This window comes from Pseudophryne corroboree, chromosome 10, assembly GCF_028390025.1.
Source record: "Pseudophryne corroboree isolate aPseCor3 chromosome 10, aPseCor3.hap2, whole genome shotgun sequence".
Taxonomy (NCBI): Eukaryota; Metazoa; Chordata; class Amphibia; order Anura; family Myobatrachidae; genus Pseudophryne; species Pseudophryne corroboree.
This window is the reverse complement of record NC_086453.1, coordinates 73,648,118-73,936,475: the sequence shown is the minus strand read 5'-3', so window position 1 is coordinate 73,936,475 and position 288,358 is coordinate 73,648,118. Positions and strand designations below refer to the sequence as shown.

General features: G+C 47.3%; 4 protein-coding genes, 1 long non-coding RNA gene and 1 pseudogene across 10 annotated transcripts; 1 reads left to right on the top strand and 5 right to left on the bottom strand.

Moving 5' to 3' along the window:
• Positions 1–28,805: 28,805 nt before the first annotated feature.
• On the bottom strand, positions 28,806–75,811 carry LOC134966046 (zinc finger protein 16-like). 3 transcript variants are annotated; one of them, XM_063942509.1, is made up of 3 exons: positions 75,704–75,811; positions 59,204–59,323; positions 28,806–31,694 (listed from the first exon to the last, which is right to left on the bottom strand). In XM_063942509.1, exons 2-3 carry the CDS (start codon positions 59,291–59,293, stop codon positions 29,052–29,054), a joined length of 2,733 nt encoding a protein of 910 aa, XP_063798579.1. In that variant the 5' UTR covers positions 59,294–59,323; positions 75,704–75,811; the 3' UTR covers positions 28,806–29,051. The 3 variants fall into 3 exon arrangements, with proteins under 3 accessions (XP_063798579.1, XP_063798580.1, XP_063798581.1); XM_063942510.1 differs by lacking the exon at positions 75,704–75,811 and adding an exon at positions 71,892–71,986; XM_063942511.1 differs by lacking the exon at positions 75,704–75,811 and adding an exon at positions 50,010–50,178 and having other exon boundaries at positions 59,204–59,281.
• Positions 75,812–75,883: 72 nt separating this feature from the next.
• Positions 75,884–128,740, top strand: SMG9 (SMG9 nonsense mediated mRNA decay factor). 4 transcript variants are annotated; one of them, XM_063942512.1, is made up of 15 exons: positions 75,886–76,054; positions 80,795–80,850; positions 86,057–86,216; positions 88,396–88,470; positions 89,627–89,852; positions 90,477–90,574; positions 91,591–91,703; positions 93,819–93,930; positions 106,642–106,737; positions 107,185–107,270; positions 110,281–110,387; positions 110,981–111,088; positions 111,485–111,610; positions 114,787–114,931; positions 128,050–128,740. In XM_063942512.1, exons 3-15 carry the CDS (start codon positions 86,061–86,063, stop codon positions 128,126–128,128), a joined length of 1,527 nt encoding a protein of 508 aa, XP_063798582.1. In that variant the 5' UTR covers positions 75,886–76,054; positions 80,795–80,850; positions 86,057–86,060; the 3' UTR covers positions 128,129–128,740. The 4 variants fall into 4 exon arrangements, with proteins under 4 accessions (XP_063798585.1, XP_063798584.1, XP_063798582.1 ...); XM_063942513.1 differs by having other exon boundaries at positions 75,886–76,076; XM_063942515.1 differs by lacking the exon at positions 88,396–88,470 and having other exon boundaries at positions 75,884–76,054.
• Positions 78,434–79,408, bottom strand: LOC134965201 (uncharacterized). Its single transcript, XM_063941712.1, has one exon. It carries the CDS (start codon positions 79,406–79,408, stop codon positions 78,434–78,436), a length of 975 nt encoding a protein of 324 aa, XP_063797782.1.
• Positions 128,741–146,717: 17,977 nt separating the features above from the next.
• LOC134966050 (interferon-gamma-inducible GTPase 10-like) lies at positions 146,718–268,655 on the bottom strand. The gene is given in 9 exon segments (XM_063942516.1): positions 146,718–147,749; positions 147,752–147,899; positions 147,901–148,447; positions 175,509–175,652; positions 183,069–183,106; positions 223,472–223,501; positions 224,053–224,345; positions 230,462–230,526; positions 268,583–268,655. Coding segments are annotated over 7 exon segments (1,467 nt in total). The 5' UTR covers positions 224,080–224,345; positions 230,462–230,526; positions 268,583–268,655; the 3' UTR covers positions 146,718–147,216.
• Positions 183,126–188,381, bottom strand: LOC134966053 (uncharacterized). The gene is made up of 3 exons (XR_010188572.1): positions 187,928–188,381; positions 186,691–186,728; positions 183,126–183,587 (listed from the first exon to the last, which is right to left on the bottom strand). It is a non-coding gene; the product is annotated as an uncharacterized LOC134966053 (long non-coding RNA).
• LOC134966052 (interferon-inducible GTPase 5-like) lies at positions 231,110–268,657 on the bottom strand (annotated as a pseudogene).
• Positions 268,658–288,358: the final 19,701 nt, after the last annotated feature.

Genomic DNA, 288,358 nt, shown 5'->3' with positions numbered 1-288,358 from the left:
TGAATGGCTCGATCTCGCAGAAGATGAGCCGCTTTGAGAAGACCGTTGTAGACGGCTCTTAGTTCCAGAATGTTTATCGGAAGACTGGATTCCAGGTTTGACCATCTTCCTTGGAAGGCTTCTCCCTGAGTGACTGCGCCCCAGCCCCGGAGGCTTGCATCCATGGTTAGAAGGATCCAGTCCTGAATCATGAACCTACGGCCATCCAGAAGGTGAGATATTTGCAGCCACCAGAGGAGTGAAATTCTGGCTTTCGGCGATAGATGTATCCTCAGGTGCATGTGTAGGTGAGACCCCGACCACTTGTCCAGGAGATCTAGCTGGAAGGGCCGAGCATGAAACCTTCCATACTGTAGAGCCTCGTAGGAGGCAACCATCTTCCCCAGAAGACAAATGCACTGATGAACTGATACCCGGGCTGGCTTCAGGACATCCCGGACCATTACTTGAATCACCAACACTTTCTCCTCCGGCAGAAACACCCTCTGTACTTCCGTAGCGAGGATCATCCCCAGAAAAGGCAATCTCCTTGTCGGTTCCAAGTGTGACTTTGGAAGGTTCAGGATCCAACCGTGTTTCCTGAGCAGATGAGTCGTGAGAGCAATGGACTGCAACAACGTCTCCCTGGACGACGCCTTTATCAGTAGATCGTCCAGATTCGGGATTATGTTCACCCCATCTGTGGAGGAGAACCATCATCTCTGCCATCACCTTGGTGAACACCCTTGGTGCTGTGGAGAGGCCGAACGGCAGTGCCTGAAACTGATACCCCTTTTCCATTAGCTGTTTTTACCCGTGTTTTTGCACGGGTGCGCGCATCGACACAGGTTTTTAGTAGGTGGAAATGGGTCAACACGGGTTGAGTGACCCGGGAATCCTACCCGGCTATTTACCTGGGTAGAACACGGTAATGACACGGATATCGGTGCAGTGAAAACGGTCATTACACGTGTTTTCAGACCCGAGTAACGCTCTGAGACGCTGATTGGTGCTTCTGGGGCACTGGAAGATGTAATCCCTGGGAGACACGCTGGGCACATGCAGGCACCACAGCAGCAAACAAACGCGGATGCACATCTATTGCAGCAGCTACAACACTACGCTGGGCACATGCAGGCATTGAGGCAGCTTGCAAACAAAACACTCTGAAGTCACGCTGGGTACATACAGATATTTTTATTGCAGCAGCTTCCAAACAAACAGACACTATACAGCAGCAGAAGCTCCAGCACAGCTACATGGCTAGCCATACCTGGCCAGACACAGAGATCAAAGAGCTGCTTAATATTTGGGGAGAGGAAGAAATTAGAAGGCAGGTGACTGGAACAGTTAAGGATGCTATCGTCTACAAGAACATATCCCTTATGCTGGCAGAAAGGGGCATCCAAAAAACCCAGCAACAAGTCGTTAACAAATTGAAGGCACTACGCAGACAATTCACCAAAGTACACGACCATAACCGCAAGAAAAGTGGTGCTGGGCGTATGGAATGGGCATATTATGACCTATGCTATAGTGTCTTCGGCAAAACTGCGATAACAAATCCCATAACACTATCGTCATCCAGCTCTGCCAGTCGCCAGATGTCAGTCGACGAGGACTGTGACGAAACACAGCACAGCCTTCCCAGCTCACAATGCAGCCCATCATCCCCGCTGCTTATATCGGACAGCAGTTTCGAAGACTCGACCGTCAATGATGATTCCATCAGTGCCACTATTGAGGACGTACCACAGTCTCAGGCGGAGACGTTGCAACCCCCCAAGACCACGACTTTGCGCTCAAATAGTAAGTATTACCATTACAAATACAGTTGCAGCAGTCCCTATACAAAATCTATGTAAAGGCATGGTAATGTTGCAGAGTATAGCTAGTGTGCAGGTGGGAGAAGGCCACAAACACGTATATGCTACCACTGCTATTTGTTAATAGAATCATGGTAATGTTGCAGAGTATAGCTAGTGTGCAGGTGGGTGAAGGCCACAAACACGTATATGCTACCACTGCTATTTTTATATTGTTGCTTACATTCTGTTTCATCCCCTTCACAGTCTACAACGTTCCACAGCGGAAAAAGAAACTTAACAAAACAGAACAAACGGTCAGAGCAATGAAGTCCATTATCGTGGATCACCTGCGTGAGGCGGATACTGGATAGTGAGCTCAATGCCCAGGAAGATGCACGGCTTGAGAGATTTCTTGCGTCAGAAAAAGAAATGCATCAAACTTTTATGAGGCAGTTAATGACCATGCATGATAGGCAGATGACATTTTTTGAACGCACGTTTGCACGTACCATAGGGAATACCACACAAGCACAACAGCAAGACACAGCCTACCCACAGCACCCATATGGTCCATACAACTATGAGCCTCCCTCAAATCCCCCAACACAAATCCCGCAATCCTCAGAATATCGGGTATATAGACAACTGCCTTAGAGCAGTGGGTGATAAAACAATGTTTGTGTTTTAAGGTTCTGTTTGCACTGTATCCTCAACCCTGATACCTACAAATCCAAACATTATTTTGATTTTAGAGTGCCCTGTTGGCACTTTAAACTTTTATATTGTTACCTCAGAAAATGGGCAGTGGGATCCAGATATTGGGGCTACCTTTTATATTGTTACCTCAGAAAATGTGCGGCAGTGTGATCCAAATATTGGGGGTACCCCGATACCTGCCAAACCAAACATTAGGGTTTTTTTTTTACAGAGTGCCCTGTTTGCACTTTACTCTTTTATACTCTTACCTCAGGGCAGGTGTCTTCACCATGTGGCCCTCTAGCTGTTGTGGAAACACATAGCAACACATGCTGGTACATGTTGTTCCACAACAGCTGGAGGGACACATGTTGAAGACCCCTTGCGTTATGTGGAATTTTACAGTGTCACGTTTGCACTTAAATATTTTATATTGTTACCTCAGAAAATGTGTGCCAACTGTTTAAAAGAAAACATATAATAACAACTTTTGAACCAAATTTTTATAACTGAAAAACAAAATAAACAAAAATTGTTTGCACACAAAAACTTGTCTGTCTTCTCTACTGCAACATTGTTTGAAGATTAGCTGCAATGGTGGCCCTTATGCACTCGCTGGCAGCGTCATGCCCCCCCACCAAGCCTGGTGCATCATGTACAGTGACCCCCGCCCCATGATCATGTACATTCCACTCGGGGAGAAAGTTTTCCTTTTGAATCTCACATATGTTATGGAGAATGCAGCAGGCTGCTACTATATATGGCATTATTTTCAAGTCCACATCATTCCTCTTCATGAGGCAGCGCCAGCGTCCTTTTAAACGCCCAAATGCATTCTCCACTGCCATACGGGCCGAACTTAGGGCATGGGTATATGATGTCTGTTCGGGGGATAAGTGAACATGCTGGGTGTAGCCCTTCATTAGCCAGCGCTGTAATGGGTATGCTGCATCACCAATGAGGTGAACCGGGATGTCCACACCATGGGGGTCATTCCGAGTTGTTCGCTCATTATTTTTTTCTCGCAACGGAGCGATTAGTCGCTAATGTGCATGCGCAATGTCCGCAGTGCGACTGCGCCAAGTAAATTTGCTATGCAGTTAGGTATTTTACTCACGGCATTACGAGATTTTTTCTTCGTTCTGGTGATCGTAATGTGATTGACAGGAAGTGGGTGTTTCTGGGCGGAAACTGGACGTTTTATGGGAGTGTGTGAAAAAACGCTACCGTTTCTGGGAAAAACGCGGGAGTGGCTGGAGAAACAGAGGAGTGTCTGGGCGAACGCTGGGTGTGTTTGTGACGTCAAACCAGGAACGACAAGCACTGAACTGATCGCACTGGCAGAGTAAGTCTCGAGCTACTCAGAAACTGCACAGAGAAGTCTTTTCGCAATATTGCGAATCTTTCGTTCGCAATTTTGATAAGCTAAGATTCACTCCCAGTAGGCGGCGGCTTAGCGTGTGCAAAGCTGCTAAAAGCAGCTTGCGAGCGAACAACTCGGAAATGAGGGCCCATGTACGATCACCGATTTCTGTTAATAAAACATTAATATTATTACAGGGGTTAAACTTGACTATTGGTTTATGGGCGAACATTATTTTAAGTAGTAAATAATCTTACCTCTCGAGGGAAAAGCCATCCACCAAGCTTGTCCTCAGCAATACTGTAAAGATCGGAGTTGGCGAGAACCCTTGCATCATGTGACCGTCCGGGCCATCCTATGAAGACATCTGTGAAACTAAAAATAAAGGTTTATGCATTATCATAAAACAGGCCAAGCCTATTTCAAACACATTAGTGAAACAGTGCTTCGTTGCTTACCAGTATTTGTGGTCCACTACAGCTTGCAGAACAATGGAATGCCAACCCTTACGATTGTAATAGTCTGCTGGGTTGTCACGGGGGGCGATGATGGGGATGTGGGTCCCATCTATGGCACCAGCACACTGTGGGTAGCCACGCTTCTTAAACCCTTTTATAGTCGCATCTAGCCGCTGTTCTTGTGGCAAGGAAATAAAGCGATGGTACATGGTATCCAGCAATGCCCACGTGACCTGGTAGACAATCTTGCAGACCGTGCCAATCCCTACTCCAAATAAACTGGAGACTGTGCGATACTCTCCAGGGGTAGCATACCACCAGAGAGCAATCGCTAATCTCCTGGCTGGCTCAATGGGCTTCCGGAACCTGGTGGTCTGCATGGTTATTGCGGGGGACAGTAGTTCCAAAACATACTCGAATGTAGCGCGAGACATCCTGAAGTTTTCCATCCACTGCTCCTCCTGATATGCTAGAATGGTCTGCATGAATGCTTCTCCATGTCTGCGATCTCTCACCCACATTCTTCGGCTTGGTGTAGAGTTCATTGTTATGAGAGAAATAACAACAGTGGATGATATACGCGCTCTCCTCCTTTTCAAATATTTGCGTCGAGAACTAGCCCTCTCTGCAAAGAATTGAGCTCTCCTTCTCCAGCTCTGCAGTAGGTAGCACAAGGTGAAAAGCTGCATCAAGCTGTCTGTAGCAGAAATAAGCAGCAGTAAACTACAAACAGTCTGCGACTCCATGCTAGACACAGCTACTGCACCGGCGTCCATTGCTGCAATGCTGTGAGCAGGCCCCACCCCTCCCTTTTGATGACATCATCTTAATGAGACAGTAAAAAGTCCATTTGTAATGACAGCAATAGGCTTTTACAGAGCTTACCCGGGTTACGTGGAAACAGATCAGACACGGGAATAACCCGTGTCGAAGTGTAGTGGAAACGGGGTGGCCGACACGGGTTGTAGCCGTGTTAAACATCCCGGATCGGACACGGTACTTAGGTGGAAAAGGGGTATGATAGTGACTGTCTAATAGTGCAAATCTGAGATAAGCCTGGTGCGGCGGCCAAATCAGAATGTGGAGGTATGCATCCTTGATATCCAGGGATACCAGAAACTCTCCCTCCTCCAGACCTGAGATCACCGCTCTCAGAGACTCCATTTTGAATTTGAATTCCCTCAGGTAAGGGTTTAGCGACTTCAAGTTCAAAATAGATCTGACCGAGCAATCCGGTTTTTGAATAGTTACCCTTGCGTTGCAAATGCGGTGGAACTGGGACAATGACATGTGACATTTCCAATTTTCGGATGGCATCCTGTAGGATCGCCCTGTCTGTCAGCAATGCTGGCAAGCCTGATTTGAAGAATCGGTGAGGCGGGAGTTCTTGAAAGTCCAGTCTGTACCCCTGGGATACAATATCCTGTACCCAGGGATCCAGGCCGAACGACACCCAGACGTTGCTGAAACGTCTGAGTCTCGCACCCACCAGCCCGTCCTCCTGGCTGTGTGGTCCACTGTCATGCTGAGGATTTTGAGGAACCAGAAGCAGGTTTCTGGTTCTGGGAGCCTGCGGGTGCAGGCTTTTTAGATTTTGCACGGCCACCCCTAAAAAAGGTGGTATGAGGTTTGGACCTTTTTGTTCTAGCGGTCCAAAAGGACTGCGATGTAGTTGGGGGGAAAGGTTTCCTCGTAGAAGGTGTAGCAGAGGGAAGGAAAGGTGACTTACCCGCGGTTGCCGTGGAAATCCACGCATCCAATGCTTCCCCAAATAGAGCCTGACCTGTGTAGGGTAGGTTCTCCACACCCAGGTCCTTCATGGATTCCACCGAGAACCCCGCAGAATCCTGTATGATACATAAAAACAATTCAATGTCACTTCTATCCATTGTATCTAAATCCTCTAGTAATGTGCCTAACCACTTTAATATGGCTTTAGAAATCCATGCACAGGCAATGGTGGGCCTTAACGCCACTCCTGAAGCAGTCTATATGGATTTGAGTGTAGTGTCAATCTTATGATCAGCCGGTTCTTTTTAAGCGGTAGATCCAGGGACAGGAAAAACCACCATTTTAGACAGTTCGGAGACAGATGCGTCAACTATGGGTGGGTTTTCCCATTTTTTCCGATACTCCTCAGGGAAGGGAAAGGCAACCAGAACCCTTTTGGGGATCTGGAATTTTTTCTCCGGGTCTTCCCAGGATTTTTCAAATATAGCATTTAATTCTTTAGACGCAGGGAAGGTTAGCGAGGCTGTCTTATTGTCAGTAAAGTAAGCCTCCTCAACCTGCTCAGGTGACGTGTCAGTAATGTTTAATACATCTCTAATGGCCTCAGTCATGAGCTGCACCCCCTTTGCAAGGGATGCCGCCCCCCTCAGCACATCTCCATCTCTGCTGTATAAGAGTCGGTATCCGTGTCATCTTGCATAATCTGGAAAACGCACAGCACCGATCAAGTTTGAATTAGGCCCATAGTACAGAGCTAACTTATAACACGGCTGAGATCATGGACTGCGGCTTTCCAACTGCTAGGACATGTTCCGAAGCTGGGCAGCTACAATCTGTACATATGTCAAATGAGAATGGAGTGGTAAGATGGATGGCATCCAGTCCGTGACCGAATGCCATACATGTAACAGTGGTCTATGCACTGGTGGTCATAAGTGTAAGTCCAGGCTGAATGTTTGCCCCAAGTACAGATGTGTCGACACTCACCTTTGCTCTTGGTGTGCCAAATAGCCCTGCCTCTTGGTGCACCAGGGTCCTTGCGTCTTAGCAGCGTCAAGCATACTTTTTCCAAAAGTTGTGTCTTATTCACACCGCTAAAGCCTGCTAGAAGCAGCTGAAAACTACATTACAGTACTAGCGTACACTGACCACTGGGGCTTGGTGCATTTGTATATCTGTTTGCGACTAAGTTTCAAATCTGTAAAATAAAGGTTCCGATACGAGCAGTCACAGCAGTTTCTCCTACCATGATCCGTTATGCTGAATCTGTGACTTTGGGCCTAATTCAGACCTGATAGCTCGCTAGCGGTTTTTGTACTGCTGTGATCAGGTCAGAACTTCGCATGCGTATGCACTGCAATGCGCAGGCGCGTCACACGGGTACAAAGCGGTTTGTTGCTCTGCGATTGGTTTGTGCAAAGAATCCATTCGCACGGGCGATCGCAAGGAGAATGACAGGAAGAGGGCGTTTGTGGGTGGCAAGTGAACATTTTCAGGGAGTGGTTGGAAAAACAAAGGCATGTCTAAGCGTTTGCAGGGAGGTTCCTGACGTCAATTCTGGTCCCGGACAGTCTGAAGTGTTTGCAGTGGCTGAGTAAGTCCTGGGCTACTCAGAGACTGCACAAGATCTGTTTGCACAGCTCTGCTACATATGTGTTCGCACACTTGCAAAGCTAAAATTACACTCCCCTATGGGAGACGACTATGCGAACGCAGGACTGCAAAAAACCCTTAGCGAACGATCAGGTCTGAATTAGGCCCTTTGTACGTAGGTTGTAGCAATTCCTTTGCAACAACAGTAGCAACTTAGCATCTCTGGTGCACTGTGAGCGGCTTTGTATACGTCTATGATCACAATATTTAGTAAAAGAGTACGCTATGCTAGCCATGTTAGAGAGTCTTAGTCGGGCAAGCATCTCACCCCGTATGGCATGAAGGTGTGGATTTATAGAAGTGGATATATTGGGGGGACATTCTGACCCGATCGCACGCTGCAGTATATCGCAGCGATCGGATCAGAACTGTGCATGCGCCACAGTGTGCCGGCGCATGCCAGATGGCCGAAGGCCGTTGCTGAGCTACGATCGCCTCTGCCTGATTGACAGGTAGAGGCGGTCGCTGTGCTGGGGGCGAAACGGCGGTTTTTGGCCGCCGTTTCGTGGGTGTGGTCTGGCCAACGGAGGCGTGGCCGGACCGTGCTGTGGGCCGGGGAGTGACGAGTAGCTCCTGGCCAGAATGCTAAAGCTGCGCTGCTCGGGAGCTACTTCTAAAGTGCAAAAGCACTGCTGCTGTGCGATGCTTTTGCACTTCTGTGGGGGGGCGGCACTGACATGCGGGGCGGGATAGACCTGTGCTGGGCTTCCCCCAACATGTCTATTGTCATGATCGTAGCCCTGCAAACTTTTGCAGGGCTACGATCAACTCGGAATGACCCCCATTGCCCATAGCAACCAATCAGATTTTACATATTATTTCTCTAACGTCCTAGTGGATGCTGGGAACTCCGTAAGGACCATGGGGAATAGCGGGCTCCGAAGGAGGCTGGGCACTCTAGAAAGATTTATGACTACCTGGTGTGCACTGGCTCCTCCCACTATGACCCTCCTCCAAGCCTCAGTTAGATCTTGTGCCCGGCCGAGGTTGGATGCACACTAGGGGCTCTCCTGAGCCCTTAGAAAGAAAGTATAGATTTAGGTTTTTTATTTTCAGTGAGACCTGCTGGCAACAGGCTCACTGCAGCGAGGGACTAAGGGGAGAAGAAGCGAACTCGCCTGCTTGCAGCCAGATTGGGCTTCTTAGGCTACTGGACACCATTAGCTCCAGAGGGATCGACCGCAGGCCCAGTCCTTGGTGTTCGGTCCCGGAGCCGCGCCGCCGTCCCCCTTACAGAGCCAGAAGCAAGAAGAGGTCCGGAAAAACGTCGGCAGAAGACATCAGTCTTCACCAAGGTAGCGCACAGCACTGCAGCTGTGCGCCATTGCTCCTCATGCACACCACACACTCCGGTCACTGAGGGTGCAGGGTGCTGGGGGGGGCGCCCTGAGCAGCAATATAAACACCTTGGCTGGCAAAAATACATCACATATAACCCCCAGGGCTATATGGATGTATATTAACCCCTGCCAGATTCCATAAAAATGCGGGAGAAAAGTCAGCGGAAAAGGGGCGGAGCCTATCTCCTCAGCACACTGGCGCCATTTTTCCCTCACAGCTCCGTTGGAGGGAAGCTCCCTGGCTCTCCCCTGCAGTCTACACCACAGAACAGGGTTAAAACAGAGAGGGGGGGCACTAAATTTAGGCGCAGTATAAATTATATAAAAGCAGCTATAGGGGACATAACTCAGTTAGTCCCTGCATTATATAGCGCTCTGGTGTGTGCTAGCATACTCTCACTCTGTCCCCCCAAAGGGCTTTTGTGGGTCCTGTCCTCATTGGAGCATTCCTTGTGTGTGTGCGGTGTGTCGGTACGGCTGTGTCGACATGTTTGATAAGGAGACTTATGTGGAGGCGGAGCAGATGCCGATAAATGAGATGTCGCCCCTGGGGGCCGACACCAGAGTGGATGGATAGGTGGAAGGTATTAACCAACAGTGTCAACTCCTTACATAAAAGGCTGGATGACGTAACAGCTATGGGACAGCCGGCTTCTCAGCCCGCGCCTGCCCAGGCGTCTCAAAGGCCATCAGGGGCTCAAAAACGCCCGCTCCCTCAGATGGCAGACACAGATGTCGACACGGAGTCTGACTCCAGTGTCGACGAGGTTGAGACATATACACAATCCACTAGGAACATCCGTTACATGATCCCGGCAATATAAAATGTGTTACACATTTCTGACATTAACCCAAGTACCACTAAAAACAAAGGGTTTTATGTGTGGGGAGAAAAAGCAGGCAGTGTTTTGTTCCCCCATCAAATGAGTGAATGAAGTGTGAAAAAGCATGGGTTTCCCCGATAAGAAACTGGTAATTTCTAACAAGTTACTGATGGCGTACCCTTTCCCGCCAGAGGATAAGTTACGCTGGGAGATATCCCCTAGGGTGGATAAGGCGCTCACACGTTTGTCAAGGTGGCACTGCCGTCTTAGGATACGGCCACTTTGAAGGTACCTGCTGATAAATAGCAGGAGGCTATCCTGAAGTCTGTAATTACACACTCAGGTACTAGACTGAGACCTGCAGACTGCTGCAGCGTGGTCTGTACCCCTTTCAAACAGGGATACTATTTTGCGAACATAAGACGTCGTCTTATATATGAGGGATGCACAGAGGAATATTTTGCCGGCTGGCATCCTAAATTATTGCAATGTCCATTCTGTCAGGAGGGTATTGGAGACCCGACACTGGACAGGTGATGCTGACTTTAAAAGGCACATAGAGCCTTATAAGGGTGAGGAATTGGTTGGGGATGGTCTCTGGGACCTCGTATCCACAGCAACAGCTGGGATGAAAATATTTTACCTCAGGTTTCCTCACAGCCTAAGAAACGCACTGTATTATCAGGTACAGTCCTTTCGGCTTCAAAAAAAGCAGGCGGGTCAAACGAGGGAAGAGGGAAAAAGCTGCACCAGCAGCCAGTTCCCAGAATCAAAATTCTTCCCCTGCTTCCTCTGAGTCCACCGCATGACGCGGGGGCTCCACAGGCGTAGCCAGGTACGGTGGGGGGCCGCCTCAAAAATTTCAGCGATCAGTGGGCTCGCTCACAGGTGGATCCCTGGATCCTTCAAGTAGTATCTCAGGGGTACAAGCTGGAAGTCGAGGCGTCTCCCCCCCGCCGTTTACTCAAATCTGCCTTGCCGACAACTCCCTCAGGCAGGGAGGCTGTGCTAGAGGCAATTCACAAGCTGTATTCCCAGCAGGTGATAGTCAAGGTGCCCCTACTTCAACAAGGACGGGGTTACTATTCCACACTGTTTGTGGTACCGAAACCAGCCGGTTCGGTGAGACCCATTTTAAAATGGAAATCCTTGAACACTTACATAACAAAGTTCAAGATGAAATCGCTCAGGGCGGTTATTGCAAGCCTGGACGAGGGGGATTACATGGTATCCCTGGACATCAAGGATGCTTACCTGCATGTCCCTATTTACCTTCCTCACCAGGAGTACCTCAGATGGTGGTACAGGATTGCCATTACCAATTCCAGACACTACCGTTTGGACTGTCCACGGCACCGAGGGTGTTTACCAAGGTAATGGCAGAAATGATGATACCCCTTCAAAAAAAAAGGGAGTTTTTATTTATCCCATACTTGGACGATCTCCTTATAAAGGCAAGGTCCAGGGAGCAGTTACTGGTCGGAGTAGCACTATCTCAGGCGGTGCTACAACAGCATGGCTGGATTCTGAACATTCCAAAGTCACAGCTGGTTCCTTCCACTCGCTTACTGTTCCTGGGGATGATTTTGGACACAGAACAGAAAAAAGTGTTTCTCCCGCAGGAGAAAGCCAAGGAGCTGTCATCTCTAGTCAGAGACCTCCTAAAACCAAAAAGGGTATCGGTGCATCGTTGCACACGAGTCCTGGGAAAAATGGTGGCTTCATACGAAGCAATTCCATTCGGCAGGTTCCATGCGAGGACCTTCCAGTGAGACCTCTTAGATAAGTGGTCGGGATCGCATCTTCAAATGCATCAAATGATAACCCTGTCTCCAAGGACCAGGGTGTCTCTACTGTGGTGGATGCAGGGTGCTCATCTTCTAGTGGGCCGCAGTTTCGGCATACAGGACTGGGTCCTGGTGACCACGGATGCCAGCCTTCAAGGCTGGGGAGCAGTCACACAGGGAAGAAACTTCCAGGGCCTATGGTCAAGTCAGGAGACTTCCCTACATATAAATTCTGGAACTGAGGGCCATTTACAATGCCCTAAGTCAGGCAGACCCCTGCTTCAAAACCAGCCGGTACTGATACAGTCAGACAACATCACGGCAGTCGCCCATGTGACCCGACAGGGCGGCACAAGAAGCAGGATGGCAATGGCAGAAGCCACAAGGATTCTCCGATGGGCGGAAAATCACGTACTAGCACTGTCAGCAGTGTTCATTCCGGGAGTGGACAACTGGGAAGCAGACTTCCTCAGCAGACACGACCTACACCCGGGAGAGTGGGGACTTCATCCAGAAGTCTTCCTGCTGTTGGTAAACCATTGGGAAAGGCCACAGGTGGACATGATGGCGTCCCGCCTCAACAAAAAGCTAAAGAGATATTGCGCCAGGTCAAGGGACCCTCAGGCGATAGCTGTGGACGCTCTAGTGACACCGTGGGTGTACCAGTCGGTTTATGTGTTCCCTACTCTGCCTCTCATACCAAAGGTACTGAAAATAATAAGATGGCGAGGAGTAAGAACGATACTCGTGGTTCCGGATTGGCCAAGAAGGGCTTGGTACCCGGAACTTCAGGAAATGATATCAGAGGACCCATGGCCTCTGCCGCTCAGACAGGACCTGCTTCAGCAGGGGCCCTGTCTGTTCCAAGACTTACCGCGGCTGCGTTTGACGGCATGGCGATTGAGCGCCGGATCCTGAAGGAAAAGGGTATTCCGGAAGAAGTCATTCTTGCGCTTATTAAAGCCAGGAAAGATGTTACGGCAAAGCATTATCACCGCATGTGGCGGAAATATGTTGCATGGTGCGAGGCCAAAAAGGCCCCAACAGAGGAATTTCCACTAGGTCGATTTCTACATTTCCTGCAAGCAGGAGTGAATATGGGCCTGAGTCTAGGCTCCATTAAAGTACAGATCTCGGCTCTGCCGATTTTCTTTCAAAAAGAATTAGCTTCAGTACCTGAAGTTCAGACATTGTGAAAGGAGTGCTGCATATTCAGCCCCCGTTTGTGCCCCCTGTGGCACCTGGGGATCTCAACGTGGTGTTGAGTTTTTCTTAAAATCACATTGGTTTGAGCCACTAAAAATCGTGGATCTAAAATATCTCACGTGGAAAGTGGTCATGTTATTGGCCTTGGCTTCAGCCAAGCGAGTGTCAGAATTGGCGGCTTTATCATGTAAAAGCCCTTATCTGATTTTCCATATGGATAGCGCAGAATTGAGGACTCGTCCCCAATTTCTTCCTAAGGTGGTGTCAGCGTTTCTCCTGAACCAGCCTATTGTGGTGCCGGCGGCTACTAGTGAATTGGAGGACTCCAAGTTGCTAGACGTTGTCAGGGCCCTGAAAATATATGTTTCCAGGACGGCTGGAGTCAGAAACTCTGACTTGCTGTTTATCCTGTATGTACCCAACAAGCTGGGTGCTCCTGCTTCTAAGCAGTCTATTGCTCGCTGGATTTGTAGTACAATTCAGCTTGCACATTCTGTGGCAGGCATACCACAGCCAAAATCTGTAAATGCCCATTCCACAAGGAAGGTGGGCTCATCTTGGGCGGCTGCCCGAGGGGTCTCGGCTTTACAACTTTGCCGAGCAGCCACTTGGTCAGGGACAAACACGTTTGCAAAATTCTACAAATTTGATACCATGGCTGAGGAGGACCTGGAGTTCTCTCATTCGGTGCTACAGAGTCATCCGCACTCTCCCGCCCGTTTGGGAGCTTTGGTATAATCCCCATGGTCCTTACGGAGTTCCCAGCATCCACTAGGACGTTAGAGAAAATAAGAATTTACTCACCGGTAATTCTATTTCTCGTAGTCCGTAGTGGATGCTGGGCGCCCATCCCAAGTGCGGATTGTCTGCAATACTTGTAAATAGTTATTGTTAACTAAAGGGTTATTGTTGAGCCATCTGTTGAGAGGCTCAGTTGTTTTCATACTGTCAAACTGGATATAGTATCACGAGTTGTACGGTGTGATTGGTGTGGCTGGTAAGAGTCTTACCCGGGATTCTAAATCCTTCCTTATTATGTCTGCTCGTCCGGGCGCACAGTGTCCTAACTGAGGCTTGGAGGAGGGTCATAGTGGGAGGAGCCAGTGCACACCAGGTAGTCATAAATCTTTCTAGAGTGCCCAGCCTCCTTCGGAGCCCGCTATTCCCCATGGTCCTTACGGAGTTCCCAGCATCCACTACGGACTACGAGAAATAGAATTACCGGTGAGTAAATTCTTATTTTATCTAGCACCTTCTAGAAGATAATAGTTAGAAATGAATCTGATTAGTTGCTATCGGCAACATCTCAACTTATATAAACTTGCATCTTAGTAAATACAAAAATATAAGTTTCACTATTATCAATGTCATGCTTTCATGTGTTTTTAGCACCAAATACAAAGAATTATATGAGTGCTTTATGTTATATCTTTAGAAAGGTGGTTGGTGTTTGTTATAAATATAATATGGTGTTTTTAATAGGACAAGAAGGGGGAAAACAGGATTTTGGTTACCTACCGGTAAATCCTTTTCTCGCAGTCCATAGAGGATGTTGGGGTCCACATTATACCTTGGGGCATAGACGGGTCCTCCAGGAGCCATTGTCACTTTAAGAGTTTGAGAGTGTGGGCTGGCTCCTCCCTCTATGCCCCTCCTACCAGACTCAGTCTAGAAACTGTGCCCGAGATGACGGACATCTTTGAGAGAAGGATTTAACACAGATAGTGGCGAGATTCATACCAGCTCACACATACAAGGCACATCAAGCTAACCAGCTTGAAAAACTCAGCAACTGCTGAAACATTACTTACCAAGTAACAATGCAGTACATAACTAAACAAAGTTGTACTGAACCAGATAACGGTTGCAGGAAAACGAAGCGCTGGGCGGACGCCCAGCATCCTCTACGGACTACGAGAAAAGGATTTGCCGGTAGGTAACCAAAATCCTAGTTTCTCTTACGTCCTAGAGGATGCTGGGGTCCACATCAGTAACATGGGGATGTACCAAAGCTCCCAGAACGGGAGGGAAGGCGCGGAGGCTCCTGCAGAACTGATTGACTGAACTTCAGATCATCAGAGGCCAAAGTATCGAACTTGTAGAACTTTGCAAACGTGTTCGACCCAGACCAAGTTGCAGTTCAGCAAGGTTGCAATGCCGAGACACCCCGGGCAGCCGCCCAGGAAGACCCCACCTTACGAGTAGAGTGGGCCTTAACAGATTTTGGACACGGCAATTCTGCCGTAGAATAAGCGTGCTGGATAGTGAACCTAATCCAGCGAGAGATTGTCTGCTTAGAAGCAGGACACCCAATTTTCTTGGGATCATACAGGACAAACAGAGAGTCCAACTTTCTGTGACGAGAAGTTCTCTTCACATATATCTTCAGAACCATTACAACATCCAAGGACTTTGATGTTATTGAGGAGTCAGTAGCCACTGGCACCACAATAAGTTGGTTGATATGAAATGCCGACACAACCTTCGGAAGAAACTGCTGACGTGTCCGGAGCTCAGCTCTATCTTCGTGGAAGATCAAGTAAGGGCTTTTACAGGATAAAGCCCCCAATTCGGACATGCATCTAGCAGAAGCTAAGGCCAACAACGTGACCACCTTCCATGTAAGAAATTTGACCTCAACCTCCTGTAGAGGTTCAAACCAATCCGGCTTGAGGAACTGCAACACCACGTTAAGGTCCCAAGGCGCCGTAGGCGGTACAAAGGGAGGTTGAATGTGCAGAACTCCCTTCAAAAAAGTCTGAACCTCAGGGAGGGAAGCCAATTGTTTCTGGAAGAAAATGGATAGGGCCGAAATCTGGACCTTCACAGATCCCAACCTCAGGCCCATATCCACACATGCTTGCAGGAAGAGGAGAAAACGTCCGAGTTGAAACTCCACCGTAGGAAACTCCATCGTAGGAAACTTCTTGGATTCACACCAAGAGACATATTTCTGCCAAATACGATGGTAATGTTTAGACGTTACCCCTTTCCTAGCCTGTATCAGGGTAGGAATGACCTTCTTCGAAATGCCCTTCTGAGCAAGTATCAGGCGCTCAACTTCCATGCCGTCAAACGTAGCTGCGGTAAGTCTTGATAGGCGAACGGCCCCTGCTGCAGCAGGTCCTTCCGAAGAGGAAGAGGCCTCGGTACTTCTTGCAGTAGATCCAGAAGGTCCGCGTACCAAGCCCTTCTCGGCCAGTCTGGAGCAATGAGGATAGCTTGAACCCTTGTTCTTATGAGCTTCAGGATTCTTGGGATGAGTGGGAGTGGTGGAAACACGTACACTGACTGGAACACCCACGGAGACACCAGGGCGTCCACTGCCACTGCTTGTGGGTCCCTCGACCTGGAACAATAACGCCAAAGCTTCTTGTTGAGATGAGAGGCCATCATGTCTATTTGGGGTAATCACCAAATGTCTGTTATTTCCTTGAACACCTCTGGATGGAGACCCCACTCCCCTGGATGGAGATCGTGTCTGCTGAGGAAGTCTGCTTCCCAGTTGTCTACTCCCAGAATGAAGATGGCTGACAGCGCCAATGCGTGTTTTTCTGTCAAGAGAAGTATTCTTGTCACCTCTGACATTGCCGCTCTGCTTTTTGTTCCGCCCTGTTGGTTTATGTAAGCCACTGTTGTTACGTTGTCCGACTGCACTTGAATGGCCCGATTTATAAGAAGAGGGGCCGCCTGAAGAAGACCGTTGTAGACAGCTCTTAGTTCCAGGATGTTGATGGGCAGGCCGGCTTCCAGGCTTGACCACCATCCTTGGAAAGTTACTCCATGAGTGACTGCTCCCCAGCCCCGAAGGCTCGCATTCATGGTTAGAAGGACCCATTCCTGAATCCCGAACCTGCGGCCTTCCAGAAGGTGAGGTAATTGTAACCACTAATGGAGTGAGATCCTTGCCTTCGACGACAGACGAATTCTCTGGTGCATGTGGAGATGAGATCCCAACCACTTGTCCAGAAGATCCTCGTAAGAGGCCACCATTTTTCCCAACAGGCAAATGCATTGATGAACCGACACCTGGGCTGGCTTCAGGACATCCCAGACCCTAGCTTGTATCACCAACGCCTTTTCCTGCGGAAGAAACACCTTCTGCACTTCTGTGTCCACGATCATTCTCAGAAAGAACAACCTCTGGGTTGGTTCCAAATGTGACTTTGGAAGGATAAGAATCCAACCATGACTCTTGAGGAGGCATGTTTTGAGAACAATGGACTGCAGCAGCTTCTCCTTGGACGATGCCTTTATCAGCAGATCGTCCAGATATGGAATGATGTTCACCCCTTGTTTGCGGAGAAGAACCATCATCTCTGCCATGACCTTGGTAAACACCCTTGGTGCTGTGGAGAGGCCGAATGGCAGGGCCTGGAACTGGAAATGACAGTCCAGCAACACGAAACGGAGATAAGCCTGATGCAGCAGCCATATCGGAATGGTACGCATCCTTGATATCCAGGGATACCAGGAAATCCCCCTCTTCCAGACCTGATATCACCGCCCTGAGAGACTCCATCTTGAACTTGAACTCCTTTAGAAAGGGTTTCAATGATTTTAGGTTCAGAATGGGCCTGACCGAACCATCCGGTTTCGGTACCACGAAAAGGTTCGAATAGTAACCTGTGGCCTGCGCAGGAGGAGGAACTGGCACAATGACCTATGCCTCCACCAGCTTTTGGACAGCTTCTTGTAGTACAGTGCTGTCTGCCAACAGAGCTGGTAAGCCTGATTTGAAAAAACGATGAGGGAGACTTTGAAATTCCAGCCTGTATCCCTGGGATACAATATCTATCACCCAGGGATCCAGGCCAGACGATACCCAGACGTGACTGAAGTGTCTGAATCTCACTCCCACCGGCCCCACCTCCAGGCCGCGCGGTCCACCGTCATGCGGAGGACTTTGGCGTACCTGAAGCAGGCTTTTGTTCCTGGGAGCCTGCAGCGGCAGGTTTCTTGGACTTAACTCGACCTCCCCTAAAGAAGGTATTGGACGGTCTGGCCTTTCTAGGCTTGTTAGGCCGAAAGCACTGTGTTGCAGATGAAGAGAAGGATTTCTTCGAAGCAGGTGCTGCTGAGGGAAGAAACGGAGACTTACCCGCTGTAGCCGTGGATATCCATGCGTCTAGAGCTTCCCCAAAGAGAGCCTGACCTGTATAGGGTAGGGACTCCACATTTTTTCTGGATTCTGCGTTGGCCGACCTCTGGCGCAGCCACAGTCCCCGATGAGCTGAAACAGACATGGAAGATATTCCCGCAGCCATGGAACACAGGTCTTTCATGGATTCTACCATAAAACCTGCTGAATCATGTATGTTGCATAAAAATAATGAAACATCATCCTTATCCATCGTATCAAAATCCTCAAGTAAGGTAGCCGACCACTTTACTATAGCCTTTGCAATACATGCACTAGCAATAGTGGGACGTAATATAGCCCCTGAAGCAGTGTACATTGATTTAAGTGTGTTATCAATTTTTCGATCAGCCGGATCCTTTAAGGCGGTAGATCCTGGAACAGGCAAAACCACATTCTTTGAGAGTCTGGACATAGATGCGTCAACAATTGGCGGGTTTTCCCATTTGTTTCTATCCTCCTCAGGGAAAGGAAACGCCACCTGTACCCGTTTAGGGAGCTGGAATTTTTTCTCAGGGTTTTCCCATGCTTTCTCATATACAGCATTCAATTCCTTTGACACAGGGAAGGTTAGCGAGGCCTTTTTATTTTCAGTGAAAAAGGCCTCCTCAACCTTGTCAGGTGTGGTATCATTAATATTCAACACATCCCTGATAGCCTCTATCATCAATTGCACCCCTTTTGCAAGAGATGTTGACCCCCGCGACACATCCCCATCACCGTCTGTGGTGTCAGAATCGGTATCTGTGTCGTCTTGTGTGACATGCACAAGCGCACCCTTATGGGGGTATATAGCGGAGTGTCCCGAGGTACCAGAAACCGGCCATACTGCCATAGAGTTCTGTAATACCTGGGTTGCAGATTCATTACTAGCAACCTTGTCAGAAATCTGAGAAATCCAAGATTTGATAGAGGAAAACCACTCAAGTTCCCTTGCTGGTATCTGTGCTAAACCAGTGCTATCCTGATTACATAGAATGGGATCATCCTGGGAGGACAAATCCTCTGCAGCATATGACACAGTGTCCCTGGACATAGCTAAAGGAGACCACCAAACACTCCACGCACACACAGGGGAGGGCAGACAGAGTTTCACCCCCAAGAATGGCAAGAGAGATTGGAGCCAACCAACACACAGCGCTTTTACCAAAGGGAGACCCCTTTTCAGCACTGACTGTGCACCTTAATAGGACACACAGTCGTATTACAGCCTCCCCCCTTCTACAACCTCCTGGTACCGTTTACAGATAGCTGGAGTTGCTGTGGAGGAACCTGATTCTCCTTCTCAGTGCTGTGCAGGCAGGAAAACGGTGCTGAAACGCTGCTGGGTCCGCTCTGAGAAGCTCCACCCCCTTAATGGCGCTGTCTTCCCGCTCTTCATGGATTATACTGGCCTGAGGAATTAGTGCTGGCTGAGATCCGAGGACCCCGACAGGCTTCTGGACCAGTGTAGGGGGTAAGCGCTGGCCCAGGGCGCCCCTCACAGCACCACACCATGTACCGCTGAGACTTACCAGGAGCGCAGTTAATACTGCGCTCCCTCCCCGCCATCTTCACACCGGCCCCCTGCTTGCTAGGGGGGTCGGTGTCTCACTCGCCACTTCTTCAGCTCTGTAAGGGGGTGGCGGCATGCTGCTGGGGCGAGCGATCCGACCCCTCTGGTGCTCAGTGTCCAGTCTGCGGAGACAGTGGCTCAGACCCCGCAGGGTGGATACTGCTCCCCCCCTTAGTCCCTCGCTGCAGGGAGGCTGTTGCCAGCAGCCTCCCTGTAAAATAAAAAAAACTCTAATGAAACTTTTTACTAGGAAAACTCTGTAGAGCTCCCCTAGCTGTGACCGGCTCCTCCAGGCACATTTTCTAAACTGAGTCTGGTAGGAGGGGCATAGAGGAAGGAGCCAGCCCACACTCTCAAACTCTTAAAGTGCCAATGGCTCCTGGTGGACCAGTCTATACCCCATGGTACTAATGTGGACCCCAGTATCCTCTAGGACGTAAGAGAAATATATACACTGCTCAAAAAAATAAAGGGAACACTAAAATAACACATCCTAGATCTGAATGAATGAAATATTCTTATTAAATACTTTGTTCTTTACATAGTTGAATGTGCTGACAACATAATCACACAAAAATTATCAATGGAAATCAAATTTATTAACCCATGGAGGTCTGGATTTGGAGTCACCCTCAAAATTAAAGTGGAAAAACACACTACAGGCTGATCCAACGTTGATGTAATGTCCTGCCAAAGAAGTTTATTGATTCAGACACCAGGAGTTCCGCGTTTACAGTATGTATATATATATATATATATATATATATTACAAACTGATGTGTTCTGTGTGTGTCAGTATTCCTCCTGACACAGGTATATTTTACAAGCAAGGGCAATGTCCATTGTCTGGTTATACGAGACTGACAAAAACAAGACAAGTGTTTGGAGTTGGACATGTGTCAACATTGGAATGTTTGCGTCTTCATATTGAGACAATGGTGTTTCACTGTGTCTGTTAATCTATATCACAGGTTCTCAAACTCGGTCCTCAGGACCCCACACGGTGCATGTTTTGCAGGTCTCCTCACAGAATCACAAGTGAAATAATAAGAATTTACCGGTAATTCTATTTCTCGTAGTCCGTAGTGGATGCTGGGAACTCCGTAAGGACCATGGGGAATAGACGGGCTCCGCAGGAGACTGGGCACTCTAAAGAAAAGATTAGGTACTACCTGGTGTGCACTGGCTCCTCCCTCTATGCCCCTCCTCCAGACCTCAGTTAGGAAAACTGTGCCCGGACGAGCTGACATTACAAGGAAAGGAAATTTGAATCCAGGGTTAGACTCGTACCAGCCACACCAATCACACCGTACAACTTGTGATAACCTTACCCAGTTAACAGTATGAACACAACTGAGCCTCACTCAACGGATGGCTCATAACAATAACCCTTATTTAAGCAATAACTATATACACGTATTGCAGAAAGGCCGCACTTGGGACGGGCGCCCAGCATCCACTACGGACTACGAGTAATAGAATTACCGGTGAGTAAATTTTTATTTTCTCTGACGTCCTAGTGGATGCTGGGAACTCCGTAAGGACCATGAGGATTATACCAAAGCTCCCAAACGGGCGGGAGAGTGCGGATGACTCTGCAGCACCGAATGAGCAAACACAAGGTCCTCCTCAGCCAGGGTATCAAACTTGTAGAATTTTGCAAATGTGTTTGAACCCGACCAAGTAGCTGCTCGGCAAAGCTGTAAAGCCGAGACCCCTCGGGCAGCCGCCCAAGAAGAGCCCACCTTCCTTGTGGAATGGGCTTTTACCGATTTTGGATGCGGCAATCCAGCCGCAGAATGAGCTAGCTGAATCGTGCTACAGATCCAGCGCGCAATAGTTTGCTTTGAAGCAGGAGCACCGAGCTTGTTGGGTGCATGCAGGATAAACAGCGAGTCAGTCTTCCTGACTCCAGCCGTTCTGGAAACATATATTTTCAAAGCCCAGACTACGTCCAGTAACTTGGAGTCCTCCAAGTCCTGAGTAGCCGCAGGCACCACAATAGGTTGGTTCAAATGAAACGATGATACCACCTTTGGGAGAAATTGGGGACGAGTCCTCAATTCTGCCCTGTCCATATGGAAGATCAGATATGGGCTTTTACATGACAAAGCCGCCAATTCCGACACACGCCTAGCCGAAGCTAAGGCCAACAGCATGACCACTTTCCACGTGCGATACTTTAGTTCCACGGTCCTAAGTGGCTCAAACCAGTGGGATTTCAGGAAATCCAACACAACGTTAAGATCCCAGGGTGCCACTGGTGGCACAAAAGGGGGCTGAATATGCAGCACTCCCTCAACAAACGTCCGAACCTCAGGCAGTGAAGCCAGTTCTTTTTGAAAGAAAATGGAGAGGGACGAAACCTGGACCTTTATGGACCCCAATTTTAGGCCCATAATCACCCCTGACTGTAGGAAGTGCAGGAAACGACCCAGCTGGAATTCCTCTGTAGGGGCCTTCCTGGCCTCACACCAAGCAACATATTTTCGCCATATACGGTGATAATGCTTTGCTGTCACGTCTTTCCTAGCCTTTATCAGCGTAGGAATAACTTCATCCGGAATGCCTTTTTCCGCTAGGATCTGGCGTTCAACCGCCATGCAGTCAAACGCAGCCGCGGTAAGTCTTGGAACAGACAGGGCCCTTGTTGCAGCAGGTCCTGTCTGAGAGGCAGAGGCCATGGGTCCTCTGTGCGCATTTCTTGCAGTTCCGGGGACCAAGTCCTTCTTGGCCAATCCGGAACAATTGTTCTTATTCCTCTCTTTCTTACTATTCTCAGTACCTTGGGTATGAGAGGAAGAGGAGGAAACACATATACCGACTGGTACACCCACGGTGTCACTAGGGCGTCCACAGCTATCGCCTGAGGGTCCCTTGACCTGGCGCAATCTTTTTAGCTTTTTGTTGAGGCGGGACGCCATCATGTCCATCTGTGGCAGTTCCCATCGGTTTGCAATCAGTTGGAAGACTTCTTGATGAAGTCCTCACTCTCCCGTGTGGAGGTCGTGTCTGCTGAGGAAGTCTGCTTCCCAGTTGTCCACTCCTGGAATGAACACTGCTGACAGTGCTTGCACGTGATTCTCCGCCCATCGAAGAATCTTTGTGGCTTCCGCCATTGCCATCCTGCTTCTTGTGCCGCCCTGGCGGTTTACATGGGCGACCGCCGTGATGTTGTCTGACTGAATCAGCACTGGCCGGTTTCGAAGCAGGGGCTCTGCTTGACTCAGGGCGTTGTAAATGGCCCTTAGTTCCAGTATATTTATGTGTAGAGAAGTCTCCAGACTGGACCACAGCCCTTGGAAGTTTCTTCCCTGAGTGACTGCCCCCCATCCTCGGAGGCTTGCATCCGTGGTCACCAGGACCCAGTCCTGAATGCCGAACCTGCGGCCCTCGAGAAGGTGAGCACTCTGCAGCCACCACAGAAGAGACACCCTGGCCCTTGGGGACAGGGTGATCAGCCGATGCATCTGAAGATGCGATCCGGACCACTTGTCCAACAGATCCCACTGAAAGATCCTCGCATGGAACCTGCCGAAGGGAATGGCTTCGCATGAAGCCACCATCTTTCCCAGGACTCGCGTGCAGTGATGCACCGATACCTGTTTTGGTTTCAGGAGGTCCCTGACCAGAGATGCTAATTCCTGGGCCTTCTCCACCGGGAGAAACACCTTCTTCTGTTCTGTGTCCAGAATCATGCCCAGGAAAAGCAGACGCGTCGTAGGAATCAGCTGCGACTTTGGAACATTCAGAATCCAGCCGTGCTGTTGCAACACTTCCTGAGAGAGTGCTACGCTGATCAACAACTGCTCCCTGGACCTCGCCTTTATGAGGAGATCGTCCAAGTACGGGATAATTATAACTCCCTTCTGCCGAAGGAGTATCATCATTTCGGCCACTACCTTGGTAAATATTCTCGGTGCCGTGGACAGGCCAAACGGCAACGTCTGGAACTGGTAATGACAGTCCTGTACCACAAACCTGAGGTACTCCTGGTGAGGTGGGTAAATGGGGACATGCAAGTAAGCATCTTTGATGTCCAGCGACACCATAAAATCCCCCTCTTCCAGGCTTGCAATAACCGCTCTGAGCGATTCCATTTTGAACTTGAATTTCTTTATATAAGTGTTCAAGGATTTTAAATTCAGAATGGGTCTCACCGAACCGTCCGGTTTCGGTACCACAAACATTGTGGAATAGTAACCCCTTCCCTGTTGAAGGAGGGGGACCCTGATAATCACTTGCTGGAAGTACAGCTTGTGAATTGCCGCCAGTACTACCTCCCTTTCCATGGGGGAAGCTGGCAAGGCTGATTTGAGGTAACGGCGGGGGGGAGTCGCTTCGAATTCTAGCTTGTATCCCTGAGATACAATTTGTATAGCCCAGAGATCCACCTGTGAGCGAACCCACTGGTTGCTGAAGTTTCGGCGACGCGCCCCCACCGCACCTGGCTCCGCCTGTGGAGCCCCAACGTCATGCGGTGGACTTAGTGGAAGCAGGGGAGGACTTTTGTTCCTGGGAACTGGCTGCATGGTGCAGCTTCTTACCTCTACCCCTGCCTCTGGCAAGAAAGGATGCGCCCCTGACCCTCTTGCCTTTTTGGGAACGAAAGGACTGCATTTGATAATACGGTGCTTTCTTAGGCTGTGAGAAAACCTGAGGCAAGAAAGTCGACTTTCCAGCTGTCGCTGTAGACACGAGGTCCGACAGACCGTCCCCAAACAATTCCTCACCCTTATAAGGCAAAACCTCCATGTGTTTTTTAGAATCAGCATCTCCTGTCCATTGCCGAGTCCACAAGACCCTCCTGGCAGAAATGGACATAGCATTAATTCTAGAGCCCAGCAGGCAAATGTCCCTCTGAGCATCCCGCATATATAAGACGACGTCTTTGATATGGCCCAGGGTTAGCAAAACAGTATCTCTGTCGAGGGAATCTATGTCGTCTAACAGAGTATCTGCCCATGCTGCTACAGCACTACACATCCAGGCTGAAGCAATAGCAGGTCTCAGTAGAGTACCAGAGTGTATATACACTGACTTCAGGATAGCTTCCTGCTTTCTATCCGCAGGCTCCTTTAGGGCGGCCGTATCCTGAGACGGCAGGGCCACCTTTTTAGATAAGCGTGTCAGCGCCTTGTCCACCCTAGGGGATGTTTCCCAACGTAACCTGTCCGTTGGCGGGAAAGGGTACGCCATCAGTAACCTCTTAGAAATCACTAATTTCTTATCAGGGGAACTCCACGCTTCTTCACACAATTCATCAGATGGGGGAAAAGTCACTGGCTGCTTTTCCCCCCCAAACATATAAACCCTCTTGGTATTAACAGGGTTAATCTCAGAAATGTGTAATACATCTTTCATTACAATAATCATGTATCGGATGGCCTTGGTCATTTTAGACTGTAAATGTGCCTCATCATCGTCGACACTGGAGTCGGACTCTGTGTCGACATCTGTGTCAACCATCTGAGATAGAGGGCGTTTATGAGCCCCTGACGGTTTCTGAGTCGCCTGGGCAGGCGCGGGCTGAGAGCCCGGCTGTCCCAAGGCTGCAGCGTCATCAAACCTTTTATCATTTAAGACCTTCCACATATCCATCCAATCAGGTGTCGGCCCCGACGGGGGCGACACCACACTTATCTGCCCTTGCTCCGCCTCCACGTAACCTTCCTCATCAAACATGTCGACACAGCCGTACCGACACACCGCACACACAGGGAATGCTCAGACTGAGGACAGGACCCCACAAAGTCCTTTGGGGAGACAGAGAGAGAGTATGCCAGCACACAACACAGCGCTATATAACACAGGGATTCTCACTGATAATAAGTGATATACCCAAGAGCTGCTTTTTATGTCTTATTTGCGCCTAAATTTATGTGCCCCCCCTCTCTTATTAACCGGTCTTGTACCTGGATACTGCAGGGGAGAGCCTGGGGAGCTGCTTCCAGCGGAGCTGTGAAGGGAAAATGGCGCTGGTGTGCTGAGGAAGAAGGCCCCGCCCCCTCAGCGGCGGGCTTCTGTCCCGCTTTCTGTGTTAAAAAATGGCGGGGTTTTTTACATATATACAGTGCCAGACTGTATATATGTATTTTTATGCCAAAGGTACTTCAATTGCAGCCCAGGGCGCCCCCCCCCAGCGCCCTGCACCCTACAGTGACCGGAGTGTGTAAGTGTGCTGGGAGCAATGGCGCACAGCTGTGGTGCTGTGCGCTACCTTAATGAAGACAGGAGTCTTCAGCCGACGATTTCGTCGTCTTCAAGCTTCAGTTCTTCTGGCTCTGCGAGGGGGACGGCGGCGCGGCTCCGGGAACGGACGATCGAGGACAGGTGCCTGTGTTCGAACCCTCTGGAGCTAATGGTGTCCAGTAGCCTAAGAAGCACAAGCTAGCTGCAAGCAGGTAGGTTAGCTTCTCTCCCCTTAGTCACACGTAGCAGTGAGTCTGTTGCCAGCAGAAGCTCACTGAAAATAAAAAAACCTAATAAATATTTTCTTTAGTAGTAAGCTCAGGAGAGCCCACTAGGAGCACCCAGCTCTGGCCGGGCACAGATTCTAACTGAGGTCTGGAGGAGGGGCATAGAGGGAGGAGCCAGTGCACACCAGGTAGTACCTAATCTTTTCTTTAGAGTGCCCAGTCTCCTGCGGAGCCCGTCTATTCCCCATGGTCCTTACGGAGTTCCCAGCATTTACTAGGACGTCAGAGAAAAATAGCTCCACCTGTGGACCTTTTAAAATGTGTCAGTGAGTAATTAATACACCTGTGCAACTGCTGGGTTACCTGCAAAACATGCACTGTGTGGGGTCCTGAGGACCGAGTTTGAGAACCACTGATCTATATAATCCATGTTATATATTGGTATTTTTATGTTATTTCTAACACTCAAAATTGAGGCAACAGTGCCCCCTACTGTTTCTTAGCATTTATGTATATTTCGTAATATGAACTTTGTACATATGAAATAAGCTTACTCAAGAGTTCTGCAGCCTATATAAGATAGACATTTTCAATGTTAAAGCAGCCTAGACAATTTGGATGAAACATGGACTGCAGAAGTGCCAGGATGATCTTAATATAACTCAGCCTCTAGACACAGTGGGGAAGATGCATTAAGCCTGGAGAAGTGATAAAGCAGTGATAAGTGCAAGGTGATAATGCACCAGCCAATCAGCTCCGATATGTAAATTTACATATTGGAGCTGATTGGCTATTACGTTATCACCTTGTACTTATCACTGCTTTATCACTTTTCCAGGCTTCATACATCTGCCCCAGAGGGTGAGGCTCCTGAGTATGCTGAATTGATCAATAACCTTAGCTAAGTATACAATAGATATATATATATATATATATATATATACACACATATATACACAGAGAGAAAACCACAGCACTCGCCACCCCAGAAGCGGGGTACAGCTATGCACTTACCACTCACAGGGTGGGGTGCATGTAACACAGCACTCTCCACCACAAAAGCAGGGTACACAGCTGTACTTACCACTCATGATGTTACGGTCATCATGAAATACTGTCAGATGTGGAAATAGCTTGTAACATCGATTCCTGATCCCTTCATGTGTTCTGTAGATGTTTCTATGGTGATAGTGTACACAGAAACCGGGAAGCGTCATCGGCTGGGCAGGCTCGTCAGTGTGAGATGACGTGACCGGATGTCCGTCCCCTGGGCACCGGGGAGCTTGCACGAGTGGTGATATATTTGTGTATAAAGGTATGTTCTCTTGTAAGATGTTTATTGCTTCTGATGACGGTTGAAATAAACCGTAACGTTAAGCGCTAGAAGACTCGTGTGGTCCTTTAGCTTTTGAAAAGCCAGTGAGTGCCGCCAATCTGTGTTGGTGTATATATATATATATATATATATATATACTCACATACACCACTTCCACATACATGGTTACTGCTAGAATCCTACACGATATACTTTGTGAGGTCTATTGAGGAAGTGTCAGTATTTACATCCTTGTGATTGTCAAACCAGCTATATATACTTTTTTACTTCATATTTCATATGTGCCAACACCTGAATCTGAACAGTCTTGGTTACAAGATTTAAATATCACATTCAGGCAATTTGTCAAAACATCAACATATGATTGTCAGCATTCCTAAGAGGAATTACAACCAATAGCTCCTATAAGGAGGTCTTCAAATGATGAAATCTTAAACTATCTTCAAGGTAATCTGTTAAAATACTGACATATGATTGCCAGCATTCCTAAGAGGAACTACCACCAAAGCTCATATCAGGAGCCCTATAAAAGACTAATTATTATTTCTATATTTAAGGTTGTGACTTTCTATGCATAAACCTACCAATGGCAAATAAGCCTGTTTTTTTTTTTAATAATCGTTACCCCTGACGAAGTCGATAAGATGAAACGCGTTGGCCTGTCAGTCAAAAGCCATCAACCTAGTCTGTGAAGATCCTCACCTTTTGCAAGGTACGAGCTCAAGAGGGAGTGAGTATCTAGAGTTATCATTGTATAGCAAACACACTGGTTGTATCTTATTGGTATTATTTTAAACACATATTTTGTAAACACTACATGATGAACTGTGTGTGAAATCCATTTGTTCAAATGTATGCTATTAAAATAATTTTTTACTAATTGGTCTTGGGCCTCTTGTTTGGCTGACTACTTGGTGGGGGGTGTCTGTTACAGGTCCCCAGATATAAACATTCTCCAGTATACAATCCAGACCTACGAAAAAAACACTGGAAGAACTTTCGTAAATACGCCTTTATCTAGTGCACTTGGGAATTTGTTTTATCATATATATATATATATATATATATATATATATATATACATATATATACACACACACACACACACACACGTTATTTGTTGAAGTACTTTTCTGGGAATCCACCCATCTGGGTTTCCTCGAACGTAACCCACCTGTAACACGATGAAGACAATTAGCAATCCAAACGGACACATGGGGGGCGGGTGCACAGCAAGATGTGTACAACTCAATGCATGAAATGCGGGAGCAACATATGGACTATTTCCTTTGAACTCTGAACCAGGCGCATCATTTCCGTCAGTTTCACGCAGATCAGTTTATACACAAACATCTCATACAGCGTCATTCAAGGAAGAGTATGGAACAGGAAAAACAGTAAAGGTTAGACCCCACCACGTGAAAGTCTGAAACATCTCAAAGTGTTTATTAAGCATGGCCATAGTTTTTCATATATTCAGAGTATGAATTAAGGAAGAAACAAACAAAAACAAAAATAATAAATTTATTGCATTCGACACACATTGAGTGCCAAAATCAACAAAATCTTGCTTTTGCTAATTTCATAACTTTAGACTTCATTTTATTTCATTATCATTTTATTAAGAAAATGAAAGCAATAACTTCTTGTTGTGCAAATCATATGTAAAACGCGTCGGGCATCAGTAAATCTGCAGCATGAAGCAGTAGTGGTCTGAAATGTTTAACTACTGTGAAGTTTTCTGCTTTCTCACTCATCATACAGATACCAACCGCTTTCCTTGTGTGGGATGCTTTCTGTCTTTAGTCTTATTCAATAAGGAGTGCCAGAGGTATTTGGGAAGCTGAGTAAACCGTGCTCCACATGTGCACTGGAACTGAGATACTAGCGGGTGCAGCCAACTGTGGGCTTGGAGCTGCCGGTAACCTCGCAAGACCTTTCCGCACACGGCGCAGATAAAGGCAGTGCTGCTCAAATGTTCCAACTGGTGTCGGAGAAAATGTAAGGACCCGACAGGGGTTCGTCCACAATCACATTGGTGTTTATTCAGCGTCTTTCTATTTGTGTGTTTGTGCTGGTGCAATTGTAGCCGCCAGGCTTGGTAAAAGCGCGTGCCACAGTCTCGACATCTGCGTGGGGGCTTGGGCCGTTTTAGAAGTCTTGCCACCAATGCATATGGCAATATCAGTGGAAAGTAAATTGGTGGCTCCTTTGGTTCCGTGGTAATGAAAGAACCAACTTGAGGCCTGGGTGTGATCTCTTCATCATCTCCGGTAGTCCTTAAATCCTCTACATTTTGGATTAAATGGCGACCTTCAGCTAACAAGACCTCACACACATCTTCTGTCCCGACCACAAGCTCAAAGATGTATTCTGGAACCAGAGTAGAAGGCCTTTGTTGGTTGGAGTCTACCTGATTAGAGTTTGGATTATCTCCAGAATCTTCACTGCTATTTGGCTTTTCCCCGTTTGTATGAAGGTCGCCCAAATTTAAATGCTTGACTTGGCCACTGAAGCCTTGAAAATTACTATTATCATCATGGACATCGGAGAAGGTGATACCGTCATCATGGTCTCTATCAGTTGGCCTATTTTGTTGATCCTCTACATCTGTGATGTCACCTACCTCCACGTATTCCTCTCCTTCCATAAGGACCATTTGGGCCTCAGCTTTAACGCTTTTCAGAAATTCTCTCTCTTTCGTATGCCAACGAGTGTGGTTGGAAAAGGAACAGCTCTTATTAAACACTCTCCCACAAAGCTGGCAGCTGAAAAGAATAATGGTACTAGTGTTCTTCTCACTACTCTTCAGATGTTTTACCGACATGGAAGGAACTTGTTTTGCCAGTCTACTACTTTCCTGGTCTCCCCGTGCTGGCTTTGGAGTCGGACTAGTCACAGTAGATACAGTTTCACTTTCTTTCAAATGCCAGCGAGTGTGAGTGGCATATGAACAATGCTTATTGAATACTGCACAGCAATACTCGCATGTAAAAGTTTGAGATGATTTGTGGGAGTTGACTGGGTTCGAAGCAGCATCATGTAGAGCGGTCCAACCAGGTTCCTGGTCCTCTGTTACTTTAGCCCTTTCCACTGTGCTAGTCACAGAAGATGCAAAATCTCGCTCTTTCATATGCCAGCGCATGTGGGTGGCATATGAACATCGCTTATTGTAAACTCTCTTACACTGCTGGCATTTGAAAATTTCAACCGTTTTACCAGGGAGGGTAGCTGAACTGACAATATTCTCTCTGCTGTTCCCAAGAGACCTCATAGAATCAGAGTTATTACAGAAACTCTTCAGTTTCTCTGAAGGGGAAGGGATGTGCTCAGAGTGACTGTCCGAGTCTTGTTCCACTTTTACTAATGATGGTACTGGAATGGTATTTTGAGAAGCATTCAAGTTTGGTGAAACAAACATCCTAGTCTCCTCATTGCGGCAAACGTGAAACTCTAGATTGCATATACTCCTAAACTTGCGTCCGCAGCGGTGACAAGTAACAGTACCTTTAGAAGATATTTTGTTGGCAGATACTAACGTGCCATCTCCAGGGAGACCCTCCTGATTCCATGTCTGCATGTCCGACAGGTCTACTTCCATTGCAGTACTGGACAGATCTGCATACTCCTCTTCATTCTTGTAATGTCCCTTTAGACTTTGAAGCTGCTTTTGAGCTTCAACACACATGCTCTCTAACCTATTCATAGACTCCTGGTTTTGTTCACTCTTCTTTGCTGAAACATTATTTTTCTTGCCGCTATTGGAAAAATTATAACCTACATTGCAGACTGGCTGCTGAGGAATGCCTAAGGCCGTCTTTATGCATATATGTTTCTCCAGGTTGTACAAACGTCCAAACTGACGTCCACACCTGGAGCATTTGTGGCTTTTCACCCAAGGCTTTACGGTACCGGCAAACTGGGTGTTTGCATTAAAGTAACTATATTTTCCTAATCCCTCTCTACCATCTTCTTCATGGGGCAGAGTGGCAGCAGAATACAGCTCATTGGAGTTAGAGGGAGGGCGACCATACGCTGAGGCCGAGACGATCTCTGCGTGAGAAATTTCCTCTTCTTCAAAACCAGATGCCAACTCAGAAGACTGGTCATGAAGATCGTCATCGTACATGTTTCTCCAAACAGAGTCACCATCAACCTGTACTTCATTCATGTGGAGTTCTCCGTGTAGGCCTTCAGAGGATGACAACAGAGACGTCTTACTTTCCAAGTGTTCTTTCTCCTCAATTAACCTCTTGATGTCAGAACCATAATTTAGTATATCCAGGTTCTTAACCTTGGGAGGTGCGGATAGCACTTGCTGGGAATCCAGACTGTCGTCACTGCTCGATTCTTCAGCGTAATGGAGATGGTGCCATACAGGCAGGTCCATCTTATTCTCCTGGTGGAACACAGAAGAGGAGTAAGATCTAAGCAAGTTCTAAGTTTAACATAAGCAAGTCTGGAAGTTCTAATATGGATGTCTTCTCTTACTTGAGAAATGCTACTTTTGCTAGCACCAACAGCTCACTAAATACTACACTGCGTAACCTGCCGCTACTCTACAGAGTGGAACACAGCTATTTGAAACACATTGATCACAAGGCCCAAAATTAGCACAGGAGGGGTTTCCTTATAACACTTAGGTCTCAGGGCATCACCATTTAAAAACACAGTCACTTTTTAGATCATGTTTGTCTATTTATGTATGCACATTTTTTTCACATACTCTCTACCTTTAAACTCATAGTAGGGACCTTCACATACCTACACTTTATATCACTTTACTATCACTATATTTTAGTGTGATGCCCTGTCTGGATCATGTTTGGGGGTTCCCTGCGTTCCGGATGTTGGCCCCATAGTGTTAGGAACCTGCTCGACAAGAGGTGACCTGGACGATTGGTGGCAGGCCGATATCATTGGCCAACGATATACTAACAACCTCTTATGACATATTATATTTTATTATACTGTAATGATCGTTTAGTGCATCTGCACCCCCTTTGTCTGTGTATACTACTTTATACTCAGCAGCATAGCACCTTTCATTACTGGAGGGTGTGCAATTTAGAACCATTTCCCCTAACACTTAGGTCTGCAGGGTCATTTCAATTAGATGTCACATGCAGATGATGCTCAGGATGTGCTGTTGGAAAGCCGGTAACGGCACCCTCCTCCACCACAAAACTGAGCATTTAGATTTACAACCCTGCAGTGGCGTTTATTAAAATACTCAATTTAGGGACTAGCGAAAGGTCAGATGTGTATACTGCACCATCGGCATCGCTCCTAACTGAATCCTCCCCTACAGGATCAGTAAGGTATGACCAAACAGATGATTTCCATTGAAACATCCCTAAGAAGTCACTTGCAGACGTGATCGTTTGATAACCAGGCACAAAATTATGAACATTGCAAAAAAAAACCACACACACATAATAGGATTTTAATACCTACCGGTAAATCCTTTTCTCTTAGTCCGTAGAGGATGCTGGGAACTCCAAAAGGACCATGGGGTATAGACGGGATCCGCAGGAGACATGGGCACACTATAAGACTTTGAAAGGGTGTGAACTGGCTCCTCCCTCTATGCCCCTCCTCCAGACTCCAGTTAGAGAACTGTGGCCAGGGAGACGGACATTTCGAGGAAAGAATTTATTGTTTAAACACGGTGAGTGTCATACCAGCTCACACCTTGAACATGCCGCAGAACGTGGCATTCAATAGAACACCAGCTGACGGCATGAAAAATATACAGCAATATGCTGACCGAAAATGTAACACAACCAGTGTGTAAACACGACCAATAATAGCATACCGCAGGCCATGGCATGAATAACGTCAGCAACAGACCTGACTGAAAAGAAACACCACATGAGTGTAACCACAACCAATAGCTGCAGATACAGTACGCACTGGGACGGGCGCCCAGCATCCTCTACGGATTAAGAGAAAAGGATTTACCGGTAGGTATTAAAATCCTATTTTCTCCTACGTCCTAGAGGATGCTGGGAACTCCAAAAGGACCATGGGGTTTATATCAAAGCTCCAGACCGGGTGGGAGAGTGCGGACGACTCTGCAGCACCGATTGAGCAAACCTAAGGTCCTCATCAGCCAGGGTATCAAACTTGTAGAACATAGCAAAAGTGTTTGAACCCGACCAAGTAGCTGCACGGCAATTGAACCGCCGAGACTCCTCGGGCATCCGCCCAAGAAGAGCCCACCTTCCTGGTAGAATGGGCCTTCACTGACTTCGGTAACGGCAATCCAGCCGTAGAATGAGCATGCCGAATCGTATCACAGATCCAGCGTGCAACAGTTTGCTTAGAAGCAGGAACCCCAATTTTGTTGGGAGCATACAGGATAAACAGAGCCTCTGTTTCCCCAATCTGAGCCGTTCTGGCGACATAAATATTCAAAACTCTGACTACATCGAGAGACTTCGAATCAGCCAAAGCTTCAGTAGCCACAGGCACCACAATAGGTTGGTTCATGTGAAAAGCAGAAACCACTTTTGGCAGAAATTGTTGCCGAGGTTCTCAATTCCGCTCTATCTACATGGAAGATCAAATAGGGGCTCTTGCGAGACAAAGCCGCTAATTTCCGACACCCGCCCTGCAGACGTCAAGGCAAATAGCATGACCAGTTTCCAAGTAACAAAATTTAACTCAACCTTTCATAAAGGTTCCAAGCAGTGTGACATAAGAAACTGCAACACCACGTTAAAGTCCCATGGTGCCACTGGGGGCACAAATGGAGGTTGGATATGCAGCACTCCTTTCATGAAAGTCTGAACTTCTGGAAGGGTGGCCAATTCCTTTTGAAAGAAAATTGTTAAGGCCGAAATCCGCATTTCAATGGAGCCTAACTTTAGGCCCGCATCCACACCTGCTTGCAAAAAATGGAGAAACGACTCAGCTGAAATTCTTCCGTAGGAGCCTTCTTGGATTCACACCAAGACACACACTTCCTCCAAATACGGTGGTAAAGCTTCGCCGTTACTCCTTTCCTAGCCTGAAGCAATGTGGGAATGACTTCACTGGAAATACCCTTTCGGGCTAGTATATGGCGTTCAACCGCCATGCCGTCAAACGCAGCCACGGTAAGTCTTGATACACACCCGGTCCTTGCTGTAACAGGTCCTCTCGTCAAGGAAGAGGCCAAGGATCTTCTATGAGTAAGTCTTGTAGATCTGGATAACAAGCCCTCCTTGGCCAGACCGGAACCATGAGGATCGCCTGAACCTTTGTTTATCACCTTCGGAAAGAGTGAAAGTGGAGGGAACACATAGACCGACTGAAACACCCACGGTGTCACAAGGGTGTCCACTGCTATTGCTTGAGTGTCCCTTGACCTGGAACAATATCCCTGAAGTTTCTTGTTGGGGCGAGACACCATCATGTCTAATTGTCTAGTTTCTTGTTGGGGCGAGACGCCATCATGTCTAATTGTCTAGTTTCTTGTTGGGGCGAGACGACATCATGTCTAATTGTCTAGTTTCTTGTTGGGGCGAGACGCCATCATGTCTAATTGTGGAATTCCCCAAAGACTTGTCACTTCTGTGAAAACTTCTTGATGAAGACCCCACTCTCCTGGATGGAGATCGTGCCTGCTGAGGAAGTCTATTTCTCCGTTGTCTACACCCGAAACGAAGACCGCTAGTAGAGCGTTTACATGCCTTTCTGCCAAGCGAAATTTTTTTGCGTCTTCTGCCATTGCCGCCTTGCTCTTTGTTCCGCCCTAGCGGCTTACTTACGCCACTGATGTTAAGTCGTCCGACAGAATTAAGACGGGCAGATCGCGAAGAAGACTTTCCGTTGTAAAAAGCTCTTAATTCAAGAATGCTTATTGCAGACAAACTTTCCGGCTTGACCTTTTTCCCCTGGAAATTCTTCCCCTGGAAAGGCTGCTCCCCAGCCTCGGGGACTTGTACCCATGGAGACCATGGACACCAGGATCTAATCCTGGATCCCGAACCTTTGTCCCTCTAGGAGGTGAGAACTGTGAAGCCACCGCAGGAGAGATATCCTGGTCCTGGAAAACATTATTTTCCGGTGCATGTGCAAGAGAGATCCGAACGACATGTCCAACTGGTCCCGCAAAAACCACTCTGGCATTTGACCTGCCCACCAAATGGCCTCGAAGGCCGCAACCATCTTCCGCATCAACGGAACGTATTGATGGGTTTACACTGTTGCAAATCTGATCCGACTCTGGATCCTCATATCTCTTACCACAGGAAAAAAACAAACTCTCAACAGTTCAGTATCTAAACTTATTCCCAACTCCGACATCTGCGTCATTGGGATCAACAGCGATTCTCTGTGTTGAAGAACTGTCAGAGAGAAACAACGATTCGTACCACTTGTTTCTTGACCTCGCCTTAGTCAGGAGAGCGTCCCAGTACAGAATAATAAAGGCTCTTACTATTGAAGGAAAACCATCATAATGCCATCACTCCGGTGCAATGGCAATGACAATCCTGAATAGAAAACCCAGGTAAGGTTAATGCGGATGAAATCGTATTTAAACCCTCTTTCTTCTTTTACAGGTTGGAGATCTCTGCCCTGAGAGAGTCCATCTTGTAGTTCAACTTCTTAAGTAGAAATATTTTTGGGATTGTTCTGACCGAGCTGTCCGGGCTCAGAAGCACGAAAAAGCTTGAATGACAGCTTTTTTTTTTGTGACAGGGACAGCAGGACAATGTCCTGATCCAGACCTAATCCAGAGGAGAATCGTCTATTTGAAAATCAGTGAGGGGAATCATCTGGAAACTCCAGTATGTCCCCCTTTGGACTCTATTCTTAACTCACTGGTCCAAGTCCATTCCAGGACTGACTGAAGAGTATTAGACGAGTTCCCACCGGTGTGGGCTCCAGCAAGACAGACCCCGCGACATGCGGTGGATGTGGTAGAAACAGAGGACGATATCTGCTTCTGTGAACTTGAAAAGGCTGCAGACCTCTTGCCTTTTCACCTTCCAGTACCTGCAAAGAAGGGGGAAAAAACGGTATCCAACCGGTCAAAATGACTGCATCCTACAAAAAATGCGTCACCAACCGTTGTGAGGGAACATAGCTCAAGAAGGTATACTTACCAGTGGTATCTGCCGAGATTAACTTAACAAAGCCATCCCCAAACCAGGTTTCACCTTCATAGGGAAGATACTCCAGTATTTCTCTGAGTCAGCCTCAGCATTCCCTTGGTGAATCCACAACGCCCTCCTAGTCGAGACCGCCATGGAATTGGCCTGCGAACCCAAGAGTCCCATACCTCTTGTAGTCGCACGGCAGCATGCTGCAATGTTCTAGATAAGACCCAAATTAAGGAGTATCCCATCTCTCCCCAGGGTAATTATATCGGATGACAAGGTAACCGACCATTTCTGAATACAAGCACTCCCCCATGCGTATGTAATGCAAATAGCCTAAAAGCATATCATTAAAATATCACTTAGCTTCCTGTATACGATCCATTGTGACAGGGCCCCATGCAGACCAGGGGTTCACTTTCACTTTATTCTATCCACGGCAGGAAAAGAATAAACACTCAGACTCCTCGTGAGGATTCGAGACCATCTCGTCACGGCTGACCTAGAGCTTCATCAACAGAGCAACCAGCACATGAGAAGGAATAACTTTACTTCAGCATTCATAATAAATTGTAATATGAATATACACATTTAAGTACACATATACACACATATATCTATATATACACATCTCATAATAAGAATTTACTTACCGATAATTCTATTTCTCGGAGTCCGTAGTGGATGCTGGGGTTCCTGAAAGGACCATGGGGAATAGCGGCTCCGCAGGAGACAGGGCACAAAAAAGTAAAGCTTTTACCAGATCAGGTGGTGTGCACTGGCTCCTCCCCCTATGACCCTCCTCCAGACTCCAGTTAGGTACTGTGCCCGGACGAGCGTACACAATAAGGGAGGCAATTTGAATCCCGGGTAAGACTCATACCAGCCACACCAATCACACCGTACAACTTGTGATCTAAACCCAGTTAACAGTATGATAACAGAAAGAGCCTCTTAAAGATGGCTCCTTAACAATATAACCCGAATTTGTTAACAATAACTATGTACAGTATTGCAGATAATCCGCACTTGGGATGGGCGCCCAGCATCCACTACGGACTCCGAGAAATAGAATTATCGGTAAATAAATTCTTATTTTCTCTATCGTCCTAAGTGGATGCTGGGGTTCCTGAAAGGACCATGGGGATTATACCAAAGCTCCCAAACGGGCGGGAGAGTGCGGATGACTCTGCAGCACCGAATGAGAGAATTCCAAGTCCTCTTTTGCCAGGGTATCAAATTTGTAGAATTTTACAAACGTGTTTTCCCCCGACCACGTAGCTGCTCGGCAGAATTGTAATGCCGAGACCCCTCGGGCAGCCGCCCAAGATGAGCCCACCTTCCTTGTGGAATGGGCCTTAACAGATTTAGGCTGTGGCAGGCCTGCCACAGAATGAGCAAGTTGAATTGTGTTACAAATCCAACGAGCAATCGTCTGCTTAGAAGCAGGGGCACCCAACTTGTTGGGTGCATATAGTATCAACAGCGAGTCAGATTTTCTGACTTCAGCCGTCCTTGAAATGTATATTTTTAAGGCTCTGACAACGTCCAACAACTTGGAGTCCTCCAAGTCGCCAGTGGCCGCAGGCACCACAATAGGTTGGTTCAGGTGAAACGCTGATACCACCTTAGGGAGAAAATGCGGACGAGTCCTCAGTTCTGCCCTATCCGAATGGAAGATTAGATAAGGGCTTTTATAAGATAAAGCCGCCAATTTAGATACTCTCCTGGCGGAAGCCAGGGCCAGTAACATAGTCACTTTCCATGTGAGATATTTAAAATCCACCTTTTTCAATGGTTCAAACCAATGGGATTTGAGGAAATCTAAAACTACATTTAGATCCCACGGTGCCACCGGAGGCACCACAGGAGGCTGTATATGCAGTACTCCTTTAACAAAAGTCTGTACCTCAGGAACTGAGGCCAATTCTTTTTGGAAGAATATTGACAGGGCCGAAATTTGAACCTTAATAGATCTCAATTTGAGACCCATAGACAATCCTGATTGTAGGAAATGTAGGAAACGACCCAGTTGAAATTCCTCCGTCGGAACACTCCGATCCTCGCACCACGCGACATATTTTCGCCAAATGCGGTGATAATGTTTCGCGGTGACTTCCTTCCTTGCCTTAATCAAGGTAGGAATGACTTCTTCTGGAATGCCTTTCCCTTTTAGGATCTGGCGTTCAACCGCCATGCCGTCAAACGCAGCCGCGGTAAGTCTTGAAAGAGACAGGGACCCTGTTGTAGCAGGTCCCTTCTCAGAAGTAGAGGGCACGGGTCGTCCGTGACCAACTCTTGAAGTTCCGGGTACCAAGTCCTTCTTGGCCAATCCGGAGCCACTAGTATTGTTCTTACTCCTCCTCACCGTATAATCTTCAATACCTTTGGTATGAGAGGCAGAGGAGGAAACACATATACTGATTTGTACACCCAAGGTGTTACCAGTGCGTCCACAGCTATTGCCTGTGGATCTCTTGACCTGGCGCAATACTTGTCCAGTTTCTTGTTGAGGCGAGACGCCATCATGTCTACCATTGGTCTTTCCCAACAGTTTATTAGCATGTGGAAGACTTCTGGATGAAGACCCCCCTCTCCCGGGTGAATATCGTGTCTGCTGAGGAAGTCTGCTTCCCAGTTGTCCACGCCCGGGAAGAACACTGCTGACAGTGCTATTACGTGATTCTCCGCCCAGCGAAGAATCTTGGCAGCTTCTGCCATTGCACTCCTGCTTCTTGTGCCGCCCTGTCTGTTTACATGGGCGACCGCCGTGATGTTGTCCGACTGAATCAACACCGGTTTTCCTTGCAGGAGTGGTTCCGCCTGGCTTAGAGCATTTTAGATTGCTCTTAGTACCAGAATGTTTATGTGAAGAGACTTTTCCAGGTTCGTCCATACCCCCTGGAAGTTTCTTCCTTGTGTGACTGCTCCCCAACCTCTCAGGCTGGCGTTCGTGGTCACCAGGATCAAATCCTGTATGCCGAATCTGCGGCCCTCCAATAGATGAGCCTTTTGCAACCACCACAGAAGATATACCCTTGTCCTTGGCGACAGGGTTATTCGCAGGTGCATCTGAGGATGCGACCCTGACCATTTGTCCAACAGATCCCTTTGGAAAATTCTTGCATGGAATCTGCCGAATGGAATTGCTTCGTAAAAAGCCACCATTTTTCCCAGGACTCTTGTGCATTGATGTACAGACACCTTTCCTGGTTTTAGGAGGTTCCTGACAGGTCGGATAACTCCTTGGCTTTTTCCTCGGGAAGAAAAACCTTTTTCTGAACCGTGTCCAGAATCATCCCTAGGAACAGCAGACGTATCATCGGAAAACAGCTGCGATTCTTGGAATATTTAGAATCCAGTCGTGCCGTCGAAGAACTACTTTAGATAGTGCTCTTCCGACCTCCAACTGTTCTCTGGAACTTGCCCTTTTTAGGTCGTGCAAGTAAGGGATAATTTAGATGCCTTTTTTCTTTGAAGAAACATCTTTTCGGCCATTACCTTGGTAAAAAGGCCCGGGGTGCCGTGGATAATTCAAACGGCATCGTCTGAAACTGATATTGACAGTTCTGTACCACGAACCAGAGGTACCCTTGATGAGAAGGACAAAATTTGGACATGGAGGTAATCCTTGATGTCCAGGGACACCATATAGTCCCCTTTTTTCCGGTTCGCTATCACTGCTCTGAGTGACTTTATCTCGATTTGAACCTTTTATGTAAGTGTTCAAAACATTTTAGATTTAGACTATGTGTCACCAAGCCGTCTGGCTTCAGTACCACAATATAGTGTGGAAAAATAATACCCTTTTCCTTGTCGTAGGAGGGGTACTTTGATTATCACCTGCTGGATATACAGCTTGTGAATTGTTTCCAATGCTGCCTCCCTGTCGGAGGGAGCCGTTGGTAAAGCAGACTTCAGGAACCTGCGAGGAGAAGATGTCTCGACTCTCCAATCTTTACCCCTGGGATAATACTCGTACGATCTAGGGGTCAACTTGCGAGTGATCCCACTGCGCCCTGAGACTCTTGAGACTACCCCCCCACCTTGAGTCCGCTTGCACGGCCCCAGCGTCATGCTGAGGACTTGGCAGACGCGGTGGAGGGCTTCTTTTCCTGGGAAAGGGCTGCCTGCTGCAGTCTACTTCCCTTACCTCTATGTCTGGGCAGATATGACTGGCCTTTTGCCTGCATGCCCTCATGGGAAAGGAAAGATTGAGGCTGAAAAGACGGTGTCTTTTTTAGCTGAGATGTAACTTGGGGTAAAAAAGGTTGGATTTCCCAGCTGTTGCTGTGGTCCCCAGGTCCGATGGACCGACCCCCAAATAACTCCTTCCCTTTATACAGCAATACTTCCATCTGCCGTATGGGATCTGTATCACCTGACCACTGTCGTGTCCCTGACATCTTCTGGGAGATATGGACAACGCACTTATCTTGATGCCAGAGAGCAAATATCCCTCTGTGCATCTCACATACATATATATAGAATGCATCCTATTAAATGCTCTACATGAATAAAATATTTTCAGTCAGGGAATCCGACCAAGCCAACCCAGCACTGCATCTCCAGGCTGATGGCGATCGCTGGTCGCAGTATAACCACCGTATGTGTGTATATACTTTTTAGGATATTTTTCCAGCTTCCTATCAGCTGGCTCCTTGAGGGCGGCCGTATCTGGAGACGGTAACGCCACTTGATAAGCGTGTGAGCGCCTTATCACCCTAAGGGGTGTTTCCCAACGTACCCTAATTTCTGGCGGGAAAGGGTATAACGCCAATATTTGCTATCGGGGTAACCCTACGCATCATCACACACTTCATTTTATTTTATCTGATTCAGGAAAAACTACAGGTAGTTTTTTCACTCCCACATAATACCCTTTCTTGTGGTACTTGTAGTATCAGAAACACGTAACACCTCCTTCATTGCCCTTAACGTGTGGCCCTAATGAGAAATACGTTTGTTTATTCACCGTCGACACTGGATTCAGTGTCCGTGTCTGTGTCTGTGTCGACCGACTGAGGTAAATGGGCGTTTTTAAAACCCCTGACGGTGTTTCTGAGACGCCTGGACCGGTCCTAATAGATTGTCGGCCGTCTCATGTCGTCAACCGACCTTGCAGCGTGTTGACATTCTCACGTAATTCTCTAAATAAGCCATCCATTCCGGTGTCGACTCCCTAGAGAGTGACATCACCATTACAGGCAATTTCTCCGCCTCCTCACCAACATCGTCCTCATACATGTCGACACACACGTACCGACACACAGCACACACACCGGGAATGCTCTGACAGAGGACAGGACCCACTAGCCCTTTGGGGAGACAGAGGGAGAGTCTGCCAGCACACACCAAAACGCTATAATTATATAGGGACAACCTTATATAAGTGTTTCTCCCTTATAGCATCTTTTATATATATACAATATCGCCAAAATCAGTGCCCCCCCTCTCTGTTTTAACCCTGTTTCTGTAGTGCAGTGCAGGGGAGAGCCTGGGAGCCTTCTCTCCAGCTTTTCTGTGAGAGAAAATGGCGCTGTGTGCTGAGGAGATAGGCCCCGCCCCTTTTTCGGCGGGCTCGTCTCCCGCTATTTTTGAAGTTAGGCAGGGGTTAAATATCTCCATATAGCCTCTGTGGGCTATATGTGAGGTATTTTTTGCCTCTAATAAGGTTTTTATTTGCCTCTCAGAGCGCCCCCCCCAGCGCTCTGCACCCTCAGTGACTGTTGTGTGAAGTGTGCTGAGAGGAAAATGGCGCACAGCTGCAGTGCTGTGCGCTACCTTTATGAAGACTCAGGAGTCTTCAGCCGCCGATTTTGGACCTCTTCTCTCTTCAGCGTCTGCAAGGGGGCCGGCGGCGCGGCTCCGGTGACCATCCAGGCTGTACCTGTGATCGTCCCTCTGGAGCTAGTGTCCAGTAGCCAAGCAGCAAATCCACTCTGCACGCAGGTGAGTTCACTACTTCTCCCCTAAGTCCCTCGTTGCAGTGATCCTGTTGCCAGCAGGACTCACTGTAAAGTAAAAAACCTAAGCTAAACTTTCTCTAAGCAGCTCTTTAGGAGAGCCACCTAGATTGCACCCTTCTCGTTCGGGCACAAAATCTAACTGGAGTCTGGAGGAGGGTCATAGGGGGAGGAGCCAGTGCACACCACCTGATCTGGTAAAAGCTTTACTTTTTTGTGCCCTGTCTCCTGCGGAGCCGCTATTCCCCATGGTCCTTTCAGGAACCCCAGCATCCACTTAGGACGATAGAGAAATATATATATATATATATATATATATATATATATTTTGTCAGGAACAGTAGGGTCCCTAGTGACATTAATGTGTTCTGACTGTGTATTAACATGTACTGAATGCCAATGTTGTGGATCTAATCCGGAAACCTTATGGCCGACATAAGACATAGTATTCGTGTCGACAACAGGGAGTAGTAACTGGGCAAAATAACATGTTTGCGATCCCGAGGGGTCTGAGGGAAATATATACATAATTTCACTAGGACACCCCCACAAATATTACCACGTCTGTGCTCGAGCCACAGCTCAATGCAAACGTACCATACATATATATACATACAGGTATAAGTTTTTACATTATTTTACACCCAGTCATAATAGTTGGTGCCGACAGGGACACCCACATACGTCTGTGTCTCCCAAACAGTGTTTACTTTGGAAAAGCTTCCAACTACTGACATGCTGACACTTAATCTCAGGAATCAAGTACCATCTGGAGTCGGCAATGCCGACAGAGGGATTCCCATATCTGTTTGTGGCGGAGCACTCACACATGCCGACACACGTGTACTAAACCCCCACCAACATTGCTAAAATGGGTAGATTTCTGACAGGGAAAACACAGAAACTTTCACCAACTCATTTTACACACGCTCATTATATATACATATATATAGTGCTTCATGGCTGAACCTATATTGCACTAAACAACTGTGCCCCCCCTCATTTTACACTGTTAGATGTTTAACAGTGTTTTGCCGGGCCCAGCATCTCTGTGAGGAGAAAATGGCGCTGTATAGAATTGTGAGGGTTAAGCCACGCCCCCTTCTCAGCGCGCTTCAGTCCCGTTATTTTTGTACATCTTTATACTGGCGGGGGTCAGTATACAGTGCCTATGCACTGTATATCACTTTGCCAGGTCATATCTATGAGGTATATTGCTGCCCAGGGCACCCCCCCCTGCGCCCTGCACCCTTGTAGTGCCGCTTGTGTGTGGGAGCAATGGCGCGCAGCTCGACCGCTGCGCGGTACCTCCGACACTCTGAAGTCTTCTGCCGTCACTGAAGTCTTCTGTTCTTCCTTTACTCACCCGGCTTCTTTCTTCTGGTTCTGTGAGGGGAGTGACGGCGCGGCACCGGGAACGAGCAGCTAGGCGAACCAAGAGATCAGACCCTCTGGAGCTAATGGTGTCCAGTAGCCAAAGAAGCAGAGCCTTGAAACTCACAGAAGTAGGTCTGCTTCTCTCCCCTCAGTCCCACGATGCAGGGAGCCTGTTGCCAGATGGGTCTCCCTGAAAATAACAAACCTAACAAAGTCTTTCAAGAGAAACTCGGGAGAGCTTCCCTAGTGTGTGTCCAGTCTCTCTGGGCACAGAGTCCAACTGGAGTCTGGAGGAGGGGCATAGAGGGAGGAGCCAGTTCGCACCCATTCAAAGTCATATAGTGTGCCCATGTCTCCTGCGGATCCCGTCTATACCCCATGGTCCTTTTGGAGTTCCCAGCATCCTCTAGGACGTAGGATATAATAAGAATTTACTTACCGATAATTCTATTTCTCGGAGTCCGTAGTGGATGCTGGGGTTCCTGAAAGAACCATGGGGAATAGCGGCTCCGCAGGAGACAGGGCACAAAAAGTAAAGCCTTAGGATCAGGTGGTGTGCACTGGCTCCTCCCCCTATGACCCTCCTCCAAGCCTCAGTTAGGACACTGTGCCCGGACGAGCGTACACAATAAGGAAGGATTTTGAATCCCGGGTAAGACTCATACCAGCCACACCAATCACACTGTACAACCTGTGATCTGAACCCAGTTAACAGTATGATAACAGCGGAGCCTCTGAAAAGATGGCTCACAACAATAATAACCCGATTTTTGTAACTATGTACAAGTATTGCAGATAATCCGCACTTGGGATGGGCGCCCAGCATCCACTACGGACTCCGAGAAATAGAATTATCGGTAAGTAAATTCTTATTTTCTCTATCGTCCTAGTGGATGCTGGGGTTCCTGAAAGGACCATGGGGATAATACCAAAGCTCCCAAACGGGCGGGAGAGTGCGGATGACTCTGCAGCACCGAATGAGAGAACTCCAGGTCCTCCTTAGCCAGGGTATCAAATTTGTAGGATTTTACCAACGTGTTTGCCCCTGACTAAATAGCCGCTCGGCAAAGTTGTAAAGCCGAGACCCCTCGGGCAGCCGCCCAAGATAAGCCCACCTTCCTTGTGGAATGGGCATTTACATATTTTGGCTGTGGCAGGCCTGCCACAGAATGTGCAAGCTGAATTGTATTACACATCCAACTAGCAATAGTCTGCTTAGAAGCAAGAGCACCCAGTTTGTTGGGTGCATACAGGATAACAGCAAGTCAGTTTTCCTGACTCCAGCCGTCCTGGAACCTATATTTACAGGGCCCTGACAACATCTAGCAACCTGGAGTCCTCCAAGTCCCTAGTAGGCGCAAGGCACCAAAATAAGCTGGTTCAGGTGAAACACTGACACCACCTTAGGGAGAGAACTGGGGACGAGTCCGCAGCTCTGCCCTGTCCAAATGGACAACCAGATATGGGCTTTTTTGAGAAAAAAACCACCAATTTGACACTCGCCTGGTCCAGGCCAGGGCCAAGAGCATGGTCACTTTTCATGTGAGATGCTTCAAATCCACAGATTTGACTGGTTTTAAACCAATGTGATTTGAGGAATCCCAGAACTACGTTGAGATCCCACAGTGCCACTGGAGGCACAAAAGGGGGTTGTATATGCAATACTCCCTTGACAAACTTCTGGACTCCAGGAACTGAAGCCACTTCTTTCTGGAAGAAAATCGACAGGGCCGAAATTTGAACCTTAATGGACCCCAATTTGAGGCCCATAGACACTCCTGTTTGCAGGAAATGCAGGAATCGACCGAGTTGAAATTTCTTCGTGGGGCCTTTCTGGCCTCACACCACGCAACATATTTTTGCCACATGTGGTGATAATGTTGTGCGGTCACCTCCTTTCTGGCTTTGACCAGGGTAGGAATGACCTCTTCCGGAATGCCTTTTTCCCTTAGGATCCGGCGTTCCACCGCCATGCCGTCAAACGCAGCTGCGGTAAGTCTTGGAACAGACATGGTACTTGCTGAAACAAGTTCCTTCTTAGCGGCAGAGGCCATAAGTCCTCTGTGAGCATCTCTTGAAGTTCCGGGTACCAAGTCCTTCTTGGCCAATCCGGAGCCATGAGTATAGTTCTTACTCCTCTACGTCTTATAAGTCTCAGTATCTTAGGTATGAGAAGCAGAGGATGGAACACATACACCGACTGGTACATCCATGGTGTTACCAGAACGTCCACAGCTATTGCCTGAGGGTCTCTTAACCTGGCGCAATACCTGTCCCGTTTTTTGTTCAGACGGGACGCCATCATGTCCACCTTTGGTATTTCCCAACGGTTTACAATCATGTGGAAAACTTCCCGATGAAGTTTCCACTCTGCCGGGTGGAGGTCGTGCCTGCTGAGGAAGTCTGCTTCCCAGTTTCCATTCCCGGAATGAAACACTGCTGACAGTGCTATCACATGATTTTCCGCCCAGCGAAAAGTCCTTGCAGTTTTTGCCATTGCCCTCCTGCTTCTTGTGCCGCCCTGTCTATTTACGTGGGCGACTGCCGTGATGTTTTTCCCACTGGATCAATACCGGCTGACCTTGAAGCAGAGGTCTTGCTAAGCTTAGAGTATTATAAATTTACCCTTAGCTCCAGTATATTTATGTGGAGAAAAGTCTCCAGACTTGATCACACTCCCTGGAAATTTTTTCCTTGTGTGACTGCTCCCCAGCCTCTCGGGCTGGCCTCCGTGGTCACCAGCATCCAATCCTGAATGCCGAATCTGCGGCCCTCTAGAAGATGAGCACTCTGTAACCACTACAGGAGAGACACCCTTGTCCTTGGATATAAGGTTATCCGCTGATGCATCTGAAGATGCGATCCGGACCATTTGTCCAGCAGATCCCTCTGAAAAATTCTTGCGTGAAATCTGCCGAATGGAATTGCTTCGTAGGAAGTCACCATCTTTACCAGGACCCTTGTGCAATGATGCACTGATTTTAGGAGGTTCCTGACTAGCTCGGATAACTCCCTGGCTTTCTCTTCCGGGAGAAACACCTTTTTCTGGACTGTGTCCAGAATCATCCCTAGGCACAGCAGACTTGTCGTCGGGATCAGCTGCGATTTTGGAATATTTAGAATCCACCCGTGCTGTTGTAGCAGTATCCGAGATAGTGCTACTCCGACCTCCAACTGTTCCCTGGACTTTGCCCTTATCAGGAGATCGTCCAAGTAAGGGATAATTAAGACGCCTTTTCTTCGAAGAAGAGTCATCATTTCGGCCATTTCCTTGGTAAAGACCCGGGGTGCCGTGGACAATCCAAACGGCAGCGTCTGAAACTGATAGTGACAGTTCTGTACCACGAACCTGAGGTACCCTTAGTGAGAAGGGCAAATTTTGGACATGGAGGTAAGCATCCCTGATGTCTCGGGACACTATATAGTCCCCTTCTTCCTGGTTCGTTATCACTGCTCTGAGTGACTCCATCTTGATTTGAACCTTTGTAAGTGTTCAAATTTTTTTAGATTTAGAATAGGTCTCACCTAGCCTTCTGGCTTCAGTACCACAATATAATGTGGAATAATACCCCTTTTCTTGTTGTAGGAGGGGTAATTTGATTATCACCTGCTGGGAATACAGCTTGTGAATTTTTTCCCATACTGCCTCCTTGTCGGAGGGAGACCTTGGTAAACCAGACTTCAGGAGCCTGCGAAGGGGAAACGTCTCGACATTCCAATCTGTACCCCTGGGATACTACATGTAGGATCCAGGGGTCCTGTACGGTCCCAGCGTCATGCTGAGAGCTTGGCAGAAGCGGTGGAACGCTTCTGTTCCTGGGAATGGGCTGCCTGCTGCAGTCTTCTTCCCTTTCCTCTATCCCTGGGCAGATATGACTCTTATAGGGACGAAAGGACTGAGGCTGAAAAGACGGTGTCTTTTTCTGCAGAGATGTGACTTAGGGTAAAAACGGTGGATTTTCCAGCAGTTGCCGTGGCCACCAGGTCCGATGGACCGACCCCAAATAACTCCTCTTCCTTTATACGGCAATACACCTTTGTGCCGTTTGGAATCTGCATCACCTGACCACTGTCGTGTCCATAAACATCTTCTGGCAGATATGGACATCGCACTTACTCTTGATGCCAGAGTGCAAATATCCCTCTGTGCATCTCGCATATATAGAAAATGCATCCTTTAAATGCTCTATAGTCAATAAAATACTGTCCCTGTCAAGGGTATCAATATTTTTAGTCAGGGAATCCGACCAAGCCACCCCAGCTCTGCACATCCAGGCTGAGGCGATCGCTGGTCGCAGTATAACACCAGTATGTGTGTATATACTTTCCTGTCAGCTGGCTCCTTGAGGACGGCCCTATCTATAGACGGTACCGCCACTTGTTTTGATAAGCGTGTGAGCGCCTTATCCACCCTAAGGGGTGTTTCCCAACGCGCCCTAACTTCTGGCGGGAAAGGGTATACCGCCCATAATTTTCTATCGGGGGGAACCCACGCATCATCACACACTTCATTTAATTTATCTGATTCAGGAAAAACTACGGTAGTTTTTTCACATCCCACATAATACCCTCTTTTGTGGTACTTGTAGTATCAGAAATATGTAACACCTCCTTCATTGCCCTTAACGTGTGGCCCTAATAAGGAATACGTTTGTTTATTCACCGTCGACACTGGATTCAGTGTCCGTGTCTGTGTCTGTGTCGACCGACTAACGTAAACGGGCGTTTTAAAACCCCTGACGGTGTTTCTGAGACGTCTGGACCGGTACTAATTGTTTGTCGGCCGTCTCATGTCGTCAACCGACCTTGCAGCGTGTTGACATTATCACGTAATTCCCTAAATAAGCCATCCATTCCGGTGTCGACTCCCTAGAGAGTGACATCACCATTACAGGCAATTGCTCCGCCTCCTCACCAACATCGTCCTCATACATGTCGACACACACGTACCGACACACAGCACACACACAGGGAATGCTCTGATAGAGGACAGGACCCACTAGCCCTTTGGAGAGACAGAGGGAGAGTTTGCCAGCACACACCAAAAACGCTATAATTATATAGGGACAACCTTATATAAGTGTTTTCCCTTATAGCATCTTTTATATATTTCTAACGCCAAATTAGTGCCCCCCCTCTCTGTTTTAACCCTGTTTCTGTAGTGCAGTGCAGGGGAGAGCCTGGGAGCCTTCCCTCCAGCCTTTCTGTGAGGGAAAATGGCGCTGTGTGCTGAGGAGATAGGCCCCGCCCCCTTTTCGGCGGGCTCGTCTCCCGCTCTTTAATGGATTCTGGCAGGGGTTAAATATCTCCATATAGCCCCCGGAGACTATATGTGAGGTATTTTTAGCCAAAAAAGGTTTTCATTTGCCTCCCAGGGCGCCCCCCTCCCAGCGCCCTGCACCCTCAGTGACTGCCGTGTGAAGTGTGCTGAGAGGAAATGGCGCATAGCTGCAGTGCTGTGCGCTACCTTAAGAAGACTGAGGAGTCTTCTGCCGCCGATTCTGGACCTCTTCTCGTTTCAGCATCTGCAAGGGGGCCGGCGGCGAGGCTCCGGTGACCATCCAGGCTGTACCTGTGATCGTCCCTCTGGAGCTAATGTCCAGTAGCCAAAGAAGCCAATCCATCCTGCACGCAGGTGAGTTCACTTCTTCTCCCCTAAGTCCCTCGTTGCAGTGATCCTGTTGCCAGCAGGACTCACTGTAAAATAAAAAACCTAAGCTAAACTTTTCTAAGCAGCTCTTTAGGAGAGCCACCTAGATTGCACCCTTCTCGGCCGGGCACAAAAATCTAACTGAGGCTTGGAGGAGGGTCATAGGGGGAGGAGCCAGTGCACACCACCTGATCCTAAGGCTTTACTTTTTGTGTCCTGTCTCCTGCGGAGCCGCTATTCCCCATGGTCCTTTCAGGAACCCCAGCATCCACTAGGACGATAGAGAAATATATATATATATATATATATATATATATATATATATATATATAATCCAATGCAAATCCGGCACTCAAGGAGTCAAAAGTCATCCGCCTGTGTGCCTTTGCTGAATCAAACACATATACAATAGTTCAGAATAGTCCCCATTCAGAACAGGCACGGCACTCCAGGACTTAGTGAGAATGCGTTTATATAGGTATTCAGTCAAGGCATATATACATCACCATGTAGCACTGGCAATTATAACAATGCTGCATTTCGGGCCCCGCAGGGTCTCTTCATCAGGTTCATGCAAGTGCTGTAAAAAAGAGAACAGACATATACAAAATGCACAACAATCAACTTACCTAAATAACCTCTCCATGCTGGCGTGTGCAGCCTCAGATCGGCGTGGAGATTCCGGTGGTCTCAGGGCGCCGTCCCGATGACATCATCCACATGCTCGGTAGTCATAGCAACCCGTTGACACCGCTTGCTGTAGCGCTGCTGGGATCACAGTAGCCTTGCAGGGAGAGGCTAATAAGAGAAAAATAAACACCATAACAAACTGCACCACATATGAATCTACAGTATAATGGTAATACATATAATATGTAGATATGTCCACAACGTGAACGTATCAAAGTGTTGTCAAGGGCAACAGCCCAACATAAACAAAAAAGGAGAAGAAAAAAAAAGTAAACAAGAGGAGAGAAACAACATGAGAAGACATGGAAAGGCTGTATACTATCAATACTAGTATTAATGGGGCAATCTGAGTAACAGCAAAGGCAGAGAGAAAAAAATATATTATATTGATAAGATATATCCGTGTGACAGTCAATTGGAACGGAGGGCATTCCAATTTATTTTTTCATTTAAGCTGTGTGGGTGCAGGGTATTAAGCTTCAGGATCCATCTTGCTTCTAATCTATGCAAGGCAAATATTCTATCACCTCCCCGATGTAGACGGGAAACATGATCAATAAGTTGATATTTCAAGTCTGACAGAACATGAGCTTTAGCACAGAAATGTCTAGACACCGGCTGATCATTGCCTTTACCACATAATGCTTGATTGATGTTCGAACGGTGTAGCGCCATCCTTTCTCTTAGGGTTCGACTAGAGAGGCCCACATACAAAAGTTGACATGGACAAATGATGCAATAGATAATAAAGCGAGTGGTACAAGTGATGACATGTCGAATATTACATTTCTTCTTTGTTAAGGGGTGGACAAACTCTGAACCTGGGATCAAGGCAGTGCAAGTGGTGCGATAAACAATGATAACTGCCAGGTTTTTTACTTATTCCAAAGATACCAACTTTTGGAGAATAAATCAGTTATGTCGGTCTTGACTAGAAAGTCCCGTAAATTACGACCCCGTCTATAACTAGTCATCACCTGTGTGTTCTGAAAACAAGCTAATGATTTATCAGATTTGACAATAGGCCATAACGCCTTGGTAGCACGGGGGGGCCGTAGAATGGGGCTGGCTGTAGAATATCTAGTGGACCATATGAATTTATTCTGAGATCGTTCAGTTTTAGATCGTTGTTGAAACAGAGTGTCTCTATCCATATTCATGATGTTAGTCTTGGTAGATTCAAGGTCTTTGATATTATAACCCCTTTTCGCAAACTTGTCTACCACTACTTGTAGTGCATTGTCCAATAACGCATGTTCGCTTGTGATTCTCGCCACTCGAAGCATCTGTAAGCAAGGAAGACCTCTCTTAAGTACAGGCGGATGGTGGCTACTTGCTTCCAATAGCGAGTTTCTATCAGTGATCTTATAGAAAACAGTGGTAGCTAATCTACCCCCTTGCAAATGTATTGTCACATCTAGATAGTCAATATGACTAGAGCTGTAAAGGTAAGTGAACTTAATGGGACCCGGTGTGGCATTGATATCATTCATCATTAATTCAATGTCCACCCCTTAACAAAGAAGAAAAGTAATATTCGACATGTCATCACTTGTACCACTCGCTTTATTATCTATTGCATCATTTGTCCATGTCAACTTTTGTATGTGGGCCTCTCTAGTCGAACCCTAAGAGAAAGGATGGCGCTACACCGTTCGAACATCAATCAAGCATTATGTGGTAAAGGCAATGATCAGCCGGTGTCTAGACATTTCTGTGCTAAAGCTCATGTTCTGTCGGACTTGAAATATCAACTTATTGATCATGTTTCCCGTCTACATCGGGGAGGCGATAGAATATTTGCCTTGCATAGATTAGAAGCAAGATGGATCCTGAAGCTTAATACCCTGCACTCGCACAGCTTAAATGAAAAAATAAATTGGAATGCCCTCCGTTCCAATTGATATATCGGATATATCTTATCAATATAATATATTTCTCTGACGTCCTAGTGGATGCTGGGAACTCCGTAAGGACCATGGGGAATAGCGGCTCCGCAGGAGACTGGGCACAACTAAGAAAGATTTAGGACTACCTGGTGTGCACTGGCTCCTCCCTCTATGCCCCTCCTCCAGACCTCAGTTAGAATTTTGTGCCCGGCCGAGCTGGATGCACACTAGGGGCTCTCCTGAGCTTCTAGAAAAGAAAGTATAAATTAGGTTTTTTATTTTCAGTGAGATCTGCTGGCAACAGACTCACTGCTACGAGGGACCGAGGGGAGAGAAGCGAACCTACCTGCTTGCAGCTAGCTTGGGCTTCTAGGCTACTGGACACCATTAGCTCCAGAGGGATCGAACACAGGCCCAGCCTCGGTCGTCCGGTCCCGCAGCCGCGCCGCCGTCCCCCTTGAAGAGCCAGAAGCAAGAAGACGTTCCTGGAAATCGGCGGCAGAAGACTTCGGTCTTCATTAAGGTAGCGCACAGCACTGCAGCTGTGCGCCATTGCTCCCCATGCACACCACACACTCCGGTCACTGATGGGTGCAGGGCGCTGGGGGGGGGGGCGCCCTGGGCTGCAATAAGAGTACCTTGCTTGGCAAATTACCACATAATATAGTAATTAAGACTATATATGTGTAAAATCCCCTGCCATAACTTTCCATAAAAAAGCGGGAGAAGTCCGCCGAAAAAGGGGCGGGGCTATCTCCCTCAGCACACTGGCGCCATTTTCCCTCACAGCTCCGCTGGAAGGACGCTCCCCAGGCTCTCCCCTGCAGTTTCCAGACTCCATAGGGTAAAAAAGAGAGGGGGGGCACTAAATTTAGGCGCAATCTGTGTAATATTAGCAGCTATAGGGGAAAAATCACTGTGTGTAGTGTGAATCCCTGCATTATATAGCCCTCTGGTGTGTGCTGGCATACTCTCTCTCTGTCTCCCCAAAGGACTTTGTGGGGTCCTGTCCTCAGTCGGGTGTAGTATGGCTGACCGGCGGTCTCCTGACCGCCGGTCAGCTTACCGACGCCGGGATCCCGGCAGCATACCGACGCCGGGATTCCGGCAGGGAGGGGCGAGTGCAGCAAGCCCCTTGCGGGCTCGCTGCGCTCGCCACGCTGCGGGCTCGGTGGCGACCTGCGGTCGCCACGGGTTCTATTCCCACTCTATGGGTGTCGTGGACACCCACGAGTGGAAATAGTCCCTGTTGGTCGGCATGCCGACCATCGGGAAAGTGAGCCGTCGGGCTCGTGGAGGAGGTCATGTGACTGTCGGTCAGCTGACCGGCGGTCACATGAATACCACCCCCTCAGTCAGAGCATTCCCTGTGTGTGTGCGGTGTGTCGGTACGGCTGTGTCGACATGTTTGATGAGGAGGCTTATGTGGAGGCGGAGCAAGGGCCGATAAATGTGATGTCACCCCCTGCGGGGTCGACACCTGAATGGATGGACATGTGGAAGGAATTACGTGACAGTGTCAACTCCTTACATAAAAGGTTTGACGACATAGCAGATGTGGGACAGCCGGCTTCTCAGCTCGTGCCTGCCCAGGCGTCTCAAAAGCCATCAGGGGCTCTAAAACGCCCGCTACCTCAGATGGCAGACACAGATGTCGACACGGATACTGACTCCAGTGTCGACGATGATGAGACTACTGTACATTCCAATAGAGCCACCCGTTACATGATTACGGCAATGAAAAATGTGTTGCACATTTCTGATATTACCCCAGGTACCACAAAAAAGGGTATTATGTTTGGGGAGAAAAAACTACCAGTGGTTTTTCCCCCTTCTGATGAATTAAATGAAGTATGTGAAGAAGCGTGGGCTTCCCCCGATAAGAAACTGGTAATTTCTAAAAAGTTACTAATGGCGTACCCTTTCCCGCCAGAGGATAGGTCACGTTGGGAGACATCCCCTAGGGTGGATAAAGCGCTCACACGCCTGTCAAAGAAGGTGGCACTACCGTCTCCGGACACGGCCGCCCTAAAGGAACCTGCTGATAGGAAGCAGGAGGCTATCCTGAAGTCTGTTTATACACACTCAGGTATTATACTGAGACCAGCTATTGCTTCAGCATGGATGTGCAGTGCTGCAGCTGCGTGGTCAGATTCCCTGTCAGAAAATATTGATACCTTAGACAGGGACACTATATTGCTAACCGTAGAGCATATTAAAGACGCAGTCTTATACATGAGAGATGCACAGAGGGATATTTGCCGGCTGGCATCTAAAATAAACGCAATGTCCATTTCTGCCAGGAGAGGATTGTGGACTCGGCAGTGGACAGGAGATGCAGATTCTAAAAGGCACATGGAAGTTTTGCCTTACAAGGGTGAGGAGTTGTTGGGGATGGTCTCTCGGACCTCGTTTCCACAGCGACAGCTGGGAAGTCAGCATTTTTACCCCATGTTCCCTCACAGCCAAAGAAAGCACCGTATTATCAGGTACAGTCCTTTCGGCCCCAGAAAGGCAAGCGGGTTAGAGGCGCGTCCTTTCTGCCCAGAGGCAAAGGTAGAGGGAAAAAGCTGCAACATACAGCCAGTTCCCAGGAACAAAAGTCCTCCCCCGCTTCCTCTAAGTCCACCGCATGACGCTGGGGCTCAACAGGCGGAGCAAGGTACGGTGGGGGCCCGTCTCAAGAACTTCAGCAACCAGTGGGCTCGTTCACGGGTGGATCCCTGGATTCTACAGGTAGTATCTCAGGGGTACAAGCTGGAATTCGAGACGTCTCCCCCTCGCCGTTTCCTCAAATCTGCCTTGCCGACAGCTCCCCCGGACAGGGAGGCAGTGCTGGAGGCGATTCACAAGCTGTATTCTCAGCAGGTGATAATCAAGGTACCCCTCCTTCAACAAGGACGGGGTTACTATTCCACAATGTTTATGGTACCGAAACCGGACGGTTCGGTGAGACACATTTTAAATTTAAAATCTTTGAACACTTATATAAGAAGGTTCAAGTTCAAGATGGAATCGCTCAGAGCGGTGATTGCAAGCCTGGACGAGGGGGATTACATGGTATCACTGGACATCAAGGATGCTTACCTGCATGTCCCCATTTACCCTCCTCACCAGGAGTACCTTAGATTTGTGGTACATTACTGTCATTACCAATTCCAGACGTTGCCGTTTGGTCTGTCCACGGCACCGAGGGTATTTACCAAGGTAATGGCCGAAATGATGATACTCCTTCGGAAAAAGGGAGTTTTAATTATCCCGTACTTGGACGATCTCCTTATAAAGGCGAGGTCCAGGGAACAGTTGTTGATCGGAGTAGTAATAGCTCGGGAAGTGCTACAACAGCACGGCTGGATCCTGAATATTCCAAAGTCGCAGCTGGTTCCTACAACGCGTCTACTGTTCCTGGGGATGGTTCTGGACACAGAACAGAAAAATGTGTTTCTCCCGGAGGAGAAGGCCAAGGAGTTGTCGTCTCTAGTCAGAGACCTCCTAGAACCAAAAACAGGTGTCGGTGCACCACTGCACGCAAGTCCTGGGAAAGATGGTGGCTTCTTACGAAGCAATTCCATTCGGAAGGTTCCATGCAAGGATCTTTCAGTGGGTTCTGTTGGACAAGTGGTCCGGGTCGCATCTTCAGATGCATCGGCTGATAACCCTGTCTCCAAGGGCCAGGGTGTCGCTGCTGTGGTGGCTGCAGAGTGCTCATCTTCTAGAGGGCCGCAGATTCGGCATACAGGACTGGATCCTGGTGACCACGGATGCCAGCCTTCGAGGTTGGGGGGCAGTCACACAGGAAAGAAACTTCCAAGGACTATGGACAAGTCAGGAGACTTCCCTACACATAAATATTCTGGAACGAAGGGCCATTTACAATGCCCTAAGTCAGGCAAGACCCCTGCTTCAACACCAGCTAGTGCTGATCCAGTCAGACAACATCACGGCGGTCGCCCATGTAAACTGTCAGGGCGGCACAAGAAGCAGGATGGCGATGGCAGAAGTCACAAGGATTCTCCGATGGGCGGAAAATCATGTGGTAGCACTGTCAGCAGTGTTCATTCCGGGAGTGGACAACTGGGAAGCAGACTTCCTCAGCAGGCACGACCTCCACCCGGGAGAGTGGGGACTTCATCCAGAAGTCTTCCAAATGATTGTACATCGTTGGGAAAGGCCACAGGTGGACATGATGGCGTCCCGCCTCAACAAAAAGCTACAAAGATATTGCGCCAGGTCAAGGGACCCTCAGGCGATAGCTGTGGACGCTCTAGTGACACCGTGGGTGTACCAGTCGGTTTATGTGTTTCCTCCTCTGCCTCTCATACCCAAGGTACTGAGAATAATAAGAAGGAGAGGAGTAAGAACTATACTTGTGGTTCTGGATTGGCCAAGAAGAGCTTGGTACCCAGAACTTCAAGAAATGATCTCAGAGGACCCATGGCCTCTGTCGCTCAGACAGGACCTGCTGCTGCAGGGACCCTGTCTATTCCAAGACTTACCGCGGCTGCGTTTGACGGCATGGCGGTTGAACGCCGGATCCTGAAGGAAAAGGGCATTCCGGAGGAAGTTATCCCTACGCTGATTAAAGCTAGGAAGGAGGTGACCGCAAACCATTACCACCGCATATGGCGAAAATATGTTGTGTGGTGTGAGGCCAGAAGGGCCCCAACGGAGGAATTTCAGCTGGGTCGATTTCTGCACTTCCTACAGTCAGGGGGTGTCTATGGGCCTAAAATTGGGTTCCATTAAGGTCCAGATTTTGGCTCTGTCGATTTTCTTCCAAAAAGAACTGGCTTCACTGCCTGAAGTTCAGACGTTTGTTAAAGGAGTGCTGCATATTCAGCCCCCTTTTGTGCCTCCAGTGGCACCTTGGGATCTCAACGTGGTGTTGAATTTCCTTAAGTCACATTGGTTTGAGCCACTTAAAACCGTGGAACTAAAATATCTCACGTGGAAAGTGGTCATGCTGTTGGCCTTGGCTTCGGCCAGGCGTGTGTCAGAATTGGCGGCTTTGTCATGTAAAAGCCCTTATCTGATTTTCCATATGGATAGGGCGGAATTGAGGACTCGTCCCTAATTTCTTCCTAAGGTGATATCAGCTTTTCATTTGAACCAACCTATTGTGGTGCCTGCGGCTACTAAGGACTTGGAGGATTCCAAGTTACTGGACGTAGTCAAGGCCCTGAAAATCTATGTTTCCAGGACGGCTGGAGTCAGGAAAACTGACTCGCTATTTATCCTGTATGCGCCCAACAAGCTGGGTGCTCCTGCTTCAAAGCAGTCTATTGCTCGCTGGATCTGTAGTACGATTCAACTTGCACATTCTGCGGCTGGACTGCCGCATCCTAAATCTGTAAAAGCCCATTCCACAAGGAAAGTGGGCTCTTCTTGGGCGGCTGCCCGAGGGGTCTCGGCTTTACAACTTTGCCGAGCTGCTACTTGGTCGGGTTCAAACACGTTTGCTAAATTCTACAAGTTTGATACCCTGGCTGAGGAGGACCTTGAGTTTGCTCATTCGGTGCTGCAGAGTCATCCGCACTCTCCCGCCCGTTTGGGAGCTTTGGTATAATCCCCATGGTCCTTACGGAGTTCCCAGCATCCACTAGGACGTCAGAGAAAATAAGATTTTACTCACCGGTAAATCTATTTCTCGTAGTCCGTAGTGGATGCTGGGCGCCCATCCCAAGTGCGGATTGTCTGCAATACTTGTATATAGTTATTGCCTAACTAAAGGTTATTGTTATGAGCCATCTGTTAGTGAGGCTCAGTTGTTATTCATACTGTTAACTGGGTATAGTATCACGAGTTGTACGGTGTGATTGGTGTGGCTGGTATGAGTCTTACCCGGGATTCCAAAATCCTTTCCTTATTGTGTCAGCTCTTCCGGGCACAGTTTCCTAACTGAGGTCTGGAGGAGGGGCATAGAGGGAGGAGCCAATGCACACCAGGTAGTCCTAAATCTTTCTTAGTTGTGCCCAGTCTCCTGCGGAGCCGCTATTCCCCATGGTCCTTACGGAGTTCCCAGCATCCACTACGGACTATGAGAAATAGATTTACCGGTGAGTAAAATCTTATTTTTTTTCTCTCTGCCTTTGCTGTTACTCAGATTGCCCCATTAATACTAGTATTGATAGTATACAGCCTTTCCATGTCTTCTCATGTTGTTTCTCTCCTCTTGTTTACTTTTTTTTTTTTTTTGTTCTTTTTCCTTTTTTGTTTGTTATGTTGGGCTGTTGCCCTTGACAACACTGTGATACGTTCACGTTGTGGACATATCTACATATTATATGTATTACCATTATACTGTAGAGTCATATGTGGTGCAGTTTGTTATGGTGTTTATTTTTCTCTTATTAGCCTCTCCCTGCAAGGCTACTGTGATCCCAGCGGCGCTACAGCAAGCGGTGTCAACGGGTTGCTATGACTACCGAGCATGTGGATGATGTCATCGGGACGGCGCCCTGAAACCACCGGAAGCTCCACGCCGATCTGAGGCTGCACACGCCAGCATGGAGAGGTTATTTAGGTAAGTTGATTGTTGTGCATTTTGTATATGTCTGTTCTCTTTTTTTACAGCACTTGCATGAACCTGATGAAGGGACCCTGCGGGGCCCGAAATGCAGCATTGTTATAATTGCCAGTGCTACATGGTGATCTATATATGCCTTGATTGAATACCTATATAAACGCATTTTCACTAAGTCCTGGAGTGCCGTGCCTGTTCTGAATGGGGACTATTCTGAACATTATATATATATATATATATATATATATATATATATATATATATATATAATATTCCCTGGCACTCCAGTCTTACCAATTGCTGGCTCTGGTGCAACCCCGAATTCATATAACGGGCGGCACTCAGAGACTTCTCATCTGCTGGTTTAATGCAAAAAACCCTGCAGGGTATGCTTTATTGCATGGCGTTTCGGAGACTTCTCCCCTTCTTCTGGATGTTTTGGGGACTCTCCTTGAAACGTCATGCAATAAACCACACCCTGTGTTTTTTTTTGCATTAAACCAGCTGATGAGAAGTCTCTGAGCGCCGCTCGTTATATGGAACATTATATATATTACACATACTGTATATAAAATCGGTTTCAACAGATGGAGTAATCATTTTACATACATGCTACGTCTTAATGGTTGCCTGCACTTTCTCAAAGCACTGCAAATGCTAAATATAATCAGCCCCTAGCGGCTGTATGTTATAACATTTCAGTACCGGCGGCTGTACCTACCACCTTAACTGCAGAGCAGTCATCCACAGCCGTGGCGCCGTCATTCAGTTCTACTTCAGCTCCAACCTCAAATCCCTGATGGGGATCCATGATGTCAGACAGCTGCCCCGATCACACTACCTGTATGAAGAGAATCATGCAGGCTTAAGATAAACTGCAGGTAGTAAACTTATTTTAAAGCTCTATGTACAGGGCACCAGTACGCCGTCAGGTCACTCTGCAGTGTTGGCAGTGAGATAAACGCACTGTGCAAGTTAATCACTCATTAAAGTTAGAAAAGTATAGTCTGCCTATATGTAACCAATAAACAGGTGCTGCCTATTACCAGTGGGGTGTTCAGGATGAACCTAAACCATAGTGGAATATATACAATAGGACCAAACAGAGCTAAATACACATAGAATTAGACCAACTGCATAAAGACAACTGTTTTTCAATATGATCTATCATATGACAGTGTATTTGTGCCTGATTCATGGCCCTCATTCCGAGTTGTTCGCTCGCAAGCTGCTTTTAGCAGCATTGCACACGCTAAGCCGCCGCCTACTGGGAGTGAATCTTAGCTTAGCAGAATTGCGAACGAAAGATTCGCAATATTGCGAAAAGATTTTTCTTAGCAGTTTCTGAGTAGCTCGAGACTTACTCTTCCAGTGCGATCAGTTCAGTGCTTGTCGTTCCTGGTTTGACGTCACAGACACACGCAGCGTTCGCCCAGACACTCCCCCGTTTCTCCAGCCACTCCCGCGTTTTTCACAGAAACGGCAGCGTTTTTTCACACACTCCCATAAAACGGCCAGTTTCCGCCCAGAAACACCCACTTCCTGTCAATCACACTCCGATCACCAGAACGAAGAAAAAACCTTGTAATGCCGTGAGTAAAATACCAAACTTCTTAGCAAATTTACTTGGCGCAGTTGCAGTGCGAACATTGCGCATGCGCAATTAGCGGAAAATCGCTGCGATGCGAAGAAAATTACCGAGCGAACAACTCGGAATGAGGGCCCATGTCAGTAAGTAAAGCAAAAAAGCAAGCAATTGGGCAAAACCATGCAACACCGCAGGTGGGGTAAAGGTAACGTGCAGAGAGAGTTAGATTTGGGTGGGGGGTGTCTAAACTGAAATCTAAATTGCTAAGCAAAAATAAAGCAGCCAATATTTACCCTGCACAGAAACAATATACATGTATTTACTCCCCTGGCATGGCAACATGGTTTGTTCCAGACATAAAGTTACTTGGTTTTTAGGATTTACGTACAAACATTAAGTAGGCCCTTATACTGTATGAGATAACATGTTTTTTTTTTATAATCACCAAGGCAAGTATGGGTCTAATCCAGTGGTAGCCAACCCTGGTCCTCGAGAGCTACCAACAGTTCATGTTTTCCAGGTCTCCTCACAGAAATCACAAGTGAAGTAATTAGCTCCAACTGTGGCTCTTTTAAAATGTGTCAGTGAATAATGAGTGCACCTTCTAGGTGAGCTGGAAAACATGAACTGTTGGTAGCTCTCAAGGACCAGGGTTGGCTACCACTGGTACTAATCCATATCACACGTATGGCCTGATTCTGAGTCGCAGGCTGCTGCGACCACTTTACCATCTTTTGCCGTAGTCTCATTTGAGACTTTATGTTAATGCCGGTATCAGCCCTTCCCCTGGTGTACAGCCGTGCGTCTGTGACTGTATGCTAATGCCAGTATCAGCCCTTCCCCTGGTGTACAGCCGTGCGTCTGTGACTATGTGCTAATGCCAGTATCAGCCCTTCCCCTGGTGTACAGCCGTGCGTCTGTGACTGTGTGCTAATGCCAGTATCAGCCCTTCCCCTGGTGTACAGCCGTGCGTCTGTGACTGTATGCTAATGCCGGTATCAGCCCTTCCCCTGGTGTACAGCCGTGCGTCTGTGACTGTATGCTAATGCCGGTATCAGCCATTCCCCTGGTGTACAGCCGTGCGTCTGTGACTGTATGCTAATGCCGGTATCAGCCCTTCCCCTGGTGTACAGCCGTGCATCTGTGACTATGTGCTAATGCCGGTATCAGCCCTTCCCCTGGTGTACAGCTGTGCATCTGTGACTATGTGCTAATGTCGATATCAGCCCTTCCCCTGGTGTACAGCCGTGCGTCTGTGACTGTATGCTAATGCCGGTATCAGCCCTTCCCCTGGTGTATAGCCGTGCATCTGTGACTGTATGCTAATGCCGGTATCAGCCCTTCCCTGGTGTAAAGCCGTGCGTCTGTGACTGTGTGCTAATGCCAGTATCAGCCCTTCCCTGGTGTACAGCCGTACGTCTGTGACTGTATGCTAATGCCGGTATCAGCCCTTCCCCTGGTGTACAGCCGTGCATCTGTGACTGTATGCTAATGCCGGTATCAGCCCTTCCCCCGGTGTACAGCCGTGCATCTGTGACTGTATGCTAATGCTGGTATCAGCCCTTCCCCTGGTGTACAGCCGTGCATCTGTGACTGTATGCTAATGCCAGTATCAGCCCTTCCCCTGGTGTACAGCCGTGCATCTGTGACTGTATGCTAATGCCAGTATCAGCCCTTCCCCTGGTGTACAGCCGTGCATCTGTGACTGTATGCTAATGCCAGTATCAGTCCTTCCCCCGGTGTACAGCCGTACATCTGTGACTGACTATGTGCTAATGCCGGTATCAGCCCTTCCCTTGGTGTACAACCGTGCATCTGTGACTATGTGCTAATGCCGGTATCAGCCCTTCCCTGGTGTACAGCCGTGCGTCTGTGACTGTATGCTAATGCCGGTATCAGCCCTTCCCCTGGTGTACAGCCGTGCATCTGTGACTATGTGCTAATGCCGGTATCAGCCCTTCCCTGGTGTACAGCCGTGCATCTGTGACTATGTGCTAATACCGGTATCAGCCCTTCCCTGGTGTACAGCCGTGCATCTGTGACTACGTGCTAATGCCAGTATCAGCCCTTCCCCTGTTGTACAGCCGTGCATCTGTGACTACGTGCTAATGCCAGTATCAGCCCTTCCCCTGGTGTACAGCCGTGCGTCTGTGACTATGTGCTAATGCCGGTATCAGCCCTTCCCCTGGTGTACAGCCGTGCGTCTGTGACTATATGCTAATGCCGGTATCAGCCCTTCCCCTGGTGTACAGCTGTGCATCTGTGACTATATGCTAATGCCGGTATCAGCCCTTTCCCTGGTGTACAGCCGTGCATCTGTGACTATATGCTAATGCCGGTATCAGCCCTTCCCTGGTGTACAGCCGTGCGTCTGTGACTGTATGCTAATGCCGGTATCAGCCCTTCCCTGGTGTACAGCCGTGCATCTGTGACTATGTGCTAATGCCGGTATCAGCCCTTCCCCTGGTGTACAGCCGTGCGTCTGTGACTGTATGCTAATGCCAGTATCAGCCCTTCCCTGGTGTACAGCCGTGCGTCTGTGACTGTGTGCTAATGCCAGTATCAGCCCTTCCCCTGGTGTACAGCCGTGCGTCTGTGACTGTATGCTAATGCCAGTATCAGCCCTTCCCCTGGTGTACAGCCGTGCCTCTGTAACTGTATGTTAATGCCGGTATCAGCCCTTCCCCTGGTGTACAGCCGTGCGTCTGTGACTGTATGCTAATGCCGGTATCAGCCCTTCCCCTGGTGTACATCCGTGCATCTGTGACTATGTGCTAATGCCGGTATCAGCCCTTCCCCTGGTGTACAGCCGTGCATCTGTGACTATGTGCTAATGCCAATATCAGCCCTTCCCCTGGTATACAGCCGTGCGTCTGTGACTGTATGCTAATGCCGGTATCAGCCCTTCCCCTGGTGTATAGCCGTGCATACTTGACTGTGTGCTAATGCCGGTATCAGCCCTTCCCCTGGTGTACAGCCGTGCGTCTGTGACTGTGTGCTAATGCCGGTATCAGCCCTTCCCCCGGTGTACAGCCGTGCATCTGTGACTGTGTGCTAATGCCGGTATCAGCCCTTCCCCTGGTGTACAGCCGTGCATCTGTGACTGTATGCTAATGCCGATATCAGCCCTTCCCCCGGTGTACAGCCGTGCATCTGTGACTGTATGCTAATGCCAGTATCAGCCCTTCCCCCGGTGTACAGCCGTGCATCTGTGACTGTATGCTAATGCCAGTATCAGCCCTTCCCCCGGTGTACAGCCGTGCATCTGTGACAGTATGCTAATGCCGGTATCAGCCCTTCCCCCGGTGTACAGCCGTGCATCTGTGACTGTATGCTAATGCCGGTATCAGCCCTTCCCCCGGTGTACAGCCGTGCATCTGTGACTGTATGCTAATGCCAGTATCAGCCCTTCCCCCGGTGTACAGCCGTGCATCTGTGACTGTATGCTAATGCCAGTATCAGCCCTTCCCCTGGTGTACAGCCGTGCATCTGTGACTGTATGCTAATGCCGATATCAGCCCTTCCCCTGGTGTACAGGCGTGCATCTGTGACTGTATGCTAATGCCGGTATCAGCCCTTCCCCTGGTGTACAGCCGTGCATCTGTGACTGTATGCTAATGCCGGTATCAGCCCTTCCCTTGGTGTACAGCCGTGCATCTGTGACTACGTGCTAATGCCGGTATCAGCCCTTCCCTGGTGTACAGCCGTGCATCTGTGACTACGTGCTAATGCCAGTATCAGCCCTTCCCCTGGTGTACAGCCGTGCATCTGTGACTACGTGCTAATGCCGGTATCAGCCCTTCCCCTGGTGTACAGCCGTGCATCTGTGACTACGTGCTAATGCCAGTATCAGCCCTTCCCCTGGTGTACAGCCGTGCATCTGTGACTATGTGCTAATGCCGGTATCAGCCCTTCCCCTGGTGTACAGCCGTGCATCTGTGACTATGTGCTAATGCCGGTATCAGCCCTTCCCCTGGTGTACAGCCGTGCGTCTGTAACTGTGTGCTAATGCCAGTATCAGCCCTTCCCCCGGTGTACAGCCGTGCATCTGTGACTGTATGCTAATGCCAGTATCAGCCCTTCCCCTGGTGTACAGCCGTGCATCTGTGACTGTATGCTAATGCCAGTATCAGCCCTTCCCCCGGTGTACAGCCGTGCATCTGTGACTGTATGCTAATGCCGGTATCAGCCCTTCACCTGGTGTACAGCCGTGCATCTGTGACTGTATGCTAATGCCGGTATCAGCCCTTCCCCTGGTGTACAGCCGTGCATCTGTGACTGTGTGCTAATGCCGGTATCAGCCCTTCCCTGATGTACAGCCGTGCGTCTGTGACTATGTGCTAATGCCGGTATCAGCCCTTCCCCTGGTGTACAGCCGTGCCTCTGTGACTATATGCTAATGCCGGTATCAGCCCTTCCCCTGGTGTACAGCCGTGCATCTGTGACTATGTGCTAATGCTGGTATCAGCCCTTCCCCTGGTGTACAGCCGTGCGTCTGTGACTGTGTGCTAATGCCAGTATCAACCTTTTCCCTGGTGTACAGCCGTGCGTCTGTGACTGTATGCTAATGCCGGTATCAGCCCTTCCCCTGGTGTACAGCCGTGCATCTGTGACTGTGTGCTAATGCCGGTATCAGCCCTTCACCTGGTGTACAGCCGTGCATCTGTGACTATGTGCTAATGCCGGTATCAGCCCTTCCCTGGTGTACAGCCGTGCGTCTGTAACTGACTATGTGCTAATGCCGGTATCAGCCCTTCCCTGGTGTACAGCTGTGCGTCTGTGACTATGTGCTAATGCCGGTATCAGCCCTTCCCCTGGTGTACAGCCGTGCGTCTGTAACTGACTATGTGCTAATGCCGGTATCAGCCCTTCCCTGGTGTACAGCCGTGCGTCTGTGACTGTATTCTAATGCCGGTATCAGCCCTTCCCCTGGTGTACAGCAGTGCATCTGTGACTATGTGTAATGCCAGTATCAGCCCTTCCCCTGTTGTACAGCCGTGCGTCTGTAACTGACTATGTGCTATTGCCGGTATCAGCCCTTCCCCTGGTGTACAGCCGTGCGTCTGTGACTGTATTCTAATGCCGGTATCAGCCCTTCCCCTGGTGTACAGCAGTGCATCTGTGACTGTATTCTAATGCCGGTATCAGCCCTTCCCCTGGTGTACAGCCGTGCGTCTGTAACTGACTATGTGCTAATGCCGGTATCAGCCCTTCCCTGGTGTACAGCCGTGCATCTGTGACTGTATTCTAATGCCGGTATCAGCCCTTCCCCTGGTGTACAGCAGTGCATCTGTGACTATGTGTAATGCCAGTATCAGCCCTTCCCCTGTTGTACAGCCGTGCGTCTGTAACTGACTATGTGCTAATGCCGGTATCAGCCCTTCCCCTGGTGTACAGCCGTGCGTCTGTGACTGTATTCTAATGCCGGTATCAGCCCTTCCCCTGGTGTACAGCCATGCGTCTGTGACTATGTGTAATGCCGGTATCAGCCCTTCCCCTGGTGTACAGCCGTGCGTCTGTGACTGTGTGCTAATGCCAGTATCAACCCTTCCTTTGGTGTACAGCCGTGCGTCTGTGACTATGTGTAATGCCGGTATCAGCCCTTCCCCTGGTGTACAGCCGTGCATCTGTGACTGTATTCTAATGCCGGTATCAGCCCTTCCCCTGGTGTACAGCCATGCGTCTGTGACTATGTGTAATGCCAGTATCAGCCCTTCCCCTGTTGTACAGCCGTGCGTCTGTAACTGACTATGTGCTAATGCCGGTATCAGCCCTTCCCCTGGTGTACAGCCGTGCGTCTGTGACTGTATTCTAATGCCGGTATCAGCCCTTCCCCTGGTGTACAGCAGTGCCTCTGTGACTATATGCTAATGCCGGTATCAGCCCTTCCCCTGGTGTACAGCCGTGCATCTGTGACTATGTGCTAATGCTGGTATCAGCCCTTCCCCTGGTGTACAGCCGTGCGTCTGTGACTGTGTGCTAATGCCAGTATCAACCTTTTCCCTGGTGTACAGCCGTGCGTCTGTGACTGTATGCTAATGCCGGTATCAGCCCTTCCCCTGGTGTACAGCCGTGCATCTGTGACTGTGTGCTAATGCCGGTATCAGCCCTTCACCTGGTGTACAGCCGTGCATCTGTGACTATGTGCTAATGCCGGTATCAGCCCTTCCCTGGTGTACAGCCGTGCGTCTGTAACTGACTATGTGCTAATGCCGGTATCAGCCCTTCCCTGGTGTACAGCTGTGCGTCTGTGACTATGTGCTAATGCCGGTATCAGCCCTTCCCCTGGTGTACAGCCGTGCGTCTGTGACTATGTGTAATGCCGGTATCAGCCCTTCCCCTGGTGTACAGCCGTGCGTCTGTGACTGTGTGCTAATGCCAGTATCAACCCTTCCCTTGGTGTACAGCCGTGCGTCTGTGACTATGTGTAATGCCGGTATCAGCCCTTCCCCTGGTGTACAGCCGTGCATCTGTGACTGTATTCTAATGCCGGTATCAGCCCTTCCCCTGGTGTACAGCCATGCGTCTGTGACTATGTGTAATGCCAGTATCAGCCCTTCCCCTGTTGTACAGCCGTGCGTCTGTAACTGACTATGTGCTAATGCCGGTATCAGCCCTTCCCCTGGTGTACAGCCGTGTGTCTGTGACTGTATTCTAATGCCGGTATCAGCCCTTCCCCTGGTGTACAGCAGTGCATCTGTGACTGTATTCTAATGCCGGTATCAGCCCTTCCCCTGGTGTACAGCCGTGCATCTGTAACTGACTATGTGCTAATGCCGGTATCAGCCCTTCCCTGGTGTACAGCCGTGCATCTGTGACTGTATTCTAATGCCGGTATCAGCCCTTCCCCTGGTGTACAGCAGTGCATCTGTGACTATGTGTAATGCCAGTATCAGCCCTTCCCCTGTTGTACAGCCGTGCGTCTGTAACTGACTATGTGCTAATGCCGGTATCAGCCCTTCCCCTGGTGTACAGCCGTGCGTCTGTGACTGTATTCTAATGCCGGTATCAGCCCTTCCCCTGGTGTACAGCCATGCGTCTGTGACTATGTGTAATGCCAGTATCAGCCCTTCCCCTGGTGTACAGCCGTGCGTCTGTGACTGTATTCTAATGCCAGTATCAGCCCTTCCCCTGGTGTACAGCCATGCGTCTGTGACTATGTGTAATGCCGGTATCAGCCCTTCCCCTGGTGTACAGCCGTGCGTCTGTGACTGTGTGCTAATGCCAGTATCAACCTTTTCCCTGGTGTACAGCCGTGCGTCTGTGACTGTATGCTAATGCCGGTATCAGCCCTTCCCCTGGTGTACAGCCGTGCATCTGTGACTGTGTGCTAATGCCGGTATCAGCCCTTCACCTGGTGTACAGCCGTGCATCTGTGACTATGTGCTAATGCCGGTATCAGCCCTTCCCTGGTGTACAGCCGTGCGTCTGTAACTGACTATGTGCTAATGCCGGTATCAGCCCTTCCCTGGTGTACAGCTGTGCGTCTGTGACTATGTGCTAATGCCGGTATCAGCCCTTCCCCTGGTGTACAGCCGTGCGTCTGTAACTGACTATGTGCTAATGCCGGTATCAGCCCTTCCCTGGTGTACAGCCGTGCGTCTGTGACTGTATTCTAATGCCGGTATCAGCCCTTCCCCTGGTGTACAGCAGTGCATCTGTGACTATGTGTAATGCCAGTATCAGCCCTTCCCCTGTTGTACAGCCGTGCGTCTGTAACTGACTATGTGCTAATGCCGGTATCAGCCCTTCCCCTGGTGTACAGCCGTGCGTCTGTGACTGTATTCTAATGCCGGTATCAGCCCTTCCCCTGGTGTACAGCAGTGCATCTGTGACTGTATTCTAATGCCGGTATCAGCCCTTCCCCTGGTGTACAGCCGTGCGTCTGTAACTGACTATGTGCTAATGCCGGTATCAGCCCTTCCCTGGTGTACAGCCGTGCATCTGTGACTGTATTCTAATGCCGGTATCAGCCCTTCCCCTGGTGTACAGCAGTGCATCTGTGACTATGTGTAATGCCAGTATCAGCCCTTCCCCTGTTGTACAGCCGTGCGTCTGTAACTGACTATGTGCTAATGCCGGTATCAGCCCTTCCCCTGGTGTACAGCCTTGCGTCTGTGACTGTATTCTAATGCCGGTATCAGCCCTTCCCCTGGTGTACAGCCATGCGTCTGTGACTATGTGTAATGCCGGTATCAGCCCTTCCCCTGGTGTACAGCCGTGCGTCTGTGACTGTGTGCTAATGCCAGTATCAACCCTTCCCTTGGTGTACAGCCGTGCGTCTGTGACTATGTGTAATGCCGGTATCAGCCCTTCCCCTGGTGTACAGCCGTGCATCTGTGACTGTATTCTAATGCCGGTATCAGCCCTTCCCCTGGTGTACAGCCATGCGTCTGTGACTATGTGTAATGCCAGTATCAGCCCTTCCCCTGTTGTACAGCCGTGCGTCTGTAACTGACTATGTGCTAATGCCGGTATCAGCCCTTCCCCTGGTGTACAGCCGTGTGTCTGTGACTGTATTCTAATGCCGGTATCAGCCCTTCCCCTGGTGTACAGCAGTGCATCTGTGACTGTATTCTAATGCCGGTATCAGCCCTTCCCCTGGTGTACAGCCGTGCATCTGTAACTGACTATGTGCTAATGCCGGTATCAGCCCTTCCCTGGTGTACAGCCGTGCATCTGTGACTGTATTCTAATGCCGGTATCAGCCCTTCCCCTGGTGTACAGCAGTGCATCTGTGACTATGTGTAATGCCAGTATCAGCCCTTCCCCTGTTGTACAGCCGTGCGTCTGTAACTGACTATGTGCTAATGCCGGTATCAGCCCTTCCCCTGGTGTACAGCCGTGCGTCTGTGACTGTATTCTAATGCCGGTATCAGCCCTTCCCCTGGTGTACAGCCATGCGTCTGTGACTATGTGTAATGCCAGTATCAGCCCTTCCCCTGGTGTACAGCCGTGCGTCTGTGACTGTATTCTAATGCCAGTATCAGCCCTTCCCCTGGTGTACAGCCATGCGTCTGTGACTATGTGTAATGCCGGTATCAGCCCTTCCCCTGGTGTACAGCCGTGCGTCTGTGACTGTGTGCTAATGCCAGTATCAACCCTTCCCCTGGTGTACAGCCGTGCGTCTGTGACTATGTGTAATGCCGGTATCAGCCCTTCCCCTGGTGTACAGCCGTGCGTCTGTGACTATGTGTAATGCCGGTATCAGCCCTTCCCCTGGTGTACAGCCGTGCGTCTGTGACTATGTGTAATGCCGGTATCAGCCCTTCCCCTGGTGTACAGCCGTGCGTCTGTGACTGTGTGCTAATGCCGGTATCAGCCCTTCCCCTGGTGTACAGCCATGTGTCTGTGACTGTATGCTAATGCCAGTATCAGCCCTTCCTCTGGTGTACAGCCGTGCGTCTGTGACTATGTGCTAATGCCAGTATCAACCCTTCCCCTGGTGTACAGCCGTGCGTCTGTGACTATGTGTAATGCCGGTATCAGCCCTTCCCCTGGTGTACAGCCATGTGTCTGTGACTGTATGCTAATGCCAGTATCAGCCCTTCCTCTGGTGTACAGCCGTGCGTCTGTGACTATGTGCTAATGCCGGTATCAACCCTTCCCCTGGTGTACAGCCATGTGTCTGTGACTGTGTGCTAATGCCGGTATCAGCCCTTCCCCTGGTGTACAGCCGTGCGTCTGCGACTGTATGCTAATGCCAGTATCAGCCCTTCCCCTGGTGTACAGCCGTGCGTCTGTAACTGACTATGTGCTAATGCCGGTATCAGCCCTTCCCTGGTGTACAGCCGTGCATCTGTGACTGTATTCTAATGCCGGTATCAGCCCTTCCCCTGGTGTACAGCAGTGCATCTGTGACTATGTGTAATGCCAGTATCAGCCCTTCCCCTGTTGTACAGCCGTGCGTCTGTAACTGACTATGTGCTAATGCCGGTATCAGCCCTTCCCCTGGTGTACAGCCGTGCGTCTGTGACTGTATTCTAATGCCGGTATCAGCCCTTCCCCTGGTGTACAGCCATGCGTCTGTGACTATGTGTAATGCCGGTATCAGCCCTTCCCCTGGTGTACAGCCGTGCGTCTGTGACTGTGTGCTAATGCCAGTATCAACCCTTCCCCTGGTGTACAGCCGTGCGTCTGTGACTATGTGTAATGCCGGTATCAGCCCTTCCCCTGGTGTACAGCCGTGCGTCTGTGACTATGTGTAATGCCGGTATCAGCCCTTCCCCTGGTGTACAGCCGTGTGTCTGTGACTATGTGTAATGCCGGTATCAGCCCTTCCCCTGGTGTACAGCCGTGCGTCTGTGACTGTGTGCTAATGCCAGTTTCAACCCTTCCCCTGGTGTACAGCCATGCGTCTGTGACTGTGTGCTAATGCCGGTATCAGCCCTTCCCCTGGTGTACAGCCATGTGTCTGTGACTGTATGCTAATGCCAGTATCAGCCCTTCCTCTGGTGTACAGCCGTGCGTCTGTGACTATGTGCTAATGCCGGTATCAACCCTTCCCCTGGTGTACAGCCATGTGTCTGTGACTGTGTGCTAATGCCGGTATCAGCCCTTCCCCTGGTGTACAGCCGTGCGTCTGTGACTGTGTGCTAATGCCAGTATCAACCCTTCCCCTGTTGTACAGCCGTGCGTCTGTGACTGTGTGCTAATGCCGGTATCAGCCCTTCCCCTGGTGTACAGCCATGTGTCTGTGACTGTATGCTAATGCCAGTATCAGCCCTTCCTCTGGTGTACAGCCGTGCGTCTGTGACTATGTGCTAATGCCAGTATCAACCCTTCCCCTGGTGTACAGCCGTGCGTCTGTGACTATGTGTAATGCCGGTATCAGCCCTTCCCCTGGTGTACAGCCATGTGTCTGTGACTGTATGCTAATGCCAGTATCAGCCCTTCCTCTGGTGTACAGCCGTGCGTCTGTGACTATGTGCTAATGCCGGTATCAACCCTTCCCCTGGTGTACAGCCATGTGTCTGTGACTGTGTCCTAATGCCGGTATCAGCCCTTCCCCTGGTGTACAGCCGTGCGTCTGTGACTGTATGCTAATGCCAGTATCAGCCCTTCACCTGGTGTACAGCCGTGCCTCTGTAACTGTATGCTAATGCCGGTATTAGCCTTTCCCCTGGTGTACAGCTCTCTGTTTTATTGTGGCATTCAATATGATCGATTAAGCGAACCAGTTCAGCGATGTGCGCATGACTCTCCCATAACACGCCACATATGACCAACCTCCCAGTCACCGCCCACCAACGGCCGGCACATTTCTGATACGGTTTGGCTTACTCGGAAATTACTTGTGGCGCTGTATATAGTGTAATAATAATAATCGCAACTGCGGCTCCATGCGTACCTATGATGTAATGCATGCACCATTTGAATAATTAGAGATGTTCGTGTATGCGCAGTAGCAAAATATCGCTCAGTTCCAAGAACACCGTCACATGTGGCATAGAATCGGGACCTTAAGGTTTGTAATTCAAGTCTAATCTGTAATCAGCAACAGACATTTAAATCTCCTTTAAAACGGATGATCTGCTGTCAAGATACCGTATAGTGAAAGCTTGTTTAATAGGTAAAATGTGGACTTTGTGAACATTGTATGAAGTTGTGCTCTGTTACTGATAACGTACTGTATACCGTGATCAAAGTACTAAATAGGAGAAAAGTTATATTTCTTTTACTCGGTAGGCTTTCTAACCATTGGGGTAATACAAGTCCCAGCATTCTATTGCTGACGAGCCAAGCTGGTACATACATGATTTGCTTGTGGCTACTGCATTTGATAACCCAGTATTGCAACGCTGCAATTACCATAACTCACCTGACACTGAGTGATCAGACTAGAAGTCATACAAGCCTCAGAGAAGCAGGACGCTGACCAATCACTGATAAACCAGACAGCCATAAAGACTCTAATGAAAGTCAACCTTGTAAGAGAGACATCAGTGTGTCAGTCAGGACACGGAGATAAATAAACTCCTGACCTGGAAGTAGTAACGTGAGCAGAGCATGCTAGGAACGGTAGTCAGGGAATCTGCAGCAATCTAGTGAGAACTACATTACCCAGCAAGGAATCAGTATGAGATACCGCCGGACTGGATCCCGGCAGTCGGAATACCGACACCGGGGTCCCGACCGGCACAATCCCGACAGGGGGGCGAGCGCAATGCAGCCCCTTGTGGGCTCGCTGCGGGCACGGTGCCTCGCTACTCTCGGCACACTCATTTATTCTCCCTCTATGGGTGTCGTGAACACCCACAGAGGGAGAATATGTCGGGATTGTGCCGGTCGGGACATATTCTGACAGCCGGGATCCCGTTCAGCGGCATCTTGACTGCATCCCCCCAGCAAGACCGAGCAGAAGAAGAATACAGAGGCCAGCAAGGGACACACACAGCCAGCTGCAAGGGACAGCACATGTGGCGGCATAAAAGAGCAGCACACAAGTTCTGAGAGTTAAGGTGCATACACACTGAGCGCTTTTCCCCCCTGCCCAGCGATGTCAGCGGGGGTGAGCGGCTTTCCATAGCAGGACGCTATAGAAAGCTGCTCACCCCGCCGTTCATCTACTGGTAATACCAGTAGATGAACGGCGGCGGCTAGCGATGATGCGGGAGTGCGCATCAGCGCTGCTCGCTGGGGCATACTCACTGGGTGGTTTTGAGCTGAAAGCAGCTCAAAACACTAAAAGTGACCTGCTCTCAGCTCAACATCGTCCAGTGTGTATGGGCCTTTAGGCAGTGGAACAGTTGCCAGATGGTACAAACATTGGCAGCTCCAGATCCCCCTTTGAAGATCGCTCACACCCCACTCTACCACTTGCGTATTACTGGTAGGAGAGACTATTGGGGGTAATTAGTTTGCAAGTGAGTACGCGCTAGGAGCTTTCAGATAGACGCTACTGGGCGCTCCCAGCTGTCTTCCTTACGGAAAAGGAGCGCTGAATGTGGCAGGTGCATGGGCAGAAGGGATGTGGAGGCTGCCTTATACTAATGAATGCGAGTGTGATTTGTATACACTGTGGGTCTGCATTGTATACAAGCCACCAAAGAGGACTGTACTTTAATCACCATAATAATGGGAGGGGTGACACGATTTGTCAGAATTGCCCCAGTAATATGTTATTAGCAGACTACACTATGCCACATTGTGTGAAACTCTCACAGCTGACTTGCTCTGCAAGTTGAGAGCAGTTTATAACAGAAGCAATATACAGATGTGTCCTCACACATCTATTCTCAATACGCCATACAGCGCGAGATACTTGGCGCAAGTGTGCCATCAGGTCCTGTGCAACTCTGCTAGCATCGTACATATGTGAGTGACGGAGTCTGTATACAGAGCACAACAGAACTTGTATTGGAAAAAAGTTGCAGCTGCTACATTGTAGCACTGTGTGTACAGATTCAGAGACTCAGGGCCTAATTCAGCATGTTTGGATGACAGATCATACTATGGGCATAATTCAGCACGGATCGCAAAAGCAAAATCTTTCTCTAATGGGTAAAACCATGTGCACTGCAGGTGGGGCAAATGTAACATGCAGAGTTAAGGCCCATACACACTGGGCGATTTTGAGCTGAAAGCAGGTCACTTTTGGAGTGTTGAGCTGCTTTCAGCTCAAAGCCGCCCAGTGTGTATGCTCAAACGATGAGCGCTGACGCGCTAAGCTTCATCGCTGGCGGCCGCCGTTCATCTACTGGTATTACCAGTAGATGAACAGCGGGGTGAGCGGCTTTCCATAGCGTCCTGCTATGGAAAGCCGCTCACCCCCGCTGACATCGCTGGGCAGTGGGGAAAAGCACTGATTGCTTTTCAGCCCTGCAATGTCAGCGATCATCACTGTTCATACAAGCTGGGCAAAAACGCCCAGTGTGTATGGACCTTTAGATTTGGGTGGGATGTATTCAAACTGAAATCTCAATTGCAGTGTAAAAATAAAGCAGCCAGTATTTACCCTGCACAGAAACAAAATAACCCACCCAAATCTAACTCTCTCTGCACATGTTACATCTGCCCCCCCTGCAGTGCACATGGTTTTGCCCATTAGAGAAAGATTTTGCTTTTGCGATCCATGCTGAATTAGGCCTATATACACACCAACTACCTGTGACTTACCTCCCTCCTCAGCCACCTGTTACCTACCTCAGCTACCTGTGACCTGCCTCCGTCCTCCGCTACCTGTGACCTGCCTCCCACCTCCGCTACCTGTGACCTGCCTCCGTCCTCCGCTACCTGTGACCTGCCTCCCACCTCCGCTACCTGTGACTTACCTCCCACCTCAGCTACCTGTGACTTACCTCCCACCTCAGCTACCTGTGACTTACCTCCCACCTCAGCTACCTGTGACTTACCTCCCACCTCAGCTACCTGTGACTTACCTCTCTCCTCCGCTACCTGTGACTTACCTCTCTCCTCCGCTACCTGTGACTTACCTTCTACCTCAGCTACCTGTAACCTACCTCCCACCTCAGGTACCTGTGACCTATCTCCCACCTCAGCTACCAGTGACTTACCTCTCCCCTCCGCTACCTGTGACTTACCTCTCTCCTCCGCTACCTGTGACTTACCTCTCTCCTCCGCTACCTGTGACTTACCTCTCTCCTCCGCTACCTGTGACTTACCTCTCTCCTCCGCTACCTGTGACTTACCTCTCTCCTCCGCTACCTGTGACTTACCTCTCTCCTCCGCTACCTGTGACTTACCTCTCTCCTCCGCTACCTGTGACTTACCTCTCTCCTCCGCTACCTGTGACTTACCTCTCTCCTCCGCTACCTGTGACTTACCTCTCTCCTCCGCTACCTGTGACTTACCTCTCTCCTCCGCTACCTGTGACTTACCTCTCTCCTCCGCTACCTGTGACTTACCTCTCTCCTCCGCTACCTGTGACTTACCTCTCTCCTCCGCTACCTGTGACTTGCCTCCGTCCTCCGCTACCTGTGACCTACCTCCCACCTCAGGTACCTGTGACCTACCTTCTACCTCAGCTACCTGTGACTTACCTTCCAACTCAGCTACCTGTGACTTACTTCTCTCCTCCGCTACCTGTGACTTACCTCCCTCCTCCGCTACCTGTGACTTACCTTCTACCTCAGCTACCTGTGACTTACCTTCTACCTCAGCTACCTGTGACTTACCTTCTACCTCAGCTACCTGTGACTTACCTTCTACCTCAGCTACCTGTGACTTACCTTCTACCTCAGCTACCTGTGACTTACCTTCTACCTCAGCTACCTGTGACTTACCTTCCAACTCAGCTACCTGTGACTTACTTCTCTATTCCGCTACCTGTGACTTACCTCCCTCCTCCGCTACCTGTGACTTACCTTCTACCTCAGCTACCTGTGACTTACCTCCCTCCTCCGCTACCTGTGACTTACCTTCTACCTCAGCTACCTGTGACTTACCTCCCTCCTCCGCTACCTGTGACTTACCTTCTACCTCAGCTACCTGTGACTTACCTCCCTCCTCAGCTACCTGTGACTTACCTCCCTCCTCCGCTACCTGTGACTTACCTTCTACCTCAGCTACCTGTGACTTACATCCCACCTCAGCAACCTGTGATAAACCTCCCACCTCAGGTAAGTTACCTCCTTACTCAGTTGTCATACACTTCCACCTCATATGACTTACCTCCCACCTCTCCCTCGCTGCCGGGAAATAAGAGTCCAGCAGCTCTGCCCCAAGTCCCCAACCTGGAACTAGTACTACAGCTGAAGTCACAGAGCATGCTGGGAAGTATAGTCCTGCCTTTGGAGGCATGTGTGTAAGGACTACATTACCCATCAGGCACCGTACTCTGCAAAACACAGATTGCACAGTACTACGGACTACTGCTGAGCCGTGTGCGCATGCGCGGTGACGCTCCACACCGGTCACTGGCTGGACTGAGGCTGCCGCTGCCGCTGCGTATGCGCACTGGAGCTCTCCTGTGGGTGCTGCTGCTGTGATCTGTTGTCCAGACTTGAGGACGGAGCAGAGCGGGTGAGGTAGCTGTGTGACCCCGGTACCGCCAATATCCGTGTGGCCCGCATATTTATTAACACTACACCCGGCTTTGACAGACTCCATCAGCATCATGGGAGTCTGGTCTGATGCGGCTGGGGTGCTCCTGTAGTCTGGGCTGATGCGGCTGGGGTGCTCCTGTAGTCTGGGCTGATGCGGCTGGGGTGCTCCTGTAGTCTGGGCTGATGCGGCTGGGGTGCTCCTGCAGTCTGGTCTGATGCGGCTGGGGTGCTCCTGTAGTCTGGGCTGATGCAGGGGAGTGCTCCTGTAGTCTGGGCTGATGCAGGTGGGGTGCTCCTGTAGTCTGGGCTGATGCAGGTGGGGTGCTCTTGTAGTATGGGCTGATGCAGGTGGGGTGCTCCTGTAGTATGGGCTGATGCAGGTGGGGTGCTCCTGTAGTATGGGCTGATGCAGGTGGGGTGCTCCTGTAGTATGGGCTGATGCAGGTGGGGTGCTCCTGTAGTATGGGCTGATGCAGGTGGGGTGCTCCTGTAGTATGGGCTGATGCAGGTGGGGTGCTCCTGTAGTATGGGCTGATGCAGGTGGGGTGCTCCTGTAGTATGGGCTGATGCAGGTGGGGTGCTCCTGTAGTATGGGCTGATGCAGGTGGGGTGCTCCTGTAGTATGGGCTGATGCAGGTGGGGTGCTCCTGTAGTATGGGCTGATGCAGGTGGGGTGCTCCTGTAGTATGGGCTGATGCAGGTGGGGTGCTCCTGTAGTATGGGCTGATGCAGGTGGGGTGCTCCTGTAGTATGGGCTGATGCAGGTGGGGTGCTCCTGTAGTATGGGCTGATGCAGGTGGGGTGCTCCTGTAGTATGGGCTGATGCAGGTGGGGTGCTCCTGTAGTATGGGCTGATGCAGGTGGGGTGCTCCTGTAGTATGGGCTGATGCAGGTGGGGTGCTCCTGTAGTATGGGCTGATGCAGGTGGGGTGCTCCTGTAGTATGGGCTGATGCAGGTGGGGTGCTCCTGTAGTCTGGGCTGATGCAGGTGGGGTGCTCCTGTAGTATGGGCTGATGCAGGTGGGGTGCTCCTGTAGTCTGGGCTGATGCAGGTGGGGTGCTCCTGTAGTCTGGGCTGATGCGGCTGGGGTGCACCTGTAGTCTGGGCTGGGGTGCACCTGTAGTCTGGGCTGGGGTGCTCCTGTAGTCTGGGCTGATGCGGCTGGGGTGCACCTGTAGTCTGGGCTGGGGTGCACCTGTAGTCTGGGCTGGGGTGCTCCTGTAGTCTGGGCTGATGCGGCTGGGGTGCTCCTGTAGTCTGGGCTGATGCAGCTGGGGTGCTCCTGTAGTATGGGCTGATGCAGCTGGGGTGCTCCTGTAGTCTGGGCTGATGCAGCTGGGGTGCTCCTGTAGTCTGGGCTGATGCAGCTGGGGTGCTCCTGTAGTCTGGCCTGATGCAGGTGGGGTGCTCCTGTAATCTGGCCTGATGCAGGTGGGGTGCTCCTGTAGTCTGGCCTGATGCAGGTGGGGTGCTCCTGTAGTCTGGCCTGATGCAGGTGGGGTGCTCCTGTAGTCTGGCCTGATGCAGGTGGGGTGCTCCTGTAGTCTGGCCTGATGCAGGTGGGGTGCTCCTGTAGTCTGGCCTGATGCAGGTGGGGTGCTCCTGTAGTCTGGCCTGATGCAGGTGGGGTGCTCCTGTAGTGTGGCCTGATGCAGGTGGGGTGCTCCTGTAGTCTGGCCTGATGCAGGTGGGGTGCTCGTGTAGTCTAGGCTGATGCAGGGGAGTGCTCCTGTAGTCTGGGCTGATGCAGCTGGGGTGCTCCTGTAGTCTGGGCTGATGCAGTTGGGGTGCTCCTGGTTTCCTCTGGTCATGTACAGGGCTGACGGAGCAGCATGGCGGAGTCTGGGCTGATGCAGGTGGAGTACTCCTGGTGTCCTCTGGTCATGTATAGGGCTGCGGAGCATCATTGGGCAGTCTGGGCTGATGCAGGTGGAGTACTCCTAGTTTCCTCTAGTCATGTACAGGGCTGGCGGCAGTATCCGTGTGGCCCGCATATTTACTAACACTACACCCGGCCTTGACTCCATCCTCTTCCTCTGATCATGTACAGGGCTGGCGGAGCATCATGGGAGTCTGGGCTGATGCAGGTGGGGTGCTCCTGTGGTCTGGACTGACGCAGGTGGGGTGCTCCTGTAGTCTGGACTGACGCAGGTGGGGTGCTCCTGTAGTCTGGACTGACGCAGGTGGGGTGCTCCTGTAGTCTGGACTGACGCAGGTGGGGTGCTCCTGTAGTCTGGGCTGACGCAGGTGGGGTGCTCCTGTAGTATGGGCTGATGCAGGCGGAGTACTCCTAGTTTCCTCTGGTCGTGTACAGGGCTGGCGGCAGTATCCGTGTGGCCCGCATATTTACTAACACTACACCCGGCCTTGACTCCATCCTCTTCCTCTGGTCATGTACAGGGCTGGCGGAGCATCATGGGAGTCTGGGCTGATGCAGGTGGGGTGCTCCTGTAGTCTGGACTGACGCAGGTGGGGTGCTCCTGTAGTCTGGGCTGACGCAGGTGGGGTGCTCCTGTAGTCTGGGCTGACGCAGTTGGGGTGCTCCTGTAGTCTGGGCTGACGCAGGTGGGGTGCTCCTGTAGTCTGGGCTGACGCAGGTGGGGTGCTCCTGTAGTCTGGGCTGACGCAGGTGGGGTGCTCCTGTAGTCTGGGCTGACGCAGGTGGGGTGCTCCTGTAGTCTGGGCTGACGCAGGTGGGGTGCACCTGTAGTCTGGGCTGACGCAGGTGGGGTGCTCCTGTAGTCTTGGCTGACGCAGGTGGGGTGCTCCTGTAGTCTGGGCTGACGCAGGTGGGGTGCTCCTGTAGTCTGGGCTGACGCAGGTGGGGTGCTCCTGTAGTCTGGGCTGACGCAGGTGGGGTGCTCCTGTAGTCTGGGCTGACGCAGGTGGGGTGCTCCTGTAGTCTGGGCTGACGCAGGTGGGGTGCTCCTGTAGTCTGGGCTGACGCAGGTGGGGTGCTCCTGTAGTCTGGGCTGACGCAGGTGGGGTGCTCCTGTAGTCTGGGCTGACGCAGGTGGGGTGCTCCTGTAGTCTGGGCTGACGCAGGTGGGGTGCTCCTGTAGTCTGGGCTGACGCAGGTGGGGTGCTCCTGTAGTCTGGGCTGACGCAGGTGGGGTGCTCCTGTAGTCTGGGCTGACGCAGGTGGGGTGCTCCTGTAGTCTGGGCTGACGCAGGTGGGGTGCTCCTGTAGTCTGGGCTGACGCAGGTGGGGTGCTCCTGTAGTCTGGGCTGACGCCGGTGGGGTGCTCCTGTAGTCTGGGCTGACGCCGGTGGGGTGCTCCTGTAGTCTGGGCTGACGCCGGTGGGGTGCTCCTTGTTTCCTCTGGTCATGTACAGGGCTGGCGGAGCATCATTGGGCAGTCTGGGCTGATGCAGGCGGAGTACTCCTAGTTTCCTCTGGTCATGTACAGGGCTGGCGGCAGTATCCGTGTGGCCCGCATATTTACTAACACTACACCCGGCCTTGACTCCATCCTCTTCCTCTGGTCATGTACAGGGCTGGTGGAGCATCATGGGGCAGTCTGGGCTGATGCAGGCAGAGTTCTCCTAGTTTCCTCTGGTCATGTACATGGCTGGCGGAGCAGTATGGGGGAGTCTGGGCTTATGCAGGTGGGGTGCTCCTGTAGTCTGACCTGATGCAGGTGGAGTGTTCCTAGTTTCCTCTGGTCATGTACAGGGCTGCGGAGCAGCATGGGGGAGGCTGGGCTGATGCAGGTGGGGTGCTCCTGGTTTCCTCTGGTCATGTACAGGTATTGTGGAGCAGCATGGGAGAGTCTGGGCTGATGCAGGTGGGGTGCTCCTGTAGTCTGGGCTGACGCAGGTGGGGTACTCCTAGTTTCCTCTAGTCATGTACAGGGCTCACAGAGCATCATGGGAGAGTATAAGCTGATGCAGGTGGAGTGCTCCTAGTTTCCTCTGGTCATGTACATGGCTGGCGGAGCAGTATGGGGGAGTCTGGGCTGAGGCAGGTGGGGTGCTCCTGTAGTCTGGCCTGATGCAGGTGGAGTGTTCCTAGTTTCCTCTGGTCATGTACAGGGCTGCGGAGCAGCATGGGGGAGGCTGGGCTGATGCAGGTGGGGTGCTCCTGGTTTCCTCTGGTCATGTACAGGTATTGCGGAGCAGCATGGAAGAGTCTGGGCTGATGCAGGTGGGGTGCTCCTGTAGTCTGGGCTGATGCAGGTGGGGTGCTCCTGTAGTCTGGGCTGATGCAGGTGGAGTGTTCCCAGTTTCCTCTGGTCATGTACAGGGCTGCGGAGCAGCATGGGGCAGTCTAGGCTGATGCAGGTGGGGTGCTCCTGGTTTCCTCTGTCCATGTACAGACCTTGCGGAGCATCATGGGGCAGTCTGGGCTGATGCAGGTGGGGTGCTCCTAGTTTGCTTTGGCCATGTTCAGGGCTGTCGGAGCATCATGGTGCAGTCTGGGCTGATGCAGGTGGAGTGCTCCTAGTTTCCTCTGTCCATGTACAGACCTTGCGGAGCATCATGGGGCAGTCTGGGCTGATGGAGGTGCAGGTTTTCTTATTTGCATTTTCACTTTGCTAACCTATTTCCTGTTTTCTAACGATTCTTTATGTGTAACGCAATGATACCGCTGTTCCTCATATGTGCTTTATTGTGAGATAAATCCACAGAATGGCCTTATTGTTTTGTTTGATAAGCTATATCTTGGATATATACTTGCATGAAGTAATGAATTATACTTTTATTCCTTTACAGGGTGCAGTTCTCACAAAACAATAAAGAAAATTCCTACGGCTGAGCCAGTCGCCAAGGTGAGCATATTACAGTTCTCAAAGTGCATAAAGGGAAGTAGTTTTAGTCTTCATACAGAATATGAGATGTCTATGGTAATTATATGGTTACAATTTAGTTGAGAATTAAGCTTGCATGCGATACATATTAAAGCGCTAGTAAGGCTAATATTTGATATTAATTTACGTTAATCCCTGTTTACTACTATTGCTGGGTACACACTGGAGCGATGGGCGTTCATACCGACATCGGAACGCATACCTCTGAGCAGGGATTGTATGTACATATTAGATACGTTTTATGAAGGATGGAACGATCATATTTCATCCTTCAGTAGCATAAAGATGGTCACTAGCATTATTGCTAGGTTGGATGTGCAGCACGTCTAAGCTAGCGTCCGCAGGAGTGCGCAATCCCCCGTACGCACTGAGCGATGCATACTATTTGTTGTTGCAAGAAGGCCTGACATCGCTACAGTGTGTACCCAGTTTGCATGAAACTACTGGAGGGTTTACACAGGTATAAGTATACTGGTACAACAAACCCACCATATGACAGGTCACCTCAATCTCAGCCCCACCCTCTCTGCTGTACACCGCGGATCCCCCCCCCACTCTCGCACCTACCCTGGCAGCTTGTCCTCCACTTCTAGGTCTGTTAGGTCTGTCATGTCTCTTTTGCTCGCAGTGGGAGCCATTTTGGTATGCGCCCAGCTTTCCGCTGCACTCACATTATATATACAATTATTATATAGACATACTGTGTTGTACATAGAATAAATTGGACAGTAGATCACAATACGCATCAACGATCAATCATTTATTTCTTTAATAAACTGTATTGGTATTCATTGGAAAGCATCGCAGATTTTTATTAATACTTTAGTTTCTATGTTGAAAACGGCTAAAGTGTGCAAAGTATGGCAATATATGAGTGCATGTAAAAGGCTATGTACTGCATAATGACTATTGTGTCATTTTTGAGAGTGTGAGAAGGCAATGTTGTATTCTGTGTAATAGCTAGTGATGCTCTCATCTGCACCAGCACTGATCTCTATATAGCTATAGCATTTAGCAATCAGGATTTGCTTAGCAGGCTGTGTGTATGAGTTTAGGAAGTCACACAAACGACCACTCAGGATAGCATTACAGGGGATTACCTTAGGCTATTTCTGCATCAGAGGAAGCAATCACCTGCTTCTCTGGACAGCATACCTCTGTGGATTACCTGATTACTGTTATTAATGCTGAAGGAGTATGTTAATAACCATTGTACTGCCCAGATCAGGAATCGTATTGCAAGTATTGGTTCAGAATTATACCATATCCCAGGGGTGATTTTAGTCAACAGCAGTGGTATGCATTACTAGCATAATCCTTACAGAGAGGACCCATTATTCTATAATAGGGATAACTGACCTTTAAGGTTGTTAGGAACACTGCTCAACTATATATAATATAAAAAAAAACTTTTTTTCCTTTAACATTCTGGATTCCCCCAGTGGACTTTATTATATTGAGCATACACTGCATACCTATACAACACAAGCAATCAGCCTTTCAAGAGGTATATATGCGTATGATCCGTATTGTTAACAGTGTATAAAACACCTATAATGTAAGCAACACTCTTGCAATAGGTACACATGTGTATGACCTGTGAATACCATACACAATAGTGTAGTATTATTTCTGTGAATCCTCTTTCCAGTGCATGAATCAGTATTGCAACAATTGTTGCTCTTATGTTACATCAATCCTAGGACATGTTGCAACATTTTTTCCTTTACCCATAAACAAATGTGGATTGAAATAGATTCATTTTGTGCCTATAGCTATAAATAACCATCATTGTAGTATCTCAGTACATCTTTCGACTGACTCCATCAGTATACGGGGTACAACTCTGATCACCCTGGATTTATCACAAGGGGGGATGATCAACATCCACACAGACATTAATTAATTAATTCTACATATCTTATTCTCAAGACATACTATTTTGCAGTATCTGTGTGAGTGCTCGACACATTAACAGTATGGGAGCACCCCAGAACTTGTCACTGTCAATTTTTGACGAGTACCTATATTCATAGTGTCATTGATTCATCCAGAAGCAGTACGTCAAGAGATACACAATATACTGCAATTGAGGGCATTAGTGGCACATTATTCTCCATGTTTCAACTATCAGTACCATTGCAGTCAATGCTTTCTATTTAAGATCAATTTACCAGTATATTTTCATCAGGTGGGAAAGAGGTCTCAAATATACTATTCCATACATTTTACCGTATTCATGTACTAGAGGCAGTGTCCCTATATAAATATCCCACTAACTGTGGCTATATCTAATCTCCCTGTACATTAATAAACATATCCAGGATTGGCAAACACCATCCAGTATGTATCCTGAGTGGCCAGTGTCTCACACATAAATAAACAAGTTTACCAGTTGCAGGAGTTATTGTGGTGACCCCACTTTTTAAGAATCTGTCTTACACACACACCCTTTTTTTTCCATTTCACTTATGTGTTCGTATATGTCATGTTTTTAACCTCCATATTTCGCTGTATGTGTCCCAAGATAAGGACCTTCTAAATATTAACAAAAGTATTAAAAGTTACGTTTTATTTTAATAATCAATCCATTCAATTCATATTGTGCACCCTACTTAACAACCGTCTTTCTAGTTCTTTTCATATGTTTTGATATCTTGGTTGTAACAGGGTCGCACCCCCAGAGAGTCTTAAAGTCTAATTAAGACCCACGCATATTGGGGTTTCATTGATCCATTCAAAATCAAATTGCTAATATAGCCTATTCAAGTGTGCAGATGTTCCTTTCTCCCCCTGTTCTTAACTGATTTTTCATGGTGCATGATTTTCTAGGTAGAGAGGTTGCATCTTTAATTTGATGTGTGTTCATAGCCCTGAGAATGCATACAGTGAAACGCGTGTCAGCTTTATGCTGCATACCTATAAATGTAATTGGTAGCTGTGAATCATTAGCAGTAGAATCTGAATGGGGTGTTAAGGGCCTGATACACTAGGACGATAATGCCCGATTTCAGGCAATCGGCACGATATATCGGATGAAATCGGGCATTTTGGAGGCGTTTCCGATCCGATGCGCTTTCCTGTGAGCATCGGATTGGATCCTCCAGATTGAATGTGCTGCACATTCAGTCTGGTCCGACCCCGCAGGCGTGGCTGGGATCGCCGAAGATGCATCGTATGCAAAAGGACAGCCTACGCTGTATCTTGGGCGATCCTGCCCCCTGGAAGGCTGCCGGGGGTGATCGGCCGCCACATGTCAGCCGGAAATATTTACGAATAGAAATATTTACGAACGTAAGAAAATGTGCAGGGGCTACAGCAACAGCTCGGATCCTGCCCGCAGAATCTGGTGATCAGCGCACAAGCACCTGACATCGGAGCTTGTAACTGTTGATGGAACAGATTTTGCTTTTCTGTCCAACCTTTTCTTTTTTTTTTTTTTTCTATAGTTTAACGATCCCGCATTCACACAGGTGCTCTCTATACTCCCCTCGCACGCACCCTATCCTACTGTAAATGCTAATTCTTCCCATGCTTGGAGTGATTTGTATACAGCATCAAACAGGTGCAATGATAGGTGCTAATAGGAAAAATAGTACAGACTGCATTGCAACAAACCATCATATCCATGTCATGGGGCTGAACACTTACATCAATGAATATGGAGCATTGAAATCTCAACATTGCAAAAGATAAGCGACTGAAGATTTTTAGGCTTCCGCAATAAATAAGAGGATGTATGTATGGTCTAATAAGAATCACTCAGAATTGTCTTGTTAAGAAACTACAGATTGTATTCAGTAGCGATTCATTGTAAAGTGAAACATTGTAGTATCCATGTGAGAGACAGTGTAATGAAACCGGCTTGTTGCAGGTCACTAGATATAGCAAATGCTCTAGAAGGGGATAAAATGATACTATAAACCTCTAATCACAAGGACAGATTGGTGATCCACTATTATGACAATAATACGGAACTATTCAAGTGATAGTTTAGTTACACAGCACAGACTCTTTAATGCAGAATCAAAAGGATAATGCAGGTCACCAACAAATGTGTGCCCTTCCTATGCAGAATCACCCCCCCCCCTTTATTTATTTCCTTGACTAATGAACAGTATTGCTGTAGTGCAACATATGGTGTTAGGAGGGAGTTGCCTCGCTAGCTGAGAAGACAGTGGGGGTCATTCCGACCTGATTGCACACTAGCTATTTTTTGCAGCGCTGCGATCAGGTCAAAACTCGCCAAAACTGCGCATGCGTATGCGCAGCCATGCGCAGGTGCATCGTACGGGTACAAAACGGATCGTTGCTGGGGGATGGATTTAACGAAGAATCCATTCGCACAGCCGATCGCAAGGAGATTGACAGGAAGAAGGCGTTTGTGGGTATCAACTGACCGTTTTCAGGGAGTAGTTGGAAAAACGTAGGCGTGTCCAAGCGTTTGCAGGGTGGGTGTCTGACGTCCATTCCGGGCCTGGACAGGCTGAAGTGATCGCAGCGGCTGAGTAAGTTCTGGGCAACTCATAAACTGCAGAAAACTTTTTTGTACCGCTCAGCTGCACAAGCGTTCGCACACTTGCAAAGCAAATATACACTCCCCTGTAGATGCCGGGCGGCGACTATCTGATCGCAGCGCTGCGAAAAACAGCTAGCGTGCAATCAGGTCGGAATGACCCCCAGTGTTTGAGTGACAGCTTTGCAGACTTTCTGTGTGTATTAGTTGATTCAAACACATGTAGGGCCAGTGATGTCTCCCTGTGTCAGCTTTCTGATTTGTCTGATGTCCCATCAGGACACCATCCTGAATAGGTTGGGGGAGCTTTTGCCGCCTGTAGAGCAGTGAGGGGTAATATGTTACTTTTTGGCAGAGCAGCAGCAAAAAGTTAGGGAGACACTGAGCTATGTATTTTGCCTCCTTTGTTCTCCAAAATTCAATCTCTGGTTTCGGTGGTCTTTGTACATGCTAACAATTATTCACAGGGCTCATGGTGGTCAGGCACAGGGTTGGATAAACTACGATTAGCTTTACAAAGGGGATATCTTTTTACTGAATGTCATCATAAAACTGCAATCTAATGTGTGATTTTTTTTTCGCACTGCTAAATAGACAAACAGAGCATCTTCCCTTATATTAATTTGGGTGTGGTTTCCTATTTCCTCACAGGATCATGTCCGACTCTGGACACAGCCAGCCCAGTATGTACGTCCCTGGGCGTGGTAGGAGGCGTCGCTGGATGGACCAGGGTCCTTCCGGTAACCTCAACCTCTCTGAGCCTGGCCGTGAAAGAGACCCCATGTTGCGTGACCGCGATCAGGACAGATGGGTGAGTACGGAACACGTTTGTTCATTCCGCAGAGGGGTTCAGGGTCTTATTAGAACTTATAACAAGACAAACCAGAGTTTTGGCACCGTAGACATTTCTTATTGTGCGCTGCCAACTGATAGTCTGCATGTATGTTATGCCCAAATGTATTAAGCTTTAGCAAGAGATAAAGTGGAGACGGATAAAGAGTGATAAAGTATCAGCCAATCGGCTCCTAACTATCATGTCAAAGGCTGTGTTTGAGAAAAGACAGTTAGGAGCTTATTGGCTGGTACTTTATCTTTCTTTATCTGTCTCCACTTTATCACTTGTTAAAGCGTAATACATTTGGGCCATGTATCTAGAGGGTCTAGTTTTGATCGTTTCACAAAAGACATAGGTAAGATATTTCAGCGTCCGCTTACTAAGTGCTTCTCTAGCCAATCGGAGCAAACCGATGAAAACAACTGTACTGTTTGTTTGTTTGTTTGTTTGTTTGTTTGTTTTCTAATAGGTTTATTGAAATTATTTTTATTTCCCTTTTCTACGGAGCTAGTGGTCAAAGCCGCCGATGATCTGAGATTTTGATGACCCGCTCGTTATTAATTCAACCCCATAGACTTAATAGCCTCTGAGGTTTGACTGATACTCCCACATACAGTTGTGTCCTCATCTAGCCTCAATACATTGTGACGCAAGACGTCTGGCGCAAGTGAGCCGCTAGGTCCCGTGCAACTCTGCTAACACCAGACGTCTGTTTTTTTTTTTCTATCTGTTTATCCAAAAATGTATATTATTCTCAGTGCTATGCGACTAGGACGCTCCAGGAGACTGTGCTGATTCATGTGACACTCATGTATCTGTTTGCGCCTGAGTCTGTATACTGTACAATCCACAATGGAACATGGCATGGAAAAATCTGTGGCATCATAGCACTTCTTGTACAGATTCAGACTCAGTCGCACACAGATGTACAAGTGTCTCCATATTAAATGAATCGGCACAGTCTCTTGGTGCATCCTAGCCACATCTCACTGCAGCTAAGACACATAGGGGGTGATTCCGAGTTGTTCGCTCGCTAGCTGCTTTTAGCAGCATTGCACACGCTAAGCCACCGCCCTCTGGGAGTGTATCTTAGCTTAGCAGAATTGCGAACGAAAGATTAGCAGAATTGCGAATAGAAATTTCTTAGCAGTTTCTGAGTAGCTCCAGACCTACTCACAAATAGCGATCAGTTCAGTCAGTTTCGTTCCTGGTTTGACGTCACACACACGTCCAGCGTTCGGCCAGCCACTCCCCCGTTTCTCCAGACACTCCCGCGTTTTTTCCTGAAACGCCTGCGTTTTTCCGCACACACCCATAAAACAGCCAGTTTCCGCCCAGAAACACCCACTTCCTGTCAATCACACTACAATCAGCAGAACGATGAAAAAACTTTGTTACGCCGTGAGTAAAATACCAAACTTTTGTGCTAATTTACTTGGCGCAGGTGCGCTGTGTACATTGCGCATGCGCAGTTTGCGACTAATCGCTCCGTAGCGAAAAAATAACGAGCGAACAACTCGGAATGACCCCCATATTTGGGTAAAAAGACGCCAGACGCTAGCAAAGTCATGCGGGACCTAGCGGGTCAAGAGGGGTTGTAAAGTGAATTGCGAAAGACCGTGCTTATTTTATAGATTTCTCTTACTTACGTTATCTGCTATATGTTTTATTCGTTAGAACAATCAGATAATTTTTGGCTCGCTCTGAGCCATTTACAAACTATTATAGGTAAACCTAAAGGCAAGAAAAGTCTGAACTCCTCTATGATTTCAGTGTTTACCTTCACCAGTAATCAATGTAGCTCAGTGGTTCACAAACTCTGTTCTCAAGGCACTGTAACAGTCCAGGTTTTAAGGATGACCATCCTTGAACACAGGTGGCTTTTATAGTACCTCAGTCAGCTTGATTTAACTACCTACGCTCAAGTATAGATAACCTTAAAACCTGTACTGTGATCCACTATTATAGGGTGCCTTGAGGACCGCTGCCGTAGTCCCTTATTGTGACTCAAACTTTATTGTACCACAAGGCTTGTGTGTGTTACGCAGTGTTACCAGGAGGTGTCGCCAGAGCTCAGACATTTGTTCTTTACTATTATACCTCTTGCAAAGGAATAACCGAATCCAACATCATAAGACCTTTTTATCTTGCTCAGGATGGGAATGATGATAACTGTGGATACACCATGCAGAAGACCCCAATCATCCTGGCTAAACCAGCCACTGAGCGTGTAAGTGACGGGAGTCTCGCAACGCTCCTAGGACAAGTTGTCGTTGCGCATTTTAAGATAAGGCAGTACATGATGTAAAACTTGAGTTTTCATTATACAAACGGCAGGGAGAGAACCGCTGTTTTCGGTCACTGGTTCTGGCATTGGTTAGGTTTGTTGTTGTATTTTATTAGGATTGTATATAATCCTAAACTTGAGATTCGCTACAGCCCGTGTAAGGATTATATTATTACTAGTTACCAGCTCATCAAAATGACGGAACAGCATAAGAGTAATGTCAGCACTGGTAGCTGTGTGCACCTGAACGGGGCAACACTTGACGTGCTCCAATGTGCGCCATCTAGTGACCACCGGCGAACACAACACTTGAATTCACCCCCATTGTGGTGAGGAGCAGGGTTAGCCTTTTTATTATATAGGATTGTGATGTTTAAGAACTTGTTACAGATTTCTGTTTTGCTTATTAACCTAAACAAAAAATTGTGTTTTATAGATTTTGGTACTAGATTCCATTTAACAAATAAATAAATAACAATCACAAATAGTCCTGCCGCCATGGAATAGGACGTTAAGGGCCCCATACACTAGAGCGATTATGCCCGATTTCAGTCCAGTTCGGGACGATATATTGGGTGAAATCGGGCATTTTCGCTGTGTATCCGATCCGATGCCCCATGAGCTTCGGATCGGATTCCCTAGATCGCTGGTGCTGCACTCGTGATATGTCGGTTCCCGCAGGCATGGCTGGGATCACATGCGATATATCGCATGCAAAATGTACCGAATCGTATGGAACCGCTTCTGGGAGAGTTCAAGGGAAATCGCCCCGACTTCAGCCTCTAGACATATTGTTCTAGTGTATGGGGCCCTTTACATTGTATGTTCCTTATTGTTATTGGCTTTCCTGCTTGATATTTTGAGTTGAGTTGGCGCAAACTTCTTGCATCAGAAGTTGAAATATCTCGGACACCAGAGTTGAGTAATATTCAGTTATAAAAATGTTTAAAAACTCGCGTGACATTCCATTCACTATTTTAGACCATTCTCGAGTGTTTTTTTTTTTTTTTTTTAATGCAATCATTGTGTGTGTTCTATGTTTATTCAAATTTCTACTTATTTTTTTTTTCTCTCCTTCTTTTTTTTTTTTTTTTTTAAGCCAAAGACGACCCTGACTCCAGCCCTGGCCGCTCTTGAGAAGCCTATTGTACTAATGAAGGCCAGGGAGGAGCCAAAGCCAGCCCCAGCTGCAGAGGGTACAAGCCTAACACCCACTGCGGCTTCCGCAAAGGTGGAGAAAGAAGGGCAGCGCCCCACGCAGCCAGTGTATCAGATACAGAACCGAGGAATGGGCGCTTCCGCCAGTGCCGGGGGTAATGTGGATCGTAAGTGCTGGTTACTCGCAGGGTGGCATTGTAAGCTATAGTTCAGCTAGCTTTTAACGAATGCCCCATAATGACAACTTCAGATGACACAATATCCTTATAGGACATTGCAGTTTCTTTACCCAATGCCTCTTAAATGTATGGCGTAAGATTCCTTCCATTGACTGCTTATTCCCGATGCTCCGCAGTCGGTCCTACTTACTTATTCTGCTAAAGTCTGCCTACAAAGATTTGTAGGGGGTTGTGATAAATGGATGTTTACATTCTGCTCTTCTAGATAGGATTTTGCACTTCAGTCATTATATAAATCCCTTTGTTGCACAGCCTGAAAAGATGAGAATGTTTCTAATTGTAAATTTGCGAATTTGGCATTGGTGCCAGGGGTAGCCAACCCGGTCCTCGAGAGTTACTATCAGTTCATGTTTTCCAGAACTCCTACCTGATGCACAGGTGTCGTCATTACTAACTTTCAAACGTGGTGCATTCATTCCTAACCGACTCATTCTACAGATCCACAGGTGGCCTGGAAAACATGACCTGTTGGTAGCTCTCGAGGACCAGGGTTGTCCACCCCTGGGAGTTTATCACTTAATGGTTTCATCAGTTTCCTTTGCATCCTTACAGCTGTGCTCGGCCAGGCAAAGTTAATGCCTCCGCAGAAGATGAAACACAGCATCAAGCTGGTGGATGAATACATGAACTGGTGTGACAGTGCCATCGAGGTAGGGATGTCTCCTGACTAGTCAGCTCAGAAGCATGGAGCTAGCTCATTGTGCTGGCTAGTCATAGGGGGATCTTTTCTGATGTACGTTTCAGGCATAGTTGTCGTATCCTATTGGAGACCTGCATTTGGATGTGAATAAATAAAATACTGAAATACTGTGACAATTGGCGTAAAAAGATTTCCCGATGAGATTGTAAAATGATTGATCAGTAATCAAGTTGACTTTTTTTTTTTTTGGGTGTGAAAGCTACTTACAGAGGGATGTGGATCATAGGGTTGACAGTCATTAGGTCGACCACTGTTGGTCGACAGTGACTAGGTCGACGCCTGAAATAGGTCGACACGGTCATTGGTCAACATGAACAAGGTCGACATGAGTTTTTGACATATTTTTTTTTTGGGTGTCGTTTTCTTTGCAAAATGACCGGGAACCCCAATTAGTGCACCGTGTCCCCTCGCTTTGCGCGCCATGCTTTGTGTAAGGTGCCTCACTGCGCTTAGCACAGGTTACTAATCCCAGTCGTAGTCCACGTGGATCGTAAAGTATGAAAAAGTTCAAGAAATGAAAAAAAATGTGAAAAACTCATGGCGACCTTTTTCCATTGCAACCTTTTTCCATGTCAACCTAGAGACTATTGCTACATAATGCTTGTCGACCAATAGTGGTCGACCTAAGTGCAGTTGACCTAAAGACCGGATCCCCTTACAGAGAGGGGGATCATAAAGATCCACTAAACGGAAACTAGAAGACGCGCAGTATAAAAAGACCTCATTAGACAGTCATATAGTGGGCGTGTATACTCTTTCCATACCTTAGAAGAACTTGAAATATAGGACAACACCTTTGCATTTGCTACACTGCTGAGAGAAAGCGATAGTTCTCTCTTATCAGCCATTTCAGATTGATGTAGATACAGATATATATATATATAGCTGCAGTATACGCTAGTCGCCCAATATTTGATGTGCGGCACCGGGACGATCGTGATACCCAAAAATGTTTTCCTGTTTCAGTTTTTGCTGGATCAGACCGACGTTCTCGTGGTCGGGGTCCTCGGATTGCAGGGCACTGGGAAATCCACAGTGATGTCTCTTCTGTCAGCTAACTCTCCAGATGATGATCAGAGGTGAGGATTCCGCTATGTACCAGCGATTGCATGGGTCACTGTCTGTATTCCTGTCTCTGTGTTACAGCAGACGTGACCAGGAGAAGCTCAGCTTGTCCCATACCATACAGAGCCGGCGCTAGGCATAGGCAAACTAGGCAAATGCCTAGGGCATTTGACGTGCTTAGGGGCACAAGCAGCTTATGCTGATTAAAATGATATGCAGCATGCCTATATTGTGTGTGTGACTGGCTGTATCTGCATATGAAATGTTACGTTACGTTTTTTTCCTGGAAATCACTGTAATGTAGCATTTTGTATGCAGATACAGCTACAGTGTATGTTTATAAGGACATTAATAATGTTTGTCATATGTGTAAGGTGCATTACTGTGTTAGATTATGTGTATAAAGGCATTACTAATGTGCAGCATTATGTGTATAAGGTGCTCTACTGTGTGGTGTAACATATAGAAAGGGCACTACTGTGTGGGCTAATGTGAATAAAGAGCAATATGGTGTGGTGTAATGTAAATAAGGTCCAATACTGTGTGATGTAACGTGAATAAGGGACACTATCGCATGATAAAATATGAGCAGAGTTGCAGTACTGTGTGGTGTAATTTGAATTGGAGTACTAATGTGTGGCCATGCCCCTTCCCAGCAAGAACACACCCCTTTTTGGGCTGTGCGCTGAATGTGTACACTGTTCCTATTTAAAATATAGGGGATAGGAGCACCAAAAATGGGAACTACTATGGGTGAGGGGTGATGGTGCTGGGAAAGGGATGCAGGGTCCGAGGTGGAACTAGCGGTGGTGCTAGCGGGCACCAGCCAAAATCTTGCCTAGGGCATCATATTGGTTAGGGCCGGCTCTGATACCGTATGAAAGAAGTAGACTAGCAAATCTGAAACCTGTTTTTAAGTACTACCCCATTAGACTATGAACTACACTCTCTTATAGAGTACCAGACTGTACATACAATTAGCGCTAATAATGTGTTTTTAGAAAAACAAGGTGTATTCATTTTTAGGGTATTTTTTTTTACATAAGCCATTGCAGGAAGCTTCCCCGTAACTGGCAGCTAATCAAACACAGTATCACTCCCTCTAGGACAACAGTAGTGTCCAGGCTGGTGTTTCATAATCCTATATTTTAACATTTTATTTTTCCAAATCATAAATATAGGCTTCATCCCTCAATAAAAGCCTCCATTTACAGCGTATACATTGCGGTAAACTATAATGAACAATAGATCCCCAAAAACGAAAAATATACTGTGACTAACTATAACTGAATTTACTTTCTTTTGGCAAGTGTTCGTGTTTGTCCATTATCCCAAAGATAAGGCAGCAAGAAAAATCAGCCTCCGGCACCTGGTAGTAGTATGAAGATAAATTGATGGTATTTCAGTATTTGGCTCCAAGCAATTTCCATATTGGAAATAAATGGTTTTCCCTGGAGATTTCTTCAGTGACCTTAGGGAGACACAGGCATCAATATTTCTTTAAAAATAAGAAATTGAAGCCAATCAAACAGATAATTCGTGGAAATCAGGATACATAAAGACATACGCTGCAGGTTTTGGGGATTTTGTGTGTATTTTTGGTGCAGAATTGCAGCATGCCTGTGATATAGTTGCTGTGCAACACAAGCAATTCATGTGTGGTCAGATGTAGAATGAATAGGCCTTGGAGGCCAAGTAAACCCGGTTGCTTTCATGATATATTACAGGGATACAGGTTATACAAGTAAAAGAAAAATGAATCCCTTCTATGATTTACTCTTATCAAATTGTCACATAGTTTGTGTTGGCACACTTATCAAATTGTCACACAGTCTGTGTTGGCACATGCAGCTGTGTGGGATGTGGTTGCAGAGTAGATGCTTCCTGGAATGTCAGACTAGTTCCGGATATTACAGTGACAGAAAAGATGGTGGTGGCAGCTCCATCCTCATTCCCTAGGAAACAATGCCACAGATGGTCTTATTAAATTGCAAGTTCTACATAATCAAACTTTTATAATGTTTTAATTGGTCCAGAAACTTATTTTGTCTGCAAAATAAGAATGAATTGGTGACCCAGTCCATCCTATGTATATGTCGTTTGGTTAATCTCCCTTTGGTTGCTTCCAGGTCATACGTCTTCAGGATGCAGAGCCAAGAGGTGAGGGAGAGAGCTGGGAACCAGACAAGTGGCATCGACTTCTTCATCAGCCAAGAGAGGATTATCTACCTGGACACACAGGTGAGGAAGGAATGCATCAGATAGGCTGACTCAGGAGACTACTCAGTGCAGGATGATAGTGCCCCCATTTATCACATTACACGGCCTAATAAATGTCGTCCATGTGACATTTTGTTACCTGTTTTCTCCTTGTATGTGCAATTTCATATCTACCTTTTTGATGACCTGTTATTGCAAACTGTATGTAGCATTCAGGTGGGGTCTCTTCCCTTACCATTCAATTGCTGTGAGCTGAGACTCCTCCCACGCCTGTAGGACATAGTCCTACCGGCATCTGGTATAGGTCAAAAAGCGGAAACTGCACTTATTTGAGTAACTGGCACATTGCACACCCCTCCTAATATATATAGTGATACATAATATTGGGGTTGATCACAATAGGTGCATGGTGGATGTGAAAGTGACTGTTAGGCCACACAGAGAGTCCTTTACCAGGCTTTATCAACAGGTAACAGTGGTAATGCAGGGGTTAATAGTAGTATCCAGCAGTGGCTATGACAATGGTGTATGGTCTCGCCTATGGGAGCCAAGTTCTGTGACACTCTACACAGTGAAGATAGCGCTCGGTGCACATGCTCAGTAGCCTGGTGGTGATGTCATCAGGTCGGACCTCACCTTGCCTCCAGGTCCTAGTGCCCGGTTTGTATGCAGCATATGAGACGGTGCTGTAGCGCACTGCTCTATAACGGTGTAAAATAACTAAATCTAGCTGGATTACCTATTCCTCACCTTACACCAGTTACGTTATTTATACTGTCCAGCTTGGTAATGTACAACCTTTGATTAATGTTAATGTGAGACACTTATTTCTTTTTCATCCACTAGGGGTCACTGGAGTACTCTTGGGATATGGACGGTGTTAGCAAGGACTGGGCACTGAATATTCAAATTTCAGTAACTCTCCTCCCCTCCATACTCCCAGAATACCAGTGTTTTTTCGGTGCTCACATGGACAGGAAGCACAAGTGTGGACCTCCAGAGGGGGACATACATTTTTTACTTTTAAACATTTTTGTTTTTCTTTTTTATACATTACAATCCCTTCCAAGCTTACACAAAAGCTCTGGGTCCGGGATTACAGAAGCTGCTGCGTGCAGCTCTTGGCGTGTCGGGCCTCACAAAGGAGCCCCCTCACAGCCACAAGCAGCTCAGCTAACAACAGCTGAGGCTGCAGAAAGGACTGGACGGCGCTTGCTGGAAGAAGCCCCGTCAGAGTCCAAGTACATCAGCTACCTTCAGCTGAGGCTGCCGAACGGAGCTTGCTGTAGAAGCCCCGTCAGAGCACAGGAACCCAGGTATTTATGACAGGGGCGGTCAGCTCACGCTGCCGCCCCGCCGTGTGGGGGTACTGCTATGTGCGTCGCCCGAGCCGCTGCTCCGTCCCCGCCACCGCTGTTATCAGCTCCCCTAGTCCTGGCGCCGCTCAGAGGGACGCGCTGGACGGCCGCTGCAAGCACCGTTCTCATCGCTCCCTGCCTGTAATGCAATCAGACCGCGGACAGCGTTCAGTGCTGACGCGGTCTGTCCCTGTAACGGCCGGATGCTCCGTCGCTTAGGGGAAGGTAACTGCTCCCTCAGACCGCGGACAGCGTTCACTGCTGCCGCGGTCGGTCTCAATAACGGCCGGCAGCTCAGCACTGCCAGCGCTCCCTGCACACACTAAGGGTAGCAGGGGGGGGAGGATGCCGGCACCTCTGATCACTCAGACCGCGGACAGTGCACACTGCTGCCGCGGTCTGTCCCTGTAAAACAGCCCTCTAGTAACTAGTGGGCTCATGCTGGGCAGTCAGGAGTTTCCCTGTCCCTATTACTTGTAGCGCAGCTGCAGGGGGGAGAGATTATGCCACAGCAGCAGCAATAGACAGCCTATGCTAAAGAAGGGCTGCATTGTGTTATATATGCATTCGTGTAGCACTTGTTATACCATAGACAATGTTATACCATAGGAAATGTATATAAAATACTGTATGTATGTATATATGGTCATGTAACAAATTATGCTATATGTTCTTTGACTATAAGCACATGGCTGGAGGCCATTTTAATCATACTTTCTGTTTCTTTTCCAGAACGTTCCTGTCCTACAACACTGCTCCACCGGATGGCGCAGGGGTGTTGGTAGGAATTTTTGCATCAGGTTTCTTATAGTCTGGCCACGTGCACTGCACTTTGACAATTTTACTGAGGTGGAATTGGTTTGTCTTTGTCTATTTATTTGTCTGGTTACATAATAAGTCAGTCACCAGCAAAGACGGAAAAGTTGTTTCACTGCAATGTCTGTACCAGTGGGTTCCCGGTGAGGTCTACCACATGCACAGTATATTTTATACTCTCATTTCTCTATCGTCCTAAGTGGATGCTGGGGTTCCTGAAAGGACCATGGGGAATAGCGGCTCCGCAGGAGACAGGGCACAAAAAAGTAAAGCTTTACTAGGTCAGGTGGTGTGCACTGGCTCCTCCCCCTATGACCCTCCTCCAGACTCCAGTTAGATTTTGTGCCCGAACGAGAAGGGTGCAATCTAGGTGGCTCTCCTAAAGAGCTGCTTAGAGAAAGTTTAGTTTAGGTTTTTTTCTTTACAGTGAGTCCTGCTGGCAACAGGATCACTGCAACGTGGGACTTAGGGGGAAAGTAGTAAACTCACCTGCATGCAGAGTGGATTTGCTGCTTGGCTACTGGACACCATTAGCTCCAGAGGGATCGAACACAGGCCCAGCCGTGGAGTCCGGTCCCGGAGCCGCGCCGCCGACCCCCTTGCAGATGCTGAAGCGTGAAGAGGTCCGGAAACCGGCGGCTGAAGACTTCTCAGTCTTCATAAGGTAGCGCACAGCACTGCAGCTGTGCGCCATTTTCCTCTCAGCACACTTCACTGGGCAGTCACTGAGGGTGCAGAGCGCTGGGGGGGGGCGCTCTGAGAGGCAAATATAAACCTTATACAAGGCTAAAAATACCTCACATATAGCCCATAGGGGCTATATGGAGATATTTAACCCCTGCCTGACTGGAAAAATAGCGGGAGAAGAACCCGCCGAAAAAGGGGCGGGGCCTATCTCCTCAGCACACGGCGCCATTTTCTGTCACAGCTCCGCTGGTCAGAACGGCTCCCAGGTCTCTCCCCTGCACTGCACTACAGAAACAGGGTAAAACAGAGAGGGGGGGCACATTAATGGCTATATATATATATATTAAAGCAGCTATAAGGGAGCACTTAATATAAGGATATCCCTTGTATATATAGCGCTTTGTGGTGTGTGCTGGCAGACTCTCCCTCTGTCTCCCCAAAAGGGCTAGTGGGTCCTGTCTTCATTAGAGCATTCCCTGTGAGTTTGCGGTGTGTGTCGGTACGTGGTGTCGACATGTATGAGGACGATATTGGTGTGGAGGCGGAGCAATTGCCAAATATGCAGATGTCACCCCCCAGGGGGTCGACACCAGAATGGATGCCTTTATTTGTGGAATTACGTGATGGTTTATCTTCCCTTAAACAGTCAGTTGAGGACATGAGGCGGCCGGACAATCAATTAATGCCTGTCCAGGCGCCTCAAACACCGTCAGGGGCTGTAAAACGCCCTTTGCCTCAGTCGGTCGACACAGACCCAGACACGGGCACTGATTCCAGTGACGACGGTAGAAATTCAAACGTATTTTCCAGTAGGGCCACACGTTATATGATTTTGGCAATGAAGGAGACGTTACATTTAGCTGATACTACAGATACCGTAAAACAGGGTATTATGTATGGTGTGAAAAAACTACAAACAGTTTTTCCTGAATCAGAAGAATTAAATGACGTGTGTGATGAAGCGTGGGTTGCTCCTGATAAAAAGTTGATAATTTCAAAAAAGTTATTGGCATTATACCCTTTCCCGCCAGAGGTTAGGGCGCGCTGGGAAACACCCCCTAAGGTGGACAAGGCGCTCACACGCTTATCCAAACAAGTGGCGTTACCCTCTCCTGAGACGGCCGCACTTAAGGATCCATCAGATAGAAAGATGGAAGTTATTCAAAAGAATATATACACACATGCAGGTGTTATACTACGACCAGCTATAGCAACTGCCTGGATGTGCAGTGCTGGAGTAGTTTGGTCAGAATCCCTGATTGAAAATATTGATACCCTAGATAGGGACAATGTTTTACTGTCGTTAGAACAAATAAAGGATGCATTTATCTATATGCGTGATGCACAGAGGGATATTTGCACACTGGCATCTCGGATGAGTGCTATGTCCATTTCAGCCAGAAGAGCCTTATGGACACGACAGTGGACAGGCGATGCGGATTCAAAACGTCACATGGAGGTTTTGCCGTATAAAGGGGAGGAGTTATTTGGAGTTGGTCTATCAGACTTGGTGGCCACGGCTACTGCCGGGAAATCCACTTTTTTACCTCAAGTCACTCCCCAACAGAGAAAGGCACCGACCTTTCAACCGCAGCCTTTTCGCTCCTACAAAAATAAGAGAGCAAAGGGCTTGTCGTATCTGCCACGAGGCAGAGGAAGAGGGAAGAGACACCAACAGGCAGCTCCTTCCCAGGACAGTGGGGGGCCGTCTCAAAAATTACAGCGCGCAGTGGGCTCACTCGCAGGTAGACCCCTGGATCCTGCAGATAATATCTCAGGGGTACAGGTTGGAATTAGAGACGGATCCTCCTCATCGTTTCCTGAAGTCTGCCTTACCAACCGTCTCTTCCGAAAGGGAGAGGGTGTTGGAAGCCATTCACAAGCTGTACGCTCAGCAGGTGATAGTCAAAGTACCCCTATTACAACAAGGAAAGGGGTATTATTCCACTCTATTTGTGGTACCGAAGCCGGATGGCTCGGTAAGGCCTATTCTAAATCTGAAGTCCTTGAACCTCTACATAAAAAAGTTCAAGTTCAAGATGGAGTCACTCAGAGCAGTGATAGCGAACCTGGAAGAAGGGGACTTTATGGTATCCTTGGACATCAAGGATGCGTATCTACACGTTCCGATTTACCCCGCACACCAGGGGTACCTCAGGTTCATTGTTCAAAACTGTCACTATCAGTTTCAGACGCTGCCGTTCGGATTGTCCACGGCGCCTCGGGTCTTTACCAAGGTAATGGCCGAGATGATGATTCTTCTTCGAAGAAAAGGCGTATTAGTTATCCCATACTTGGACGATCTCCTAATAAGGGCAAGGTCCAGAGAACAGCTGGAGACAGCTTTAGCACTATCTCAAGAGGTGCTAAGACAACACGGGTGGATTCTGAATATTCCAAAATCCCATTTAATCCCGACAACTCGTCTGCTGTTCCTAGGAATGATTCTGGACACGGTTCAGAAAAAGGTTTTCCTTCCAGAGGAAAAAGCCAAGGAGTTATCCGATCTGGTCAGGAACCTCCTAAAACCAGGAAAAGTGTCAGTACATCAATGCACAAGAGTCCTGGGAAAAATGGTGGCTTCTTACGAAGCAATTCCATTCGGCAGATTCCATGCAAGAATATTCCAAAGGGATCTGTTGGACAAATGGTCAGGGTCGCATCTGCAGATGCACCTGCGAATAACCCTGTCACCAAAGACAAGGGTGTCACTTCTGTGGTGGTTGCAGAAGGCTCACCTATTAGAAGGCCGCAGATTCGGCATTCAGGATTGGATCCTGGTGACCACGGACGCCAGCCTGAGAGGCTGGGGAGCAGTCACACAAGGAAGAAACTTCCAGGGAGTATGGACGAGTCTGGAAAAGTCTCTTCACATAAACATTCTGGAACTAAGAGCAATCTACAATGCTCTAAGCCAGGCGGAACTTCTCCTGCAAGGAAAGCCGGTGTTGATTCAGTCGGACAACATCACGGCGGTCGCCCATGTAAACAGGCAGGGCGGCACAAGAAGCAGGAGTGCAATGGCAGAAGCTGCCAAGATTCTTCGCTGGGCGGAGAATCACGTGATAGCACTGTCAGCAGTGTTCATCCCGGGCGTGGACAACTGGGAAGCAGACTTCCTCAGCAGACACGATCTTCATCCGGGAGAGTGGGGTCTACATCCAGAAGTCTTCAACATGTTAATAGACCGTTGGGAAAGACCAATTGTAGACATGATGGCGTCTCGCCTCAACAAGAAACTGGACAAATATTGCGCCAGGTCAAGAGATCCACAGGCAATAGCTGTGGACGCACTGGTAACTCCTTGGGTGTACCAGTCAGTGTATGTGTTTCCTCCTCTGCCGCTCATACCAAAGGTATTGAAGATCATACGGCAAAGAAGAGTAAGAACAATACTAGTGGTTCCGGATTGGCCGAGAAGGACTTGGTATCCGGAACTTCAAGAGATGCTCACGGACGAACCGTGGCCTCTACCTCTGAGAAGGGACCTGCTACAGCAGGGTCCCTGTCTTTTTCAAGACTTACCGCGGCTGCGTTTGACGGCATGGCGGTTGAACGCCAGATCCTAAAAGGGAAAGGCATTCCAGAAGAAGTCATTCCTACCTTGATTAAGGCACGGAAGGAAGTCACCGTGAAACATTATCACCGCATTTGGCGAAAATATGTAGCGTGGTGCGAGGATCGGAGGGTTCCGACGGAGGAATTCCAACTGGGTCGTTTCCTACATTTCCTGCAATCAGGATTATCTATGGGTCTCAAATTGGGATCCATTAAGGTTCAAATTTCGGCCCTGTCAATATTCTTCCAAAAAGAATTGGCCTCTGTCCCTGAGGTCCAGACTTTTGTCAAGGGAGTACTGCATATACAGCCTCCTGTGGTGCCTCCGGTGGCACCGTGGGATCTAAATGTAGTTTTAGATTCCTCAAATCCCATTGGTTTGAACCATTGAAAAAGGTGGATTTGAAATATCTCACATTGAAAGTGACTATGTTACTAGCCCTGGCCTCTGCCAGGAGAGTATCTGAATTGGCGGCTTTATCTTATAAAAGTCCTTATCTAATCTTCCATTCGGATAGGGCAGAACTGCGGACTCGTCCGCATTTTCTCCCTAAAGTGGTATCAGCATTTCATCTGAACCAACCTATTGTGGTGCCTGCGGCCACTAGCGACTTGGAGGACTCCAAGTTGTTGGACGTTGTCAGAGCCTTAAAAATATACATTGCAAGGACGGCTGGAGTCAGAAAATCTGACTCGCTGTTTATATTGTATGCACCCAACAAGTTGGGCGCACCTGCTTCTAAGCAGTCGATTGCTCGTTGGATTTGTAACACAATTCAACTTGCACATTCTGTGGCAGGCCTGCCACAGCCTAAAACTGTAAAAGCCCACTCCACAAGGAAGGTGGGCTCATCTTGGGCGGCTGCCCGAGGGGTCTCGGCATTACAACTCTGCCGAGCAGCTACGTGGTCGGGGGAGAACACGTTTGTAAAATTTTACAAATTTGATACCCTGGCAAAGGAGGACCTGGAGTTCTCTCATTCGGTGCTGCAGAGTCATCCGCACTCTCCCGCCCGTTTGGGAGCTTTGGTATAATCCCCATGGTCCTTTCAGGAACCCCAGCATCCACTTAGGACGATAGAGAAAATAAGAATTTACTTACCGATAATTCTATTTCTCGGAGTCCGTAGTGGATGCTGGGCGCCCATCCCAAGTGCGGATTATCTGCAATACTTGTACATAGTTATTGTTAACTAATTCGGGTTATTGTTAAGGAGCCATCTTAAGAGGCCCTTTCTGTTGTCATACTGTTAACTGGGTTTAGATCACAAGTTGTACGGTGTGATTGGTGGGGCTGGTATGAGTCTTACCCGGGATTCAAAATGCCTCCCTTATTGTGTATGCTCGTCCGGGCACAGTACCTAACTGGAGTCTGGAGGAGGGTCATAGGGGGAGGAGCCAGTGCACACCACCTGACCTAGTAAAGCTTTACTTTTTTGTGCCCTGTCTCCTGCGGAGCCGCTATTCCCCATGGTCCTTTCAGGAACCCCAGCATCCACTACGGACTCCGAGAAATAGAATTATCGGTAAGTAAATTCTTATTTTCATCTCCTATTTTGCAAAGATAGTTTTCATTTGCCTTATAAATTCCCAGTTTCTGCTATGTTGCAATCCTGACGATTCTATGCCAGGCCTAACTGCGCAAGATGAATGTTAGAAGACCAGCAGTCAGATAGTGTGGGTGCGTCAGACTCTGAAGTTTACAGGGACTTAAGAGGCTCTGACAATTTATAAGGTGGTCTTTACTAAGGCCACAGATCTCCAGCGTGGAATCTCTAAATAAGATGTTAATAGGATCCTGATACACAGGTTTCGAAACCTCGCCGATTTCGGTCTAGTTACCCGTTTCTAAAGTCAGTGACATCTCCATGGGAGCTATGCTAGAGTCGCTGTATACAGCAGCAGGGGTGTTGCTTCGACCGTGTTTGGTTGGCATTTGGGTAACTACGGCGTTGCTTGTCTGGATAACAGGACTCAGGTCCGCCCTACAAAACGTCCACCTTATGCTTCTCGCTGATCAAATCTGCGAAGCTGCTGATTATCTAAGTACAGCTTCTACGGACGTCAGCCTAGTCAGTTCTCGCCTTTCAGTGTCACTCGTTGTGGCACGACAAGCGCTTTGGCTGCGTCCTTAGCAGGCGGAGGCAAAGGTTGAGAGAAGAATAGAAGCATTACCTTATGCGAAGGTTGTTTGGTCCTGATTTGGACAAAGGTATTTTTCACGGGATACTCTGGACCAGCGTTCGAATCCTTTAGACCTCAGCCCTTTCGAGGCCGTGGTAGACAAACAGCCACGCCTGGTAGGCGAGGTCGAGGACGTGGTTTTCAACAAACCAACGCCAGTCGTCCGGACGCTACGGTCACCGGCAAGCCAGTGGCATGACGGGCTCCCAGCCCATCTCGGTGCTCCAGTTGTGGGAGCACGCCTTCAGACGTTTCATTTGGCATGGTTGCAGATATCCACAGATGGGTGGAACCGCAATTTAGTGTTAAAAGCAGTCTACCGCCTCTGCGGTTTTTTAACACAGGACTGCCTGTGTAGGAAGGGCGGTTCGGTAAATTGCCATTCACTCTCTGCTGGAGTCAGCAGTTTTGATTCTGGTCCCTGTACACCAACAAGGTCACGGTTATTATTCCAGTCTGTTGTGGTACCAAAGCCGGATGGCTTGGTCAGGCAAAGATTGCATACTTACTACAGATTCAAGATGGAATCTCTGCGGACAGTACTTGCAGGTTTAGAGTCACAGGAATTCATGATTGCGCTGGATCTCGAGGATGCGTACTTACACATTCCGATTTGGCCACCTCTTCAGAGGTTCTTGCGTTTGCAATACGGCAGATCCATTATCAGTTTCAGGCTCTACCGTTTGCCATCTCGTCAGCGCTTAGGGTATTCACCAAAGTGATGTATGTTTTGATGGCTCATCTCATATTCCTGTAAGTGATAATAGTTCCGTACTTAGACGATTTGCTCATCAAAGCTCCGTCTCAACCAAATGCGCCTTCAACATGTGTTGCTAAGGTACAATGTGCTGGTTCAGCACGGTTGGTTTGTCATGTTCAAGAACTCACGTCGGATTCCGTCTCAACAACTTCATTTCCTAGGAATGATTCTCGATACGGTAGATCGAGGAATTTGTCTACCAGAACAGAAAGTACAGACTATTAGTCATCTGGTACGATTAGTGCTCAAGCCTCGGTATGTTTGTGCATTCGCCTGTTAGGCACAATAGTGGCGGCTTTCAAAGCGCTTCTATTCGGAAGATTTCACTCACTTCCTTTTCAACTGCATGTGCTCGCACAGTGGTCGGCCTCGCATCTGCAGTTTCACTAGAGGGTGAGGTTGTCTCCACGGGCCAGAGTTTCTGTACTCTGGTGGCTCCAAGTACACAATCTAACTGCAGGAACTCGTTTAGGCATCTGGAATTGGATAGTGCTAATCACAGACGCGAGTCTCAGAGGTTGGGGAGCTGTAGTTCAAAATTGTCAGCTCCAGGGTCTCTGGGAGGATCACGACAGATTGCGGTCTATAAATGTCCTAGAACTCCGACCAATTTACAATGTGCTACGACAAGTACTGCACTTGCTTCGGTCTCAGACGGTCCAAGTGCAGTCAGACACCGCAATGGCGGTCGCGTACGTCAATAAACAAAGGGGAAAGAGAAGCCGCATGGCAATGCGGGAAGTAGCTTGAATCCTCAATTGGGCCGAACATCACCAAGTGATATTGGCGGTAGTGTTCATTACGAGATTGGACAACTGGGAGGCGGATGATCTCAGCCATCGGGATTTTCATCCAGGAGAATGGGCATTAAATCCAGAAGTGTTTCACATGTTGGTCCAGAGGTGGGGTTACCCTCAAGTGGACCTGATAACTTCTCGCCACAATCACCAAAAGCCAGTATGTGTCCAAAACGCGAGATCCAAAGGCAGTGGCAGTGGATGCTCTCACGATTGCGTGGCCGTACAGCCTCGGGTTTCTGTTTCCACCGTTTCCGCTGCTCTCTCTGTTGCTAAAACGGATCAAACGAGAGTCCGCCACAGTCATACTAGTGGCGCCTCATTGGCCTCGGAGAGCATGGTTCTCGGATCTCCGCGGACTACTCGCAGACGATCCTTGGCAGCTTCCGTTACGTCCGGACCTGTTACGACAGGTTCCATTCCTTTACCCCGATTTAGTGCGGCTGCTTTTGACGGGGTGGCTGTTGAGACCGCCCTCTTAAGAAGAGAGGGCATTCCACTATCGGTTATAACAACCATGTTACGTGCTAGAAATCCAGTTACGACAGCTCATTATTACAGGATTTGGCGTGCCTATATAGGTTGGTGTGAAGCTCGGAAGTTTCCGACATCATCTTTCAAGTTATCCCGTCTTTTGTTATTTCTACAGACGGGGTCAGATGGAGGACTGCTTTTATCTACACTAAAGGTGCAGGTATCTGCTTTTGTCAAATTATTTTCAAAGACGATTGGCTCTATTGCCGTCTCACACACCTTTTCTGCAAGGTGTCCTCAGGGTACAGCCTCCATTCATTCCACCTACAGCGCCATGGGACTTGAATCTGGTTTTAGATTTCTTACAGTCTTCATATTTTGAACCCTTACAACAAGTGGATATAAAGTTTCTCACTTGGAAAACGATTTTTTCTCCTAGCCTTAGCTTCAGCAAGGCGTGTTTCAGATTTGGGTGCATTGGCATGCAAGCCACTGTTTGTAGTGGTTCATGATGACAGAGCGGAGCTTCGTACGAATCCCGCTTTCTGCCAAAAGGTAGTGTCATATGTTCACATCAATCAACCAATAGTAGTTCCTGTGTTAACAGGACAGTCTGGAACTTTGGATGTGGTACGCGCATTACGCGTTTATGTATCCCGAACGTCTACAGTTCGTAAGACGGATACGTTGTTTGTTCTCTATGATAATGCCAAAATGGGTTGGCCAGTTTCTAAGCAGACCTTATCCAGATGGATTATACTGACCATACGTCAGGCTTACCTTCATGCTAGGTTACAGCCGCCTACATCAGTAATAGCTCTTTCCACACGTTCTGTGGAAACTTCAGGGGCAGCTGGTCGTGGGGTGTCTACGACGCAGAATTGCCGTGCGGCTACATGGTCATCAGTGCACACGTTTGTGCGCTTTTACAAGTTAATACGTTTGCGGCATCAGCATCTAGCTTTGCCCGCCTAGTGTTACAGGTGCCAAACAGCTCTCCCGCCCACGAGGGAAGCTTTGGTACGTCCCAAGAGTACTCCAGTGACCCCTAGTGGATGAAAAAGAAAATAGGATTTTGGTACTTACCAGGTAAATCCTTTTCTTTGAATCCATAGGGGGCACTGGACGCCCACCCAGAGCAGTTTTACCTGGTTGTGGTAAGTTCAGGGGATCTTATGGTAACACATTCTCACCGATTTATCGGTTATGGTGTCAACTGGTTAGTTGTCAGTTACGTTATGTGTCAACTTTATTGTTGTCCGTTATGTTATAATATTATAGGTAATTCTCCATTGTTCATCCTCTCTATCCTGTTCGCCTCAGGAAAAAACACTGGTATTCTGGGAGTATGGAGGGGAGGAGAGTTACTGAAATTTGAGTATTCAGTGCCCAGTCCTTGCTAACACCGTCCATATCCCAAGAGTACTCCAGTGCCCCCTATGGATTCAAAGAAAAAGATTTACCTGGTAAATACCAAAATCCTATTTTTAATTCCTTATAATGAAAATGAATATACCTGTTCTTATAGACTGTCATCCAAAGTATCTTCAACCTCAGACGAACAGAGCAGAGCAAAAACCGAGCAGGGTTTACAGTGCACTCTTACCAGGCCTGGTTTTAAGGATATCCATGTTTAATCACAGATGGTTAAATCAAACTTAGGTGCTAGTCAAGTCGCCCGTGCTGCTTATGCATGGTAGCCTTAAAACCTGGACTGTTAGGTTGCCTTGAGGACCACGTTTAATAACCTGGGAATAGAGGCAGGTAGGGTTCTCACATTTCCTCCTGGCACCTGCTTTTATTAAAGCCCTAGAACAGCGGTGGGCAATAAATGGCTCTCCAGCTGCTGTTGAACTACACATACCAGCATGCCTTGCAAAACTTTTTAAGCATGTCCAAAACTGTCAGGGCATGCTCGCATGTGTAGTTCTACAGCAGCCGGAAGTCTTCTTGGAGACTATGGAGACCAGTGAGGGGATGTCTGAAGGTAGAACCCTCCTAATGGAAGGCAGAGATAACATCAGATAGACAGCTTGACATTCTACATTCTGAATACAGCACAATTACTTGTTGCAAACAAGTCTCTGTTTACTTTCAGCCCATTCTGAGTCCTGCGATATTGGATCATTTGATAAATAATGACCGGAAGTTACCTCCTGAATACAATCTCCCACACACCTATGTGGAGATGCAGGTGAGACTACGTACTGAATAAGACTGATAAGGACAGTACGACGGCATGCCATGTAATGTAACGTTTTTTACTCGTCACATAACCACAGTGGAGAGATTCCAGAGGTACCAGTGACCTCACTGAGGCGCGAGGCACTGACGTCCCTTTTCAAATAGGCTACATCTGCTCAGAATGCACTGAATGGAAGTACTTTCATTAAAAGGTGTTTCTTTTGTAGCCAAAGTAATTTCTGTAAACAATTTGGCATTTTTTTTAACCACAGAATTTGGCTATATGTATATTTGCATTTGTCTGCCCATGGCTGCTTTCTGCTTACCGTAGATTACTAGCTAGTGTCCTTTGCTAGTGGCTGAAGCGTTTAAAGATTAAATGCAATCATATGTTATCTTATTACGCTGCCATGTTGTTTGTGTAATGCCCTGTCTTACTCCAATTCTTTACCTGCAGTCATTACAGATGGCAGCTTTCCTTTTCACGGTGTGTCACTTGGTCATCGTTGTCCAGGACTGGTTCACCGACTTCAACTTGTACCGGTGAGATGATTTATGTGACTTGTCTACATGTAGCGACCACACTGTATACAGAGCAGCACTCTGTCCATCCTCCTCCCCCCCAGTGCTTACCATTGATCTATAGTGCATTGGTCACAGTATGCTAATAGTACACCTAGCAGCACTCTGTCCCTCCTCCTCCAGACACCGCTCCACCCCAGTGCTTATCACTGATCTATAGTGCATTGGCCACAGTATGCTAATAGTATACCTAGCAGCACTCTGTCCATCCTCCTCCTCCAGACACCGCTCCACCCCAGTGCTTATCACTGATCTATAGTGCATTGTCACAGTATGATAATAGTACACCTAGCAGCACTCTGTCCATCCTCCTCCAGACACTGCTCCCCCCCAGTGCTTATCACTGATCTATAGTGCATTGGCCACAGTATGCTAATAGTATACCTAGCAGCACTCTGTCCCTCCTCCTCCAGACACCGCTCCTCCCCAGTGCTTATCACTGATCTATAGTGCATTGTCACAGTATGCTAATAGTATACCTAGCAGCACTCTGTCCATCCTCCTCCAGACACCGCTCCTCCCCAGTGCTTATCACTGATCTATAGTGCATTGGCCACAGTATGATAATAGTATACCTAGCAGCACTCCGTCCCTCCTCCTCCAGACACCGCTCCACCCCAGTGCTTATCACTGATCTATAGTGCATTGGCCACAGTATGCTAATAGTATACCTAGCAGCACTCCGTCCCTCCTCCTCCAGACACCGCTCCACCCCAGTGCTTATCACTGATCTATAGTGCATTGTCACAGTATGATAATAGTACACCTAGCAGCACTCTGTCCCTCCTCCTCCAGACACTGCTCCACCCCAGTGCTTATCACTGATCTATAGTGCATTGGCCACAGTATGCTAATAGTATACCTAGCAGCACTCTGTCCCTCCTCCTCCAGACACCGCTCCACCCCAGTGCTTATCACTGATCTATAGTGCATTGTCACAGTATGATAATAGTACACCTAGCAGCACTCTGTCCATCCTCCTCCAGACACTGCTCCCCCCCAGTGCTTATCACTGATCTATAGTGCATTGGCCACAGTATGCTAATAGTATACCTAGCAGCACTCTGTCCATCTTCCTCCAGACACTGCTCCCCCCCAGTGCTTATCACTGATCTATAGTGCATTGGTCACAGTATGCTAATAGTATACCTAGCAGCACTCTGTCCCTCCTCCTCCAGACACCGCTCCACCCCAGTGCTTATCACGGATCTATAGTGCATTGGTCACAGTATGCTAATAGTATACCTAGCAGCACTCCGTCCCTCCTCCTCGAGACACCGCTCCACCCCAGTGCTTATCACTGATCTATAGTGCATTGGCCACAGTATGATAATAGTACACCTAGCAGCACTCTGTCCCTCCTCCTCCTCCTCCAGACACCGCTCCACCCCAGTGCTTATCACTGATCTATAGTGCATTGGTCACAGTATGCTAATAGTATACCTAGCAGCACTCTGTCCCTCCTCCTCCAGACACCGCTCCCCCCAGTGCTTATCACTGATCTATAGTGCATTGGCCACAGTATGCTAATAGTATACCTAGCAGCACTCTGTCCATCCTCCTCCAGACACCGCTCCTCCCCAGTGCTTATCACTGATCTATAGTGCATTGGCCACAGTATGCTAATAGTATACCTAGCAGCACTCTGTCCATCCTCCTCCAGACACCGCTCCTCCCCAGTGCTTATCACTGATCTATAGTGCATTGGCCACAGTATGATAATAGTATACCTAGCAGCACTCTGTCCCTCCTCCTCCAGACACCGCTCCACCCCAGTGCTTATCACTGATCTATAGTGCATTGGCCACAGTATGCTAATAGTATACCTAGCAGCACTCTGTCCCTCCTCCTCCAGACACCGCTCCACCCCAGTGCTTATCACTGATCTATAGTGCATTGGCCACAGTATGCTAATAGTATACCTAGCAGCACTCTGTCCCTCCTCCTCCAGACACCGCTCCACCCCAGTGCTTATCACTGATCTATAGTGCATTGGTCACAGTATGCTAATAGTATACCTAGCAGCACTCTGTCCATCCTCCTCCAGACACCGCTCCACCCCAGTGCTTATCACTGATCTATAGTACAGACGGGTTGGATAGGAAATCCCAACGGACAGGGTGCCGGCTGTTAATTTCCCGACAGTGGCATCCCGCCCGCCATAATGATGGCAGCGGTGCAAGTGCTAGGAGTCCCTTTGCAGGCTTGCTGCGCTCGCCACACTGCGTGCACGGTGGCTCGCTGCGTTCGCCACAGTTCTATTCCCACTTTATGGGCATCTTGGACACCCATGAGTGGGAATAGCCCTGGTGAGGCTGTTGCCATTCTCGGCTGTCAGGATTCCGGCGTCGGGATCCTGAACGCTGGGATACTGACAGCCGGGATATTAACAGCATCCCGTCCAGACATAGAGGAGGGTTTAGGAGGGATCTCTATTGGCACGCTATTCACTGGAGCCATAAAGTCTCTTCCAGGTGAATGAGGGGGGCACATTTTCTGATTAGCCTGTAGTTAACATAGAGGGTCAGTCACAGATGTCATCTCTAAGCATGTTTCAGCAACTTATGTAACTGTGATACCAGTGTGCCAAATCCTCTGTTCCATTTGGTGTTCAGAGAACATAAAGAGCTTTTTTAAAAGATTTGTCTCACGCCAAAACCACCTCGTCCCCCCAGTCTGATTCAGACAACACATCCTCTTGGTCATTCATGCATGTAGATTTGGCAGCAACAGTTCATGACCTAAGGATTAAAGGATTATGTACTTGGCCACCATACAGTATTGCTGCAAGGACATAACATCCGTGGCAGTGACGGTTAAACTGTGGACCAGTCAGTGTATACGTATCTGAGTGACAAGAGGCTGATTTTAGACTTCATGAGCCACAAATGACACAATACCATGTATAAGTAAATATTGCTGCCTGTGAAATTGTTACACATTTATGATACTGGTTTTCCTCAATTGGCAGGTTCCTGCAGACAGCGGAGATGCTGAAACCATCGACACCGTCTCCCAGCCACGAGTCCAGCGGCTCATCGGGGGCAGACGAAGGCATCGAGTACTACCCCCACGTGGGTGAGTCACACATCCCAGTGGTATTATTCATAGCAGGGCGACCAAGGTTCTGAGGACCCCTTTCTATAAGTAGGTGCTGTGAAGACTCAGAGTTCATAATACATTACCCTGAAGTCAGTTGTACACGTGAGCGGACGCTCTGTCTAGCTTGTCTGTCCTTTCAGTGTCAACCTCAGCATAAAAACTTACAGCAAAGACTTAGTTTATCCCCTCTGGTGGCTGATTTGTGTCTGTTATACAGGTTTCTCTATATGTTTATTGGGGGAACAAATCTCCCATTTCATTGTCTTATCGCACTTTCTTTATGTGCCAAAACTTCTATTGTATTTTTCTTTGCTCCCCACTGAAAGCTTTTCTTTATGCTCTGCTTGTTTTATCCTGCAGGTGGCGCTACTGTCGTCCATAAAGAGAGTTACTCTAGACCTGTAGGGACACTTCAAAACTATAATGATCACTGAATAAATTATTATTTTACTTTTATTTCTAAACCACAAAAAAACCTTCCCGTATTTCAGTTTTCGTCCATCTATGTTTGATGCCTTTGTCTTTGTTGCAGTAATACCTGTCCTTACATTGAATGCCTTGTCTTTCAGTGTTCATCCAGAATAAAGCCAAGCGGGAGGATTTCTGTCCCCGGAGCCTGAAGCAGATGCACACGGTGATTGAAAAGCTTATGCTTCATTCACGTCTGCGTTTCAAAGGTACCCTCTCATCCATGGCTAGGCTACAGGAAAATGGCGTTCAGTTCTCAACTAGTAGTATAGCCAATCATTTGCTCACTAATTTTATAGTATAGATCATTAATAAAGAGGCTAACAGCAACCACATTCTATATGGCTACCCATGTTTTGTGTTAATGAGTTAAGAACCCCGAATCTACACATTACGTAAACAGTACTTAGGGATTTCCTTTATTTGGCCTTTGATTTAGCAGGACAGCTTGGAAATCATCCGTTCAATGAAACGTAGTACTTGAAAGTAAATCTTGCAGATATTAGAGCAACACACAGACCATTATTGTTTGTATGTGTAGTTTGCTCATGACTTGATAAACATCAGCTGTACAATGTACTGATCGTCTCTGTAATCTGCCGTAGGCACTCTCTCCATGCTGGACTGTAACATTTTCCCCGGGTTACCGTATGACTTCCTGGAATCAGAGGTGAATTTATTCCTGATCCCGGCCATGGAGAATGATGCAGATGAAGCCGTCTCCAGAGCAGGTACTTGGCCGTCCAGATCTCCGCCAGATTAGGGCCTGCACAGTGTAGGGAAGTAAAACAGAGGACTCTGAAACAAGTTATATAGTTTTAGAACATTATTGAGATGTGTTACAAATAAACAGTACATTTCCATGTCAGCAGAGGCTAAGATGCTCCAATTATTGAATTCAAGAAAACCGTCGCAGGTTTTTAATGACTTTTAAGGCCTCCATAATGCTAAGAGGATGTCCTCGAAAATGAAAGGTCACCTGATGCAATGATTAGCTAGTGCATCAGTGGTACTTAGATTTTTAGGATCAGTGGCTGCAAAGGATTTGGAAATATAACATATTATTACAGTAGTTATTCTCTTATGCTTATAGCAAGGGCCGAAAGTCATACGTTTATGTAACGCCTAAACCTGTCACTATAGCTTTTTTGGTGTTGGTCAGTTCAGTGAGGTTATTGTGTTGCATCCGTATGAAATGCACATGTGTATTTCATTTATAGGATTTCTTATTTTGCCCTAATGAGTCACCCAAAGTAAAATAGCCTCTTTACATGTATTTGTGTGTACATAGCCAAACATAATGGTATGACTGCATGTTTTGTAGAATTGTGTGTTTGTAAAACACATAGGGGTAGATGTATGTAGCAGTGAAAAGGTTGGAGAAGTGAACCAGTCAGTCAACCAATCAGCTGTTACATATCAATTTATAGAATGCACTTGAAGAATGTTACTTCAAAGCTGATTGGTTGCCATGGGCAAGTTCTCCACTGCCTCACTTCACCACTGTTTTCACTGCTTCATAGAAATATAAACTCTTTTTATTTATATATATATATATATATATATATATATATATATATACACACACACACACACACACACACACACACACACACACACACACACACACACACACACACACCCCACCCACCCACCCCACACCCCACACCTTGGCTTTTTACCTACTTTGTTACATTACAACCTGTCATTTCATTATTTCTCTTTTTTTTTAATTGTTATAAATAAACATTTGAAAATTGGCATGTGCCTATGTGTTCACCCCCTTTGCTATGAAGCCCCTCAAAAGTTCTGGTGCAACCAATTATCTTCAGAAGTCACATAATTAGTGAGATGATTTCCACCTTAAGTGTCACATGATCTGTCAGTATAAACACACCTTTTCTGAAAGGCCCCAGAGGCTTCAACACCACTAAGCAAGAGGCATCACACCATGAAGACCAAGGAGCTCTCCAAACAAGTCAGGGACAAAGTTGTTGAGAAGTACAAGTCAGGGTTCGGTTATAAAAAATAAATAAAAATATCCCAATCTTTGATAAGCCCCCGGAGCACCATCAAATCCATCATCTTCAAATGGAAAGAACATGGTACCACAAGAAACCTGCCAAGAGAGGGCCAGCCACCGAAAACTCACAGACCGGGCAAGGTGGACATTAATCAGAGAGGCAGCACAGAGACCAAAGGTAACCTTAAAGGAGCTGCAGAGTTCCACGGCAGAGACTGGTGTATCTGCGCATGTGACCACAATAAGCCGTACACTCCATAGAGCTGGGCTTTATGGAAGAGTGGCCAGAAAAAAGCCATTACTTAGTGTTAAAAATAAGAAGGCACGTATGGAGAAAGGTGCTCTGGTCAGAGGAGACTAAAATTGAACTTTTCGGCCACCAAGGAAAACGCTATGCCTGGTGCAAACCCAACACATCCCATCACCCCAAGAACACCATCCACACAGTAAAGCATGGTGGTGGTGGCAGCATCATGCTGTAGGGATGTCTTTCAGCAGCAGGAACTGGTAAACTGTTTTGTGTTGAGGGAAAGCTGGATGGTGCTAAATACAGGGATATTCTTGAGCAAAACCTTTTTGTCTGCCTGTGATTTGAGACTGGGATGGAGGTTCACCTTCCAGCAGGACAATGACTCGAAGCATACTGCTAAAGCAACACTCGAGTGTTTTAAGGGGAAACATTTAAGTGTGTTTGAATTGCATAGTCAAAGCCCAGATCTCAATCCAAATGAGAATCTGTGGTTAGACTTGAAGATTGCTGTTCACAAGCGGAAACCATCCAACATGAAGGAGCTGGAGCAGTTTTGCCTTGAGGAATGAACAAAATCCCAGTGGCAAGCTCATAGAGATTTATCCAAAGTGACTTGCAGCTGTAATTGCCTCAAAAGGTGGCTCTATGAAGTACTGACTTTAGGAGGGTGAATAGTTATGCACGCTGACGTTTTCTGTTATTTTGTCCTATTTGTTGTTTGCTTCACAATAAAAAAAAAATAAAATCTTCAAAGTTGTAGGCATGTTCTGTGAATGAAATGATGCAAACCTTCAAACAATCCATTTTAATTCTAGGTTGTGAGGCAACAAAACATGAAAAATGCAAAGGGGGGGGGGGTGAATACTTTAACTCATTTCCCACCTTCACTTCTCACTACTTTACCTCTCATTACTTTACTTTATTTCTCACCTCGCTATCTCTCACTGATTTACCCCTGCTGTCTTCATCAGCCTCTCTCACTAACCTCTTTTCACTATATAATTTTTCACTTTAGTGTTGCCCTGGGGTCACGCAGCTATTTCAGTTTGGGGTGTCCTGTGCCCTAGATTTGTACACCCCCTTCCCCCAAAAAATGTTAGGGATGTTTCCCGACTAATGAGGTTACCTGGACGCGATGGGCAAGCCGTTACTTATGGCCATAACTATGCGAAAAACCTCACTCAAAATGCAAAATTTTATTGCAATGAATATTATTAATAAATTAATAGTGTTTGAATTGTGCACCTGCAACCTTGTCTTTGTATGCAGTACTACTGAAAGGTCTCCGCAGGGCCGCACCTCTCATTACCGGTGTGCACTCCAGGACCCCTCCCTGGTGAATACTTTAGCTAGCCACAGACTGAGAGTTATATAGACGAAGGAGGATGGTCCCCAGCAGCACAGAGTAAGTCAGGAGATGAGTGATGTGTCAGTTAGGACATGGCTGCATGGGACAGTGAAATGTGAGGAGGGAAATGGAGGCAGCAGGAAGCCGCAGACTGAGAGTCATATAGTGGAAGGAGCAGGGTCCCCCAGCAGCACAGAGTCCATCAGGAGATTAGTTGTATGTCAGTGAGGACTAGGTCTTTTAAGGGTTACTTTATCAGACATATATTCTTTTCTATGTTTTGTAGGGTCCACAGGAAACTCTCTCTTCTCACTCCTGCCTGGTTATAAAGGCCACCCCAATTTCCACACTATGATCAATAAACTCCGCAGCCAGATCATGTCTATGTCTCGTCCGCAGCTGTCTCACACCATCCTCACGGAAAAGAACTGGTAAACTGCATATGTGTATACTGTATAATAATGTATATCATTGTCCTAAACATGTCATATAAAGCCATTGTGATCCCAGTGTATTAAGCTGATAAGCCAGCACACATGCAGCACAGAGCTGTGGATAATTGTTTTTGCAGGATGGGTATGATATGAAAACATTCATCATGTCCGTACGATCATATCGCCGACGTTCATCGTGTGGACAGTGATAAAATGTCGACATGATAGAATGTTGTCCCTGGTGGCCAAGCAGTGACTTACCCGCTCCCTGGCGGCTGCAGCAGCGTTTTCAGGGCCCATCACTTCAGAGTCAGACCTCCGGATCCTTCGGTGTTAATATAAGTATTTCTCTGCTGTCACTACCCCTCCCTCTAGTACCTAACCCTAACCTCCCCCTGCAGCCTAACCCTAACCTCCCCTCCCCCTGCAGCCTAACCCTAACCTCCCCTCCCCCTGCAGCCTAACCTCCCCGCCCCCTGCAGCCTAACTCTAACCTCCCCGCCCCCTGCAGCCTAACTCTAACCTCCCCGCCCCCTGCAGCCTAACTCTAACCTCCCCGCCCCCTGCTGCCTAACTCTAACCTCCCCGCCCCCTGCTGCCTAACTCTAACCTCCCCGTCCACTGCAGCCTAACTCTAACCTCCCCATCCACTGCAGCCTAACCTCCCCTCCCCCTGCAGCCTAACCTTAACCTACCCTCCCCCTACAGCCTAACCTCCCCTCCCCCTGCAGCCTAACCTCCCCTCCCCCTGCAGCCTAACCTCCCTTCCCCCTGCAGCCTAACCCTAAGCTCCCTGCAGTCTAACCCAAAGCCCCCTTCAGCCTAACTCTAGCCTCCCCGCCCCCTTCAGCCTAACTCTAACCTCCCCGCCCCCTTCAGCCTATCTCTAACCTCCCCGCCCCTTTCAGCCTATCTCTAACCTCCCCGCCCCTTTCAGCCTAACTCTAACCTCCCCGCCCCCTTCAGCCTAACTAACCTCCCCGCCCCCTTCAGCCTAACCCTAGTGTCAACATACTGACAATGTTCACATTTCCCCTGTGTTGACACTCTGAGATTGTCAACACATTGCCTGACAACATTTAACAATGTTGGTATCATCGCTGTCGACATTATAAATGTCAGCATTGTTATTGTCTATCTTATGACTACATCCCTTTTCTCTAACGTCCTAAGTGGATACTGGGACTCCGTAAGGACCATGGGGAATAGCGGCTCCGCAGGAGACTGGGCACAACTAAAGAAAGCTTTAGGACTACCTGGTGTGCACTGGCTCCTCCCTCTATGACCCTCCTCCAGACCTCAGTTAGAATCTTGTGCCCGGCTGAGCTGGATGCACACTAGGGGCTCTCCTGAGCTCCTAGAAAAGAAAGTATATTTTAGGTTTTTTTATTTTCAGTGAGATCTGCTGGCAACAGACTCACTGCTACGAGGGACTAAGGGGAGAAGAAGCGAACCTACCTGCTTGCAGCTAGCTTGGGCTTCTTAGGCTACTGGACACCATTAGCTCCAGAGGGATCGAACACAGGGCCCGACCTCGATCGTCCGGTCCCGGAGCCGCGCCGCCGTCCCCCTTACAGAGCCAGAAGCAAGAAGATGGTCCAGAAAATCGGCGGCAGAAGACTTCGGTCTTCAACAAGGTAGCGCACAGCACTGCAGCTGTGCGCCATTGCTCCTCATGCACACCTCACACTCCGGTCACTGATGGGTGCAGGGCGCTGTGGGGGGGCGCCCTGAGCAGCAATATTAACACCTTGGCTGGCAAAAAAAATCACAATATATAGTCCTAGAGGCTATATATGTGAAAAATACCCCTGCCAGAGATCCATAAAAAAGCGGGAGAAAGTCAGCCGAAAAAGGGGCGGGGCTATCTCCCTCAGCACACTGGCGCCATTTTTCCCTCACAGCTCCGCTGGAAGGATCGCTCCCAGGCTCTCCCCTGCAGTTTTCAAGACTACAAAGGGTAAAAAAGAGAGGGGGGGGCACTAAATTTAGGCGCAGCAGTATATATATATATATATATATATATATATATATATAAGCAGCTATAAGGGAAAATCACTCAGTTATAGTGTTCATCCCTGTGTTATATAGCGCTCTGGTGTGTGCTGGCATACTCTCTCTCTGTCTCCCCAAAGGGCTTTGTGGGGTCCTGTCCTCTGTCAGAGTATTCCCTGTGTGTGTGCGGTGTGTCGGTACGGCTGTGTCGACATGTTTGATGAGGAGGCTTATGTGGAGGCGGAGCAGATGCCGATAAATGTGATGTCACCCCCTGCGGGGCCGACACCTGAGTGGATGGACTTGTGGAAGGAATTACGTGAAAGTGTCAACTCCTTACATAAAAGGTTTGACGACATACCAAATATGGGACAGCCGGCTTCTCAGCCTGTGCCTGCCCAGGCGTCTCAAAAGCCATCAGGGGCTCTAAAACGCCCGCTACCTCAGATGGCAGACACAGATGTCGACACGGATACTGACTCCAGTGTCGACGACGATGAGACTAATGTAACTTCCAATAGGGCCACACGTTACATGATTGAGGCAATGAAAAATGTGTTGCACGTTTCTGATGTCACCCCAGGAACCACAAAAAAGGGTATTATGTTTGGAGAGAAAAAACTACCAGTAGTTTCTCTAACGTCCTAAGTGGATGCTGGGGACTCCGTCAGGACCATGGGGAATAGCGGCTCCGCAGGAGACAGGGCACAAAAATAAAGCTTTAGGATTAGGTGGTGTGTACTGGCTCCTCCCCCTATGACCCTCCTCCAAGCCTCAGTTAGGTTTTTGTGCCCGTCCGAGCAGGGTGCAATCTAGGTGGCTCTCCTAAAGAGCTGCTTAGAAAAAGTTTTTAGGTTTTTTATTTTCAGTGAGTCCTGCTGGCAACAGGCTCACTGCATCGAGGGACTTAGGGGAGAGAATTTCAACTCACTTGCGTGCAGGATGGATTGGATTCTTAGGCTACTGGACACCATTAGCTCCAGAGGGAGTCGGAACACAGGTCTCACCCTGGGGTTCGTCCCGGAGCCGCGCCGCCGACCCCCCTTACAGATGCTGAAGATTGAAGGTCCGGAAACAGGCGGCAGAAGGCTCTTCAGTCTTCATGAAGGTAGCGCACAGCACTGCAGCTGTGCGCCATTGTTGTCTCACACTTCACACCAAGCGGTCACGGAGGGTGCAGGGCGCTGCTGGGGGCGCCCTGGGCAGCAATATTTAATACCTTTATGGCAAAAGAATACATCACATATAGCCATTGAGGCTATATGTATGTATTTAACCCATGCCAGATATCTAAAACTCCGGGAGAAAAGCCCGCCGAAATAGGGGGCGGGGCTTATTCTCCTCAGCACACAGCGCCATTTTCCTGCTCAGCTCCGCTGTGAGGAAGGCTCCCAGGACTCTCCCCTGCACTGCACTACAGAAACAGGGTAAAACAGAGAGGGGGGGCATTTTTTGGCGATATTTTGATATATTTAAGCTGCTATAAGGAACAACACTTATATAAGGTTGTTCCCATATATATTATAGCGCTTGGGTGTGTGCTGGCAAACTCTCCCTCTGTCTCCCCAAAGGGCTAGTGGGGTCCTGTCTTCGATAAGAGCATTCCCTGTGTGTCTGCTGTGTCGGTACGTGTGTGTCGACATGTATGAGGACGATGTTGGTGTGGAGGCAGAGCAATTGCCGATAATGGTGATGTCACCCCCCAGGGAGTCGACACCGGAATGGATGGCTTTGTTTATGGAATTACGTGATAATGTCAGCACATAACAAAAATCAGTTGACGACATGAGACGGCCGGCAAACCAGTTAGTACCTGCCCAGGCGTCTCAGACACCGTCAGGGGCTGTAAAGCGCCCTTTACCTCAGTCGGTCGACACAGACCCAGACACAGACACTGAATCTAGTGTCGACGGTGATGAAACAAACGTATTTTCAAGTAGGGCCACACGTTATATGATCACGGCAATGAAGGAGGCTTTGCATATCTCTGATACTGCAAGTACCACAAAAAGGGGTATTATGTGGGGGGTGAAAAAACTACCTGTAGTTTTTCCTGAATCAGAGGAATTAAATGATGTATGTGATGAAGCGTGGGTTAACCCAGATAGAAAAGTGCTAATTTCAAAAAAGTTATTAGCATTATACCCTTTCCCGCCAGAGGTTAGGGCGCGCTGGGAAACACCCCCTAGGGTGGATAAGGCGCTCACACGCTTATCAAAACAAGTGGCGTTACCGTCTCCTGATACGGCCGCCCTCAGGGATCCAGCTGATAGGAGACTAGAAACTACCCTAAAAAGTATATACACACATACTGGTGTTATACTGCGACCAGCCATCGCCTCAGCCTGGATGTGCAGTGCTGGGGTCGTCTGGTTGGATTCCCTGACTGAAAATATTGATACCCTGGATAGGGACAGTATTTTATTGACTATAGAGCAATTAAAGGATGCTTTCCTTTATATGCGAGATGCTCAGAGAGATATTTGCACTCTGGCATCGAGAGTAAATGCGATGTCCATATCTGCCAGAAGGAGTTTATGGACGCGACAGTGGTCAGGTGATGCGGATTCCAAAGGAATTATTTGGCGTCGGTCTATCGGATCTGGTGGCCACGGCAACTGCCGGAAAATCCACCTTTTTACCTCAGACCCCCTCCCAACAGAAAAAGACACCGTCTTTTCAGCCGCAGTCCTTTCGGTCCTATAAGAACAAGCGGACAAAAGGACAGTCATATCTGCCTCGGGGCAGAGGAAGGGGTAAGAGAGGGCAGCAAGCAGCCCCTGCCCAGGAACAGAAGCCCTCTCAGGGTTCTGCAAAGCCCTCAGCATGACGCTGCGGCCTTACAAGCGGACTCAGGAGCGGTGGGGGGTCGACTCAAGAATTTCAGCGCACAGTGGGCTTGCTCACAGGTGGACCCCTGGATCCTGCAGGTAGTATCTCAGGGTTACAGGTTGGAATTCGAGAAGTCTCCCCCTCGCAGGTTCCTAAAGTCTGCTTTGCCAACGTCTCCCTCAGACAGGGCGACGGTATTGGAAGCCATTCACAAGCTGTTTTCTCAGCAGGTGATAGTCAAGGTACCCCTCCTACAACAGGGAAAGGGGTATTACTCCACGCTATTTGTGGTACCGAAGCCGGACGGCTCGGTAAGACCTATTCTAAATCTGAAATCTTTGAACCTGTACATACAAAAATTCAAGTTCAAGATGGAGTCACTCAGAGCAGTGATAGCGAATCTGGAAGAAGGGGACTTTATGGTGTCCCTGGACATAAAGGATGCTTACCTGCATGTCCCAATTTGCCCTTCACATCAAGGGTACCTCAGGTTCGTGGTGCAAAACTGTCATTATCAGTTTCAGACGCTGCCGTTTGGATTGTCCACGGCACCTCGGGTCTTTACCAAAGTAATGGCCGAAATGATGATTCTTCTGCGAAGAAGAGGCGTATTAATTATCCCTTACTTGGACGATCTCCTGATAAGGGCAAGGTCCAGAGAACAGCTGGAGGACGGAGTAGCACTAACCCGACTAGTGCTGCAACAACACGGGTGGATTCTGAATTTTCCAAAATCTCAGTTGACCCCGACGACACGTCTGCTGTTCCTGGGAATGATTCTGGACACGGTTCAGAAAAAGGTGTTTCTTCCGGAGGAGAAAGCCAGGGAGTTATCCGAACTTGTCAGGAACCTCCTAAAACCAGGGAAAGTGTCTGTGCATCAATGCACAAGAGTCCTGGGAAAGATGGTGGCTTCTTACGAAGCGATTCCATTCGGCAGATTCCACGCACGAACTTTTCAGTGGGATCTGCTGGACAAATGGTCCGGATCACATCTGCAGATGCATCAGCGGATAACCTTATCGCCACGGACAAGGGTGTCTCTTCTGTGGTGGTTGCAGAGTGCTCATCTGTTAGAGGGCCGCAGATTCGGCATACAGGACTGGGTCCTGGTGACCACGGATGCCAGTCTGAGAGGCTGGGGAGCGGTCACACAGGGAAGAAACTTCCAGGGAGTATGGTCAAGCCTGGAGATGTCTCTTCACATAAATATACTGGAGCTAAGAGCGATTTACAATGCTCTAAGTCTGGCAAAACCCCTGCTTCAGGGTCAGCCGGTGTTGATCCAGTCGGACAACATCACGGCAGTCGCCCACGTAAACAGACAGGGCGGCACAAGAAGCAGGACAGCAATGGCAGAAGCTGCAAGGATTCTTCGCTGGGCGGAAGATCATGTGATAGCACTGTCAGCAGTATTCATTCCGGGAGTGGACAACTGGGAAGCAGACTTCCTCAGCAGACACGATCTACACCCGGGAGAGTGGGGACTTCATCCAGAAGTCTTCCACATGATTGTGAACCGTTGGGAAAAACCAATGGTGGATATGATGGCGTCCCGCCTCAACAAAAAACTGGACAGGTATTGCGCCAGGTCAAGAGACCCTCAGGCAATAGCTGTGGACGCTCTGGTAACACCGTGGGTGTTCCAGTCAGTGTATGTGTTCCCTCCTCTGCCTCTCATACCAAAAGTACTGAGAATTATACGGCAAAAGGGAGTAAGAACGATACTAGTGGCTCCGGATTGGCCAAGAAGAACTTGGTACCCGGAACTTCAAGAGATGCTCACGGAGGATCCGTGGCCTCTACCTCTAAGACGGGACCTGCTTCAGCAGGGACCGTGTCTATTCCAAGACTTACCGCGGCTGCGTTTGACGGCATGGCGGTTGAACGCCGAATTCTAAGGGAAAAAGGCATTCCGGAAGAGGTCATTCCTACACTGGTAAAAGCCAGGAAGGAGGTGACTGCACAACATTATCACCGCATTTGGAGAAAATATGTTGCGTGGTGTGAGGCCAGGAAGGCCCCCACGGAGGAATTTCAACTGGGTCGATTCCTACATTTCCTGCAAACAGGATTGTCTATGGGCCTCAAATTGGGGTCCATTAAGGTTCAAATTTCGGCCCTGTCGATTTTCTTCCAGAAAGAATTGGCTTCAGTTCCTGAAGTCCAGACTTTTGTAAAAGGAGTACTACATATACAGCCCCCGGTTGTGCCCCCAGTGGCACCGTGGGATCTTAATGTAGTCTTGGATTTTCTCAAATCCCATTGGTTTGAGCCGCTCAAATCGGTGGAGTTGAAGTATCTTACATGGAAAGTAACCATGCTACTGGCCCTGGCTTCAGCCAGGAGAGTATCAGAATTGGCGGCTTTATCATATAAGAGCCCATATCTGATTTTCCATACGGACAGGGCAGAACTGCGGACGCGTCCTCATTTTCTGCCTAAGGTGGTGTCAGCGTTTCACCTGAACCAGCCTATTGTGGTGCCTGCGGCTACTAACGATTTGGAGGATTCCAAGTTGTTGGACGTGGTCCGGGCATTGAAAATGTATATTTCAAGAACGGCGGGAGTCAGAAAGTCTGACTCACTGTTTATATTGTATGCACCCAACAAGATGGGTGCTCCTGCTTCTAAGCAGACGATTGCTCGTTGGATTTGTAGCACAATTCAACTTGCACATTCTGTGGCAGGCTTGCCACAACCTAAATCTGCCAAGGCCCATTCCACAAGGAAAGTGGGCTCATCCTGGGCGGCTGCCCGGGGGGTCTCGGCATTACAACTCTGCCGAGCTGCTACTTTGTCAGGGGCAAACACGTTTGCAAATTTCTACAAATTTGATACCCTGGCTGAGGAGGACCTTGAGTTCTCTCATTCGGTGCTGCAGAGTCATCCGCACTCTCCCGCCCGTTTGGGAGCTTTGGTATAATCCCCATGGTCCTGACGGAGTCCCCAGCATCCACTTAGGACGTTAGAGAAAATAAGAATTTACTTACCGATAATTCTATTTCTCGTAGTCCGTAGTGGATGCTGGGCGCCCATCCCAAGTGCGGATTGTCTGCAATACTTGTACATAGTTATTGTTACAAACAAATTCGGGTTGTTATTGTTGTAAGCCGTCTGTTCAGAGGCTCCTACGTTTGTCATACTGTTAACTGGGTTCAGATCACAAGTTATACGGTGTGATTGGTGTGGCTGGTATGAGTCTTACCCGGGATTCAATATCCTTCCTTATTGTGTACGCTCGTCCGGGCACAGTATCCTAACTGAGGCTTGGAGGAGGGTCATAGGGGGAGGAGCCAGTACACACCACCTAATCCTAAAGCTTTATTTTTGTGCCCTGTCTCCTGCGGAGCCGCTATTCCCCATGGTCCTGACGGAGTCCCCAGCATCCACTACGGACTACGAGAAATAGAATTATCGGTAAGTAAATTCTTATTTTTTCCCCCATCTGAGGAATTAAATGAAGTGTGTGAAGAAGCGTGGGCTTCCCCCGATAAGAAACTGGTAATTTCTAAAAGATTACTAATGGCGTACCCTTTCCCGCCAGAGGATAGGTCACGTTGGGAAACATCCCCTAGGGTGGATAAAGCGCTCACACGCTTGTCAAAGAAGGTGGCACTACCGTCTCCGGATACGGCCGCCCTAAAGGAGCCTGCTGATAGGAAGCAGGAGGCTATCCTGAAGTCTGTATATACACACACAGGTATTATACTGAGACCAGCTATTGCTTCAGCATGGATGTGCAGTGCTGCAGCTGCGTGGTCAGATTCCCTGTCGGAAAATATTGATACCCTAGACAGGGACACTATATTGCTAACCGTAGAGCATATTAAAGACGCAGTCTTATACATGAGAGATGCACAGAGGGATATTTGCCGGCTGGCATCTAAAATAAGTGCAATGTCCATTTCTGCCAGGAGAGGGTTATGGACTCGGCAGTGGACAGGTGATGCAGATTCTAAAAGGCACATGGAAGTTTTGCCTTATAAGGGTGAGGAGTTGTTCGGGGATGGTCTCTCGGACCTCGTTTCCACAGCAACAGCTGGGAAGTCAGCATTTTTACCCCATGTTCCCTCACAGCCAAAGAAAGCACCGTATTATAAGGTACAGTCCTTTCGGCCCCATAAGGGCAAGCGGGTTAAAGGCGCGTCCTTTCTGCCCAGAGGCAGAGGTAGAGGGAAAAAGCTGCAGCATACAGCCAGTTCCCAGGAGCAAAAGTCCTCCCCCGCTTCCTCCAAGTCCGCCGCATGACGCTGGGGCTCCACAGGCGGAGCCAGGTACGGTGGGGGCCCGTCTCAAAAACTTCAGCAATCAGTGGGCTCGCTCACGGGTGGATCCCTGGATCCTTCAAGTAGTATCTCAGGGGTACAAGCTGGAATTCGAGACGTCTCCCCCCCGCCGTTTCCTCAAATCTGCCTTGCCTACAACTCCCTCAGGCAGGGAGGCAGTGTTAGAGGCAATACACAAGCTGTATTCCCAGCAGGTGATAGTCAAGGTGCCCCTCCTTCAACAAGGACGGGGTTACTATTCCACAATGTTTGTGGTACCGAAACCGGACGGTTCGGTGAGACCCATTTTAAATTTGAAATCCTTGAACACATATATAAAAAAATTCAAGTTCAAGATGGAATCGCTCAGGGCGGTTATTGCAAGCCTGGACGAGGGGGATTACATGGTATCACTGGACATCAAGGATGCTTACCTGCATGTCCCCATTTACCATCCTCACCAGGAGTACCTCAGATTTGTGGTACAGGATTGTCATTACCAATTCCAGACGTTGCCGTTTGGTCTGTCCACGGCACCGAGGGTATTTACCAAGGTAATGGCCGAAATGATGATACTCCTTCGAAAAAAGGGAGTTTTAATTATCCCGTACTTGGACGATCTCCTGATAAAGGCGAGGTCCAGGGAGCAGTTGTTGGTCTAAGTAGCACTATCTCGGGAGGTGCTACAACAGCACGGTTGGATTCTAAATATTCCAAAGTCACAGCTGGTCCCTACGACACGTCTACTGTTCCTGGGGATGGTTCTGGACACAGAACAGAAAAAAGTGTTTCTCCCGGAGGAGAAGGCCAAGGAGCTGTCATCTCTAGTCAGAGGCCTCCTAAAACCAAAACAGGTGTCTGTGCATCACTGCACGCGAGTCCTGGGAAAAATGGTAGCTTCCAACGAAGCAATTCCATTCGGCAGGTTCCATGCAAGGACTTTTCAGTGGGACCTGTTGGACAAGTGGTCCGGATCGCATCTTCAGATGCATCGGCTGATAACCCTGTCTCCAAGGACCAGGGTGTCTCTGCTGTGGTGGCTGCAAAGTGCTCATCTTCAAGAGGGCCGCAGATTCGGCATACAGGACTGGGTCCTGGTGACCACGGATGCCAGCCTTCGAGGCTGGGGGGCAGTCACACAGGGAAGAAACTTCCAAGGACTATGGTCAAGTCAGGAGACTTCCCTACACATAAATATTCTGGAACTGAGGGCCATTTACAATGCTCTAAGTCAGGCAAAACCCCTGCTTCAAAACCAGTCGGTACTGATCCAGTCAGACAACATCACGGCAGTCGCCCATGTAAACCGACAGGGCGGCACAAGAAGCAGGACGGCGATGGCAGAAGCCACAAGGATTCTCCGATGGGCGGAAAATCACGTGTTAGCACTGTCAGCAGTGTTCATTCCGGGAGTGGACAACTGGGAAGCAGACTTCCTCAGCAGGCACGACCTCCACCCGGGAGAGTGGGGACTTCATCCAGAAGTCTTCCAAATGATTGTAAACCGTTGGGAAAGGCCACAGGTAGACATGATGGCGTCCCGCCTAAACAAAAAGCTAGAAAGATATTGCGCCAGGTCGAGAGACCCTCAGGCAATAGCTGTGGACGCTCTAGTGACACCGTGGGTGTACCGGTCGGTTTATGTGTTCCCTCCTCTTCCTCTCATACCCAAGGTACTGAGGATAATAAGGAGAAGAGGAGTAAGAACTATACTCATTGTTTCGGATTGGCCAAGAAGAGCTTGGTACCCGGAACTTCAAGAGATGATCTCAGAGGACCCATGGCCTCTGCCGCTCAGACAGGACCTGCTGCAGCAGGGGCCCTGTCTGTTCCAAGACTTACCGCGGCTGCGTTTGACGGCATGGCGGTTGAACGCCAGATCCTGAAGGAAAAGGGCATTCCGGAGGAAGTCATTCCTACGCTGATTAAAGCTAGGAAAGAAGTGACCGCAAACCATTATCACCGCATTTGGCGAAAATATGTTGCGTGGTGTGAGGCCAGGAAGGCCCCAACGGAGGAATTTCAGCTGGGCCGTTTTCTGCACTTCCTACAGTCAGGGGTGACTATGGGCCTAAAATTGGGTTCCATTAAGGTCCAGATTTCGGCTCTATCGATTTTCTTCCAGAGAGCACTGGCTTCACTACCTGAAGTTCAGACTTTTGTTAAGGGAGTGCTGCATATTCAGCACCCTTTTGTGCCTCCAGTGGCACCTTGGGATCTCAACGTGGTGTTGGATTTCCTAAAGTCACATTGGTTTGAGCCACTTAAAACCGTGGAATTAAAATATCTCATGTGAAAAGTGGTCATGCTGTTGGCCTTGGCTTCGGCCAGGCGTGTGTCAGAATTGGCGGCTTTGTCATGTAAAAGCCCTTATCTGATTTTCCATATGGATAGGGCAGAATTGAGGACTCGTCCCCAGTTTCTCCCTAAGGTGGTATCAGCCTTTCATTTGAACCAACCTATCGTGGTGCCTGCGGCTACTAAAGACTTGGAGGCTTCCAAGTTGTTGGACGTAGTCAGGGCCCTGAGAATTTATGTTTCCAGGACAGCTAGTGTCAGGAAAACTGACTCGTTGTTTATCCTGTATGCACCCAACAAGCTGGGTGCTCCTGCTTCAAAGCAGACTATTGCTCGCTGGATCTGTAGTACGATTCAGCTTGCACATTCTGCGGCTGGACTGCCGCATCCTAAATCAGTGAAAGCCCATTCCACGAGGAAGGTGGGCTCTTCTTGGGCGGCTGCCCGAGGGGTCTCGGCTCTACAACTTTGCCGAGCAGCTACTTGGTCGGGGTCAAACACATTTGCTAAATTCTACAAGTTTGACACCCTGGCTGAGGAGGACCTTGAGTTTGCCCATTCGGTGCTGCAGAGTCATCCGCACTCTCCCGCCCGTTTGGGAGCTTTGGTATAATCCCCATGGTCCTTACGGAGTCCCAGCATCCACTTAGGACGTCAGAGAAAATAAGATTTTACTCACCGGTAAATCTATTTCTCGTAGTCCGTAAGGGATGCTGGCCGCCCATCCCAAGTGCGGATTGTCTGCAATACTTGTATATAGTTATTGTTTAACTAAAGGGTTATTGTTGAGCCATCTGTTGAGAGGCTCAGTTATTGTTCATACTGTTAACTGGGTATAGTATCACGAGTTATACGGTGTGATTGGTGTGGCTGGTATGAGTCTTACCCGGGATTCAAAATCCTTCCTTATTGTGTCAGCTCTTCCGGGCACAGTATCCTAACTGAGGTCTGGAGGAGGGTCATAGAGGGAGGAGCCAGTGCACACCAGGTAGTCCTAAAGCTTTCTTTAGTTGTTCCCAGTCTCCTGCGGAGCCGCTATTCCCCATGGTCCTTACGGAGTCCCAGCATCCACTACGGACTACGAGAAATAGATTTACCGGTGAGTAAAATCTTATTTTTTTTAACCTATTCCCGGGCGTTTTGCATGTGCCTGAGCTGCGCGTTAAACTCTGAGAAGAACCCGCAGACAGTGGACAGACTTTAGGACGATAGATGCAGCATGTTCTATGAGCTGTAAATGCAGGTGTGCCGACAGTATTTCCTTCACTTGCTTCATTGATCAGTTTTTGCAGTTTTTGTTCAGATCCGTTCCCCATGCAGTAAATACAGTACTGAGTGCACAGGACAGCACCTGTGTGTATGAAGTAAATAGGTTCAGTGTTTCTATAGCAACCAATTTTGAATTCCTTTTAATACAAATTGGCCAATGTTCGCTTCTATAATGTGCTATGTTTTTAGTTTCTTTATGTATAAAGTGCCGACCTTTTAAGATGACTGTACATTGAGGGATACATACATTAGCAATCAATGGCATGATGCAGAAAGTAATATCGTAAAAGAATATAAGCCTGGCTACACATCACTGCATTAATGTGGGTGTTCAGCTCACCGCCTATATATGGAGCTTACAGAACACTGGTAGCTCTCTGCAGTATATCGGGAAGGTTCCTTCAACAAGTTAAACCGTCTGTTAAATGTTGCTTTTTTCATTTTCTTCTTTAGGTTCCACTACGCTGCTCGGATCTGGGACGGGGTGAAGAAGTCCTCGGCGCTTTCAGAGTATAGCAGACTATTGGGCTAATATTCTATATCTACACATCGAGACCTTGTGTGGTCTTCTGGTAGATGGGACAAGAGGCCAGGCTTGGGAGTCCTATTATAAAGTCTTGCGGGTGTGAGACTTGGCACCTGGCTCCTCCCAATGTGACCAGATCAGGGAAGAGCCGGTATTACTGCTGATCTGCTGAGGGCATTACTCTGCATACGAGTCGTATGCTGGAAGGAAGGTTTATTATCATGGTGACGGCATATTATGTGACTGTGCTAGTAACTATTGTCAGCATGGGAAGTCCTGCCCTAAAGCACATTTGGCTGTTGGGTGTTGATGACGGCTGTAAAGGATAAGCTTGGAAGCGGACGCTGTAAATGATTGAGGCCAGAACTCTGTATTTAGACGGTCTGTGGGAACTACTGGTCCTGCCAGAGTAAATGAAATTAAATTAAATAGGAGAAGATTATGAGGGAATATAAATATCGCAAATCTGTTCCAGTCTTTTATATGTAATCAGTGTACATAATAATCACCAGCCATACTCTACATTGTTGGAGTCCCCCTTTAAGAAACCAGTAAATAAGTGGAAATATTTCTGTCTGTCATGACAACATAAAATAAATCAGACTGTTGTGCATTTCATTTCCAGCTCTGCTGCTTTCTCAGAAGCTTGTACATTAGCGCTGTTGCTTTTCGATGTGCATTAGCAATTTACCTACACTGTACTCTCTCTCTCCCTGGATATTTGGGCAGTGGCATATCCAGCTGTAAGGTAATGGGCCCCCAACCCTCTGCAACACTATTCTCCTGCCCACTATAAAGCAGCGCAGTGACAAATGGGGTATAGAGAGAGCAGAGATTGCCACCTACCTGAACTCTCCCCAGTCCAGACCAGCACACCGCAGCGTATGCTGGACTTAGGATGGAGGCTGCTGAGCAGCAGCAACTGTCCTTACAGACTGTTCAATAAACTCGAAAACATGGGATTTTGGATATTAGGATTATTGAATTAATAAGATCTTGGTTGCAGGATAGAAAACAGAGAGTTGTAGTAAATGGAGTGCATTCACAGGAGGGAAATGTTACCAGTGGGGAACCCCAGGGATCTGTACTTGGACCAGTGCTTTTAAATGCCTTTATTGGTGACATTGCAAATTGTATTGAAGGGAAAGTATGCCTTTTTACAGATGACGTAAAGGTATGCAACAGGGTAGACACACCAGGTGGGGTAAAACAAATGATGGAGGATCTAGGTAGATTAGAGGAATGGTCAAGTGTGTGGCAATTACAGTTTAATGCCAAAAAATGCAAAATCATGCACTTGGGTCTCAAAAATCCTAAAGCTAAATATAGTATTAATGGAACTATACTGGAAACTACTGAGGAGGAAAGGGATCTAGGAGTCACTATTTCAGGTGACTTAAAGGCAGGTAAGCAATGTAACAAATCACTGAGGAAGGCTAACAGCGCTAAACTGAGTGATTTTACTGCATAGGTATTGTCTAGTCTAATGATTGGTTTGTTAATACTGTGTTTAGTGAAACATTTGCATGCCCGCTATACATTTTCAGTATCTGATTAGCAATTTTAGCTATTAAACGGCAAACGGCTAACTTATATATTACCTGGTTGCCATTGCACTCATTACCAGGGTGTGTAAACCCCCGTAAGGCATACCTCCAAACTTTGAATATGGACAGGCATTCATTGCCGTGTGTTACAGATTCTGATTATGCTGCATAACTCCCAACCTGCAGGCCAAGGATTGTCAATGAGAACACTGAAATTCTGATTACCTTGTCTAAATTAAGACCGTTTGGAAGTATGCCATATTTAAATTTAATTATTCAGTAGACACTAATACAGCCTCACTTAATGCCAATAAGGAGAAAATGTTCACACAAGCTCACGCTAGAAAATGTGTGAACCCTTTAAACTTTTTGAAATTCTGCATAAATGCACCGTAAATTTCTTCAGATTTCTGTAAATCTTATTCATAATTAATACAGCACTACAGTCTGGAACATGGAATTGACCTGGGCTTCACTCTTCACTTCTGCCTACCTGCAACTACAGCCTGTTCAGCTGACCTACTCTGGACTCTACATCACGTCACGCCTATTATTTTGACTGGGGGGGTAATTTCCGAGTTGTTCGCTTGTTGCCGATTTTCGCTATGCTGCTATTTGTTGCAAAATGCGCATGCGCAAGGCACGCAGGGCGCATTCGCTTAGTTATTTAACTAAAAACTTTGTAGATTTGCTGTGGATTCTGCAGCGCTTTTCAGTCGCACTGCTGATCGGTAAATGATTGACAGGAAAGGGGCGTTTCTGGGTGGTAACTGAGCGTTTTCCGGGAGTGTGCTAAAAAACGCAGGCATGTCAGGAAAAAAACGTGGGAGTGTCTGGAGAAATGAGGGAGTGGCTGGCCGAACGCAGCGCGTGTTTGTGACGTCAAACCAGGAACTAAGCGGACTGAGCTCATCGCAATCTGTGAGTAGATCTGGAGCTACTCAGAAACTGCAAGGAATTATTTAGTAGCAGTTTTGCTAATCTTTCGTTCGCTATTCTGCTATGCTAAGATACACTCCCAGAGGGCAGCGGCCTAGCGTGTGCAATGCTGCTAAAAGTAGCTAGCGAGCGAACAACTCGGAATGAGGGCCTGGATCACTGTATTTAACATTGCATGTTTTTGACATGGTACTTTGCTTTTGCTTCTACCTCAACTGTGGTTTTCATTCCTAATGTTATTCTTTTATTTTTATTTATTCTTTCTATTGTTCTTATCTACTCTCCCTAAACTGTTGCTTAATACCTTCTGTTACTATACAGTCTACACTTTTACATAGCAGTCCACACCTAGGGGCTTATTCAGAGTTGTTAGCAAGCCCAAAAAAAATTAGCAATTGGCAAAACATGTTGCACTGCAGGTGGGGCAGATGTAACATGTGCAGAGAGAGTTAGAGTAAAGAAAACCTGGATGTGCTAGAAGTTTACCTGCGGAATACTTTATACTATGGACAGATGAGTCTAAAATAGAACTTTTTGGCTTAAGTAAGAAATGTAAGGTTTAAGAAAACCAAACACTGTACATTGTGATGGCAGAATCATGGTTTGGGGCTGTTTTCTGCCTTGGGATCAGGATGGCTTGCCATCATTGGCGGAGTTTAGAATTCTGGATTTTACTAGAAAATTCTAGAGATGAGCGCCTGAAATTTTTCGGGTTTTGTGTTTTGGTTTTGGTTTCGGTTCCGCGGCCGTGTTTTGGGTTCGACCGCGTTTTGGCAAAACCTCACCGAATTTTTTTTGTCGGATTCGGGTGTGTTTTGGATTCGGGTGTTTTTTTCAAAAAACCCTAAAAAACAGCTTAAATCATAGAATTTGGGGGTCATTTTGATCCCATATTATTATTAACCTCAAAAACCATAATTTCCACTCATTTTCAGTCTATTCTGAATACCTCACACCTCACAATATTATTTTTAGTCCTAAAATTTGCACCAAGGTCGCTGGATGACTAAGCTCAGCGACACTAGTGGCCGACACAAACACCTGGCCCATCTAGGAGTGGCACTGCAGTGTCACGCAGGATGTCCCTTCCAAAAAACCCTCCCCAATCAGCACATGACGCAAAGAAAAAAAGAGGCGCAATGAGGTAGCTGACTGTGTGAGTAAGATTAGCGACCCTAGTGGCCGACACAAACACCGGGCCCATTTAGGAGTGGCACTGCAGTGTCACGCAGGATGTCCCTTCCAAAAAACCCTCCCCAATCAGCACATGACGCAAAGAAAAAAAGAGGCGCAATGAGGTAGCTGACTGTGTGAGTAAGATTAGCGACCCTAGTGGCCGACACAAACACCGGGCCCATTTAGGAGTGGCACTGCAGTGTCACGCAGGATGTCCCTTCCAAAAAACCCTCCCCAATCAGCACATGACGCAAAGAAAAAAAGAGGCGCAATGAGGTAGCTGACTGTGTGAGTAAGATTAGCGACCCTAGTGGCCGACACAAACACCGGGCCCATTTAGGAGTGGCACTGCAGTGTCACGCAGGATGTCCCTTCCAAAAAACCCTCCCCAATCAGCACATGACGCAAAGAAAAAAAGAGGCGCAATGAGGTAGCTGACTGTGAGTAAGATTAGCGACCCTAGTGGCCGACACAAACACCGGGCCCATTTAGGAGTGGCACTGCAGTGTCACGCAGGATGTCCCTTCCAAAAAACCCTCCCCAAACAGCACATGACGCAAAGAAAAATAAAAGAAAAAAGAGGTGCAAGATGGAATTGTCCTTGGGCCCTCCCACCCACCCTTATGTTGTGTAAACAAAACAGGACATGCACACTTTAACCAACCCATCATTTCAGTGACAGGGTCTGCCACACGACTGTGACTGATATGACGGGTTGGTTTGGACCCCCCCCAAAAAAGAAGCAATTAATCTCTCCTTGCACAAACTGGCTCTACAGAGGCAAGATGTCCACCTCATTGCTGCTGGTCAATGTCTCCGCGGAGGAATTGATTATAATTCATTTTAATGAACATCATCTTCTCCACATTTTCTGGATGTAACCTCGTACGCCGATTGCTGACAAGGTGAGCGGCGGCACTAAACACTCTTTCGGAGTACACACTTGTGGGAGGGCAACTTAGGTAGAATAAAGCCAGTTTGTGCAATGGCCTCCAAATTGCCTCTTTTTCCTGCCAGTATAAGTATGGACTGTGTGACGTGCCTACTTGGATGCGGTCACTCATATAATCCTCCACCATTCTTTCAATGGTGAGAGAATCATATGCAGTGACAGTAGACGACATGTCCGTAATCGTTGTCAGGTCCTTCAGTCCGGACCAGATGTCAGCATCAGCAGTCGCTCCAGACTGCCCTGCATCACCGCCAGCGGGTGGGCTCGGAATTCTGAGCCTTTTCCTCGCACCCCCAGTTGCGGGAGAATGTGAAGGAGGAGATGTTGACAGGTCGCGTTCCGCTTGACTTGACAATTTTCTCACCAGCAGGTCTTTCAACCCCAGCAGACTTGTGTCTGCCGGAAAGAGAGATCCAAGGTAGGCTTTAAATCTAGGATCGAGCACGGTGGCCAAAATGTAGTGCTCTGATTTCAACAGATTGACCACCCGTGAATCCTTGTTAAGCGAATTAAGGGCTCCATCCACAAGTCCCACATGCCTAGCGGAATCGCTCCGTGTTAGCTCCTCCTTCAATGTCTCCAGCTTCTTCTGCAAAAGCCTGATGAGGGGAATGACCTGACTCAGGCTGGCAGTGTCTGAACTGACTTCACGTGTGGCAAGTTCAAAGGGCATCAGAACCTTGCACAACGTTGAAATCATTCTCCACTGCGCTTGAGACAGGTGCATTCCACCTCCTATATCGTGCTCAATTGTATAGGCTTGAATGGCCTTTTGCTGCTCCTCCAACCTCTGAAGCATATAGAGGGTTGAATTCCACCTCGTTACCACTTCTTGCTTCAGATGATGGCAGGGCAGGTTCAGTAGTTTTTGGTGGTGCTCCAGTCTTCTGTACGTGGTGCCTGTACGCCGAAAGTGTCCCGCAATTTTTCTGGCCACCGACAGCATCTCTTGCACGCCCCTGTCGTTTTTTAAATAATTCTGCACCACCAAATTCAAGGTATGTGCAAAACATGGGACGTGCTGGAATTTGCCCATATTTAATGCACACACAATATTGCTGGCGTTGTCCGATGCCACAAATCCACAGGAGAGTCCAATTGGGGTAAGCCATTCCGCGATGATCTTCCTCAGTTGCCGTAAGAGGTTTTCAGCTGTGTGCGTATTCTGGAAACCGGTGATACAAAGCGTAGCCTGCCTAGGAAAGAGTTGGCGTTTGCGAGATGCTGCTACTGGTGCCGCCGCTGCTGTTCTTGCGGCGGGAGTCCATACATCTACCCAGTGGGCTGTCACAGTCATATAGTCCTGACCCTGCCCTGCTCCACTTGTCCACATGTCCGTGGTTAAGTGGACATTGGGTACAACTGCATTTTTTAGGACACTGGTGAGTCTTTTTCTGACGTCCGTGTACATTCTCGGTATCGCCTGCCTAGAGAAGTGGAACCTAGATGGTATTTGGTAACGGGGGCACACTGCCTCAATAAATTGTCTAGTTCCCTGTGAACTAACGGCGGATACCGGACGCACGTCTAACACCAACATAGTTGTCAAGGCCTCAGTTATCCGCTTTGCAGCAGGATGACTGCTGTGATATTTCATCTTCCTCGCAAAGGACTGTTGAACAGTCAATTGCTTACTGGAAGTAGTACAAGTGGGCTTACGACTTCCCCTCTGGGATGACCATCGACTCCCAGCAGCAACAACAGCAGCGCCAGCAGCAGTAGGCGTTACACGCAAGGATGCATCGGAGGAATCCCAGGCAGGAGAGGACTCATCAGAATTGCCAGTGACATTGCCTGCAGGACTATTGGCATTCCTGGGGAAGGAGGAAATTGACACTGAGGGAGTTGGTGGGGTGGTTTGCGTGAGCTTGGTTACAAGAGGAAGGGATTTACTGGTCAGTGGACTGCTTCCGCTGTCACCCAAAGTTTTTGAACTTGTCACTGACTTATTATGAATGCGCTGCAGGTGACGTATAAGGGAGGATGTTCCGAGGTGGTTAACGTCCTTACCCCTACTTATTACAGCTTGACAAAGGCAACACACGGCTTGACACCTGTTGTCCGCATTTCTGTTGAAATAGTTCCACACCGAAGAGCTGATTTTTTTGGTATTTTCACCAGGCATGTCAACGGCCATATTCCTCCCACGGACAACAGGTGTCTCCCCGGGTGCCTGACTTAAACAAACCACCTCACCATCAGAATCCTCCTGGTCAATTTCCTCCCCAGCGCCAGCAACACCCATATCCTCCTCATCCTGGTGTACTTCAACACTGACATCTTCAATCTGACTATCAGGAACTGGACTGCGGGTGCTCCTTCCAGCACTTGCAGGGGGCGTGCAAATGGTGGAAGGCGCATGCTCTTCACGTCCAGTGTTGGTAAGGTCAGGCATCGCAACCGACACAATTGGACTCTCCTTGTGGATTTGGGATTTCGAAGAACGCACAGTTCTTTGCGGTGCTACTGCTTTTGCCAGCTTGAGTCTTTTCATTTTTCTAGCGAGAGGCTGAGTGCCTCCATCCTCATGTGAAGCTGAACCACTAGCCATGAACATAGGCCAGGGCCTCAGCCGTTCCTTGCCACTCCGTGTGGTAAATGGCATATTGGCAAGTTTACGCTTCTCCTCCGACAATTTTATTTTAGGTTTTGGAGTCCTTTTTTTACTGATATTTGGTGTTTTGGATTTGACATGCTCTGTACTATGACATTGGGCATCGGCCTTGGCAGACGACGTTGCTGGCATTTCATCGTCTCGGCCATGACTAGTGGCAGCAGCTTCAGCACGAGGTGGAAGTGGATCTTGATCTTTCCCTAATTTTGGAACTTCAACATTTTTGTTCTCCATATTTTAATAGGCACAACTAAAAGGCACCTCAGGTAAACAATGGAGATGGATGGATACTAGTATACAATTATGGACGGACTGCCGAGTGCCGACACAGAGGTAGCCACAGCCGTGAACTACCGTACTGTACTGTGTCTGCTGCTAATATAGACTGGTTGATAAAGAGATGTCGTAGTATGTATGTATGAAGAAGAAAGAAAAAAAAACCACGGTTAGGTGGTATACAATTATGGACGGACTGCCGAGTGCCGACACAGAGGTAGCCACAGCCGTGAACTACCGTACTGTACTGTGTCTGCTGCTAATATAGACTGGTTGATAAAGAGATGTCGTAGTATGTATGTATGAAGAAGAAAGAAAAAAAAACCACGGTTAGGTGGTATACAATTATGGACGGACTGCCGAGTGCCGACACAGAGGTAGCCACAGCCGTGAACTACCGTACTGTACTGTGTCTGCTGCTAATATAGACTGGTTGATAAAGAGATGTAGTAGTATGTATGTATAAAGAAGAAAGAAAAAAAAAACACGGGTAGGTGGTATACAATTATGGACGGACTGCCGAGTGCCGACACAGAGGTAGCCACAGCCGTGAACTACCGTACTGTACTGTGTCTGCTGCTAATATAGACTGGTTGATAAAGAGATGTCGTAGTATGTATGTATAAAGAAGAAAGAAAAAAAAACCACGGTTAGGTGGTATACAATTATGGACGGACTGCCGAGTGCCGACACAGAGGTAGCCACAGCCGTGAACTACCGTACTGTACTGTGTCTGCTGCTAATATAGACTGGTTGATAAAGAGATGTAGTAGTATGTATGTATAAAGAAGAAAGAAAAAAAAACCACGGGTAGGTGGTATACAATTATGGACGGACTGCCGAGTGCCGACACAGAGGTAGCCACAGCCGTGAACTACCGTACTGTACTGTGTCTGCTGCTAATATAGACTGGTTGATAAAGAGATGTAGTAGTATGTATGTATAAAGAAGAAAGAAAAAAAAACCACGGGTAGGTGGTATACAATTATGGATGGACTGCCGAGTGCCGACACAGAGGTAGCTACAGCCGTGAACTACCGTACTGTGTCTGCTGCGACTGGATGATAAATAATGATATAAAAAATATATATATATCACTACTGCAGCCGGACAGGTATATATATTATATAATGACGGACCTGCTGGACACTGTCTGTCAGCAGAATGAGTTTTTTTATAGAATAAAAAAAAAAAACCACACAAGTGAAGTCACACGACGAGTGTTTAACTTTTTCAGGCAATCACAATATAGTATACTACTAACTATACTGGTGGTCAGTGTGGTCAGGTCACTGGTCAGTCACACTGGCAGTGGCACTCCTGCAGCAAAAGTGTGCACTGTTTAATTTTAATATAATATGTACTCCTGGCTCCTGCTATAACCTATAACTGGCACTGCAGTGCTCCCCAGTCTCCCCCACAATTATAAGCTGTGTGAGCTGAGCACAGTCAGATATATAATATATACATAGATGATGCAGCACACTGGGCTGAGCAGTGCACACAGATATGGTATGTGACTGTCTTGTACTCCTGGCTCCTGCTATAACCTATAACTGGCACTGCAGTGCTCCCCAGTCTCCCCCACAATTATAAGCTGTGTGAGCTGAGCACAGTCAGATATATATACATAGATGATGCAGGCATGCAGCACACTGGGCTGAGCAGTGCACACAGATATGGTATGTGACTGAGTCACTGTGTGTACCGTTTTTTTCAGGCAGAGAACGGATATATTAAATAAAACAACTGCACTGCTGGTGGTCACTGTGGTCAGTCACTAAACTCTGCACTCTCTTCTACAGTATCAGCCTCAGGTCAATCTCTCTCTCTCTCTCCTAATCTAAATGGAGAGGACGCCAGCCACGTCCTCTCCCTATCAATCTCAATGCACGTGTGAAAATGGCGGCGACGCGCGGCTCCTTATATAGAATCCGAGTCTCGCGAGAATCCGACAGCGTCATGATGACGTTCGGGCGCGCTCGGGTTAACCGAGCAAGGCGGGAAGATCCGAGTCGCTCGGACCCGTGAAAAAAAACATGAAGTTCGTGCGGGTTCGGATTCAGAGAAACCGAACCCGCTCATCTCTAGAAAATTCCATAAGAGAATGTCAGGGTATCGATTTGTGAACTAAACCTCATCAGGGATTGGGCCTTCCAGTAAGACAATATCCTTAACACACACATCAGTCTATTTAAAAAAAAATGGAAGAAGCAGAAGTCCATTCCTTAATGTTACTGAAATGTTCTGTCATGACGTGATGTGAAGTGTTCATGCAAAAAAGCCTACCAGCATCCATGAGTAGAAATCATTCTGTAAGGAGGAATAGATCAAAATCAATGTGTGTGGGATGATCAATGTTCAATTACCGTCAGTGTTTTACTAACATCATAGCTGCTTAAGAGGTCACACCAGTTACTGAGAGCATACAGTAGGTCTACATACGTTTTACGACCAAGAAATGTAATGTTAGATATGCAACATTAAAATGGATCCTTGTGTGTGTTCGTAGATATATTACAGAGGTTCTCAGACTCTGTCCTCAGGACCCCACATGGTTCACGTTTTCCAGCTCACCCAGCAGGAGCACTGTGTACTACCAACTGTCACATTTTAAAAATCTACAGGTGACCTGGAAAACTTAAACTGCGTGGGGTCCTGAGGACCAAGTTTGAGAATCTGTGATATATTGGATTCTGTATTTTTATGACTTATGATTAAAAAGTAATTAAGTAAGTAAGTAATTTATGTTACGCTTATGCAGAGATTGCAGCAAGGCCTCGCACATTTCCTGCTAGACCACACTCCTTTTACAGGTGGGGGGTGCATTTTATTGTGTTCAGATTGTATAGAAACAGCCCTGTTCACAGGTGGTAATGACATCCAGTCCTTTACCTCCATGCACCAGTGACAACACTGCGGCTTAGAGTTGATGCCAAGTGTCGATAACAGTCTGCTCTGGGAGGCAGTGGAAATAGCTGGCTGGTAGTTTTGAAGCATGCAACAATATGGCCACAGGAGAAATCACTTAATGATGGGTAGTGGATATTTCACTGTCCAGGTCCAAGAGCCTGTACCCTTAATGCGTTTCACCGCACAACAGGGCGGCTTTCTCAAAAGAAACTTGAGGGGGGGGGCGTGGTCTGGCCGGCAACAGGGGAAGAAGTGTCCCTGGGGAGCTCCAGCCTGTTTTCCCCTTTTCTAAGCCCTAACTTGGGCCCCTGTCCACCCAGCAGCCCAGAAACTGCCCCCTGGACCCTCCAGATCTCCCTGCACTGAGGGACTGAAGCCGCGGAATCGGGGGGGACTTACGCTGCCCCCTGCGGATTGCGGCCTATTCCAGCCACAAAAGCCGGGGCCTCGATTTTGGAAGTGGGCCGCCGAGAACGGCCGTCACCCGGACCCGACCCGATCGGCACTGTGAACACCCAACCCTACCTGGACGCCGCTCCTCGGCCCCCGACAGACCCCAGTGCCCTGGAAGAGAAGGGGGAAAGGAGATCCTGCTGGATGTATCAGCCGAGGTGCCTGTGACTGGCGGCCGGCGGCCATCTTGCGACTGGCACCACTCGGTGCCTGAGACCTCCTGCAACAAGCTCATTTTGAACCCCTGAGACCCGGCTCTCGCTCTCTCCTCCTCAGACTCCACTGCACTGCATACATTATATAGAGGGTGGAGGACGGCTGAAAAACCTATGGAGGGACCTGCTGTTTAATGCTGGATGGCAGACATCTTGCGACTGGCACCATATTCACACTGCTTCACAGGTAGGAGCTGAATGTCTCACTGCAGTCCCTGGTCCCTGTGCTGTGTCACATGAAGTGTAGAGCTCACTCCTGCTTTCATCCCTGCCATTTCCGCGCTCAGTCACTACTGTGTCACCCAGCTACCATTTCTTTGCCGTAGAGGACCTGGAATTTTTTCTTAACCCATGGCCCTGCGACCTGACTGTTTCTTTTTTGCAAGTTTACTCCTATACTGATGACCGGCTAGCCACCTAGACTCTGGGGTGGCGTGCTGGTGCTGACCCTGACGGGATGATGCTCTAATCACACAACGTTACTTCTGATGTTCTACTGACGTACCCAAGGTGCCCCATGGTGAGAGGAAAGAAAGGATCGCAAGGGAGAGGAAAGAAGTCACATACACTCACTCCGACGCGTGCAATGGATACCCCGACCTCGGCTGGCATGAGGCAATTTCTTCTCCCCCAGGGCTCCGCCCCCACGGTGGACGCCTCACTACCCTCGACCCCACGTCTCTCGCCTGTCTCGGACTCTGCTTCCCAAGTGGGATCACAGGCGGCAGCCCCACACGCCACGACGGACCCGGGAAGTCTCGCCCAGATTCTGAACCTGCTTCAGGCCCTCCCAACTAAGCAGGACTTTGAACACTTGGAAGGTAGAGTCAGGGAAACGGTCCGCTCAGAGATTGCTGCGGTTCAGGCAGAAATAACGCACATCGGCTCCCGCCTGTCTACGCTCGAAGGCTTCTCTTCAGACACAGCAGCTGCACATAACGCCCTCAGGGCCACCGTTATCAAGCAGGCGTCCTGCCTCCAACAGCTCCAAGACCGTGTAGAAGATTTGGATAACCGCAGAAGGAGAAATAACCTGAGGGTCAGGGGGGTCTCGGAGGATATCGCACCTGCTTGCCTCATTGACTTCCTCACGACGGTTTTCAATGAAATTCTGGGCCGTGATCCCGCTTCAATTATCGAGTTCGACAGGGCCCACCGAGCCCTAAGACCCAGGGGCGCACCGTCTGATCGCCCCCGCGACATCATCTGTCGTCTACATTATTACACGGAAAAAGAGGAGATCCTTCGCAAAACCCGCCGCATGGATGTGATAGAGACTGCCTCTCATAAACTTCAGATCTTCCAGGATCTATCGTGGACGACCCTTCAAAAGCGTAGAGCCTTACACCCGCTCACTGCAGAACTCCGGAAGATGGGCATGAAATATAGATGGAGCTTCCCTTTTGGCCTCCAGACCTCGCACAATGGGACACTATACACCTTTAAAGACTCCTCCGACTTGCCCCTTTTCTGCCAAGCGCTGGGAATACCACAGGTCTCTTTTCCAGAATGGCAGGAGCCCCTGACCGACGGCGCCCCACCTGAACTCTCCCACCCCGACAACGACTGGCACCTTGTCCACCGCAATCCGAGACCCCCTAGAGAACAGCGCTCCTCCACGCAGCCGACGAAGAGATGAAGGTTTCGACCTGGTTCGGAACACTCACTGGAGCCATTCCGAGTGATCCTTCCTTAGCTTAAAAGATTCGTTGCCGACTCGAGAGATCTCCTTGCCGTGCGGCACACTCTCCCTGCAAGGAGGTGGCCGAGACATCGAGATCGCACTCGACTCGACGAACGTTCACCAGCTGAACGGGCAGGAGATACTTGTTCCTGGTTGAATGCCATTTCTTTTCAGTGGTTGTTTTTCTTAAGTTGTGTGATCGAACTGTTAAGATATATTACTGACTGTGATGTTATATTTCCTGTTGGGGTTGGGACCGGCAATGACCCCCCAGTTCGCCCCTGCACCGCCCGAGCATTCTTGGTCTCCGACGCGATTAGCGCGTCTGAGCTCCCGAGAGGCGGTAGAGTTTTCATTCATTCAGTTTAATTCTTCAGCTGATATTGGATTATGTTAGGTCTATCGACCTACCTTCTTTATGTTTTCTTTACTTCTGTTTTCTTCTTTCCCTCTCCTCCCCCTACTGTGTGACTCTCTGCTGTGCGAGTTGTCCTGTCTTTCTGGTCGGACCAAGCAATCCCTACAGGTTTCTAGACGATGGCGGCAGACCCTAAAGTGACAAATATAAAACTGGTTTCCCTTAATGTGAAAGGCCTCAATGTCCCGGAAAAACGCTCAAGGTTGCTTAGGGACCTCTTTGCATTCAGAGCCGATGTGGCTTTCTTACAGGAAACCCACTTCAAAGTGGGAGTGGCCCCGGGTCTCAAGGACCGTAACTACCCACATTCCTTCTACAATAATAACAGCAAAGGTAAATCTTTGGGAGTAGCTATTCTGCTATCTAAACGTCTGCCTTTTCGAGAAATTACGTCTGAATCTTTGGGGGAGGGCAGGATACTCTTAGTGAAATGTACACTGTTCGATCAGCTGTATACATTTATTAATCTATACGCTCCTAATCAATCACAACCCAGTTTCTTGGCGAAGGCTCTCAATCGCATTGCCCCCTTGGTGGCGGGTATCCCAATTATTGGAGGCGATCTTAATTGGACCCTCCAACCAGAGGTGGACATCTCTGGGATGCCGGCAAGACCCTCCCTAGCATCGCACCGTAGAGTACGACAGTCTCTCCACGACCACCAGCTGATTGACACCTGGCGGCTCCAACACCCCGGGGACAGGGACTATACGTTCTACTCCAGACCCCACGACACTTACTCTAGATTGGACTACTTCCTCCTACCTCACAGATTCCTGCATCTAGTTAGGGAAACGGCTATTGGACTAATTACTTGGTCGGACCACGCTCCTGTCTACCTGACCCTGGGGACATCCCATCCACACTCCAAGCAATGTACCTGGCGGTTGAATGAACAACTTCTAATTGATACGAGGTTCCAACCCCAGCTGCTTGAGACTTTGGAGAATTATTTTCTAAATAATGAGACACCAGATGTCTCCCGGGTCACGGTGTGGGAGGCCCACAAGTGTGTTCTGAGGGGGAAGCTTATACAGCTAGGCTCCATGCTGAAGAAAGAGAGACTCGGGGAAAAGACCGCTTTACTCCAGCGGCTTAAGGACTTAGAGACAACACACAAAACGAATCCCTCCCCATCGGTGCTGACCGCCCTGACCGAGACGAGATCTGCTCTCAACACATTGTTGTTTGCAGACATTAAGAGGGACTATAGGCTCTGTAGAAACCGCTTTTATCAATGGGGCAACAGACCGGGGAAGCTACTGGCTAGGGCGCTCCGAGCGCAGAGGGCCACGCTATTTATACAGTCGATACAGGATGCGGCGGGGACCCGCCGCACCCTTACAAAGGACATCGCCGAAACCTTCCAAGCTTACTACACCAAACTATACAATCTCCAGACACCTAGAACCCCGACATCCCTGTCGACAACTCGAGATCTGGTGGAGGGATACCTTGGTGACGCGGGACTCCCTAGAATATCAGCGGATGAGAGTGCTTGGCTAGACTCCCCCTTTTCCCTCCCGGAATTGGAACAAGCCCTTAAGGAAGCTCCTTCCGGGAGAAGCCCAGGCCCAGATGGCTATACAGTTTCCTATTATAAGCTCTTTAAGAATACTCTCCTGCCTAAAATGCTACTGGCATTCAATGAGATCTCTGATGACCGTGGTTTCTCCCCTCAATCATTAGAGGCCTTCATTACGGTTATACCAAAGGATGGGAAAGACCCGGCTCAATGTGCTAGTTACCGACCCATATCCCTCCTCAACACAGACGTCAAGCTGTTTGCTAAACTTATAGCAAACAGATTGAAGCTGCTACTCCCCAACATTGTGCATTCGGATCAGGTGGGTTTCATACCCGGAAGAGAAGCGCGCGATAACACCACCAAGATCATTGATTTGATGCACTTGGCCTCGAGCAAACATGAACCAATGGTGGTGCTTTCTACCGATGCCGAGAAGGCTTTCGACAGAGTTGATTGGATATTTATGGAGGGGGTACTGCGTCACCTGGGGTTGGGACCGGTCAGTTTGGTCCGCATTTTAGCACTTTATAACTCCCCCTCTGCAAGGATCAAAATTAATGGAGACTTGTCCCACCCGGTTACGATAAGGAATGGTACCAGACAAGGATGTCCCCTCTCGCCCCTAATTTTTGTCCTCTGTATGGAAGCCTTGGCGGGAGACATTAGATTAAATCCGAACATCTCGGGACTCACGACGGGGGGTAGAGAATTCAAACTCGCACTGTTCGCAGATGACCTGCTAGCTATCTTGTCGAACCCGGTGGTGTCTGTCCCCAACCTGATGTCCGAACTTGATAGATATGGTTCCATGTCAAACTTCAAGATTAACCTCTCTAAGTCAGTGGCAGTGAACGTGTCAATGCCCTCCCAAGCTCTTGACAACCTTAAACAATCCTTCCCCTTCCACTGGCATCCCTCTAGCTTCAAATACTTGGGGATTACACTGCATAAAGACCTATCACGCCTTTTTGACGAAAACTTCAAAAAACTATTGACCTCACTCCGTTCTGAGTTCCGGGATTGGGGTAACAGAAGGCTGTCCTGGTTGGGGAGGCTTAGTGTCATTAAAATGAATGTTTTGCCGAGAGTCCTTTATCTCCTCCAGACGCTCCCGATATCCATTCCCAAAGCGTGGTTTAGAGATTTACATAATCTGGTGAGGGACTTTGTCTGGGGAGATAAACGGCCTCGTTTCCAACACGACATCCTTTTCCGCCCTAAACACAAGGGAGGTCTCCAGCTACCGCACTTTACACTCTATTATGAGGCTATTATCCTTCACCGAATTATGGAATGGTCGCGCCCACATGACATAAAACAGTGGGTTCATATCGAGGGAACAGTGCTGCCTGCCCCCATTGCATACTACCCCTGGCGCTCAAGGCTACCACATGTAGACCATCCTACTATTGGCCCTACACTTACACGTTGGGGTAGACTTAGGGTACTACCACATATTTCTTCTAAATATTCCCCTCTGACCCCACTGTTCAATAACCCAGATTTTCCACCAGCAGCCTCAGGCCGGGGATTCGACTCTTGGAAAAGGGCGGGGGTGACACGTGTTGGCGGGCTGGTGGAGCGTGGAGAGATGATCCCTTTCCCCTTAATGCAATCCAAGTGGAACCTTTTGCCTTCAGAGATTTGGAAATACCTCCAATTAAAACATTTTGCCATGGGGAGTACTATACGCCCGAGCCTAAGTAGATCATTAACAGCTTTTGAGAGCCTCTGCCTGGAACCTTCTCGCCCATCACACTTCCTCTCAAAGTGCTATAGACTTCTGATTGAGAATAAATTCCCAGATCTACCCAAATATGCTAGGGACTGGGGCCATGATGTGCAGATGGACTTGTCAGAGGAGGACTGGGAGAGGAGCTTCCAAGCCACCTTTGCCAGCTCCTCTAGTTATTCGGTCCTCGAGACGCATTTTAAAGTCTTATCTCGTTTGTACAGGTGTCCCCAAACATTAGCCAAAATGTTTCCCAATGTACCAGATATATGTTGGAGATGTAATAACCAACCGGGCTCCCTGATGCATATCTGGTGGAGCTGCCCCGAACTTCGTCCCTTTTGGGACGAAGTTATAGCAATTTCAAAATTGTTAGTGGACCCAGGGGTTCCCTCGGAGCCTACTTTCTGGCTTCTCAACTGTACTTCATGGCCCCTGTCAACATATAAAAAATCTCTATTAAAGTTTCTCAATAGCGCAGCTAAAGCGGTTATTCCGGTTCATTGGCGATCTATTAAACCTCCTACTGTGAGGGAGTGGGTCGCCAAAGTAGATTGGTATATGACTATGGAGGAACTGCGGGTGACCCCGGAGACAAATCAAAGGTTTACGACTACTTGGTCCCCTTGGCTGGAATTTAAGGCCTCACAAGCTTACTCGACATTGCTGTAGTGACCTAGACCATTGGTCCTAATCCTCTACCTGGGCTCTCCCGCTGTCCTCTTGGGAACGACTGAAGCTAGAAACCTATACTTCGGACCCCCGACCAGACTAGACATGGAAGGTTCGTTATGACCATTCCCCACCCCCTTCCCCCCTCTTCTCAGATTCTCTATTCCCCCCCCCTTTTTCTTTTTTTTTTCCTCTTTCCTTTCCGCCCTATACTTTCCGCTGTCCTGTTTTTCTTGAACTCTTTTAAAATTTGGAAATGTTTTATTGAGACAGCCTGCACCTAGAACGGCCAGAAGCGACCTTGAATTTGAGATAAGGCCCCGGCCAGGGAGTCCCCCAACAGCAGGCCATGTTAAGTTTGTACACAGTTATTGCTTGTATCAAATAGACTTATTAATACTTGAATTGTAAATGCTGTCTTCCATAATTTGCTAGAACCTGTTATTACCTTTAATCAATAAACATTTATTGAAAAAAAAAAAAAAGAAAGAAACTTGAGAGTTTGTTGTTATTCAGTTACAATACCCTTTATTAAATAACACATTTCAAAATACTGCCATACCCAGGAATCAAACACATAACCTGTTGCATTCTATCAAACACCCTACTCGTTGAGCTATTTGATACTGCATAAAAACTAAGATGTCTAACTATATGAAGCTACTTGCACTGCAATTGAGCAGATCTATGTACTGTGCAGCCACACATACAATCCTTTGCATCCACACACTACATAGATCTGCTCAGCTGCAATGCTGATCATTTTTTTCACAAAGTACAAGCTTCCGATGCAAGGGCAGGTAGCTCAATGAGAGTGTCTGACTACAATGCCATAGGCGATGGGTTTCAGTCCCGGGTATGTCAGTATCTTGACTTGTAATAAAGGAATGTGTGACTGAATAACAAAGAGCTCTCAAGTTAAGTTCATGAATGTTGTATAGGTATTAGTGATGGAAGGGGTGGAGGAAAGAAGACAGGGGCGGGCAGGAGATGCTGGGCTTCAAGAAGGTGGAATTTGTAAGTGAAAGTAATTAAAACAGATAATTGACAAGTGCCACCAACAGCGCCCCCTACCCTGCAGCACTTTGTGTGGTGGCACACGCCACACAAACCTAGTTACGGTCCTGGCCACTACAAATTCCTTCCCTGGTGTGTCTTTAGATGCCACCATCAGTTGCACCGTAGAATGCTTGAGCGTCTGAGTACGGAAACATTTCAGCTACATGCTCGCGACAATCCTGTAACACTGCCATAAGATGAACCTTTTATGTGCGTCTGTTTAGCCACTGCCCGGGAACTCTCAGGACATCTCTGATACAGTGCATCCCAATCGCAACGGTGCCTTTGTGCATACAAACTGCCATAGGGGTTTTTACGCACACGCAGTAGCAAAATATCTAATCTCCTTGAACACCAGCAGTGCTTGTGGCTCTGAATCAGGCCCTTAGTTAATAGGAAGATACAGATGCACGTTAGAAAAGATAATGAACGAGCTTTATTTGTTGCAAATATAATAGAGAATTATACATTTTCTGATTGCAAGGCACAGTAACATTTAGAACTGTGTAATAGAGAAGTAAGAATGAAAGAGATTACATAAATCACAAGATTCCCATATGGAAAACTGGGACAATATAGGCCACACCCACTATCCACTGGAGCCACTACCTGATCCGACCAAACCACTATCCCTTTTCAATAAGAACAAACCCACTTTCACAGCAAGCAATGGCCCTTTCAGCAACTGGAAATCAGAACTGAAAATTGGGATTGTGGGCAGTTATAGTAATGAACTATATTAATGTAAGATTATTATAATGTATTAGTAACATCTGAAAAGGATATCTATTATGCATTGCGTTTATCAGTGTTTAAGCTTTTCAAACAGTGCATATGGTATCCTATGCATAGAATAGTGGTCAAGCTAGTGTGATAGCTGAGCGCAGGAAACAAATAAGCAAACTGGTTTATATTATTACTGCTCAACAGCAATTCCAAACACCTTATTTAAAACTCTCTTTGCACCATCTACAATATATTTCAAAAAATCGTTCAACATCTTGAAAATGGTAGCAAAGGAAAGAACACTGGCGATTATACTGCCAATCCCCAGAATCATGCTTAGAAAATATTTAGCAATCGTAACTGCTCCTACTACAGTTTTGGCTAGAAGTGCCTTTACAGACTCTGTGTTTATCTCTTCTAAGACTACAGATGTGCTGATAACAGCTTTGATCTCTTCATAGGGTTTACCAGATTTATGGGCTAATTTATGGAGAGAATCTTGATCCAGACCAAAAGTAGTTTGGTATTCTTTCATAGTTTTCACTAAGATGGAGATATTACAGGCAATCGATAGCCCGGGAATAGGGACGGCTGCAGCTGCACATGAGAGGGTGGCCCATTTCCAGATCTGATTCTGCAGGGCTTCTCTTTTCCTTTCCAGGACTGGCATAGAAATGTTGGACAGAGAAAGCAGCAAGGCATGCCTCTTATTACTGGGAAGTCCTCTTCTAAAGTTTTTAGCATGAGGTCGAAGTCAAACTTTTCCAGTTCCAGACAGGACAGCAGAAACAGTCGTGGCTCCTTGATCCCTGATCCTTCAAGACTTTTGATGCATTTATTCCGAATCTCCTCCAGTATGTTCTTTTCATTGTATGTTTTTTTTTTTACGTTTCATGTTGGAAGTCAAGTCACAATCAATTTTTGTTCTCACAAAATAGAACTTCTTCCCCATTGCTTGAATTGCCTTTGCTAGTTCGGCATTATTCAGTCTGAAGCGTTCAGATGCCATTATAATAAAAAAGTCATATTGATAAAACTTGACTGCTTCAAGATACTGTTTTGGCTGGAATTTGGAAGAACCTATTCCTGGTAGGTCCCAAAATGTCACCTTCTTATAGTTTGGGTGAGTATAAGGAGTTGGCTCCATGGTGCACTCCACCACATCTGTTTTAGCAGCACCTTCATCATCATCATCATCTAACCCACGGATGGCATTGATGAAAGTTGACTTTCCAACTCCTGTTTCACCTGTTACTGCAATATTCAGTGGAATATTTTCTACATCTTCTATTGATTTGCTAATTGCGTCAATGGCACTGGACAGGTCACCTTTCTCTAAACTATCTTTCATATCCTGCAGTTGCGCATCAGTTAATTTGCAGCAGTCTTCACCGGAATTCATCTCAGCTGTATTTATTTTCCTAAACAAGAGGGATAATAAAATAAAAATAATAATATAACAAAGTTCATAAACAAATGAGCACACAAGAAAAAAGTGAATTATAAAACAAATACATGGTTAATAAACTTTTCTGCATCAGTGGTCATAGCACTCAAATAAGCAGAAGAGTGGTGGAAACCAAGGGTTAGGTGCTGTTGAAGGAAGTCTGGAGTTGATAGTATAAGTAAGGGAAGCCAAAGCGAATTAGAGAAGAGGCCCTGCTCATGAGAGCTTACATTCTAAAGGGAAGGGGCGGACAGACAGGGGTGACAGGTGTAGTAGACACCGAGCAAGGAACAGAGGTTTAGGATGAGAGATGGCTGGGTTTGATAAAGAAGTACATTTTAAGAACCCTTTTGAAGTTTTGTAGAGAAGTGGAAATCTTGAAAGGGAGAGAATTCCAGAGATAGGGAGCAGCACATGCAAAATCTTGAAGGCAGGAATGGGAGCAAGAAATCAATTGGCATGAGAGGCGGCATTCATTTGTGGAGCAAAGAGAGTGAGCAGGCGTGAGGGAGTTAGAAAGCAGATGAGGTCAGATATGTAATTGGGACAGGAATGGGTGAGGGCTTTATAAGTGAGTGTGATAAGCTTGAATTGGGTTTTAAAAGGGGAAGGGGAGGCAGACATAGTACGTTTGGAGAGGAATATAAGCTGGGCAGCAGCATGGAGGATTGGATAGAGGCGGCAGTCAAGAGGTCCAGATAGAAGAAGGTTATAGTAGTCCAATCTGGAGTTGACCACTGAGTGGATGAGGGTCTTCGGCGCATCCAGTGTGAGAAAGGGTAATGGAAATGTTTTTGAGATGGAAATGGCAAGACTGTAAAAGGTACTGAATGTGTGGTTTGAAGGAGAGGGAGAAGTCAGGGATAATGCCAAGACCACACACGTGGGGGTTAGAGGAGATGGTTGTGCTAGCAATGGATAATGACATTTTAGGATGTGAGGTTATGTGTGAGGGTGGGAAGATGATCAGTTCAGTCTTATACATGTTTAAGAAAACATTGGAACATCGAGGAAGAGATAGCAGAGAGACAGTTGGAGATATGAGTGATGGGAAAAGACAGGGAAGGAAAGGTAGATCTGTGCGTTATCAGCGTACCGGTGATATTGGAGATCAAAAGAGCTAATGAACTCGCTTAAAGAAGTCATATAGAGGGCCAATAGGAGAGGTCCCAGAACAGAACCTTACAGGGACACCAACTGTTAGTGGAAGTAGTGGGGAGGTGGAGTCATGGGAGGAGACAGAGAAAAAATGGTCAGAGTGGTAGGAAGACAGCCAGGAGAGAGCAGTATCACATAGACCAAGTGAGTGAAGGATTTGCAGAAGAAGAGGGTGGTCCACAGTGCCAAAAGCAGCAGAGAGGTCAAGGAGAATGAGCAGAGAGTAGTGACCCTTGATTTAGCAAGGAGGTCATTGCTGACTTTCATGAGGGCAGTTTCAGTGGAGTGGAGAGGACGGAAGTCAGACTGAAAAGGGTCAAGCAAGGAGTGTAATGAAAGAAAAGCAGTAAGGAGGTTATAAACAATGTACTCAAAGAGTTTGGAGGCAAAGGGGAGGGGATGGATGGCTAGGTTAGTAGGAGTGAGTGACAAGCAGGCATGTTTGAATGCAGAGGGGATAATGCCTGATTAGAGAGAAGAACTAAGGAGGTTGGCGAGATACAAACAGGAAGGAGAGAGGTAGCTGAGTAAGAGGGAGGGGATGGGCTCAAGAGTTAAGTGGAATGGGGGAAGACCAAATTAGGGTCATGACTTAATCTCCAGATACAGAGAAAAAAGAAGTCAGAATTGGTCAGATGGATGGGGAGCAGAAGGCTGGGAATGTGATGTAATGATGTATCATGTCAATTTTATATGTGAAGTAAATGGCAAAGTCCAGAGCAGAGAGTGGGGAGGAATCCGAGGGAAGTCGAGTTGGGAGAGGGGAGAGGAGGGAGTTGATTGTGGTGAAGGGACACCGGGGGTTTAAGGACTGGGAGGAGTTGAGGTTTTTAAAACACAACTGTTTAGAGAGGGAGGGGGTAGCAGTGTAGGATGAGATCCATAAATTTGAAATGGAGGAAATCTGCTTTAGAGCATGATTTCTGTTGCAGATTTCTGCAGGGAAAACATCAGTGTGTAGAGTGGTATCTTGATCCAGAGGCACCATCAGGCAAAGCTTTGACTGTCCCAGGATGCATTGGGGCCTCTATAACCCCGCCTCCAGGCACTGAAAGCTCAGTTTCGAGTGGTGCCTGCAGGCAGCAGGTCAACTAACAGGCCGCAACACTGTTGTCAGGGTGACATTCAGTGCTGCCTCTCCGTCACCTCCCAAGTGGCGTTGCATACTTCCGCAGCTCAGATCCCGGGTACTTGCGGCAGAGACGCTCCGGCACACGGTCGCAGACACTCTCCTGGTTCACGTGGCTGCTACAAAGGGAGGAGCTAAGAGGGTCCCCCGGGTGGTACCCGCCACTAAATGGCATTCCTGATCGCAGTCTAGGGAGATGGACTGCGACACTAGTGTGGACACTGTCACCGAGTGTTGACCCCATTGTATCTGCCAGGGCATAGGAGTACAGATCGGGTGTACTAGCGCCCCTATTAGTAAGGCTCCGTAGTACCGGCGGTGAGGACCAGCATAGAAGAGCTGGCGCTTGACCTGTAGCCCCTCCCTGGCCCAGGCGCCATTTCCTCGCAGATTTCCCGCCCTGGAGCTGCCTCACACTCTCCCTCAGTTACTGACAGAGACGCTGGGCACCATCTTCTGAGCATAGCTGCTACTGGTCTCCGCGATTGCAGGGCAAGGTCTCCCCTGTAAAGCCGCCTGTACACAGTGCTGAGACTTTACTGACATTTCTATATTCTACATGTCTTATTACAGACAGCGTTAGTTAAGAAAGAGTGTACCTATCATAGAATATGTTGTACGAGTATTCAGATATATACCTCCGGTCTAGGACCGCGCTGTGTTTTATATATATATATATATATATATAGGTGTCCACGAAGGTGGCGGGCGCACTCTCACACATATAAATGTTCACAAACTTTGTTTAATATCCAATGATCTTTATGACAGCCTTCATATATCATATGATATATGAAGGCTGTCATAAAGATCATTGGATATTAAACAAAGTTTGTGAACATTTATATGTGTGAGAGTGCGCCCGCCACCTTCGTGGACACCTATAGATTCAGCGGATTTGTTCTGTTGGGATAGCACCCACCCTGAAAATTATGATGCGAGTCCAGGACTTTTTTTGTATATATATATATATATATATATATACAGTGGTCAAAGTGGAAATTTTGAAGTGGGGGTATGCAAAAGTCAAGGACGTAATTATGCGCTTGTGCTCCAGAAAAGGGGCGTGGTCACCCAAAAAGGGGGCATGGTCACCCAAAAGGGGGCATGTCCAGTGTAGTAGAACCCCTTATACTATCTAGTACTGGTGCCCCTTTCACCTTATAGCACACGGTACAAGCTGAAATTCACATTGTAGCACACGGTACGAGACGAAACTCGCATTGTAGCACACTGAATGAGCTGAAACTCACATTGTAGCACACTGAATGAGCCTAAACTCACATTGTAGCACACGGTACAAGCTGAAATTCACATTGTAGCACACTGAATGAGCCGAAATTCACATTGTAGCACACTGAATGAGCCGAAATTCACATTGTAGCAAACATTGAATGAGCCTAAATTCACATTGTAGCACACTGAATGAGCCGAAATTCACATTGTAGCACACATTGAATGAGCCGAAATTCACATTGTAGCACACTGAATGAGCCGAAACTCACATTGTAGCACACTGAATGAGCCGAAATTCACATTGTAGCACACTGAATGAGCCGAAATTCACATTGTAGCACACTGAATGAGCCAAAATTCACATTATAGCACACGGAATGAGCTGCAATTATGACAGCAGGGACAGCCAGAGTGATGACAGGGAGAGAGAGAGTGATGACAGTGATGACAGGGAGAGAGAGGGATGACAGTGACGACAGGGAGAGTGACGACAGTGACGACAGAGAGAGAGAGTGACGACAGGGAGAGAGAGTGACGACAGTGATGACGGAGAGAGTGACGACAGAGAGAGAGAGTGACAACATGGAGAGAGAGTGACGACAGGGAGAGAGAGTGATGACAGTGACAACAGGGAGAGAGAGTGACGACAGGGAGAGAGTGACGACAGGGAGAAAGAGTGATGACAGGGAGAGAGACTAACGACAGTGACAGCAGGGAGAGAGAGTGACAGTAGGGACAGGGACGGTAATGACAGGGAGAGAGGTAACAGCAGGGGAACATTACCTCATTTGCTGCTGGTGACTGGCAGCGGTGGGTGGCTGGCGGCGGTAAGCGACATGCGGTGGGCGGCTTGTGGCAGTAAGCGGTGGGTGGCTGGTGGCGGTGGGCGGCTGTGAGTTAATACAGCGCTCTACACAGCCGCCGGCCGCTGCGCAGGGACGGGCAGCACCATGTGCAGCAGTTGACTCATTACAAGCCACCTCTGCTGTGCTGGTTGCGCCACGCTGGAGAAGAGGAGAGCAGCAGCACCGGACGAGGAGGAAGGGGGACTGGAGCCGCAACAGCGCTATGTAATTGGTAGTGGCGCTGCTGCAGCAGTCCCTCTCCTTCCGCATTGGCTTCCCGGTGCTGTTGTGAATGCTGGGATGCGCTTCCCTCATCCCAGCATTCACAGCGGCATCGGACAGCCAATGCGGAAGGAGAGGTACAGCTGCAGCGGCGCCACTACCAATTACATAGTGCTGCTGCGGCTCCATTCCCCCTCCTCCTTCTCCCCTGCCCGGGATCTGCTGCATGAAGCCTGCACCGAGGAGCCTGAGCCAGTGGGGAGAGATGGTATCTATCTATCTATCTATCTATCTATCTATCTATCTATCTATCTATCTATCTATCTATCTGTGTGTCTGTCTGTCTATCTATCTATTCTGTCTGCCGCAATGTGTAAAAAGGGGGACTGGCTGCCGTAATGTGTGAAAGGGGCTCTACCTGGTGTAGTGGGGCTACTGTGCAGCATAATTTAAATAATGGAGTCTACTGTGCATCGTAGTATGAATTGGTATTATTTTGTGGCCATGCCCCTATATAGTTTTCGCGCGCCTACGCCGTGCACTGCCCCTGTCTTGCATAGCAAGATAGCCAATGCCGTTTCTTGCACACACTGCTAAAATGCCTAGTTACGGCACTGCTTGGTGGTCTTGGAAGCACGAGTTTATCTCGGGTAGGTCTGACCCTTGGCTTTCCCTTGAGGTCAAAAGGAACGAAAAGTGGTAGTCTTCGCCTTCTGTGTAGAAGGATTAGTAGAAGGAAGAAAAGCAGCTGCTAATTAAAACACTATTTTATTGAGGTCCTCACCAAATAAAATGTCCCCAGTGAAGGGGAGTACCGCCAAGGTCTTCTTGGAGTCCAAATCCACTTTTCACGACCTTAACCACAGTATATGGCGAGCCAAGACAGATGTGGAGGACGCTTTGGCTGCCAGTACCCCCGCCTCAGAGGATGCCTCCTGAATGTAATAGACAGCAGTGCATATGTGAGACAGGCATTGTCTGGCATTGTCAGAAATATCCTTGGGCAGCTCATCCTCTAACAGATAAATATTGTGATGACTGCGCAAAACATACAGTATTAAAAAAGCAGCATATACACTTAAAGAAAAAATCACCAAATTTTCAAAAAAATACAGTACGTGGTAGATAAAGTGTATTATTGCGCTTACACTGTATAGGATGAAACGATTCTATATATGGAGTTCTCATGTAGTCAAAGGTATGGAACACTGAGTCATAAGGGAATGAGCCCTTAAAAGATGCAACTATAAAAAAGAATAATACAATAGTGCAGATATGCTAGTAAAACATGAGATTTCCTTTAATATTCTGTAAGTTCAACTCACAAACGTAGGTTTATAAAGGGCGTATCACAATTGAGATGGTTCACAGCTAGAAGTAACCAAGCGAATCCAAAATACTTTCTTGTGACAAGATGAAGAAAAACTGTAATGGAAGAAAAGTGCAATAGTGCAAAACCGGATGTGCAAATAAACAAATTTAATTAGCACCAAATGCACTCACAAACAAAGATTTAAAAAAGCTTGTAATAAAAGACTGGATGGAGGGAGCCACATATACTTATCGACTGATAAGTTCCACAATTGTCCCACAGGGTCCCGGATACTCAGGGGGGTTTCTTTCAAAGGTGCTCCGATTCCAAACAGTTCCAGAATAGCCACAGCTGCTTAATGCATTTCGAACCAACGGGTTCTTCCTCAGAAGCGTTTAGTGGCTAGATTGATTTAGAGGGCATATATATACCCCCTCTTATTTTTCTAAACATTTTCAGGTGTATTCCAAAGGGGTAACAGATGTATCTAAACAAACTTCCGTCAATCACATAGACAGGAAGCAGCGGCATTCGTTCCACAGCATGATACGTCACTTCCTGTCCAATAGGACCAGAGACGCGGCGTACTGAGGAATGAAGACAGGAACCCACGTGGCGCGCTCATTCATGTAGCGCGTCACTTCCTGTGCAGTGTATTCGCACTTCCCAATGAAGACGGAAGTTATGCGTTCCATCTTACGGACCTGCGTGACACGCACCTTAATACGGAGCATCACTTCCTGTGCTTTATAGAACACAGTGAAATTGGAAAGTATGCATTCCATCATACGTCGCGTCACCTCCTATTAATTAGAAAAGCAACATAATACAAATAAAAATATACTTTTAAACTCATATAATAATGCGTTCCAATAATATCCATATATCCTGGTTATATGCATTCCAGAATGCAGAGAGTATTCCAAACGGGTGATTGAGCAGCATTAAGAGAGAGAGCCAAATATCTCAAGTATTTGTTGGAAAGTCCAGTGAATCCAAGTGAATGGTACCCAAAAAAGAAATAGATAACAGTTCTCAGATACAAGATGGGAAAGAACAAACAGTGTAATAAAATATATAATCTAATAAAATATATATATATATATATATATACAAACAGTATAATAAAATATATAATCTAATAAAATTTAGATAGGACATTTTTTAAAACATATATGTAACTAAGTTAAAAACCACTTCATTTCGAAATCTGTATTTAAACCTTTTGGTTGCAAGGTGCCTAAATTAAAAATCCATCTCATTTCAGATTTCGCCAGCTTGCTTTCCATATCTCTGGTTTTCCAGGTTGGCTTAATCTGTTGGATACCTAGAAAGTTTTTTATTTGGCATTCTTTTTTGTCATGATGATTTTTGAAATGGTTAGAAAGTGAGTGAGATTCTAGACCTTTACGAATATTGTATATATGCTCGGCAAGACGTGTCTTTAAGTTTCTGCTTGTCTTGCCGACATATATAAGGCCACAGGTACACTCAATAATATAAATAATGTTTTTAGAATGACAAGTAATAAAATCTTGAATGTTAAAAGTTTCTCCGTTTGCAGTAAAGTTGACAAATTTATTTTGTGCACTTTTCACTGTCCGACACATTAGGCACTGACCGCACCTATGAAAACCCTTAGTTCTATTGCTGACTCGAAAACCATCATCAAGGGTGCTCCTAACTAGTTTGTCTTGCAACGATGGGGCTTTTCTATATATGAAAGTTGGACCTTCCGGAATTATCTTTCCTAAAATTGGGTCCTTTTTCAAAAGGTGCCAATTTTTCTTAAAGATATTTTCAATAATTTTAAACAGAGGATTAAATTGACTTATAAAGGCCCAGTTAGCTCTATTATCATCAGCAGTTACTTGTTTAGGCTTCGAGTCAGCAATAGAACTAAGGGTTTTCATAGCTGTGAACCATCTCAATTGTGATACGCCCTTTATAAACCTACGTTTGTGAGTTGAACTTACAGAATATTAAAGGAAATCTCATGTTTTACTAGCATATCTGCACTATTGTATTATTCTTTTTTTATAGTTGCATCTTTTAAGGGCTCATTCCCTTATGACTCAGTGTTCCATACCTTTGACTACATGAGAACTCCATATATAGAATCGTTTCATCCTATACAGTGTAAGCGCAATAATACACTTTATCTACCACGTACAGCTCATCCTCTAACGCCTGAACCCACGCCTCAATACCTTTTGCGGCCCAAGAGGCAGCTATCGTGGGTCTATGAATGGCCCCTGTGAGAGAATATATAGATTTCAGGCATCTCTCCACACGCTTATCTGTTGGTTCCTTCAGTAAGGTGACAGTGGTGACAGGCAGAGTAGACGACACCACTAGACAGGTATTGTGAGAATCCACCGGCGGCGGTTTTTCCTACTTATTACATAACTCTGCAGGGAGAGGATATCTAGCCAAAGCCCGTTTAGGTAGCGGGAATTTCTTACCTGGGGTAGACCAGGGTTCCCGCCTGATGTCCACAAGATGATCAGAATGGGGTAGTACAGTTCTAACCACTTTCTGCTGTTTAAACATATCAGTTTTCTTGGCCACTGTAGTGGAATCCTCATCTTCAGAAATTTGTAGGATCTGCTTAATAGCATCTACTATGGCAGGGACATCAACTTGTGAGGGAGAATCCTCATCAGTAACACAGGATTCAGTGTCTGACAGGACCGTATGCTCCCCCTCCGCATCGGATGAAACATCAGAGAGGTTAGTGCATTGTGAGGAGGAAGCCAGAGACTCGGGAGTGACCTAGAGTAGATTTCTGTCTAACCAAAGACTGATTTAACTGTTGCAGCTGGGTAGACAAATTTTCCGCCCAAGGCGGATTTACTATAGGGACAACTTGTGGCGGTAGTGGCACCGGAGGTCCCATAGGGGGGCTAAACGGTCCAGCAGGGTCCCCAGAAGGGTAGTGAACATTGCCCAGGGTGGCTCCATTGTAGTCACAGGAGCTGCAGACTGACTGGGAGGTGTATGACATTTAGAACACAGACCATCACACAATACTTCCCCCTCAGGTAAATCTCTGGAGCATACCTTGCAATTTACAGGAGCCTCCAGAGTTTTACTGCCCTTATTGTTAGACATTGTAATAAAGCAACAATCAGGCTATTACTACAATGAAGCCAGAGAGAATACACAACCTGCGGGCAAAGTACACAACCAACGTCAGAGTACCCAACTTGTGAACTAATGGGCTAGTTCAGCTTGGATCGCAAATCGGATCCAACCGGAATTTTTGCGTTCGGCCCACCCGCACTTTCTGCAGGGGGGGGCCGCAGAAAATGCGATCGCCTCTGCCTGTCAATCAGGCAGAGGTGGTCTCAGGGCGGGGGGGTGGGGGGGGCAATGCTCCATTTCCAGGGAGGAGACGGAGCGGTGTAGGGGCGGAGTGATGCAAACGGTGGGTGGTGCGGTGCGAACAGGGCATGTTGGGGCGTGATTGCGGCGGCTGTGTTATGTCACACGCAGCCACCGTGATGGGTAAGATGGCACCGGGTCTTCTGCGGACGCAGCTAAGCTGCGCCGGCAGAAAGCATCAAGAATTTTTTCGATGAAGTAGAAATTGCAAGGCGATCACAATTTCTGCTTCATAAAGCAACTGCGCTGTGTGCCAGGCACACCTGGCACACATGTAGTTACGGCGCTGCCACCAAGCCCAAGATGAAACAGTCCTGGGCAGCCCATCAGCCTACTTCAAAACAAGACAGGCCTGCTGCATGACGGGGCGGGCCTCCCCCTGGGGGACCCCAGGGTGGAAGGCCAACTTCTACAGTTCGCCCAGGTCTGGTTAAAGACCACTTCAGACGCTTGGGTACTGTAAGTTGTCTCCTTCAAGAGACATCCCCCTCACCAGTTCTGCACTACGATACTCCCTTCGGATCCGTTGAAGGCGCAGACTCTACAAACGGTGGTAGGTTTCCTCCTGAGTACAGGAGTGGTTGTGCCGGTACCTTAGTCCCAGCGTGACAGAGGCTATTATTCGACCCGGTGCAGAAACCCAATAGGTCTTTTCGGCCTATACTCAACCTCAAGTCATTGAACAAATTTGTGATTGTAACCAAGCTTTGTATGGAAACATTGACCCTCATTCTGAGTTGTTCGCTCTGTAATTTTCTTCGCATCATAGCGATTTTCCGCTAATTGCGCATGCGCAATGTTCGCACTGCGACTGCGCCAAGTAAATTTGCTAAGAAGTTTGGTAATTTACTCACGGCATTACAAGGTTTTTTCTTCGTTCTGGTGATCGTAATGTGATTGACAGGAAGTGGGTGTTTCTGGGCGGAAACTGGCCGTTTTATGGGAGTGTGTGAAAAAACGCTGCAGTTTCTGGGAAAAACGCGGGAGTGGCTGGAGAAACGGGGGAGTGCCTGGGCGAACGCTGGGTGTGTTTGTGACGTTAAACCAGGAACGAAACTGACTGAACTGATCGCAGTTGCCGAGTAAGTGTCAAGCTACACAGAAACTGCTTAGAAATTTCTAATCGCAATTTTGAGAATCTTTCGTTCGCAATTTTGATAAGCTAAGATTCACTCCCAGTAGGCGGCGGCTTAGCGTGTGCAATGCTGCTAAAAGCAGCTTGCGAGCAAACAACTCGGAATGAGGGCCATTGTGCTGTATTGTGCTGGCAATGGAACTCGGAGATTACATGGCATCCCTGGATATACAGGATGCTTATCTGCATATTCCTATTGCCATATCGCATCAGCAGTTCTATGGCTCCAGCACACTGAGGATATCCATGTCACAGGAAACCTTTTATGGCATCATCCAGCTGGTCACCTTGCGGTAAGGAGATGAAGCGGTGGTAAAGGGTTTCCAGCAATGCCTGGGTCACTTCCCTCACTAGCACACACACCGTCGATATGCCAACACCGAACAAGCAGGAGATGGTGCGGTATTCCCCCGGGGTTGCATGCCACCACAACACAATTGCCAGTCTACTGCACGGCTCGATGATCTTGCGGTAGTTGGTGCTTCCCATGGTGAGTGCTGGAGTGAGAAGTTCCAGCAGGTAGTAAAACGTAGCACGCGACATCCGAAAGTGTCCCATCCACTGCTCTGGCTGAAAAGCTTCCACGGTCGCCCAGAAAGCTTGTCCATGCCTGCAGTCTCTGGTCCACAATGATTGATTAGTCACACTGGTAAATCTCAGGGTAGACGTAATTCTGCCCTTAATCAGGGCTCTCCTCCTGTGTAAATACCGGCATTGAGTATTAGCTCTCTCCGCCAGAAATTGCTCCCTTCTCCTCTTGGCATAAGACTGTGCTAGGTAGCACAGTGCAAGCAGCTGCATCAGGCTCTCATTTGCTGTGTGAAACAGCAAGAACTCAGGAACTCCGGGCTACTCAGCAGTAACTCGTCGGCCATGGTTAATGGAATGCTGTGAGCAGTCACCACCCACTTTTCATGACCTCATCTCTGTGTGCCATAAAAACAGTCCATTTCTTATGACACACAAGTCTATTGCAGGACTGAAACAGGATCTGTATGAAAGAGGTTGACCTGGGAATAATCTGGGTTAAATGTGCTGTGTGAAAGGGGGTTGGGAACTGTAAAAAAGCCGGGATTTTGAGATTTTTCTGTCTGAAAGTGGTATAAAATAGAACTTTTTGGATAAAATGAGAAATGTAAGGTTTAAAGAAAACCAAACACTGCACATTGTGGTGGCAGCATCATGGTTTGGGGCTGTTTTCTGCCTCGGAACCAGAATGGCTTGCCATCATTGACGGAGTTTAGAATTCTGGATTTTACTAGAAAATTCTACAAGAGAATGTCGGTTTTGGTATGAATGGTTGACCATGTTAAGGTCGACAGTCATTAGGTTGACCACTATTGGTCGACATTGACATGGTCGACATGGACAAATAGTCGCCACATGAAAATGGTCGACACGGGACATACAGACACATGACACGGTCGACATGGATTTTAAAATGTTTTTTGGCGTAATTTTTTCCGTAACATGACCAGGAACCCCAATTAGTGTACCACGTCCCCTTGCATGGCTCGTTTCGCTCGCCATGCAAGTTACTATTCCCAATTGTAGTCCACATGGATGGTAAAGTAGGAAAAAGTAAAAAATCTAAATGTTTTTTTTTTTTAAAAAGCCATGTCGACCTTTTCATGTGTTGACCTGCCATGTGCCGACCATTTTCACATGTCGACCATTTGTCCACGTCAAGCATGTCAATGTTGACCGATAGTGGTTGACCTAGTGACTGTCAACCTAAGTAGGGTCGACCTGCCAAATGGATACCAGAATGTCAGGGTATCCATTTGTGAACTAAACCTTATCAGGGATTGGGCCTTCGAGTAACACAATATCCTTAACACACAAATCAGTCTATTAAAAAAAATGGAAGAAGCAGAAGTCCATTCCTTAATCTTACTGAAATGTTCTGTCATGACGTGATGTGAAGTGTTCATGCAAAAAAGCCCACCAGCATCCATGAGTAGAAATAATTCTGTAAGGAGGAATAGATCAAAACCGATGTATGGGGATGATCAATGTACAATTACCGTCAGTGTTTTACTAACATCATAGCTGCTCAAGGGAGTCACACCAGTTACTGAGAGCATACAGTAGGTCTACATACGTTTTACGACCAAGAAATGTAATGTCGGATATGCAACATTAAAATATGTCCTTGTGCGTGTTAGTTGACGTATTGGGCTCACTATTTTTATGATTTAGATGAAGTTTTAAAAAAACATTTATGGTCACACAGTGAGATCCTTGCTATGTCTGATTTTGACTATGCGATTTCCTTTGAACTCCCCCAGAGCCCAGATAGCACAGAAAGTACAGATTTTGACTATCTGTGCTTGAGATTTTGTCTATGTACGATTTTGACAAAGTGCCAATTTTGACTATACTTTGTACTAGATAGTACACTAGATAGTCAAGATTGACTTGCCTGCGCAGTCTATCTAGCCTTACGAAACTGACCCCACGGGAGCGTGCATCGGGATCGAATCGGTATCGCAAGCTTCCTAACACCTTGAGATGTGCACTAACTTTCCTTAAGATTTTGACTATATAGTCAAAATCTTACAGATTTATCTCCTTTAAGGTGTGTACACACGGTAAGATATTTTCTTCCGATTCTGACTATATAGTCAGAATCGGAAGAAAATATAGTGCAGATCGCAAGGTGACAGTCACCTTGCGATCCCGATCCGATGCCGATGCGCGGCCCCGCGCGGTCGGCATCGGAAGAAAAAATAGGCTGTGCAGGCAAGTCAATCCTGACTATCTCTATAGAAGAAATAGTCAGGATTGAAATCGCACATAGCCAGCATCGCAAGCACAGTTATTATGTGCTTGCGATACTGGCTAAGTGCCGACCCGGCCCCCTGTCGCACGGTGAGAATCGGATAAGTCCGAATCTCACCGTGTGTATGCACCCTAAGTTGCAAGTGTTAATAGACGGTTTTGATTTGACCTGAAACAGCTCTCCTACATCATTTCTTAGAACACTGATGGTCCACTACTTGAAAATTAGGTCAGACAGAAGAATGACTACAGCTAAAGCTGGGTACACACTGAGCAATGTGTACTCAGCTGATGTGATGTGCCAGTATATCAGATCTTGGGTACACATACAAATGATCTAATGAAGGACGGAATGATCAGTATTCTGTCCTTCAGTAGAATACACCATGTTGCTAGTGATATTGCCCGTTGGCACAACCAACCGGGCAACGTTTCTAGTGACCATGGGCACCCGCATATCTGGCATACACACTGAACAATATGCCCGATTCAGCCAGAAACAACATATCAGGCCAATATCATGTATGTGTACCCGGCTTTAGTTGCCAAAACAATGCGCCAAAAATCGCAACGTCTATACCAAGTCCATTGCAGCAAAAGTTATATCCTTTTGACATACTCATTATTTCTCTAATGTCCTATAGATGGGGTTCATTGGAGCCATTGCACTTTAAAAATTCTTCAGTGTGCTGGCTCCTCCCCTCTATGCGCCCCCTGCAGACTCTGTTTAGAAAAATGTGCCCAAGGAGCCGAGTGCATTCTCTGGAGCTCCAGAGAGTTTTCTTCAAACTTTATTTTCTTGAAGGGTTAATGGTCCGGATCCTCGTTAACAGGACACAAGCTCCTGAGGTGTTGTTTCGCTCACCCCCAGGGTGTGCGTGCACTCAAACAGCATGCCGCTACCCCTAACAGAGCTGAAGACACTGGAGTGGTGAGTCCCCAGTTCAAATGGCAGCATAAGGGGGCATCTGGCACGTGACGCTGTGGGGGCTACGCTGCCCACTGCATACACCCACACTGGCGCTGACATGGAAAATGGGTTTTAACCACGGGTTTTCTACTATTAGAGACATTGCCAGTATGTTAAAATTCAGGGAACACCACGCGCCATTAAGGGGGGTGGGGATTCCCGGAGAGCGGGACCAGCAGCTCTGAGGCACCATTTCCTGCTGCATCAGCCTCCAGGCTGCATGCGGGCTAGCGCTGCTCCTCCAAGGACCCTCCACTGCATCTGCAATTGGTACCAAGGGAGTTTGTAGAAGGGGGGGAGCAATTTATATGTAATACAGCCAGGGCTGCCAAGAGAAATCCTGGGCCCCAGTACAATAACTTTCTGGGCCCCCACACCCCCACAGGTGTGACCACAGCATGCTGGGAGCATGGCCGCACCTCTTTGGGTGTGTGTCTAGCACATGATACACCCACACACAGTGGCATGGCATGCCTTCCAGCTAGGGCAGTAGAGAGCCTGGCTGGGCCCTCTAATCACAGGAGGCGTGACCCTTAGAAAAAATATATATATTTTTTTTATTTCAAGTACTTCCCTATCCAAACTGCAGCCCAGCATCAGCCACCTGTGCAAGTCTGAGAAGAAAAGCTGCAGCTGTGCATCCTGGTAAGGAAGGGAGTGGGTCCTTTACTCCTCTGGGCCCCTTTATCAGAACTGGGCCCAGGTAATTTGTACCCTCTCCCCCTCTCTCAGCGTCACTGAATACAGCTATTATCCTTATATAAGGTATTAGCTGCTGCCCGGCAAAGCACTGCTTTAGCTTAGTGGCAGAGTTTGCTGGCTTCTCCTCTCTGTCTCAATTCTTGCAGGGCAGTCTAAGTCGCTGTGTTACATTTCACCTATTCCTGTGTGTATGCTCTGCTGTTCAGTATGTCTGGGAAAAAGATTACATGTCAGTCCTGTAACACAAAGTTTTCTCCTACCCCAGGGGGGTCTCTCTTGTGTACTCAGTGGGGAGGCATTTGATATGCCGGCTGTCCGGATCCCGGCGCTCACCATACTGCAAGGCCTTTTTTGCGCTCACCCCGCTGCTTGCATGCCGATGGTCGGGATCCCAGTGCCGGTATGCTGGGCGCCGGTCTCCCAAGAGCCAGCATAACATACTACACCCACTCAGTGCAGTATCCCATCTCAGGGTAACAGTTCTCAGGAGCCAGCCTGGCTGGACTCCATTAAGGGAATGATTACGGATATCACCACTGAACTGGCTATGGCCAAGCATGAAAGGCAGGTATTTAAAAAATCTATAGATGATTTTCTAGTGCACACTGCAGACCTCAGACCTGCTTCCCAACCCCCCTGCCCTGTCAGTTTCACAGAAACGCACACTGCCCCATGTGCTCCAATCTGACTCTGATAATGACATGCAGATTTGGAAGAAGGAGAAGTTGAGGGGGATAAAGCAGAGAGTGCTCTGTCTCAGGGAATGGAATCTCTGATTTATTCTATTAGAGAGGTCCTTAATATTCCTGATAAGGAAACAGAACCTGATGAGTAATTGTTTTTCAATATAAAACCTCATGCTACATTCCCTGTTTCTAAGGAATTAAACATGCTTTTTAAAGAAGCGTGGATTAGTCCTGACAAAAAGTTTCAAGGTTGTTGACTTCTTTCTCATTTCCCTCTGAGGATAGGAAGGTGTGGGAGACTCCTTCTATGGTGGATACTTCAGTGTCCATGCTGTCACAAAAAATTGTGCTGCCTGTACTTGGCGCTATCTCCTTAAAGGACCCTGTGGATCACAAGATCGAAACTACCCTCAAATCCATTTACACAGCAGTGGCGGTCACTCAGAGACCCACAATTGCTTGTGGTTGGATCACAAGGGCCATTGTTAAATGGGCCGATAATGTCATAGAGGGTTTTGACACCATGCCTCAGAATGAGCTTCTAACACTCCTGCATCATATTCAGGATTCAGCTAACTTCATGAGTGAGGCTCTAAAGGAGATCGGCATACTCAGCTTACGCTCTACGGCTATGGCTGTGTCGGCGCACAGGGCTCTGTAGCTATAACAGTGGACCGCAGATGCTGATTCCAAGAAGGGCGTTGAGACCCTCCCCTTTATGGGGGAAGCTTTGTTTGGTGAGGAACTAAACAAGTGGATTTCATAAGCTACTGCCGGTAAGTCCACCTATCTGCTGTCTGCGGTTCCTCCTGCAAGGCGAGCTTATCCATGCCCCTCTCTCCAGTCCTTTCATGTGGCCAGGTTCAGGGGCAGAGCCAGAAGTGCTTCTATTGCTGCTTGAGGTAATCGAGGTAAATTATGCAGACCAGCGGCTGCTGGTTCCCTGGAACAGGGTTCAGGCTCTACCTCTTCAAAGCCCTCCGCGTGATGGTTGGCCCGGCTTCAAGGGGAATTTCAGGTGGGTGCTTGCCTTAAGTATTTTAGCCATATTTGGGCGGAATCCTGCCGGGATCCTTGGGTGAGAAACCTAATCTCCCAGGGATTCCGGTTGGAGTTTCAAGAGCTCCCTCCTCACAGATTCTTTAAATCAGGCTTGCCAGCTTCACCTGCATCAGGAGTTGCCTTGCTGGAGGCCGTCCAACGTCTACAACAAACACGGGTTATTGTTCCGGTCCCCCTCTACTCAGAAACATGGACTTCAATTCCAGCCTGTTCATGGTGCCAAAACCGGATGGTTCAGTCCGACCTATTCTGAACCTCAAGTCTCTGAACCCTTACCTAGAGGTATTCAAGTTCATAAAGGATTCCCTGAGAGCAGTGATCTCAGACCTAGAAGAAGGGGAATTCCTGGTATCCCTGGATATCAAGGATGCGTACCTTCACATCCCGATATGGCCACTTCATCAGGTTTACCTCAGGTTTGCACTGCAGGATACTCTCTTCCAGTTTCGGGCCTTGCCCTTTGGCCTCTCCAGGGCACCACAGGTGTTCACAATGGTGATGGCGGAGATGATGCTATAACTCCGCGTGATGGATGTAAACATCGTTCCATACTTGGATGATCTTCTCATAAAAGCAGTATCCAAGGCTAGGTGTCACGGCTGAGGTTATTTGTGAACCCCTAGAACAAGACACTGGGTTTGGTCTTGAGCACTGTAGACAGAATTGGGCCGGCTTGATGAATGATCTGCTCATCCAGACATGGCAGTCAGGCAGTACATGCTATGAGGAAAAGGTGACCAGCTATGGGTACTGGAACACTGGTGGTGGAGGCCACCAGTGCAATGGGTAACTGGGTTGTCACCTAATGGAGAGTCACGTGAGGACTGCTGGGTTGACGGAATGCTGGGAGAATCAGCAATGCAGGGAATTCACAGATCACTGGCTGGAACCAGTGTGATGGCTGTTGACGAGGCTGAGGACAACATCAATGACTGTAGATGAAGCTGAGAGCATCAGCAGTATCTGTAGATGAAGCTGAGAATGTCGGCAGCACTTGTAGACTAAGCTGAGGATGACAGCAATATTTGTAGACAAAGCTGAGGATGTCAGCAATACTTGTAGATGAAGCTGAGGATGTCAGCAATGACTGAGGATGAAGCTGAGGATGTCAGCAGTACTTGTAGACGAAGCTGAGGATGTCAGAAATATTTGTAGATGAAACTGAGGATGTCAGCAATACTTGTAGACAAAGCTGCGGATGTCAGCAATGACTGAGGATGAAGCTGAGGACATCAGCAATACTTGAAGACAAAGCTGAGGATGTCACCAATTCTTATACATGAAGCAGAGGACGTCGGCAATGCTTGTACACAAAGCTGAGGATGTCAACAATACTTGTACATGAATCCGAGGACATCGGCAATGCTTGTAGATAAAGCTGAGGATGTCAGCAATACTTATACACGAAGCCGCAGATGTTGGCAATGCTTGTAGATGAAGCTAAGGATGTCAACAATACTTATACACTAAGCCGAGGACATCAGCAATGCTTGTAGACGAAGCTGAGGATGTCAGCAATACTTGTACACAAAGCCGAGGATGTCGGCAATGCTTGTAACCGAAGCCGAGGACGTCGGCAATGCTTGTAGCAGAAGCTGAGGACGTCAGCAATACCTGTAACTGAAGCCAAGGATGTCAGCAATACTTGAAACGGTAGCTGAGGATGTCAGCAATACTTGTACACGATGCCGGGGATGTTGGCAACACGGGTTTCCAGATGCTGGACAGCTGAGGTAGTACAATGGGGATTCCATATGCTGTGCAGTGCAGTGTCGGCACTGCTGGTTTCCCAGTAGCTGTGATGTGGTGGTTCTACACAATGGATACTGCAATGTTGTAGACAGCAGTGGCAGTAGGCACCGGATACTATGGTGTGCTACCTTGCACAGTGGGGAACTGGAAGCTGGCAAGAACCGGCAAAGTCTCTAAGGCCGCTAGGGATATTAGGTAGTCCCTCTGGATCACTGGAGGACTTCCAGTGAGTCTGGAGATGCCAGGATGTAGTGGTAGTGATCACCCTTTAAATCATCCGGGGAGTCAGGCCATGTGGGGGATGGTAACTTGCACTGAGTCTATTATAAGCAGGAGATTTTTGAGCTCACTCCAGGCTGAGAGACACCAAAGCACTGACAGCTTGCTAGTGCTTGAGACCTGGAACTTATACCCAGTGCTTGCAGCTGAGTGGATGAGCAGCTCACATGATGCGGAAATGAATCCAGATTGGAACCTGGAAGGTCAGCTGACCAGGAACTGTCATGGCGACATCCATAGCTGGTTTTGGAGGGAATTCTGGAGTGGTGTGTGTATAGACAGGCAATAATGGCCACAGGTCCTGAAAACAGGGAGGTATAACTGGTAACCACTGGACTTGTGGATGCTGGCACGGAAGTATAGGACAGCATGAGAATCCTCAATGATTGCTATGCAGGCACATCATGCAGAGACTTGCTAAATTCTGAATCCACACAGAAGGTTAACCAATACAGATGCAACTCTTTAGCACAGAATGAGCTCAGCACACAGAGAACTCATGATACTGGTGAGCTGTTTGTCCCAGCCAGCAGAAAACATGCAGGTTACAGGACTGATGGCAGAGGTAAGTCACCAAATGATATGATTTTAGATGGATTGTGACACTAGGTTGTTGGAAAGCATAGCCCTGACTACACAGCTACTGACGGATCACGGGTGGATTCTCAATTTACAGAAATCCCACCTGGAACCATCACAGAGGCTTCAGTTCTTGGGGATAATACTGGACATGGTGTCTCAGAAGGTGTTCTTTTCCATGGACAAGGCCTTGACTATTCAGTCAATGGTGCGTTCCGTTCTGAAACCTCCAAAAATCTTGGTGCATCTTTGCATCTGCCTGCTGGGCAAGATGGTAGCCTCATTCGAGGCAATACAATACGGAAGCTTCCATACCCATGTGTTCCAGCTGGATTTGCTGGACAAGTAGTCAGGATCGCATCTGCTCATGCACCAGAGCATATCCCTTTCACTAAGAGCATGGATTTCCCTGTTGTGGTGCTTGCAGACCTCCCATCTAGTGGAGGGTCGACATTTCGGAATTCAGACCTGGATTCTATTGTCAACAGATGAGAGCCTTCGTGGTTGGGGGTGCGGTAACCCAAAGGGTTCAGTTTCAAGGACGGTGGTCACCTCAGGAGGCCTCCCTTCCGATAAACATTCTAGAAAACAGAGCGATTTACAATGCCATTCTACAAGCCGCTTCTCTCCTCCAACATCGGGCCATACAGGTCCAGTTGGACAACGCCATGGCAGTCATACAGACAAAGCGTGGTTTACCACACAAGAAGAGAAAACAAACATATAGTGCAGAGAACTTTAAAGCATCAGTCTAGCTTTCACATAAATGCACACTCACATAATAATAAAAGGTAGTAGGCACATCATGATTTCATTCTAGATGATAGCCTCCAAATGGCAGAGAGTCGATCTTCCTACCCGCAGTTAGCAACCTATTATTAGTGTGCCTATGTCTGCCTTACTGACAGAGCACAGGTTACACACACAATGAGAAGAGGAGACCAATAGTGCAGAGATACTTTAAAAATTGTACAGATTTTTATTTTTTACAAGTTGCAATGGGTTCGATTCCCACCATGACCCTGACTGTGTGGAGTTTGTATATTCTCCCTGTGCTTGCATGGGTTTCCTCCGGGTTCTCCAGTTTCCTCCCACAATTCAAAAAATATACTGGTATTTTAATTGTTTCCCAACAAAAATTAACCTAGAGTGAATGTGTGTGCATGTGGTAGCAGCGATCAGGTCAGAACTGTGCATGCATCGGCTCATAGCTGACAGCCATCGGCTGTCTTTGCCTAGCGATTGCCTCTGCCTGATTGACAGGTAGAGGTGGTCGCTGGGCAGGATGGGGCAGCACAGCGGCGTGTGGCTGCCGTTTTGTGGGCGCGGTCCGACCAACGCAGGCGTGGCCGGACCGTTTGGGGAGGCGGGCCGCAGCGGCTGCGTGACGTCACACGCAGCCGCTGCGAGCCGGGCAGCGACGAGTATCTCCCTGCCAGTACGCAAAAGTAGCGCTGGCCAGGAGCTACTCCTGAAGTAGTACTGTACTTCAACGACGGGGTAGGGACTGACATGTGGGGCGGGCTAGCCCTGTGCTGGGCGTCCCCCCCACATGTCAGTGTGGATGATCATAGCTGTGCTAAATTTAGATATATAGAAAAAGAAGGTCGCACAAGTCACAGATATTTGCAGAGAGGCCCCCTTAGATTCCAATTGATATCTTAATACGAATATTCTGCTTTTGCGAAACGTGCCTCAGGCATCCCTGCGCACATGGTGTCTGCCATTTAGTTTAATGTGTATGCAATAATACTTTTAACATACAATCCCGGGAGAGCATTATTTAATAAAATGTTTGTTTAGACAGCAGTATATGTAGCACTGATACGCTGCACAAATAACTCCAAAAAGTACACGCTGGGATAGTAACCAGCATACGATTACTGGTAGTTTCCAAAGAGCCATATAGGAGGCACTCTGTACCTCTATGAGCAAAAGATTTTGTGACCTTGTAACACTATACTTTTAACTGTGCTTGTGCAGCAATAACAGCTGGAACAGATAACTCCGGCAGGATATATTTATAAAAAATTGTGTATAAAGTATTGTGTGTTTAAACATTTACAAATGTCAGCACTAGTACGCTGGGCGATGAAGATCTGCTGAGGTGGCAATAACACCTAACCACCAGCAGCTTCATATGAGTCACAGCAAAGCTATTTCACAGTGCTGTCGGCAGGGCCGGATTAACAATGGGGCTGATGGAGCTGCAGCTCCAGGCCCACAAGCAAAATAGGCCCACTGCAACTACATACTGCTGTTAACAGGAAAATAAATTCCTGCTGCCTACAACAGCCTGCCAGTGACTCTGCTGTCTGATGAGTACAGCTGCAGAGCCACCTCGACAGCACCTCTTTTTACTGCCGGCTGCAGGGAACTGGGAACCGGAGGATCGAGCGGCACTAAGAACCAGCAGCACTGCTCTGCTGCTGCCTGCACCGCCGCAGTGTAGAGAGGATGAGTGGGAGGGGACCAGACCGGACCGGCCATACTATTGCACAGCGTACGCGGCTGCTAAAGCACGGAGAGAAGGGCGCCGGGCAGCCTGGATTATGCTTCCAGCCTACTCGGAAGCCCATGCTGCATCCACGGCTCTGGCGGTTCCCGTTGTGTTCCTTTCTCAAATGCGGCTCCCTCTAGATACCAGGCGGGCCGGCTGCGGCTGTGTGCGTTGATTGGTGGCCGGGTCTCCCGTGAAACTATCACTGTGTGCTGGTAGGTCAGATACCCCAGAGCACCCTGTTCCTGAGCTGGAGCCACCATCTGCCAGTAACAGGTAACATAGAGAATATATTAACCCAGAGCTATCAATATGTTGCAGTAGCATCACTTCTCCTCCCCTTGTTACCAGGTTAAACCACCCCCATCACCAGACTAATCCCCCCCTCCTCCACCTGACATCGGGCTCACCCACCCCCCTCACCAGACTAATCCCCCCTCTTCCCCCTGTCACCGGGCTTGCCCACCCCCCTCACCAGACTAATCCCCCCTCCTCTCCCTGTCACCGGGCTCACCCACCCCCCTCACCAGACTAATCCCCTCCTCCTCCACCTGTCACCGGGCTCACCTACACCCCTCACAAGACTAATCCCCCCTCCTCCCCTGTCACCGGGCTCACCCACCCACCTCACCAGACTAATCCCCCCCCTCCTACCCCTGTCACCGGGCTCACCCACCCCCCTCACCAGACTAATCCCCCCCCCCTCCTCCCCCTGTCACCGGGCTCACCCACCGCCCTCACCTGACTAATCCCCCCCTCCTCCCCCTGTCACCGGGCTCAACCACCCCCTCACCAGGCTAATCCCCCCTCCTCCCCCTGTCACCGGGCTCAACCCCTTCCCCCTCACCAGACTAATCCCACCTCCTCCCCCTGTCACCGGGCTCAACCACCCCCTCACCAGGCTAATCCCCCCTCCTCCCCCTGTCCCTGGGCTCACCCACCCTCCTCACCAGGCTAATCCCCCCTCCTCCCCATGTCACCGGGCTCACCCACCCCCTCACCAGACTAATCCCCCCTCCTCCCCATGTCACCGGGCTCACCCACCCCTCTCACCAGACTAATCCCCCCTCCTCCCCCTGACACCGGGCTCACCCACCCCCCTCACCAGACTAATCCCCCCTCCTCCCCCTGTCACCGGGCTCACCCATCCCCCTCACCAGACTAATCCTCCCTCCTCCCCATGTCACCGGGCTCAACCACCCCCCTCACCAGACTAATCCCCTCTCCTCCCCCTGCCACTGGGCTCAGCCACCCCCCTCACCAGGCTAATCCCCCCTCCTCCCCCTGTCACCAGGCTCACCCACCCCCGTCACCAGACTAATCCCCCCTCCTCCCTGTGTCACCAGGCTCACCCACCCCCCTCACCAGGCTAAACCCCACTACCACTACCACCACCACCACCACACTTCCTTGTTTTCATTCAGCCACTTTAAAGCAGAGCAAGGGTTGATCCACCTTTGAGAAAGATGTAACCCCAATACAGCGAAACACATTAGGAGCATTTTGATCATCCACCTCTTAATCCTTACACCAGTTGTCTCCAACCTTAATTGGGGTGTGAGCTATTTGAGAAAAATTAAACCTCCTGAGGAGCTACTAAAGTTTTTTGAAAAAAATGCCGTACTTAAATGGTTGCTGGTGCGCTCTCAGTGTTAAGACTGGCCTCGTGGGCAAAAAAGTTTCTGGCGCCCCTCCCATTGCTATATTAAGAGTAAAGAATTAGCGCGTGCCTTAAGCGCGCGCACTCCAAAAAGAACAGTGTGGCCTCACTGCAAGGGGTGTGGCATTGCAGGAAGAGACTACCTTTTTTCCCAGTTTTGCAACCTGCACGCCCAGACATTGGCTACCACAGGGAAAAAAAATCCTAATTCATGCCCTTTACATTATTTGTAATTTTTCCTCCTTATAGTAATGCCCCTTACACATTATGCCACACACCGCAATGCTCCTGACACATTATGTCACACACCGCAATGCCCCTGACACATTATGCCACACACCGCAATGCCCGTGATACATTATGCCACACACCGCAATGCCCGTGATACATTATGCCACACCGCAATACCCGTGATACATTATGCCACACACCGCAATGCCCGTGATACATTATGCCACACACAGTAATGCCCTTGACACATTATTTCACACTGCATTGCCCATGATACAGTATGCCACGCACCATAATGCCCATTACACATATTAGCACACACTGCAATGCCCGTGATACATTATGCCACACACTGCAATGCCCATTACACATTATATCACTCACCGCAATGCCCATGATAAAGTATGCCACACACTGTAATACCCATTACACATTTTATCTCACACCACAATGCTGGTTATACACACCATAATGCCACACACCATAATGCCCATTACACATTATATCACACCGCAATGCCAGTTATACATTATGGCATACAATGTAATGCCCATTACACATTATGCTCCACAGTAAGGCTTCTAATTAATTTTTTATTTACCTGCTTGTTGTCAGGGGTCTTATGCTCATTGCCAGGTGTTTTATGCTTGTTGCCAGGGGTGTCATGCTCTGGGGTCCATGCTTGTTGCCAGGGGTGTCATGCTCTGGGTTCCATGCTTGTTGCCAGGGGTGTCATGCTCATAGCCAGGGATCTTGTTGGCAGTGGTGTAATGCTCGTTGCCAGGGGTGTAACTCTCTGCGTGTCATGCTTGTTGTTAGGGGTCTTGTTGCGCGGGGTACGCAGCTGCATAGAGCGCGCGCGATAATAGGGGCACTGCCGCACTGTTACCCCACCGCCACGCTGGAGGAGGTAGCCTAGCTACTGCTCTCCCTCCTGTCAGTGCAGCTGATTGACAAGAGAGTGTATGCGTGTGTGGTGTGTGTGTCCCCTGCCTGCCAGCATTCTCTGTTCCCTCTGCCTCACTGCTGCCTCTGTGCCCCAGCACCCTAGCCCCCTCATGCCGCCGCCGCGTGTAATGGAAGTGCCAGGAGCGCCAGCGCAGAGCGCTCCCAGCACTTCCGGGTAACTATAGCGCTGGCCTGACACTGACAGGCACTAGAGGTCAAGTATGATCTCTAGCGTCTGTCTCCTCCTTGATGGAGGAGCGCTACGGAAAGGCTGGGGGGGGGGGGAGTTTATTTGCAAACTCCCCCCCAAGTTTGCCAGCAGCAGCAGCCAGCACGGGTCGAGCAACCCGGATTGCGGCTGCTAGCTACCTGTCGCTCGCGAGCAACGGGATGGCGACCACTGCCTTACACCAACCGTAGCAAATCAAGACCAAACCCTGCTCTTCTTTTAAGTGCTTGAAACCAGGAAGCTGCACAAACCCACAGTCGGCAAAAACTGGACCAAGTACCTTCAGAACATCTAGCAGTGGAGTGGCAACTATAATATAAAGGGACAGTGCGTGTCTAGGAGCTTGTCCGAGAGTTACACAAAAGGGGTCATTTTAGGAATGGACACGTTTACTCTGTATGGACGGTTGGGCGGGATTACTAATTGCAGTTTATCATATAGGTGTTTATATATGCATACAATGTATGATTTTGATAAAAATTTAGGTTAAATACATTTTTTATCCATGTATTATTGAATTGTTTAAATTACCAGCGCTGCCAAGCTTGTCTATTGTATACCTACTATTCTTCCCCCTGTATCTCTCCCATCTTCCTCCCATCTAGGCCCTATTCTTCTCCCTGTATCTCTCCCGTCTTCCTCCCATCTAGACCCTGTTCTTCCTACCATCTTCCACTGTTCTCCCTTTTTTCCTGTTCTTAATAAAATATTTATTGTAATATAATAAATTAAGCACTGAGAACACACACACACACACACACACACACACACACACACACACACACACACACACACACACACACACACACACACACACACACATATACAGCACTGGTCACACCCCCATTCCAGCAGCATACAATAGGCCCTTCATAAATTTCAGCTCCAGGCCCATGAGGAACTTAATCTGGCACTGGCTGTCGGCAAGGAATATTGATACTTTGTAACAACACATCCTTGACTTGGGATACTGTATCATTTGTACACAGTTACTGATACAAAGCAATACTTGTTAACATTTACACTTATATATGCCTGCTTCCGTTCAGTGGCCCTCATTCCGAGTTGTTCGCTCATTAGTTTTTTTTGAAACAGAGCGATTAGTCGCAAACTGCGCATGCGCAATGTTCGCAGTGCGTCTGCGCCAAGTAAATTTGCAAAAAAGTTTGGTATTTTACTCACGGCTTAACAAAGAAATTTCTTCGTTCTGGTGATCGGAGTGAGATTGACAGGAAGTGGGTGTTTCTGGGCGGAAACTGGCCTTTTTATGGGTGTGTGCGAAAAAACGCTGCCGTTTCTGGGAAAAACGCGGGAGTGTCTGGAGAAACGGGGGAGTGTCTGGGCGAACGCTGGGTTTGTTTGTGATGTCAAACCAGGAACGAAACTGACTGAACTGATCGCAGTGGCAGAGTAAGTCTGGAGCTACTCAGAAACTGCTAAGAAATTTCTTTTCGCAATTCTGCGAATCTTTCATTCGCAATTCTGCAAAGCTAAGATTCACTCCCAGTAGGCGGGAGCTTAGCGTGTGCAATGCTGCTAAAAGCAGCTAACGAGCGAACAACTCGGAATGAGGGCCAGTATACTAATTAAAGTGTGAGAAAGATCTGGGATTCATATCTATTTGAGAATGTGTTATACAGGTGACGACCTGATCCACATGGATAATCACATGAGACCCTGATTAAACAACACCATAGGTGTGGCCTCACTATTGTTCTGCTCAGAAAGAGTTAAACTCATGTGACTATAGCCAGTGATAGATATTAATATAAAACCCCATAGGATTAGTGAAGTGGTTTATATTGGATACCACATATAAATAAGTTTACACAGACCTATATGGGAACACGGGCCCAATATCTATATTTATAATGTGACTGGTCCATTGTAGGAACCTCAATAAATCTAGAGATACCAGTATTCCCTTCATCCACTTCAATGATATAGAGAGACTGACATGCCCAAGGAGTGTACAGTGTGAAATCATTTCTGACCACACAGATCTGCTCCTTGTTGAAAATTCACAATACTCTTACAGTGCATATATATATATATATATATATATATATATATACACGGAAGGCTGGAACACGGCACTCACAGGACTTAATGAACATGCATCAGGCAGGATCAAAGAAGCTGACTGGACAGCATCATTATCGGTGTCAACGTTTCATTTAATTCTAAATTTCGTCAGGACAAGATCAACAGAAATAACAAAGTGCTTACCTTAAATACCCAAACCAAACACAGACTGATCCCCTCGCAGCACGAGCGGGTCCCGGACGGGGGCCGATGACGTCACCCTCCAGCGACGCGCGCTCTCCAGCGCCGTTACCATAGCAACCTGCCGGACGCACACACATAGTGCTGCTGATAAAAACAAACACATACCGTTTAACAGTGCATAATCAACATAGAAATAAAGTGAATACATATACATAATCAACAGGCAATTACTTTTAAGTAACAAATGCATGCAGAGCTGCGATTAGGAGACAAGAGAAGCAGCAGATTATGGATCATAACAGATTCATGCAAAATGAATACAAAAAAACCTTTATCAGGGAGTATATAGGGTTGCGGACTATAACTAGAGTGATGTTATGTAATACTAAAAGGAATTTGGTCCTACAGGCCATATATATTATTATAGTACCATATAATGTATAATTAAAGGAAGCACCCCAAATTATTGGATTCATTGAGCCCGTACGGTGTAAGTGTACTTAGCTCAAAATCCAACGGGCCTCCTTCTTCGTAAGGAGGCCCGTTGGATTTTTGAGCTCCGTACACTTACACCGTCCAGTCAACTTCTTTGATCCTGCCTGATGCATGTTCGTTAAGTCCTGTGAGTGCCGTGTTCCAGCCTTCCGTATTCAACTTTCTCTACAAGGGCTCCTGGGCCTTTACTCCGTTGTGGATTTCATTGCAGTGCCAGTCCTTCACTGCATTATATATATATATATATATATATATATGTATATATATCTTTAGGAGGATTTGTAACTGTAACATTAATATATATTCTTGCTAACTAAATAATACTGATACTGCATAGCATTTATTATGAATCGTTACGGATATAAACACGTTGATATGCTACAATAGATAGCCACATAAACTCTTTGTCCAGCGGATGCCCTGTGTGCAAGGAGTCATATTTTAAACACTCTTTTTTTTCTTCACTTGCATGAGCTCTTTGATCTTATATTTAACAAGTTTTTAAAAAAAATATTATATGAATTAAAAGTGATGTTTTACGTGAAGTAATGTGCACCACTTCAAGGCAACTCTGTTTTCTTTTTTTATATATACAGTATGTGCCAAATTTAGCACAGCTACGATCAACTCTGAATCACCCCCATAGATTGTAAGCTCCACTGGAGCAGGGACTGATGTGAATGGCCAAATAGTCTCTGTAAAGCGCTGCGGAATATGTGTGCGCTATATAAATAACTGGTAATAAATAAATTATAACTGTTGACATTATGACTTCATCCCTTTTTATTGTTACTATGTCTAAATGTGCCTAACACCACAGTTTTATTGCATTTTGTAACATTGCCTTCCCTATATTTAAATGCATAGAAGTAAATTAAATAATGTCTCTGGAACTAATTCAGATCTTATCGCTGGGCTGTGGTTTTCGCTGTCCTGTGATCAGATAGTTGCCGCCTGCAGGGGGAGTGTATTTTAGCTGTGCAAGTGTGTGATCGCATGTGTAGCAGAGCAGTACGAAATGGATTATGTGCAGTCTCTGCGCAGCCCAGGACTTACTCAGCTGCTGCGATCACCTGAGCCTGTCCAGGACCGGATTTGATGTCAGACACCCTCCCTGCAAACACTTGACCCGCCTGCATTTTCCCTGACCCTCCCTGGGAACGGTCAGTTGGCAGCCACAAATGCCCTCTTCCTGTCAATCTCCCTGCGAATGCCCGTGTGAATGGAGCCTTCGCACAATCCTGTTGCTGACTGGCGATCCCCATTGCAGCCGTACATCGCGCCTGCGCATTGTGGTGCATACGCATGCGCAGTTCTGATCTGATCGCCCTCTGTACGAAAAGCGCAGCAGCTATCAGATCTGAATGACCCCTCTGTCACTTATTGACATACACACAATACATTGAGATATTTTTCTTCCTATAACAATGACATTGTGGTATAATAGTGTTTTGGATAGTTTGGTTTTATCCTCTTCAATACATGTTAATATTGTGGTTTACTGAATATAGGCAGCATCGAGCGGAACATCCTGTGGTGGAAGCAGTTACATTTGCAGAATAATTTATGCAGCAGAAGATCTTTGAGGTGAACAGGAAATCTGCTCTGCCACAACTGTACTCATGTTAAATTAAAAAATAAGCAGCAATATTTCTAGTTGTATGAAAAAAAACATCAGCGTGCAAAGTAGAGGTCGGATAGTTTTGCAAATCAAGGTTTGGGGCAGTATAGCCTGACCAGGGGAGGATTGGGATGAAAATGCAGCCTGGGAACTTCTAAAAGCAGCCCTAATGGAGTCGGGGTCTGTTGAGGGGGTGCAGTCTGTCAATAGGCTCAACATGGACAAAACTGAACTCATCATCTACCCCCCATCCAGAGCAACACCCCCGACCAATATCTCTATCATTGTTGACAACACCACCATCTCCCCCGTTCCCCAACTCCGCTGCTTGGGTGTCACTCTTGACTCCTCCCTCTCCTTTGCACTCCACATCCGAGCTCTGGCACAATCCTGTCGGTTCCAGCTACGCAATATTGCTTGTATCAGGCCATTTCTCTCCCAGAGTGCAACTAAACTCATCATCCACTCACTGGTCATCTCACGACTCGACTACTGCAATGTTCTCACTGGCCTCGCTTGCTCCCATCTTGCTCCCCTCCAATCTGTCCTAAACTCTGCAGCTAGGCTTATCTTCCTCTCCTGCCGCACCACATCTGCCACTCCCCTTCGCCAAAATCTACACTGGCTCCCATTCCCTTACAGAATCCTCTTCAAACTCCTCACCCTCATATACAAGGCCATCTCTAATTCCACTGTTCCCTACATCTCCAACCTCCTCTCCCTTCATACTCCCTCCCGCCCCCTACGTTTGGCCAATGACCGTCGCCTCTCCACCGCCCTGGTCACTGCTTCCCATGCTCATGTTCAAGACTATGCCCATGCTGCACCCCTTCAGTGGAATGCACTCCCCCGCTCCATTAGACTCTCCCCAACTTTGCAAAGCTTCAAACGGGCACTAAAAACCCACCTATTCATCAAAGCATACCCTCCTGATGCATAACCCAGTCCTGAAGCCGCACCTCCACCCCCCTGCCTCATGCCGTGAACATCTCAGCTTTGCTTGCATACTGCCATCAGGCTAACTCCTGCTTGCCTGCACCTCTTGTCATCTGTCTGTCGCCCCTCCCCACTAGATTGTTAGCTCTTCAGAGCAGGGCCCTCTTTCCTCTTGTTATCTAAGCCCTCGTCTTGACACATTTCACTCGCAGCTCTCCCCTACTCAACGACCATCTTTACCCTGCTAGTAAAGGCTCATCTCCATCTATGGCCACCAGCCTCTAGATCTCTGAATTCTATTATTATGTGGAATTTATATCTGGTTACGGTTATCATTCAGGGTGCTGGGGGAAACAAATGCCTTTTTTTCTTGCTTAGAAATACCCCTCCCTTTCGAGCACCTGAATGATATCACTAAGCTAATTGAGCATCTACCAATATATATGTTTGTTGTGAGAGGCAGAGAGGTTCCTGCATTAGGAGGAGGTGCAGGCTCTGACATGCCACATGGAGCATTATGGGGTTGCTCCAAGGTAGGTAGCTCTTAGCTTAGACATATTGTAGTAAGGAGCCATTATCACGTGGCTCCTTGCAGGTTAATCTTAGACCCAGATTGGGGTAATGGAAGTGTGAGGTGTGGTGCCTCTGGACTGGCTGAGCTGGATGGCCTTAGTGTGGTATACCTTTACATTCTATTAACACTTTTCACTTATTAATTTTTTAACACTATTTCTCTATTTTAATTGCATTTCATTTTTGTATTACTTTCTCTATAGCTTCGGCTTCCTAAATACTAATTTATTAACACTATAGTTTTTTCACTGGTATGCTATGCTGGGCTTTCTGGCTTATGCTGGTGTTTTGGGGTGTCACACCCTGCACCTAGATATAGCGCTAGGGACCCCAAATATACAGAGACGCCTTGATGCGGCTTTGGGGCTTATTCACACATTTGCGCAAATATGTGTAACGAAGATCTCTGAATTCTATTATTATGTGGAATTTATATCTGGTTACGGTTATCATTCAATGTGCTGGGGGAAACAAATGCCTTTTTTTCTAGTAGTAAGATGATCACTCCCTCAATACCTACATCTTAGCTGTACTATGTCTTGAGAATGTGTGGTGCTCTATGTTACCTGCACTCTATTTCTGTTATTTATTTAATGTAATCAGTAGCGGATCTTGCCACGGGCAAGCAGGACTTTTGCCCGGGGCATCGCCTTCCGGAGGGCGCCAGCGCCATCCGGAGGGCGCCGCACCATGGCAAGATCCGCTGCTGCTGTGCCCCCCCCCCCGCTGCCCGCTGTGTCCCCCTGGTTCCCCGCTGTGAAGGGAACTAGACGCTACGTGTCTAGTTTCCCTTCGTGGAGAGGACCTTTGCTGTGCGGTGTGCGATGACGTCATCGCGCACCGCACAGCATTGTGGGACTGACAGATGCTAGGGGTCATAATTGACGTCTAATGTCTGTCTATGGCAGATCCGAGGACAGGAGCGGCGCCGGCGGAGGTCTGCAGCGGTCGGGAGTGGGGATAGTAAGTATTCTTTTTTTTTTATCATTGTCAGCGGCGCTACTCTACTGTACAGGGGGCGTAACTGACCACGCCCCCTGTATGAAGCCATGCCCCTATTTCCCGCCCGGGGCACCAAAAGGGCAAGAACCATCCCTGACTGTAATGCTATGTTTTGTCTCCCTGTACTGTCCTTTGTAATGCGCTGCGAAACACATGTGGCGCCTTATAAATAAAATGTAATAATAATAATAATAATAATAATAATAATAATAGGAGTGGGATACTCCCTCATAGAACCGAGATTCTGAGATGGATGCAGTTGCGGCCTTCTTTGCATTGTTTGCTGCATTGTTTGCTGCAGTATACTAATGCCACTACAATGCCCTTCCCTGGGCTACATCTATGGCCCTCATTCTGAGTTGTTCGCTAGCTGCTTTCGGTCACAGCGCGGCGATCAGTCAAAAAATTAGCATTTTTGCGCATGCGTATGGGCCGCAGTGCACACGCGCGAAGTACTTTCACACAAAAGTATGCAGTTTTACACAAGGCCTAGCGGCGCTTTTCAGTCACACTGCTGATTGGTGAGTGATTGACAGGAAAGGGGTGTTTCTGGGAGGTAACTGGTCGTTTTCTGGTAGTGTGCTAATAAACGCAGGCGTGCCTGGGGAAACGTGGGAGTGGCTGGCCCGAACGCAGGGCGTGTTTGTGACGTCAAAGCAGGAACCAAACTGCAGTGATCGCAAAGTAGGAGTAGGTCTGGAGCTACTCAGAAATGGTTCGAAAATATTTACGAGCAGTTCTGCTAATCTTTCGGTCGCACTTCTGCTAAGCTAAGATACACTCCCAGAGCGAGCGATCAACTCGGAATGAGGGCCTATGTGTCCAAATGTGCAAGGACTAAGATGCCCACTGTCAGTGTCTACATAGGCTGCAGTCAATGCTTTGTGTGTCTTTAGATGCCACCAGTGATGGCTCCAGAGGTGTGGCTGCAGAGAAGTCCCGATTCATATAGGGGAGCCACACCAACTGCCACCCCAAACACTGCTAAACATCGCCGTCCGGGACTTCCTGGCAGTTTGTGTGTCTCCCCTATTTGAATTTGGACTGTGCTGCAGCCCCACCTCTGGATCCGCCACTATCGGTCGAACCAACCCTATGCTATGTGCAGATCATTCGTCTGAGAGAGTATGGCCTCCAATGTGAGCAATTCAGCATTGCTATAAGCAACCACTTCCAGCAACATGCCCTTGTCACTCCAATAACGCGCCTATACTATTGTAATCCATGGTTACTATTAGGGAGCTATATTAGTATATGTGTATGTGTAATGTTAATAAAGTTAATTTGTATGCTATAATACAGTGGAGGGGGAAGAAGCTGCTAGACTGTCCCCACGGCAGCATCAGCCGCATGCCATAGCCGGGGAGCAGGAGTCACGAGCAGTTAGAGAGGAGGTTATAAAAGGGGCTGCTGGTGCGGCAGTTGAGAAAGAGCCGGTAGCCTGTGAAACAGTTAGGAGCAGTGATGGAGGACAGAAGGATCTCTTACCAGTAAAGGAGGTGACCCCCGTCGAAATCAGTTCGGTGAAGTGTGGGAATCGCTGACACCTGGAGCTGCCGCGGTGGTAGACGCATGGGTGAGGAGAGACTATAGTCCAGGATGGACAGCGCCTTACCTCTCTCTGCCAGCACTGATTGCATAGGAGGCCAGGAGAGTGAAAGTGTGGAGGGCTGGAGCACTGGTCAGGCAAGTCGATCCTCCAAATTCAGCGGCTGGTAGAAGTAGGGACAGCCTCCCTGAGGAATCGACGGGGCTAGGCTACAGCACAGACCCATAGACCCAAATTCGGTGTGGTATGACTGGGTGAGTGACCATCCCTCCGGAGCAGCCATTCAGCATAGAGTTGGGGGAGTGGCCTAGTCACAGAGGGAGCGCAGCAGCTGAGAAGTGGGGTCCAAGTAAACTCCCACTATGCACTATACAAACCCAGCTGCATGACATTTATCAATGTAGCTACAGGAGTGGGACATATAACCTTAGCTACAGGCATTGCTTATAGCAGAATCAGTTATATAGCTGCTGAATTCAATTATACAGTATTATAAGATGATGCCGATATTTAGTGAAAGGATTAAATACATTAATAGTAACCGTTATATAGCATATTGGCCGAGATACCATACAAGGGACTGCTGAAACCTTTGCTATACATGACATACTGGACAATTGTAAGACATATTAAAGGTTACAGCATCCCATATAGATACTACTGCATATGTTATTTATATCATCTGTTGGAGGCTGAATAGTACAGAAAAGGACATCTGCTGCAGTCACCAGTCTGTGAGAAACAATTTGGTTACTAGTTAGACAGAAGATTTCGTTACCTATGAAAAAAACTTCCCTTTGGATAGCTAGAAAGGAAACATAAGTAGCAGTCGCAGTCTAGCAGACACTGAATTCTACATAGCTGCAAGTCATAATTTATTGGACACAAAATGCTACAACAGTAAACAAAGGCTTCTATTATCTTTTCTGTACCAGAGAAAACTGATACTGCAAAGACCGTGCCGGAAATTATTAAGGGGAAGTATCTACAGATTATTCAGTTCACAGTTAGAGCAACATATGGGAATATCGGCCCCATGGACCCCATTAATATTCAGTAGAGACCACCTGATTTGCTATTTATAGCAGGAGTGCAACATTGTAATGAAAAGATATCCTTCCAGATACTACTATAACTCTAACTCAGGAACCCCAGGGCCCCAACGAGTGCACTAACAGGACAAGGGTACCCGGGTTATTTGTTGCCTAAGAGAAGGCGGAGAGTTTTATTGTGTTGCATGCATTTATAATTGTATAGGCACACTAAGGCAAATAGTTTAGAAAGGGAAAAAGGAGTATATTAAGAAATATATTTATATATTCATATATGGCTATGTAATGTTATTAAATATTTATTACTGTGACATTAAAACTACTATACTTACCATTTTTCCTGGTGTTGCTGGAAGTCGTATGGAGAGAGCTGGAAAAGAGAACAGGTATATTAAAGTCAAAGGGAAGTTGTATTTACATGCACATGAATATATATTGAAGAATCACCTTATTAGGGGATAGGGCTTACCCAAGCAAGCCCAACCAAAATAATCTCATAGCTTGGGTGGAGGCACATTTAGGGTAATAAATCAATAGATTAGTGTGGAAAGAGGGTTACATTTATGGAGGCACTGCTGAGATGCAATTGGTTCTGCCAGAAAAGTACAAATTAATGGTATTACAAGCCCTACACGATGGGCATGGACACTTGGGGTACGATAAAACCCAGTGATTGGTCTCTGAAAGATTATATTGGCCTTTCATGAATAAAGAAATAGCTCAATACTGTAAAACGTGTGGAAATTGTATAGTTCGAAAAAAATTGCCTGAGAAGTCCGCTCCGTTAGTGAACATTACCAGTACGGGTCCCATGGAATTAGTTTGTATCGACTTTCTGGCCCTTGAGGATCCTGGAGGACGACATAGTAATATATTGGTTGTAACCGACCACTTTACTCGATACGCACAGGCCTATGTGACCAGTAATCAAAGGGCAGTGACCGTAGCAAAGACTCTATGGGATAGGTTTTTCATACATTATGGCCTCCCAGCAAGGATACATTCTGATCAGGGACGGGATTTTGAGGGTCGACTAATTCGGGAACTGTGCAACTGCTGTGGTATCAAGAAATCCAGAACAACACCATACCATCCTCAGGGAGACCCTCAGCCTGAACGTTTCAACCGAACACTTTTAAATATGTTAGGTACATTGAGTCTTAAAAGAAAACCTTGTTGGAAACAATACATATCACACTTAGTGCATGCGTACAATTGCACGAAGAATGAAGCTACTGGATACACACCCTATTTACTAATGTTTGGGCGAGAAGCTCGATTACCCATAGACGTGAGCTTAAGAACACAGGTTAGCTCGTCATCTGGGACTTCACATAGTCAATATATCAAGCAATTACGACAGCAGCTGAACGAGGCATTTTAACTGGCTCAACGTGAAGCTAAGAAATTAGGGGAGCGGAACAAATTGCGGTATGATAGTCACGTAAAGGAACATCGATTACTTCCTGGGGATAAGGTACTAGTTAAACTTCTAGGATTACCCCGTCGTCAGAAATTAAATAACCGATGGAAGTCCAAACCTTACATTGTCGTAAAACAACTTAATGACCTTCCAGTATATCAGCTGATACCAGAGAATGAACAAGGGCCTTTAGTAACTTATCATCGGCACCATCTGTTGCCAATAGCCCAAGACATTAGGTGGGAAGAAACAGAAGAAGAAGTGAAGGAAGATAGCCAATTGGTAGTGCTACCAAAAGATGCTCCTTCCTATCTAGATGATGACAGGAGAGGAGGAGAGATGGATATGGAACTCGAAGAGCAATATGGTTCAGGGAGTTATTATAAAGACTCTAACCTTTTAGGACCTGTCAGCGAAATGGGTACTCCCGTGAATCCCCCAGAGCCGTCATTAAATAACCCTAATGATGAGTGGGGGAGGGGAGATAGTAGCATATTTTCTGAGAGTGGATGGGACCATTCTTGTGATCCTCCATTGGGAGAGAGTGTCATCGATGAGTATAATGTCGAGGAAGCCGCCCAGGCGGCCCTCCCAAGGCCCCAACGGATTCGTAGGCCCCCACAAATATTCACATATGATACGCTAGGGACCCCCACTGAAGTTCCGTTGGTATTACACCCCTATGCACTGATGCCTTGGCCTTATTTTAACCATGACTAGTAAGTTTGACTAATATAAAGTTATAGTTGTAATAGCTATGTTCATGTAATGGTGATCTCCACCTTCTATGAAGTTGGAATCCCCAGGGGGAGAGTGTAATCCATGGTTACTATTAGGGAGCTATATTAGTATATGTGTATGTGTAATGTTAATAAAGTTAATTTGTATGCTATAATACAGTGGAGGGGGAAGAAGCTGCTAGACTGTCCCCACGGCAGCATCAGCCGCATGCCATAGCCGGGGAGCAGGAGTCACGAGCAGTTAGAGAGGAGGTTATAAAAGGGGCTGCTGGTGCGGCAGTTGAGAAAGAGCCGGTAGCCTGTGAAACAGTGAGGAGCAGTGATGGAGGACAGGGGGATCTCTTACCAGTAAAGGAGGTGACCCCCGTCGAAATCAGTTCGGTGAAGTGTGGGAATCGCTGACACCTGGAGCTGCCGCAGTGGTAGACGCGTGGGTGAGGAGAGACTACAGTCCAGGATGGACAGCGCCTTACCTCTCTCTGCCAGCACTGATTGCATAGGAGGCCAGGAGAGTGAAAGTGTGGAGGGCTGGAGCACTGGTCAGGCAAGTCGATCCTCCAAATTCAGCGGCTGGTAGAAGTAGGGACAGCCTCCCTGAGGAATCGACGGGGCTAGGCTACAGCACAGACCCATAGACCCAAATTCGGTGTGGTATGACTGGGTGAGTGACCATCCCTCCGGAGCAGCCATTCAGCATAGAGTTGGGGGAGTGGCCTAGTCACAGAGGGAGCGCAGCAGCTGAGAAGTGGGGTCCAAGTAAACTCTCACTATGCACTATACAACCCCAGCTGCATGACATTTATCAATGTAGCTACACGAGTGGGACATATAACCTTAGCTACAGGCATTGCTTATAGCAGAATCAGTTATATAGCTGCTGAATTCAATTATACAGTATTATAAGATGAGGCCGATATTTAGTGAAAGGATTAAATACATTAATAGTAACCGTTATATAGCATATTGGCCGAGATACCATACAAGGGACTGCTGAAACCTTTGCTATACGTGACATACTGGACAATTGTAAGACATATTAAAGGTTACAGCTTCCCATATAGATACTACTGCATATGTTATTTATATCATCTGTTGGAGGCTGAATAGTACAGAAAAGGACATCTGCTGCAGTCACCAGTCTGTGAGAAACAATTTGGTTACTAGTTAGACAGAAGACTTTGTTACCTATGAAAAAAACTTCCCTTTGGATAGCTAGAAAGGAAACATAAGTAGCAGTCGCAGTCTAGCAGACACTGAATTCTACATAGCTGCAAGTCATAATTTATTGGACACAAAATGCTACAACAGTAAACAAAGGCTTCTATTATCTTTTCTGTACCAGAGAAAACTGATACTGCAAAGACCGTGCCGGAAATTATTAAGGGGAAGTATCTACAGATTATTCAGTTCACAGTTAGAGCAACATATGGGAATATCGGCCCCATGGACCCCATTAATATTCAGTAGAGACTACCTGATTTGCTATTTATAGCAGGAGTGCAACATTGTAATGAAAAGATATCCTTCCAGATACTACTATAACTCAAACTCAGGAACCCCAGGGCCCCAACGAGTGCACTAACAGGACAAGGGTACCCGGGTTATTTGTTGCCTAAGAGAAGGCGGAGAGTTTTTTTGTGTTGCATGCATTTATAATTGTATAGGCACACTAAGGCAAATAGTTTAGAAAGGGAAAAAGGAGTATATTAAGAAATATATTTATATATTCATATATGGCTATGTAATGTTATTAAATATTTATTACTGTGACATTAAAACTACTATACTTACCATTTTTCCTGGTGTTGCTGGAAGTCGTATGGAGAGAGCTGGAAAAGAGAACAGGTATATTAAAGTCAAAGGGAAGTTGTATTTACATGCACATGAATATATATTGAAGAATCACCTTATTAGGGGATAGGGCTTACCCAAGCAAGCCCAACCAAAATAATCTCATAGCTTGGGTGGAGGCACATTTAGGGTAATCAATCAATAGATTAGTGTGGAAAGAGGGTTACATTTATGACCTATCAAATGTAAATGATGCAACACAAAAAAACTCTCCGCCTTCTCTTAATCAACAAATAACCCGGGTACCCTTGTCCTGTTAGTGCACTCGTTGGGGCCCTGGGGTTCCTGAGTTAGAGTTATAGTAGTATCTGGAAGGATATCTTTTCATTACACTGTTGCACTCCTGCTATAAATAGCAAATCAGGTAGTCTCTACTGAATATTAATGGGGTCCATGGGGCCGATATTCCCATATGTTGCTCTAACTGTGGACTGAATAATCTGTAGATACTTCCCCTTAATAATTTCCGGCACGGTCTTTGCAGTATCAGTTTTCTCTGGTACAGAAAAGATAATACAAGCCTTTGTTTACTGTTGTAGCATTTTGTGTCCAATAAATTATGACTTGCAGCTATGTAGAATTCAGTGTCTGCTAGACTGCGACTGCTACTTATGTTTCCTTTCTAGCTATCCAAAGGGAAGTTTTTTTCATAGGTAACAAAGTCTTCTGTCTAACTAGTAACCAAATTGTTTCTCACAGACTGGTGACTGCAGCAGATGTCCTTTTCTGTACTATTCAGCCTCCAACAGATGATATAAATAACATATGCAGTAGTATCTATATGGGAAGCTGTAACCTTTAATATGTCTTACAATTGTCCAGTATGTCACGTATAGCAAAGGTTTCAGCAGTCCCTTGTATGGTATCTCGGCCAATATGCTATATAACGGTTACTATTAATGTATTTAATCCTTTCACTAAATATCGGCATCATCTTATAATACTGTATAATTGAATTCAGCAGCTATATAACTGATTCTGCTATAAGCAATGCCTGTAGCTAAGGTTATATGTCCCACTCCTGTAGCTACATTGATAAATGTCATGCAGCTGGGGTTGTATAGTGCATAGTGGGAGTTTACTTGGACCCCACTTCTCAGCTGCTGCGCTCCCTCTGTGACTAGGCCACTCCCCCAACTCTATGCTGAATGGCTGCTCCGGAGGGATGGTCACTCACCCAGTCATACCACACCGAATTTGGGTCTATGGGTCTGTGCTGTAGCCTAGCCCCGTCGATTCCTCAGGGAGGCTGTCCCTACTTCTACCAGCCGCTGAATTTGGAGGATCGACTTGCCTGACCAGTGCTCCAGCCCTCCACACTTTCACTCTCCTGGCCTCCTATGCAATCAGTGCTGGCAGAGAGAGGTAAGGCGCTGTCCATCCTGGACTGTAGTCTCTCCTCACCCATGCGTCTACCACCGCGGCAGCTCCAGGTGTCAGCGATTCCCACACTTCACCGAACTGATTTCGACGGGGGTCACCTCCTTTACTGGTAAGAGATCCCCCTGTCCTCCATCACTGCTCCTCACTGTTTCACAGGCTACCGGCTCTTTTCCAACTGCCGCACCAGCAGCCCCTTTTATAACCTCCTCTCTAACTGCTCGTGACTCCTGCTCCCCGGCTATGGCATGCGGCTGATGCTGCCGTGGGGACAGTCTAGCAGCTTCTTCCCCCTCCACTGTATTATAGCATACAAATTAACTTTATTAACATTACACATACACATATACTAATATAGCTCCCTAATAGTAACCATGGATTACACTATGTTACATCTGCGCTTGATTAGCCAACCTCCTGGAACCACCCAGGAACACATTTCTAATACACTTCTTTGTGCATACATCATCTGTACTGCAACCCTCATTGGGATGTATGTGCGGTGAAACTCAAGCACATGCACAGATAAAAAAACATTGCAAAAGAAAAAAATAAAACACATTGCTCTCCACAGGAAAATGAAAAACATGTTACAGTGAGTGGCACAAAAGTCATGAAGTTATGTGACCTTAATCCACCTGAATGATAATGTCTTTGGAGCACAGGTCTTTCAGAAGAAGATTTATTACACTATTCACACATAAAAACATTAAAACATACATGAAAACATAAAAAATATGCAGGAAAGGGACTCAAGGGAACAATGCAGATCACACGGAAGTCCATGTGATTCTCCCCAAATGCCGATGCTGCAGTGGGCTAGATGGTGATAAGCAGCAAGGACCCAGACAGGACAGCTCGGCACCACCGCAGAGAGCTTAAGCAAACCCTAGAGAACATTCCCACAGCTTTTAAAGTCCACCGTCTAGGCATAGAAGTCTGTGCAATGTGTTCCGGTGTTCACTGTTCTTAAAAAGGTGAATGTCGAAACGAGTTTATACACTTAATTTGAACCCTGTCCCTCTAGATATGGCTGATTACTAGGACTGCACCAGTAGCCGGGAGGTTGAAACTTGTTTAACCACTTAACTGACTATTTATTTCGCCAAAAACCGCTCCGAAATTGTCATTTTTTTTTAAATGAGTGATTTAGGGGAAGAACAGGAATTTAACCCTATCCCAAATGATTTTAGTTTAAGAAAAAAAAAAACAAAGGACCCCCCCCCCCCCCCGCCAAACATCGAAACATCGATCGGGAACATCGCGATCATCGGGAACATTGCAACCAGTGCAGTTTTCATTTTGAAAGCCGGGACAGCCTCCAGGTATACAGGGGGCGGGGGGGGGGGGGGGTCTGGGGGCAGCTAGGGAGGGTTAATTTACACTCCCCAGCAGCTGCCATTGTGTGCAGCTGCTGGAGGGGGGATCCTGCCGTGCTGACCGATCAGCAGTGATCGTCAGCATGGCAATCAGTGGGGGAGAGTGCAGGGAGGCAGAGGGATCTTCCGGTCCCTCTGACAGCAGCAGCGGAGGGAAGTTTCCCTTCCCCGCCACTGCTAACACTCTCTATCTGACTGGTCACATCGCATATTTGCGGCAATATCCCCGAAAGTTACCCGCAAATATTAGGGATCTACTGAATGTATGAAGGAGGGATCGCAGTAGGTATTTGAGACACCTGCAGCGATCCCTCCGTTGTCGCCCCCAGCCGCATCGTTTACTGGTTTCTATGAGGGATGCGATGCTGCCTGATTTACCAATATCCGGAATGTAAAGCATTCCCGGTATTATTCCCTGCAGCTACTGCCATTCAGCCCATTGTAGCCTATGGGCTACACATCGCATTGCTAGCCAGGCAGAGGGTTCCCCTGGAACCCTCCCCCGAAGTAACCTCTGTGTGTGTGTGGTCTGAGCTGACCATGCATGCGCAGAAGTCCCGGCATATACCACAGCACATTGGAGGGATGGGCTACTTTTGGAGCCCCTGTCTATGCCTGTGCTGCATTATACATTCAGGGAGGTAAGATCTCTCCCAGACAGCATTCAACATGCGATACATGATAAATGGGCCCCTAAGAGTTGGTCAGCTGCACTAAATCTAAATGACACTGGCCCTCATTCCGAGTTGTTCGCTCGTTATTTTTTTTTTCGCTACGGAGCGATTAGTCGCAAACTGCGCATGTGCAATCTTTGCAGTGCGGCTGCGCCAAGTAAATTTGCACAAAAGTTTGGTATTTTACTCACGGCCTAACAAAGTTTTTTTTATCGTTCTGCTGATCGTAGTGTGATTGACAGGAAGTGGGTGTTTCTGGGCGGAAACTGGCCGTTTTATGGGAGTGTGCAAAAAAACGCAGGCGTTTCGGGGAAAAACGCGGGAGTGGCTAGAGAAACGGGGGAGTGTGGACGAACGCTGGGTGTGTTTGTGAAGTCAAACCAGGAACGAAAAGGACTGAACTGATCGCAGTGTAGGAGTAAGTCTCGAGCTACTCAGAAACTGCAAAGAAATTTCTATTCGCAATTCTGCTAATCTTTCGTTCGCAATTCTGCAAAGCTAATATTCACTCCCAGAGGGCGGCAGCTTAGCGTGTGCAATGCTGCTAAAAGCAGCTAGCGAGCGAACAACTCGGAATGAGGGCCACTGTGTATAACAATCAACATGAGACCATACTGTACACAGAGGCAAAAGGGTGGGGGCATAGCAAGTCATTTAGTGAAGTGGTAGGGGAAGGTCACTGCTGTCAGCTTGCTGAGTGTGGGCTGGATGCTGTCAGTCATGTCTCAGGACAACGTGACTTTGAGGCTGAACCTTAGGGCACAAGTTCTTTTCCCTATCTCTGTAATTGTGGCAGGTGGGCGGCCGGGAAAGCAGGCAGATCGCTCTTGTGCAGTGCATTTAAACTGTCAGGTCTCGGCATTGCCGCTGGGTGAGTTGCGGTGGCCGGTAAGTGTCCTGATGTGATGTGCCCTCTCATGCAGGTAGCATCAACACACACTGCTGTTATGTTTTCCCGGCCGGTGGCGATTTTCCTGCTGGGATCAACGATGATCTGCTGCGCGGCATAGAAACAGCATGGAAGGGCAGGAGCAGGACCAGACCATGTGACAGTGTAATGGGTGTGGGGGAGGGGGGGGGGAAGAAGTTGACGGTGAGGCGCAACTAATTGTTTTATTCTTTCTTTACTTAATTGGCGGGCGGAGTGGACAATTTAAAAAGTAGTAATAAGCGCATTGGCCCCTGTTTTTTGTGCCCCTGTTCTTCGGGGCCCCTCTGAACTGTGGGGCCCTGTATAGTTGTCCCCTTTGTCCCCCCTTGTTGCCAGGCCTAGAGGTAGACATTGTCAAATAGAGGAGTGTGGGAAGGTGTTAGGGTCTCCTGCCCTGTGCTGCCACGTCGTCATGGCAACCGGGAGACAAGTGCTAGTGGAGTAACCTGAGCGCAGCTGATACTCCGGTTCGGGTCTTTTGCTGTGCAGTGGTTATAGGCTCTGTGCACGGCAGGGGATCCGGTGCTGGTTTTTGTGCTCACAGTCTGTGAGGTCTGAGTGGGGCGTGGACAGCACCTGCTTTATAAGGCCTCTTTTCAGGGTAAGCAGATGCTGCTGAATCTTTGTTGGTTAGTCAGTTCATGAAAGTTAGCCAGTACTGTGTAGCTTTGTATTTGTTTGTTGCTTACTGCAAATAGGCCTGGGGATTTGGTATTACACTCTGCCAATCCAGACCTAGCAGTAAGACTGGAGTCAGTCGTTTAGCTTGCTGGGGTTCTGTTACTACTCTGTGAACTTAGCAAGTTTGCGGCTGTATTCTAAGACTTGCCTGTCTAATCCTGTCTCACTGTGCTAGGTGTCAGGGGTCAGTTTAGTGGCAGTAAGCTAAAACCTGTGCACTGCAAGTGAGAATCAGGATTGTGGAAGACTCTCCTTGTGTCTATCATTCCATCTCTGACCAAGGAGTTTACTGCCACACCCGTTGGTAACCCTTTAGGGTTTTGCTGTTGCCCTTAGCAACAGCATTTCGGGTTCTCTACGTATTAAAACACAACATCTTGCTTTTTACATCTGAGCAGTTCTAATACAAGGGAGATACCCAGTTCCTTAGCCTCTGGGCTTCTCTGTTCACTTTGTGTGTATTTTGTTACCCTATCACCTTCTGTGTACGTTATGTCATATTCCCCAGTTTGTCTGTGAGTCCATTTGTTTTGCATAACAGTTCAAACACCAGTACATTCCTGCAGACACTGGAGTGCATAACAGTTCTGACACCAGTACTTTCCTGCAGGCACTGGTGTGCATAACATATTCAGCAGCCTAATACTCCTGTTGAAATTTTGTGGGAATATGGAGCATACCCCTCAAAATACGTTGCAACAGGTGGTCGATCAGGTGCAGGTCCTGACTCGACAATTTAATGATTTGTCCATTAAAATGCACACCTCCCAGGCTGCTGGCGGAGCTCCCGCAGCAGCAGCACCTGCAGGGGTTAAGGAGCCGAAAGTAAATCTCCCGGATCGTTTTTCTGGAGATCGCTTGCAGTTCTTTTGTTTCAAGGAGAGCTGCAAGCTATACTTCCGGCTTAGGCCTCAGTCTTCTGGGTCGGAGATTCAGCGGGTGGGCATAGCGATTTCCTTGCTACAAGGAGACCCACAGGTCTGGGCATATGGGTTGCAGCCTGACTGTCCGTCGCTTAAAAGTGTTGATGCTTTTTTTACGGCACTGGGCATGTTGTATGATGACCCTGACAAGACGGCCTCAGCCGAGGCTCAGATTTCGATCCTTAAGCAAGGGCGAAGGCCAGTTGAGGTTTACTGTACGGAGTTTCGGAGGTTGGCCCATGATACCCAGTGGAATGACCCAGCCCTGAGACACCAGTATCGAAGAGGTCTTTCTAACCAGATAAAGGACCAACTGGTACAATATCCCTTGCATGATAGCTTGGATCAGCTCATGCAGTTATCCATCCGGGTGGATAGACGGCTGAGAGAGCGTAGGCTTGAAAGGGAGACTGAGATTTCCTTCCTTCCCAAGGGAACCTCAGACTCTGAGGAATTTTCTGAGGAGCCTATGCAGATTGGGGCTACCCGCCTCTCCTCGCGTGAGAAGATGCGGAGGAGACAGCAGGGGTTGTGTTTGTACTGTGGGAATAAAGGTCATGTGGTAGTATCATGCCCAGAAAAGCCGGAAAACTTCAGGGCCTGAGGGTGATGGGAAATATCCTGTCAGGCCAGAAGTCAGAATTTCCCAAGAAGACTTTTATCATTCCGGTGACCTTGAAGATCCTCGGTCAAACTGTCAAGACTGAGGCCTTTGTGGACAGTGGGGCGACGGGGTTTTTATGGACCGCCAATTCGCCCTGAAACACTCTGTTCCCTTAGTACCCTTGGCATCGGAAATTGAGATTTGTGGGTTAAACGGGGAACCATTATCCCAAGGTAAAATTACCTCTTGCACTAGCCAGATTTCTTTGTTTATTGGAGCCACACACTCTGAAAAATTGTCCTTTTATGTGACTGTCTGTACTTTTGCCCCATTGGTGTTGGGGTTACCCTGGTTAAGGGCCCACAATCCTCAATTTGACTGGGTCTCTGGGGAGATTCTTAGTTGGGGTACTGATTGTTTCAGGAGTTGCTTGAGCCTTCCAGTCAGGCTCTCGCAGCTAAGTTTGCCAGGATTGCCAGGGTGTTATGCAGATTTTGCGGACGTGTTCTCAAAAAAAGTTGCAGAGGTACTACCTCCCCATCGCCCCTATGACTGTGCCATTGATTTGTTGCCAAATGCTAAGCTTCCCAAGAGCAGGTTGTACTCCCTGTCACGTCCTGAGACTCAGGCTATGGCAGAGTACATTCAGGAGAACTTGGCTAAGGGATTTATCAGACCTTCACAGTCTCCAGTTGGGTCGGGGTTCTTCTTCGTGGGTAAAAAGGACGGTTCGTTGCGACCCTGCATCGACTTCAGGGAATTGAACCGTATCACGATTAAAAACTCATACCCACTGCCTCTCATTTCGGTCTTGTTTGACCAGCTTCGTACTGCCACCATTTTTTCTAAGATTGACCTACGCGGTGCGTACAATCTAATCCGAATAAGAGAGGGGGATGAATGGAAGACTGCCTTTAATACCCACTCAGGGCATTATGAATATTTGGTGATGCCTTTTGGGCTCTGTAATGCCCCGGCAGTCTTCCAGGATTTCATGAATGATGTGCTCAGGGAATATTTGGATAGATTCTTAGTTGTATACTTAGATGACATCCTAATCTTCTCCCATTCCCTGGAGGAACATCGAAAGCATGTACGCTTAGTCCTCCAGAAACTCAGAGACCACCGGCTTGGGGCGAAGCTGGAGAAGTGCGAATTTGAAGTTCAGCAAATCGCATTTCTAGGATATATTATCTCCCCAGAAGGTTTCCAAATGGAGGGTTCCAAGGTACAGGCAGTCCTGGATTGGGTGCAGCCCACTAGTTTGAAGGCGCTTCAGCGTTTCCTGGGCTTTGCGAATTTTTATAGACGATTTATCGCTGGATTTTCGTCTATAGTGGCGCCCTTGGTGGCACTCACTAAGAAAGGGGCGGATGTTGCTCACTGGTCTTGTGAGGCTAAAGCGGCTTTTGCCCGTCTCAAAAGGGCATTTGTTTCGGCCAAGGTGCTGCGACACCCAGATCCAGAGCGTCCTTTTGTGGTGGAGGTGGATGCCTCTGAGATGGGTATTGGGGCAGTGCTTTCTCAGATGGGAGTGTCTGATAATCGCCTTCATCCCTGTGCTTACTTTTCCCGTAAATTTTCGCCTGCCGAGATGAATTATGACGTGGGTAACCGGGAATTGTTGGCTATTAAGGATGCACTCGAGGAGTGGAGACACTGGCTTGAGGGGGCTAAGTTTGTGGTCTCAATTCTCACTGACCATAAGAATCTGGCATATTTAGAGTCAGCGAAGCGTCTCAATGCCAGGCAGGCACGATGGGCTTTGTTTTTTGCTCGCTTTAATTTTTTGATAACATATTGCCCTGGGTCAAAAAACATCAAGGCTGATGCGCTCTCGCGGAGTTTTGCTCCAATCCAGGAGACCACCGAGGAGCCGTTGCCCATTGTTTCCCCATCATGTATTAAAGTGGGCATTACCCAGGACCTCTTATCATTAGTCCTTAGAGCACAGGAGCAGGCTCCTCCAGACCTTCCGGTAGGTCTTTTGTTTGTGCCTCCTAGGTTAAGACAGCGAGTGTTCCTGGAATTCCATGCCAAGAAGTCGGCAGGTCACCCGGGTATTGCCAGAACTCGGGAGTTGCTATCTAGGGCGGTGTGGTGGCCCTCGGTGGCTAAGGATGTGGATCAGTGGGTTCGGGCATGTGACATCTGTGCCCGAAATAAGACTCCTAGAGGGGTTCCTGTTGGCCCATTACATCCACTCTCTATCCCATCTAAGCCATGGACCCACATTTCAATGGATTTTGTGGTGGACTTGCCCAAATCCTCGGGGATGACAGCCATCTGGGTTGTCGTTGACAGGTTTTCGAAGATGGCGCACTTCGTTCCACTGGTTGGGCTGCCATCAGCCAGACGCCTGTCTGAATTATTTATGCTGCATGTTGTGCGTCTCCACGGGTTGCCACTTGATGTGGTCTCTGACCGCGGATCCCAGTTTGTGGCCAAATTCTGGAGGGCATTTGTTCCGATCTCCAGATTTCTGTCAGCTTGTCGTCAGGCTACCATCCGCAGTCTAATGGGCAGACTGAAAGGGTGAACCAGTCCTTGGAGCAGTTCCTCAGGTGTTATGTCTCCAAGTGTCAGACTGACTGGGTTGCTCATCTGTCCATGGCGGAGTTTGCCTATAACAACGCGGCTCACTCTGCTACAGGGATCTCTCCCTTCCTTTGTGTGTATGGGCATCATCCTAAGGCCAATTCTTTTGACCCCCTGGACTCCACGCCTGGTGGTTCCTCTGTGGTTTCGGTCCTTAGAGGTATTTGGCGGAAAGTGAAGAAAGCCCTTGTGTCTGTGTCATTAGTGACCAAAAGGGTTTTTGATAAGCGGAAAAGACCCTGCAGCTTCAAATTAGGAGACTTCGTCTGGTTGTCTACCAAGAATTTGAAGTTGAGACAGCCATCTCATAAGTTAGGCCCCCGGTTCATCGGCCCTTATAAGATCACCAGGGTTATCAATCCGGTGGCATTTCAGTTAGATCTGCCCCGTTCTTTGGGTATCAATAAAACATTTCATTGTTCCCTTTTAAAACGGGCGATTAGTAATCCTTCTTCCAGTGGAAGACCTTCCCCTCTTCTGATACGTGACCAGAGGGAGTTTGTTGTTGAAAGGATTCTTGACTCCAAGGTGGTTCGGGGTCGGCTGTCATTTTTGGTGCACTGGAAGGGGTATGGCCCGGAGGAGCGGTCGTGGGTGCGCAGTTGTGATCTTCATGCCCCCAGACTGATACGCTCTTTCTTCTCGCAGTTCCCCGATAAACCCGGTGGTAGGGGTTCTTTGACCCCTCGTCAGAGGGGGGGTACTGTTAGGGTCTCCTGCCCTGTGCTGCCACGTCGTCATGGCAACCGGGAGACAAGTGCTAGTGGAGTAACCTGAGCGCAGCTGATACTCCGGTTCGGGTCTTTTGCTGTGCAGTGGTTATAGGCTCTGTGCACGGCAGGGGATCCGGTGCTGGTTTTTGTGCTCACAGTCTGTGAGGTCTGAGTGGGGCGTGGACAGCACCTGCTTTATAAGGCCTCTTTTCAGGGTAAGCAGATGCTGCTGAATCTTTGTTGGTTAGTCAGTTCATGAAAGTTAGCCAGTACTGTGTAGCTTTGTATTTGTTTGTTGCTTACTGCAAATAGGCCTGGGGATTTGGTATTACACTCTGCCAATCCAGACCTAGCAGTAAGACTGGAGTCAGTCGTTTAGCTTGCTGGGGTTCTGTTACTACTCTGTGAACTTAGCAAGTTTGCGGCTGTATTCTAAGACTTGCCTGTCTAATCCTGTCTCACTGTGCTAGGTGTCAGGGGTCAGTTTAGTGGCAGTAAGCTAAAACCTGTGCACTGCAAGTGAGAATCAGGATTGTGGAAGACTCTCCTTGTGTCTATCATTCCATCTCTGACCAAGGAGTTTACTGCCACACCCGTTGGTAACCCTTTAGGGTTTTGCTGTTGCCCTTAGCAACAGCATTTCGGGTTCTCTACGTATTAAAACACAACATCTTGCTTTTTACATCTGAGCAGTTCTAATACAAGGGAGATACCCAGTTCCTTAGCCTCTGGGCTTCTCTGTTCACTTTGTGTGTATTTTGTTACCCTATCACCTTCTGTGTACGTTATGTCATATTCCCCAGTTTGTCTGTGAGTCCATTTGTTTTGCATAACAGTTCAAACACCAGTACATTCCTGCAGACACTGGAGTGCATAACAGTTCTGACACCAGTACTTTCCTGCAGGCACTGGTGTGCATAACAGAAGGGGACAGAGAGATAGTAAGTGTCTGGGAAATACAGAGAAAGCAGAGAGAGAGAGAGAGAGAGAGAGAGAGCCAGAGAGGGAAGAGAGTGAGAGAAGCAGAGAGAGAGAGAGAAGAGAGAGAAGAGAGGGAGGAGAGAGAGAGAGAGGAAAGTGAGAGGAGAGAGAGAAAGTTGCGCCTCACTGTCCACTTCTCCCTTCCCCCTGTTACACTGTCACCTGGTCTGGAGAGAGGGGGAGAGAGGAGAGAGAGAGGTGAGAGACAGAGAGGGAGGAGAGAGAAGAGAGACAGAGAGGGAGGAAAAAAGAAAACGAGAGGAGAGAGAGGGAGGAGAGAGACAGAGAGGGAGGATAGAGAGAGAAGAGTGAGAGGAGAGAGAGGCAGAGAGGGAGGAGAGAGAGAGAGTTGCACCTCACTGTCCACTTCTCCCCCCCTTACAGGGCCGGCTCGAGGCATGTTCGACTCGAGCGGCCGCGCAGGGCGCCACCCTTAAAGGGCGCCGCCATGTCGGAGCCTGGAGCCGGCCCTGATCTCCCCTGCTGTCCTCCTGCTGTGTGCGCTATGCGGCGCCGGCGTCTGATGTCAGACACCGGCACCGCACAGCGCGCACAGTCAGACAGCGGCGCGCACAGCAGCACTCCCCCTCCCTCGGCACAGCAGGTACTGGGGGGCCTGGGGGCATATGTGGCACTGTGGGGGGCATTTATCTGGCACTATGGGGGGGGGCACTTATCTGGCACTGTGGGGGCATTTATCTGTGCACTGTGAGGGGGCATTAATGTATCTGGCACTGTGGGGGCATTTCTGGCACTGTGGGGTCATGTATCTATCTGGGACTGTGGGGGCATATCTGGCACTGGGGGGGGGGCATTAATGTATCTGGCACTGTGGGGACATTTATCTGGCACTGTGGGGGCATTTATCTGTGCACTGTGAGGGGACATTAATGTATCTGGCACTGTGGGGGCATTTCTGGCACTATGGGGTCATGTATCTATCTGGGACTGTGGGGGCATATCTGGCACTGGGGGGGGCATTAATGTATCTGGCACTGTGGGGACATTTATCTGGCACTGTGAGGGCATTTATCTGTGCACTGTGAGGGGACATTAATGTATCTGGCACTGTGGGGGCATTTCTGGCACTATGGGGTCATGTATCTATCTGGGACTGTGGGGGCATATCTGGCACTGGGGGGGCATTAATGTATCTGGCACTGTGGGGACATTTATCTGGCACTGTGAGGGCATTTATCTGTGCACTGTGAGGGGACATTAATGTATCTGGCACTGTGGGGGCATTTCTGGCACTATGGGGTCATGTATCTATCTGGGACTGTGGGGGCATATCTAGCACTGTGGGGGGCATTTATATATCTGGCACTGTGGGGGGTATTTATGTATCTGGCACTGTGGGGGGCATTTATGTATCTGGCACTGTGGGGGGGCATTTATGTATCTGGCACTGTGGGGGGCATTTATGTATCTGGCACTGTGGGGGGGCATTTATATATCTGGCACTGTGGGGGGCATTTATATATCTGGCACTGTGGGGGGCATTTATGTATCTGGCACTGTGGGGGCAATTATGTTTCTCGCACTGCTGGGGGGGCATGTCATGTGCATTTGGCACTGCTGGGGGGGCATGTCATGTGCATTTGGCACTGCTGGGGGGGCATGTCATGTGCATTTGGCACTGCTGGGGGGCATGTCATGTGCATCTGGCACGGCTGGGGGGCATGTCTTGTCTAGCTGGCACGGCTGGGGGGCATATCATGTAGTGTTCCCATGTCTCAGTGCAATACCTGGCGCAAAGTGTCTAACGTGCTCTGCCTGGCGCAAAGTGTCTAACGTGCTCTGCCTGGCGCAAAGTGTCTAACGTGCTCTGCCTGGCGCAAAGTGTCTAACGTGCTCTGCCTGGCGCAAAGTGTCTAATGTGCTCTGCCTGGCGCAAAGTGTCTAACGTGCTCTGCCTGGCGCAAAGTGTCTAACGTGCTCTGCCTGGCGCAAAGTGTCTAACGTGCTCTGCCTGGCGCAAAGTGTCTAACGTGCTCTGCCTGGCACAAAGTGTCTTAACGTGCTCTACCTGTCGCAGTGTGTATAGGAGGTTCTACCTGGTGCAATGTGTATTAGCTGCACTACTGTGTGGTGTAATGCGAATTGCCACTATTATGTGGCCGCGCCCCTTCCCCACGAAGCAACGCCCGCCTTCGGCGCGCAAGGTCCATGATTTTGAACGGGGCAACAAGCATTACAGTATGTACATAATTTTTCCCTTCTAACTTAAATATGTGCCCTCCCAAATGCAAAATGTGCCCTCCCCGTGATCAGCACCCCTGCCCTAAAAAAATCCTAGAGTGAACACTATCATGTGTAGCTGGCACTGCTGGGGGGTATATCATGTCTATCTGGCACTGCTGGGGGGCATGTCGTGTAGCTGGCACTGCTGGGGGCATGTCATGTGTAGCTGGCACTGCTGCGGGGCATGTCATGTCTATCTGGCACTGCACTACTGTAGACATTATGTGTAGCTGGCACTATACTGGAGACATTGTGTGTAAGGAACACTACTGTAGCTGTTATGTGTAATGCTGCTAATTGTGTGCGTAGAGGGGGTGTGAAAATATATTTATTTATTTATAGTGTGATAATATGAAGTTGTGAGGCCCCGCCCACTTCTTCAGAGGCCACACCCACTTTTCCGGGAGTGCGCGGGCGCTTTTACATTTTCTCGCACAGGGTGCTAGTAGGCCTGGAGCCGGCCCTGCCCCCTTACACTGTCACCTGATCTTGAGAGAGGGAGAGAGAGGAGAGAGAGAGAGGAGAGAGACAGAGAGGGAGGATAGAGGAGAGAGACAGAGAGGGAGGAGAGAGAGAGAGAGAGAGAGAGAGAGGGAGGAAAAATGAGAGTGTGAGGAGAGAGATGGAGGAGAGAGACAGAGAGGGAGGATAGAGAGAGAAGAGTGAGAGTGGAGAGAGACAGAGAGGGAGGAGAGAGAGAGGAGAGATAGTTGCACCTCACTGTCCACTCCCCCCTGTTACACTGTCACCTGGTCTGGAGAGAGCGAGACAGAGAGATGGAGGAGAGAGACAGAGAGGGAGGAGAGTGAGATGAGAGAGAAAGAGGGTGGAGAGAGAGAGAAGAGAATGGGAGAGTTGCGTCTCACCATCCATATCTACCGTTACACTATCACCTGGTCTGGAGAGAGGGAGAGAGAGGAGACAGAGAGAGGAGAGAGAAAGACAGAAAGGGGGGAGAGAGAGAGAGGGAGAGAGAGAAAGACAGGAGAGAGAGACAGAGAGGGAAGAGTGAGAGAAAGGAGAGAGAGAGAGAGCTGCACATCATCGTCCACCCCCCCCCCCCCCCCCCTTGTTACACTGTCACCTGGTCTGGAGAGAGGGAGAGAGAGGAGAGAAAGAGAAAGGGGAGAGAGAGACAGAGAGTGAGGAAATAGACAGAGACAGAGAGAGACAGAGAGGGAGGAGAGAGAGAGGAGAGAGAGACAGAGAGGGAGGAGCTAGAGGGAGACAGAGAGGGAGGAGATAGAGAGAGAGGGTTGAGCCTCACCGTCCACTTCTCCCCCCCCCCCCCCACGTTACACTGTCACCTGGTCTGGAGAGAGACAGAGAGAGGAGAGAGACAGAGAAGGAGGAGACAGAGAGGGAGGAGAGAGACAGAGAGGCAGGAGAGAGAGAGAGTTGTGCCTCACCCTTCTTCCCCCCGTTACACAGTCACCTGGTCTGGAGAGAGGGAGAGGGACAGAGAGAGAGAGAGAGAGAGAGACAGAGACGGAGGAGAGAGAGAGAGAGAGAGAGAGAGAGAGAAATGGGAAGTCAGATGGAGATACACTACCATACTACATTACAGCACAAGTATTTTATGGGGGCGGGAACTTTGCGGCATTAGGCTCCACCCCCTAAATGCCCACAAATCGCGGCACTGCCATCGGGAGCTGGCCAGAGCAAGCAGGGTAGGGGGAGCGCAGGCTGGGCCAGGATTGGTCTACCCCGCCTCCCACTACATCCTCTAAGGCTGCAGGGGGGTTTCCAGGAAGAACCACTGGGAGGAGGAAGTGGAGCCACTGTTGGAGGGGGCGGAGCCACTACGAGGGAGGAGGTGGCACCATGGACGAGTCCGGGACCACACAGTGCAGCGGTACAATGAGGAATCCTCAGAGTTGCTGCTGCATGTCAGCTGTAAAGTGTGGCAGCGATATTTCACCTGACTATATGCTGCTCCTCTAATATAGTGGATAGGCTCCCTCATTTTTGTGGGGGGGGGGAGGGGTGAGCTGCCCCCTTCCCACCCCCATTACGATGCCCCTGCCTGTGAGGGAAGGGGAGAGATGAATGATGGGGAGGAGGAGGAAAGAGGTTTAGGGGCTTTACCTGGCATAATGTGTATAAAGGCCTCTACCATGGCATAATGTGTATAAGGGGCTCTGTTGTAGTGTCATATATAAGGGGCTCTACTGTGGTGTAACATGTATAAGAGGCTCAACTGTGTGGCATAACGTGTATAATGGTACTACTGTGTGATGTTATGGACACAACTGTGCGGTGAAATGTGGATTGGTACTATTCTGTGGCCATGCCTCTTCCCCATAAAGCCACACCCCTATATTTTGCCATGCACCTTTGGTGCGCACTGTCCCAGTTTTAACTGTGTGGAGAGAGAGGGGCCACCAATTCTCTTTCTGGCACAGGGCAGCAAAATGTCTAGTTATCGCTCTGTTGTTCATCAGTGTCCCAGACTTGATTACAGGATCTCAATGAATTGTTTTTTATTAGTACAGTTCTCTGTGCAGCTCTAGGGATTAGTGTGGGGTTTTCCACAACCCAGATTGAGTTAGTGCACAGGTTGTGTCCAGACCTACAACAAGCACAGGGCTTTTGTCTACATATAGTATTCATGTTGTGGATAATATTTTAGTTTGATGTTAGGGTCACCTGAGGGTTAGGTTGATCCATGTCATCCAAAACAATTAGATTTCTTGAAATTGAGAAAAACACATAGGGGGTAATTCCAAGTTGATCGCAGCAGGAATTTTTTTAGCAGTTGGGCAAAACCATGTGCACTGCAGGGGGGGCAGATATAACATGTGCAGAGAGAGTTAGATTTGGGTGGGGTGTGTTCAATCTGCAATCTAATTTGCAGTGTAAAAATAAAGCAGCCAGTATTTACCCTGCACAAAATTAAAATAACCCACCCAAATTTTACTCTCTCTGCACATGTTATATATGCCTCCCCTGCAGTGCACATGGTTTTGCCCATCTGCTAAAAAAAAGTCCTGCTGCAATCAACTTGGAATTGGGATCCGGTCTGAAGATCGACAGTATCTAGGTCGACAATGTTTAGGTCGACCACTATAGGTCGACATGGATGGAAGGTTGACAGGGTTTCTAGGTCGACATGTGCTAGGTCGACAGGTCTAAAGGTCGACATGAGTTTTTGATTTTTTTTTTCTTTTTTTGAATTTTTTCATACTTAACGATCCACGTGGACTACGATTGGAACGGTAATCTGTGCCGAGCGAAGCGGTAGCGGAGCGAAGGCACCATGCCCGAAGCATGGCGAGCGAAGCGAGCCATGCGAGGGGACGCGGTGCACTAATTTGGGATCCCGGTCACTCTACGAAGAAAACGACACAAAAATAAATAAATCCTCATGTCGACCTTTAGACCTGTCGACCTAGCACATGTCGACCTAGAAACCCCGTTGACCTTCCATCCATGTCGACCTAGTGACTGTCGACCTTTAGTGGTCGACCTAAACATCGTCGACCTAGATACTGTCGATTTGATGAACCACACCCCTTGGAATTACCCCCATAGTCCCACACACAGTAATGACCCTTACACATATGACACACATTATTAATTTCCTTATAAACATACACTGTGGCTGTATCTGCATACAAAATGCTACGTTACAGTGATTTCCAGGAACAATCTGTAACGTAACATTTCATATACAGAAACAGCCACAGTCACACATGGAATATAGGCATGCCGCATATCATTTTAATCAGCAGCAGCTGTTTGTGCCCGTAGGCATGCCAAAATGCCCTAGGCAATTGCCTAGTTTGCCTATGCCTAGGGCCGGCTCTGGCGCCGACCCCCGTGTTTTGGTTTTGGATCTGTATTAATAATGTGATTTGGTTTTTGTTCCAATTTAGCAAAATCACCTTCAGGTGTTTTACTGTAGTTTGGGTTCTGGATCTGTATTGTTTTTTTTAAAATGCTAAAAACAGCTAAAATCATGTAAATTTGGCCTGTTTTTTTCCTGCAGTATTAATATTAATTTCCAGTCATTTCCAGTCAATGTATTGCAAATTAGTAAGGTATTGGAGCCTAAACCAATAAAAATGTCCATGCAAAAAAGGCTATCCCCAATGCCCCCCCAGAATACAGCCCATTATGAAAAGTAAAGTGGTGCAAGAAGGAATTGTCCTTTGAGTGACAGGGCTGGAGTGACAAAGGGGTCAGGAGGCTGGAGTGACACAGGGATCAGAAGGTTTGAGTGACAAAGGGGTCAGGAGGCTGGAGTGACAGGGGGTTTGAGTGACACAGCATTTGGTTGCTGCTCTTACTCTTCCATCAACTGATTATGATCCATATTGGCTCACAGCGCTTCTTTTATCATGGTGGGTGGCACGGCACCTACTGAGCATTACTGTAGACAATGCCACTGTCTGGCCCTGAACACACACTTTTTTTTTTAAATATTTATTATTTAACAAATGACAACAACTTCTCACTGCGACTCACAGCGTTTATATTATTAACGTGGTGGAATAGCTTGGCCCTTACACACTGCTGTAAATCACTGCGTTTTTATTATAGTAAAGGTGGCACGCACCGAAAACTTTTAGCAGGTACCCAGCAGTGCAAGTATGCGGGTACGCTCGGGGATGGAGTACCCATAAAAATTTGGCAGCAGGTACTGCCACACACTTTGCCATTACCACAATTATAATGTGTCACAAAGCAACAAGACCATGGTGCTTGGCAGCATGACGGCTCCTCCCACTTTGTCAGGGTTACTGGGAGTTCGTCAGTGGCTGTATTTTCCTGTTATAATGGAGGCATTACTATATATTGTTATTAAATTGGGGGCATTGCTATATATTTCTATTATACTGGAGGTATCACTATATATTTCTATTATACTGGAGGCATTACTATATATTTTTAGCCTTGCCTCCAGTTTATAAAAAAAGGGGCTGTCGTGTGGCCACGTCGCTAGTGTCATGTAGCCACTCCCAATAGCAGCAAATGGCCATGCCCCCTCACAACACATGACCATGCCCATTTTTTGGCACTCAGTAACACTAAGAAAATATTTCTACTTGCACCACTGCAGGTACCAGTGTGCACCAATAGAGGGGGAGTGATAATAAAAGCAACACCAGTGTGCATCAAGGGTTAATGATGCCCCTGTATTATATTAGGAGCTCTAGGCTGTACTGTGGGCAGTGACAAAAAAATCAACAACAATGATAAGTAGTGATGAGCGGGTTCGGTTCCTCGGAAACCGAACCCCCCCGAACTTCACCCATTTTACACGGGTCCGATGCATACTCGGATTCTCCCGTATGGCTCAGTTAATCCGAGCGTGCCCGAACGTCATCATCCCGATGTCGGATTTTCGCGAGATTCGGATTCTATATAAGTAGCCACGCGTCGCCGCCATTTTCACTCCGGCATTGGAAATGTTAGGGAGAGGACGTGGCTGGCGTCCTCTCCGTTTATTAATAATATTTGTGCTGCTTATTGCTTAATTGTGGGGACTGGGGAGCAGCTGTATTATATAGGAGGAGTACAGTGCAGAGTTTTGCTGACCAGTGACCACCAGTATACGTTGTCTGCCTGAAAAACACTCCATATCTGTGCTCAGTGTGCTGCATATATCTGTGCTCACACTGCTTAATTGTGGGGACTGGGGAGCAGCTGTATTATATAGGAGGAGTACAGTGCAGAGTTTTGCTGACCAGTGACTACCAGTATACGTTGTCTGCCTGAAAAACACTCCATATCTGTGCTCAGTGTGCTGCATATATCTGTGCTCACACTGCTTAATTGTGGGGACTGGGGAGCAGCTGTATTATATAGGAGGAGTACAGTGCAGAGTTTTGCTGACCAGTGACCACCAGTATACGTTGTCTGCCTGAAAAACACTCCATATTTGTGCTCAGTGTGCTGCATATATCTGTGCTCACACTGCTTAATTGTGGGAACTGGGGAGCAGCTGTGTTATATAGGAGGAGTACAGTGCAGAGTTTTGCTGACCAGTGACCACCAGTATACATTGTCTGCCTGAAAAACACTCCATATCTGTGCTCAGTGTGCTGCATATATCTGTGCTCACACTGCTTAATTGTGGGGACTGGGGAGCAGCTGTATTATATAGGAGGAGTACAGTGCAGAGTTTTGCTGACCAGTGACCACCAGTATACGTTGTCTGCCTGAAAAACACTCCATATCTGTGCTCAGTGTGCTGCATATATCTGTGCTTACACTGCTTAATTGTGGGGACTGGGGAGCAGCTGTATTATATAGTAGGCGTACAGTGCAGAGTTTTGCTGACCAGTGACCACCAGTATGCGTTGTCTGCCTGAAAAACACTCCATATCTGTGCTCAGTGTGCTGCATATATCTGTGCTCACACTGCTTTATTGTGGGCACTGGGGACCACCAGTATATTATATAGGAGGAGTACAGTGCAAAGTTTTGCTGACAGTGACCACCAGTATATATAGCAGTACGGTACGGAAGGCCACTGCTCTACCTACCTCTGTGTCGTCAAGTATACTATCCATCCATACCTGTGGTGCATTTCAGTTGTGCGCAGTATATATAGTAGTAGGCCATTGCTATTGATACTGGCATATAATTCCACACATTAAAAAATGGAGAACAAAAATGTGGAGGTTAAAATAGGGAAAGATCAAGATCCACTTCCACCTCGTGCTGAAGCTGCTGCCACTAGTCATGGCCGAGACGATGAAATGCCATCAACGTCGTCTGCCAAGGCCGATGCCCAATGTCATAGTAGAGAGCATGTAAAATCCAAAAAACAAAAGTTCAGTAAAATGACCCAAAAATCAAAATTGAAAGCGTCTGATGAGAAGCGTAAACTTGACAATATGCCATTTACGACACGGAGTGGCAAGGAACGGCTGAGGCCCTGGCCTATGTTCATGGCTAGTGGTTCAGATTCACATGAGAATGGAAGCACTCATCCTCTCACTAGAAAAATGAAAAGACTTAAGCTGGCAAAAGCACAGCAAAGAACTGTGCGTTCTTCTAAATCACAAATCCCCAAGGAGAGTCCAATTGTGTCGGTTGCGATGCCTGACCTTCCCAACACTGGACGGGAAGAGCTTGCGCCTTCCACGATTTGCACGCCCCCTGCAAGTGCTGGAAGGAGCACCCGCAGTCCTGTTCCTGATAGTCAAATTGAAGATGTCACTGTTGAAGTACACCAGGATGAGGATATGGGTGTTGCTGGCGCTGGGGAGGAAATTGACAAGGAGGATTCTGATGGTGAGGTGGTTTGTTTAAGTCAGGCACCCGGGGAGACACATGTTGTTCGGGGGACGAATATGGCCAATGACATGCCTGGTCAAAATACAAAAAAAATCACCTCTTCGGTGTGGAATTATTTCAACACAAATGCGGACAACAGGTGTCAAGCCGTGTGTTGCCTTTGTCAAGCTGTAATAAGTAGGGGTAAGGACGTTAACCACCTAGGAACATCCTCCCTTATACGTCACCTGGACCGCATTCATCAGAAGTCAGTGACAAGTTCAAAAACTTTGGATGACAGCGGAAGCAGTCCACTGACCACTAAATCCCTTCCTCTTGTAACCAAGCTCCTGCAAACCACACCACCAACTCCCTCAGTGTCAATTTCCACCTTACACAGGAAAGCCAATAGTCCTGCAGGCCATGTCACTGGCAAGTCTGACGAGTCCTCTACTGCCTGGGATTCCTCCAATGCATCCTTGAGTGTAACGCCTACTGCTGCTAGCGCTGCTGTTGTTGCTGCTGGGAGTCGATCGGCATCCCAGAGGGGAAGTCGGAAGACCACTTGTACTACTTCCAGTAAGCAATTGACTGTCCAACAGTCCTTTGCGAGGAAGATGAAATATCACAGCAGTAATCCTGCTGCAAAGCGGATAACTCAGGTCTTGTCAGCCTGGGTGGTGAGAAACGTGGTTCCGGTATCCACGTATCCGTGGTTCCGGTGGTTAATTCAGAGGCAACTAGAGACTTGATTGAGGTACTGTGTCCCCGGTACCAAATACCATCTAGGTTCCATTTCTCTAGGCAGGCAATACCGAAAATGTACACAGACCTCAGAAAAAGAGTCACCAGTGTCCTAAAAAATGCAGTTGTATCCAATGTCCACTTAACCATGGACATGTGGACAAGTGGAGCATGGCAGACTCAGGACTATATGACTGTAACAGCCCACTGGGTAGATGTATTGCCTCCCGCAGCAAGAACAGCAGCGGCGGCACCAGTAGCAGCATCTCGCAAACGCCAACTCGTTCCAAAGCATGCTACGCTTTGTATCACCGCTTTCCATAAGAGGCACACAGCTGACAACCTCTTACGGAAACTGAGGAACATCATCGCAGAATGGCTTACCCCAATTGGACTCTCCTGGGGATTTGTGACATCAGACAACGCCAGCCAGCAATATTGTGCGTGCATTACATCTGGGCAAATTCCAGCACGTCCCATGTTTTGCACATACATTGAATTTGGTAGTGCAGAATTATTTAAAAAAACGACAGGGGCGTGCAAGAGATGCTGTCGGTGGCCCGAATAATTGTGGGCCACTTTCGGCATTCAGCCACCGCGTGCCGAAGACTGGAGCACCACCAAACACTCCTGAACCTGCCCTGCCATCATCTGAAGCAAGAGGTGGTAACGAGGTGGAATTCAACCCTCTATATGCTTCAGAGGATGGAGGAGCAGCAAAAGGCCATTCAAGCCTTTACATCTGCCCACGATATAGGCAAAGGAGGGGGAATGCACCTGACTCAAGTGCAGAGGAGAATGATTTCAACGTTGTGCAAGGTTCTGCAACCCTTTGAACTTGCCACACGTGAAGTCAGTTCAGACACTGCCAGCCTGAGTCAGGTCATTCCCCTCATCAGGCTTTTGCAGAAGAAGCTGGAGACATTGAAGGAGGAGCTAAAACAGAGCGATTCCGCTAGGCATGTGGGACTTGTGGATGGAGCCCTTCATTCGCTTAACCAGGATTCGCGGGTGGTCAATCTGTTGAAATCAGAGCACTACATTTTGGCCATCGTGCTCGATCCTAGATTTAAAACCTACGTTGTATCTCTCTTTCCGGCAGACACAAGTCTGCAGAGGTTCAAAGACCTGCTGGTGAGAAAATTGTCAAGTCAAGCGGAACGTGACCCGTCAACAGCTCCTCCTTCACATTCCTCCGCAACTTGGGGTGCGAGGAAAAGGCTAAGAATTCCAAACCCACCCGCTGGCGGTGATGCAGGGCAGTCTGGAGCGAGTGCTGACATCTGGTCCGGACTGAAGGACCTGCCAACGATTACTGACATGTCGTCTACTGTCACTGCATATGATTCTGTCACCATTGAAAGAATGGTGGAGGATTATATGAGTGACGCATCCATGTAGGCACGTCAGACAGTCCGTACGTATACTGGCAGGAAAAAGAGGCAATTTGGAGGCCCTTGCAGAAACTGGCTTTATTTTACCTAAGTTGCCCCCCCCCCCCCCCCCTCCAGTGTGTACTCCGAAAGAGTGTTTAGTGCAGCCGCTCACCTTGTCAGCAATCAGAATACGAGGTTACTTACAGAAAATGTGAAGAAGATGATGTTCATCAAAATGAATTATAATCAATTCCTCCGTGGAGACATTCACCAGCAATTGCCTCCATAAAGTACACAGGGACCTGAGATGGTGGATTCCAGTGGGGACGAATTAATAATCTGTGAGGAGGGGGATGTACACAGTGAAAGGGGTGAGGAATCGGAGACTGATGATGAGGTGGACATCTTGCCTCTGTAGAGCCAGTTTGTGCAAGGAAAGATTGATTGCTTCTTTTTTGGTGGGGGCCCAAACCAACCAGTCATTTCAGTCACAGTCGTGTGGCAGACCCTGTCGCTGAAATGATGAGTTCGTTAAAGTGTGCATGTCCTGTTTATACAACATAAGGGTGGGTGGGAGGGCCCAAGGACAACTCCATCTTGCACCTCTTTTTTCTTTCATTTTTCTTTGCATCATGTGCTGTTTGGGGACAATTTTTTTGAAGTGCCATCCTGCCTGACACTGCAGTGCCACTCCTAGATGGGCCAGGTGTTTGTGTTGGCCACTTGTGTCGCTTAGCTTAGTCACACAGCGACCTTGGTGCGCCTCTTTTTTTCTTTGCATCATGTACTGTTTGGGGACAATTTTTTGAAGTGCCATCCTGCCTGACACTGCAATGCCACTCCTAGATGGGCCAGGTGTTTGTGTCGGCCACTTGTGTCGCTTAGCTTAGTCACACAGCGACCTTGGTGCGCCTCTTTTTTTCTTTGCATCATGTACTGTTTGGGGACAATTTTTTTGAAGTGCCATCCTGCCTGACACTGCAGTGCCACTCCTAGATGGGCCAGGTGTTTGTGTCGGCCACTTGGGTCGCTTAGCTTAGTCACACAGCGACCTTGGTGCGCCTCTTTTTTTCTTTGCATCATGTGCTGTTTGGGGACAATTTTTTTGAAGTGCCATCCTGCCTGACACTGCAATGCCACTCCTAGATGGGCCAGGTGTTTGTGTCGGCCACTTGTGTCGCTTAGCTTAGTCACACAGCGACCTTGGTGCGCCTCTTTTTTTCTTTGCATCATGTACTGTTTGGGGACAATTTTTTTGAAGTGCCATCCTGCCTGACACTGCAGTGCCACTCCTAGATGGGCCAGGTGTTTGTGTCGGCCACTTGTGTCGCTTAGCTTAGCCATCCAGCGACCTCGGTGCAAATTTTAGGACTAAAAATAATATTGTGAGGTGTGAGGTGTTCAGAATAGACTGAAAATTAGTGTAAATTATGGTTATTGAGGTTAATAATACTATGGGATCATAATGACCCCCAAATTCTATGATTTAATCTGTTTTTGAGGGTTTTTTTGTAAAAAAACACCCGAATCCAAAACACACCCGAATCCGACAAAAAAATTTCAGGGAGGTTTTGCCAAAACGCGTCCGAATCCAAAACACGGCCGCGGACCCGAATACAAAACCAAAACACAAAACCAAAAACAAAAAATTTCCGGTGCACATCAGTAATGAGAAGTTGAACCAAGGGTTAATACTCAGTTAAGTACAGCACCAGTGTGACACACTTAGCCAAAATGAAATTAAACAATATAGATGTTCCTGCGCTATAAAAATAAACAACAATCTTCTACTAACTGCTTACATCAAACTAGCTGAGCCGACATTAACACTAACAGTAAGGGGCATGTGAGTGTCAATGCCCATAATACAATGGGGGTCATTACGGGTTGAACGCACATAGCAACTTTTTGCTGCCCATGCGATCAACTAGACGCCGCCTATGGTGGAGGGCTTTTTTGCATAGCAAGGCTGCGTACGCTTGTGCAGCCCTGCTATGCAAAAAAAGTTTTGTGTGGAAGTAGTCCAGGGTAACTGTTACTTACCCTGTGCGATCGATCCAGTGATGCAGGTCCTGGAATTGACGTCAGATATCCGCCCTCCAATTGCCTGGACATGCATGCGTTGGACTCACCACTCCCAGGAAACGGTGAGTTACCGCCCCGGAATGCCTTGCAGCTTTCAATCTTCTTGCGATCGCGCTAGCGATCGCTTTCTTTGGTCTTCTGGTCGTTGCCCCACGACGGGAGTCGATGGGCAACGATGCGTGTGTGCATTGCGGCCGCCGCACAGGCGCAGACCTGACCCGTTCGCACCGCTGCGACAACCAACAGCGTGCAAACAGGTCGGAATGACCCCCAATGTCTTCTAATGTGCTTTGAAACTTGATTGTAATCGCTGTGAACTGAACGCCTGATGTCCATCAGCTCCGGGGGTCCTGTGGGAAATGGCGCCTGAATCACCGTGGGAGGGAATTAAACTGAATCCAAGACACAAGAGATCTGATCCTGGGAAAATGAAATTTTGCCTCATTTTAAAATCCGAGCAAGCCAGGAAAACAAAGATGGCGCTCGGATTCCCTTGGAAACCAGAAGTTTGGGTGGGTTCTGTTTCTAGGAAACCGAGCCCTTACATCCAGGCCCGGCGCTACCCGCTCAGCGAAGGGATGCAGCGCAGGGAGGCACTGGGACGGATAGGTGCTTCCCCTGCTCTGCATCCCTTCCCTGCTGTGCCGTCCTGTCCCCCCTGCTGCTGCTGAGCCTGTCACTGTATGACAGGCACTGGCAGCGGCGCCTGCAGCATGAAAAGCCTCCTCCCTCCCCTCCCCTACCTGTGTGACAGCGCTGTGTACGCTACGGGACAGAAGGGGGCGGAGCTACATGGGACGGAAGGGGATGGGGCTAAACGGGACAGAAGGGGCAGAGCTACACGGACCAGGCTGCTGTACAGAGGGAGACTGGCTTAGGTAAGTGGAGGGTGAGAGAGAAATGTGTGTGTGTGTGTGTGTGTGTGTGTGTGTGTGTGTGTGTATGTGTGTGTGTGTGTATATATATGTGTGAATTGTGTGTGCGCATGTGTGTGTGTGAGGTATGTCTGTGTGTGCGCGCTTTATGGACGCTACTACTGGGGGGGCATTACGTATAACAACGCTACTACTACAGGGGGGGCATTATGTGTAACGATGCTACTACTGGGGGGCCATTACGTGTAAGGACGCTACTACTACTGAGGGGGGGGGCATTACGTATAAAGACGATACTACTACTTGGGGGCATTATGTATAAGGATGCTACTATTACTGGGAGGAGGGCATTACATATAAGGTTGCTACTACTGGGGGGGTGTTATGTATAAGGACGCTACTACTACTAGGGGGGAATTACGTATAAGGACGATACTACTACTAGGGGGATTTACGTATAAGGACACTTCTACTACTGGAGGTGCACTACGTATAAGGACGCTACTACTACTGGGGGGGCATTACGTATAAGTACGCTACTACTACTAGGGGGGAATTACGTATAAGGACGATTCTACTACTGGGGGCGCACTACGTATAAGGATGCTACTACTACTGGGGGGCATTACGTATAAGGACGCTGCTACTACTACTGGGGGGGCATTACATATAAAGACGCTACTACTACGGGTGGGGCATTACGTATAAGATGAATAAGATTGTGCTACATTGTGGCGTAATTTTTAATGAGGGTACTATTGTGTGGTCAATTTAGTGATGTGCACTGGAAATTTTTCGGGTTTTGTGTTTTGGTTTTGGATTCGGTTTCGCGGCCGTGTTTTGGATTCGGACGTGTTTTGGCAAAACCTCCCTGAAATTTTTTTGTCGGATTCGGGTGTGTTTTGGATTCGGGTGTTTTTTACAAAAAACCTTCAAAAACAGCTTAAATCATAGAATTTGGGGGTCATTTTGATCCCATAGTATTATTAACCTCAATAACCATAATTTCCACTAATTTTCAGTCTATTCTGAACACCTCACACCTCACAATATTATTTTTAGTCCTAAAATTTGCACCGAGGTCGCTGGATGGCTAAGCTAAGCGACACAAGTGGCCGACACAAACACCTGGCCCATCTAGGAGTGGCACTGCAGTGTCAGGCAGGATGGCACTTCAAAAAAATTGTCCCCAAACAGTACATGATGCAAAGAAAAAAAGAGGCGCACCAAGGTCGCTGTGTGACTAAGCTAAGCGACACAAGTGGCCGACACAAACACCTGGCCCATCTAGGAGTGGCATTGCAGTGTCAGGCAGGATGGCACTTCAAAAAAATTGTCCCCAAACAGCACATGATGCAAAGAAAAAAAGAGGCGCACCAAGGTCGCTGTGTGACTAAGCTAAGCGACCCAAGTGGCCGACACAAACACCTGGCCCATCTAGGAGTGGCATTGCAGTGTCAGGCAGGATGGCACTTCAAAAAAATTGTCCCCAAACAGTACATGATGCAAAGAAAAAAAGAGGCGCACCAAGGTCGCTGTGTGACTAAGCTAAGCGACACAAGTGGCCGACACAAACACCTGGCCCATCTAGTAGTGGCACTGCAGTGTCAGGCAGGATGGCACTTCAAAAAAATTGTCCCCAAACAGCACATGATGCAAAGAAAAATGAAAGAAAAAAGAGGTGCAAGATGGAATTGTCCTTGGGCCCTCCCACCCACCCTTATGTTGTATAAACAGGACATGCACACTTTAACGAACCCATCATTTCAGTGACAGGGTCTGCCACATGACTGTGACTGAAATGACTGGTTGGTTTGGGCCCCCACCAAAAAAGAAGCAATCAATCTCTCCTTGCACAAACTGGCTCTACAGAGGCAAGATGTCCACCTCATCATCATCCTCCGATTCCTCACCCCTTTCACTGTGTACATCCCCCTCCTCACAGATTATTAATTCGTCCCCACTGGAATCCACCATCTCAGGTCCCTGTGTACTTTCTGGAGGCAATTGCTGGTGAATGTCTCCATGGAGTAATTGATTATAATTCATTTTGATGAACATCATCTTCTCCACATTTTCTGGAAGTAACCTCGTACGCCGATTGCTGACAAGGTGAGCGACTGCACTAAACACTCTTTCAGAGTACACACTGGAGGAGGTAGGCAACTTAGGTAAAATAAAGCCAGTTTCTGCAAGGGCCTCCAAATTGCCTCTTTTTCCTGCCAGTATACGTACGGACTGTCTGACGTGCCTACTTGGATGCGTCACTCATATAATCCTCCACCGTTCTTTCAATGGTGACAGAATCATATGCAGTGACAGTAGACGACATGTCAGTAATCGTTGGCAGGTCCTTCAGTCCGGACCAGATGTCAGCACTCGCTCCAGACTGCCCTGCATCACTGCCAGCGGGTGGGCTCGGAATTCTTAGCCTTTTCCTCGCACCCCCAGTTGCGGGAGAATGTGAAGGAGGAGCTGTTGACGGGTCACGTTCCGCTTGACTTGACAATTTTCTCACTAGCAGGTCTTTGAACCTCTGCAGACTTGTGTCTGCCGGAAAGAGAGATACAACGTAGGTTTTAAATCTAGGAACGAGCACGGTGGCCAAAATGTAGTGCTCTGATTTCAACAGATTGACCACCCGTGAATCCTGGTTAAGCGAATTAAGGGCTCCATCCACAAGTCCCACATGCCTAGCGGAATCGCTCTGTTTTAGCTCCTCCTTCAATGTCTCCAGCTTCTTCTGCAAAAGCCTGATGAGGGGAATGACCTGACTCAGGCTGGCAGTGTCTGAACTGACTTCACGTGTGTCAAGTTCAAAGGGTTGCAGAACCTTGCACAACGTTGAAATCATTCTCCACTGCGCTTGAGTCAGGTGCATTCCCCCTCCTCTGCCTATATCGTGGGCAGATGTATAGGCTTGAATGGCCTTTTGCTGCTCCTCCATCCTCTGAAGCATATAGAGGGTTGAATTCCACCTCGTTACCACCTCTTGCTTCAGATGATGGCAGGGCAGGTTCAGGAGTGTTTGGTGGTGCTCCAGTCTTCGGCACGCGGTAGCTGAATGCCGAAAGTGGCCCGCAATCCTTTGGGCCACCGACAGCATCTCTTGCACGCCCCTGTCGTTTTTTTAAATAATTCTTCACCACCAAATTCAATGTATGTGCAAAACATGGGACGTGCTGGAATTTGCCCAGATGTAATGCACGCACAATATTGCTGGCTGGCGTTGTCCGATGTCACAAATCCCCAGGAGAGTCCAATTGGGGTAAGCCATTCTGCGATGATGTTCCTCAGTTTCCGTAAGAGGTTGTCAGCTGTGTGCCTCTTATGGAAAGCGGTGATACAAAGCGTAGCCTGCCTAGGAATGAGTTGGCGTTTGCGAGATGCTGCTACTGGTGCCGCCGCTGCTGTTCTTGCTGCGGGAGGCAATACATCTACCCAGTGGGCTGTCACAGTCATATAGTCTTGAGTCTGCCCTGCTCCACTTGTCCACATGTCCGTGGTTAAGTGGACATTGGGTACAACTGCATTTTTTAGGACACTGGTGACTCTTTTTCTGAGGTCTGTGTACATTTTCGGTATTGCCTGCCTAGAGAAATGGAACCTAGATGGTATTTGGTACCGGGGACACAGTACCTCAATAAAGTTTCTAGTTGCCTCTGAATTAACGGTGGATACCGGAACCACGTTTCTCACCACCCAGGCTGACAAGACCTGAGTTATCCGCTTTGCAGCAGGATTACTGCTGTGATATTTCATCTTCCTCGCAAAGGACTGTTGGACAGTCAATTGCTTACTGGAAGTAGTACAAGTGGTCTTACGACTTCCCCTCTGGGATGACGATCGACTCCCAGCAGCAACAACAGCAGCGCCAGCAGCAGTAGGCGTTACACTCAAGGATGCATCGGAGGAATCCCAGGCAGGAGAGGACTCGTCAGACTTACCAGTGACATGGCCTGCAGGACTATTGGCTTTCCTGTGTAAGGTGGAAATTGACACTGAGGGAGTTGGTGGTGTGGTTTGCAGGAGCTTGATTACAAGAGGAAGGGATTTAGTGGTCAGTGGACTGCTTCCGCTGTCATCCAAAGTTTTTGAACTTGTCACTGACTTCAGATGAATGCGGTCCTTATGACGTATAAGGGAGGATGTTCCTAGGTGGTTAATGTCCCTACCCCTACTTATTACAGCTTGACAAAGGCAACACACGGCTTGACACCTGTTGTCCGCATTTGTGTTGAAATAATTCCACGCCGAAGAGGTGATTTTTATTTTATTTTGCCCAGGCATGTCAATGGCCATATTCGTCCCACGGACAACAGGTGTCTCCCCGGGTGCCCGACTTAAACAAACCACCTCACCATCAGAATCCTCCTTGTCAATTTCCTCCCCAGCGCCAGCAACACCCATATCCTCATCCTGGTGTACTTCAACAGTGACATCTTCAATTTGACTATCAGGAACAGGACTGCGGGTGCTCCTTCCAGCACTTGCAGGGGGCGTGCAAATGGTGGAAGGTGCAAGCTCTTCCCGTCCAGTGTTGGGAAGGTCAGGCATCGCAACCGACACAATTGGACTCTCTTTGGGGATTTGTGATTTAGAAGAACGCACAGTTCTTTTGCTGTGCTTTTGCCAGCTTAAATCTTTTCATTTTTATAGTGAGAGGATGAGTGCTTCCATCCTCATGTGAATCTGAACCACCAGCCATGAACATAGGCCAGGTCCTCAGCCGTTCCTTGCCACTCCGTGTCGTAAATGGCATATTGTCAAGTTTACGCTTCTCATCAGACGCTTTCAATTTTGATTTTTGGGTCATTTTACTGAACTTTTGTTTTTTGGATTTTACATGCTCTCTACTATGACATTGGGCATCGGCCTTGGCAGACGACGTTGATGGCATTTCATCGTCTCGGCCATGACTAGTGGCAGCAGCTTCAGCACGAGGTGGAAGTGGATCTTGATCTTTCCCTATTTTAACCTCCACATTTTTGTTCTCCATTTTTTAATGTGTGGAATTATATGCCAGTATCAATAGCAATGGCCTACTACTATATATACTGCGCACAACTGAAATGCACCACAGGTATGGATGGATAGTATACTTGACGACACAGAGGTAGGTAGAGCAGTCGCCTTCCGTACCGTACTGCTATATATACTGGTGGTCACTGTCAGCAAAACTTTGCACTGTACTCCTCCTATATAATATACTGCTGGTCCCCAGTCCCCACAATTAAGCAGTGTGAGCACAGATATATGCAGCACACTGAGCACAGATATGGAGCGTTTTTCAGGCAGACAACGTATAATACTGGTGGTCACTGGTCAGCAAAACTCTACACTGTACTCCTCCTATATAATACTGCTGGTCCTCAGTCCCCACAATTAAGATATAACTAAGCAAGCACAAATATTGCATCAACAATGAATAAACGGAGAGGACGCCAGCCACGTCCTCTCCCTAAGATTGCCAATGCACGAGTGAAAATGGCGGCGACGCGCGGCTGCTTATATAGAGTCCGAATCTCGCGAGAATCCGACAGCGGGATGATGACGTTCGGGCGCGCTCGGATTAACCGAGCCATACGGGAGAATCCGAGTATGCCTCGGACCCGTGTAAAATGGGTGAAGTTCGGGGGGGTTCGGTTTCCGAGGAACCGAACCCGCTCATCACTAGTGGTCATGCCCCTTTCTTGTGAGACCACACCCCTTTTCCCGGCGCACACCAAAGGAATATGGGAGGGCGCAAAATGTATAGTTTGCAGTGGGGCGCCGAACACCCTAGCACCGGCCCTGCTTACATCACTTATAAAAACAGCTAAAATTGTGTAACTCAGACATGTTTTTGCTCCTATAGTATTATTAACATCAATAACATTCATTTACAGTTATTTTCAATCGATTTTGACCACATTCTAAATTGTGAAATGGCACCTGAAATACAATCCAAAACACAAAATCTGGTTTTAAGATCCGAGATCCGATCTTACAGGTAGAACCCAAAGTGGTCTTGATTCTACTCAGAATCCCAAGTGATCTAAGCAGTGCTGCCATCAGAAATTGTGGGACCCAGGACTGACGAAATAGGCAGCCCCCCCCCCCCCCCAGACTACCTCGTCTTTACACAAAGGCTTGCTGCCACGTCAATGTAGATGCTTTAGGCAGGTTCCTAACCACCCTCAGTAAATGAACCCTGTAAACATATAGAGGCATATGTAATAGGGTCCGAGTTTTGCCAGGGGTGCGGGGTGTCGGCCTATCTCGGATGTTTTTCTAAAGCAGCAATCAGTTACAAGGCAAACCACACCTAGGAAATGATTGCCACTCTAAAAAAATCCTGGGCATCCTGCACCCCTGGCAAAACTCGGATCCTATTACATATGCCTCATAGTTTTCATTATAACTAACCATGAAAAAAAAGTAAATGAAGTATCAGATCCTTACAGCAGGATGCTAATATTTTGAAGTAAACAAGAGTCCTTTAGAAGAAGAGAATCCATGCTGTAGCACTAGAAGATATGCCTGAGGCCGAAGAACAGGCTACAAGCTGTGAAATCCAACAAAATGTTACTGATGATGTATTAATTTGTGAATGTATGTGTGAAGTTGTAGATTTGACTATTTAGCAGTATTTACACAAAGAATGCACTGCATTTTACAATCATGTAAAGGGGGGCATACACACGGAGAGATCCATGTTAAAAATCTAAGCAATCTGACTAGATTGCTTAGATTTTAAGCATGGATCTGCCGTGTGTATGCCCCCCAGGGATAGCGATTCACGGCCCCGCGCATCGCTATCGACGGTGCTAGATTGAGCCTGCATGCAGGCTCAATCTAGTGGGTCGCTCACTTCAGCGCCGTGTGAAGTGAGCGGCTCCCTGTCCCACCCCCTCGCTCAGCACACATTGCGCTGGGCTGAGTGGGGGGAGAGATGTGTGCTGAGCGGTCCATGTTTAGATCGCTCAGCACACATCTCTCCCGTCAGTACTGGCCTTAAAGGCCAGTACTCACTAGCCGATGCGGGAGAGATGTGTGCTGAGCGTGCGGGGGGAGAAGGGGGGGGGGGGGCGCTCATTTCACCCAGCGGGTGAAATGAGTGACCTGCTAGTTTGGCCTGCATAGCAGGCCAATCTAGCACCAGCGATAGCGATGCTTGGCGCTTGGCGCTGCGCATTGCTATCGCTGTGGGGGCTACACACGGTGCAATCCTGCTTAAAATCTAAGCAATCTAGTCAGATTGCTTAGATTTTAAGCAGCGATCGCTCCATGAGTACCCCCCTTAATACTGAGTTTCAGCACCTGAGGTTTCCTACCCATTATGTCATTACCTGGATTATATCATGTTATCAGCATTGTCTTGAAATGACTATAAATTCACTTGGTTCATCTCTCCCCCATGGTATTTCATGGAATGCAGTTGATAGTTGTGGTATCTCAACACAAAACCTTAAGGGGGGTACACACTGGGGGTAATTCTGAGTTGATCGCAGCAGCAAGTTTGTTAGCAATTGGGCAAAACCATGGGGGTAATTCTGAGTTGTTCGCTCGCTAGCAGATTTTAGCAGCATTGCACACGCTAGGTCGCCGCACTCTGGTAGTGTATCTTAGCTTAGCAGAATTGCGAACGAAAGCGTAGCAGAATTGCGATTAGAAAATTCTTATCAGTTTCTGAGTAGCTCGAGACTTACTCCTACACTGCGATCAGCTCAGCCCGTTTCGTTCCTGGTTCAGCCAGCCACTCCCCCGTTTCTCCAGACACTCCCGTGTTTTATCCTGGCACGCCTGCGTTTTTCCGCACACTCCCAGAAAACGGTCAGTTTCCGCCCAGAAACACCCACTTCCTGTCAATCACACTACGATCATTTCAACAATGGAAATTCTTCATTCAGGCGTGAGTAAATCGACTAAGTTTTGTGCTAAAATACTTAGCGCATGCGCACTGCATACCATGCGCATGCGTATTTTCGCCTTAATCGCTCCATTGCGAAAATCGGCAACGAGCGAACAACTCGGAATGACCCCCCATGTGCACTGCAGGGGATGCAGATATAACATGTGCAGAGAGAGTTAGATTTGGATGTGGTGTGTTCAATCTGCTATCTAAATTGCAGTGTAAAAATAAAGCAGCCAGTATTTACCCTGCACAGAAACAAAATAACCCACCCAAATCTAACTCTCTCTGCACATGTTATATCTGCCTCCCCTGCAGTCAGTGCACATGGTTTTGCCCAACTGCTAACAAATTTGATGCTGCGATCAACTCAGAATTAGGCCCCATGTGCACTGCAGGGGGGGGGGGGGGGGGGCAGATATAACATTTGCAGAGAGAGTTAGATTTGGGTGGGTATATTGTTTCTATGCAGGGTAAATACTGGCTGCTTTATTTTTACACTGCAATTTAGATTGGAGATTGAACACATCACACCCAAATCTAACTCTCTCTACACATGTTATATCTGCCCCCCCTGCAGTGTACATGGTTTTGTCCAACTGCTAACAAAGTTCCTGCTGTGATGAACTCGGAATGACCCCCACGGAGCGATGTTCAGCTAATTTCTAAGCAATCTGACCAGATTGCTTAGACATTAGCTGAACATCACTCCATGTGTAGGGGTGCCGGCGACAGCAATACGCGGTCCTGCGTGTCGCTATCGCCGGCTCTAGATTTGGCCTGCATGCAGGCACAATCTAGTAGGTCGCTCATTTCACCGCTGAGTGAAATGAGCCGCCCCCCGTTTCCCCCCCCCCCCTTCGCTCAGCACATCACGCTGTGCTGAGCAGGGGTGGAGAAATGTGTGCTGAGCGGTCTGTGCTAGACCGCTCAGCACACATCTCTGGGGAAATCTCCCCGTCAGTATGGCCCTTTAGTGTATAGGGTCATAGGCGTGCGCAGCACATTTTATTAGGGGGTGCTCCGTCGGAGGGGTGTGTCTAGCACCGCCTTTTGGGCGTGTCTAGCACCATCTATTGATGATCAACGCAATATAAAATATCCACCCTTGTATCAATCCTAATAAAGCAGATACATTGTCAGATGTTGTGGTGTGCACCAAACAAACACCCCTGATGGCACTCACTGCAATTACACTGCTCCTCCTCAGCCTGGTCTGGCTCCCTCTCTCTTTCCCCTGCAAGCTGCAGTAACTCACTGACACTGACAGTCGCAGACTAGTACTGCCGCTGCTGGAAAAACGAGTGACGCGTCAATACTGCTGCCAACCGCCTGCCAGTATTGAAGTTGTCTTCCTAAGAGGAACGCTGGCTACATGGTGATCCTCATCAGTGGCTGGCGTTGGCATAGAATAGAAGGAGAGAGGTGGGCGTGTGGCGGGTGTGACGGGTGGGCGTGCGCGCAGCATGACGTCATCATGTCACATCATGCTGTTTTTGTACATGGAGGTGGAGCCAGGAGTTTGAAAGCCGGTGGCAGTGGCACCCTTGATTAAGCCAGGCGTCCGGTCAGTAATGCAGTCCTGACAGGGTGCAGCGCAGAGGGTACAGTAATCAGCCTGCTTGGCGATCACTGCATCAGGCATGTGAGATCGGGGTGCTGGACATTAGGGGGTAACTGTGCGCACCAGGCACACCCCCTGCGCACACCTATGTATAGGGTGCAGTAATGTACTGTACTATTTAGTTTTTGTTTGTACTTATTACTTTCAGATACTTCAACTACAGTATATTCTATGGGTGACTACATAGTAACCTGACAGAAATCAAACTTACCTGTGGCACATGCTCTGTACAGCATCTTCAGACTCCAAAAACTGTTCTTTAATTTTGTTTTAATTGCAGTATTTTTTTTGTTTTTTTTCAATATACAAGATGTTTCATGTGTTTGGACTCAATGTGATTTGGGCACTATATCACACAAGACGCCAGAGAGAGAGAGAGCACACTAGAGACTGCTAGGGCAGCAAATTATAATTGATGATCAATCTACTTAACATAAAGTTCAGAGCTCCTAAAAATAAGGAGAATAATTTATTTAGCCATCAGACATTAACCCTTTATTGGTGCACAATAACACCGGTGCTGAGCATATAACTTACTGCAGTGCAGCTCAGAGCTCCTAATACAGGGGGGCATTAACCCTTGGTGTACATTAGTGTTTTTTGTCACTGCCTACATTGCGGTCCAGAGCTCCTAATATACGGCAGTATTAACCCTTTATTGGTGTACAGTGCACACTGGTTCCCTCAAAAGTTTTTGGTGAAGTTGCAATTTGTGGAAAAAACAGGAAAAAGTTTTTTTTTCTGAAACTTGTTCCCACTCAAAATTACAGGACTTTGTCCATGCTTCACCCACTCTGTGGAATGCCCTCCCACGCACAAAAAGACTCACCTCTAGCCTCCAAACCTTTAAACTTTCCATGAAAACTCACCTCTTCAGACAAGCCTATCAAATTCCAGACCCACCCACATGACCTTCAGTGCTTCCCTATCTAATTACATCCTCTCTGTACAGTACACATAACATCACATATCTTGTCTTTCTTTGCTCTCACACCCTCTTGACCCTTGGCCAACATTGCTGGGTGATCATATCATACAACCCATTAAGAACCTAGCGATCTGGTGGACCATTATGCAATAGGTAGCATCTATCCTTGTGTATCAATGCCTATTTCCCTATAGATTGTACGCTTGCGTGCAGGGCCTTCCTACCTCTATGTCTGTCTGTTTTTCCCAGTTTTTTTTCTATTACTGTTGTTCTAATTGTAAAGCACAACGGAATATGCTGCGCTATATAAAAAAAACTGTTAATAAATAAATAAAACTTGTGTGTGTTTAATACGCTCAGTAGGAGCCGTACCACTTTATTATTAAACTTAAGCACTGTGAGGCCGCAGTGTGAAGTTATTTGTGAAAAAACTAAAAAAAAGCGGGGTTTTTTTTTGGACAACTTGTGTGTATCCAATAGAGCTCAGTAGGTGCCGTGCCATTATGTTAACAAATATAAGCACTGTGAGTCAATTTGTATCATGATCAGCAGCAGCAACCAAGTACTAATGCTGTGGCTGCTGGCAGTCATGATGATCATGATATTAGTACTGCAACATCTACTAAAGTTGGTCCTCAAGGGCATAGAGGGCACCGGAAATCAAAACAATATTTTACAACGGTAAACAAAAACAAAATCACCTCTAATACATGGAAAGTTTACCACCAAAAAACATAAAATTGGCAAAAGGCCATACACTACACGCAGTGGCAATGAAAGGCTCAGACCTTGGCCTTTGTTTGAGACTGGTGGTTCAAGAACTGCTGTACGTCAGACATCTTCTTTTGTAACCTCACCTGATGATGCAACACCTTGTCACTCTGAGTCTACAAGAGGAATCAAATGTAAAACAGGTAAATTAGTGCAGAAAAAAACTATGACTGAAGAACAAATTGTGTGTTCAGAAATGTCACAAATCCCTGAGGAGAGACTAAGGGTGTCCGTGTTAGCTATGTGTAAGTCTGACATTTCTGATACTAGTACTGTATTTGTAGAGATGCCTCCTTCCACCATTTACCTCTGTAAATGTGGGTATAAGCAGCGCAAGTATAGCTGTTGACATAGAAATTGAGGTTGCCACTGTGGAAGTGCAACAGGAAGATGTGGATATGTTTGCAGCTAATGCCATTAATAAGAATGTTGATGTTGATGATGAGGATGTTGTTTGTGTAAGTCAGTCACCAGTTGCAGCAGTTCTTGCCCATGATAAGAAGAAGGCCATTGTTATGTCTGGTCATAAGGCTAAAAATCCACCTCATACAGTATGTGTGGAATTATTTTTACCCAAATTATGACAACAATTGTCAAGCCATCTGTAGTGTTTTCAAATCTAAAATAAGTATAGGTGTGGAACATTAACTATCTAGGTGCCTCTTACCTTTTTCTTCATTCTTAGTGAGCTCATGAAAAGTTTTTATAATGTCAAGTTTTTATCTGAAAAATCTGCTAAAATAATAGCATTCAGTCCAGCATCAGCTAGCACCCATCTCTCAGCTAGAGCCCAACTCATAGAATCTCCACCGCCAACATCTTCATCATCAATATCCTCATTAATGATCAGAAGTACAGGTAATCCTCTTGCATCCAATCTGCTAAGGCTAAATTACTCCTCCCTTATCCAGGATTTCTCAGAAGGATCCTTCAGACCTGCCGCTGCTGCTCGGGGTAAATCTTCATCCCAGAAGGGGACCAAGAAGACTATTAGTAGTTTCAAACAAATATTAACTGTAAACCAGTTATTTGCAAGGGCATACAAGTATGAAAGCTGCCATCCAGCTGAACAGCAGATCACTGAAGCCATGATGGCCATGCTAGTATTAGATATGGGGCCAATATCCACCATTAATGCATCTGATTTTTGCAGATAATTGAGGTCTTGTGCCTCCACTACCAAATTCCATACTAATTCCTTTTTACCCGAACAGCAATTCCTCACCTGTACCAGAATGTTAAGAAAAAAAGAATTATTGGCCTACAAAATGCCATTGCACCCACTGTCCACTTAACAACAGATATGTGGACAAGCAGTAGTAGTCCAACTAAAGATAACATTACTGTGACAGCCCACTGGGTGGGTGAATCACCTACAGCAACAGCAGAATGTAACACGAAATGCCTGCTCATTCATAGTCAGTCTCTCTATGGGGGTCATTCCGAGTTGATCGCTCGCTCGCTGTTTTTAGAAGCCGTGCAAATGCATAGTTGCCTCCCACAGGGGAGTGTATTTTCGCTTTGCAAATGTGCGAACGACTGTAATACTTGTAACACCAAGATGGCTGCATCACCTTTTGCATGCTCCTGATCATCTCCATAAAACAGCTGAAATTCACCACAACTGACCCATAAATCATCGTAAATATCCAAGGACTTACCTTTAACTTGTTCTACTCTACGCGGACATCTGATCAAAACCAACGGATTGCATTCCTGCGCTGAGATACACACTAGATTGAAACCTCTGCAACTCTCCACTTAGAAGTCCTTCAGTTTGGAATCTACTGTGCTCTGCATTGGACATCCCAGACAAGGTACTGTGAACTACAACCTATATTTGGCTCCATCCAGCCCCTCACTTAGACATCATTCACCTCTGTTCTCTGAGCAAAAAATAACTGACTTCTTGCATTAATCAACTAATATACAGCATATTCAGGCTCTGAATCACTGAAGGGTCACTGCTCACTTCAATTTGCAAGAGCCATTCCAAAGGACACATGTTATCACTACCCCCCACAAGAAATTTACTTCAAAGGCCTCTCACACTGAGATCTTTCACACCTACCCAACAGGAATTGGATTCTAACACCTCTCCACAAGCCTGCTTTTGACTAAATCAGCAACAGAAAAAGCAGTTATTTTATTTACAGTATCACTTGTTTCAAATATACCCATTGTATTAAGGAGCAGCAATAGGTTACAGCAACAACGATTATAGCGATTACAATCTAAGATGGCGCCGCAGATGGCTGCCTCGGAGCTACGCAGCTCAGCCAAAATACTTGTTTCCCCTTGTTTTCCCTTGCCCTTGTCTACCCCACCGGTGACCAAATACAGCAGGGAAGCCCTCCTTAGTTGGAGCGCTCCCGAGGTGCTTACCACACGTTCGGGCCCGTCGGCGGGCAGATCAGCGGCCCTTGCAGCCCTCGCTGCCCTTGCTGCCCTGTGTGGCAAGGATGCAGACGTTGTGGACACCGAAGTGGATGACCGAGCGGCCGCGCCCCCCCGCAGCCCAGGTGGCGACTGGCGGATGGATCACCGGCCACGGAAAGAGAATGACGGAGGCCCTCATGTCGGCCCTAATAGAAGGACCTGGACTCAGAGGAGAGGCTGTCGCGCAGGCGCCCTAGTGAGGTGGCGGCGGCGAGGGCACCGGTCTGCACTACCCGCGATCCTGCTTTCGAATGTGCGCTCACTGGCAAACAAGTTCGACGAATTGTCCCTCCTTCTGGGCAGCGCAGGGTCAGGCATTACAGGGTCATCTATCCTCTGCTTTACGGAGACGTGGCTGGACGACCATATTGCGGACAACCCGATGTCTCTGCCGGGCTTCAGTCTCTTCAGGGCCGATCGCTCCAAGGTTCTCTCAGGAAAAACGAAGGGTGGTGGCATCTGCTTCTACATCAACGACGGATGGTGCACCAATGGCACGATCATAGGCAAATCATGCAGCCCTCACCTGGAGATGCTGAGTATCAACTGCAAACCCTTCTATTCCCCCCGGGAATTTGCCTCAATTGTCCTTGTGGGAGTGTACACCCCCCCCCTCGCCTGCGCGAACGAAGCCCTGCACCACCTGGCCATATGTATATCCGACATAGAACAAAAACACCCAGACTCTCTGCTTATAGTACTGGGTGACTTCAACAGAACTAACCTGAGCAAGGAGCTACCTAAGTACAAACAACAAGTCACGTGTCCCACTAGGGAAGGGCGCACCCTTGATCACTGCTACACTACCCTCAAGTCTGCCTTCCGGTCTATCCCGCGTGCTGCACTCGGCCTATCTGACCACTGCCTCGTCCACCTACTCCCTACCTATACACAGAAGCTGAGAGCAGTTAAGCCTGTCGTTAAGACTGTCAAGAAATGGACCAATGAGGCCAAGATGAAGCTCCAGGCCTGCTTTGACTGCACGGAATGGGGGGTCTTTGAAGCCTCGGCAACCGACCTGAATGACTTGACAGACACTGTCACATCCTACATCAGCTACTGTGAGGACATGTGTGTACCTACCAAGACTTACCGCATTTACAACAACAACAAGCCCTGGTTCAATGCCCAGCTCAGGCAACTTCGTCGAGCCAAAGAGGAGGCCTATAGCAGCGGTGACAGAGCACTATACAACCGTACTAGGAACTCTCTGACTAAAGGAATTAGGCTAGCAAAAAAGCGGTTCTCGGACAAGCTGACAAACGATCTCTCCACCAATGACCCCGTATCTGTATGGAAAGGAATGCAATCCATAACCAACTATAGGAAAACATCAAAGGCCACCGCCATGCACCAAGACCTTGCAGATGAACTGAACCACTTTTATTGCAGGTTCGCAAAAGAAGTCCCCTGCAACCCAAACAATCACCTCTACGATGCCCCGAACACCGACGGCCAACCCCAGGCACTGCAAGTCACCCAAGAAGAGGTGGAGGCATTGTTCAAAAGGACCAAAACCAGGAAAGCTCCGGGTCCTGACGGAGTGTCACCATCTGCCCTAAGAGCATGTGCGGGTCAGCTCGCCCCCATATTCACCAAGATCTTCAATAAATCGCTGGAGCTACAGAAAGTCCCTTCCTGCCTCAAAAGGTCTACTATAGTCCCGGTCCCCAAGAAACCCACTATCACGAACCTGAACGACTACAGGCCGATAGCACTGACGTCTGTGGTCATGAAAACGTTCGAGCGTCTGGTTTTGAATCACCTGAAAACTGTGACTGGCGCCCAACTGGACCCCCTGCAGTTCGCCTATCGCTCGAATCGGTGTGTCGAGGATGCAGTCAACCTGGGCCTGCACTACATTCTACAGCACCTAGACATTCCCGGTACCTATGCGAGGGTCCTGTTTGTCGATTTCAGCTCGGCCTTCAATACAATCGTCCCCAGCATCCTCCACCCCAAATTACTTCGCCTAGGGGTCCCAGAAGCTACCTGTTCCTGGATAATAGACTTCCTGACAGATAGGACACAGGTGGTGAAAGCGTGGGAATTCACCTCTCAAGCGCGGTCCATCAGTACAGGGGCCCCTCAGGGCTGTGTCCTCTCACCCCTGCTCTTCTCCCTGTACACAAATGACTGTACCTCAGAGGCGCAATCAGTAAGGATCATCAAATTCGCCGATGACACCACCGTCATCGGCCTCATCAAGGATGGGGACGAATCGGCCTATAGACGGGAAGTAGACCGGCTGGCCCAGTGGTGCATCCACAACAACCCTGACCTCAACCCCCTCAAAACTGTCGAGATGATAGTGGACTTCAGGAAGAAGTCATCTAGTGCACCTCCGCTAACGATTGCTGACAGTGTGGTATCGCTAGTGGACTCCTTCAAGTTTCTAGGGACCACAATCTCCAGGGACCTTAAATGGGGGTCCAACACTGACGCCACTGTTGGGAAAGCGCAGCAGAGGTTGTTCTTCCTCAGGCAACTAAGGAAGTTCAACATCCCACAGAAGCTCCTGCTCCTCTTCTACTCCGCGATTGTGGAGTCGGTACTGTGCTCCTCGATACTCGTATGGTACAGCTCCGCCAGTGCGAGGGACATATGCAGGCTCCAAAAGGTGGTCAGAACCGCAGAGAAGATCATCGGGGCCGACCTTCCCTCAGTCCAGGACCTGTACTTGTCCAGAGCTAAAAAGCGGGCAATGAAGATAGTAAAAGACCAGCTACACCCCGGCCACAGCATGTTTAACTTGCTTCCTTCAGGCAGGCGTTACAGGGCTGTCCCCGCCAGATCCACCAGAAACCTCAAAAGTTTCTTTCCCCAAGCTGTCCGCCTGCTGAACTCCTGAACATTGACTGACTAGACGTACATGTAACTCACTTGTGTCCCTACGGCCTACCTATCTGTGTAACTTTACTTGCCCCCCCCCACACACACACACACACACACACACACACACACACACACACACACCTGCTTACCTGTTACCTACTTGGCTGTTGTATAGCAAACCGAAGACAAATTCCTAGTATACGTAAGTATACCTGGCCAATAAAGCTGATTCTGATTCTGATTCTGTGCAGCCGAGCTCTACAAAAACAGTTTGTGCAGTTTCTGAGTAGGTCTGAACTTACTCAGCCGCAACGATTACTTCAGCCTGTCTGGTCCCGGAATTGACGTCAGACACCCGCCCTGCAAACTCTTGGACATGCCTGCATTTCTCCAAACACTCCCAAAAAACGGTCAGTCAACACCCATAAACGCCTTCTTCCTGTCAATCTCCTTGCAATCAGCTGTGCGAATGGATTCTTCATTAAATCCATCGACCAGCATCGATCCGCTTTGTACCCGTACAACACACCTGCGCATTGCGGTGCATATGCATGCGCAGTAGTGACCTGATCGCTGCGCTGTGAAAAACAGCAGCGTGCGATCAGGTCGGAATGACCCCCTATGTATCACCGGCTTGACTAAGAGGCATACCAGTGGCAACTTATTAGAAAAGCAAAGGAATGTCATAACAAAATAGCTTAACCCACTAGGACTCTCCTCAAGATTTGTCATTTCTAAAAATGCAACAAATATTGTGAAAGCATTACAACTGGGTGATATTAAACAAGTCTCATGTTTTGTGCACACAATAAATTTGGTGTTACAGATTTTTTTTTTCAAAATGACAGGGGCGTGCAGGAGATGCTGACTGTGGTCAAAAAAAATTCAGAACATTTTTGGCATTCAGCAATATTCCCATGCCACTAACTGAAGTAAGAGATACTAACAAGGTGGAATTCCACCCTTTATATGCTTCAGTGGACAGAGGAACAGCAAAAAGCCATCCAAGCATACACAACAAACCATGACATAGGGAGAGGAGTGGAATTGTACCTTAGTCCAGCACAGTGGAGAAAACTTTCCATGTTTTGCAAGGTGCAAAAACCATTTGAAGTAGTCATCTGTGAAGTGAGTTCAGACACTGCCAGCTTGAGTCAAATGTTTCCCTGAATTAGACTAATGGAAAGGCAGCTCGAGAACTTGTAGGATGAGATAAAATGAAGCAATTCCGCTAAGTACAGTATGTTGGACTTGTCGATCAAGCTCTTTATTTGCTTCACCAGAAGCAGAGGGTTGTTATCATCTCAAATTGGATCACATTTTGGCTACCATACTTGATCCTACGTTTAAGTTTTATGTACAATAATGTATTTCTTTCCAATTGACTCAGATCTTAAGAGATGCAAAGAACACCTTGTGAGCAAGTTGGCAGCTTAAGTGGTACATACTATAATACGACAACGTCTCCTCCTTCAGTTTTTCCTGTAATTGCAGCTGCCTAGAAAAAATGAGCTTTTCCAGGAGACCAACTGTTGATGAGAATGAGTCAACTCACTGCACCAGAGTGCCACAACATTTTGACATCTGGTCATGTCTCAAAGAATTGCCCAACATTAGTGACACTTCTACTATGACTCAATCTTATATGGTAACCATCCATAGATATAGAATAGTGGACCATAGAAATAGAATAGTGGACAATTACTTTAATGTACAAATGAGCATGTTAGACAGTCCCTTTGAAAAAAAAGCTATTTGGACCCCATTGTACAAACTTGCATTGGTGTACTTAAGATGCCCACCTTATAGTGTGTACTTGGAATGAGTTTTCAGCTCAGCCGGAACCTTGTCAGCAATCGTTGTTAAACTGAAAAATATGGAAAAGATGATGTTCATAAAAATTAACTACAAATTCCATGAGGAAGACCTTTCCTGCTAATTGCAGGAGAGTACAGAGATTTCTGTAATAGTGGATTCTAGTAATATTATGTGATGATGTTAACACTGATGAGTGGGAGGATGAGGATGATATTGATGATGACATATTGCCAATGTAGAGATCATTGACAGCACCATTAGCTTAGCTACATTAAGACAATTGGTAGCTTCTTTTGTGGGGGTCCGAACAAACCAAGCACTTCAGCCACAAAAGTGTCAGCCCTGTTGCTGAAGTGCTTGGTTTAATAAACTGTGCATGTATTTTTTTTAATAACCAACATGGGTGGGAGGTGGGTGGGAGGGCCCAAGGACAATTCTATCTTGCACCACGTTTCTTTTCTGCCACTGCTGTGTTCCATTGTTTTGTAGATATGCTATAAACTGCCGTGTGTTTGTTTAGCTGCTCTGTTGGTTAATAACCAGCCATTTCGCTGCAGCCTTTGTCTTAAACTGGATGAAAACAATATTAGGAGCTGTGAGGTGGTCAAAATTAACTGGAAATGACTGGAAACGAATGTTATTGAGTTTAATAATACTAAAAGAAAAAAATTACATGATTTTAGCAGTTTTTAGCATATTTTTGAAAAAATTACAGATCCAAAACCAAAACACGTGAGGGTGCTTATGACTAGTTAGAACCAAAACAAAAACACAAAAATTAATACAGATCCAAAACCAAAAACATGTGAGCCTGCGTACATCTCTACATACATTTAAAAAAAAGCTATAAAATAAGTTATAATACAATGTTTCTTCGAAATTCGGTGATACAGAAATGAGTGTTAAAATCAGTTTACAGTACACGATTTATCAAACTTTAAAATAACTTTGAATGCATCAAATACCATTCATTTCAGTGGCATGTGGTGCATTTAACTGTTTAGTTAAACTTTGCTACTGTTGAATGTGTTTGTGTGTATTCTCTTAGTATGAATGTTGCATTCTGGAAAATAAATCAGATTAACCATCAAAAACATGTTATATATATTTTTTGTAAGAATTATTGCAGAATCCATTGGTATGATAACTAAGCCAAAAAAAAATTACATACACATTTTTATTGATTATTATGTATACATTACCATATTGTCATTGAAGAATATACTGTATGAATTAAGTCTCACAATATGTTACATACAGATGTGCCCTCATATAATTAACATCTAAATGCCAAATGTCATGACTAAGCCTCTACGAGAAGTGTAGCACACTGACGGTTTCTTTCAGTTTTATGTCTTATTCGTAGTAATTTTGGATTACTAGTAAATCTGCTATATTTTAATTGATACATTTCTTTAAGAATAAAGAGCACTTTCGTTAGAAGAACAATGCCAAAAAAAGGCTGCTGATAATAGAAGTATAATATAGCAATCTGTAAAATAATTAGTATATAGAAAATATATGGACAGAAAGAGCAGGCACTGACAGACATTTAAGTATATTGTTGGTCAAAGTAGAATGTGCTCCAGCTGCAGATTTATAGGCTACATATACAGTAAGATGCATATCAGCTACAGCGTAGTGAACTGCTTAGGGCACAAAATTACTTTATCATCTGTAGATTTAATATCTGACCTCAATGATTATAAATTACCTGTACACACAAATGTATAGGAATATTATTACCTATAATGTATTATTATTGTTTAAACAGAATCCTCTAAAGCTTTGGTAAGAACTCTGGCTGCATCATCTGCAATCTCTTTCAGAACGCTATCCAAAATGGAGTACGTGGTGGCAAATGATATGCCTCCTGCAGCCAGACTGCCAACCACTGGCACCAAACTGAGAAAATACTCAAATACCATCTCTGTTGCCACTACACTTGATGATAGAAGTGTAATGACTAACTCCTTGTCTATTGTTTTATTGAAAAGCGGGGATTTAATTACAGACCGCAACTCATTAACATCCTTATTAAAGGCCTTGGCCATTTGTTCAAGGCCACTCTCAGTAAGACCAAAATCATTCAGAAATGCATCAAAAGCTCCTATCAGGATAGTGACATCACAAGCATATGAAAGACCTGGAACTGGAATGACAGCAACTCCAGCTGAAGCCAGTGAAAGCTTCCATATCCGTTGTTTTAGAGCTTTCAATTTCTTTTCCAGCACCTGGAAGGAGATATTGGGCAGACAACGCAGAAACATATGTCTTTTGATATCTGGAAGATCATTTTCTTGAGCCTTTTGGAGCTGAGAAAAGTCATACAGGTGAGTGTAAAAGGAAGAGATAAGGAATATCTGCTTTTCTTGAACTCCTTTACCCCTCAGGCCATTACTGCAGTCTTTCTAAGTTTTTTCAATATGGCCTCTTCATTGTATGATTTTGGTCTTCTCTGTTTAGATTCATTCAAATCTCTATCAATTTTTGAACGAGCAAAAAAAAACATTTTTTCCTGGGAACGAATGGCTTCTGCCAGTAGAATGTCATTTTCTGTAAATCGTTCACTGGCAATTATAATAAAGGAATCATATTTTCCAAAGTCAACTTTCCTCAGATATTCATTTGCCTTGAAATTAGGAGTCCCAATTCCCGGGAGATCTCAATAAATGACATTCTTATGCTGTGGGTGAGGATAAGGAGTTGGCTTCATTGTGGTCTCTGTCCCTCCTGTTTCTGCAGCACCTTCATCTTCATCACCAAGACCACGTATGGCATTGATAAATGTGGACTTTCCAGATCCAGATTGTCCAGTTATAGCAATATTCAGTGGGACATTATCTGCTCTCACCAGAGCTTCCTTTATCTTTTTTGCAGCATCTACAATATTACCGTCTTTTAAAGCATCTTTCATTTTCTTCATTTCTTCTTCAGAAATAATTTGAGATATTTTTTTAAATTCCATCTTTGAAGATTTGTCTCTGTTATTTGGAGAGAAAAAAAAGATCACCTGGAACTTCTCTCATAGTAAAGGCAACAGCCTCCCCCCTTACCAGCTCCCCCTTAGTAATTCCACACATCAGCTCCCCCCTTAATAATTCCTCACACATGCCCCCCCTTACCAGCTCCCCCCTTAGTAATTCCACACATCAGCTCCCCCCTTAGTAATTCCTCACACATGCCCCCCCTTACCAGCTCCCCCCTTAGTAATTCCTCACACCAGCTCCCCCCTTAGAAATTCCTCTCACCTGCTCCCCCCTTACCAGCTCCCCCCTTAGTAATTCCACACATCAGCTCCCCCCTTAGTAATTCCTCACACATGCCCCCCCTTACCAGCTCTCCCCTTAGTAATTCCTCACACCAGCTCCACCCTTAGTAATTCCTCACACCAGCTCCCCCCTTACCAGCTCCCCCCTTAGTAATTCCTCACACCAGCTCCCCCCTTACCAGCTCCCCCCTTAGTAATTCCTCACACCAGCTCCCCCCTTACCAGCTCCCCCCTTAGTAATTCTTCACACCAGCTCCCCCTTACCAGCTCCCCCCTTAGTTATTACTCACACCAGCTCCCCCTTACCAGCTCCCCCCTTAGTAATTCCTCACACATGCCCCCCCTTACCAGCTCTCCCCTTAGTAATTCCTCACACCAGCTCCCCCCTTAGTAATTCCTCACACCAGCTCCCCCCTTACCAGCTCCCCCCTTAGTTATTACTCACACCAGCTCCCCCTTACCAGCTCCCCCCTTAGTAATTCCTCACACATGCCCCCCCTTACCAGCTCTCCCCTTAGTAATTCCTCACACCAGCTCCCCCCTTAGTAATTCCTCACACCAGCTCCCCCCTTACCAGCTCCCCCCTTAGTAATTCTTCACACCAGCTCCCCCTTACCAGCTCCCCCCTTAGTAATTCCACACACCAGCTCCCCCCTTACCAGCTCCCCCTTAGTAATTCCTCACACCAGCTCCCCCCTTACCAGCTCCCCCCTTACCAGCTCCCCCCTTAGTTATTACTCACACCAGCTCCCCCTTACCAGCTCCCCCCTTAGTAATTCCTCACACCAGCTCCCCCCTTAGTAATTCTTCACACCAGCTCCCCCTTACCAGCTCCACCCCTTAGTAATTCCTCACACCAGCTCCCCCTTACCAGCTCCCCCCTTAGTAATTCCTCACACCAGCTCCCCCTTTCCAGCTCCCCTCTGGCCCTTAGAAATCCCTCACACCAGCTCCCCCTTACCAGCTCCCCCCTTAGTAATTCCTTACACATGCCCCCCCTTAGTTATTCCACACACCCACCCCTCATATTTCCATACACCTTCCTCCCCCGTGCTTTATATAAAAAATAGCGGTGAGGAGTGCCTGGACCTCACCACGGAGCAGCAAGCAGAGCAGGATGTGAGTCGGCGGCCGCAGCGACAGCCAGACCGTGACCTATGGTGAGTCATAGGTCACGGTCCGGCTGTTGCTGCGGAATGGATATGAGAAGGGCTGGATGCTGTCAGGCGGACGGCAGGGGGCAGAGTGCGGCGCGTAACGATCTGCTTGGCAGTGACAGGTCTTGCTGGTGGCAGCGAGCGGGTCTGTGCGGCAGGGGTTGGGGGCCGGCACACCTAGCAACTCGTCGCGGCACACTAGTGTGCCGCGGCACACCGGTTGAAAAAGGCTGAGTTAGAGTATTATATTTACACTTACACTTACACAAATAGAGCTAACAGATATATAGTGTTGTCCTGTCCCCTGCACAGTGCATATAATATCGAGACTAAAATCATACAAAAGCAGTTCCCTGCCCAAATCTGTAACACTTTGCACTGCTAGATAGCATGGGCCTGTTACCACTACAACAGGGAGACCCCAATTGCTAGGCTGACCTGCCATAGAAAAAATCGATCTGATCAGCTGATGAGCTGGTGACTGCGCAATGTGGCACAAGAAAAGCATGTCACCCATCTAAGAGGCTACCAGCCCCGTATTACCATTTCTGTTTGTGGTTAAACTAACCTACCCAGAATACTGGGGAAATTGCTGCTGCATCTCACTGATGGAGGGCCTTGCCCCATATGTCCCAGGGTATCCAGACTCTATATAGACACTGTCTAGGTTGACACCTACAGGTCGAAATTGAGTAGGACGACACAGGAAATAAGTCGACGCAACCATTAGGTCGACATGAACAAGGTCATCATGGAAAAAGGTCGACATGAGTTTTTTTTTTTTTTTAATCTTCATTTTATTTTTACTTTTTTGTACTTTCCAATCCACGTAAACTACAATTGGGAACGGTAACCTTGCCCGAAGCATGGTGAGTGAAGTGAGCCATGCGAGGGGACATGGTGCGCTAATTGGGGTTTTCCATCACTTTACGAAGAAAATTACACCACAAAAAATAAACAACTCAAGTTGACCTTTTTCCATGTTGACCTTGTTCACGTCAACCTAATGGCAGTGTCAACCCATTTCTTGTGTCGACCTAGTCACTGTCGACCGATAGGTGTTGACCTAATGTGTGTCGACCTAGACACTGTTTACCCTGAGTCCCATACCCATGTCCCAGCTTCTCCTGACCTAAAGTGATTGTAGAATGGACTAGAATGAAATCCACTATTACTTTGACAAGGGGACAAGGCAAGGCAGTATCTTATTACCAGTAGACGGTTATTTCTGGACCTTGGAGAGAAACATTGTCTCACAGATTTATCTCCTCTCATAAGTTGCAATATAGAGGGCACCAGCAACTGAGGGGTAGCAGACTTTCTCTAAACGAGTAACAGGGAATACTCCTATTGGTAGGCCCGGTGACAGGGGTGTACAAAGGGTACACCCATCCTGGGCCCCAAGGATCAGAGGGGCCTCAAGGTTTTGGGAACATAAACTGGACTGTGGTGCCTAGTAGTAATTTTTTATTTGACCGTGACGGCTGCCTGCAACTTAACTATGCTGGCAGCAGTAAAAAATGTTCAAGCCACACTATTTACTAACTGTGTACATCAAAAATAGTACCCATATATCAACAGGGAACAACTTGATAAATGTTCCAACCATCCAAATATAAATGAAAATGTTATTGTACCTGTGGCTGGAGACCCCCGTCCCACATGGAAAATGTCTGCAGCAGCACTGAAGGGGTTAACCCTCGTGCTATGGCGCCATTTTTAAAAGAGAATAGGCTCTAGGCGCCATTTAATATGTACTAACGGCGCTGGGTGCTGAGTGTTTAAAACAAATATGTATGTTTAATAATGTATTTCAACATGTTACATACAGTGCTGTGCACAGTTGTAGAATTGCCCATTTAAAATGCATGGGCGAAATACTTATGAGAATGTGTAAGTTGTTTTGGTTTTAAAAAGCATTGACATTTGGGAACAAATTGCCTTAGGACATTCTCACATATACCCCTTTTACACCGCCAGCTTCTAACACGGGTTATTGCACATGAGCACGCATAACCCGTGTTGCTGTGCAGTGTTAATGGGCCCAGTTGGAATAATCCGGGTCGAGTGAACCAGTTTTCCAACTCGGGTAGCTTCCAGGGTTGAACGTGGATTCATCCCGGCAAGCTGCGCTGTGTAAACGGGAGTCGGGTTGCATCTACCCGGCTCCCATTCACAGTGAATGGACAGGCGGCACCTGGAGATCATGTGATCTCCAAGCAGCGCCCCCGCTGCGTCACCGGCAGCGTCACCAACCCGACAATATGCCGGGTTGGAGACAGCAGTGGGAAAGGAGCCTGAGGTGGGTTGCAGCCGGGTAGCACCCGTGTCAGGGTCCCAGCTGTGATCCGCCTCAGTTGGTGTAAAAGCGGTAATAGATTGATATGTTAATGACCCTGGTAACTGAATGTGGTCTCTGGACAAGTTGTTTCTTTGCAACACAGTCCAGTGAGTATTCTTGTGTCTCTGTGTAAGAGTTACAGAGACACCCAGGTGAAAAGACATTATTGTTGGGTTACAGAATTTCATGTTGTTCCTAAGAAGGTGGTAAGATTCTGATTAAGCCAAACTAGTTTTAGTCTAGATATGTAAGATGATGAATCCAACTGAAAACTGAGTTACATTTACATTCTAAAAGAGACAGGTATATGTTACCAGAATGTACTGGGGATGACAAACTGGTTTGGGTTAAATACATAAAAGGAGAAGAAAATTGCTTTATCCAATTATTTAACTATTTTGAAATGTTACCTGTATGTATTTATATTTTGTGAGATAGCCTGATTGGTTAAAGAGAACAGGGCAGAACTACCCCCTGTGGTATTGTGTGTTGGATTGAGATAAAAAGAAGTACTGTGTGCCTTAGAATGTACATTGTTCTGTGACATTAAGAGAGATTGAACTGCTGTAAACATATGTTTTATGCTGTTCACCCTGGCAACAGGGAAGAGTCCTTTTTAGGGCTACTTTCAGCAAATAAACATCATTGCCTCAAGACAAATGCCTTCATTTTGTGACCAACCTTTTGTAGGGTAAGCCCTGTGTCTCCAAGCTCCGCCCACTGCCAAGCTACCATGCAGGATCTGGTCTAGGTCGGCAACCAGTGGGGGTCAAATAACACCAATCAGAGGTGTGGCAAAAGCGTGTTGATGCATACACAGCAGCAACATGGTTCCAGGTGCCATGGGGGTTAGGAGCCTAGTGGTAGCAGCAAAATACCCGCCCATTGCGCAGTGGGTGGAGTCGGTAACAGACAGTTACTGACGGTAAGAGGAAACAGTTACTTTTCCAAAAAAGCTATCTGGAATTTTAGGTTTGAGCAGAGAAGATCAGGATGAAGAAAAATACTTTTATTGCAACAAGAAGACTGGCGCACAGCGCACAGGAATGTCACAGGTTGTAGGGTGTGGTCCCTTCTCACATAAAGAATGTTTCATGTAAAAGTAAAGTTTAATACACATATAAGGTGACATTGTGCATCTCATGTACACACAGCGACAGCTGCTTCCTGACCATACCGAGAACATTAGAATGATGATATGTCACTAAATAAATGATAAACATCAGAAACTTTTGCAGGGTTTCTTAGTGCTTCTTTTGCCAGCAATGTCATTGTCTGTTTTACCAGTGAAAAGACATAGTGCATGCAATGTCGGTGCTTACCTCAGTGTCGGCAATGTTAATGTCAACATTTTCCACGCTTATCGAAATATGGGCCCTCATTCTGATTTGATCGCTCGCTAACTACTTTTAGCAGCCGTGCAAACGCATAGTCGCCACCCCCGGGGGAGTGTATTTTAGCATAGCAGGAGTGCGAACGCCTGTGCAGCAGAGCGGCAACAAACACATTTTGTGCAGAACTAGACCAGCCCCGTAGTTACTTATTCTGTGCGATGATTGCTGAGACGAGTGACACGGTAATGACATCAGATACCCGCCCTGCAAACGCCCGGCCACACCTGCGTTTTTCCAAACACTCCCAGAAAACGGTCAGTTGACACCCAGAACACCCACTTCCTGTCAATCTCCTTGCGTCCGCCAGTGCGACTGAAAGCGTCGCTAGAACCTGTGCAAACCACTATGCTCGTTGTACCCGTATGACGCGCGTGCGCATTGCGATGCATACGCCGATTAGCCCCGTTCTGCCATAATCGCTGCACTGCGAAAATCCGTAGCGAGCGATCAACTCGGAATGAGGGCCTAGGACCTAGTATACTTTGTTAAGCACAGTGATACTTTTATTTTTCCTTATCTCATCCATAGCGCTTTATATTTGCATTTGAAAAAACACAAGATTCTAAATAAACTTGATCATTAATAGAGAGCTAAGCATTTGGGGTGTAATTTTTTTTTTTTTTTTAGAAAGGGGCATTAATGAAATGCTTCAGGGAAGAGGTGGGTGCTTGTACCACAATTATAAGTACTGCGTGCAATATTTAGTAAATTGTGGGAAATATTTTGATGGTCTCACATACAAAAAGTCCAAATATATGTCATCATCTGTTTAATCTTCCTTCCACTGCAACTTTCATATCAATCGCTGTAACCTGTATCTGTTGAGGTGTGACTATATGTAACATTATGTAACACTCAGCATTGTGTAATAATTGTATTCACCCATCTGAAATGTTAAAAGATACTTTCTTCTATCTAATGTCAGAATGATAATTGGGAAAAGTCATTTTACTGTAACTCTCACGCCGATGTCTGTCTGTCTCTGAATCTAGAGCAGACTATGGGGCCTATTTATCACCATCCGCATCTTGGATGCGGATGTCATGTGATAAAATCGCCCAAACTCGCACTGCGATATCTGATTACATCACACGGATGTATCAATTATTGCATGCAGGGAAAGAGCTCGCGATCAAGCTCTGTCCCTACGATGCATCATCAACCGATGTAGTGCTGCGCATGCGCCACCCCGCCAACATCGCCACTACTGCCGCTGCCCGGTTGACCCCTCCCCCCATTGTGACTACCCCCGCGTGCCGCGGATTCTGCTGGGCTGCCGGGCGCTGGATCCTGTGCGCTGCAGTGATCCCCAGTGCTGTAAAGTGTGCTGCCTGCTTTGCAGCGTCACTTTACTGCACTGGGGTCATAGCGCTGCATATGGGGGACCCGGCAGCGCTCAGCGGAGCAGCCGACACCGGCTCACTGGACAGGTGAGTATGTTTTTTTATTTTTTATTTTTGTTCTTTTTTTTACACTTTGATCAGCTTGTGTGGCCATCGGACACATATAGCTGATCACTGGAGCCAGGTCCCGCTCAGCTTTCTCTGCCAGGGACTGAGAAAGCTGGGCAAATGCCTCCCTATCACAGTGCTGCCCTGTGATCTCGCCAGCCTGAGCTGAAGTTGAACTTTATACACTTGGCGTCGCAGTGGAAAGCTTCACTAGCCCTCCCTGCAATGACGCGGTGCCTACCCTAAGTCACGTGATGTCAGGACAAGTGACGTCACAAATGTGCTGCTCCACCACCGCTGCACCAGGAAGCACTGACTGGCGGCATTTACAGCAAGCGTTCCGTGAAGGCAGCCCAGGCAGGCTGACTGATCTTTTCCTGAGGTGAGGTGTTAGCCCTGCTGGCGGCGGCACAGCTTGTGTGTGTGTATATATATATATATATATATATATAAATATATTTTTGACTGGAACTCCAATTTCAGATACAAAATAAATGCCTGGGTGCCTGCAGTTGTTAGCACACATGACAGAGGGTAGATGTGCGGCACTCACCGGTCTCCATAGTAACAGCAAGCTTCAGTGGGGATCAGCTGGACGCTGAATACTGTAGCTTGTCAGCGTTTCATTTATTATTAAATGAAACTTTGACAAGCTATACAGCGTCCAGCTGATGCCCCCCGCACAAGTACAAAAGCATCTGCGCCGCCGGCGCATGCGCAGTTCCGACCCGATCGCTGCGCTGCGATAAACTGCAGCGAGCAATTGGGTCAGAATGACCCCCCAGGTTTTGCCCATCTGCTAACAAAATTGCTTCTGCGATCAGATCTGAATTAGCCCCTATGTCGCATATTATGAACTAGCTTGCTTTTTCAGAGTTACTATGAACACAAATATTGTAGTAGATTAAGCTCTGAAATGTACACTATGATATTGGTTCTATACTTCCATGGGGGCTGTAACGGTTGGTGCCCATTTCATATGAGTAAAATTGTGCTCACTATTGCCATGCAGTGCTAGAAACATTAGTAGCCTGATAGTAGTACAGTACTTATTGTAGACATTGTTTTGGTAAACCCTACTCGTACAGTATTGGACACACTGAATAAACACCCAATTTGGAAACGTGCAGTGCTCTACTGTAGTTGTAAGTGCACCTGTTTAAATAGTTTGCACACTTTTAGCGTACCACACTGTGCTTGATATTTGTCCTAGTACAATGCTTTTCTCTTTTAGACTAAAGTAAAGAAAGAAAGAAAATGAACTCTGCCAAATTCTACCGTGGAGCCAAATCCCAGGCACCCACACTTGAACGAAGATTGGCTGCAGCAGTTCCTCAAGTTCTCCGCAAAAAAACTGCAAAGAAGAAGGCAGAAAAGGAAAACATCACCAAACCAAGAAAAAATGCCAAGGCTAAGGTAAGTGCTTTGATGCAAACAAAGGGAAGATACCACAGATGCGGACAAGTGTCTTCCGTTGCTGGAACAGATGTTGAGCCTTCAATCAAAATTGAGACTACAGTTTGCCAAGAGGAAACATCGATCCTACTGGATGTCACAAATACATTGAGTATAGGCCCTCATTCCGAGTTGTTCGCTCGCTAGCCGCTTTTCGCAGCAGTGCACACGCTAAGCCGCCGCCTACTGGGAGTGAATCTTAGCTTAGCAGAATTGCGAACGAAAGATTCTCAAAATTGCAAATAGAAATTTCTTAGCAGTTTCTGAGTAGCTCCACACTTACTCTGCCACTGCGATCAGTTCAGTCAGTTTCGTTCCTGGTTTGACGTCACAAACACACCCAGCGTTCGCCCAGACACTCCCCCGTTTCTCCAGCCACTCCCGCGTTTTTCCCAGAAACGGCAGCGTTTTTTCACACACTCCCATAAAACGGCCAGTTTCCGCCCAGAAACACCCACTTTCTGTCAATCACACTACGATCACGAGAATGAAGAAAAAAACCTCGTAATGCCGTGAGTAAAATACCAAACTTCTTAGCAAATTTACTTGGCGCAGCCACAGTGCGAACATTGCGCATGTGCAGTTTGCGGAAAATCGCTGCGATGGGATGAAAAATAACGAGCGAACAACTCGGAATGAGGGACATTGTTGGAGCTTGTTGATATGCCCGTGAAAGAGTCATCACAATCACTACATAGAAAACTCAACTTGATAGAGGTGACTGACTACCATTGCAGCTGTGCTGGCCTGTTGAAAGAACTACTTGGCAAGGTGAATAATTTGCAGCCAGAGCATGGTGGACAGGGGAGTAATTTGAAGCCTGAAATGTCTGGTTTCAAAGAAGGCGTCAAGGAAAATCTTATAGAAGCCATGAAACAAGCCATCCCCCACACCAAAGAAAGAATGGCAATATGCTGTTGGCCAGCATATTAGGAAAACAAGTGACCAAACAGTAAAGTTTAATGGTGACCTGGATGTACATGAAGAACCAAATGTACGTCAACAGGCCAATTTGAACTTCAATACTACAACGGCACTTTTGGGCAATGTGTCAATTGAAGTTCCCCCTATTTTGCAACAATTCAACTGTTGTGTCACCTGGAATACAAATTATGTTCAGCACAGTGGCACAGATGGCACTGATATAGACATTTGGAGAAGCTATACCTGATATGCCACTAGAGGTCATCTCCACAGACTTGGACAACAGTCTGTACATTGCATACCAGGGCAAAATACACAGAAATGGACAAGCTCTCTTCCAACAGCATGTGCCATGTGATTTGTACTTGAAGTGGGCCACATGTGTCAACTATGATGGTGCCAGGGGTAAAACCTCAATGCCCATCAATTTAAGGCAAGACATTCAGTCAAGATGCAACCGGCATTACAGGATTGGGAAGGCTGAGGTGGAGAAGATAAAATCTACATTGAATGGTCTGCTATGGATGACAAGAAGACAGCCATGGAGGAGCGTCATCCAATGAAAAACAGAGCAAGCTATTCCTGGCAACAGTGCAACTTAAACAGGAGCGGTTCTAGGCACAGGAAAGAAGGGCGGACGCCCAGGGCACTGTGGCCCACGGGCGTGGCCGCAGTCACCCCGCAAGTGCCCACCCGCACCCTGCGGCACCTTGCTCTCCGGCTGCAGCAGGCACCGTGGGCTGTGTGGGCGCCTGGTGCAGCCGGCTTTATTGTCAGACACTAGAGGTCATAATTGACTTCTAGTGTCTGTGCGGCGCTATGGGAGAGATGTCTTGATGTCTCTCCCATAGAGAGGAGCGGGCGGCCAGAGACAGAGCAGCAGCGGCAACAGTGGTAGCAGCGTTCAGGAAGCAGGAGCGGGGCTGGTGAGTATTGGGTTTTTTTTGTGTGTTTTTAGTTTTTGCAAGCGGCGCTACTAGGGGGAACAACTACAGGGGGCACAAACCAGGGGGCACAACTACTGGGGGAAAATCTACAGGGGGCTCAACTACAGGGGCACAGCTACAGGGGGAAAATCTACAGGGGGCACAGCTACATGGGGCAAATCTACAGGCGGCACAACTACTGGGGCATAGCTACAGGGGGCAAATCTACAGGGGGCACAACTACTGGGGGCAAATCTACTGGGGGCACAGCTACAGGGGGCATAACTGTGGCCACGCCCCTCCCCTATGAAGCCACACCCCTATTTTTCATACGTCCTAGAGGATGCTGGGGACTCCGTAAGGACCACGGGGTATAGACGGGATCCGCAGGAGACATGGGAACACTATAAGACTTTGAATGGGTGTGAACTGGCTCCTCCCTCTATGCCCCTCCTCCAGACCTTAGTAAGATTATGTGCCCAGGACAGACTGGACACACACTAGGGAAGCTCTACTGAGTTTCTCTAAAAGACTTTATGTTAGGTTTTTTATTTTCAGAGAGACCTGCTGGCTACAGGCTCTCTGCTTCGTTGGACTGAGGGGAGAGAAGTCAGACCTACTTCTGTGAGTTAAAGGCTCTGCTTCTTAGGCTACTGGACACCATTAGCTCCAGAGGGTTCGATCACTTGGTGCGCCTAGCTGCTTGTTCCTGGAGCCGCGCCGTCACCCCCCTCACAGAAGCCAGAAGAAAGAAGCCGGGTGAGTATGAGAAGAATAGAAGACTTCAGTGACAGCAGAAGACTTCCGAGTCACAGAGGTACTGTGCAGCGGTCGCGCTGCGCGCCATTGCTCCCACACACCAACGGCTCTACAAGGGTGCAGGGCGCAGGGGGGGGGGGGGGGGGCGCCCTGGGCAGCAATCTATACCTCAAGTGAGCCTGGCTAAACTTGTATACAGTGCTTAGGCACTGTATACGGACCCCTGCCAGCATATAAAGCTATATTAATAGCGGGGCTGAAGCACACCGAGAGGGTGCGGGGCTTAGCCCTCACAACAGGATTCAGCGCCATTTTCTCCATGTCCCCGCTAAAAGCATGTATATAGTGCAAACGAGGGGGGGCACAGTGTTTTAGTGCTATATAGAGGGATATATAGCACTATTTTTGATAATGGGCATGTAATCATTGTGTTGTGCATATATGTCTGTGTGTTCCCTGTCAGATATACCCACTATAGCTTTTTAGACCACATGTGTCGACATGCGGGAGTGCTCTGTCACAAACAGCTATGGGGATCTCTGTAGTCATCACCGACGCCTGTTGGTACTTGATTCAGTAGATGCAGTGTCAGCAGGTCGGTAGTTGTATGCTTTTCAAAAGTAAACACTGTATGGGAGACACAATAGTAGGCGGGTGACCCTGTCGGCACCAACTGTTATTACTGGGTGTAAATTAACATGCTGTAACTGCCTTATACCTGTATATATATTTATATGTATATGTATGGTACGGTTCCATGGGCCTGCAGCTCGAGCACAGACATGGTAGTATTTGTGGGGGAGTGTTATTAATATTATATATGTATACTTCCCTTGGACCCCTCGGGGTCGCAAGAATGTTATTTTGCCTGGTTACTACTCCCTGCTGTCGACGAATACTAGGTTTTCTGTCGACCATAAGGTTTCCTGTTAGATCCACAACTGGGGCATTCAGTACATGGTCATACACATTCAGAACACATTAATGTCACTATGGACCCGACGGTTCCGGACAATCCGATTATATGTATGGTATATATATATATATATATATATATATGCTATGTGTGTATATGTGTAATACATTATGTATATTCATATTACGATTTCTAATGAATGCTGAAGTAAAAGTATTCCATTCTCATGTGCTGGTCGCTCTGTTGGTGAATGCTCTAGGTCGGCCGTGACGAGTTGGATCCTCACCAGGAGTCCGAAGGTTTATTCTTTTCCCATCGCGAATAGAATACTGTGAAAGTCAACTCCTGGTCGACACGGGGCCCTGTCACAAAGGATCGTACACAGGAAGCTAAGTTATATTTGATTTATATGCTTTAGAGTTATTTGCATTACATGCACATGGGGGCGTGTTTGTATTCGGAAAGGCATCCGATAGAATTACCCTAAAAACAGTAGGGAATGTTTCTTGTGTTGGCTCTTCTCTATAACATTGCGGCAGGCTCCTGTGCGTCTGCAGTAGGTGTGGGTGGGGGAATGCTGAGGCTGACTCCGAGAGATACTGGAGTTTTTTCCCTGGGACGGTGTACCGCTGTTTGGGGATGCCTCAGTTAAGTCACTCTTGGCGAATACCACTGGTAAGTCTACCTTTGTGAGTTAGATTACCTCACAACGGTTGGTGACGCATTCTTTTGTGGGATGCAGTAATTTTAACTGTTTCGATACAGTTATTTTTTCCCTTTCTGTGCAGATAGTGGAAGGTGAAAGGTAAGAGCTCTGCAGCCTTGTTAGGTTCGCAGAAGCGGATATTGTCTTCTGTTTCTACCACACCCACCGCATGTCGCTGGGTCTATCTGGTTGGAGCCCACACTCGTCTAATACTCTTCCGTCAGTCCGGGAATGGACTTGGACCTGGGGGTCAATAATAGAATCCAAAGGGGGACATACTGGAGTTTACAGATGATTCCCCTCACTGATTTTTCAAATAGATCTTACTGATTCCCCTCTGGAAGGCAAGGTAGTACGCGACGCCATACCAGAGTTGCGTCAGGTTCAGGACTTTGTCCTGCTGTCTCTGTTAAAAAAAAATAAAAAAAATTTAGTCACTCGAGTAGCCTAGTGGTACAGTGCTCTGCACTACAACAGCTGGGGTCCTGGGTTCAGATCTCCATCCACCAGAAACAAAGACTTCTACTTACGAAGTTGAACTACAGGATGGAATCTCTCAGGCCAGGGAGCTCCAGCATGTAACGGTAGAAAAAGGGTTTAAATGCGTTTTTCTCAGCATTCAGCCTACCTGGGTCGATATCCAGGATTGTCTTTGCCATCTCACCGGAGTGTTGGCAATATGATGGTTTTCTTTCAATAGTAAGTGCCATTGTTTTTCTGTACTGAGACGCTACCCTGATTACGGTGAGGTCAAGAAACAAGTGTTCCAAATAGTTGTTTCTCTCTGACTGTTCTTCGACACAGGAAATGGCTGTTGTTCCCAACGACACGGATGTCGGAGGTGGGTATCAGTGTAGTTACTGAACGGTTGAGGTTCTGTATTTTCCTGTGGAAAGAGGTCTGAGGTTCCAGAGTCAGATCAGATTTGCAGTGACAATCCATCAATATGTTCCGTTGATGAAGTAAACAGGTGCGGCCTAAGAGGCCTTTTCGGTGAGCAGCTCAAATGCCAGAGTGGTTTTCACGGGACCAGTTGGAAATGTGGTTCGGGTCTCACCTGCACATGCACCGGAGTATAATCCTAATGGCCAGGATATCGCTCCTGTCGTGTCTGCACAGTCTCACCTCCTAGAGGGACGAAGGTTCGGGATCCAGGATTAGATCCTGGTGTCCATGCATGAAGATCTCCGAGGCTGAGGAGCAGTCTTTCCAAGGGACGTATTTCCAGAGGAAAAGGTCAAGCTGGAAAGCTTGTCTGCAATAAGTTTTCTTGATTTAAGAGCTATTTTCAACAATCATATTCTTCGTGATCGGCCCGTGTTATGTCTGTCGGACAACTTGACAGCAGTGGCGTAAGTAAGCCGCTAGGGCGGAACAAGGACAAAGCGGCAATGGCAGAAGCCGCAAAAGTTTTCTGCTGGGCGGAAAGACAGGTAAATAATATTAGCAGTCTTCGTTCCGGATGTAGACGACAGAGAAATAGATTTCCTCTGAAGTCGCGATCTCCATCTGGGAGATATACACTCGTCATCGAGAAGTTTTCACAGAAGTGACAAGTCTTTGAGGAGAGCCTCAATTGGACATGTTGGCGTCTCGCCTCAACGAGAGACCTCAGGGATATTGTTCCAGGTCAGGGGACACTCAAGCTATAGCTGTGGACGTCCTCGGGACACCTTGGGTGTTTCCAGTCGGTATATGTGTCCCCTCCGTTTTCACTCTTCTTAAGGTGATAAACGTAAGAAGAACAAGGGTTCAGGCGATCCTCATTGTTTCGGTCTAACCAAGGAGGACTTGGTATCCAGTTCTTCAAGATTTACTCATAGCAGATGCCTGGCCTCTTTCTCTACGTGAGGAACTGTTACAGCAAGATCCGGGCGTGTATCAAGACTTACCGCGGCTGCGTTTGACAGCGTGGCGGTTGAACGCCATATCCTAGCCTATCCTAGGTATTCCCAGTGAAGTCATTTCCACACTTCTTCAGCCTAGAAAAGAAGTAACGGCAAAGCCTTACCTTTGTATGTAATATCAATACTGCGCTATGAATATGTGTAGCAGCTCCATAAAATTGTAACCATTTAAAATATAAAAAAAGAAGCGCTTGTATAACTAAACGCACATACCTGTAAAAAATAAATTTGATTAATATGGTAATGTTACAGCTCTTTTTTGAAAAAGTGCAGGAGGTGAGAATGACTTGTTTTTTAAAAATTAAATGTCCATCAAATTTAATGAGATGACTTTCCCTATTTTTCCCTACCTTACATGCCGGGTTTAGATGGCTGTATGTCTGGGCAGCCTGTGTGGCTATGGTGAGCACAATTAGCGGCTTTGGCTAGCGGCTTCTGTGCTCCGACCGCTTCAGCTGGTGATAAAAGCTGTACAGCCTGTACGGCTGCGGGGAGCGCAATGAGCGGCTGCGGCTGCCGTTCTCTGATTGTTCCGGCTTTGTGATGAGAGCTATACAGTCCGTACGGCTGTGGGGAGCTCAATTAGCGGCTGCGGCTGGCTGCTCCCGTTCTCTGATCACTCCGGTTTACATTCCTCCGTGCGACTCACGGCTTTTTGAAGTGCCAGTATTTGAGAACCTTTCTCAGAGTTCTTCCCAGTCTCCTGCTATGTCCGTATCCAACGCGTTTCGGGCTGTCCACCCTTTTACTAGGATATGGATTAACTTTCCTATTCTCCTTTTTATGATAAAAAAACTTTATTATTCTTTTTTTAAAACAGGAAATGTTAAAAACGGATGTAGTTAATAAAAAAGCGGCAATCATGTGCCTATAAATCCAATGGATTCAAAAATAAAATTATATTTATTTCTATTAGAGCTTAAATTATAGGTATGGCGTTTCTGATTGTGACTGTCAATAATTGTTATAAAGAATAAATATATTTTTATATATGTACTGTGTATTAATTAAAAAATTAATATGGTATTAAATAGTATCCCTAGTATGGATATATAAAAATGCTATAAAAGGACATTTACATCAATTTCTACAAGAATGTTATAAAAAGGCATTTACATCGATTTCTACATTTAAACCATTTGGTTGGAGGGTCTGCATGTGGTATATCCACTTTGTTTCTTTTTTCCTTAGTTCCAGGCATAAATTACCTCCCCTCCAATTATTAAATACTTTTTGTATGCCCAAAAATCTTAGACTGCTGGGGTCTTTATTGTGACAGTCTTTATAATGTCTGGAGACGCTATGAGTTTCCAATCCCCGCTGTATGTTGTATATATGCTCTGCAATTCTGACTCGTAGTTTTCTCTTAGTCTGACCGATATATTGATACCCACATGGGCATTGTAACAAATAAATCAGCCCTTCTGAGTTGCATGTGATCCTTTCTTTTATTTTATAAACTTTTTTTGTTATAGTCGATGTGAATTCTGTAATTGGCCTTGTTGACTTATTGCCAGTTAATTTGCATGCTCTGCAGTTTAAACAGTGGAAACTTCCTTTTTCTTCAACCGGTCTATCTTCATCCATATCCAGATAGCTCTTAACCAAATTTTGTTTTAAGTTTCTTGCTTTTTTATATATAATTTGCGGTTTTTCCTTTATATGCGGGACCAGCTGTTTGTCTAGTTTTAAAATGTGTCAATGTTTATTAAGAATGGACTCAAGCTGAAGGTGTTGACTGTTAAATTGCGTTATAAAGGCTGTACTAAAATTATTTTCATCCGTTCTTTGTTTATACTGAAGTAATGTTTGTCTTTCCATAGAAGAAATTCGTTCAATTTCTTTTTGTAACACCTCATCTTTATATCCTTTGTCCAAGAAATTTTCTTTCATGGTCGTGCTTTGTTCCTGGTATGTTTCCTGATGTGTACAATTTCGTCTCAGCCTTCTGAATTGACCAGAGGGAATATTCTTAAGCCAATGAGCATGATGGTTGCTTGTCTGGCTTAACATGTTATTTCCACGGCATTCCTTGGTGTGGTTTCTTGTGCAAATTTTCTGATCCTGAATGAAAATCTCTAGGTCTAAGTATATGACCATATTTTTACTAACTGTTGTTGTGAATTCTAAACCATAGGCATTATTATTCATATATTCCAGAAATTCTGTCAGTGTTTCTTTTGGTCCACCCCACACGAACATTAGGTCATCTATATATCTTTTCCAAAGTATTAGATGTTTCTTATATGGATTTCCTTGCCAAATTCTTTCCTCCACCCACTTGGCCACGAAAAGATTTGCATAGCTCGGTGCAAAAGATGATCCCATCGCGGTCCCCTTGACTTGGTTGTAAAATTGTCCTTGATTCCAAAAATAATTTCTATTAAGTATGTATTGTATACAGCCAATTATGAAGTTTATCTGAGAATTAGGTAATTGTGTACAGTTCGAAAGAAAGTGTCGACTCGCTTCACAGCCAATATCGTGTGCTATGCAGGTGTATAACGAGCGAACATCACTTGTGCAGAGTATATAATGATCGTGCCAGTCTAATGTCTCCAAAATCTGTAAAACATGTAAAGTGTCCTTTAAATAACTCTTTTGATTTTGAACTAAGTCCTGCAAGTAGGAATCAATATATTTTGAGAGTTGTGATGACAAAAAGCCTATTCCTGAAACTATGGGGCGGCCCGGAGGGTTAACAGGATTTTTGTGGAGTTTAGGAAGTTGATAGAATGTGGGAATTTTCGGATGATCAACAAATATGTAAGCAAATTCTTTTTCTGTTAAAATTCCAATTTCCAAACCTTCCTTCAATAGGTCTTTAAGTTCTCTCTGATATGTTTTTGTAGGATCTCCTGGAAGGATTTTATAGGTGCTTGTATCACTTAGCAAATTTTGGACTTCCTCCTGATATTTTTCTTGATCCATAATAACTAATCCCCCACCTTTTTCCGCAGGTTTTATTATGATTGACTTGTCTGCTTTCAGTTCTTGTAGGGCTTTTTGTTCATCCTTAGTGAGGTTATACTTTTTCTTTTCACCTCCTGTGAGTTTTTGAATATCCCTTTCTACCAATCTCTGAAACGTTTCAATATGTGGTCCTTTGATGTGTGATGGATTAAAGGTTGACACCGGTTTGAACTTGCTATGCCTGAAGGGGTCTTGAGGAGCTGATGTCTGAGGGATGTCTTTTTGACCAGAAAATAATTTTTTGATGCATAATTTTCTAACAAATTTGTGAGTGTCCATGAATAGATCAAACGTATTCATATTCGAGTGTGGTAAAATTTTTAACCCTTTCCTTAAAAGGGAAATTTGATGTATGGATAATTTCTTTTGACTTAAATTGAAAATACCATCACTTTGCGGGTCCTTGGTTTTTAATTTTTTGTTCTTCCCACCCCTGACCCCCCTTCTCCTGGTGAGAGGGCCATGCGTTTTGTTTTCTGTTTCCAGGTTTTTTTTCTCCACTCTAGTTGTTGCTCGTCGTCCATGAGTTCTCCTAAAAAAATCATCCTCAGTTTCTTCATCTTCTTCTGCAGTATATGATCTCTTTCCATGCCTCAAAGCGAAATTATCAGCCTCTTTCTGATTTTCTATATTCTTCAAAAGCGCTTGATAATTTGATCTTTCTTCTTTTCGTGCTTCTGCTCTTCCCTTATTGTATGACTCCCTTTCAATTGAAATACTGGATTTACGTTCATAATGGAAATTTCTAGGATTATATGGTGGATACTGTTTCTTTAATGCTGGTGTTAGTGGTTGTTCCCTTATAAGGGCTTCTTTAGTCTTTCGTGGTCCATCTATGCCTTTCTTTTGTAGATTGTTACTCTGTAATCCAGGATTACTATACTGATATCTCCGTCTGTATGGAATTGATTGTTTTATTGTTTGTTTATGGGGAATATTCGGAATCCCATTTTTTCTTCTTTCTGAGTTTGAGAAGTGTGACTTCTCCTGATGGTCCCTGAAGAACTTTTTTTGTTTCTGTAGAATTATGTCACTTTCCAGTTTCTCCATTTTATCATTAGTTAATTTCATTAAATTTATATAATCTGGCATTGTCTTTAATGGTTCAAATCTCTTTTCAGTTGCCTGTATTTTACTATTAAGGCTCTCGAGTGATTTTTTTTCTATCTTCCACGATTAGGGAAATCAATTCCTGGGAGCATTTGTCCAGAATTCGATTCCATTTAATAAAGAATTCTGGATCTATTGGATCAAACGTTGGATTCTTTTGAATCCTCAGGCCCCTAGGAATCATATTCATTTCCAGATATTTGGATAAAGTAGTAACTTCCCACCAGTGTTTTATTTCCTGCCCATAATCTTTTTCCAATAACAGGAATTGTGCACAAAAGCCTTCATCTTCAGGCTTTGTTTCAGGTGGTGGTTTAGCCGTAATAAATATATTGCTAATATTATTTCTACTGGGGTGTGAAATATACATTATGTAAGCAGCAGTAAAATAAAGAAACGTAATTTTGTATGTAATATCAATACTGCGCTATGAATATGTGTAGCAGCTCCATAAAATTGTAACTATTTAAAATATAAAAAAAGAAGCGCTTGTATAACTAAACGCACATACCTGTAAAAAATAAATTTGATTAATATGGTAATGTTACAGCTCTTTTTTGAAAAAGTGCAGGAGGTGAGAATTACTTGTTTTTTAAAAATTAAATGTCCATCAAATTTAATGAGATGACTTTCCCTATTTTTCCCTACCTTACATGCCGGGTTTAGATGGCTGTATGTCTGGGCAGCCTGTGCGGCTATGGTGAGCCCAATTAGAGAACAATCAGAGAACGGGAGCCACCAGCCGCAGCCGCTCATTGCGCTCCCCGCAGCCGTACAGGCTGTACAGCTTTTATCACCAGCTGAAGCGGTCGGAGCACAGGAGCCGCTAGCCGAAGCCGCTAATTTTTATGTCACCAATTTGGCTCACATTGTGGAAACAGAGGCTCTGTTTGTCCGGTATGCTCCCAGCGTGATTGGGGTGCCTGCGTCTCTGCAGTCTGTTTCACACTGGATCTGTGATACGATTCGGCAGGCTCATTCTACGGCTGGATTGCCGTTACCAAAGTCGGTGGAGACCTATTCTACTAGGAAGATGGGCTCTTTTTGGGCGGATGCCGAGGAGTCTCGGCGGTTCAACTTTGCCGAGAGGCTACTTGGTCGGGTTCAAACACTTTTGCTAAGCTCTACAAGTTTGATACCCTGGCTGATGAGGACCTCATGTTTGCTCAATCGGTGCTGCAGAGTCGTCCGCACTCTCCCGCCCGGTCTGGAGCTTTGGTATAAATCCCATGGTCCTTACGGAGTCCCCAGCATCCTCTAGGACGTATGAGAAAATAGGATTTTAATACCTACTGGTAAATCCTTTTCTCTTAGTCCATAGAGGATGCTGGGCGCCCGTCCCAGTGCATACTGTGTCTGCAGTTATTGGTTATGGTTACACTCTGGTGGTGTTTCTTTTCTGTCAGGATGTTGCTGACGTTGTTCATGCCATGGCATGCGGTATCTTCTTATCGGTTGGATTGACACACAGGTTGTGTTACATATTCTCTCAGCTTGTGGCTGTGTAAGTTTTCATGCCCTTGGCTGGTGTTCTATTGAATACCATGTTCTGTGGTATGTTCAAGGTGTGAGCTGGTATGACACTCACCGTGTTTAAAAAATAAATTCTTTCCTCGAAATGTCCGTCTCCCTGGGCACAGTTTTCTAACTGAGGTCTGGAGGAGGGGCATAGAGGGAGGAGCCAGTTCACACCCATTAAAAGTCTTATAGTGTGCCCATGTCTCCTGCGGATCCCGTCTATACCCCATGGTCCTTACGGAGTCCCCAGCATCCTCTACGGACTAAGAGAAAAGGATTTACCGGTAGGTATTAAAATCCTATTTTTTTATGTTTGACCTGGGGGGGCAGAGGAAACTTTCACCCTGGGCGCCACAAGGTCTAGAACCGGCCCTGAACTTAACACCACTGTCACAGTATAGTATGTGGAGAAGGAACTACAGTTCATAGTCTTTATCTACTCAATAAAAAAAGGTGTTGTTTTGTTCTGTAGAGAGTATTATGCATGACTGTCAGTCAGGATGCTGGTGTTCAAAAGACCAACAGCAGCATTGCAATGGTGAACATTGGAGGTCATTCCGAGTTGTTCGCTCACAAGGCGATTTTAGCAGAGTTGCTCACGCTAAGCCGCCGCCTACTGGGAGTGAATCTTAGCATCTTAAAATTGCGAACGAAGTAATCGCAATATTGCGATTACACACCTCGTAGCAGTTTCTGAGTAGCTTCAGACTTACTCGGCATCTGCGATCAGTTCAGTGCTTGTCGTCCCTGGTTTGACGTCACAAACACACCCAGCGTTTGCCCAGACACTCCTCCGTTTCTCCGGCCACTCCTGCGTTTTTTCCGGAAACGGTAGCGTTTTTTCCCACACGCCCATAAAACGGCCTGTTTCCGCCCAGTAACACCCATTTCCTGTCAATCACATTACGATCGCCAGACCGATGAAAAAGCCGTGAGTAAAATTACTAAGTGCATAGCAAATTTACTTGGCGCAGTCGCAGTGCGGACATTGCGCATGCGCATTAAGCGGAAAATCGCTGCGATGCGAAGATTTTTACCGAGCGAACAACTCGGAATGAGGGCCATTGTACAATCTGTGTGCGCTGTACCCCACTGCAACTTTATTCATGTAAACCAAAGTGTTGTGTGTCCCCGCTGCTTGTGATGTTATAAAAAAAATAGAAAAAACTCCCTAAAAACAAAAAAGAAATATATATTTTTGAAAGCTATTTCGTTTTCACAATTTGTGTGCTCTGTACCCCACTGCGAAAATTTGTAAAAAAACAAAAAACAAAAACATATACTGTATGTCTTAAATCTATTTATTTTGGAAAAATTTATTTTATTTGTCTTATAATAGTAATAAAGAGATATAGAAAGAATATTAGTTAAAGTGAGGTGTTTCAATATGAACACTATTTTGTAAATATGTATAATATTGCCCTACATGTGTATAAGACATACAGTAGATGGGGTTAAAGGAATCTAAAGTGAAGGTGGATCTAAGGAGATGGATCAATAAGGAAATACACAGATGCATGTGATGGAGTAAATACCGGTATTAATTGAAAAGGTCTAGCAGGTATAAATATGGACCCATATGGATGGATATAAGCTCTTTGAGAAAGCTCCTGCATAGAGTGAAACGCGTTAGAGGATACCTGCCTAAGCTGCACTTTAAAGTCAGAACCCCCCACACAGCATTTGTTTGAAGTGGAAAAGACGTCTGTCCCTTCCTATCTGGCTCCTTCCCATCCAGTGCTACATCAAAACAGCGGGGGGATACGGACATATATCTGGTTGCATGGAGAGACACATAGCCGGTATCTACACTCTCCCAGCAGGAGCGGTGTATCCGCACTCCGCCTATCCGCACTCCGCTCCCCGGCTGCAGCGGACACCGTGGGCTGTGTGGGCGTCCGCTGCAGCCGGCTCCAGTGACAGACACTAGAGGTCAGGATTGACCTCTAGTGTCTGTGCGGCGCTGCTATGGGAGAGACGTCATGATGTCTCTCCCATAGAGAGGAGCCGGCGGCCAGATGGAGCGGCAGCAGCGGTCAGGAAGCAGGAGCGGGGCAGTGGTAAGTATTTTTGTTTTTATTTTTGTGTGTGTGTTAACAGGGGGCATAGCAGCAGAGGGCACAATGGGGCACAGCAGCAGAGGGCACAACTATCGGGGGCACAGCAGCAGAGGGCACAACAGGGGGCACAGCAGCAGAGGGCACAACTATCGGGGGCACAGCAACAGGGGGCACAGCAGCAGAAGGCACAACAGGGGGCACAGCAGCAGAGGGCACAACTATCGGGGGCACAGCAACAAGCGGCACAGCAGCAGAAGGCACAACAGGGGGCACAGCAGCAGAGGGCACAACTATCGGGGGCACAGCAACAGGGGGCACAGCAGCAGAAGGCACAACAGGGGGCACAGCAACAGAGGGCACAACTATCGGGGGCACAGCAACAAGCGGCACAGCAGCAGAAGGCACAACAGGGGGCACAGCAGCAGAGGGCACAACTATTGGGGGAACAGCAGCAGAGGGCACAACTATTGGGGGCACAGCTACAGTGGGCACAGCAGCAGAGGGCACAACTACTGGGGGCAAAGCAACTGGGGGCACAACTACTGGGGCAAATCTACTTGGGGCAAAGCAACGGGTCACAGCAACAGAGGGCACAACTACTGGGGCAAAGCAACAGAGGGCACAGCAGCAGAGGGCACAACAGGGGGCACAGCAGCAGAGGGCACAACTATTGGGGCACACCAACAGGAGACACAACTACTGGGGGCAAAGCGACGGGACACAACTACTGGGGGCAAAGCAACAGGGGGCACAGCAACAGAGAGCACAGCTACAGGGGGCAAATCTACTGGGGGCAAATCAACTGGAGGGCACATCTACTTGGGGCAAATCTGGGGGCATAACTGTGGCCACGCCCCTCCACTATGAAGCCACGCCCCTACTTCTTGAAACGCGGGGGGGGGAGGCAGTGGAAACTTTCGCACTGGGCGCCACAAGGTGTAGAACCAGCCCTGTCTCCCAGCATAGGACAGTAGAGCAAATTACTGCCTTCATACTGCTTGGAGTAAGGTATTAAGCCGTGTCAGAAAGCTTAATTTTATTCAGGACTGTGTACCTGCAATTTAGTACCCAGAGCTAAGGGATGGTACTTTATCATTTGCTTTGCATATTATCTGGATAAAGACCAGGACTTTTTTATATATATATATATATATATATATATATACACTGGTTGAGTATCCCATATCCAAATATTCCAAATACGGAATATTCCAAAATACGGAATTTTTTGAGTGAGACTGAGATAGTGAAACATTTGTTTTCTGTGGCTCAATGTACACAAACTTTGTTTAATACACAAAGATATTCAAAATATTGTATTAAATGACCTTCAGGCTGTGTGTATAAGGTGTATATGAAACATAAATGAATTGTGTGTATGTACACACACTTTGTTTAATGCACAAAGTATATTATAACATTGGCTAAAATTACCTTCAGGCTGTGTGTATAAAGTGTATATGAAACATAAATGCATTGTGTGCTTAGACTTGGGTCCCATTACCATAATATCTCATTATGGTATGCGATCATTCGAAAATACGGAAAAATACAATATCCAAAATACTTCTGGTCCCAAGCATTTTGGATAAGGGATACTCAACCTGTATTTATATATATTTTATATTTTATTTTTATTTCTATTTTTGTAACCATGCACATACAAAATTGAAGTTGATCCACCTCCTAGGGTATTTATATTTAGATCTATTCTTATAGCATTGCTGACAGCATTTTTATTGTGAATAACTAAAATAATACATATGTTGTTATCCATTCATTTTATAAATTAAAATAAAATATTTAAATAAAAATATTTGTTTCAATTGCATTCACCCGTACCAGTGCATAATTGGGTTATCGGCGCAAGGTGTCATATTGGAGTTTTATGTAGTTTTTTTCACTCCAAGTTATGCCAATTTCTTTATGGCACACTGGGAGGAGCACTTTTTATGGGTCGGAGAGGCACTGATGGCGAACCTGGTGTCCTGGTATCGTATTATCATTTTATAGACAATATATTATTTATATGGAGGGGAAAAGAAGAATCCCTTTTAATTTTCTGTGCTGCTTTAAATTGTAATAATTAATCTATTACATTTACTTTTACACATAGTACTGAGATTATTACGTTCTAAGATCTAACTATAATTGTTAAACAGGGATCTTCAAATGCAATGACTTTTAGAAATCCTACTGATTACAACAATTTTATAGAAAGAACTAGCCAGCATCATTCAAATTGGCTGGATGGCATCTGTTTTCAGGCAATTCTCTAGAATTAAAAGGATTGTACCAAAAAAGGAGGTTGTATCCAGCAATTGGATGAATTAACAAAACGCTTTCGAATCAAAAGATATTAAACTGAAACTTTGAGAAAGGCTAGGGATAAGATTGATCAGATACAGTAGATAGGAAAGATTTGTTGAGAATAAAGGATGCAGAAATAAATACTGATGAAAAGACCAAGTGGTCTTTCATCAGTCAATATAATACCTGTTTCAGAGAAATAGAGAATGTTATAAGAAAAAATTGGAATATACTAAAACAGGATGTAATTATAGGACATTCCATACCAGATAAACCGAGTTTTATTTATAGAAAAGCCGCTGCATTGAAGGATAATCTTGTGACAAAACTGACACTTAGCCAAAGTCGTACAAAGCCAGTATCGCAAGCACAGTCACCTATGCTTATGTTACCGACCTAGGGGGTAATTCAGACCTGATCGTATTGTAGCTGCAAATTTGTTAGCAGTTGGGCAAAACCATGTGCACTGCAGGAGGGACAGATATAACATGTGCAGAGAGAGTTAGATTTGGGTGGGATGTGTTCAAACTGAAGTCTAAACTGCAGTGTAAAAATAAAGCAGCCAGTATTTACCCTGCACAGAAACAATATAACCCACCCATATCTAACTCTCTCTGCAAATGTTATATCTGCCCCCCCATCTCCCCCTTGCAGTGCACATGGTTTTGCCCAACTGCTAACAAATTTGCAGCTATAATCAGGTCTGAATTACCCCCTAGGTTAGTATCGCATGCATAGATGACTGTGCTTGCGATACTGGCTTTGTACGATTTTGGCTAAGTGTTCATTTTGTCTATCTTTTATATAAGCTAGTCAAAATTGACTTACCTGCACAGTCTATCTAGGCTTCCGATACCAACCTCGCGGGCCTGCGCATCAGTATCGCATCGGGAAGGGAAGGTGACTTTCACCTTGTGATCTGAACTAAATTTCCTTACGATTTTGACTATATAGTCAAAATCATAAGAAAAAATCTTACCATGTGTACACACCTTCAAAGTGTAGTTTATATTTTAGAGTGTACATATGGTTTGTATTATGCTGGGAAAACAACTAGGCGCTTAAAGGTGAGATTGGCAGAGCACGTATACAACATATGAAAAGAACTGGAAGCACATACAGTCTCTGCCCATTTCAAGAGGACACATGATTCTAAAGAATGCTATTTGAAGAATTTTATTGGGATTCAACAGATATTTCCAATGTGGCATACTAGAGATAATGAGAAAAGACTATCAAAGTAATCTGAGATTAAATGGATTCACCAGTTGGGGACCCTTATACCCAAGGGGCTCAACTATGAATTTGAAATTAAATGTTTTTTTTATTTTAACACAATGTATATCTCTTTAAATATTTTATGAGTGGTCTTCTTGAGATTTGCATTTGCACTTTTTCTACTTATTTTTTGCACAAGAGAAATATAAAGACCTTTGCACATATATTCTTAGCAAATTTTTTGCACATATCTGCACATCCTTTGAACTGCTTATATAGTTCTTTGATGTATCTTGTATGTTTTTAACCTTTGTTTTTTTATTTGTATGTATTTATGCATGTTTCTATGGCCAATGATGGACTATGATACCACCGTACGAACTAAATACTGTGCAAAGTAAGTTATGAGTGATTTCAGAAAAATAAATAACTGTGGAACGCATTCGTGGCACCTATTAAAAACCTCAGATATCGGGACCCACTTTAGAGATGAATGGAATGCAGGTGGAATGCATTATAGTAATTCATCACAGAGATTTGGAGACTAAACTCTGTACTGCATTATACATATGAATACAAATCTGTTTATATGTGTTAGGGTCTCCTGCCCTGTGCTGCCACGTCGTCATGGCAACCGGGAGACAAGTGCTAGCGGAGTAACCTGAGCGCAGCTGATACTCCGGTTCGGGTCTTTTGCTGTGCAGTGGTTATAGGCTCTGTGCACGGCAGGGGATCCGGTGCTGGTTTTTGTGCTCACAGTCTGTGAGGTCTGAGTGGGGCGTGGACAGCACCAGCTTTATAAGGCCTCTTCTCAGGGTAAGCAGATGCTGCTGAATCTTTGTTGGTTAGTCAGTTCCTGAAAGTTAACCAGTACTGTGTAGCTTTGTATTTGTTTGTTGCTTACTGCAAATAGGCCTGGGGATTTGGTATTACACTCTGCCAATCCAGACCTAGCAGTAAGACTGGAGTCAGTCGTTTAGCTTGCTGGGGTTCTGTTATTACTCTGTGAACTTAGCAAGTTTGCGGCTGTATTCTAAGACTTGCCTGTCTAATCCTGTCTCACTGTGCTAGGTGTCAGGGGTCAGTTTAGTGGCAGTAAGCTGAACCTGTGCACTGCAAGTGAGAATTAGGATTGTGGAGACTCTCCTTGTGTCTATCATTCCACACCCGTTGGTAACCCTTTAGGGTTTTGCTGTTGCCCTTAGCAACAGCATTTCGGGTTCTCTACGTATTAAAACACAACATCTTGCTTTTCCCATCTGAGCATTTCTAATACAAGGGAGATACCCAGTTCCTTAGCCTCTGGGCTTCTCTGTTCACTTTGTGTGTATTTTGTTACCCTATCACCTTCTGTGTACGTTATGTCATATTCCCCAGTCTGTCTGTGAGTCCATTTGTTTTGCATAACAGTTCAAACACCAGTACATTCCTGCAGGCACTGGAGTGCATAATAGTTCTGACACCAGTACTTTCCTGCAGGCACTGGTGTGCATAACATATTCAGCAGCCTAATACTCCTGTTGAAATTTTGTGGGAATATGGAGCATACCCCTCAAAATACGTTGCAACAGGTGGTCGATCAGGTGCAGGTCCTGACTCGACAATTTAATGATTTGTCCATTAAAATGCACACCTCCCAGGCTGCTGGCGGAGCTCCCGCAGCAGCACCTGCAGGGGTTAAGGAGCCGAAAGTAAATCTCCCGGATCGTTTTTCTGGAGATCGCTCGCAGTTCTTTTGTTTCAAGAAGAGCTGCAAGCTATACTTCCGGCTTAGGCCTCAGTCTTCTGGGTCGGAGATTCAGCGGGTGGGCATAGTGATTTCCTTGCTACAAGGAGACCCACAGGTCTGGGCATATGGGTTGCAGCCTGACTGTCCGTCGCTTAAAAGTGTTGATGCTTTTTTTACGGCACTGGGCATGTTGTATGATGACCCTGACAAGACGGCCTCAGCCAAGGCTCAGATTTCGATCCTTAAGCAAGGGCGAAGGCCAGTTGAGGTTTACTGTACTGAGTTTCGGAGGTTGGCCCATGATACCCAGTGGAATGACCCAGCCCTGAGACACCAGTACCGAAGAGGTCTTTCTAACCAGATAAAGGACCAACTGGTACAATATCCCTTGCCTGATAGCTTGGATCAGCTCATGCAGTTATCCATCCGGGTGGATAGACGGCTGAGAGAGCGTAGGCTTGAAAGGGACACTGAGATTTCCTTCCTTCCCAAGGGAACCTCAGACTCTGAGGAATTTTCCGAGGAGCCTATGCAGATTGGGGCTACACGCCTCTCCTCGCGTGAGAAGACGCGGAGGAGACAGCAGGGGTTGTGTTTGTACTGTGGGAATAAAGGTCATGTGGTAGTATCATGCCCAGAAAAGCCGGAAAACTTCAGGGCCTGAGGGTGATGGGAAATATCCTGTCAGGCCAGAAGTCAGAATTTCCCAAGAAGACTTTTATCATTCCGGTGACCTTGAAGATCCTCGGTCAAACTGTCAAGACTGAGGCCTTTGTGGACAGTGGGGCCGACGGGGTTTTTATGGACCGCCAATTCGCCCTGAAACACTCTGTTCCCTTAGTACCCTTGGCATCGGAAATTGAGATTTGTGGGTTAAACGGGGAACCATTATCCCAAGGTAAAATTACCTCTTGCACTAGCCATATTTCTTTGTTTATTGGAGCCACACACTCTGAAAAATTGTCCTTTTATGTGACTGTCTGTACTTTTGCCCCATTGGTGTTGGGGTTACCCTGGTTAAGGGCCCACAATCCTCAATTTGACTGGGTCTCTGGGGAGATTCTTAGTTGGGGTACTGATTGTTTCAGGAGTTGCTTGAGCCTTCCAGTCAGGCTCTCGCAGCTAAGTTTGCCAGGATTGCCAGGGTGTTATGCAGATTTTGCGGACGTGTTCTCCAAAAAAGTTGCAGAGGTACTACCCCCCCATCGCCCCTATGACTGTGCCATTGATTTGTTGCCAAATGCTAAGCTTCCCAAGAGCAGGTTGTACTCCCTGTCACGTCCTGAGACTCAGGCTATGGCAGAGTACATTCAGGAGAACTTGGCTAAGGGATTTATCAGACCTTCAAAGTCTCCAGTTGGGTCGGGGTTCTTCTTCGTGGGTAAAAAGGACGGTTCGTTGCGACCCTGCATCGACTTCAGGGAATTGAACCGTATCACGATTAAAAACTCATACCCACTGCCTCTCATTTCGGTCTTGTTTGACCAGCTTCGTACTGCCACCATTTTTTCTAAGATTGACCTACGCGGTGCGTACAATCTAATCCGAATAAGAGAGGGGGATGAATGGAAGACTGCCTTTAATACCCACTCAGGGCATTATGAATATTTGGTGATGCCTTTTGGGCTCTGTAATGCCCCGGCAGTCTTCCAGGATTTCATGAATGATGTGCTCAGGGAATATTTGGATAGATTCTTAGTTGTATACTTAGATGACATCCTAATCTTCTCCCATTCCCTGGAGGAACATCGGAAGCATGTACGCTTAGTCCTCCAGAAACTCAGAGACCACCGGCTTGGGGCGAAGCTGGAGAAGTGCGAATTTGAAGTTCAGCAAATCGCATTTCTAGGATATATTATCTCCCCAGAAGGTTTCCAAATGGAGGGTTCCAAGGTACAGGCAGTCCTGGATTGGGTGCAGCCCACTAGTTTGAAGGCGCTTCAGCGTTTCCTGGGCTTTGCGAATTTTTATAGACGATTTATCGCTGGATTTTCGTCTATAGTGGCGCCCTTGGTGGCACTCACTAAGAAAGGGGCGGATGTTGCTCACTGGTCTTGTGAGGCTAAAGCGGCTTTTGCCCGTCTCAAAAGGGCATTTGTTTCGGCCAAGGTGCTGCGACACCCAGATCCAGAGCGTCCTTTTGTGGTGGAGGTGGATGCCTCTGAGATGGGTATTGGGGCAGTGCTTTCTCAGATGGGAGTGTCTGATAATCGCCTTCATCCCTGTGCTTACTTTTCCCGTAAATTTTCGCCTGCCGAGATGAATTATGACGTGGGTAACCGGGAATTGTTGGCTATTAAGGATGCACTCGAGGAGTGGAGACACTGGCTTGAGGGGGCTAAGTTTGTGGTCTCAATTCTCACTGACCATAAGAATCTGGCATATTTAGAGTCAGCGAAGCGTCTCAATGCCAGGCAGGCACGATGGGCTTTGTTTTTTGCTCGCTTTAATTTTTTGATAACATATCGCCCTGGGTCAAAAAACATCAAGGCTGATGCGCTCTCGCGGAGTTTTGCTCCAATCCAGGAGACCACCGAGGAGCCGTTGCCCATTGTTTCCCCATCATGTATTAAAGTGGGCATTACCCAGGACCTCTTATCATTAGTCCTTAGAGCACAGGAGCAGGCTCCTCCAGACCTTCTGGTAGGTCTTTTGTTTGTGCCTCCTAGGTTAAGACAGCGAGTGTTCCTGGAATTCCATGCCAAGAAGTCGGCAGGTCACCCGGGTATTGCCAGAACTCGGGAGTTGCTATCTAGGGCGGTGTGGTGGCCCTCGGTGGCTAAGGATGTGGATCAGTGGGTTCGGGCATGTGACATCTGTGCCCGAAATAAGACTCCTAGAGGGGTTCCTGTTGGCCCATTACATCCACTCTCTATCCCATCTAAGCCATGGACCCACATTTCAATGGATTTTGTGGTGGACTTGCCCAAATCCTCGGGGATGACAGCCATCTGGGTTGTCGTTGACAGGTTTTCGAAGATGGCGCACTTCGTTCCACTGGTTGGGCTGCCATCGGCCAGACACCTGTCTGAATTATTTATGCTGCATGTTGTGCGTCTCCACGGGTTGCCACTTGATGTGGTCTCTGACCGCGGATCCCAGTTTGTGGCCAAATTCTGGAGGGCATTTTGTTCCGATCTCCAGATTTCTGTCAGCTTGTCGTCAGGCTACCATCCGCAGTCTAATGGGCAGACTGAAAGGGTGAACCAGTCCTTGGAGCAGTTCCTCAGGTGTTATGTCTCCAAGTGTCAGACTGACTGGGTTGCTCATCTGTCCATGGCGGAGTTTGCCTATAACAACGCGGCTCACTCTGCTACAGGGATCTCTCCCTTCCTTTGTGTGTATGGGCATCATCCTAAGGCCAATTCTTTTGACCCCCTGGACTCCACGCCTGGTGGTTCCTCTGTGGTTTCGGTCCTTAGAGGTATTTGGCGGAAAGTGAAGAAAGCCCTTGTGTCTGTGTCATTAGTGACCAAAAGGGTTTTTGATAAGCGGAAAAGACCCTGCAGCTTCAAATTAGGAGACTTCGTCTGGTTGTCTACCAAGAATTTGAAGTTGAGACAGCCATCTCATAAGTTAGGCCCCCGGTTCATCGGCCCTTATAAGATCACCAGGGTTATCAATCCGGTGGCATTTCAGTTAGATCTGCCCCGTTCTTTGGGTATCAATAAAACATTTCATTGTTCCCTTTTAAAACGGGCGATTAGTAATCCTTCTTCCAGTGGAAGACCTTCCCCTCTTCTGATACGTGGCCAGAGGGAGTTTGTTGTTGAAAGGATTCTTGACTCCAAGGTGGTTCGGGGTCGGCTGTCATTTTTGGTGCACTGGAAGGGGTATGGCCCGGAGGAGCGGTCGTGGGTGCGCAGTTGTGATCTTCATGCCCCCAGACTGATACGCTCTTTCTTCTCGCAGTTCCCCGATAAACCCGGTGGTAGGGGTTCTTTGACCCCTCGTCAGAGGGGGGTACTGTTAGGGTCTCCTGCCCTGTGCTGCCACGTCGTCATGGCAACCGGGAGACAAATGCTAGCGGAGTAACCTGAGCGCAGCTGATACTCCGGTTCGGGTCTTTTGCTGTGCAGTGGTTATAGGCTCTGTGCACGGCAGGGGATCAGGTGCTGGTTTTTGTGCTCACAGTCTGTGAGGTCTGAGTGGGGCGTGGACAGCACCTGCTTTATAAGGCCTCTTCTCAGGGTAAGCAGATGCTGCTGAATCTTTGTTGGTTAGTCAGTTCCTGAAAGTTAACCAGTACTGTGTAGCTTTGTATTTGTTTGTTGCTTACTGCAAATAGGCCTGGGGATTTGGTATTACACTCTGCCAATCCAGACCTAGCAGTAAGACTGGAGTCAGTCGTTTAGCTTGCTGGGGTTCTGTTATTACTCTGTGAACTTAGCAAGTTTGCGGCTGTATTCTAAGACTTGCCTGTCTAATCCTGTCTCACTGTGCTAGGTGTCAGGGGTCAGTTTAGTGGCAGTAAGCTGAACCTGTGCACTGCAAGTGAGAATTAGGATTGTGGAGACTCTCCTTGTGTCTATCATTCCACACCCGTTGGTAACCCTTTAGGGTTTTGCTGTTGCCCTTAGCAACAGCATTTCGGGTTCTCTACGTATTAAAACACAACATCTTGCTTTTCCCATCTGAGCATTTCTAATACAAGGGAGATACCCAGTTCCTTAGCCTCTGGGCTTCTCTGTTCACTTTGTGTGTATTTTGTTACCCTATCACCTTCTGTGTACGTTATGTCATATTCCCCAGTCTGTCTGTGAGTCCATTTGTTTTGCATAACAGTTCAAACACCAGTACATTCCTGCAGGCACTGGAGTGCATAATAGTTCTGACACCAGTACTTTCCTGCAGGCACTGGTGTGCATAACAATATGCTGATAAATACATAGTTCATTAGAATAACATATATGCTGCAAACTTTTGCATCTCATTATCATTAACAGAAGTGTTGCTACAGTACCAGTACAAGGTAATAAATAATACAATAAGAAGTTATTCTTCAGGAGTTTTCTGATGTGTTCCTCAAGGCACCCCAACAGTCCAGGTTTCAGGTGTGTCCACGGCTCAGCAAAGATAGTTAAATCATATTGACTGAGGTGCTAATTAAGTCACCTGTGACCAAGCATGGATATACTTAAATCCTGGACTGTTGGGATGCCTTGAGCATACCTCCCAACAGGACCCTCTCCAGGAGGGACAGATTGCTCTGCTCCTGGACTTCCCTCTTAATGTATGATTGCCATCACCTGTGCTGAAACTAGAGATGAGCGCCTGAAATTTTTCGGGTTTTGTGTTTTGGTTTTGGGTTCGGTTCCGCGGCCGTGTTTTGGGTTCGAACGCGTTTTGGCAAAACCTCACCGAATTATTTTTGTCGGATTCGGGTGTGTTTTGGATTCGGGTGTTTTTTTCCAAAAACACTAAAAAACAGCTTAAATCATAGAATTTGGGGGTCATTTTGATCCCAAAGTATTATTAACCTCAAAAACCATAATTTACACTCATTTTCAGTCTATTCTGAATACCTCACACCTCACAATATTATTTTTAGTCCTAAAATTTGCACCGAGGTCGCTGTGTGAGTAAGATAAGCGACCCTAGTGGCCGACACAAACACCGGGCCCATCTAGGAGTGGCACTGCAGTGTCACGCAGGATGTCCCTTCCAAAAAACCCTCCCCAAACAGCACATGACGCAATGAAAAAAAGAGGCGCAATGAGGTAGCTGTGTGAGTAAGATTAGCGACCCTAGTGGCCGACACAAACACCGGGCCCATCTAGGAGTGGCACTGCAGTGTCACGCAGGATGGCCCTTCCAAAAAACCCTCCCCAAACAGCACATGACGCAAAGAAAAAAAGAGGCGCAATGAGGTAGCTGACTGTGTGAGTAAGATTAGCGACCCTAGTGGCCGACACAAACACCGGGCCCATCTAGGAGTGGCACTGCAGTATGTATGTATAAAGAAAGAAAAAAAAACCACGGTTAGGTGGTATATACAATTATGGACGGGCTGCCGAGTGCCGACACAGAGGTAGCCACAGCCGTGAACTACCGCACTGTACTGTGTCTGCTGCTAATATATAGACTGGTTGATAAAGAGATAGTATACTCGTAACTAGTATGTATGTATAAAGAAAGAAAAAAAAACCACGGTTAGGTCACTGGTATATACAATTATGGACGGGCTGCCGAGTGCCGACACAGAGGTAGCCACAGCCGTGAACTACCGCACTGTACACTGGTTGATAAAGAGATAGTAGTATACTCGTAACAACTAGTATGACGACGGTATAAAGAATGAAAAAAAAACCACGGTTAGGTGGTATATAATACAATTATGGTTGGACGGACTGCCTGCCGAGTGCCGACACAGAGGTAGCCACAGCCGTGAACTACCGCACTGTACACTGGTTGATAAAGAGATAGTAGTATACTCGTAACAACTAGTATGACGACGGTATAAAGAATGAAAAAAAAACCACAGTTAGGTGGTATATAATACAATTATGGTTGGACGGACTGCCTGCCGAGTGCCGACACAGAGGTAGCCACAGCCGTGAACTACCGCACTGTACACTGGTTGATAAAGAGATAGTAGTATACTCGTAACAACTAGTATGACGACGGTATAAAGAACGAAAAAAAAACCACGGTTAGGTGGTATATATTATAATACAATTATGGATGGACGGACTGCCTGCCGAGTTCCGACACAGAGGTAGCCACAGCCGTGAACTACCGCACTGTACACTGGTTGATAAAGAGATAGTAGTATACTCGTAACAACTAGTATGACTGACTATGACGGTATAAAGAATGAAAAAAAAACCACGGTTAGGTGGTATATATTATAATAATACAATTATGGATGGACGGACTGCCTGCCGAGTTCCGACACAGAGGTAGCCACAGCCGTGAACTACCGCACTGTACACTGGTTGATAAAGAGATAGTAGTATACTCGTAACAACTAGTATGACTATGACGACGGTATAAAGAAAGAAAAAAAAATACCACGGTTAGGTGGTATATAATTATACAATTATGGATGGACGGACTGCCTGCCGAGTGCCGACTGCCGACACAGAGGTAGCCACAGCCGTGAACTACCGCACTGTACTGTGTCTGCTGCTAATATAGACTGGTTGATAAAGAGATAGTATACAACAATATACTACTATACTGGTGGTCAGGCACTGGTCACCACTAGTCACACTGGCAGTGGCACTCCTGCAGCAAAAGTGTGCACTGTTTAATTTTAAATTAATATAATATTATGTACTCCTGGCTCCTGCTATAACAACCTGCAGTGCTCCCCAGTCTCCCCCACAATTATTATAAGCTTTTATACATTGATGTGCAGCACACTGGGCTGAGCTGAGTGCACACAGACTGAGTCACACTGTGTGACTGCTGTGTATCGTTTTTTTCAGGCAGAGAACGGATATAGCAGAGAACGGATATATTAAATAAAAGTTAACTTAACAACAACTGCACTGGTCACTGTGGTAAACTCTGTCTGCACAATCTCTCTCTCTTCTAATCTATTCTAATGGAGAGGACGCCAGCCACGTCCTCTCCCTATCAATCTCAATGCACGTGTGAAAATGGCGGCGACGCGCGGCTCCTTATATAGAATCCGAGTCTCGCGAGAATCCGACAGCGTCATGATGACGTTCGGGCGCGCTCGGGTTAACCGAGCAAGGCGGGAAGATCCGAGTCGCTCGGACCCGTGAAAAAAAAAGTGAAGTTCGTGCGGGTTCGGATTCAAAGAAACCGAACCCGCTCATCTCTAGCTGAAACACCTTTCTTATCCATTAACCTGTTCAACACAGGTGATGGCAATCATACATTAAGAGAAAAGTCCAGAAGCAGAACATTGTGTCCCTCCTGGAGAGGGTTATGTTGGGAGGTATGCCTTGAGGACCACGTTTGAGAACCACTAAGTTATATGAATAAGTAGAATTGTCATACATTTACCTTTCCACGCTGACTTCTTGAACTCCTGAATTAAGATATTTTTAAATATATTGTATCTAGAGTGAGTGAAGTTTTGTTTCTGAAAAAAGGTTGTTTCGAAGCCAAAGCACATACCTGATAGTGCAACCAATGACATTCCCCAGCTGTGACCTTGTTCACTACAGGGCGACTCTGCACAAAGTTAACCACTTCAGCATCTGCTCCCGGGTAACATTTTACACAATTAAAAATAACCTACTCATAGGCATATCTATAGTAAATTGGTGCAGGGAGTGTAACAGCTACGGGGCCCAGGCAGCCTCCAGGGCCTGACCCTCTCCCTGTATACAGTTACACTGCCAGAGTGTGGGCTCACACCTTCTCAGCCCCGTGGGTGCTTTTTCATTTAATATTAATGCTAATAATAATGATGATGATGATTATAAAATAATAATAATGATAGGATAGGATATACAGTTATTGTATGTTTATTTAGAGGCAGAGATAGATGCATGTTCTGTATCACCTCCCAGTAATGTTACTAGTTCCTGGTGATTTGGAAATTGGTGTAGACCACAAACTTAAAGCCACCATCACATATGTAGATCAATGGCAGATTATAATAGGGGTTAAAGGACAACTGATTCTGGTCAACAGCCACTGACCGATTGGGAGGGGGGGAGTACGGGGGATGAACCAAGCCACGTGCCCCCCCCATGTCATTTAAGAGACATTAAGAGAAGAGGATGCTGGTTTTCAGTCAACATGTCAGCTCTCCCCTGGATGGAGCTAGCAGTGGTGTAGACAGTGCATTGCATTGGGACCCACCACTATTAATGGGCCCACAGCCGGCGACTATATTATGAGTCAAACTGACTCGTCATTAGTAGCCTCTGCACTGCCGCTCCCTGGGCTGTGACAGAGAGGAGTCAGAGGATGCAGTCCGGTCGGAGGTTGAGGAAGTGGAGTAAGGGCAAAGAGGTGCCTCCTCTCTACCTCCTGTGTGGCTGGGTGCTGATGGGGAGGTGCTGCTTCCCAGGTGACATTATGATCTTGGCAGGGCGGAATAGAAAAGTCTGCACCAGCCAAGCCAGCCATGCTGCTCTGCTGAAGGCCCAGCCACCAGACCCAAAATAGTAAGTAAACTTACTGTATGTATGCCTGCAGCCACCTCTCTGCTGTCATATACTGTCTCCCCAGTCACTCACTATCTCTTTGTCATCCACTATCTCTGTCACCCCGCCTCTCCCTGTCACCCACTTGCCTCTCCCTTTCACCTCTGCCTGTCCCCATCACCTTCTCCCTGTCACCCACTGCTTTCCCCACCCTCTTCTGTCACCAACTCCCTGTCACCCAACTCCCCATGGTATCACCCACTATCCTCCTCCTGTCACCCATTTCCTGGGGTCACCCTCTGCCTCTCACTGTCACCCACTGCCTCTCTATCTCCCACTATCTCTCTCTATACCCCTATTATGGGAATTTGTATGGGTAGAGAAATAGACAGACTGACATATCATGTTTTTGCAGCACCAGCCAAAAGACAAACTGCATTTATAAACAGAAACATAGAATTTGAGGGGAGATAAGAACCACTTGGCCCATCCAGAATGTGCCTTTGTTACCTTTTGGTAACCTCAATCCTAAGTATAGGGAAACAAAACAGGAAATAAGGGCCCTCATTCCAACCTGATCGCTCACTAGCTATTTTTTGCAGCGCTGTGAACAGATAGTCGCTGCCTATAGTGTATTTTTGCTTTGCAAGTGTGCGATCGCATGTGCAGCTGAGCGGTACAAAAAAAGTTTTTGCAGTTTCTGAGTAGCTCAAGACTTACTCAGCCGCTGCGATCACTTCTGCCTGTCCAGGCCTGGAGCTGACGTCAGACACCCGCCCTGCGAGCACGCCTGTGTTTCCCCAACCACTCCCGGAAAACGGCCAGTTGCCACCCACAAAGGCCCTCTTTTTGTCATTCACCTTGCGATCACCCGTGCGAATGGATTCTTCATTAAATCCATCGCTCGGCAACGATCCGCTTTGTACCCGTATGACGCATCTGCGCATTGCGGAGCATATGCGTGCGCAGTTTGAACCTGATCGCTGGGCACTGCAAAAAGCTGCAGCATGCGATTAGGTCAGAATGACCGCCAATATGCTATGGTGTACATGTAATAGCCAGTGAGAGATGTGAAGCAGTGCAATTTCTGCGGTCTTGGCTGTAGATATAAATTGGCAATAATTAAAAAGTGGTCTTGCCTTTTAAAGTTATTGCTGCCTTAAATCTACAGCAGCAACCACTGAAATAACTCCACGTGACAAAACTTGCATGCTATTACATACACTATATCCCTAGATTAAGTGATTGAATAAGCCTCAAAGTCTCAATAGAATGATGCACTTTTTTTTTTTTTACCTTGCGTGATCCAATTCACATATGTAAAATGCAAGCATTCACAGAAAGCATCATGTCTGTGACCAATTATTTGTCCAATAAGAACAGGCAGCCATGAAAGTCCAACATGTTTATACAGCCGTGGCAAAAAGTTTTGAGAATGACACAAGTTTTGGTTTTCACAAAGTTTGCTGTTTCAGGGTGGGATGTATTAACATACATCACCGCGCCTCACCGCCCCTCGCAGTGATGTTGATCGCATATGTACTAACCTGTGCGATCAATATCGCAATACGGTGACGGAGGCCCCCCGCGATACCCGTGTGGTGGTGTGCGGGGGGGGGAGGGGGGGTCTTTGTCACCTCCCTGGGCTCTCCACCTGCTCTCCTGTCGGGAAGCAGGCAGCAGGCTGTCCCCGGCGCCTCCTCCATTTGTGGTGGGGGGCGGCGGGTTGCGGCAGCCGGCTATAAGAAGCCCATAGGCTTCTATAGGCCGATACCCTCATGGGCGAAAACACGGCGGCTGGGTGTTAGTACATACCAAAAATGCAATAAAACCCCCGAAAATGGTTTTATCGCATTTTCCCTGTAGTACATCCCACCCTCAGTGTTTTTAGACCTTTTTGTCAAATGTTACTATGGTAATATGGTATACTGAAGTAAAATTACAAGCATTTCATGAGTGTCAAAGGCTTTTATTGACAACTACATTAAGTTTATGCAAAGAGTCAATATTTACAGTGTTGACTCTTCTCTTTTAAAACCTCTGCAATTCACCCTGGCATGCTGTCAATCAACTTCTGGGCCACATGCTGACTGATGGCCGCCCATTTTGCATGATCAATGCTTGGAGTCTTTCAGAATTTGTGGGTTTTGTTTGTCCACCCACCTCTTTAGGATTGACCACAAGTTCTCTATGGAATTAAGGTCTGGCGAGTTTGCCGGCCATAGACCCAAAATGTTAATATTTTGTTCCCCGAGCCTCTTAGTTATCACTTTGGCCTTATGGAAAGGTGCTCCATCATTCTGGGAAAGGCATTGTTCATCGCCAAACTGGTCTTGTATGGTTGGGAGAAGTTGCTCTTGGAGGATATTCATGGCTCTGTTCTTGGGTAAAATTGTGAGTGAGCCCACTTCGTTGGCTTAGATGCAGCCCAACATATGAATGGTCTCAGGATGCTTTACTGTTGGCATGACACAGGACTGATGGTAGCACTCACCTTTCCTTTGCCATGAAGACATTCATAATGCGGATACCTCAATCTCGACACCAGAATATGAACATGGTCCAACATGTCGAACGGCACCCGATTAGCATCCTCAGAATGTCAATATGTTCACAATATTGATATGAAATTTCAACATTCTCAGAATGCGGATGGCTAGGGTTAGGCAGCACCGGGCGGGTTAGGCTGCGGGTGTAGGTTAGGTTTAGACTGCGAGGGGTTTGGGTTTGGCACCAGGGTTAGGGCAGGTATACTTACCGGAATGCCGATGCAACAGATTACTCCACTGGAACTCACTGGGACCTGGAAGAAAATGCAAGAGAATAACTGCTGGGCCACCAGGGATGTTAGATTGAAATTCATGATGAATGTCGACATGGTCACTGTCAACATGGTAGGCATTAGATGTGCTGCATGCTGACATTTTGACCATGCCAGCATTCCCATGTCAACCTAATGCACGTTGACATAAGGGTGGTTGACCTAGCATAGCTCACCCACATTGAAGTTGTCTGAATGTGGCTTCAAAAACTCTGCCGATTTTGTGCCTCCTAAATGTGGGGTGACATTATGCTGACACTGCCTTGCTGTCAGAGACGTGAAGTCTGGACGTTGGCTCAATGAAAACAGCGCCCAGGTATTGGCCAATGTACTGTACATTTCCTAGAGATATGTAGTAATATGGGGCAGTGAACCCCTGGTGCTGTACATTTAAAAATGCTCCAATATTTTGGACCTAATTCAGGGGCTTATTCAGTAAGAATAGCTGATGTGATCCTAACTGCATTTCCCCGATGATTGAGTCCTGGAACCATTCTGTACATGTGCAGAACGCATCCTGCAATCATGGCGCAGATATGCGAACGTCTCTGCCTGATTGACAGGCAGAGGAGGCCTTTGTTGGGGACAATTAGGGCAGGTCACCCCCATTTCCCAGGAGTGGCGAGGTCAAGGACTGCATCGTGAGATGCAGTTACCTTGGCTTCGGATGCCGCCCTGTGACAGCAAGAGTGAGAAAGCTTAAGCTTACTAGCCTGCCATTGCAGATGAACATCATGACTGATAGTTACAATGTTCATTTGAGATGTGATTTCCTCGCAAATTCAGGGAGGAGGTGGTATTCAGGGAGGAGGTGGTATACAGGTAGGAGGTGGTATACAGGGAGGAGGTGGTATGCACTAGAGATGAGCGGGTTCGGTTCCTCGGAATCCGAACCCCCCCGAACTTCAGCCTTTTTACACGGGTCCGAGGCAGACTCGGATCTTCCCGCCTTGCTCGGTTAACCCGAGCGCGCCCGAACGTCATCATCCCGCTGTCGGATTCTCGCGAGGCTCGTATTCTATCGCGAGACTCGGATTCTATATAAGGAGCCGCGCGTCGCCGCCATTTTCACACGTGCATTGAGATTGATAGGGAGAGGACGTGGCTGGCGTCCTCTCCGTTTAGATAGAGAGTGAGACACTTGATTTACTAGTAATTTAATTTTAGTAATTTTGGGGAGCATTAGGACTGGAGTACTCAGAGAGTGCAGAGTTTTGCTGATAGTTATACTAGTGACCACCAGTTTTATTTATTATTTAAAATCCGTTCTCTGCCTGAAAAAAAACGATACACAGTCACATACCATATCTGTGCTCAGCCTCAGTGTGCTGCATGATAATATCATCTATGTATATCTGACTGTGCTGAGTGCTCACTGCTCACACAGCTTAATTGTGGGGGAGACTGGGGAGCAGTTATAGCAGGAGTACATAACAGTGCACACTTTTGCTGCCAGTGTGACTGACCAGTGACCACCAGTATATTGTCTGCCTGAAAAAGTTAAACACTCGTGTGGTGTTTTTTTTTTTTATTCTATAAACGCATTCTGCTGACAGACAGTGTCCAGCAGGTCCGTCATTCATTATATTATAATATATACCTGCAGTAGTGATATATATATATTTTTTATATCATTATCATCCAGTCTATACTAGCAGACGCAGTACGGTAGTCCACGGCTGTAGCTACCTCTGTGTCGGCAGTGCTCGTCCATAATTGTATACCTACCTGTGGTGGGTTTTTTTTTTTCTATCTTCTTCATACTAGTAGTTTAGGAGTCTGCTGACAGTGTCCAGCAGGTCCGTCATTATATAATATATACCTGTCCTGCAGTAGTGATATATATATATATATATTTTATATCATTATCATCAAGTCTATACTAGCAGACGCAGTACGGTAGTCCACGGCTGTAGCTACCTCTGTGTCGTCAGTGCTCGTCCATAATTGTATACCTACCTGTGGTGGGTTTTTTTTTTCTATCGTCTTCATACTAGTAGTTTAGGAGTCTGCTGACAGTGTCCAGCAGGTCCGTCATTATATAATATATACCTGTCCTGCAGTAGTGATATATATATATTTTTTATATCATTATCATCCAGTCTATACTAGCAGACGCAGTACGGTAGTCCACGGCTGTAGCTACCTCTGTGTCGGCAGTGCTCGTCCATAATTGTATACCTACCTGTGGTGGGTTTTTTTTTCTATCTTCTTCATACTAGTAGTTTAGGAGTCTGCTGACAGTGTCCAGCAGGTCCGTCATTATATAATATATACCTGTCCTGCAGTAGTGATATATATATATTTTTTATATCATTATCATCCAGTCTATACTAGCAGACGCAGTACTGTAGTCCACGGCTGTAGCTACCTCTGTGTCGGCAGTCGCTCGTCCATAATTGTATACCTACCTGTGGTGGGGTTTTTTTTTCTATCTTCTTCATACTAGTAGTTTAGGAGTCTGCTGACAGTGTCCAGCAGGTCCGTCATTATATAATATATACCTGTCCTGCAGTAGTGATATACATATATTTTTTATATCATTATCATCCAGTCTATACTAGCAGACGCAGTACGGTAGTCCACGGCTGTAGCTACCTCTGTGTCGGCAGTGCTCGTCCATAATTGTATACCTACCTGTGGTGGTTTTTTTTTTCTATCTTCTTCATACTAGTAGTTTAGGAGTCTGCTGACAGTGTCCAGCAGGTCCGTCATTATATAATATATACCTGTCCTGCAGTAGTGATATATATATATTTTTTATATTATCATCCAGTCTATACTAGCAGACGCAGTACGGTAGTCCACGGCTGTAGCTACCTCTGTGTCGGCAGTCGCTCGTCCATAATTGTATACCTACCTGTGGTGGGTTTTTTTTTTCTATCTTCTTCATACTAGTAGTTTAGGAGTCTGCTGACAGTGTCCAGCAGGTCCGTCATTATATAATATATACCTGTCCTGCAGTAGTGATATATATATATTTTTTATATCATTATCATCCAGTCTATACTAGCAGACGCAGTACGGTAGTCCACGGCTGTAGCTACCTCTGTGTCGGCAGTCGCTCGTCCATAATTGTATACCTACCTGTGGTGGGGTTTTTTTTTTCTATCTTCTTCATACTAGTAGTTTAGGAGTCTGCTGACAGTGTCCAGCAGGTCCGTCATTATATAATATATACCTGTCCTGCAGTAGTGATATATATATATTTTTTATATCATTATCATCCAGTCTATACTAGCAGACGCAGTACGGTAGTCCACGGCTGTAGCTACCTCTGTGTCGGCAGTGCTCGTCCATAATTGTATACCTACCTGTGGTGGTTTTTTTTTTCTATCTTCTTCATACTAGTAGTTTAGGAGTCTGCTGACAGTGTCCAGCAGGTCCGTCATTATATAATATATACCTGTCCTGCAGTAGTGATATATATATATATTTTTTATATCATCATCCAGTCTATACTAGCAGACGCAGTACGGTAGTCCACGGCTGTAGCTACCTCTGTGTCGGCAGTCGCTCGTCCATAATTGTATACCTACCTGTGGTGGGTTTTTTTTTCTATCTTCTTCATACTAGTAGTTTAGGAGTCTGCTGACAGTGTCCAGCAGGTCCGTCATTATATAATATATACCTGTCCTGCAGTAGTGATATATATATATTTTTTATATCATTATCATCCAGTCTATACTAGCAGACGCAGTACGGTAGTCCACGGCTGTAGCTACCTCTGTGTCGGCAGTGCTCGTCCATAATTGTATACCTACCTGTGGTGGTTTTTTTTTTCTATCTTCTTCATACTAGTAGTTTAGGAGTCTGCTGACAGTGTCCAGCAGGTCCGTCATTATATAATATATACCTGTCCTGCAGTAGTGATATATATATATTTTTTATTTCATCATCCAGTCTATACTAGCAGACGCAGTACGGTAGTCCACGGCTGTAGCTACCTCTGTGTCGGCAGTCGCTCGTCCATAATTGTATACCTACCTGTGATGGGGTTTTTTTTTTCTATCTTCTTCATACTAGTAGTTTAGGAGTCTGCTGACAGTGTCCAGCAGGTCCGTCATTATATAATATATACCTGTCCTGCAGTAGTGATATATATATATTTTTTATATCATTATCATCCAGTCTATACTAGCAGACGCAGTACGGTAGTCCACGGCTGTAGCTACCTCTGTGTCGGCAGTCACTCGTCATCCATAAGTATACTAGTATCCATCCATCTCCATTGTTTACCTGAGGTGCCTTTTAGTTGTGCCTATTAAAATATGGAGAACAAAAATGTTGAGGTTCCAAAAATAGGGAAAGATCAAGATCGACTCCCACCTCGTGCTGAAGCTGCTGCCACTAGTCATGGCCGAGACGATGAAATGCCATCAACGTCGTCTGCCAAGGCCGATGCCCAATGTCATAGTACAGAGCATGTAAAATCCAAAACACCAAATATCAGTAAAAAAGGACTCAAAAATCTAAAATAAAATTGTCGGAGGAGAAGCGTAAATTTGCCAATATGCCATTTACCACACGGAGTGGCAAGGAACGGCTGAGGCCCTGGCCTATGTTCATGGCTAGTGGTTCAGCTTCACATGAGGATGGAAGCACTCAGCCTCTCGCTAGAAAAATGAAAAGACTTAAGCTGGCAAAAGCACAGCAAAGAACTGTGCGTTCTTCGAAATCACAAATCCACAAGGAGAGTCCAATTGTGTCGGTTGCGATGCCTGACCTTCCCAACACTGGACGTGAAGAGCATGCGCCTTCCACCATTTGCACGCCCCCTGCAAGTGCTGGAAGGAGCACCCGCAGTCCAGTTCCTGATAGTCAGATTGAAGATGTCAGTGTTGAAGTACACCAGGATGAGGAGGATATGGGTGTTGCTGGCGCTGGGGAGGAAATTGACCAGGAGGATTCTGATGGTGAGGTGGTTTGTTTAAGTCAGGCACCCGGGGAGACACCTGTTGTCCGTGGGAGGAATATGGCCATTGACATGCCTGGTGAAAATACCAAAAAAATCAGCTCTTCGGTGTGGAAGTATTTCAACAGAAATGCGGACAACATTTGTCAAGCCGTGTGTTGCCTTTGTCAAGCTGTAATAAGTAGGTGTAAGGACGTTAACCACCTCGGAACATCCTCCCTTATACATCACCTGCAGCGCATTCATCATAAGTCAGTGACAAGTTCAAAAACTTTGGGCGACAGCGGAAGCAGTCCACTGACCAGTAAATCCCTTCCTCTTGTAACCAAGCTCACGCAAACCACCCCACCAACTCCCTCAGTGTCAATTTCCTCCTTCCCCAGGAATGCCAATAGTCCTGCAGGCCATGTCACTGGCAATTCTGACGAGTCCTCTCCTGCCTGGGATTCCTCCGATGCATCCTTGCGTGTAACGCCTACTGCTGCTGGCGCTGCTGTTATTGCTGCTGGGAGTCGATGGTCATCCCAGAGGGGAAGTCGTAAGACCACTTTTACTACTTCCACCAAGCAATTGACTGTCCAACAGTCCTTTGCGAGGAAGATGAAATATCACAGCAGTCATCCTGCTGCAAAGCGGATAACTGAGGCCTTGGCATCCTGGGCGGTGAGAAACGTGGTTCCGGTATCCATCATTACTGCAGAGCCAACTATAGACTTGATTGAGGTACTGTGTTCCCGGTACCAAATACCATCTAGGTTCCATTTCTCTAGGCAGGCGATACCGAAAATGTACACAGACCTCAGAAAAAGACTCACCAGTGTCCTAAAAAATGCAGTTGTACCCAATGTCCACTTAACCACGGACATGTGGACAAGTGGAGCAGGGCAGACTCAGGACTATATGACTGTGACAGCCCACTGGGTAGATGTATTGACTCCCGCCGCAAGAACAGCAGCGGCGGCACCAGTAGCAGCATCTCGCAAATGCCAACTCTTTCCTAGGCAGGCTACGCTTTGTATCACCGCTTTCCAGAATACGCACACAGCTAAAAACCTCTTACGGCAACTGAGGAAGATCATCGCAGAATGGCTTACCCCAATTGGACTCTCCTGTGGATTTGTGGCATCGGACAACGCCAGCAATATTGTGTGTGCATTAAATATGGGCAAATTCCAGCATGTCCCATGTTTTGCACATACCTTGAATTTGGTGGTGCAGAATTATTTAAAAAACGAGAGGGGCGTGCAAGAGATGCTGTCTGTGGCCAGAAGAATTGCGGGACACTTTCGCCGTACAGGCACCACGTACAGAAGACTGGAGCAACACCAAAAACGCCTGAACCTGCCCTGCCATCATCTGAAGCAAGAAGTGGTAACGAGGTGGAATTCAACCCTCTATATGCTTCAGAGGTTGGAGGAGCAGCAAAAGGCCATTCAAGCCTATACAACTGACCACGATATATGAGGTGGAATGCACCTGTCTCAAGCGCAGTGGAGAATGATTTCAACGTTGTGCAAGGTTCTGCAACCTTTTGAACTTGCCACACGTGAAGTCAGTTCAGACACTGCCAGCCTGAGTCAGGTCATTCCCCTCATCAGGCTTTTGCAGAAGAAGCTGGAGACAATGAAGGAGGAGCTAACACTGAGCGATTCCGCTAGGCATGTGGGACTTGTGGATGGAGCCCTTAATTCGCTTAACAAGGATTCACGGGTGGTCAATCTGTTGAAATCAGAGCACTACATTTTGGCCACCGTGCTCGATCCTAGATTTAAAAACTACCTTGGATCTCTCTTTCCGGCAGACACAAGTCTGCAGGGGTTCAAAGAACTGCTGGTGAGAAAATTGTCAAGTCAAGCGGAACGCGACCTGTCAACATCTCCTCCTTCACATTCTCCCGCAACTGGGGGTGCGAGGAAAAGGCTCAGAATTCCGAGCCCACCCGCTGGCGGTGATGCAGGGCAGTCTGGAGCGACTGCTGATGCTGACATCTGGTCCGGACTGAAGGACCTGACAACGATTACGGACATGTCGTCTACTGTCACTGCATATGATTCTCTCACCATTGAAAGAATGGTAGAGGATTATATGAGTGACCGCATCCAAGTAGGCACGTCAGACAGTCCGTACGTATACTGGCAGGAAAAAGAGGCAATTTGGAGGCCCTTGCACAAACTGGCTTTATTCTACCTAAGTTGCCCTCCCACAAGTGTGTACTCCGAAAGAGTGTTTAGTGCCGCCACTCACCTTGTCAGCAATCGGCGTACGAGGTTACTTCCAGAAAATGTGGAGAAGATGATGTTCATTAAAATGAATTATAATCAATTCCTCCATGGAGACATTCACCAGCAGCAATTGCCTCCACAAAGTACACAGGGAGCTGTGATGGTGGATTCCAGTGGGGACGAATTGATAATCTGTGAGGAGAGGGATGTACACGGTGATGAATCGGAGGATGATGATGAGGTGGACATCTTGCCTCTGTAGAGCCAGTTTGTGCAAGGAGAGATTAATTGCTTCTTTTTTGGTGGGGGTCCAAACCAACCCGTCATTTCAGTCACAGTCGTGTGGCAGACCCTGTCACTGAAATGATGGGTTGGTTAAAGTGTGCATGTCCTGTTTATACAACATAAGGGTGGGTGGGAGGGCCCAAGGACAATTCCATCTTGCACCTCTTTTTTCTTTCATTTTTCTTTGCGTCATGTGCTGTTTGGGGAGTGTTTTTTGGAAGGGCCAGCCTGCGTGACACTGCAGTGCCACTCCTAGATGGGCCAGGTGTTTGTGTCGGCCACTAGGGTCGCTTAGCTTACTCACACAGCTACCTCATTGCGCCTCTTTTTTTTCTTCTTTGCGTCATGTGCTGTTTGGGGAGTATTTTTTGGAAGGGCCATCCTGCCTGACACTGCAGTGCCACTCCTAGATGGGCCAGGTGTTTGTGTCGGCCACTTGGGTCGCTGAGCTTAGTCACACAGCTACCTCATTGCGCCTCTTTTTTTCTTTGCGTCATGTGCTGTTTGGGGAGTGTTTTTTGGAAGGGCCATCCTGCGTGACACTGCAGTGCCACTCCTAGATGGGCCAGGTGTTTGTGTCGGCCACTAGGGTCGCTTAGCTTACTCACACAGCTACCTCATTGCGCCTCTTTTTTTTCTTCTTTGCGTCATGTGCTGTTTGGGGAGTATTTTTTGGAAGGGCCATCCTGCCTGACACTGCAGTGCCACTCCTAGATGGGCCAGGTGTTTGTGTCGGCCACTAGGGTCGCTTAGCTTACTCACACAGCTACCTCATTGCGCCTCTTTTTTTTCTTCTTTGCGTCATGTGCTGTTTGGGGAGTATTTTTTGGAAGGGCCATCCTGCCTGACACTGCAGTGCCACTCCTAGATGGGCCAGGTGTTTGTGTCGGCCACTTGGGTCGCTGAGCTTAGTCACACAGCTACCTCATTGCGCCTCTTTTTTTCTTTGCATCATGTGCTGTTTGGGGAGTGTTTTTTGGAAGGGCCATCCTGCGTGACACTGCAGTGCCACTCCTAGATGGGCCAGGTGTTTGTGTCGGCCACTAGGGTCGCTTAGCTTACTCACACAGCTACCTCATTGCGCCTCTTTTTTTTCTTCTTTGCGTCATGTGCTGTTTGGGGAGTGTTTTTTGGAAGGGCCATCCTGCGTGACACTGCAGTGCCACTCCTAGATGGGCCAGGTGTTTGTGTCGGCCACTAGGGTCGCTTAGCTTACTCACACAGCTACCTCATTGCGCCTCTTTTTTTTCTTCTTTGCGTCATGTGCTGTTTGGGAAGTATTTTTTGGAAGGGCCATCCTGCCTCACACTGCAGTGCCACTCCTAGATGGGCCAGGTGTTTGTGTCGGCCACTTGGGTCGCTGAGCTTAGTCACACAGCTACCTCTTTGCGCCTCTTTTTTTCTTTGCGTCATGTGCTGTTTGGGGAGTGTTTTTTGGAAGGGCCATCCTGCGTGACACTGCAGTGCCACTCCTAGATGGGCCAGGTGTTTGTGTCGGCCACTAGGGTCGCTTAGCTTACTCACACAGCTACCTCATTGCGCCTCTTTTTTTTCTTCTTTGCGTCATGTGCTGTTTGGGGAGTATTTTTTGGAAGGGCCATCCTGCCTGACACTGCAGTGCCACTCCTAGATGGGCCAGGTGTTTGTGTCGGCCACTTGGGTCGCTGAGCTTAGTCACACAGCTACCTCATTGCGCCTCTTTTTTTCTTTGCATCATGTGCTGTTTGGGGAGTGTTTTTTGGAAGGGCCATCCTGCGTGACACTGCAGTGCCACTCCTAGATGGGCCAGGTGTTTGTGTCGGCCACTAGGGTCGCTTAGCTTACTCACACAGCTACCTCATTGCGCCTCTTTTTTTTCTTCTTTGCGTCATGTGCTGTTTGGGGAGTGTTTTTTGGAAGGGCCATCCTGCGTGACACTGCAGTGCCACTCCTAGATGGGCCAGGTGTTTGTGTCGGCCACTAGGGTCGCTTAGCTTACTCACACAGCTACCTCATTGCGCCTCTTTTTTTTCTTCTTTGCGTCATGTGCTGTTTGGGGAGTATTTTTTGGAAGGGCCATCCTGCCTGACACTGCAGTGCCACTCCTAGATGGGCCAGGTGTTTGTGTCGGCCACTTGGGTCGCTGAGCTTAGTCACACAGCTACCTCATTGCGCCTCTTTTTTTCTTTGCGTCATGTGCTGTTTGGGGAGTGTTTTTTGGAAGGGCCATCCTGCGTGACACTGCAGTGCCACTCCTAGATGGGCCAGGTGTTTGTGTCGGCCACTTGGGTCGCTGAGCTTAGTCATCCAGCGACCTCGGTGCAAATTTTAGGACTAAAAATAATATTGTGAGGTGTGAGGTGTTCAGAATAGACTGAAAATGAGTGGAAATTATGGTTATTGAGGTTAATAATACTTTGGGATCAAAATGACCCCCAAATTCTATGATTTAAGCTGTTTTTTAGGGTTTTTTGAAAAAAACACCCGAATCCAAAACACACCCGAATCCGACAAAAAAATTTCGGTGAGGTTTTGCCAAAACGCGTTCGAACCCAAAACACGGCCGCGGAACCGAACCCAAAACCAAAACACAAAAGCCGAAAAATTTCCGGTGCACATCTCTAGTATGCACCTCCTCCTGCATTTGCATTGTTAAGGACTGCAATTGCAAAGCTTCTGTGAGCAGCCTTGCATTTGCAATCCTTAGTGAATCACCCCCTCAGTAAGGATTGCATTTGCAATGCTGCTCGCAGCAAGGATTGCATTTGCAAAGCTGCTTCCTGCAAATGCAATGTTTAGCAATGCAAATGCAGGAAGAGGTGCATATCACCTCCTTCCTGTATTTGCAATCTGTACACTGCTATCACATCACAGTTTTGGATGAACATTGCGACCATCGGTCATGATGTTCATCTGCGATGGCAGGCTGAGTAAGCCTGAGCTTAGTCAAGCCTGCCATCCCAAGGGGGGTTGCATGGCGAAGGAAACTGCATCTCACAATACAGTCCTTGGCCTCGCCACTCACGGAAAACCAATGCAACTCTGGCCTACCCTGTCCCTCCCCCCGAATGCCTCTGCCTGTCAATTAAACAGAGGCGTTCACATTTCTACAGTGCGGTCGCAGGAACTGTTCTGCACATGCGCAGAATGGGTCCTGCACAATTGTAGTTTCCAGACCATCGGCAAACTGCTGGTTGAATCACATAAGCCCTTAGTGCGTTATAATACTATAACTAACTAAATCGCTTTATGTCTAACAATATAAACCTGACTCTGTACGACTCCTACCCATTAGGGGTGCTGGACTGTGTATGGCTCGTGCTGAGGCCAGAGGAGGATTTACCACAAGGCAACCAAACAGCTGCTTAGGGCCCTGTTGGTCTCAGGGGGCCCTGCTGGTTCCAGGGGGCCTACCAACAAGGCTGTATAAAGGGCATTTCTGGCAGACCAAAATCTTCACTGAAATTGTACTGGCTGAATACTCCCGGCAGGCTGTCAGTGATTAGACAGCTGTTGGGTGCCGGTTCCAGCGCATTCCTGTGTCCCCAGTCCTGCAGTACTGTGCGTGTGACCAGTCATGACTAGAGATGTGCGGTGGGCACTTTTTGTGTTTTGTGTTTTGATTTTAGTTCTAATTCCCCGCTCTTGTTTTGGTTTTGGAATGGTTTTGCCAAAACCACCATTTCGTGTTTTGGTTGTGGTTTTGGATTTGGATGATTTTTGGAGAAAAAAAACATAAAAAGGCTAAAATCACAGAATTTGGGGGTAATTTTGATCCTACTGTATTACTAACCTCAATAACATTAATTTCCACTTATTTCCAGTCTATTCTGAACACCTCACACATCACAATATTGTTTTTAGGCCAAAAGGTTGCACGAGGTGGCTAGATGACTAAGCTAAGCGACACAAGTGTGCGGCACAAACACCTGACCAATCTAGGAGTGGCACTGCAGTGTCAGACAGGAGGGCAGATATAAAAAAAGGCCCCAAACAGCACATGATACAAAAAAGAAAAAAAAAGAGGTGTACCGAGGTTGCGGTATGACTAAGCTAAGCAACACAGGTGTGCGGCACAAACACCTGGCCCATCTAGGAGTGGAACTGCAGTGTCAGACAGGATGGCACTTTTCATAAACTAGGCCCCAAACAGCACATCACGCAAAGATGAAAAAGAGGTGCAATGAGGTAGCTGTATGGCTAAACTAAGCAACACAAGTGTATGGCACAAACACCAGGCCCATCTAGGAGTGGCATTGCAGTGTCAGACAGGATGGTACTTTTCAAAAACTAGGCCCCAAACAGCACTTCATGCAAATGATGAAAAAGAGGTGCAATGAGGTAGCTGTATGACTAAGCTAAGCAACACAAGTGTGCGGCACAAACATCTGGCCCATCTAGGAGTAGCACTGCAGTGTCAGACAGGAGGGCAGATATTTAAAAAAAATGGCCCCCAAACAGCACATCATGCAAAGATGTAGACGAGATGCAATGAGCAATCTGTATGACTAAGCCAAGCGACACAAACAATTGGCCCATCTAGGAGTCGCACTTCAGTGTCAGACAGGAGGGCAGATATAAAAAAAGGCCCAAACAGCACATCATACAAAGATGTAGAAGAGGTGCAATGAGGTAGCTGCATGACTAAGCCAAGCGACAAACAATTGACCCATCTAGGAGTGGCACTGCAGTGTCAGACAGGAGGGCAGATATAAAAAAAAGCCCCAAACCGCACATCATGCAATGATGTAGAAGAGGTGCAATGAGGTAGCTGTATGACTAAGCCAAGTGACACAAACAATTGGCCCATCTAGGAGTCGCGCTGCTGTGTCAGACAGAAGGGCAGATATAAAAAAGGCCCCAAACAGCACATGATGCAAAGAAGAAAAAGAGGTGCACCGAGGTTGCTGTATGACTAAGCTTAGTGACACAACTACCTGGCCCAACTAGTAGTGGCATGCAGTGGCTGAATGTCGAAAGTGGCCCGCAATTTTTCAGTCCAATGACAGCATCTCCTGCACGCCCCTGTCATTTTTAAAAAATTCTGCAATTGGTGGACTTATACGGCAGTACCCCTGGACTAATACAGCAGTATTCCTGGACTTACACAGCAGTGTCAGACAGGATGGCACTTTAAAAAATCATGCCCCAAACAGCACATGATGCAAAGATTAAAAAGAGGTGCACCAAGGTTTCTGCATGACTAAGCTAAGCGACACAAGTGTGCGACACAAACACCTGGCACATCTAGGGTTGGCTCTGCTGTCCCACTGCACTAATGGTGGATACCAGACGCACGTCTAACAACAGCATAGTTGTTATGGCCTCATTAATCTGCTTTGCAACAGGGTATATATATATATATATATACGGCAGTATCACTGGACTGGACTTAAACGCCAGTACCACTGTAATTATATGGCAGGATCACTGGTCATATACGGCAGTATCACTGGATTTATACGGCAGGATCACTGGATTTATACGGCAGGATCACTGGATTTATACGGCAGGATCACTGGAATTATATGTCAGGATCACTGGATTTATACGTCAGGATCACTGGATTTATACGTCAGGATCACTGGATTTATACGGCAGTATCACTGGAATTATATGGCAGTACCACTGGACATATATGGAAGTGTCAGACAGGATGACACTTTAAAAAACTAGTCCACAAATAGCACATGATAATAAGAAGAAAAAGAGGTGCAAGATGGAATTGTCCTTGGGCCCTCCCACCCACCCTTATGTTGTGTAAACAGGACATGCACACTTTAACAAACCAATCATTTCAGCGACAGGGTCTGCCACACAACTGTGGTTGAAATTACTGGTTTGTTTGGGCCCCCACCAGAAAAGAAGCAATCAATCTCTCCTTGCACAAACTGGCTCTAGACAGACATGTTGTCCTCATCCTCTGATTCCTCACCCCTTTCAGTGTGTAAATCCTCATCCTCACAGAGTATTAATTCCTCCTCACTGGAATCCACCATCACAGTCCCTGTGTACTTTCCGGAGACAATTGCTGGTCAAGGTCTTCATGGAGGAATTTATAAATCATTTTGATGAACATCATCTTCTCCACATTTTGTGGAAGTAATCTCCTACGCCAATCGCTGATAAGGTTACCGGCTGCACTAAACACTCTTTCGGAGAACACACTGGAGGGGGGGGGGGGCAACTTAGGTAAAATAAAGCCAGTTTGTGCAAGGGCCTCCAAATTGACTCTTTTTTCTGCCAGTATACATACAGACTGTCTGACATGCCTACTTGGATGCTGTCACTCATATAATCCTCCACCATTCTTTCAATGATGACAGAATCATATGCAGTGACAGTAGACATATCAGTAATCGTCGGCAGGTCCTTCAGTCCGGACCAGATGTCAGCTTTAGCTCCTGACTGCCCTGCATCACCGCCAGCAGGTGGGCTAGGAAATCTTATGCTTTTCCTCGCAGCCCAGTGGTGGGAGAAATAGAAGGAGGAGTTGTTGACGGGACACATTCCGCTTGAGATGACAATTTACTCACCAGCAGGTCTTTGCACCTCTGCACACTTGTGTCTGCCGGAAAGAGAGATACAACATAGGCTTTAAACCTAGGATCGAGCATGGTGGCCAAAATGTAGTGCTCTGATTTCAACAGATTGACCACCCTTGAATCCTGGCAAAGCGAATGAAGGGATCCATCTACAAGTCCCACATACTTAGTGGAATCGCTCCTTCTTAGCTCCTCCTTCATTTTCTCCAGCTGCTTCCGCAAAAGCATGATGAGGGGAATGACCTGACTCAAGCTGGCAGTGTCTGAACTGACTTCACGTGTGGCAAGTTCGAAGGGTTGGAGAACCTTGTACAAGACGTTAATCATTCTCCACTGCGCTTGAGTGAGGTGCATTCCCCCTCCTTTGCCTATATCGTAGGTGGATGTATAGGCTTTAATGGCCTTTTGCTGCTCCTCCATCCTCTGAAGCATATAGAGTGTTAAATTCCACCTTGTTAGCACCTCTTGCTTCAGTTGATGGCAGGGCAGGTTCAGGAGTGTTTGCTGGTGCTTCAGTCTTCGGAATGCAGTGGCAGAATGTCGAAAGTGGCCCGCAATTTTTCGGGCCACCAACAGCATCTCCAGTACGCCTCTGTCATTTTTCAGAAAATTCTGCACCACCAAATTGTTTGTGCAAATCATGGGACATGCTGGAATTTGCCCAGTTGTAATGCACGCACAATATTGGTGGCATTATCCGATATCACAAATCCCCAGGAGAGTGTAAGTGGGGTAAGCCATTGTGCTATCATGTCCCTCAGTTTCCGTAAGAGGTTGTCAGTGGTGTGCCTCTTACGGAAAGCGGTGATACACAACGTATCCTTCCTAGAAACGAGTTGGAATTTGCGAGATACTGCTACTGGTGCCGCTGCTTCTGTTGTTGCTGCGGGAGGCAATACATCTACCCAGTGGGCTGTCACAGTCATATAGTCCTTATTCTGCCCTGTTCCACTTATCCACATGTCTGTGGTTAAGTGGACACTGGGTACAACCGCATTTTTAGGACACTGATGACACTTTTTCTTATGTCTCTGTACATTCTCGGTATCGCCTGCCTAGTGAAGTGGAACCTACATGGCATTTGATACCGGGGACACAGTATTTCAAACAATTTTCTAAGTCCCACTGAACTAATGGCGGATACTGCACGCACGTCTAACACCAACATAGCTGTCAAGGCCTCAGTTATCCGCTTTGCAAAAGGATGACTGCTGTCATATTTCATCTTCCTCACAAAGGACTGTTGGACAGTCAATTGCTTAGTTGAAGTAGTACAAGTGGTCTTCCGCCTTCCCCTCTGGGATGAAGATCGACTCCCAGCAGCAACAATAGCAGTGGCGGCAGTAACAGCAGGAGTAGGCGTACTACTCAAGGATCCTCCGGAGGAATCCCGATTAGGAGAGGTCTCGTCAGTCTTGCCGGGTACATGACCTGCAGGACTACTGACATTCATGGCTGAGGAGGAAGTTGACGTTGAGGGAGTTGGTGGTGTGGCTTGCAGGAGCTTCGGTACAACAGGAAGAAGTCATTTAGGTGCCAGTGGACTGCTTACGCTCTTACCCAAAGTTTCACAACTTGACACTGACTTCTGATGAATAGAAACATAGAATTTGACGGCAGATAAGAACCACTTGACCCATCTAGTCTGCCCATTTTTTTTAATCCTTTAGGTAATCGCAACCCTTTTTGAACCTTAATTCTTTGTAAGGATATTCATATGCCTATCCGAAACATGCTTAAATTGCTCTACAGTCTTAGCCTCTACCACCTCTGATGGGAGGCTATTCCACTTATCCACTACCCTTTCTGTGAAATAATTTTTCCTTAAATTTCCCCTGAACCTGCCTCCCTCCAGTTTCAGTGTATGTCCTCAAGTTCTAATACTTCTATTCCTTTGAAGAATGTTTCCCACCTG

Excerpts from the sequence above, each read along its gene's own strand:
- LOC134966046 (XM_063942509.1), bottom strand. The coding sequence starts at position 59,293 with ATGGATCCCCATCAGGGATTTGAGGTTGGAGCTGAAGTAGAACTGAAT. Across the intron at positions 31,695-59,203 it reads ACTGCTCTGCAGTTAAGGTG|GAGAATAAGATGGACCTGCC; the intron begins GTAGGTACAGCC and ends GTGTTCCACCAG.
- LOC134965201 (XM_063941712.1), bottom strand. The coding sequence starts at position 79,408 with ATGACCAGAGGAAACAAGGAGCACCCCACCGGCGTCAGCCCAGACTAC.
- SMG9 (XM_063942514.1), top strand. The coding sequence starts at position 86,061 with ATGTCCGACTCTGGACACAGCCAGCCCAGTATGTACGTCCCTGGGCGT. Across the intron at positions 86,217-88,395 it reads ACCGCGATCAGGACAGATGG|GATGGGAATGATGATAACTG; the intron begins GTGAGTACGGAA and ends TATCTTGCTCAG. Across the intron at positions 106,738-107,184 it reads ACACCTATGTGGAGATGCAG|TCATTACAGATGGCAGCTTT; the intron begins GTGAGACTACGT and ends CTTTACCTGCAG.